This window comes from Budorcas taxicolor, chromosome 2 (assembly GCF_023091745.1).
Source record: "Budorcas taxicolor isolate Tak-1 chromosome 2, Takin1.1, whole genome shotgun sequence".
Classification (NCBI taxonomy): Eukaryota; Metazoa; Chordata; class Mammalia; order Artiodactyla; family Bovidae; genus Budorcas; species Budorcas taxicolor.
The window spans coordinates 142,077,400-142,320,984 of record NC_068911.1 but is presented as its reverse complement, the minus strand read 5'-3'; the positions used below and the strand labels follow the sequence as shown (position 1 = coordinate 142,320,984).

At 39.1% G+C, this 243,585-nt stretch overlaps 2 protein-coding genes across 2 annotated transcripts; both read right to left on the bottom strand.

Annotated features, from left to right (window-relative positions):
* Positions 1-1,200: 1,200 nt before the first annotated feature.
* Positions 1,201-23,617, bottom strand: RPE (ribulose-5-phosphate-3-epimerase). Its single transcript, XM_052635436.1, has 6 exons — positions 23,496-23,617; positions 13,448-13,527; positions 7,087-7,226; positions 6,578-6,712; positions 5,938-6,024; positions 1,201-1,972 (listed from the first exon to the last, which is right to left on the bottom strand). Exons 1-6 carry the CDS (start codon positions 23,615-23,617, stop codon positions 1,850-1,852), a joined length of 687 nt encoding a protein of 228 aa, XP_052491396.1. The 3' UTR covers positions 1,201-1,849.
* A 5,336-nt stretch (positions 23,618-28,953) lies between these two features.
* On the bottom strand, positions 28,954-238,355 carry UNC80 (unc-80 homolog, NALCN channel complex subunit). Its single transcript, XM_052662586.1, has 65 exons — positions 238,264-238,355; positions 237,295-237,343; positions 233,572-233,728; positions 232,239-232,540; positions 221,007-221,130; positions 218,950-219,023; positions 215,584-215,723; positions 199,188-199,449; positions 198,072-198,206; positions 195,859-196,075; positions 194,749-194,889; positions 193,372-193,640; positions 191,932-192,300; positions 186,287-186,433; positions 183,723-183,870; positions 181,086-181,234; positions 178,769-178,935; positions 177,696-177,794; positions 173,152-173,360; positions 171,884-171,990; positions 169,111-169,207; positions 160,053-160,225; positions 142,861-143,073; positions 137,706-137,841; positions 133,972-134,105; positions 127,869-128,034; positions 121,128-121,331; positions 119,046-119,146; positions 115,669-115,869; positions 108,006-108,113; positions 106,208-106,346; positions 104,474-104,655; positions 103,742-103,873; positions 100,877-101,063; positions 99,510-99,641; positions 97,665-97,808; positions 94,241-94,341; positions 93,151-93,237; positions 89,976-90,159; positions 88,089-88,183; positions 86,078-86,167; positions 85,248-85,349; positions 82,463-82,643; positions 81,067-81,335; positions 79,168-79,302; positions 75,191-75,329; positions 73,914-74,010; positions 70,983-71,153; positions 67,437-67,529; positions 65,870-65,905; positions 64,210-64,428; positions 57,782-57,982; positions 55,529-55,652; positions 54,483-54,608; positions 53,101-53,224; positions 52,155-52,361; positions 48,346-48,530; positions 47,581-47,746; positions 45,700-45,879; positions 42,230-42,368; positions 39,691-39,747; positions 32,830-32,911; positions 31,747-31,858; positions 30,495-30,694; positions 28,954-29,220 (listed from the first exon to the last, which is right to left on the bottom strand). Exons 1-65 carry the CDS (start codon positions 238,353-238,355, stop codon positions 28,954-28,956), a joined length of 9,975 nt encoding a protein of 3,324 aa, XP_052518546.1.
* Between the last annotated feature and the right edge of the window lie 5,230 nt (positions 238,356-243,585).

Here is a 243,585-nt window from a genome sequence, read left to right as displayed (position 1 = left end):
TAAGAAAAAATTTCCAATTCAATACTGACAAATTTTTGCTTATAGTTTTACTGTACATTTTTTAAAAAACAAAAGCCAGAACAAACCCAAGTTGTCCAGGCAAATAAACTCAATTTTTTTTTGTCATGTCTGATATTATAATCCTCTATGTAAGTTTTTTAATTAAAAAGTTATTTCTATATGCCTTGTGTTGGCTGTGTCTATTTCTATATGCCTTGTCGTCTATCTGTGTGGCAAAGCCTTTCCTAAGCCAAAATAAACAGTAAGAAATAAAATTTTACCTTGAAAACACAGAAGAAACCAAGGAAGCTCTACGCCATGCTTAAAAGTGTTAACGTTCCTATTTTCCAAAGCTTATTTCTCAAAACTCATAGTAGCCTGAAAAAGTTTAATGACATTGGTCTTGTTATTTCTTACCATGTGCATTTCATAGCAAGAGTATTTACAAGAATGAAGTAGGTAATACATATGTACTGTCAAAGTGTAATTTGGGACACAATAGTAAACAGTGTATGGATTAACTCTGTACTTTGTCATATATTAGCCTACTTGGTCTTTCTTGGATTAATAAAATATATATCCTTGGAGTCAAAAGTCATTAGTTGCAGAATATTCTTAGCAATTGGTTTTTCTAGTTTAAAAGTTAGACTGGAAATAAGACAATTAAGCTTCCTTTGCTTAATCCACCTCTTAAGCGCTCCATCTATAAAAAAAAAAGTACAGAGCAGAAATCCTATGCTTTCCTGGATTCTTTCCATCATACCAGCATGTTGATGAGTTTCAGTATCTTCATTTTTTTTTTAATGGGGACAAACACACCTGTTTTACCATTCATAGAACTGACTGTAGGTTTCGTGAGATTGTATCAACGTACTTTATAATCTACAACACAAATTTATCTAATAGCTACTTTGCCTTGGCATGTTCAATTCCACACCCTTACAATTCTAGGAATAGTGGAAGTTTACATATATAATAATCTTTTAATCCTCAACACAATACCACACTCTCATAATTACATTCAATGTATAAATCAGTTAGTAGAAGCTCAAAGAGGTTGGCTGATTTGGTTTGCTAAGATCAAACAAACAGAAGGGTCAGGATTCAACTTAATATTACTTCTAAATAGAGGCCTTTTTTCTTTTTTTAGCATAGAGCTAGCAAAAGGGGGTGGGGGTGGGGGGGCAGTGAGAGATCACTGAATAATCTGTCCTTCTAAGACAGCTAACAAAATACCCTGATAAAACTTGTGCTCATATTTTAGAACAACTTGAAAATCCCTGGGCTTCATAATACATTTTTTTTAATATATCAAATATAAGGTGCAAAGTAAAAAATAAATGTTTTTGAAGCTAGGAGAATAAGTATGCCATTCCTAATCAGATGCAAACTTAGTTAGCACACACACAAATCAAAAATGACACGAAACAGGAAAAACTGAAGAACTTCCTTTGCTTTCAGAAAACAGTAAAGAAACCAAAGAAAATTCTTTTTAGAAATTCAGAAAAAAAATTTTTCATAGTAGCTAACAGGCCTTCCTTAGGCATTAAGACACTTTTCTGCTTGTAACCTTAATACAGCCATATTTTTACTTTTCATAAAAATCAAGTCTCCCAGTAAAAATGGTATTTTATCACACTAATCTTTCAATTCCATCACTAAAAATGTAGTTATACACACCAATTTCTAACCTCTTGGAACATTCTGCATAATGGATTTTAGTCACTGGACAGAGTAATTGCTCAGAAAAGCAGCACTGCCTCAACTGTGGTATGATTTGGTAGTCAATATTCTTGTTTTTCAGTAAAAAGGAGATCTCCTAAGCAGAAACACCAGGTTCCTTGTTGTTTCATCGATCAAGAGAACGTTTCTGAGCAGCTTCTGAGCAAACGTTTCTTAACAGGTTGATCACAGATCTGGGGTCTTCACTCCTCATAATGGCACTGCCAGACACAATCATGTTAGCTCCTGCCTGAAAGAAGTAAACACTTTAGGTTATGCCTCAAAGGAAGATGTGGTAAAACCTAAAACAGAACTCCCAGACTAGAGTTTCTACCCTTATATCTAGCAGTCAGCACTTTAACTGTATAAAAGCCACTTCAAGATGAATATACTTAAGCAGCTAGTTCAATGAAGAAAGAAGCTGAAACACTTAAAAGAGGATGTGAAATTATTTTTAAACGTGTAAGAAACATTGACTTTTTGGTAACCCCTAACCCTCTTCTAAATAAACTATAGTGCATCTCTGCTAATACTTAGATAAGGTTTTATCTAAAACCTTTAATCTTCACCTCTATTAAAGTTTTCCCCTTATGTACCAATGCCTCCTCAGCTCCTAAAAAAAAATCAATCTTTTCATCTTTGAACTATGTAGAGGAATTTGCAGACAGTCTAAAAGGACAAGTACTGTTAAAATGTGAGATAATCCATAAAATATGGCAACACTACATTTAAATATCTTCTCATTTTGATGCCAGTAGAAATGGAACATATGCTGATGTATGCTTCTCTGCATTCCAGAATGGTTTTGAGGTGGCTTAAAAAAGATTTTCAAGATGTTTCTCAATATGAAATCAAAGAGTAAAACTGATAACTTATAAAAATGAGTTCAAATTTATCTGAGATTTGACTCAGGGAGGAAAATCCAATCTGTTATATGATTCAGAGCTGAAAGAAAGGGGGACCATTGAGAGAACCGCTGAAGCTGAGAAAAATCTATCCAATGAGAGATACACTGCTGTGCTACAATACAGTGCATTGTCCAACAATGTTCCTCATAAAAATCAAATAAATATTAGTTTTCTAGCGTTCAGTTCAGTTCAGTTCAGTTCAGTCGCTCAGTCGTGTCCAACTCTTTGCGACCCCATGAATCACAGCACTCCAGGCCTCCCTGTCCATCACCATCTCCCGGAGTTCACTCAGACTCACGTCCATCGAGTCCGTGATGCCATCCAGCCATCTCATCCTGGATCGTCCCCTTCTCCTCCTGCCCCCGATCTCTCCCAGCATCAGAGTCTTTTCCAATGAGTCAACTCTTCGCATGAGGTGGCCAAAGTACTGGAGTTTCAGCTTTAGCATCATTCCTTCCAAAGAAATCCCAGGGTTGATCTTCAGAATGGACTGGTTGGATCTCCTTGCAGTCCAAGGGACTCTCAACAATCTCCTCCAACACCACAGTTCAAAAGCATCAATTCTTCGGCACTCAGCCTTCTTCACAGTCCAACTCTCACATCCATACATGACTACTGGAAAAACCATAGCCTTGATTAGACGGACCTTAGTCGGCAAAGTAATGTCTCTGCTTTTGAATATACTATCTAGGTAGGTCATAACTTTTCTTCCAAGGAGTAAGCGTCTTTTAATTTCATGGCTGCAGTCACCATCTGAATTTGGAGCCCAAAAAAATAAAGTCTGACACTGTTTCTACTGTTTCCCCATCTATTTCCCATGAAGTGATGGGACCAGATGCCATGATCTTCGTTTTCTGAATGTTGAGTTTTAAGCCAACTTTTGCACTCTCCACTTTCACTTTCATCAAGAGGCTTTTCAGTTCCTCTTCACTTTCTGCCATAAGGGTGGTGTCATCTGCATATCTGAGGTTATTGATATTTCTCCCAGCAATCTTGATTCCAGCTTGTGTTTCTTCCAGTCCAGTGTTTCTCATGATGTACTCTGCATATAAGTTAAATAAGCAGGGTGACAATATACAGCCTTGACGTACTCCTTTTCCTGTTTGGAACCAGTCTGTTGTTCCATGTCCAGTTCTAACTGTTGCTTCCTGACCTGCATACAGATTTCTCAAGAGGCAGGTCAGGTGGTCTGGGATTCCCATCTCTTGAAGAATTTTCCACAGTTGATTGTGATCCACACAGTGAAAGGCTTTGGCATAGTCAATAAAGCAGAAATAGATGTTTTTCTGGAACTCTCTTGCTTTTTCCATGATCCAGCAGATGCTGGCAATTTGATCTCTGGTTCCTCTGCCTTTTCTAAAACCAGCTTGAACATCAGGAAGTTCACAGTTCACATATTGCTGAAGTCTGGCTTGGAGAATTTTGAGCATTACTTTACTAGCATGTGAGATGAGTGCAATTGTGTGGTAGTTTGAGCATTCTTTGGCATTGCCTTTCTTTGGGATTGGAATGAAAACTGACCTTTTCCAGTCCTGTGGCCACTGCTGAGTTTTCCACATTTGCTGGCATATTGAGTGCAGCACTTTCACAGCATCATCTTTCAGGATTTGAAACAGCTCCACTGGAATTGCATCACCTCCACTAGCTTTGTTCGTAGTGATGCTTTCTAAGGCCCACTTGACTTCACATTCCAAGATGTCTGGCTCTAGATTAGCGATCACATCCTCATGATTATCGGTCGTGAAGATCTTTTTTGTACAGTTCTTCCGTGTATTCTTGCCACCTCTTCTTAATATCTTCTGCTTCTGTTAGGTCCAGACCATTTCTGTCCTTTATCGAGCCCATCTTTGCATGAAATGTGCCCTTGGTATCTCTAATTTTCTTGAAGAGATCTCTGGTCTTTCCCATTCTGTTGTTTTCCTCTATTTCTTTGCACTGATTGCTGAAGAAGGCTTTCTTATCTCTTCTTGCTATTCTTTGGAACTCTGCATTCAGACGCTTATATCTTTCCTTTTCTCCTTTGCTTTTCGCCTCTCTTCTTTTTACAGCTATTTGTAAGGCCTCCCCAGACAGCCATCTTGCTTTTTTGCATTTCTTTTCCATGGGGATGGTCTTGATCCCTCTCTCCTGTACAATGTCACGAACATCACTCCATAGTTCATCAGGCACTCTCGAACATCACTCCATAGTTCATCAGGCACTCTATCTATCAGATCTAGACCCTTAAATCTATTTCTCACTTCCACTGTATTATCATAAGGGATTTGATTTAGGTCATACCTGAATGGTCTAGCAGTTTTCCCTACTTTCTTCAATTTGAGTCTGAATTTGGCAATAAGTAGTTCGTGATCTGAGCCACAGTCAGCTCCCGGTCTTGTTTTTGCTGACTGTATAGAGCTTCTCCATCTTTGGCTGCCAAGAATATAATCAATCTGATTTCGGTGTTGACCATCTGGTGATATCCATGTGTAGAGTCTTCTCTTGTGTTGTTGGAAGAGGGTGTTTGCTATGACCAGTGCATTTTCTTGGCAAAACTCTATTAGTCTTTGCCCTGCTTCATTCCGCATTCCAAGGCCAAATTTGCCTGTTACTCCAGGTGTTTCTTGACTTCCTACTTTTGCATTCCAGTCCCCTATAATGAAAAGGAAATCTTTTTTGGGTGTTAGTTCTAAAAGATCTTGTAGGTCTTCATAAAACCGTTCAACTTCAGTTTCTTCAGCATTACTGGTTGGGGCATAGACTTGGATAACTGTGATATTGAATGGTTTGCCTTGGAGACGAACAGAGATCATATGTCTCAATGTAAGCAGAAACAGTATTAATGACAAAGCACAGATCAGTAAAAATGAATTCTACAGGGGTCAAAAGATATATGCTCACTGTCTGTGTGTCCAGTGTCATCTTCATACTGATCACAGTCAAGCTTTTGATAAGTATCAAGCAGAAAAGTGTGTGACATTTACACAAAACACTGGAAGCAAAAATAGGAAGCAAAAAAAAAAAAACACACACACACAAAACAGGAAGATTCCCTATTTTGGAAAACTGTCTCAAAGGCCCTGGAACGTCTCAATGATATTACACAGGCTGGCAGTCAGCACATTCCTCTTTCAAAGAATTTTTTCATCATTACTGAGATAGCTAGGACTTACTATTTACTTTCCTAGTTTTACATTTAAACAAACAATACTTTTCCAAGAAAGACTATTTAGGAAGTGTAGGGGAAATCTCTTTGGTAGACAAGATCTGTCCTGGCATTACATTTGATAGGAAATTGGTCCAGGTTGCCATCAAGGAGCAGTCTCACCTCTGCGCATTTATGGATAGTGTCAGGACCTACTCCACCATCCACCTCAATGTCCAAAGATGGGAACTGGGTCCTCAACCAATGAACCTAGATATACACAAGGAAATAAATGACTCCTAAGTGGACAGGTAGAGGGAAAGCACATTAAACAAAAAATGAAATGGCCACTAAAATATGACTCCAAATGTCTCACAGAGTAACTTTATATCAATAAAAGTTATGACTGGGGAAAGCCATCTTAATATACTGAAACAAACTTTCATAAAAGCAAGCTTTGCTCTGTTGGCCAAATGGCATTGAATTTGTCATGGACTTGCCGAAAGTATAGTTCACAGAAATAAGGCAAAGATAAAACCCTCAATATTCAATGAAAATTCCATCTACAGGTTACAGTTTCCAGAACAGTTTCCAATGGTTTTGGAAACTAATACGTGGTTATCTCTTCTGATCTCCAAACCTAAATCTCTTTGGGCATCTCTCATCCCATATTCCAATGATATGTAGGCACCCCCATTTCCCTGCCTTCAGAGTAAGGCATAAACATACAAGCAGCCCAAACATACAAGTAGCCCAATACATGCTTACTGAATAAATATACACAATCAACAACCTTACTCCAGAACCAAATACTTTTTTTTACCTTTGGCATCATATCTTCCATGAATTTCTGCCCTCCAAACCCAGGTTCCACTGTCATAACCAAGGCCATATCTATTTGATTAGCCCATGGTGCCAAATACTCAACTGAAGTTCCTGGTTTGATAGCAAGGCCAACCTGTAACAAACAAATTTGTTACATCACATCAATAACTATTTCCATATTACATTATTGTGGTTTATCAGGCCCAGTAGGAAGCTCTATTCTTAAAAAATGGAATACATACATAAATTGTTCAGCTGTAAATTGTTTTTTAAGTCAACATGGATATCACAAGTAAATGTTTCTAAAAGGTAGCAATTTCTAGAAAACATTAGTAGAATGTATTGATTTTATCTGACAAACATGTTATACTTAAAGTCTAGCTTCAATGCTGAAAAACAGCTGTCTACATCTGGTCTTCTTCACCTATCATTTTGGGTCTTCCACCAAACTTTCCCAACTCTGAGAATGAATAGTATAAAACATTACCCTCACTGCTAAGCTCTTACCTTCATTCCATTCTCCCGAATGTCTTTGATCAAAGCTCCTGGGTTGTCAGTAGCCTCGAGATGAAAGGTATATTGATTGGCTCCTGCTACAGCCATTGGCTTTACCCACTGTTCCGGCCTGGACACCATCATGTGCATGTCTGGAAAGAAAAGACATATCCCCTAACTATTACTAAAAGGAAAACAGCTGCTCATATTATTGAAGTCAATCTGTAGTTTTTGCTATTTCAGATATGGACTCTTCTGGCATCATGATAATTGTTAAATAGAAGTTTCGGCATAGATAGCTTCCCTGCATCCTTAAGATAAGGTTTTGGTTAAACACATTTATAAAAAAAAATCCAAAGTTTTTCCACAAAAAGCCTACAGCACTATTTATGAGAAGTAGTAACTAGGAATCAGGAAACCTAAGTTCAGGTTCAGGAAATATCATTGTAAAAAACTTAGATTACATTCTTAGGGAGACAAATAAAGGAGTAAATACAAGTAAAGTTGGTAGTAAACAAAGCCAGTGTTGCTGGAGTCAGGGTGGGGTGGGGGCAGCACTGGGGAGGGAGGATGAGGTAAGAGAAACACTGGATAAAACTACAGAACCCTGTAGACCGTCAGGTTTTATTTTGAATGACACAGAACAAATACTGCAGTACTTAGATCTAACTTCGAAGATCAAGGCAATAAACCTAGTGACTGCAGATGGTGAGCAGTGGTGGGGATTCCGGATATTTTCTGAAGGCAGGGCCAAGAGGGGCTGCTGTGGCTCAGATGTGCGCAGTGAGACAAGGGTCAGATGGTGCAAGGATGTGGGCCTAAGGAGCCAGAACAGAACTGTCACCACTAAGAGGCAGACAACTGCAAAAGGAGGAACAGACTCAGAGGAAAGATCATGTTAACCAGAAGCAGCCTGCCACGTGTCCTTAAATCTAAAGCTCAAATCATATGAAAATGTTTGGGAAGAAACGAGCGTGGCCTTCTTAAACATCTCGACTTAAAACATAATATTAATAGCATTCCACGGGAAAGAGAGGGCAGCTTAAAAGAAGTGAAAGCAAGAAATGATGCAGGAAAAGAAGAAAACGGTAAACTCTCCTGCGCCAGACAGTAGTGAGAAGAGTTTTGGGCTTTTTGCTTCGTAACAGAGAGCACATTTCTGATCCAGCAAAGCTATGTTAAAGAAAGAAAAAATCGAGTATTCCAGAACTCAGTAGCGAAGATTTATAAAATGCAACAAGGCTTTGAAAAACATCAGGAAAACAGAGTATAGAGCCTGATTAACGAAGTCAAGGCTAACATTTATATTTCTAAACTAATAAAAGTAACAAAAATAGAACGTTTCAATAGGCAAAACTTTGTTTTCAGAAGATAAACTCAATTTGGTGTGTTTTTCCTTCATATCATAAACAAGAAAAATTCAATCTGGTTTACGAGACCAAGTTTATTCATTCCTAAGTTACCAGACTAGACAGCTAAGTCATCCCTACTCAATCTCCAGTGTGCAGTCACCACCAGCAACCGTCACTGGACATTCTCTGGTGTTCGGAGAATCAATGACTCAGCGACTCTGCCTGTAATCACAACACAGGTCTCAAATGTTCTACTGTCAGACTCCTTCTGCACTCTTAAAAATTACTGAAGACTCCTCCACCCCAATACTGATGATGTGGGTCATATTTATCAATATTTAATGTATTAGAAAGGCAAACTAAAAAAAAACTTTTAGTGTCTATTTGTGTGTGCTAAGTCACTTCAGCCGTGTGTGACTCTTTGCAACTCCATGGACCGTAGCCTTTCAGGCTTTTCTCCAGGCAAGAACACTGGAGTGGGTTGCCATGTCCTTCTCCAGATGATCTTCCCTGACTCAGGGATCAAAGGTGGGCTCCCGCATTGCAGACAGATTCTTCACCATGTGAAATATGAGGGAAGCTTTTGTGTCTACTTAAGTCAGTCATAAAAAAATGATACTATAAATCCATTACATGTTAATGTAACAGTTGCATTATTTTACATTTTTGCGAGTAGGTAGTGCCTAGCTTGGAGAAGGCAATGGCACCCCACTCTAGTACTCTTGCCTGGAAAATCCCATGGATGGAGGAGCCTGGTAGGCTGCAGTCCATGGGGTCACTAAGAGTTGGACACGACTGAGCAACTTCACTTTCACTTTTCACTTTCATGCATTGGAGAAGGAAATGGCAACCCACTCCAGTGCTCTTGCCTAGAGAATCCCAGGGACGGGGGAGCCTGGTGGGCTGCCGTCTATGGGATCGCACAGAGTCAGACACGACTGAAGGGACTTAGCAGCAGCAGCAGTGCCTGGCTTAAGAGAATACACACCTGTATTCTCACATCTGCTCTGCATTCAATCTGTTGTTTTATAGTAGGGAAAAAAATGCACAGAAAAGGGAGGCGTCCCTACATGCACAGCCTTTTCACTCAAGTATGGATAGTCTACCATTTCTACCCCAAAACTCAACAAGCAGTATGAAAGATTACTGGCAGTGTGGAATCTATAAATCCTGTCAGTGACCTTTCCATACTTTGTTAATGCTAAAACTCGTTAGTCTGTATTTTGAACAGCTCTTTTAAGTACTATTGGTTCACTGAGTTACACAGATCTTCCAAACAGTGACACATTTCTTTATATACTATCCAAAACCCATGTTGTCAATGTCACTACAGATCTTATCAAAGAAGCTGTTAAGCATTGGGAAGCTTTCAAGCTCAAAGCAGCAAATATAAGTTTTCCAAAATTTCAATTTTCACTTGCAAATTCTAACTTTTGTCAGTGGCAACGAAAACTGATGAGCTGCTTTCTTTGAAATGACAGGTTCACGTAGTTAATTTTAAAGACAATATCAGGAAAATATCTAAGTCTGATAACCACAGTTCATTGTCAGTTATTCTTTTAATGGAAAATGGTCTTTGTGAAAAAACCAGCACTTGCAGTCTACAGCTCGAGACAATGAAATGAGTGGTTTTCCTCAAGGAAATGATCATCCTCCAGGGTTCAACAGAAGGGCTTCGTACGTATTACCTTCCTGCTTCGTTACACAAAATACTAAAGAGACGCATGCTCAAGAATCAAGATTTACTAAATCTATCACCTGTTCCAATTCTTCAAGGATACTTACTATGAAGGCATGGTGTGTAAGAACATCACAATACCTGTAGTAACCTGTTCAGTATTACCTGCTCAGTAAAACCGCCTTATCTCTGGCTAGGGCATCAGCAGACTCATTCACCACTGCTTTTGCACCATCGGTACAAATAATGCAAATAATATCAGTACAATTTACAAATCGAACTACAAATAGTTATGACATCATGCTGCTGCTGCTGCTAAGTCGCTTCAGTCGCATCTGTCTGAAAAAGACTCCTACAGGTCCTCACACCATACTTGAAGACCACTGATTTAGATAAGCAAAAATGACTTTTCCCTACCACGTTACATCTTAAGACAGTAAATTCTACTCAATATTAGGACTGAATTGTTAAAAGCTTTAGCAGTTATACATACAGCTTGTGATCTAACTCCTAAGATATATAATGTACCAATTAACCAACAACCAGTATCCAAGAATTACACAAACAACATATAAGATAAAAAACAAAGGTCACAAACACTAAAGCATATGAAATCCATTCATCTTTACTTGAGATTGTCTTCTGGTAAGACTGATTAGCAAGTTTATCACCAAACAACAAACTAAAAGCAGGAATGAAAAAACAGATTGTGGGGGGTGGGGGTGGCAGCTGAGTTGGGCAGAGAAGGGGCACAGAGAGGGGGAGTCAAACAGCAGTGAGAAGTAACAGTTGGGAGACCAACTAAAAGGAAGGGAAAAAGACAAAATTTACATATTTTAAATCCACACAAAGCCAGAATGGTGGATTCTGTGGCCACTGTACAAGGCGTGAGAGGGCAAAGAACACTTTCATCCAACTCCGATAGTTTTAAGGATAAATTTACCCTCGAAAAGTCAGCTTCCAAAACATTAATAATAATTAAAAAAAAAAAGTTCAGGTAATCAGAGGATTCTACTCCATTATTTGGAAATTTCAAAATGGTGAACATATTGGTGGAACACTGTTTCCCTTGAGTCACATGAATTGATAGTCGGTGCCTTCCAAGTGGAACGGGCCTACAGAGGCTCTAACAACCTCCTGCAACGTCAGCAGTGTTCCACAACTGCACTGGTACAGTAGTCACACGTGGCTACTGAGAACTTGCAATGCAGTTAATGCCACTAAGAAACAATTTTTAATTTTAGCTGACTTAAATAGCTACATGAGGCTAGTGATTACCATACTGAACAGAACAGCTAGAGCCCTTCATAAATGGTCCACAAGGTCAATAAATAAATATAAGTTTTACTAAAATTAAGTAATGAATTACATAAATACATATTACTTATAAAAGCTCACCAAATGCCTCCTGTACCAGAGATCTGGCAATAGAGGCTCTGCTAACTTAGTTTAAAACATCAGCAGCAGTGACAAGGATATGTGGGCTGAATCTACATTCCACAGGAGTAACTTCTAGGTCACTACGTGATTTAAAAAAAAACCTTAATTCACATTATCTTACAACACTGAAGTGGAGCGTACACCGACCTGTTCAGTTCAGTTCAGTCGCTCAGTCGTGTCCGACTCTTTGCAACCCCATGAATCACAACATGCCAGGCCTCCCTGTCCATCACCAACTCCTGGAGTTCACTTCACTCAGACTCGCGTCGAGTCAGTGATGCCATCCAGCCATCTCATCCTCTGTCGTCCCCTTCTCCTCCTGCCCCCAATCCCTCCCAGCATCAGAGTCTTTTCCAATGAGTCAACTCTTCGCATGAGGTGGCCAAAGTACTGGAGTTTCAGCTTTAGCATCATTACTTCCAAAGAAATCCCAGGGTTGATCTCCTTCAGAATGGACTGGTTGGATCTCCTTGCAGTCCAAGGGACTCTCAAAAGAGTCTTCTCCAACACAGCAGTCAAAAAGCATCAATTCTTTGGCGCTCAGCCTTCTTCACAGTCCAACTCTCACATCCACACATGACCACTGGAAAAACCATAGCCCTGACTAGACGGACCTTAGTCGGCAAAGTAATGTCTCTGCTTTTGAATATGCTATCCAAGTTGGTCATAACTTTTCTTCCAATTTCATGGCTGCAGTCACCATCTGCAGTGATTTTGGAGCCCAAAATAATAAAGTCTGACACTGCTTCCCCATCTACTTCCCATGAAGTGATGGGACCAGATGCCATGATCTTCGTTTTCTGAATGTTGAGCTTTAAGCCAACTTTTTCACTCTCCACTTTCACTTTCATCAAGAGGCTTTTTAGTTCCTCTTCACTTTCTGCCATAAGGGTGGTGTCATCTGCATATCTGAGGATACTGATATTTCTCCCGGCAATCTTGATTCCAGCTTGTGCTTCTTCCAGCCCAGCGTTTCTTATAATGTATTCTGCATAGAAGTTAAATAAGCAGGGTGACAATGTACAGGCTTGACATACTCCTTTTCCTATCTGGAACCAGTCTGTTGTTCCATGTCCAGTTCTAACTGTTGCTTCTTGACCTGCATACAGGTTTCTAAAGAGGCAGATCAGGTGGTCTGGGATTCCCATCTCTTGAAGAATTTTCCACAGTTTATTGTGATTCACACAGTCAAAAGCTTTGGCATAGTCAATAAAGCCGATGTTTTTCTGGAACTCTCTTGCTTTCTCGATGATCCAGCGGATGTTGGCAATTTGATCTCTGGTTCCTCTGCCTTTTCTAAAACCAGCTTGAACATCTGGAAGTTCATGGTTCACATATTGCTGAAGCCTGGCTTAGAGAATTTTGAGCATTACTTTACTAGCGTGGGAGACCTGTAGAACACTCCAATTTCAATGAATCGACTTCTCATCTAGACCATATATTAACTGATTCCTAAGTTCATTTAACAATCACATTGAGCCTCAGCTGTGTGTCTATGCTATGCTCTGGGAAAACCACCGCAAACCAAGTGAATGAAATCCTGCCCTTAAGGAGTTTAGAGTCTGATAAAAGCAACCACAGATTGAAAGAAATTCTAAGAAAATCAACAAGGTAAAAAGGTTAATTTAGGACAGGGCTCTCTGAAGAAACAACAACATAGGATCTGAGGTGGAAAGATGAGGTAGCACTGATCAAGTGAACACAGTTTAGGCGAAGAGACTCTAGCCAAAGTGCCTAGGCCCCGAAGTGGGCAAGTTCAGCTTCTTACAGGAGGCCAATGAAGGCCCAGCACAGGGGGAGGGAAAAGGGTACACTGTGAAACTGGAAGTTGAGAAATCAACCAGCTACTTCCCCTTTCCTTGAGCAAGATACTCAGCTTCAGATGCCATAAACACCCACTTACCAAAGAAAGGGTCCTGGCCTAGCTGCTTTCGGAGGCTTTCTACCACAGGGTGACCAAAGGTGATGTTGGGAACAAAATGCCTACAAGACAAACAAAATCTTACTCTGAAAATGTTTTCAATTCAGTCTCTGTATTTTTCTCAAAATGTATCCTGATAGACAAACAGGAGATTATCTGCGATTGCAATATTTTTCAATTTAACATTTAACATCAGTTTTAAACACTAAAAATACCCATAGAATTTCAGTTTTACAGAGCAGTAATTCCTTGATATTCCAGTAAATCATAATGTCACATAATTGACCAATTTAATGCTGTAATTCAAAATCCCTGATAGGAAGAAATGAAGGATGACAAAATCAAAACCCCAAAAGTCATATGACTTGCCCAAGTCACATACTAGTTAGGAAGGTCAAGACTCTGATAAAGGTTTCTCAAATCTTAAGCCTATCACAGGTCACCTGTGGCTATCTCTAATCTACTTCTACCACAGGGAACAAAATGACAAGTTTATTTAAGCTGTCTTAAAGATTATCTAAAGAAACTTAAGGTATATTAATAACCACCACTTACTGAAGGTTTGTAACATATCAGATATTGTGCCTTATTTTGTTTCATCTTCACAACAGCCCTCTGAAGTAAATGCTGTTATCATCTCCATTTAAGGAGCATAGGATATAACTTCCCTAAGTCACCCAGTTAATAATTCGTTGGGGCAGGTTTCAAATTAAGGCTTTCTGAAATCAGACCCAAGGCAGTTAACCATTACCCTACTCCAGCTCTCTTGTTGTATGGCGAGCTCACTTCAACATTTAGGCTGGATGCTTCAGAGTACTATATTTTACTTTAAAAAATTTGAGTTTCTCTGCTCACCACAGAAAAGGTTACAATCTCACTGGTACCAAGAGAGGGCTAATGACTCACCACAATTCATGACTGACTGCTACAGTATAGTTGTTGGCAGGAAGCCAGCTCAGCCAAGAACCACATTTCCCAACTCCCTTTAAAACCAGGTTGGCCACGTGACTAATTCTCACAAAAGGGCTGTGAAATATGAACACAAGCGATGCGTGTCACTGCAGAGCCCCGGAGGTTGAATATATTCCTGTTCTGTTCTCATTTTACCCTTCTGCCAGGAAAGAGGCCCTTAAGGGCAGAGACAGGGGATGGAAGGGGACTCTGACGTCCCTGAATTTCTGCATGGAAGGATATTCACACCAAACTACTACATGAAGGAAAAATATAACTTTATAACGTTAAGCCACTGAAATCTAGGCTTTCTTTTGTTAAAGTAGTAGGCATTACCCTGAATGAGGCCTGTAGAGAAAAGCTAAAGTATGCAATATAAGGTAATTGTTCCAGAGGCAAGTAGAATAGCATTTTTTTTTTAAAGGGATAGAGCATGGGGTTCATATCCATGGAATTCTTCAGGCAGGAATATTGCAGTGGGTTGCCATTTCCTTCTCCAGGGGACCTTTTCGACCCAGGGATCAAACTCAGGTTTCCCATGTTACAGGCAGATTCTTTACCATCTAAGCCAGCAGGAAAGCCCCAGATCCCCATGGAATTACAGAATTAATGGAATTTGTAAAGATGGGGAAAGAAATGAACAAAGGTAAAGAAAACCAAGTTAAGCTCAAAGAAAGGGAGACGGTGCTGCCCACCTTGGTTACTATGAATAAAATACAAGGCAAGACTGTGTCACATTAAATGATACAGAATGCCAGGCTCACTGTTTGAACTTTAATACAGATCAAGTAAGGTTTTAAAAGAGAAAGTCAAAGTTGCTCGGTCATGTTCTACACAGTGGGGTTGCAAAGAATCAGACATGAAATTCTCCAGACATGAAATACTGGAGTGGGTAGCCTTTCCCTTCTCCAGGGGATCTTCCCAAGTCAGGGATCAAACTCAGGCCTCCCACATTGCAGGTGGATTCTTTATCAGCTGAGCCACCAGAGAAGCAATGAAAAATTAAGATGGAAACAACACCGTAGTAGCACAACTGACTGAGAGTAAACTGGAAGAAGCAAGGCAAGAGGTGTTGGTAAATGGCAAGAAACAGTAAGAACAGAAACAAGGATAGCAACTGACGGGGTTTTTCTGTTAAGATGCAGTGGGGTGGCGGTGGGGTGGGAAGTGTTGTCAAAGAGAAGAAACCACGGAGCTTTCCAGGTGGTGCTAGTGGTAAAGAACCTGCCTGCCAGTGCAGGAGACGTAAGAGACATAGGTTCGCTCCATGGGCTGGAAGATCCCCTGGAGGAGGGCACGCGAACCCACTCCAGTATTCTTGCCTGGAGAATCCCATGGACAGAGGAACCTGGCTGGCTACAGTCCATGGGGTCACAAAGAGGCAGATACAACTTAAATGACTTAGCACCCAGCACCAAGGCCTTGAGCTTAGATGACAAGAAGGCAGAATGCAGGTTAATAAAGAATTATACAGGACAACTGCCATTCTAAACAATTCCACCATATTAACTCATTAAAATCATGCCAACAATTTAGTGAGACAGGTACCACTGTTTTCTGTATTTTTATAGATGAGAAAGAGAGGCTAGAGCTCACACAACCAGTAAGTGCAGGAGGCAGTCAACCCAGCTCCAAAGTTCAGGCTCTTCTCTGCAAGGCCTGTCTGCCCCTTCACTGACAATAACTAACTGAAAAAAAAAGTCCAAGGGAGGAGAGCCTTAAGAGAGAGAGAGCAGTTGGGGGTGGGGATAGGGGTGGGTGGCTGGGTTGGCAGATAGCATGGAGGATTGAAACAGGGCAGAAGGAGACAGGGGACAAATGAAGAAGATCTGGCCTGGCTAATGGTGGTCTGTGAGACTGTGGGCCCAGTACTGGAAATTTCTGGAAGTTTTTCAAAAGTCAGAAATCTAGTACTAATGTGAAATCTCCCTGGCTTTATATCACCCTAACTAACTTAGGACCCCTTCACGGATCACAGCCTTGTCATGGGAAAGGGGCTTATGTACCTCAATAAAGCTATGAGTCATGTAGTGCACGGCCACCCAAGATGGACAGGGCAAAGTGAAGAGCTCTGATAAAACGTGGTCCACTGGAGGAGAGGGCAAATTGCTCCAGTATTCTTGCCTAGAGAACCCCGTACACAGTTTATGAAAAGGCACAAAGATATGACACTGAAAGATGAGTCCCCCAGGTCAGGAGGTGCCCAATATGCTACGGGAGCACAGTGGAGAAACAGCTCCACAAAGAATGAAGAGGCTGGGCCAAAGTGGAAATGATGCTCAGCAGCGGATGTATATGGTGGGAAAAGTAAAGTCTGAAGCTATAAAGAACAATACAGCATAGGAACCTGGAATGTTAGGTCCATGAATCAAGGTAAACTGGATACGGTCAAACAGGAAATGCTAAGAGTCAACATCGACATCTTAGTGAACCAAAAATGGACTGGAATGGGCGAATTTAATTCAGATGACCATCGTATCTACTACTGTGGGCAAGAATTGATGAAAAGAAATGGAGTAGCCCTCCCAGCCAACAAGAGTCCAAAATGCAGTACTTGGATGCAATCTCAAAACGACAAGAATGATCCTGGCAAATCATTCAATATCACAGTAATCCAACTCTATGCTCCAGCCACTAAAGCCAAAGAAGCTGAAGTTGACTGGTTCTATGAAAATCTCCAAGACCTCCTAGAACTAACACCAAAACAAAAGATGTCCTTTTCATCACAGAGGACTAGAATGCAAAAGTAGGAAGTCAAGAGTTACCTGAATTAACAGGCAAGTTTGGCCGTGGAATACAAAATGAAGCAGGGAAAAGGCTAACAGAGACACTCTGTTGAGAACACACTGGTCATAGCAAACACCCTCTTCCAACAACAGGAGATGATTCTACAAATGGGCATCACCAGATGGTCAGCAGCAACATCAGACTGATTATACTCTTTGCAGCCAAAGATGAAGAAGCTCTACACAGTCAGCAAAGTCAAGACCTGGAGCTGAATGTGGCTCATCTCATGAGCTCCTTACTGCAAAATTCAGGCTTAAATTGAAAAAAGTAGAGAAAACCACTAGGCCATTTAGATTAGACCTAAATCAAACTACTTATTATTGATTATGCAGTGGAGGCAATGAATAAATTCAAGGGATAACATCTGGGTAGAGTGCCTGAAGAACCATGGAAGTTCCTAACACTGTGTAGGAGGAAGCAACCAAAACCATCCTCAAGAAAAAGAAATACAAGGCAAAATGGTTGTCTGAGGAGGTATTACAAACAGCTGAGAAGAGAAGTGAAAGGTAAGGAAAAAATGGAAAGATATACCCAACTGAATGCAGAGTTTCAAAGAAAATAGAGAGATAAGAAGGCCATCTTAAATGAACAATGCAAAGAAGTAGAGGAAAACAACAAAATGGGAAAGAATGGAGATCTCTTTGAGAAAACTGGAGATATCAAAGGAATATTTCATGCAAGGATGAGCATAATAAAGGACAGAAATGGTAAGGACCTAACAGAAGCAGAAGAGATTAAGAAGAGGTGGCAAGAATGCATACAAGAACTATACAAAAGAGGTCTTAACCACCAGGATAACCATGATGGTGGGGTCACTCACCTAGAGCGAGACATCCTGGAGTATGAAGTGGTCCTCAGGAAGCATTACTACAAAAAAACTAATGGAGGTGATGGAATTCCAGCTGAGCTATCTAAAATTGTAAAAGATGATGCTGTAAAGTGCTGCACTCAATATGCCAGCAAATTTGGAAAATTCGGCAATAGACACAGGCGTGGAGAAGGTCAGTTTTCATTCCAATCCCAAAGAAAGGCAATGCCAAAGAATGCTCAAACTACCACACAACTGCACTCATTTCACATGCTAACAAGGTAATGCTCAGCATTCATCAAGCTAGGCTTCAGCAGTATGTGAACTGAGACCTTCCAGATATACATGATGGATTTTAAAAAAGCAGAGGAACCAGAGTTCAAATTGCCAACATCCGCTGGATCATAGAAAAAGCAAGGGAATCTCAGAAAAACATCTATTTCTACTTCATTGACTACGCTAAAGCCTTTGACTGTGTGGATCACCACAAACTGTGGAAAATTCTTAAAGAGATGGAAATACCAGACCATCTTACCTACCTCCTAAGAAACCTTTATGCAGGTGAAGAAGCAACAGTTAGACCAGACATAGAACAATGAACTGGTTCAAAATTGGGAAAGGAGTACAGCAAGGCCATATACTGTCACCCTACTTATTTAACTTACATGGAGAATACATCATGCGACATGGTGAGCTGGATGAATCAAAACCTGGATCAAGATAGCCAGAAGAAATATCAACAACCTCAGACATGCAGCTGATACCACTTTGATGGCAGAAAGGGAAGAGGACCTAAAAAGCCTCTTGATGAGGGTGAAAGAGGAGGGTGAAAAAGCTGGCTTAAACTTAACATTCTAGTATCATGGCATCTAGCCTCATCACTTCTTGGCAAAGAGAAGGGGAAAAAGTGGAAACAGAGACAAACTTTATTTTCCTGGGCTCCATATTCACTGTAGATGGTGACTGCAGACATGAAATTAAAAAATTAAAAGACACTTGCTCCTTGGAGGGCTTCCCCGGTGGTGCAGTGGTAAAGAATCTGCTTGCAATGCCAGAGACCCAGGTTCGAGCCCTGAGTAGGGAAGATCCCCTGGAGAAGAGAATGGCAACCCACTCCAGTATTCTTGCCTGGAGAATTTCACGGACAGAGGAGCCTGGCAGGCTAAAGTCCATTGGGTCGCAAAGAGTTGGACATGACTGAGTGACTAACACTACTACTGCTCCCTGGAAGGAAACCTATGACAAACCTAGACAGCATATTAGAAAGCAGAGACATTCAGTTCAGTTCAGTTGCTCAGTCGTGTCCAACTCTTTGCGACCCCATGAATCGCAACACGCCAGGCCTCCCTGTCCATCACCAACTCCCGGAGTTCACTCAGACTCACATCCATCGAGTCCGTGATGCCATCTAGCCATCTCATCCTGGGTTGTCCCCTTCTCCTCCTGCCCCCAATCTCTCCCAGCATCAGAGTCTTTTCCAATGAGTCAACTCTTCTCATGAGGTGGCCAAAGTACTGGAGTTTCAGCTTTAGCATCATTCCTTCCAACGAAATCCGAAGGTTGATCTCCTTCAGAATGGACTGGTTGGACCTCCTTGCAGTCCAAGGCACTCTCAAGAGTCTTCTCCAACACCACAGTTCAAAAGCATCAATTCTTCGGTGCTCAGCCTTCTTCACAGTCCAACTCTCACATCCATACATGACCACAGGAAAAACCATAGCCTTGATTAGACAGACCTTAGTCGGCAAAGTAATGTCTCTGCTTTTGAATATGCTATCTAGGTTGGTCATAACTTTTCTTCCAAGGAGTAAGCGTCTTTTAATTTCATGGCTGCAGTCACCATCTGCAGTGATATTAGAAAGCAGAGACATTACTTTGCTGAAAAAGATCCATGTAGTCAAAGGTATGGTTTTCAAGTACACATGTATGGATGTGAGAGATGGACCATAAAGAAGGCTTAGCACCAAAGAATTGATGCTTTTGAAATGTGGTGCTTAGAAGACTCTTGAGAGTCCCTTGGACAACAAGATCAAACTAGTCAATCCTAAAGGAAATCAAACCTGAATATTCATTAGAAGGACTGATGCTGAAGCTCTAATACTTTGGTCATCTGATGCGAATAGCCACCTCACAGGAAAACACCCTGATGCTGGGAAAGACAATGCTGGAGGAAAAGGGGGTAACAGAGAATGAGATGGTTGGATGGCATCACCAACTCAATGAACATGACCAAACTCTAGGAGACAGTGAAGGACAGGGAAGCCCGGCATGCTGCAGTTCATGGGGTAACAGAGAGCTGGATGCAACTTAGCAACCAGACAACAACAACTAATTTAGAAATTGCTTATTTGCTCTATTCCTACATTTAAGACCAATACATTTCCAGTCACTTCCTGTGAAGACACATTTATGTTTACATGCTCTCCAATTTTCTTTTCCAGAAAAATCCACCCGTCCTTTACTTCAAATATCCAACCACACTAATGCTCCACCCACCAGTGTTTCCAAAACTTGTTCCTGACTTTCAAAGTCCTTCAGTTTTAATCAGAAGACACAGTGGGGACTTCAGGGAAAGAGAGAGGACCAGAAAACTACCAGTGCATCAAGCTCAATGTACTGTTGAAGATTTTTAAAGGGCAAGGAAGAGGAAAAGCATGGAGGCAGAAAGTGGAGGGAGTCCACAGCCCCTCGTTCATACCCTGGGCCTAAGCGGCACTGCAATTTAGCCAGGCCCTGCCTGTTCTGATGGGACACTGGGGAAGGGGCTGAACCTCCCCAACTGGTTTCCTATTGCAAAAGGGGAATGAAAGTAACTCAAAGTTGTGATGCTTAACAGGGAAAGGCTTTTAAAATAGTGTATGTAAAATTTGCTTATTTTCAAACCAAGATGTTTCTCAGTAAAAGGGTAAAGGAGTCAATAAAAAACAAATACATTTACTTAACAAGCTCAAGGACTGCCATAGGCCTGGGAGGGGCAAGAGATTTCTTAGAAGATACCTCTATTATGATAAAACCATTCATCCAACCAATTATAACTAGGCCTGCCATAGTGCTTTTCCTGCAGAGAATAGAGGTGAGCTCTGCTTTCAGGGCGTTTACCGTGCAGTAGGGGATATGAAACAAATAACAAAAATATAAACTAGCTGTCTCTCAAAGACAGACAATATCTTAATCATTCTCTGTAAGCCGAGTACCCAGAGAAGACAGTTTCTGAGACAAAACAAACCGCTGCCTGCTTCCAATTCTGGTTCCACCATTTCCTAGCTACAAGGGAACTTAATCTCTCTTTATATTAGACTCCTCACTGTCAACTCTGGTGCTGGTAACAGCTCATGGGGCTACATGAGATAATTCACAAAAAGTATTAGAACAGGGGATATACGTATACCTATGGCTGATTCAGGGCTTCCCTTGTAGCTCAGTAGGTAAAGAATCTGCCTGCAATGCAGGAGACCTGGGTTTGATTCCTGGGTCGGGAAGATCCCCTGGAGAAGGAAATGGCAATCCACTCCAGTATCCTTGCCTGGAAAAATCCCATGGACAGAGGAGCCTGGCGGGCTACAGTCCACGGGGTCGAAAGAGTCGGACACAATTTAGCAACTAAATCACCACCACCACCATGGCTGATTTATGTTGAGGTTTCACAGGAAATAAAATTCTGTAAAGCAATTACCCCTCAATAAAAAATAAATTTAAAAGAAAAAAAAACTCTAAAAAAAAGTATTAGAACAGAAACAAATCGAGTGTTCTTTATGAGCTCTATATTTATCATTACCTATTGTTATCATTGATATTCTGATTGGTAAACTGGGACAAATTATTTTCTCCATTCATTCACTTAAACATGGTTAGACTATACTCATATGTGCTAAGTCATTTCAGTTGTGTCCAACTCTTTGCAACCCTATGGACTGTAGCCTGCCAGGCTCCTTTGTCCATGGGATTTTCCAGGCAAGAATACTGGAGTGGGTTGCCATTTCCTCCTCCAGGGGATCTTTCCAACCCAAGGATCGAACCCGTGTCTCCTGTGTCTCCTGCATTAGCAGACGCTAGTTCTTTACCACTAGCACCACCTGGGAAGTCTGTTCTATCCCGAGACTCCTAAGTGACTCAGAATTTTGTCACATTCTATATCTCAAACACAAAAATGTAGCTACCCATCTGTAAGTACATACTCCAGTAACTTTTGGAAGTTCAGGGCTTTCAAGCAAAGGTGTCAAAAAACAAAGTAGGTAAGTAGAATGACATGCGATAGCACACTAAAAAGCTATGTTTTGGAAGAAGTAATATTTTGGAGAAGGAAATGGTAACCCATTCCAGTGTTCGTGCCTGGGAAATCCCATGGACAGAGGAAAACTTTAAGGTTAAGATTTTGCCATTAAACAGTTGGGCACAGTGTTGAAGTAACTGAATGAAATGGAAAAGAGAAACAGCAGATCTAACCAGACCAAAGAAGACGAATCTTTCATGAGTGACACTGAAAAGGGAAATGACTGGTAATTTTTGTAAAAACCAGGAATTTGCATATTTGCATGAGGGTACACAGAGATTTTACCTATTTTCAATAAATTTACTCTTCTGCTCCAAACCATGGTTAATGGCTGTTTTGATCTTATGGCAGTTATCAGTGCGGCAAATGCAAGTTGCAACTCTGTCACAATGTGCGTAAACTTGAGGGAGTATTAACTGTTTTCTCTAGCTTTGTTCCTCATTTTATAACCAACTTATGAAACTAGCATCAATCTGATTTCAAACAATATTGATTATGGGCTATAACTACAGTGCTTAAAAATTACTTACAAAAAACTGACCTCCCTGAAGAGCAGGGTGCCTGAAGAGAAAATAGATAGGAAAATCAAAATTCGAACAATGAGACAACAATTATCATCAATTATAGAAAATTTACCATGTGCCAGGCATTGTAAACTACCTGTACCAGCTCATTTCATCTTCCAAAGATGCCTGGGCTGTAGAGTGTTATTACTCCCACTTTTCACAGAATGAAACTGAAGCTCAATGAGGTTAAATGGCTTGTCCCAAGTAACCTAGCAAGTGGCAGAACTCGGGCGTTCTCACTCCAGGTGCAAAGCTCATCATCGTTATACAAGTCTGTCTCCCCAGCAATGCCACTAACTAGCTATATGAGCTTGGGCAAGTCATGCCTATCCCCTTGGGCCTCAGTTTCTCCAACTGAAAGTGAGAGATAGGTCCTAGAGATTTAAGGCCGCTTCCGGGTGCTAAGTGCTAGAAGAATTCACATTACGTGGGGGGGAGAGGAGGAGATGAGGCTCGGGACACGGTCGCAGCCCAGGTCCCCTCCAAGCGGAGCCTCCTGGGTTTCCACCTCAGGCCCCTTCCTCAGTACCGCGTTCAGAGTGAGGCGCTTCGCGGCACAGGGACGCCGTGCACCTAACAGGTACTCAGTCAATGGGAGCCTATCCCGCCCCACGCGACAACCCAGGCCCGAACCCCGCGGAGAGTTACCCGTCCATTACATCCAGGTGCAGATAATCAGCCCCAGAGTCCAGCATCCGGAGGCACTCGGCCCCTAAACTGGCCAGGTCACTGTTGAGGATGGACGGGCCAATCTTGCAACCAGACGCCATGGTGCTAGTGCTGCAACGCAAGCTACTGCACAAGAGCCCGGCTAGATGAAGGCGTCGTGCCCAGATTGGCCGAGCAGTTTTGGTCCCACCTCTTCTCCGTAGATCTTTCCGGATTCCGCCGGAAGCAGCTGCCCTGAGGGGGAAGTCCCGCCTCCCCTAGAGGGAAGGACTGCCACCTTAAGGGCTTAGGGGCGGGGCCTCGCAATGAGGCACCTTCCTCCTTCCTTTGACCTCAGTTTTTAATACAGGGCTTTCAAAAAACAAAAACTAAAAACCTGGTCTGTCAGGTCTCCCAGCCCTCTGAGGAGTTTCTTAATCTTTTTTAGTTAAGTTCTTTCATCTTTTTCAGATTCTTTTGTATAGTAATTAATGATCTTAAGGGGACCAAAGCTTCTGCAGAAACAAACACTGTTATCAAGCATAGATAGAAGTAACATTCCTAAAGATACAGTGAAAGTGAAAGTCACTCAGTCACGTCCGCCTCTGCGACCCCATGGACTGTCCATGGAATTCTCCACGCCAGAATACTGGAGTGGGTAGCCAGTCCCTTCTCCAGGGGATCTTCACAACCCAGGGATCAAACCCAGGTCTCGTGCTTGGCAGGCAGATTCTTTACCACTGAGCCACTTGGGAAGCCCCAAAGATACAGTTCAGTTTCAGTTCAGTCCCTCAGTCGTGTCCGACTCTTAGCGACCCCGTGAATCGCAGCACGCCAGGCCTCCCTGTCCATCACCATCTTCCGGAGTTCACTCAGACTCACGTCCATCGAGTCCGTGATGCCATCCAGCCATCTCATCCTGGGTCATCCCCTTCTCCTCCTGCCCCCAGTCTCTCAGTTGTGAATTCAGCCAGTTCTTTTAAATGAAAATGATTAGCCTGAAGTCTCAACCACCAGATCAGTTGGAACCTAAGAAATGATGCTGTTGACCTTTCCTGACCCTGATGTCTTTCATTACTAAATCAGGGACTGTCCACCCACCAAGCCCCTTCCTGAATACACTTGTACCCTTAGCTTAAAACTTAACACACACACACACCCAAACCAAATGAGAAAAAACGCATTACCCACTTTCCCTGTTGGGGAGACACTGCTTTGGGAAAGATTTTCACTATTATTGCTGAAAGTAATACATCCTTCCTTCTCGAATCTTTGGCTTGGTTGTGTCTTTTGGCTTGACTCCCACAAAGAGAGGAACACAGTTTTCCATGTAACAAATTCACATAGAAAAAAAAAAAGTTTAGTAAGAGCATTATTTTGAATTTAAGGATAAGGCACTTTGTATAAAAGACAGAACTGTGATGGTAAACTTGGATCCCATGGTAAACTTGGATCACATTGAGAGAATAACCTGGCCCTTAACATTCCTCTTGGGAAATCTACCAGTCCTTCCAAATGATCATACTTAAGCAGAGAAGTCATACTGGGGTATTTGTCTCCCATTGTGCCCATTCTCCTTAATTTTGAAAGTTAGGGATGGAAAGCATGAGTAGAATGAAGCTCATTTGGAAGGGGGAGGAATTAGAGGTATTGAACTGAAAGGTGACTTCAGGCCAGATTATGAGGGTTGAGGAGGAATGTCAAGATAAGCTCCAGGGATCCAAAACAAAAAACACCTCAGGGTCTAAAATGAACACTTTCCTAAAGGAGTTAACCTATTTCTTGTGTTGAAAAATGAGAAATGAAATGCAGTCAGGCATCTTAAATATTTTTAATTTATTTTATTATATGTGCATATTCAAACACAGAAGTCTTATCTTTCATAAATATCTTTCATAAACATTTCAATATTTATTCATATGCATTTTTTCCATGCTCTTTGGTCATTCAGTATTCATAACAAACTTTATAGTCATCTGAGGGAAATCGGCTGTGTAGTCAATCTTTTGCTTTTACCTGTAAAATGGCTAATAAAGGATTTTCATCCTGCAGTCACAGTGACTTTTGAAAAATATGGAGGTACATTGATCTGTAATCCTAAATGACCCTAAAACAACATAAGTAAATTTGTCTTAAGTTTTTCCAAATACATTCTGCCCTAACTTATTTTTATTCTCCTGAGTGTCAAACCAAACTTTGTTTCTGAAAAGGTGCAGTTAGGACCCACTGAAGTAAATGAGGAAGCGAGACTTCCTAGTCACTGCCAAGGCAAGGCCATGGACTTGGAAGTGTGAGGTGACGGGGCAACAGCAAAACTCTGTGTGATAGCAGCAAATTACGGAGACTACTAAAGTCTCTGTACAACTTGACGAAGGGTATTTAATTTTATATTGGACTGTCATTCTATGTATGACCTTTTCTTCCCTGTTGGTCCCAACATACACTCTATTCTTGTTCAGATACTCTCAGAGCTGGACAGCAGAGTAGAGAATGTTTTAAACTGATTAAAGGGACAAATACAAAAGAAAGTACTCTTGGTATTCTGCCCAGAGTACTATTGGAGGCTTGAAATAGTAAACACATTACTTCCAGCCTACGCAACAAGCCCAAACCAGACCCCCAAATTCTACGGATTTTTCTCCCAGCATTGTTATGCCCATTTACGCCTTTTGGCACTATAGTTCTAAGTGCCTTGTCCGAATGCACTCAATAACTCAGTTTAATTTTTGGAAAAAAGAAATAAAACTTACCTAAAAGAATTACAGAAAGCAGCAAATACTGAAAAACAAAAGTTAAATGTTTTGTTGTGTAAAATGGTGTATCCAGAATTTGAACTGCTTTAATTGAATCTGAGTAAATCTACACCCACTATTGTGGAGGACACATGTTCATTCCAAGGTCTCTCAAAAGTTAATTTCAGAAGAGCAGTCCCTTGGTTGAGTCCAATTTTTTTGTACATGGGAAGTGTCTGTTTTCATTTTCCTCTGAACAAGATAAATAGTAAGTATCATAGCTTAAGAAATGATCTAGTATTATCAATACTATATTTATCATATGTAATAATTAACTTTTAGTCATATACTCAATAGCATTTTGAATTACAAAAGATTGTTACTTATCTTGATCTTTTTCTAATCTTCTCCAACTTTTTTTAAAATAATTATTCCTTCAAAATCCAGGGAACAGTATTCCTGAGAATACATCTTGTGACAATCTTATGCACATACATATATTTTATCAATTACACACAGACATTTAACACATTACATTCAACACATTTAAGGGCACCTTAAATGGAACAGATGTATACATCTGTAAAATCTCCATAGTCCCAGTATGAAAACATTCCTATTCTATAAGGCCCTGTTTGTCAGAGTGGAGGCTTTTTTGCAAGGTACAACATTATTTAGCTTATTGGAAAAGTTTCCAACAGACTTCCATAACACTAAAGTGAAGGAATCAGGCTAAAAGGCAGACAGGTCAGCATAGTCATGTTCAACACAGTCTGTTACTTTTTAAATATATATAAAGGTATATAGGATTCTGGTCAGATGTTTAACAATCTTCTTCGACCCTTTTACTTTTTAAATACTTGATACAATTATACACAGAGAATTTGAGTCAAGCATCAAGGAACTGGAACAAAACACACACATATAGGAGACTCATATAGCCCAGACATTTGTAATTACCAAACATAAGGCCTCTAACACTAAGGGAGCAGCATAATTTTAAGCAGATGAAATATATCTCCTTAGCAAGAATCATAAAACCACTTCTTTATGTGTATTTCTGCATTTGAGAACTCAGCATTAAGCATAAATTTCCTGAAAATATTGTAAAACGTAGAAGAGGTCATTTACCACCTCTGTTTTCTGAATGTTTAGATTTGAAATGTTTAGTTCTGTCCTTTAACTCACAGATATCTTTCATTCTATTAGTGAATGAGACCAAAACCCCAAATTATACTGGAAAATATAAATCACAATAACAAACAATGCCTCTTTAATAAGCAATGCTAACAGAAAAATAATTTTGCTTTGTGATTTGGGTGAGTTTAACAGGTCTCCTTTATATATACATATACATTTCATAACCAACGTAGTCAAAGTTTAAGTGTACAGAATGGGTTCTAAATTCATTGCAGTGTAATTGTAGTCTAAACTGTAGCTTGAGTGCTAAAAAACATGTACACAAACCCCACCACCATACCAATTTAGGTATGTATATGAGTTTTTATATGCTAGAAGTTATGTAACAATTTTCTAATATAAATTGTTAAAGTTTTGAAATTTAATCTTGAACTGTAAGATGCCAAGCCCTACTATAGGATTAATAACACACTAGATATGGCCTCATGAGCCTCCTAAGTTTTATACTTTTCTTGAAGTAACTGAATGTCAAGTTAAAGTAAAATACACAAGCTGACTGTGTCTATAAAGAAATTGCACATGTTATTTTTTTTCTTCATAAGCTTAACATCTAAAGGAGCATATAGATTTGTTAACATTGAGAAAAGTTATTTTATTGAACCAATTCTAATAACACTAATCTTAATATCTGAAAATATGCCCTTAAGGGCAGGCACAGGACACTATAAGGGAAAATAATTACGTTTCCCAATATTTTCCAATGTTGGTATTGATGTCATCAGGGCTAGAAGTAGGAATACCATCTCTTTCTAGCTATTATATTTATATTTAATTTTTATCATATTATAGGCTATTTATATCTTCTTAATTTAGATTTATGTCTGATAATTTCTAGAATATTCTCTGTGTTGATTATGAAATGGAATGATCTTATGGCATTAGCATTTTGATTTACAATATTTAATGAAAATGACAGTTAAAAAATAAATTGAAAAGTTCAAAGTTCTAAAAATAGTATTTTTTCTTCTTCTAAATGGTTATATTTTTGATCCAAAAAAAATGCCTGCAGGCTTATTTGCTATTAATATTTAGTTTCCCCAAACTAATACTTTCCTTTTGATTATTTTTTATGTAAATTGCTACTTGTATAGCCACCTGATTTAATGTTTTTGAAATTAGAAAAATAAACATTTGCATGAGATGTATTATGTAACCTCAAAAAATTGCATTAGTTTTTTAGAATACATTACTTCTTAATATTCCTAGGTAAGCAGCTCTGTAATATTATACACTTTTAATTGCTCAAGGCTTCTTGAATCATAAACAATGTGCAGTGAAATGGCTCTGTCCTTTTATTCTTCCCTGGATTTCATGATCTTTACACAACCAAACCATCTTAGCCATTGATTTTTTAAAGATGTTCATGAAACAATATGCACATTGGCAGAAAAATCTACTGGGATTTGTGCTACCCATTGGGTGTAAAGTGCTGTGTTTTCATATATTCCAAGTGAATGTTTTCAACTTTCAGCAAACTGATCCCTTCCACATCTTGTCTACACCTACAACACTTAAATGGTACAGAACTAAACATGAGACTCATCTAGGTCTACATCCGTCTCCCCCCGCTCTGTGGGAGTAAAAGGGAACTGACTCGCCAGCAGGGGGTTCTCCATGCCATTTTCCTCACTGATATGAAGAACTGTGTCTCCGTGCTGTAGGAGGATGGATGTCTCAAGGCCTGTGAAGTCATCAGGGTCTGAGAGTTGCGTAGAGAGGGGGCTGTGTGCCGTAGCTCCTTGTACTTCTGTGTCCTCCTTCCTTTCTCCTTCTTCAGCTGGGAGGTTCTCACCCTATGACCAAAAGTATCGTAACATTGAAAGGTAGGATGGATACCAGGAAAGAGGATCAAAAAATACTGTTGTCCAGCTATGACTGGAAAGGAATCACAAAGCTGGACGTAGTTTTAACCTTTGGAACACGTGAGATTTTATATAGGCCCTTTCAACTTTCTAAGCCTCAGTTTTCTAACCTGTTGCATGAGCCTCATTTTTGGCCCTGTTCACCTTGTAGACTGTGAGGGTAAAATGAGATAAAGGTATTACAATGATTTTAACCATTAAAGACTTTAAAAATTTATATAATATTGCCCCTTAGCTTGCTTTAAATACCACATGAGAAGAACGTGGGATCAAAACAAGAAAAATATCTAAACAGCAACAAAAAAGATCAAAACAAAAGTTCCTCTCAGAAGATTCTATATTTAAAGGGCTTCCCTGGTGACTCAGATGGTAAAGAATCCACCTTCATTGTAGGAGATGCAAGAGACATGAGTTTGATCCCTGGGTTGGGAAGATCCCCTGGAGAAGGCAATGGATACCCATTCCAGAATTCTTGCCTGAGAAATCCCATGGACAGAGGAACTTGGCAGCCAGTCCAGAGGGGTCGCAAAGAGTCGGACATGACTGAGTGACTAAGCATGTATTTAAAGGTTTCATCTAAATTGGTAACTTTATTCTTCTTAATTGAACTGTCAGCCATGTATAGTACACTGGTTTTTAATGGTAATTTTATTTTTTAAAATTTTATTTATATATTTACTTCTTTATTTTTGACTGCGCTAGGTGTTGCTGCACATGGATTTTTGTTAATTGTGGCAAGTGGGGCCTACTCTTTCACTGAGGTACGCTGGCTTCTCACTGCGGTGGCTTCTCCTCTGTGCGGCACGGGCTCTAGAGCGTGGGCTCAGTAGTTGTGGCACACAGGCTTAGATGCTCCGTGGCACGTGGTATCTTCCCGGACCAAGGATTGAACTTTGTCCCCTGCATTGGCAGGCAGATTCTTAACCAGTCAACCTCCAGGGAAACCCTCAGTAGTCATTTAATTATGAAATATTTCTTAGTTTTTTCATAACAAAGAGTATATAGACTTCTCTTATTCCTTCTCAAGTAGATATATTCTTGGCCATATACTTTACAATTGATTTTCTTTTTCATAATGATAGGACCAGTGTCTGACAAAACATTACTGACTCAGACTCAAATAATATGGATGACATTTACATATCCCCATTCCTAGACAGATGTATGCAAAGAGCAAGACTTGCTTGTTTCTCCAGGGCCCTCACCTGCTTGGGAGACAGGCTGTGAAGATCAGCAACAACAATGGTGGGGGAAGACGTGAGCACTGGTTTGTCCATTCCTTCTGGTTTCCTGGATGGGGCTGGGCTGCAGCCCTGTGGCTGGCCTGTGGCAGGAAGTGTGTCTGTTGGGGCACCTGCTGGCTCTGGCTGAGCCTCGATGAAGGTCACAGATCGTTTTTGGTCCGCTGTAGGTTGGAAGTAGAGCAGTAAATCGGAATAGGAGGATGGTAGGTTGGCAGTGCTTAATATTAGCTTTAACCAGTGTCTCCTGCCTTTCTTAGTCAAGACATTGCTGGCTTACCAATAAATGAGAGCACATTACGCCATTAGGTACATGTTTTGATTTTACCTTCTTAGGGGCTTTCCTCATAGCTCAGCTGATAAAGAATCTGCCAGCAGTGCAGGAGACCCAGGTTCAATCCCTGGGTCGGGAAGATCCCCTGGAGAAAGAAATGGCTACCCACTCCCGTATTCTTGCCTGGAAAATCTCATGGATGGAGGAGCCTGGTGGGCTGCAGTCCATGGGGTCCCAAAGAGTTAGGCATGACTAAGCAACTAACACTTCACTTCACTTCTTATAAACAGTAGCACATGGGTAGAAAAAATCATTTTTTACATAAAACAACCTTTCTGCATAAATTGTTTTTCCATAAAAACAAGATCAGTACACAGCATTAACTGAACTTGGTCATCGCTCATAACAACTGCCAACAGGAATTAAAAGTTCCTATTACTCATCATGCCCTTGTCTTTGGTAAGACGTATAACAAACCCAGTTCCTGGCTTGGGTAAATAAAACACAACCTTCTATCATCAAATTTCATAGCATTTGTGGTTCAACTTGGACTTCCCGGACCAGGGATTAAACCTGTGTCCCCTGCATTTGGCAGGCAGATTCTTAACCATGGAACCACAGGGAAGCCCTCAATAGTAATTTTAATTATTAAATATTTCTTAGTTTTTTTCATACCAAAGAGTATAAAGACTTTTGTAAAGACAATTCCCAAAGACAAGGGAATTATTCATTTACCTAGGTGCATGAGGAGAGAGATGGGATTGAGGAAGGTGAGAGAAAAAAAGGCACTCTAGTTTCCTGGGAAACTTCTTCCCTTTCCCTAGTGGCTTCCAAAGGTGTGTTTATCTGCATGACTCTCAGTCTCTGAAGGCCTTCCCCACCGTGTGGCAGGGCAGTGGGACTTGTGTCACTGTCTACCTAGAGGGACACAGGAGGCCTCACCGGATGGCTTTGTCTTAGGTTGAATGCTCCTGCGGGTGGTTGACAGCCGAGCCCCGTGGCGGTTTCTGGGTTCAGTCTGAGTCTTCTGACGTGACAGTAGAGGACGCCTTAGCTAAAGGGAATAGGCAGAAAGAAAACTAGCAGGAAGGATCTAACTGCTGGGAGGAAAGACTGAATTCAGAGGATTCTATGGTTTGTTCTCTTCTTTGAGGGTCCCTGTGGAGTCTTATGATTGTTCCTTACATTCTTAGCCAATAAAATAAACTTCTTCCTGCATATTTAAACACAAGTACATATATAATTCTGGCATCCCCTTTAACCAATCCTATATTCTGTCTTAACAATTGTTACCCCTTTAGATAGCTTAAGAACATTAATATAAATTAAAATAGTCATAGTAAGAATTTCAGGATACAAAACTAGCAATGATTGCTTACCAGTCAGCCTTTGCTCATCTAAAACCTGTAGCTGAATATATTCTATCGTTGAAGGAAAGACTGATGAAAAACACCCCAGATTCTGGGGAAATGTCCAGCCTCCAAATCAGTGCTGGGATGTTCCCATCAAAGCCACAGCACAAAGCCTCATTTAGAGTTTTATTTAGATGGTAACATAAAGGAAACCCGCCCTACCAAAGGAAATTTTTAAGGATAATCTCTCCTTGAATTTCAGTTTTAAATAGAATCATTAATCTTGAAATGAGGAAGAAAGGATGACTGTCTCTGCCTCTCTACAGAAAGAGGCCTTCAGTGAGCTTTGTAACAAATCTTCCATGGTCAGTAGTTTGACTGGCAATGGTTTCTGGATAGGGAGCAAATAAAAATATAAGCCCACTTATTTCACCAAGTAACCAGGTTTGCTAATAAGATTCGGAGCTAAAAACAGAAGCCCCAAACTTTCCACTTTGCCCAAGCACTTACCATGTTTTAAAGTTGCTCTGTACTGCTTATTTCAGGTGGGGAATAAATATTTCAGGTAAAATAGAGTCTTAATACACATAAAATAGAGTCTTGATATACATTAATAATTGAATAGAACTGCCCTTTCATAGACTGTCTCCCCTGCCCTTTCAGGGTTGCTTACCTGCCTCAGGCCCCTCTTCCTCCCCAGTGGCTGCTGAATGAGAAGGTTCTGTTGGCCAGGTTCACTCTGCACACTTGCCACCCTGTCAAGAGCATCACCAGTGTTAGCGTGCCCGGAGCAGGCAAATGAGACAATCTTCTGGTGGGTGTTAGTCAAAATCACTTACAGGAAACAGTCACTTCAAAGATACCATTATCTTTGAAGGAGGGTTAGGAAAGAACCCCTGGGATGGGAATTTTCACAGGTTTAGGAAGGAGGACACCAGGCCTTGTAGCCCCAAGCTGCCAAAATTGAGATTCTGTTTTCAGTCACTGATGCCAGTCTGTCATTCAGCAAAACATCAATTCAATCACACCCCTGGTTTGGAAGCCACCAAAAGGTTTAACACATCATATGCTAATCTCAATTTTTTTTTTCAAGGGTAAGGAGAAAGGTGGTGACGAACAAACACAAACAACTCTATCACATGGATGGGAACACCTTTTAAAATATTTCAATTTACATGAAAATAAGATGGACAAATATCAAACACATCAGACACAGAATCCATTTGGGTGAAGGGTCACATTCAACACATGTTTGCAGCCTGAAGTCTCTGTGACTGAGTAAATAGTCACATAGGTAGACAATGAAAATGTCTTTAAAAATGATTTTAGATTTATAAGGCTGGCAAAGTAATTAAGCTATCATTACAACTTAGTAGCTTAATTAATATCAAATAGCTGCACCCAAATATAGCACACAATTTGTAAAAGTAACAACCTGCTCCTCCCAAATTTACTGTGTATGTGTGTCTTTTATATGCAAAAATGGCTACCAGCAGTGGTCCCTATTTTAGTATTGGATGAAGCTGAAAACACTGTCATGGACCCATGATCCTTTTTCATTCTGCATGCATGTATAATAGGGATTTATAATGGGAGTGGAGGTGAAAAAAAGAAATATACTGTGCCCCAGAGAACATTGTAATCCTGTGGATGATGCCAATGTGATTAATTAATTTTGGCTTTGCCTTTGCGAAAGGAGAGTCATCTACAAATAGTTTTTACAGTAAAATATTCCACAGAGGAACGCAGCGTCAGCAACTGTCCATGAAAAGGAAACGACTGTATGCATTCATTGCCATTTAAAAAAAAATGAGCTCCCTAAACAAAATCTCCCTGCAGTTGTAGGGAGAGAAGTCGGTGGCAAGATGGACAATCAGACGTTTCCCCTATAGTTAATCATTACATGGTTGACACAGTCATGTGTCATTTTGTTAAAGTCTTACTCATATTTCCACTGGAAGAAAAAATCAATGATTCCCAAATGGAGTTTATCATAGCTTTTCTGAAATAATTAGGCCATTTGGGATACATGAAATTCCATAAAGAGTTTTAAAAACAGGTGTTTTTTTAGACTTTCTTATTCTCCTGAATATCAAGTTCAAAAAGATCAATGTACATTGTTTTTATACATATATAACCTTGTACCATAAATGACCTTTCTATGTAGATGGAAAATTACCTCAAAGGAACAATGCAATAAATTCTGATAAGCAATACAGACTAAGTTGCTGGCATGTTTGAAATGACATCTCCTTATTAATTATACATTTTAATATGTGTCTTAAACTAGAAAGAGTGAGTATTCAATTACCATATGCACGAAAGTAGAAACAAGTTTTTCCCAAATACCAAGCAAAGCTTTCACTGGAATGGATTCTTCATTGACATCTAAATGTTACCTCAGTTCCCTTGGCCGTAAAGGGAGGTGAATACTTACCATTTACCTCCCATTAAGGTAGAGAAAAGAAGTTAGTCAATGTAAAATGGTTTGAACATGAAAAGTGATGTAACATAGTATGCTTCATTGTTTTCGATCTGTAATGAGTTTATTGCTTCTAGAACACCAGAAGGAAGTAGGTAATAAAAAGTCTTAAAAATAATTAGCTAGAGAAAATGAGATAGAGGCAGTCCGCTTGTTACACTTTTATTCAGTAATCTGAGATTGTGAGAAAAAAATGGTGCAAGAAAAGAAATGCATGTCACTCAGGGAGTGTTAAATGCCAAAAGATAATGGTAATTTCACGATGATTATTCCAAGGAAGAATCAAAAGCATCAAAATTTTCTCTATGGATAGAGAGGTTTAATCTAAGAAATGGATCAGGTTTATAGATTTAGTATTTGGTTGCTTTATATAAATGATACAGTTAGTGTTTCAATAAATGCACATATCAATGATTAAATTATAGAACATTCCCTTGGAAATACAGCTCAGCTAATATATTCTCCTTAAAAATATGATGCTAGCATGTTTACATTTGGAACATCAAAGTCTGGCTTAACTGTGTACAGAGGATACATTAGTGATAAACAAACAGAGAAATTAATAATAGAAGTAATGCACACAGAAGTAATTTGGGGTCTATATCAAATTGGAGTTGCATAGAAAATGTGGTTTCAATTTAGTTCTCCCCATGTCATGTAATATTTCTGTCATGTGCAGGATTTGTGATATGTGACTATCAGGTGTGCAATATAACACCAACCAGAAGACTATGGTGTCTGCCCTAAGCACCTCTCTAGAGAAAACCGATATCCTAAAAATTTTAATCTTCGGAATGAGAAATGGCTGATTTCCACTGTTTTGCCAAATAAAAAGGTAAAACCATAAGTATAAAAGCAAACAAAACTTTCCAAATTGAAGTTAAATCATCCTTGGTGTTTCTGAGTCACTAAGCAATATTACTCTGGCAAACAATCTGGATTCGAGAGACGTAAATATGGGTCTTGGCAGAACTGGCATGAGTCGGCTGTCTACAAACACCAAAGACCTTACTCAAAATGCGAGAAAGTAATTTATAAGCTAGGAAACTCTAGACAATGTTAGAAGACAATCCTGGCACAAATGATTTCTTTTCTCTCATTTCAGCATGAAGACTTGGAGTGTATAAATATGTTGCTTAGTTGCTAAGTCGTGTCCAACTCTTTTGCATTGTGGGTGGATTCTTTACACCCAAGCCACCGGGGAAGCACCATATACAATTAATATGTATGCATATCCTAATGAAATACATATCTAATGGTATTTCTTAAAGGATAGGGAACAAAAGGCCATTCAGTAACGCAATAAAAATTTCTGTCACTCATCTCAAAGTACAAAAAAAGTGTATTTCAACATAGAAATAGATTTCAAAATAAAAGTTTTAAGTAAAAGTACTAGGTGAAACTAGTATATAGGAAATGAATTTGTATTTTCATTGCTTTTATCTATACTTTTAGTTTTAATTTTAGTATGGTTAGAGAAATCTGGAGGGGGAAGAGAAGGCACGCAGCATAGCCATTTTCACCGGGTGAATGCCTTGTGCTGAGGAATGCATGAAGCCAGTGCTGAAGGAGCCATAAAGAATTTACAGGAAACAGGGACATAAACAGTAGACAAAATCCTACTCTTCCCTTTCCCAGTAAAAGATTAGCATTTAAAGTTTACTTAGCCTCCATAACATCTAAGAAAATGTATTTTAAATGCCACAGCATTTAGAGATTAGAGACTGGAATTCAGACAAAAAAGGGAAGGATCTGGATCTTAGCTCTCCTGTAAGAACTGATTTAACACCGGGAAAGTACACTTCTCTGTGTATCACAACAGATAAACAGATATTTTTTAAGTTATTAATTCTCAACTGCATAACAAGGTTATTTTAATCTTTTCTATTTGGGTGTACTTGCCAAATTTTCATAGTTTGGAAATGTGAATGATCATGAGATAGATAGATTATTTTTATTTTGTTTCATGCAGACTATCTATCTTGTTCAAACTTGAGTCACATTCTTATTTTCCACTGTGATTAAAATTACCCTTATGGAATCAAATAGCATTGTAATCTCTTCTCTCTTCTTTTTTTTTTTAAGCTAGAGTTGATTGTCAATTCCTGCCTTTCAAAATGTTCTAACATGTCCAAACAAAATTTAATTCTCAAGTATAAACTTCCAGGCTTAAGTGCTTGAATAACATTTTGCATGTTTATATTCTTCTGGAGAGAGAAATATGGCCCATGGTGTGTGTATTTGGGGGTGGGCACAGGGAGGGAAAATCTTCAGTGAAGTTTCTGTATTTCTAAGAGCAAAAGTCTTAAAGAAGAGAATTCTTCCATGATATACATACTATTTCAATTTATTAGTTCCAAAATGGCAACCCATTCCAGTACTCTTGCCTGGCAAATCCCATGGACGGAGGAGCCTGGTAGGCTGCAGTCCATGGGGTCACTAAGAGTCGGATACGACTGAGCGACTTCACTTTCACTTTTCACTTTCATGCACTGGAGAAGGAAATGGCAACCCACTCCAGTGTTCTTGCCTGGTGGGCTGCCGTCTATGGGGTCGCACAGAGTCGGACACGACTGAAGCGATTTAGCAGCAGCAGCATAGCATAGTGATTCTTACAGACTTATACTTCTTCCTATGAATCTTTATAAGAAACCAGTTAGCACACATTAAAAAAATCCTGGAAAAAATTTTCTAAAGGTCTGCAAAATTTTTATTGGTTTCCACCTATTTATCAGGTTATACTATTATCCTGGAGACTTCCTCATTTAGGCTTCGGACCAACTTGCCTAAAACAAGTGTTCTTTCAAAAGCAAATCCCCAGAAAGTTTATCAAAATGTGGGGTTGGGGTGAGCAGCAGGGTCTATTACTTTCTGTTAGGCATGTTTCCTGATATTCTTTAAGCTTTAGAGTCAGGTTTTCCTTAGTTAAGGGCTCAGGTGTGTGCTAAATGTAATTTACATAGTTAATATCTTACTGCTTCTTTAGAACCTTAAGAATCTGCACTATAAAGAAGTTTCATGCCAAAAATAAGAAAGCCTGGAAAGCAAATATTAAAAGTATATATCCTATTTTATAAATCCACCTCTTAGTAATGCCAAAAGTTCCTCTCCTCCAAAGAGAACTTGGTGACATGGTGGCGTTTGAGAGAGATGACTCGCAGTGTATGGCAAAGGTGGGCTTGCTACGGCTGTCAGGATGCCTCTGCACTCGTGGAACTTCTTAGAATCCAAAGTGAGTGCTTCATTTTCTGGTTTCTTATTGATCACTAATCAATCAGGGTGACTGGCATCCAGAACTCAAACACACCAATTACAGGAACAACAGATCAACAAAAGTTGATCCAAAACAGTCATCAAAGAACTCACACGATTGACTAATTCATCTCTGGATAAAACCTATAGCGTTGGCTCTGAACCACCCTCAAATAGCAAGAACTTGGGGTTTATTCCAATCTACACTGGACCAAAGGCAGATTGGATTGGTTTAGACAACTCCAGATTAGTCCGTTGGAACCCTAAGCCTGACAAAGAGGGCCAAGTCCTTGGGAGAATTTATAAAAATTAACTCAAACTCTTGTCTTCTCTCACCAACCCCAGACTAGTATTTTATTCAGTAAGAATAGAATTTGACCTATTTAGAAAAGATCTGGGACAAAGTCTGATTTAATACTTTCTACTGTCAGTAGGACATTGAAATCATCTTCCTAGCTAGATTCTCCTGTCTTGTATGTAATATTAAGCATTAAACAAATAAATGCTTTGAAACCAGTGGTCATGGTGCTAGGCTGGGTTCAGAGCTCTTCCAATACTGTGAACAATGAGGGAAACCACCTGAAGGACTACTCTGTTCTTCCCTGTCCTTGAAGTTCTCAATAATGGAATTAAGCCTGCACTCTGCAGCACTTCCACATTTACCACCAATAAGAGACTGATCTATCCAGGCAGGGGCTTGCAAACACAAATGAATGTCATGAATTATGAGGCCAGTAAAAAAACAACAACAACAAAAAGATACACCTGATGATGCGGTAAATTTCCCATTTTCAATTGTGAAAGAAAATGTGAAATCTGAACAAGATGCAAAAAATAAAAAAAGGACAGCCTTTCACAGGAACGGCCTCTCAACATTTCCTCATCTTTGTGATACAGCAATAAACAAGGGAGCACTCACTATATAATGCGAACCTGAAAGAGAATATTTTCTCTTGAGATGAAACAAAGGTACTCTTAGCATGAACAAGAAGCATTACCCCTAATGAGGATTAGTTGAGAGGTGTGAATCAACAGCACAAGATTAGGAATGTTTGACGTGGTTTATCTGAGTGTTAAAGGTGCAGGCCCCCTTTCTGAAGCTTTAAACCAACAGCCAAACCATTATATTGTTTGCATCATGAGAAGTCTCTTACCAAGAAACGTTTGTATCTGATATTTCATGGCAAATTTGGGAGTCATCTTAGCACTGGGACAGACATTCTTTATATAAACATGGTTTGAATAAGCTATCATAACAGCCTGTCACATTGCATGCACCAAAGAGAGGGAATTCTATAAATCATATTGACATTGGTATTCTTATTATAGCATCACTGTTTTCTTATCACCCATGGTATTGGCTGGAAGACTTGTCTAGATTGGGGCTTCCTAATGATGGGGAGTTGTATTAAAAGGCTTTCGACAAAAAAAAAAAAAAAAAAAAAAATTCTTAAAGACTATCAGCATGGGAGGGAATGTTTAGCTGGGATAAATTTAACATTTTATATATCAAACTCTTGAGATGGTCCATGGGATAAACCCCTAGAAGAACTCCAGGGATTTTTTTTTTTTTTAAGTAAACTTTTTAGGCCATTTGTGATGGAGCTCTGAAGCTGAAAAATGAAAGAGGCTACACCTTTGACTTCCAGGCTCGTGTGTTTATGAGCAACAAAGGGCAAGGAATGGAAATCGATATCAAGACAGGGCGAGAGGAGACAGAGAGACAGAGAGACGGAGGAGACAGGGAACAGCTTGTTTCCCAGCACAGACACCAATACACAGGTAGCATTGACACTGTACCTAGAGAGGCTGCCCTCGGCGGCCAGGCCCTGGGAGTCATCGAGGACATTAGGTTCACTGCAGGAGGGGTAGGGAGATGAAGCATTTAGGGAAAGAAAATGCAAAGGAATAAAAGAAAAAGAAAAAAAAAGGCATGCACTTTTCTGCTTCTAAGAACCAAAAATAAATAAATAAATTTAACAGAACAAGGAAGGAAAAGGAGACAGTCAACCATTTCACCTTGTGCTGGGTTGGTCAAGACATAGGACTCAAGGCAATGGGGAAGGGAGGCCTTTGGGTGGATATGACTCTCAGAGGAGTGATCTATTTACTGGTCAGGAGTTGGGACTTGTGATAAGCTCCGAATGGACACAGGAGCTCTGGAACACACTGCGGAATGAGTCTGTAGAAGATTAAACTATCATTCTTTTGATAACCATTTGGCTGGGTGGCTATGACTTTTCACCTGTCTTGTTCATGTAATGTTTCATTGACCAGGATCCTGCTTCTTTCTTGTGATTTGTGACCTGATCACACAGAAACCACTTACCATGAACTGTCACAACCCAACTCCTGGAGCTGATGCCATTAAGAAAAGCAAAGAAAGAACCTGATTGCACCTGCTAATTTTGCAGTGAAAAAGGAAGTGAACGAATAGAAGGAAGACGACCCTGGTGTATTCACATGGAACTTGCATTAACCTCCTCACTCCATCCTCTAGTGACTGAATTGTAAATGCCCAAAGAAGAAACCTGTCAGGTTGGTGAAAGAATAATTAAATAGTTTATTGATTTATTTGGGTGCTGCTGATTTATTTGGGTGATTTGGGGATTTGTGAACAGAAACTACGTCATACATACTTTCTCTCTCTTTCCTTCAGTGCCTAGCTCTGAGCTAAGTGTCCATGTGGCACTCAATAAATAGTTGTTAAAAATGGATGGAATTAAACTCTTTAGCAAAGTGGAGTGCCTGCCTCTAGAGAATTGTTGTTCACCTATACTGTAAAAATAGCATCCATCCCCAGAAAGAGGCTTTCCCTAACAGAGAGAGACATCATTACCTTTGCTAGCCCTTCCAAGCAGGACTCAAGCCCAAAGGGTTTAGCTATATTATTTTTCTGGGTTTCTGGTCTATCCATAATAGAACAAATTTTCTCCCCAGAAATGAGATAACTCCTTAATGGATATGTACAAAGGGATTTGATGGCCTGGTTATGTTATGTAAATAACCAAAAAGAATCTCTACTTAAAACTTAAATAAAAAATTTTACATAGACTAAAGTTTTGTTTTTTTCTCAATAAAGTTTGCATATTTCTAGGAATTAAAAATAAATCACTATGTACCAGTATTAACTGCTTGTATGGCTTTACATCTTTTTTTTGGATATTTTGTAATTTGGCTCTCTTTTTGTATATTTTATTTATAAGACTTCCTATCAAAGATAAATTATCAGTAGGTAAAGAAGTATCTTTCAATGATAATACTTTTATATTACAATTTTTATAACTCCATAGTATATAAATAATGCTTTCTTTACAAGTATATAATTTAATTATTAATATTTTATCATTTCTCCCATTTTTAAAATATTCTGCAAAACTTGGCTTTATTTCACAAATTTTATTTCATCTGTACAGTTCAGGAATGATAGGCTAAAGGATTTAGGTACAGAGTAATTATTTCTCCATGTAAACTAAATTTATGTGAGCACAAGAATGTCTCCTGATTGTTCTTATTCTCCATGTATAAGTTATACCACAATAACTCCATAGGTAATAAGAATAAACAATAAACTAGGTGAAAACATAAGACTGATGCTTTGAAAGAATTCAGTTCCTGAAGTAAAAGTCCTGACTTTGAAATAGATAATGTTTTATTTCTTATGTCAGATCATTTTCTGTATTACCATATAAATGATAAACTATATGTATAAAGTTTCAAATCTATATTCTTAGAGGTTAGAGAGCACCAAAGAAAATGTTTTAAAGAGTCTAATTATGGAATCATAAAATTCTATAGGTAGAGAAGTTACCTTAAAGACAGATTTTAGCTAACCTCTCATTTCACAGAGGAGAAAACTGTGGGCTCTTGTTAAATGACCTGCCCAAGGTCACACATACTGGCATAGGTCTTTTTTCACTTTGTTAAGCATCACTATCTCCAACTAAATACTGATGACATATCAGAAGTCTAAACTACCAAATAATCAAGCCAGTCCTATACACTTAGCAAGTACCCATTATTAGCTTAGCTGATAATATATATGAAATACAAGAATGTCATCTGAAAGAAGACTATGAAAGAAGAGCATATATCTATTTATAGAACAAAGTTAAGGAGAAACAATGCTTGGATCAGAAATTGAAATCCCCTCAACTTGCCTGACTTAGAAAAATGTTACAAATTGTTTGTGCAAACCTTGTTGAAAACTTGTTTGAATGGTCTACTTTAAAAAAAATGGATTGCTTCTCTTTAGGCCCTTTTTAGAGTGACAGGAGTGAGTTCTCAGCATCTATCCTTTGCCCCAGATGTGGAGTACGGCATGTCCGGGGCTGTTTACCTTTGGCTGGGTAACATGCCCACCTCAGCCTGAGGTGCAGACATGCTGGAGACATGGCTGGAGAACCGCCTCCTTCCAATGGTGCTCAGGAGGTAAGCTTCTTGTTCACTTACCACACTGGGCATGCTGACAGAGTCATCTGAAAGGGCCCGAGAAGAGAGCGTTAGGGAGTTATCATGCTGACTGGAAAACCCAGACCAGCTTTGTCCTTGGGTTCCATCCTTGACCTGAACACAACCTTAGGGCAATATTTAAAGTTAAATTATCATTCGTCCCTTTGTACAGATTCAAAACTAAGACCTTTGGGAGCTTAAGAAACATTTTCACTGCTTTTATATAAGCAGAGACTTTAATAGCTGAGCCTTTAGTGTCACTGAACATTGTCATTTGAGAGAATATGAACATTAAGAGAACTTCGAGTTAAAGTGACTAGTTACTTCATTTCGTTGAGGGAAATAGCATCAATAAAACATCATGAATGTATCCTTATCTTGAAAAAAAAAAAAAAAACCTTCTGGAGCTGAGTTTTAATCTGCACAAAGGGTGAAGGATAGTTCTTCACATCTACACATCTCCCACCTTCAAACAGCTTTCATGAAATAAACATAAACTTCTTGTCCATTTCTACAAGCAGATTATTTGTAAAAATCAAGGGGCATTGGCAAATTAAAGATTTCAGAAAAGCTGGACTAAACATTTTAAAATTCCAGAAATAGTTCAGTAAGGGACTGGGTTGTTGAACAAATTAAGCACGTTTGACTTTCAAACACCACACTCAAGACATTTCATGATTTTTAGACTGCTGAGGGAAAGACTATTTCAGGTATTTTTTTTCTGAAAAATATTTTAAAATCAATAAAGTTCAGAAATAAATGCTTGTTTTAATCTAATTTTAAAATTAGAAGCAGACATTTATTTTCACCATAGAAACTGAAATTCATGTATTCAAATCCATATGAAAATTAACTTTAGTATAGTATTTATGATGAGACAACCTCATTCTAAGTGAGCTAATATTGTTTGTCATTGAACAAGAAACATATCTTGACTAACCTAGAATTTTGGTGAACTTTTACTACCACGTAATCTGACATTACTGAAGGCAATGGCAACCCACTCCAGTACTCTTGCCTGGAAAATCCCAAGGGCGGAGGAGTCTGGTAGGCTGCAGTCCATGGGGTCGCTGGGAGTCGGACACTACTGAGCGACTTCCTTTTCACTTTTCACTTTCATGCACTGGAGAAGGAAATGGCAACCCACTCCAGTGTTCTTGCCTGGAGAATCCCAGGGATGGGGGAGCCTGCTGGGCTGCTTGTCTATGAGGTCGCACAGAGTCGGACATGACTGAAGCGACTTAGCAACAACTTAGCAACAGCAATCTGACATCACTTATTTAAAATATCCCAAGTGGTCACATTTCTAGAGAAGTTTATTTCAAACCCAGAGATGAGTATATAAGTCCTGAAAATATTTAATTTGCTACATAACAACTGACTTGAAGTTGATTGTTATAGAATGGTATTTCCTTTTTAGGTGTGTTCAGAGAGTAGAGTATATTCAAATATGCCTTTAAAAACATGAAAAAATGTGGTAGGATAGATTGAGCTATTTCTACTAAGACCTTTCTGGGATTCCAGTAATTTTTTCCCCCTTTTATTCAAACTCATGTATCACTTAACATTTACTCCTTCAATATTTTTTTGGTGATTATATGCATTGCCTTCCATTCTTTTTTTAAAATTTTATTTATTTTATTGAAGTATAGTTGATTTACAACATTGTGTCATTCACTCTTTTGTTAGGCATTCTTTCTCAAAAAATGTCTGTTAGCTCCTCTAGAAAACTCTAAGATTTTAGATAGCAGAGACTATATCCTTCTCATACTTCTTGTTCCTCATCTTGTTCCTGCTAGGTCTTAATACAGGTTTGATTGCTGAATGGAAAATTTGTTTAATTCAAAGGTGTTAACACTCTAGCTTTCATACTGTATTTCATAAATTAATATACACCCACATCATATTGTCACTGGGACAGTTATGATTTTAAGAGCAGAAAGATTAACAAAAATTGCATACATGTCAGTGTATTAGTGTATTAATGTTGGCCTTTGATCAGTGCTATCTCTGTTTATGTCTTCTGTACTAAACTTTTCTTCCCTACTTCCTTCCTACTGGCTTGGTCATCCTCTAATTCATAAGGTCACCTGCAAAATACATTTAGTTCTATTAAAGAGAGTTTGTTATCATTTACTATCATTTAAAAAAATTTCTGGGAGAGACTATTTCAACCATTAAAGAAAAATAGATATTACTTTAAGTTCTGGACTATTGCTAGGACTTATAATGAATATGTGAACTGCTAATCCTTGTCTCTCTCATTTTGTTGTTTGGTCAAGATCTTTCAAGATTTCCCTAATTACAATTTTAGAATTATTTCCATGAGAAATGATTTAGAAACAAATATGTCTGGAAGTTAGGTATAGGACAATATGATTATCACTTTGTTACCTATTTAACACTGAAGCTAAATCTGGAAATATTACTGACAGGTGCTTTGACAAAGTAGTTACTTCTTTCCCTCTCTTACACTTCCAAACATAGTAGGGTATTAAAGAACTTTCATTCATCTTAGTTAATTAAAATTCTAACCTTGACTCTAATTTACTTCAGAGTGGGGCTTTTTGTTGTTGTTTGGTACAGAGGGGCTCTGAGTAAAAGTCTAGATTTTATTTTCTTAAGGCATAGACTGCACACTTTACAGGTTATATCAGAGTATCTTTAAAACACAATTGGGCTGCCTCAGTGACTGGGGACACTTAAATTGGGTTGTATGCCCTCAAGACAGTCCGCTGGGTTTACATTCTAGGCAATATTGCCAACGATTTTTTTCTGAGTTGTGAGCATATGTCTTGCCCACTTTCCTTTGCAGTCAGGTCACGTGAGTGCTGTTTTTTAAAGAAGCGTTCTGGCTCTGCCTCATGGCACGTGGGCTCTTAGTTCCCTGACCAGGGATGGAACCCGTGCCCCTCCACTGGAAGTGCAAAGTCTTAACCCCTGGACCACCGGAGGCGTCCTGTGTCACCCAAGTGCTGACTGATCTTCTAAACAAGATTGGCCAAGGAAAAGGAGAATAAATGCTCCCCTTAGTTCCTTAACCACAATTTAAATGGGTTAGTGGAAAGATTGAACGCATAAACTCAAAGAAAATTTAGGGGTCATTAAAGATTTACTTTTTGCCTAGAATCCTACCAAATGACCAAGGATATCAAGGAATTTATAGAAAAGCAGGCATACGAAATTGTGGGATCAGTCGCAATACCGTTTTAACTCCTTTTTGTAAAAATGACCAGGGGATCAGAACTGCAAACAATCAGAAGGGCAGAAATCCACCCAAGTCCTCATTTGCATGGCCAAGCTGTGTCACACATGAGTCCCACCACCTCCCCACCCCAGATGCTGCAGGTAACCTACTTTCCTCATCCTCCTCATCAGTTCGACTCAAGGTGTCCTGGGAAGCCTGCTGGGATGGCTCGCTGTCCTGCTCCCAGACAGTGCCAGTACCCGTGTTGGAGCGGGACATGGTGGCCAGGCTCAGGCGGTAAGCAGAGGTGGAGGTGCCCACGGTGCTGATAGACGTCTTTCCTTGGTAAGCTAGCAAGGTTGAGAGACCAAAGAAAATCCATAGTGAGGATCTTTTTTGGGTGGGTGGAGGGGGTGCGTAGTATGTAGCATGTGGGATTTTAGTTCCCTGACCAGGGATTGAACCTGTGCCCATTGGAAGCCAGGAGTCTTAACCATTGGACCACCAGGGAACTCCCAGGTGCTTGGAAGAAAACAAATGCTAGCTTCAAACTCTTCCCTCACAGCTTGTATTTTTTAAAAGAAAGGTCATTTAAATAGTGTGTCCCAGATAGATGACCTTTAGGACAAAGGGCTTCCCTGGTGGCACAGATGGTAAAGAGTCTGCTTGCAATGTGGGAGACCTGGGGTTCGATCCCTGGGTTGGGAAGATCCCCGGAGAAGAAAATGGCAACCCACTCCAGCATTCTTGCCTGGAAAATCCCATGGACGGAGAAGCCTGGCAAGCTAAAGTCCATAGGGTCACAAAGAGTCAGACACGACTGAGCGACTTTCACATACATAGCAAACAGATATGAAAACATTATAAAAAAAAAAGAGTCAGCCACTGATATAATTGAATAGTTTTCTTGCAGGAGCATAATATCTCTAACAATAAAAAATGCTTTGATATTGCAGCCTCTCTCATCGTTTTCCAGTTTCATTTTCCAAGGCTGGCTGAATGCAGATTCATTTTGAGCTGAATTATAGATATCAATTTGATCAGTTTCACTGAGAAATGTACCTTATACCTGACACAAGCATACAGAAGTAATAGACATATTGTCTGAAAGGAACTGCACAATCAAAATCAGAATACATAACTAATACTGTATTCTTATTCCCCTTTTCTGGAGATTACAATAAAACACCCCCTTGATTTTTTGTCATATTATTTCATTATAAAGCAGAACATTTGAATGGCCTTGTGCAGATTTCACCAAGACTGTATCTGACAAATACTTGGTCCTTAATACATCACCAACAATGGGTTTTAGAAAGACAAAAAGCCACATGTATAAGAATATTCTACTTATAGGTGATGACTGCCCTCTAATGGCAGAAAATGATTTATTTTCCTTCCTTAGTAACTTCAAGTTAATATAATTACAAAAGTAAACAATGCATTCCCAAAGAAAATCTTTTGAATAAGGTAAAGAAAGTAACTCCAAGCCCATCAGTTTTGATTCAGCCCTCTCTCCCTCCAAGTCATGAACAGTTAAAGACTCTTTTAGCAGTCATGCAGACCCAGTTTTGAGTCCTCTCAAAGGTGTCACTCTTTTTGTGTCAGTTATTTATCTTCTATTGAATCTTCGTTTCTTCTTTTTATAAGCAGATTTTCAGTTACAATTTTGCTGGTATTTGTGTGGATTAAACGAGATAACATCTATGAAATAATCTACCATATAACAGATGCTCAATGAATGTGAGTCACCTTTCCTTTTCAAAAAGGAAAATAAAGTTTGAATTAAAGTAAGTTTTTTCCCCCCAGATAAGTCTTCAAGAAAAAGCTGAACTCCCAAAATAAAGACTGAAAAATACATTAGAAAAGGAATAAAATTAAATTCTTATGATACCCCCTTGACTTGCATTGTTGACAAGGATGACAGGGTCAACAATGCTAGTTGTACCAAAATGGCTAACTCACAGTTGGTTCCAGAAAGAGCAGTGACCTATAAAAAGGAGCTTTCCTTGTTCTACTAGCCAAAGTCAAACCATCCCATGCGTACTCACCCGATCCACTGTGAACTGCCTCTTTTAGAATTTTCAGTTCACTGTTGAACTCAGCAATGAGGGAGCTCTTACACAGAGGGCGTGGAATGAAACGCCGCTCTAGCTGGTCAGCGATGTGTTGTCGGGCAGAAAGCTCTTCATGGTTCTCTGCTGGTTGGGCCAGAAGCTGAAAGGAAGGCATAGATTTTCTGGTCCTCAGTTTTCCCCTCTGTAAAATGGGCTAAAAATTGTATTGATTTCATATTTGGTGATGAGGATTAAATAAAGTAATGCATATGAGGTTCTTAGAACAGTGCTTAGGAAGTGCTTAATCAATCCACTGCTTTGAATCATGGCCTCCAGATATCAGAAATCAGGCATGAAAAGAATAAAAAGAGTAGATGAACACTGAGGGTCTCAGAGGAAAAGCATGCTTGAACTATCTCATTTTTTTTACATATTTATTTAAAATTGGGTCTCAATTGTTCTACCAAAGACAAGTGATCATTCTTCAGATCATTCTATTGGATCAATCTTTATTTTTCCTGGGGAGGGGGTAAGAGGGGACAGGGCAACGTTTTAAGATGTTAACTAAACTCTTACTGTAAAGGTATTCCCCAGAGGGATACTTGTCTGGGCTGATTTCTCATCAAGCATGATCTTAACAAGTCCTCCTGACTAGCAATAGCATCTCCCCTAAGACTGCTGCTGTCGTTTTGCCTTAAATCTGGAGAACAGCATGTCCATGGGGCTTGTTACCTCCCAGAGGAGAAGCACATAGCGCACCTTGCACTGGATGAAAGGGCGCAGGAGCACGAAGATGGGGATACGGGTCCGCACGATGAAGTCCAGGAAGTCCCACAGGGCCAGGCCTCCGACCTTCCGCAGGGCCATCTCCTTCACCTGGAGGCTCAGCCAGTACCACTGGCTTCCGAGCTGCCTCTCAAAGCAGACGAGGATCACCTTCAGTGCTTCACACCAGGAAAAGAGAACGCTGAGTCTGCACACTTGTGCCTCAGAGGAACCCTGCCCACATCCAGCTGCCTGCATCCTTAGCCCTCTTACGCATCAGACAATTTTCAAATTTCTAAACTTTCTCCATGTTTCCAAAATCTTCAATGTACTCCTGAGTGAGTGTTCTGACATAAAGCTAGATATTTGTATAGTAAACATGTTTTGATTCTGATTAAGAGAACACATATATCTTCATTAAGTGCATTTAACTACTATTTTGGAAAATGTACACTGAAGAAATTTATAGAACTGAAAGGCAAATGTGTTATAAACATGATACATAGCTAATATTTTGCTTTCTCAAAGTTTTGTCATAGCGGTTTTATGGTAATACCAGCATATCACTCACATCTGAAGATAGAATAGTTTCCTTTTTTCCCTTTCAGCTTAGAAATAATATATCCTTGTCATTAGAAGTAAAATCAATCCATGCAGAAATGCATAAAGTTACAAAAAAGAGTCCTTCCCCTTCCTGACCCCACTCTAAACTGCTCCCCGGAGTAAACAATAAATGTGTTTGAGTAGATTCTTCCAGAAGACAAAACTATCCTTCCTCCCTCTCCTCTCCGAGTAATCTTGTCTATGACTAAACCCTATGGGATTTCTTTTACAATATCTCTTTTCTCCCAGATTCTGGCAGCTTTGTTACAATCTACATTTTAAAATATAGTTTTAGGAAGCAGATTTCTCAGCATGTCAAGATAAACCAGAATACTGTAATGACATCAAAGATTATGGGGCTTCCTCTGCCACCCCAGCTCTCATCTGAGGGTCTCCCATGGGGCAGTCAAGGTAACTTGGGCATTGACCATTATGTATTAAGGCCCATCTCAGCATCCAGAAGACACATAGAAATCCAACTCCTTAAAGCCCTTCTATCACCATTACCTTCTATTTTGGGCATTTGTAGGAGGAAAACTAGGGCTGTGGTAAGATTCTTCCTTCCCCATCTATTCACCTCTATTCCTCTCCCTTGATGTTGCAAGCACATGAACAAAAAGTAGCATTCCTCTAACCCTATCCTGATCCTGGTAACACTTCTACTGTTGTGTGCCTGTTGGTCTTCTTTGGATTTCTGCCTTCCTGCTTTCTACCTTCACCGGCATCAGCCCAAAACAAGCAGAATGGCAAAGGGTTCAGGGATTCTGGTGGTGGATGGATTCGATTTGAAATTTGGTCCTGCCACCAAACAGTGTGACTTTAGGTAAGTTACTTAACCTTTCTGTGCCTTCATCATCGTCACATCCGACTCTTGCAACACCATGGACAGTGGCCTGCCAGGCTCTTCTGTCCATGGGATTCTCCAGGCAAGAATACTGGAGTGGGTTGCCATTTCCTTCTCCAAGGGATCTTCCCGGGCCTTAGCCTCTTACTAAAGTGTGAACATTTATTTCTTTGAGCTGTTGTGAGGATTCCAGAGTGATGAAAATGTAAAGTATAGAAAACAGTGCCTGCTAAGTGCTCAAAATAAAGGTAAAACTAAATTTAAAAGAGAAGTCCAGTAGCCTGGCCAAGTAACCAAAGAATCTGCCTTCATTAAAAAGGCAGAAAATGGAAAAAACAAACAACCCAATCAAAAAATGGGTAGAAGATCTAAACAGACATTTCTCCAAAGACATACGAATGACCAAAAGGCACATGAAACGATGTTCAACATTGCTAACTATCAGAGAAATGCAGATCAAAACTACAATGGGGTATTACCTGACACCAGTCAGAATGGCCATCATCAAAAAGTTTACAAATAATAAACGCTGGAGAGAGTGTGGAGAAAAGGAACCCTCCTATATTGTCGGTAGGAATGTAAACTGGTACAGCCACTATGGAGAACAGTATGGAGGCTCTTTTTTAAAAAAAAAAAACAATAATAGAGCTACCGAATGATCCTACAATCCCACTCCTGGGCAAATATCCAGAGAAAGCCACAATTAGGAAAGATACATGCACCCCAGTATTCATTGCAGCGCCATTTATAATAGCCAAGACATGGAAGCAACATAAATGTCAATCAACCAGTGAATGGATAAAGGAGATGTGGTATCTTTATACAATGGAATATTACTTTGCCATAAAAAAGAATGAAATAATGCCATTTGCAGCAATGTGGATGGACCTAGAGATGATCATTTAAATCAAGTCAGACAGAGAAAGACAAATATCATATAGTATCACTTTTATGTGAATCTAAAAAATGATACAAATGAACTTATATACAAAACAGAAATAGACCCACAGACATAGAAAACAAATCTATGGTTACCAAAGGGAAAGAGGGAGAAGCATAAATAAGGAGTTTGGGATTAACATATACACACTACTATATATAAAATAGATAACCTACAAGGAAGTACTGTATAACACAGAGAACTCAACTAGATATTTCATAATAACCTATAAGGGAAAAGAATATGAAAGAAAATAGATCTCTATATATACAGAACTGAATTAGTTTGCTGTACACCTGAAACTAATATAACATTGTAAATCAAGTATAGTTCAATTAAGATAAAAGGCAGAAAGTGGACAGAACTGAAGATAGTTACTTGTTAAGTGTTTTTTTCCTATCCTTGTGTTCCATGTTAAGGCTTCTTTCTCCAACATCCTCTGCACAAACCCAAACTTCATGCAGGTCTCTGTTCTAGAGTCTGGATTTTATCTGAAAACTACATTCTCCTGCCTCTGGCAATGAAGTGCCATGCGTGGGCAGGCCCTGTGCACATATCGCCTTGGCTTTTTTTTTTTTTTTTTTCATTTTCATTGTCGATCATATCATTTTCAAATACACCCTTTATGATGGAGCCCAAACACCCCTACCCACTGCCCCACAACCTCCGACATACTCCAAACTCCAACGACCTGTTGTTACCATTCTGTCTGCTTTGGTGAACTGAAAAATGCCAGGCAAGATGTTTTCAGCTTCCTCCTTTGAGCTTTTCTGTGGCTAGTGCTCCTTGGTCTCAGTGCTGTGGCAGGGGTAGCCTTTCCTCCCTGGCTTAGTCAATTCTAGTCAAAGAGGAGCTTCCAGTATCAATGGGAATATCATTCAAGTCATGGCAGTGGGAAGAGGTAACAGGAAAGCAGAAGTAGAGACTGATGCTTTGTACTTGTTGAAGTGGTTTCTTCAAAGACTTTCTCAATACAGGTCTTTTAAAATACTTTTTGAGTCAAGGAAGAACATGGCTAAGTAATATGTATATACATATACACATATATACATATTTTGTTGTTCAGCTGCTCAATTCTGTCTGACTCTTTGCGACCCCATGGACTGTAGCATACAAGGCTTCCCTGTCCTTCACCATCTCCCAGAGTTTGCTCAAACTCATGTCTGTTGAGTCAGTGATGCCATCCAACCATCCCATCCTCTGTCTCCCCCTTCTCTTCCTGCCCTCAATTTTTCCCAGTTTCAGGGTGTTTTCCAATGAGTCAGGTGGCCAAAGTATTGGAGCTTCAGCTTCAGCATCAGTCCTTCCAATGTGTACGTACACACATATATGTGTTTGTGTATATATCTCTATCTATACCTATATCTATTTTCTATTTTTATTTCTCTATTTATTGAGAGAGAAAGAAGTACCCACCTAAGTACGCTGCTTGGCTGGTGGACTCTGCCAGCCCTTCCTTGCGTAGGTCTTTGCTTGCATCCCCCGGGGTGGAGCAGTGAGCAGGGGAGCTCTCCAACATAAAATTCTTGCTCCTGGATGTGCTGATGATCCGTGGAGGAAGGAGCACATTAATGACCGTCTGCAGTAGCAGCTGCACCTCGGGCTGTTCCAGCCATGGGCTGTCTGAAGGGCAGAGTTTGGAAGGAGGAAGTGGGAATAAAAGCAAGTCACAAGGCAAACTTTCCACATTAGACACTGAAAAATTCAACTCTCTTTCCAATTCCAAACTAGAACATCCTAGAAATTCAAGTGTCTTCCCCACCAAGTACAGCTTCTCCTATGGACAGAAGTAGAGCTCCTGGTATTGGGTGTTTCCTCCGCAGTCAGCATCAAAGGGTCCCTGTTCTTAGCCAAATCTCCTGCTTACCATTTCAATCTCCTTTCTTTTTTTTTCTGTTCAAATACTCATAACACACTGCCTTTACATTTGAGATAAACTTTTCCTAAAAGAAAAAAATCCCCCCAAAAGAAAGAGTAATGAAAACATATTGAAATTTAATGACAATGGCAGGATTTATGCTAAACCTAGTGTCAATAGGTTATCAAGTCCATTTATCTGTCAATTCATATCATACTGTACTTCAGGTAGTCCCATTTTCATAATTGAAACAATGCTGTTTTGATTTTTGCTATTCTGAAATGATGTTAAATAGCATATGTCTTCTAAGAAGTGGAGCACAGAAACTCTTGACCAAGGGCAGCTAAATTGAATAGAAAGAAAACTGTATATCCTAAGATATATGTTAAAATTATTCAGATCGAGTTTAATGATGGTCTCCATGGGAAAAGGAAGATAAAACAGCCTGATACTTAAGAAAACACAGTAACAATAATAAATTTCTTTTAGTTAAATTAATCAGACCTTTGCTTCCAGATCCTACTGTGAGCACAAATGGGATGAGCAGATTTAAAAGCATCCCCTCCCTTCGCTCTTGATTGGTGAATGGGGAGATCACATGACTTAAAGGGAAATCTTCTTTTAAAGCCTGTGCAGCAATAATAGAAAAAAAGATTAATTGACCCCCTCACCCATTCAGTCTGTTTGTTCTTACACAGCATGGTGGAGACAGAGACTCCCTGCTGGCTGCACCTGCAAACTAGGAGTTCAGTTGTCATCTGTGCAGCATACAAGATTCACCCAAAATTGATGCTTTACCATTTGCTTGATATAATTGAGAACTATATACCTAAAAAACAGTAACATTTTGAATATCAAATGAAAAATTTTAATACCTATCATTTAGTACAAAAAATCCCCTTCAGTTACCCCCTTCGGTTTCTCCATGTGTCTATCCACCAATAAATATTTTAGTGACCAAAGAAAAAGAAGAAAAGGAGAACTTGCCGCCTGCTCCATTTGGGAATTATTTAAAAGTCATCTGACCCCTGTATGAGACCTTCTTCCAGCGAGAAAGCAAGAGACAATATAGAAAGAAATAATGATCTCTGTATACAAGTTGTTAAAATGTATCACTTTAGGGATGTCTCTGTATCCTTTCTGCATAGTAACCACAGCACTTGCTTAATCTCTTTTCCATAATCTACCCATTAGCTGGATGATGGACCATCAAACTTGGTTTGTCAGATAAGGAACGGGTCGGTTATCCACTTGCAGCAATTGTATACTTTCCATTGGTCTCAGAGTTTTCTGGTGATTTACTATTCTTTAAAATAGGTGACAAACAAATAAGCAGGGAAATTGGGATTCTACACATTTTGTGGGGGGAGGCTTGGGAATGATTATTTTAATTTTAGGAATTAAAAGAAGTGAGAGAAAAATGATAAAAACACCCATAATATTTAACCCACAATCATTAAAGAAAAGTAAGATATTCAAAGTCTAGTAATAACATTTGAAATTTTTTTTCTTGCAGTTCTTTCTGCAAATAATTTAAAACCAGACTTTGAATATTACTCTTTTAATTAACAATTGTGAGCTGATTATCTGTGGACCATTTTTTCCCTAAAGTTTTGGCACATGTTTTAAATGATGGAAGTGGTTCCTGAGGTTGTGGCAGGACTGCAATGACTCTGCTATTTTTGAGATCTCAAGAAGAATTACAGAAGCACAACTTTAGGATCAAGCTCAGGGCTGAAGCTCCAAACCTGCAAAAGTTTGGAGATGTTTACACTTCTGTTTCACAGATTTTGCCCAGCCTTCGCAGAAAAATAAAAGAGAACACCATGATCTGGTGCCTCAACCAGCAACGTAATGAGCGTGACAAACAGGTAAGGCAGTCACACCTGTATCTGCAATGCTACAAGCCGGACAACAGCTGTGCTGAAGGGCAGAGGTGGTGAGAGATAAGGGCTGAGATGAAGAAGGGGTAATCCATCAGCAACACTGGAGGGTCCTACCACTCCCATCACCTGAAATACAAACAGAGCACATGACCAGCCTTGACGATTGCAATTTCATGCAACGGTAGGAAGGGAGTCAGTCAATTATAATAATAATTTGAAGGTTGGACATGTTACTTTCAATCTGTTCGTGCTGCCTTCTTTTGAAGGCATGTAATATCTGGAGTCAGATCAAATGATTGCACCAGATTTAGCCAAGGTTTTGTAGAATGCTGTTTATACTAACTATGTAAATAATGAGAGATGAATCAAAAGTTAGTCTAATCAGGAGACTGGACATACTTACTTGTGGACTCAAAGGAATGAAGTTAACATTCTTTGATGGAGTAAATACTGACAACAATGATGATGGCAAGAGCTCTATTTGCACTAGGCATTCCAGCTACAGATTTATTGCTTAACTAGCTAAGCAGCAGATTCTATTCATGAAATGCTCTACCATGGTTTCCACATTGTACAAAACCTTGCCAAGATCAGACTCTAGATATTACATAAATGATAAAAGAAGTTTTTTTTTCTCTTCACATAAATCCTAGACTGGCCAACTCATAGTGTCATTTTGCACTTAAAAAAAAAATCCTCTTTGCCCTTTAAACTCCCCCACCCAAAACTACCTCAACTTCTAGCCAATTGCACAGTCTCCCACCACCCCACTCTCCAACTGGCAGCCCTCAACTCTCAGCGCAACTTGAAGAGGTCAATCGTCAAAGTAGCACGTGGGAAGCAGCACACGAAAATCCCATCTGTGTAGGGATCTCCCCACGCGCCACCTTGAAATGTACCTCACTATTTTCAGTGTCACCTGAGCCATCTGTTTTCATGGGTGGGTATGTAGGTAGGTAGGTTGACCTGTAAGTCTTCAGCTCAGAGAAGTCAATAGCAGAGTTAAATTTTGTAAAGTTTCATAACATCGCCACTCGGCTACTCACCAGATTGACACAGACATTGATCAGTGACCTAAGGTGAGGCAGGAAGGATATGATTGGCTGCCTCTGAAGTGTCAAACAAACCCCTTCAATCAAATTGCTGGCAGGCTCCCACTCAACCTGTCGCCTGGAATACAATATAGGAGCCATTAGCAGTGTGGCTCCCTTCTGGAGACTGCCTGAAACAAGCGAATGAGACAGTGATTCTGATGCCATCTAAGACAGGATGGGTGTCCGAGACAAAAAAGTGCTTCACAAGGGATGAAGTTTACCCATATTGTTCCAAAAGTACAGAGCACAGTGGGAAAGGAAGAGGATACTGAAAACGCAGCAGAGGCACTCCTGCCCCACTCAACTAATGAGACAAAATCTATTGAAGGAAAAACAGAGATGATGAATGAGTGGCCTTTCAAGTTTCCTGGTTTTAGCTTTGAGAAAGGGTATGGGATTACCATTATAGGAAACCCACTGTAGGAGTCATTCCTCAAAACAGAAGTAATCTGACTATAGGCTGTGTTTTTATAATGCTTTTTTAAAAAATCAGATTACAGTTGATTTCATAAGCTTTTATACCAGACTATAACTAATTAGACTTATGTGACTTCACTCCAGGAAAACAGTCTATTTTAAAAGTGTTCTTTCTTGACCTTCTAAAAAATGATGCTTTGGGACTACTTTCTGTGGTAGTAAATATGGTTGGTATACATAGATCAATTAGATGAACATGAGATTTTCTGAAATAAAAGACAATCTGGTCTGTAATTGTCTCAGGACCAAAGAATCATTTCTATGGTCCCCCCAAATAAACAGGTTGGGCTTTACTGAGATCAATGCTATTTCCAAATATTATCCTGGAAATACTTTCTAAGCTTACATTGCCTACCAGATTGAAATCACTGTAATGATAAAACAGGAATGTTCATACATGGGGATATGTTGACATCCCTGTTGTACAAGTAACCCACAGGTCAGGTTCAGTCAACATTTCTCTTTTTGAACTGAGATCACCTGAAGAAATTTAATCCAAGGCAACCCCAAATTCACACATTGCACCCCAAGAAAATTGCCTATTATTACCCAAGTCTACACATTAATCCAAAAGTCTACTTTTCGGAAGCTGCTATTTTTCATAACAGATTTAATTATATGACAAATGAGGTAGCCTATGGAGGTGTTAACATCTTTAGATGAAAAGTTATTTCTATACATCTTTGTAAGATGTATAAAACTTTGGTCATTTGCCAGTAGGGACAAGTGTTTTATTAGAACTATTAAAGAAAATAGGAGTCCTTTAAGGATAGGCATTTCTATGCTACTAAAATAACCTTGAAATCATGTATAGGCATCCGTCATCATGGTAGAAAATACTATAGGATCAAACTGTCAAACATTTATTAGAATAAAATGTTTCAATTTCTTTTTAATAAATTCAACAGCTTCAGATGGCTGCATAAATGAAGAACACAGGATAAAACCTGGAAAAGTTCTGGCACATTGAGCAATAAGTGCTACAAATTCTTGGGCAAGAGTTGCATTGATTTGGGTTTAGTTTAATAAGACAGAAAATGGTCTCACTGAAACTTCAAATTTCCAATCTACTGGGTTTATTAGCATTTCTTAATTGATTTGTTTGCCCACTGTAGCTATAGATTTCCAGACTGGGTTCAGATCTCCAGGTAGATGGGTTCAGAGACATCTGCTCATAGAGAGGCTACCAAATGATACTTCAGGCCCCAGAATGGAGATCAAGTGATAACAACATTGATATAGTACCACCTGAATTAGGTATTTGTTATCAACCCTGAGATCTCTTTAGGGGGTGCTTTACTGATTATCGTAAAGCTTGCATTTCCCTAAAGTGATACCTAAAATACTATGTTAAACATGTATTTTTTGAACATCAAGTTAATTTTTCTTCTGTCCTTAGTTGTTTAATTTATAAGGCATATCCTGCCTTATTTGAAAAGGAATTGAAGGATACACATTGAACTTTTTAAGTGTGTCAGATAAGGAACATGATAGCTAAGAAATAAATAGATTTTCAAGATAGATGTATACTTTTGAAGAATATGTTATTTCCTCAGAAATACAGACCCGGCTACTTATGCATTCATATCCTGATTAGCTCTGCACATATAACCAACAGAACACTTTTGAGCCATTCCTTCAACTCTGGATTGATCCACCACCTTAAAAACTGACAGACTTGAAATCTGAGGCTTGCAATACCTGCAGTTGATTAGGAGGCCTCCTCACCTCAAAGTAGGCATCTTATGAATTTTGTTGAACATCCTATCCAGTCTCTTTAAAATGAGGATAAGGGCCGGCCTCACTGCCTCAGCGCTCCAGTCGGTGATGGGGAGCATTTCCATGATGTAGCGACGAAGCCCACGGCTCTCCATGGTCTGGGTGTCGTACGGTGCCAGCTTCAGGAGGGAGTGTGCGATTTCTGCCAACCTAAAATATTTTGTTTTGCACTTAAAGAATAAGCTTAGAATGCCACCAACCATGGGAATTTTCCTCACACAGCATCATGCTAATCACCCTCCTTCCAATACACTGACTCCTTGAGCTACGAACATTCTAGCACATTTTCTTATACTATGTGAATAAACATTAAAAAAAAAATCTGGGCAAAATTAGACCTATATATGTCTCTGAAGCCTTTCCTATTTGTCAGTTACCCCTCTTCTACTCTTTTTTGGACATTCAGTAATTTATTTGTGGGAGAATTTAGCTTTTTGTCCTGTAGCATTTCCCACATACTGGATTTTCCTGACCGAGTCTCCATGGTGTCATTTAATTGATCCTACTTCTCTTGTATTTAATTCAATTGTTATCCAGGAGCTAGATCAGATTAGATCTTGACTTCCTGGTATGTGTCCTTCACAAGCAATGTGTACTTTCATCAGGAGGCACGTGATTCCTAGCTGTCACTCGATAATGTCAGCGGGCACCAGTGATCACTACACAGATTCATTAACTCATCAGAAGTAGTACAATGGTAGTACTGTATCATTCTTTTATTCATATATTAACTATAACATGTTAACAAGAAGCTTCCTTTTTAAAAATTTATTTAATTGGAGGATAACTTTAACAATACTGTGATGGGTTTTTGCCATACATCAATATGAATCAGCCATGGCTACACATGTCTCCCCCTCATCTTGAACCCCCTCTCCCACCTCCCTCTCCATCCTATCCCTCTGGGTTGTCCCAGAGCACCAGCTTTGGGTATTCCTGCTTCAGGCATCAAACTTGCACTGGTCATCTATCTTACATATGATTACTCCAAGAGAGACAGGACAAATGCTTAAAAGATCTATAGTTTAACAACGCCCTAGGTGATTCTGATAGGCACTCTGGTATAGGAATCAGAGCTAAGCCCTTGCCTTCAAAACATGGAGTGCTCCACAATTGTATCCATTTGACTAGTGCCAGGGATGGAGGATTTATCACTGTTCCACAAGGCAGCTCATTCCATCTTTGGAGGTCCATACTGTGAAAAGCTCTCCTCATATTAGATTCCCAAATTCTCTCAAATTTTTCCTATGAGACCTCATCTGGAAGCATGAGTTCAGTCTAACCATACATCCCTGGCAACACTATCATTCCCACTCATCCTCCCTCCAGACTGAATGTATACATTGTCCTTCTGGGAATTATGTGTGAGTGTGAGTGTTTTAAAGAAATTATCTTAAACAGCCTTCACATTCTTTTGTTTATCTCCTTCTCACAGATGCACCATGCAGAAAATAATTCTTTGCTTTCCAGGTTGTTTGACAGACAGGTAAGGGTATATCAATATACATGCATTTCCTTTCCCTTATTATTTTGTGTATTTTGTTTGCTCGGTCATGTCCAGCTCTTTGTGACCCCATGAGCTGTAGCCCGCCAGGATCCTATGTCCATGGGGATTTCCCAGGTAAGAATACTGGAGCGAGTTGCCCTTCCCTTCTCCAGGGGGTCATCCTGACCCAGGGTTTGAACCCAGGCCTCCCGCATTGGCAGCTAGGTTCTTGACCATCTGAGCCACCCGGGAAGCATTATTTTGTATGCAAACTTAAGAAATGGAAGAGAAAATACTGGTCAATTCCAAACTTGAACACAATGCTTAGAGTTGAATTTGAGTCATTTAATGGATTATTTACTGAATTTCCCTCATCCCTGTTCAGTTTAGTTCCTCAGTCATGTCCAGCTGTTTGCAACCCCATGGACTGCAGCACACCAGGCTTCCCTGTCAATCACCAACTCCCGGAGCTTACTCAAACTCACGTCCATAGAGTCGGTGATGCCATCCAACCATCTCATCCTCTGTTGTACCCTTCTCCTCCTGCCTTTAATCTTTCCCAACATCAGAGTCTTTTCTAAGGAGTCAGTTCTTCAAATCAGGTAGCTAAAGTATTGGAGTTTCAGCTTCAGCATCAGCCCTTTCAATGAATATTCAGGACTAATTTCCTTTAGGATTGACTGGTTGGATCTCCTTGCAGTCCAGGGGATTCTCAAGAGTCTTTTCCAACACCACAGTTCAAAAGCATCAATTCTTCGGCACTCAGCTTCCTTTATGGTCCAACTCTCACACCCATACGTGACTACTGGTAAAACCATAGCTTTGACTAGACGGACCTTTGTTGGCAAACTAATGTCTCTGCTTTTGAATATGCTATCTAGGTTGGTCATAACTTTCCTTCCAAGGAGTAAGTGTCTTTTAATTTCATGGCTGTAGTCACCATCTGTAGTGATTTTGGAGCCCCCCCCAAAAATGCTCATCCCTGGGCATGTTACAACATGAATATGTTTCAGCATAAAACAAAAATTTCCTTTAATACAGGCTTTGCTGTACTATTGCATGAATAACCTTGAGAACCTAAGATAGAGAAGGAGGGGGAGAAACGGAAAGTTGGAGAAAGGGGGCAGGGGAGGGGAGGAAGTAGAGTGAGAGAGAGGGAAAATGCATTTGCAGAGCTTACTGCTCTCTGTTCCACTGCTTAAGTAGCTTTGGTTTGGGAAAATGAGGCAATAACTTCTCTTGGGGTAGAAACTATCCAATCAAGAATCTTTTTCTTGAGAGCCTTGTAATCAATCATATATTCTGCAAATGCAGGGGTACAGATCATCTCAACACTCCTCTTGACTCTGATTCAAATCAAGTACTTCTTGCAAATATATCCTCTTTTATATCATCCCATTTCTTTTTTCCTTTAAATCAACCCTCTCTCCTTGGTTGATACTATCCATTCTTACGAGCTTATGTACTACCTATATGTCCTCAATTCCAGAACGTATATATTGAGCTCTGACTTACACATATATCCAAATGTATACTTTATTTATAAAAGAAGACCTTCATTATATCCTTTGCTTGGTGTAAGGTCAAAGCATATGGAACTGTCACTACTTAGTAAACTCTGGCCGGAGAACAAGGAAGGTCTATTTTTATTGAAAGTTTGTTATGCGAAATTGCATGAATAGAGAGCATATTCCCTGCTAGTAAAACTTTTGCTCACATTTCTCTAGATTCAGGCCATGAAATAATGGTGCCCTAGAAAGCAATGTCACCCCACTCCAGTACTCTTGCCTGGAAAATCCCATGGACAGAGGAGCTTGGTGGGCTGCAGTCCATGGGGTCGCTAAGAGTCGGACACGACTGAGCGACTTCACTTTTACTTTTCACTTTCCTGCATTGAAGAAGGAAATGGCAGCCCGCTCCAGTGTTCTTGCTTGGAGAATCCCAGGGACAGGGGAGCCTGGTGGGCTTCCGTCTATGGGGTCGCACAGAGTCAGACACGACTGAAGCGACTTAGCAGCAGAATGACCTTATGCTGGCTCCATACAGTTGACTCTTGTTGAACTGCATTAAGACATTATGCAACTTTCAGCACTGACAGGCATCCAGTCCCAGGAAAATGGTCCTTTATCTACCATGGGATGTTGTTGAGGATGGTGTCTGTCACACTACTCTTTCCTTTTAACATACATCAACCAAGAGATACTTCTTGTTCTTCATATTTGAAAAGGTGATGTTTTACCAAGAAATTGGTTGTTTTTATCTTATTGAAACTATGATTTTACGATTGGCCCTGTCTCCCTATTGATAGCACAAAGTCAAATTTATAGCTCATGAGTAGCATCTAATATGATAAAATCATAGATTTCCCATGTTAAAAAAATTATTTCCCTGCTAATTTTTCACATTGCTCTGACTCTCTACTTTGTAAATTGTATTCTCTTGCATCATACAATTTTCTAAGTTGCCTCAAGTACTTGGTACAATAATAAACTAAACACTCACATGTGATAGACAGTATTTGCAATACAGCATTCTATATTCTTACGTGTGTCTCAGTATTGGACTGTAATCCTGTTAAGACAAGGGGTTTATTTTACATCCCAGTGTCTAGGATAGTGTTTGGATCTTTCTTATTAGCATTGGTATCTATTGATCCCTAGGTCTGTGCCAGGCATGGAGCTAAGAGTTTGCCCTTCTAGAGCTGATTTAATCTTTAACAGGGTTTGACCTCTAGAGGGAGCTCCAGGCCTCTCTGACTTATGAGTTCCTCTCCTTCCAAATGCCTTAAGGAATGCAGATACAGACCCTCAAGTCACAGGACAGTTACTAATTCATTGTTATAACTCTCTCTCCAACTTGGTCTCTCTCCTCTCTTTCTTCATTCACTCTCCTATCTTTTAGGAATCTTTTCCCACAAAATGTCTGTTGGTAGTAGCGTGTCTCTGACTCTGGAAATGTGACGTGGGATAACTTAGGACAGCTAGCCATGATCACTTCATGGCACATAGATGGGGAAAAAGTAGAAACAGTGACAGATTTTATTTTCTTGGGCTCCACAATCACTGTGGACGGTGACTGTAGCCACAATAGTAAAAGACGCTTACTCCTTGGAACAAAAGCTATGACAAAGCTAGACAGCATATTAGAAAGCAGAGATATCACTTTGCTAACAAAGGTCCATATAGTCAAAGCTATGGTTTTTCCAGCAGTCATATATGGATATGAGAGTCGGACCATTAAGAAAGCTGAGTGCCAAAGAATTTATGACTTCGAACTGTGGTGCTGAAGAAGACTCTTGAGAGTCCCTTGGACAGCAAGGAGATCAAACCAGTCAATCCTAAAGGAAATCAACCCTGGTTATTCACTGGAAGGACTGTTGCTGAAACCCCAATACTTTGGCCACCTAATGAGAAGAGCTGACTTATTGGAAAAGACCCTGATGCTAGGAAAGATTGAAGGCAGGAGGAGAAAAGGATGATGGAGGATGAGAGATGGCTCACTGACTCAAAGGACATGAGTTTGAGCAAACTCTGGGAGATAGTGAAGGACAGGGAAGACTGGGTGCTACAGCCCATGGGGTCACAAGAGTTGGAAACGACTTAGTGACTGAACAACAAGCCATGATCAGTAGGAAAGGAGCAGAGAGAGCGTGACTGAAGCCCTGAGTTACTATGGCAACAGGAGCTTAACACCTCAAACTTTCCTCCCCTTTCCCAGTGTTGGAGCTGAAATTCTCAGTGTAAAATAAGCTCTTCCCATCACAGCACAGTGGGGAGTGTGAACACATGTGATGCTATGGAGTTCTGGGTGTGCGCCAACAACTCAGAGAGTGTGAAATCTGTCTGGAGGAGAAAGAGCCTGTGTTCTTCTTACATTTCTCATTTTCCCTCACTTAGTACTTTCTAAACTTTTCAAGGGATAATTTTAGGGGGAAAAATGAGGCAATAATCAGGAAATTGGTGTGTTTTGCCAAATTGCAATGTTATTTCTGAAAGGCTAGAACCTAAGCCTACCTTTAGCTTTATAGATCTACTGAACTCTTCAAGGGAATATTCAGTTACCCATGGAATTCTCCTTTCCAGGAATTGTTATAATCCTTTACAAACTGTTATAAATCAAAATAGAAGATCCCCTGGAATCATGTGCCTTTAAACAACCTGAAAATACAGACACAGGCTTTATAGTCTGAGTAACAAGTAAAATGACATTTCCCTAGGAAGAAGGAAATATGAGTGCACAGAGATGTAATTCTGGAGTCTCTCTCTGATACTCCAGGAGTACAAATTTTTATATGATGACTGGCCTCAAGTAGTGCAGAATTTTTACCAGGATATTTTTGAAATACTGGAAGGCTATCATGCACAATGTGTATAAAAGGAATCTCAGACTGAACCAAAGTGTGATTCTAAGTTAAAACTGCTTCTTCCCTGTAGGCCAGTCACTGAGTCCTCAGATATTGTAGGAGCAGAGCAAGTCCTGGAGCAGAAAGCAGCTGTGCACTTTTCATGCAATATAAGAGACAGAAGACACTGGATTCTTATGAAAAATTAGAATTGGGGCAGTAAAGAGTACTTGGAAGAACGTTACTTCCATAAGAACTCAGGTGACACAAGTTCCTTTCATTCTCTTATTGAGGAGCAAATATTGACTGGGGCTTTTCTGACTTTAAGAATATCTCCCCCTGTCCATCCCAAGATCCTTTTCCATGGATTTGACATCCATTTTCCCAGAGGGCTCCATCTGTCATGTATCCAAACCACAGGAGACCAATCAATTTCAACCAGTTACAAGTTTTGACCCTGCCCCATCTCAATCACCCTGCACACTGCCCCCCACCCCTCACCTGCCCTGGCTGTGTGCACACTCAGGGGAGAGAAAGGGAGGATGGTACCTCATGTGAGACTTCACATCCAGCAGCTCCAAGGCAGTGACCCGCGGCTCGCCAGCCAGGTTTTGCAAGATCTTCAGCCTGGGCCCGCAGTGCTTGTAGAACTCTGTGCAGATGTTCAGCAGAGACTCCCGAGGCCGCCTGAACTCCTCCCGAGCGATCCGTTCATCCAGTTCCTCCCTGGGAAGGCCCTGCCCTTCCTCCAGTAAGTGCAGGTTTTCTCTGGGGAAATTATAAAATTATTATTAAAAATTATGGCAATAAAAATTATTAACTGGGGGTCTGGAAAGGTGTGTGTGGTGGGCAGCTGTGAAAGAAGGGTATCATGTAGAAGAAAAACATGATGTGGTCCCCAAACATTTTGGCACCAGGATCCGGTTTCATGGAAGGCAATTTTTCCACAGTCAGGGTGGGAAGGGAAAGGTTTGGGTATGATTCGGGCACACTGCATTTATTGTGTACTTTATTTCTATTATTATTACATCAGCTTCACCTCAGATCATCAGGCATTAGATCCCAGAGGTTGGGGACTCCTGCCTTTATATTATATCCAAGGTAATGAAGCAGCAGGGCAGGGCCAAGGAGAAACTCATTGGAAAAATAAATAAAGTCCATCATTCTAGAAGAGACTATCACCCCAAACTGTAGTGACTTTACCTTAGTCACTTCCTGAGGATTTATGCAGAATTAGGATGTCACACAAGAATGAAATGAAACCTGATGGAACCACAACCCACCTTACAAGGCAAATCATCACAAGAAGATAGAATTATTAACTAGTACAAAATTAGAGCTGTCTTCCTAGAGGGCTGGGATGGAGTGAGAGGTGGGAGGTAGGCTCAAGAGGGAGGGGACATGGCTGATTCATGTTGATGTATGGCAGAAACCAACACAATAATTAATATTCTCCAATTAAAATAAATAAAATTTTTAAAGAGTAACAAATGAAATAAAAAATTAAATTAAAAAATAAAAAATATATAGGCGATTCTACCCTCCAAAGTATATTTTAATTCATGATTTTTAAAAATGTATTACTTAATGTGGCTCATGGTTAAAAAAGTTTAAAACTCACTACCCTCAAAGTGTTGTGAGGCTTTCCTTGATTTAATTGGGCAATCTAGGATGAAAGATATGCTTTAATGGGCTGTGAATTTTACTTTTATCATGTAGGAAAAGATTTTTAAAAGACATAATAACTATTAAGCAAATGGGAAAGAACTTCCCTCTCAAAAGAAAGAAGTGTGAACAAAGGCAATGTCCTGGAGAAGCCAAAGGCCATTTGGTAAAACAGTCAAATAATAAGAAATTGCCCAATGGGATCTAGCCATTACATGGTTGCTTATAATTGTAAACTATTGGAAACAGCTTAAATAGCCCACGAATAGAGGTTGAGTAACAAATTAGTGTATATTTATAATCAGACATATCCAACCATTACACATGAAGGTAAGGCTCTACATATACTGGCTTTGAAAGATGGGCGTAACACAGTGTTGAATAAAAAAGGCAGGTTTCAAAAAGAGTTGAGCAGAAGGCAATCCAGTCACATATAACTATGTGATCATGTCTGCTTGGGTAAAAATAAACAGTTGGTAGATGCTTTCCAAAATATTACAGGTGCTTATCTTTTTTTAAAAAACGTTCGGTTGTCTTTCTGTACCTGATGAAGTGCAGTTTGGCGCCTTGTTCCTGGTACCTGAGAGTCAGAAAAACAGTCTGAGTCACTATCAGAGCGAGAACAGGGGCCCTGTGGTGGGTCCTGTTAAAGACCTTTCCTCATGAGAAGCCCTTGAAGCTACACGTTTTGGTAAGCTCACCATAACACACATACTAATTCTAAAGTAGAAAATCTTGATCTGTCATTCAGCTATCACAGATACTACAATAATAGTTGCCAGGAAAGCTGTTCCATTGCCAGATAATTTGTAGAAAGACAAATACTGTAAAAACACACCCAAACTCACGGAATGCGGTCTCATGAGGGAAATTTTTAAACTTTAAAGGTAAGGTGAATCTACTTACAATTTTAACATCATGTGCTATATCTTAGGGGGACCAGAGGGAAAATCATGGCTGACTTCCTTTCAGTTCTAGAGACTTCTCCTTTTATGAGTGATTGGCAATAGGACTTTAGAAGCCCTCTTTCTCTGTGTACCTTGCATCGAGCCTAGTTGAACATAGCTCAGTATGCTTAGAGAAACCCCTGTGCTTAGTTGCTCAGTCATGTCTGACCCTCTGCAACCCCATGGACTGTAGCCTGTCAGGCTCCTCTGTCCATGGGGATTCTCCAGGCAAGGATACTGGAGTGGGTTCCATGGCTTTCTCCAGGGAGAGAAACCCCTAAGAATCACTTAAACTCATTACTCAAAACCCAAAGAATCATTTTTAGTTAATGTGAGACGCTGAGACCTGAGTCAACACTAGTTTGAAATCTATTTCATTTTTAGCGTAAATATATGATGAGCAGGGAATTTACATAAGTAATGATACACACTTTAAAATGTGTCAGAGAGACTAGACAATTATTTCTTTTTTCCTTATGATTATTTTGCTAACTAGTCCACACTGGGAAAAGAGAACTTTCTCTCAAGCTGATTTTAGATTTGCCCTGTCTTAAATTCTTCCTTGAAGGAAGAAGCTAATTGAACATTTCTTTCTGCCTCAGGGTATTTAGAGGTTAACCTACGCAGAATGAAGCAGGTAAAGTATTAACTAGTCCAGCCAGTATCTTGAGTTACACTAAAACAAGGAAGATGATTAAGTCAACAACCATGAAACCATCATGTAGGGACCTAAGTCAAAGTTTGGACGAAAGGTCTGCTGAAAATCTGTCCGCATGAAAGAAAGTTGACTCTGCACAACTGCCCTGGAATGAGAAACCACCTCTTGGTTATTATTGTTTCATCTGTGTCCAACAAAAAGGCAAATGAAACAACAGTGGAATAGTTCAAAGACCACCCAGGAGGCAGAGAACATCTTGCATGTTCACACAGACAAAGGAACGCCATTTTTAAAAGATGTCTTATTTCTCTTCATTTATGAAGGTGACATTTTTAAAAAATGGCCTCAGTATTTTCTTGTAACTCTAAACTCTCACCTTCTGTTCTTTTCTTTGGAGAATGTCACCCTCAGTATTGACTAGTTTCAGGATTCGTTTCATTCCCAATGGCTGAGATTCAGGTTGTGTGAAATTGAGAGACCACAGGAGCATGGGGCCGGGGGATTACCTGGTATTCACCCCAGAGGACATGGTGTGGTTGGCTGTGGTGGCCCCTTTATGACCTTGGTCACACCTGCTCATCTGGGGGGCCGTCATGGGCCTGCAACAATGACAGTAACAAAACAACACAAGTGGAGACACTTATGAAATCCTCAGGTTATTGCAGCTCATGCATGTTTTAAGTCAGTTTTAGAGTCTTATAAAGACTTTGGGCTTTGCTGTCACACTCTGGTGCTCTCTTTGTTCTGGGAGGCACTTAAAAGGGAATACTGATTCCCAAGGGTCTGTCAATGAGATTTAAGGTCTTTTGTTTCTTGGTCCTGAGTAAGGAACTAGGACTCCAAACCAGACATTTATGAAATCAGACTTATAAGTCTGTTTTGATGAAGTGAAAGTTAAGAATTCATTTTTCAAATCTACAGGTACCAGGAAGCTAGCCATTCTAGACAGTAAGAAAAAAAAAAAGAATGCACATATCATTTAGGCCACCTACTCCATAATCAACCACTCGATTTTTCTGCAAAACTATCAGAGAAGGTGAACCTTTCCAGTGAAAATTACACCTAAGACTACCCAGGGACATGAGTAAATGAATATCTATTTAAGTCAGTAATTTTGATGCTAAGAAATAGAAAAGAATCATCTCTTATTTCAGGTTAACTGCCTTTGTGTCATTTGTGACATGGAAGGGAAGATAAGGCTTTTTAAAGCAATTGCTTATATAAACTCTTTAAGGTTTGCTTTTATTATGCTCAGTTTCTATATGCTGGTTGTGGTTGGTGACTGGACCGTTAATGATAACACCAGACTGTCTCTTTCTGTGCCTTTGCTATAGTGGGCAGAATTTAAAGCTGGCCCCAAGACCTTCCTCCTGCCTGGTGTTACTCTCATGGTTCCGGTACATTATATGGCAAGAGGGGGATGATCTGCGTAGACCTAATCTTACCGTGCATGCTTAGTCATGTCCAACTCTTTACAACCCCATGGACTGTAGCCCACCAGGCTCCTCTGTCCATGGGATCCTCCAGGCAAAAATACTGATGTGGGTCGCCATGTTCTCCTCCAAGGGATCTTCTAACCCAGGAACTGAACCTGTGTTTCCTGTGTCTCCAGCATGGCAGGCAGATTTGTTACACTGAGTCACATGCCAGTACTTAAAAGGCAGAAAGTTTTCTCTTGCTAGGGGCAGAGAGATTTGAAGCCTAAGAAGGACTCAAGGGCACCATTGTCAGCTGGAGAATTGGAGGTTCTGGGTGAGAAGGGAAATCAGTGTCTTATAAGCAGAGAGTGGCCCCTGGCTGAGGTCAGAAAGGAAAAGGGACCTCCAACCCAAAGCGGCCTGCTGGATTCTGCCAAAAACCTTAATGAGCTTAGAAATGGATTTTCCCCCAGAACCTTCCAATAAGAGGTCAGACTAACTGACATCTTGATTTTGGCCTTGGGAGACCCTAAGCAGAATAATCAGCAGAATAATTTGCCCCAGGTTTTTGACCTACAGAACCATGCCATGTGATATTATCTGTCTTAAGCCTCTGAGTTCGTGGTAACATGTTATGCAACAATGGAAAACTAACACTGATACACTTGTAATACACTTGTTTATGTGTTACTATCTATAGAACTGTTGTTGTTTTTTCATGAGCTACATAAATTAAGACTGTGAAAGTGAAATGGTATCCTTCTTATTAAATATTTGCTTTCTGTAAAAACAATGAGGCCAGTTTAGTTGTGAATAACTAGTGAATAACTAGTGAGGCTAGTCTTCCACTTCATCAAAAGAATATTAAGTACACTGGAATATTTAAGACCATGGGATTTTAAATATCAGAGCTCCATCCATAATTCTTTGTGGAATTTTGGTTAAGTCAATTTTGGATAAGTTAATTGACTTATCCTTATAAAAAGGAATAGAAAGCATCATTGGGTATTATGAAGAACAAGAATCAAGTGGCACTTGGGGAAACTGACTGCTCTTTCCTCTAGTCTCAGGAAGGCACTCATGACATACCCAGGTAGGTGCAGAAGGAAGAGTGTAAGTCATGTATTTTTCCTTGGGATGTTCTTTCTCCTTGGACTTTCAGAAAACCATCATCAAAGCACTGGGGACTGTTTCTCATGGGATGAGGCAATTTGTCATGGGTCCCTGTTTCATAGCTTCCCATTTCCTCAGTTTAGATGCATGTGGGCATTTCAACAGATAATCTACCCAAGACTTTGGGCTGTATTCTTCTTCTCTAGGCTGGCAATGTAGGGCAAGATTGGGAACTAAATACGGATTGAACTTAATGAATGACAACCTCACGCCCCTTCTCACTTGCTGTTGGAAGTGACAGAGATTTCAGCGAGTCCCCCCACTGATTGAACAAGATGGGGCTGAAGAAGTTGGTACCTTTGATGGGAGTAAATCTCAGAATTTTAGGCTAATGATATGGTCAAATGGGATGGAGGAACAAAGACACCAATGCAGAAAGAACGCTTCCCCACCTCCACCCCTGGGGAGGAACATCTCCTTCCAGCTAATTGTAGATGAAAATGGAAAAGGGAAGCCAGTCACTACGTAGTTTTCTGCATCTACCATTCCCACTCACCTTATCTTTTGTACACAGACATCCCTCCTCCCCTACTACCCCAAACTCCACCCAGGCCTCATCAGCCCAGCCCTTCCCTGGGCCCAGGGCCACCCAGTTCTTCTGTTGCACCCAAGAATCTTACGACAGGACTAAATTCTTGGAACTCTGCTTAGGATGAACCTTGGTGTCAACTGACCTTTCCATTCCCAAATCCCTCAGTCCCCTCTCTCAGCAATAATGAGTCTTGTCCAATGGAGAATTTACCAATTGAAGCATTAGAATAAAATTTTGTAGTTTATGTCTGTTATGTAGCTTCTGACATTATAGGGAGAAAACCCCAACTCTTTAAAAATAGGAAAACAATATAAACACTTAGTTGAAATTGGTGACATTTCAAGTTTCATAAAATAAGAGCTAATAAAAATGTGGATCACATTTTCACATTCACTAAATTAGCCCTTTTATGAAAGATTTGTTTACTACTGGGTTAAAACTGCTAGAGAAGCTCAGCAAACTATGTGCAAGTGTGTGTTTAGCAGTAACAATACTACTACTAATTATTATTATCATTATTATTATTATTATTCAGAGTACTTAGCACTATTTATCCAAACAACTCAGGGAATGTTTGCAGTTTTAGCCATTAAGGGCTGAGTTTGGGTACACGCTCAGTCGCTAAGTTGTGTCTGACTCTTTATGACCCTGTGGACTGTAGCCCACCAGGCTCCTCTTTTCAAGGAATTTCCCAGGCAAGAATACTGGAGTGGGTTGCCATTTCCTCCTCCAGGGGATCTTCCCAACCCAGGGATCAAACCCAAGTCTCCTATTTGTTGGGCAGATTCTTTACCACTGAGCCACCTGGGAAACTCCCAAGTTTGGGTAAAAACTGGGTTTTAGAGATTTTAGCCATCACTTTTTTTTCTTCCTCTTTGTGGTGGATACATGTTGTTTATGGCTGTGGACATTTCTGCCGATGGGATTACCTGGTGAGGACCTCCACGCTGTACAAAAGGGCCTGCAGGGAGGTTGCAAGAGCAGCCATGGCGGCAATCTCCTCTCGGGCAGCAGGTACCGTCTCCACCTGTGATGTCTGCCTCTTCAGCTTTTGTAGGTAACATGGCACTAAAGCTTCCAAGACCATCAGCATCTGAAGACTTCAATCAACAGAAAGAAAACCAAATCACATTTTATATCCTATTTAATATTTTGGAGCATGGAGAAATGAGAAGCCTCTAGAGAGATGAAAAAAATCTGAGTCCTCTTCCCACTCCATCCATGTCAAGAGTAATTAAAGCTGCTGGAAATATTGACTAACACTAATTAATGAATTAAGCACCCAATGGGTTTCCCAGGTGGCGCTAGTGGTAAAGAATCCGCCTGCCAGTGCAGGAGACATAAGAGACACAGGTTTAATCCCTGGGCTGGGAAGATCCCCTGGAGTAGGAAATGGCAACCCACTCCTGTATTTTGCCTGGACAATTCCATAGCCAAAGGAGCCTGATGGGCTACAGTCCAAGAGATTTAAGAGTTAATGTATATACAATTGGTTGACAGCATAATATTGAGTTGGTCAAAAAGTTCGTTTGGGCTTGTCTATAAACTCCTCCTTTTTGGCCGACCCAATAGAATGCTAATAGGTGGAGTTATTCAGTTGACATAGAGAAATGAACCTCACAAAATCATCAACAAAACTTTCATTCAGTAATTTGCCAAGAGTGATTTTCTAGCTGGAACAAATTCGAGACAAGATTAAACTCTTCTTTAGGAGGCAGGCTTCCTAAAGCTTAAGCATTTTTACAGCAAGAATCATGTCTGAAATAGTCATTGTGATGCAGGTCTGAAAAATGCCTGCTTACTAGAATGAAACATTAAAAAGTTCAGCTGTATTTTGCTATTAAGAGACATGTTAAATATAAGTATACAGAAATGTTGAAGATTACAATAAGAGCAAACACCAAAAGAATGCTGATATAACTATGATAGACAAAACAGACTTCAAGGCAAATAGCATTCCTATAGTTAAAGATGGAAATTTCACAACTAAAAAAAGACATATAGATGTCAGGCTTATGATTAAACTTATCATAAGTAAGATCAGTATAATATTGGTTCAAGGATAGACAAATAGATATATGAAATAGAATAAGGAATACAAAACAAATCTGCAGATATTTGATGTTTAACAAAAATGGCACTGCAATATGATGGGGAATAGTCTTTTCTATAAATGGTGCTAGGTCTGTTGCCTATTATATATCTCTACAGAAAAAATAAACTTTGACCCTTACTTTACACCATACCAAAACTAATTCCGGGTGACTTGTTAACCTAAATGTAAATGTAAAGACAATAAAGCGCCTGGCCTGTAAGAGGACACATTTGTAACCTTGGGTTAGCCAAGATTTCCTAAGAGGACACAGAAGAACTAAAAAATAGGAAAAAGGTGATACATTGGACTACATTAAAATGAAGGGCTCTGTTAATCAAAAGACAAACTTAGGGAAGTAAAATTATAAGTCACAGAGTAAAAGATTTCATTTGAAATACATGTAGCCAGTGACGTGTTGGAAAGGCTAAATAACAATAACCAGTCAAGAAAGCCTACTGGGACTTCCCTGGCAGTCCAGCACTGCCAAAGGGCAAGGGTTTGATCCCTGGTCAGGGAACTAAGATCCCATATGCCACAGGGTAGGGCCAAAAAAAAAAAAAAGAAAGGAAAGCCTACTGTATGCGTTTCTTTCCAATACCATGTTCAGTGATGTCATTCTGGTATTTTGCATTTAGCAATTACTACATATTGGTAAACTGGCAAAGATACAGAGATCTAGTCATGAAATGTTCACCAGTACACCACTCTATACAAGCTAAAGAGTACTTTATCATACTCGGAAAAATTCTACATATCAAATAAAAATTATTGACTATCTCATTGAGAAATTAAAAAGAAGAGGTTTCCTAATGTTACATAATTGAGGAGGAGGAGGAGGAGGAGGAAAGGTCAAAGAGTTGGTTAAGTCAGACTAATGGAACATTTTGAAAAATGCAACTTAATTATTTTTAAGCATGTATATTAAAAGGGAACTATCCATGATTCATTTGAATTATTATCTCTGCCTTTAGAAGACCTATTTTAATAGAGATATGAGACTGATTTTCACTTCACATATCATTTATACACACAAATATATATATATAAATCAGAGGCAACATCCTAGAATCGGAATAACACTCTCCATGTGAGGCCTCTGGGCTCCCTGCTCTTGGAAAATGATAGGCATAATTTGTCTTCCTGCTCTTTGTGTGACAGAAGTTCTTATTTTTCCCTGAAAGGCTGCTGCTGCTGCTAAGTCGCTTCAGTCGTGTCTGACTCTGTGCGACCCCACAGATGGCAGCCCACCAGGCTCCCCTGTCCCTGGGATTCTCCAGGCAAGAACACTGGAGTGGGTTGCCATTTCCTTCTCCAATGCAGGAAAGTGAAAAGTGAAAGTGAAGTCGCTCAGTCGTGTCCGACCCTCAGCGACCCCATGGACTGCAGCCTTCCAGGCTCCTCTGTCCGTGGGATTTTCCAGGCAAGAGACTGGAGTGGGGTGCCATTGCCTCAGGAGTTTTCTTAAATAGATTAAATGTCTATTGAGAAATTAATAGCAAATCAAATTTCAATTACACGTGAGGATAATATTTCCTAAACATCTTAGCTGCTGCATAAATTCTAAATTAGGGAATTTCAAATTGATGAAGATTTACTGTATTTTTCATAACCTCTGCTATGACAAGTTTCCTACATTTAGTTTTGCAAATGGACTTGTCAGAATGTTACAAGCTAATATTAACAAACATAGCTTTTGTATTCACTCAGCTTTATTTCCCTTGCCATATTCACTTATTACAAGGCACAGATTAAAGCATGCAGTTACCTTCTGAATGATTCAGGAGCATATGCCACCACCGTAACACAGAGCTTAATGGCTTCACTTATAGAGAAAGTCAGGTCTTCGTTTCCATAGCAGAAGTCTAAAGGGACAGAAGGTCAAGGCACACAATCAGAGTGGATTCTGTCAGGGATAAAGAGGAGCTTATCACTCCTAACATTTTCTTTCTAGTGATATTTTGTAGTTATTTCTTTATTAGACTTTATTCCTAAACTGTGAACACTCAATTTCCTCATCTTAGGGACTAATAATTTTATTCTATTTTTGAATAATCATATGACAAATAAAAGTGTTATTTTTTGTAGTTAAAAAACTCTCATCTAATAGAACAGCAGTCTTCCCTGTCCATCACCAACTCCGTGAGTTTGCTCAAACTCATGTCCATTGAGTTGGTGATGTCATTCAACTATTTCATCCTCTGTCATCCCCCTTCTCCTCCTGCCCTCAGTATTTCCCAGCATCAGGGTCTTTTCAAATCAGTCAGTTCTTCGCATCACGTGGCCAAAGTATTGGAGTTTCAGCTTCAACATCAGTCCTTCCAATGAATATTCAGGACTGATTTCCTTTTGAATGGACTGGTTTGGATCTCCTTGCAGTCCAAGGGGCTCTCAAGAGTCTTCTCCAACACCACAGTCCAAAAGCATTCTTTGGTGCTCAGCCTTCTTTATGGTCCAACTCTCACATTCATACATGACTACTGGAAAAATTATAGCTTTGACTATACGGACCTTTGTTGGCAAAGTAATGTCTGTGCTTTTTAATACACTGTCTAGGTTTGTCATAGCTTTCCTTCCAAGGAGCATGCGTCTTTTAATTTCATGGCTGCAGTCACCATCTGCAGTGATTCTGGAGCCCAAGAAGATAAAATGTGTTACTGTTTTCACTTTTTCCCCTTCTATTTGCCATGAAGTGATGGGACTGGATGCCATGTTCTTAGGTTTTCTTAATGCTGAGTTTCAAGCCAGCTTTTGCACTATTCTCTTTCAACTTCATCAAGAGGGTTCTTTAGTTCTTAATTTTCTGCCATATGCCATCTGCATATCTGAGGTTGTTGGTATTTCTCCCAGTTTTCCTGGTAGAGAATCCTTAACACTTTAGGAATTATAAGAAATTTTAGAAACAGGGGATAGGAAAATATATTCATTTAACTTATACTAAGCCCCACTTATGTTGCTGTTTCCATTTAGTTCAAAATGTTCAGTATAAAGTCACTAAAAATACTACAAAGAGAAAAAGAATGTCAAGGCAAATTTTCCTTTTACCCAAAGACTTAAGAGGCTTCTCAGCTTTGACCAGCTCTAAGATGTCCAGGATGTCAGTGGTCTCTCCCTCCAGGGACTGCAGCAAGTCAAACAGGCACTGAGCTGACACACCTTTGCTGGATCCAGTATTGGCAGCATCCTGTGTAAAGAAAAGTCATGGGCCATCACTGAAAAGTCTACAAATAACAAATGCTGGAGAGGGTGTGGAGAAAAGGGAACTCTTATACATTATCAGTGGGAATGTAAGCTGGTGCAGCCACTATGGAAGACAATATGGAAATTCCTCAGTTCAGTTCAGTCGCTCAGTCGTGTCTGACTCTTTGCGACCCCATGAATCGCAGCACGCCAGGCCTCCCTGTCCATCACCAACTCCCGGAGTTCACTCAGACTCATGTCCATCGAGTCCGTGATGCCATCCAGCCATCTCATCCTCGGTCGTCCCCTTCTCCTCCTGCCCCCAATCCCTCCCAGCATCAGAGTCTTTCCCAATGAGTCAACTCTTCGCATGAGATGGAGAAAGTACTGGAATTTCAGCTTCAGCATCATTCCTTCCAAAGAAATCCCAGGACCGATCTCCTTCCAAATGGACTGGTTGGATCTCCTTGCAGTCCAAGGGACTCTCAAGAGTCTTCTCCAGCACTACAGTTCAAAAGCATCAATTCTTCGGTGCTCAGCTTTCTTCACAGTCCAACTCTCACATCCATACATGACCACTGGAAAAACTAGACGGACCTTTGTTGGCAAAGTAATGTCTCTGCTTTTGACTATGCTATCTAGGTTGGTCATAACTTTCCTTCCAAGGAGTAAGCGTCTTTTAATTTCATGGCTGCAATCACCATCTGCAGTGATTTTGGAGTCCAAAAAAATAAAGTCTGACACTGTTTCCACTGTTTCCCCATCTATTTCCCAGGAAGTGATGGGACCAGATGCCATGATCTTAGTTGTCTGAATGTTGAGCTTTAAGCCAACTTTTTCACTCTCTTCTTTCACTTTCATCAAGAGGCTCTTTAGTTCCTCTTTACTTTCTGCCATAAGGGTGGTGTCATCTGCATATCTGAGGGTATTGATATTTCTCCCAGCAATCTTGATTCCAGCTTGTGCTTCTTCCAGACCAGCATTTCTCATGATGTACTCTGCATATAAGTTAAATAAGCAGGGTGACAATATACAGCCTTGATATACTCCTTTTCCTATTTAGAACCAGTCTGTTGTTCCATGTCCAGTTCTAACTGTTGCTTCCTGACCTGCATACAGGTTTCTCAAGAGGCAGGTCAGGTGGTCTGGTATTCCCATCTCTTGAAGAATTTTCCACAGTTTCTTATGATCCACACAGTCAAAGGCTTTGGCATAGTCAATAAAGCAGAAATAGGTGTTTTTCTGGAACTCTCTTGCTTTTTCCATGATCCAGCCAATGTTGGCAATTTGATCTCTGGTTCCTTTGTCTTTTCTAAAACCAGCTTGAACATCAGGAAGTTCACGGTTCACGTATTGCTGAAGTCTGGATTGGAGAATTTTGAGCATTACTTTACTAGCGTGTGAGATGAGTGCAATTGTGCTGTAGTTTGAGCATTCTTTGGCATTGCCTTTCTTTGGGATTGGAATGAAAAATGACTTTTCCAGTCCTGTGGCCACTGCTGAGTTTTCCAAATTTGCTGGCCTATTGAGTACAGCACTTTCACAGCATCATCTTTCAGAATTTGAGATAACTCAAGTGGAACTCCATCACCTCCACTAGCTTTGTTTGTAGTGATGCTTTCTAAGGCCCACTTGACTTCACATTCCAGGATGTCTGGCTCTAGGTAAGTGATCACACCATCATGATTTTCTTGGTCACGAAGATCTTTTTTGTACAGTTCTTCCATGTATTCTTGCCACCTCTTCTTAATATCTTCTGCTTCTGTTAGGTCCATACCATTAGAAAACTAAAAACAGGACTACTACATGACCCAGCAAACTCAGTCCTGGGCACATATCCAGAGAAAATTCTAATTCAAAAAGACACATGCACCCATATGTTCATAGCATCACTATTCACAGTGGCCAAAACAAGGAAACAACTTAACTGTCCACTGATAAGCAATATCCTGTGATAAACCATAATGGAAAAGAATATAAAAAGAATGCATATTTATGTAAAACTGAATCACTCTGCTATACAGCAGAAATTAACACATCTGAATCAGCTATACTTCAATTTAAAGAATAGCTATTTTAGTTTATTAATTCCTACCTCAGTATTAATATGGTTTGATCAGGAATTTAAGTTTCAAAACACTGCCACTGTTAACAATTATCTAGGCGGTATTCAGTTTACATAATTCTGCATCCAACCACGCTACTGTATAATTTTGGAATGGAATGCCTAATTTTAAAGGATCTATTAAATGCTTTTTGCTCAGTCACTCAGTCATGTCTGACTCTTTGTGACCCCATAGACTGCAGCACGCCAGGCCTCCCTGTCCTTCACCAATTCCTGGAGTTTACTCAAATTCATGTCCATTGTGCTGGTGATGCCATCCAACCATCTCATTCTCTGTCATCCCCTTCTCCTCTTGCCTTCAATCTTTCCCAGCATCAGAGTCTTTTCAAATGAGTCAGTTCTTTGAATTAGGTGGCCAAAGTATTGGACTCTCAGCTTCAGCATCAGTCCTTCCAGTGAATATTCAGGGTTGATTTCCTTTAGGATGGACTGGTTGGATCTCCTTGCAATCCAAGGAACTCTCAAGAATCTTCTCCAACACCACTGTTTAAGAGCATCAAAAGGAAAAGCTAATCCAGTACAAAAGAGATCTTTATGGAAACTCTTGAAAATACAGAAATGTGAACTGCCAGAACAGTTTATGCCAGTGTTTCCTCTGGTCTTTGATAGTAGGACTCAGCATTTTCCCCCAAATTTCCATAATGATGTTTGAGAAACAGAAGCTTATTTTGAAAACCCTGGGAATTTCGTGGTTCTTATTTGATAATCTATTGAAATATCTCCAGAGTAGATACTTGCCATCTCTGTAAAATGGCTTCAATTCATTCATTAAAAAACAACAAATCCTCATTAAATTCCTACTGTATGTCAGGCATCATTCTGTGCATTGAGGTTATAGCAAAACAGAAACAAAAGCAAAAAACCGTACAAACAAAACAACAACTAAAATCAAGCAAAGGCAAACAAAAATCAGATCAAGATCTCACTTTAATGGAGCTCAAATTCTACTGTGGGGTGTGGCAGAGATACATATTAGTGAAACAAATACATGTATTATATGTGATACAGTATAAATACTCTGCATAAAAACAAAAATAAAACAGGGTAAGTGTTGAGCAGTGATAGAAATGAGAATCAGGAACTCTTCCTTTTTTTAAAAACTTTTTTATTGGAGTATAGCTGATTAGCAATGCTGTGATAGTTTTAGGTGGATAGCACAAGGGACTCACCCATATGTATTCACATATCCATTCTCCTCCCAAGCTTCCCTCCCATCCAGGCTGCCTCAGAACATTGAGCAGAGTTCCTTGTGCTATACAGTAGGATCTTGTTGGTTATCCATTTTTAATGTAGCAATGTGTACACATCCATCCTAAACTCCATAACCATCCCTTCCCCCCAGGAAACCATAAGTTTGAGAATCTTTTCCTTTTATCATTTTCTATTTTCCATTCTTTTATTAATTAAAAAAACTAGAGAATTGATCTATTTACATCCTAGGGGCTGAAATGAGGCTTGAAGAGAAATGCTGAAGAAAGACAAATTTCTTATTGAAAGAGAAATGATTTAGGGCATTTGCATTCCATAGGTTGAAGAAGAGAGCTGAGAGCCTGATAACAGAAATGGGCAATGACCAGGCCATACATAAAAACAGAACTCTGACCCACAACCTGTAATAAAGGGCCCAGGAATCCACCGCTATAGTGAGTTCTGAATCAACAAACTTGGTTTTTCTCATTGGGTTGGTCCTTTATTTATTTCCACGGAGTTTACTCACAGGAAACTCCAGGAGAGGAGCCACACTTGCAAACAGCTGGAGCACGAAGGGCTTACGGTGTAGAATGTAGAACTGGTGGCAGGCAAATTCAATGGCTTGACGCAACTGAGGATTGCTTTCATAGTCAGAGTACACCTGTGGGAAAATACCACATATTCAGAAAAGGCCTTAACAGCTTACTAGAGTTGTGTTTGCTTCATAAGCTCATAGCCATGGGAAGCATGGAGGGAAATGACTAATTTCATAAAATGATAGAGGGGAGTGTAAAGTGGTATATACCTTTTTCAAGGAAATCTAGAAATATACATTAAAAATGCAAAAAATAAAATATACTATTTCCCCAGGAAGTTTATGACTAGTAATTTGTCATAAGAAAACAATTAAACAAATATACAAAGATATATATACAGGAATGCCTGCTGCAAGGCATTAAAGCATTAAAATAGTAGAAAATTTGAAACAACCTAAATTATTCATAAATTGGGATTAAGTGAATTATTTATATGCATACAATAGAGTACTATGCAACTATTTTTTAAAAGATGCTGCTGTTGCTGCTGCTGCTGCTGCTGCTAAGTCGCTTCAGTTGTATCCGACTCTGTGTGACCCCATAGACGGCAGTCCACCAGGCTCCCCCATCCCTGGGATTCTCCAGGCAAGAACACTGGAGTGGGTTGCCATTTCCTTCTCCAATGCATGAAAATGAGACGTGAAAGTGAAGTCACTCAGTCGTGTCCCACTCTGAGCGACCCCATGGACTGCAGCCTACCAGGCTCCTCCACCCATGGGATTTTCCAGGCATGAGTACCGGAGTGGGTTGCCATTGCCTTCTCCGTTAAAAGATGCTATATAGTGCTAAATGTAGCTACAGGGAAAATGCCCACAACATTCTTAGCGTCACATTAAAAAAAAGGTAGGCAAAAACTTGAACATATGGTATGATCCAACTTCTATTTTAAAAAAAGTAGGAGAGAGAGCACCAGGATTTTCAAGATGTGCAAACAATGATTATCTAGGAAGGAAGATTATAGATGATCTTCATTTTCTTATCTAAATTTTCTTCTTTTGAATTTTATAATGAACATTTATTATTTTTGATAATTATTTAATAAGCTATAATAATAGATAATAGATAAAATTCCAACTATTTAAAAAAAGGACAGAGAGCCCTGATGATATTAAAAGTCAATTTCTTGCCCCTGTAGATTGAGCAAACTCCACTTTACATAAGCATATATTACTTCTTCCATGATTTATTAAAATTTCCATAAAAATAGAGAACTAGGATGAGCCCCCAGGCCCTTTCTGAACTTTATTCAGTACTCCTCAATGTGGCCACATACACATTAATTAAGTGAAAGCATGATTAAGTGAAAACTGTTCCTACTACACTCATCTCCTCCAACCACCTCATTATACCAAATTTAACGGCAATTTTGAAAATCTCTTTTCAGAGAGAGGTTGAAAAACCTCTTGGGAGAAACAGCAATTGAACACTTGCCTCACATTTGAATAACGGTTCTCAAACTTCTGAGGGCATCAGAACCAGCCAGAGGTTTTGTAAAAACACAGATTCCTGGGCTGTGACTCCAGAGTTTCTGAAGAAGTAGGTCTAGGATGGGGCCCAAGAATGTGCGTTTTAAATAAATTCCCAAATGATGCTGATGCTGCTAGTCCTGAGATTACACTTTGAGAACCACTGGCCCAGAAGAAACAGGGAACCGTGGCTCAGATCTGGGAAATCTCGGGACAGAATGGAATACTGTGACCTTTGGTAAATCTTTGTGGGGGTTTCATTTGGTGCCTTCTGAGGTCACGAAAACAGATAATTCAATCAGCTAAAGTCTCAGCAGAGATCTTATTGACCTTGTAGATGGGCAGGGGAGGAGGCCTATGTACCTGCAGCATGGTGGGCAGAATCCACTGGTAGCCACTGAGGGAGAAGAGGTGATTGAAGTGCACAGCACTGTTGATGACGGTGGCTGCGTACTGCCTGAGCAGGGCACTGTCTTCTGGGTGCAGGATCAGAGCCCCATTAAAAACGTTGAGGAAAAGCATGATTTCATCTCCCCAGGGAAACTCACTAGGCATGCCCAGGAACATCTCCTCCAGGAGCTGGATCCACAAGCTTTTCTGAAGAGTGTCAAGGCCAAAGAGTTCCTTTCCAGCTGTGAGACATGAAGACACAGAGGCAGGTTTAGCCTCACGCCAACCCCCATGTCAGTGTGGAGGGCAGTCCAGCCCTAGGGCCCTGCTGTTTCCAACTCGGGGATGTGAGGACCTACTGCCGGCATGCACAGTGTTGCCTGCATTTCAGGAACACTTTCGAGTCTTCCCAGGACTTTTCGGTCACCCCTTTGATTCAACTTAGTGGGCAAGACAGGGCTGGCAAGTCTGGTGTGTTGCTGTTGCATAAGCTGTGGCTTTGAGGAAAAAATTATTTCATAAAGAAAATGGCAGGGCTGGAACTAGTTCTTGGTCTTTTAACTTCTGGTTGGACTCGTGTACCATCACTCCGAGCATCTGGATGAAGACGCAAAGCTGCTGACTTAAGTAAATTGTCCCAAATGAATAACTGAATGTGGTTTCAGAATGGATCTTTATCTATTTCTCGATCTCACTCTCCCTTTCTCTCTCCATTTTTCTCTTTCAATTCAGGTAATTTACATAGAGTAAAACACATAGATCATTAAATGTAGAGTTCAATGAATTTTGACAGAAATACCCACTTGTAACCAACATTCCAATCAATATATGAACCATTTTTATCATCTGAGAAAATTCCTTCAAATCCCTTTCTGGGAAATCCATTCTCCCCACCCCCTGCCCACCCCACCCCCGCCAACAGGCACCTACTGCTCTGATTTCTCTCACTGTAGATTCATTTTGCCTCCTCTTGAACTTCACAGAAATACCTGTCCTTCACTTAGTCAAGTACTCCCTAACAACATCCTACTACTTTCTTCAATTGCTTACGATTGGCTCAGAGCAGTGGTCTCAGAGTTTGGTTCTTGAAATGGCAGCATCAATCTTGCCTTGGAACTTGTTAGAAATACAAGTTCCCAAGCCCCATTCCAGAGCTACTGAATCAGAAACTGGGGACTGGAGGGTGGGATGCAGCCATCTGTGTTTTATCAAGTCCTCCAGTCCTCCAGGTGATTCTGATGCCCATTCAAGACTGAGAACCACTGATTTAGAGAACTGTCTACTGATTAAGATGGAGATGATCTCTGGCTGAGGACAAAACTAGGCCATGAGAAGATGCTCAAGAGAGGAAAGGCTTCTTTCTTGATACCTTGAGGATCACTGAAGAGTGAAAACTCTGCATCAATAGCACTTCGAGGGAATGAGGGCAGTCGGAGGAGGTCTTCCTGGAGCATGGAGACGTGGGACTGCTTGTGGGCTGTGGGGATCTTCTGGGTGAGGGAGATGAGAAACAAAACCCGCCCCACTTCCTCCAGCTTCCGAGTGAACACCTAGCAGCAGGCAAGGGCAGGAGCAGATGAAAAGCAGAATTGGGCAACCCCAAAATCACCACAACTGAAGAATTTAAAGTAAAATCTCTACTGGCAAACTGGGCTAAGTAAAAATTAAGGGGTGGGGGAAGTGAAAGGAAGGAGAAATAATTTTCCTTTCTTTACCATGCAGAAAGAGCAAACAATAGTTAATTGACTCGTACTTCCTGCATCTGTCTGCTCTACAGAAGGAAGTGTTTCTCATGCCAGGCTGGAGAAGGAACACAAGGCAAGTATTGTCAAGAACAGCTCAATATTAAATAGAGCCCATTTGTGTGGATGTCATAAGATGGAAAGCCTTCTCCAACAGGAGCCAGTCAATTCCACTTGCTTCCCTCATTTCCAATGAGGCCTTAAGCTGTTTCCTGTCAGTTCTGGGTTTGCCTCTTAAAGACTGAAATGGGATCCACGAAAAACCTCTTTTGGGACAAAAGCTAATGGGGCCTAGATTGGTGGCCCTTTAGCCCTGAGCTTAGATGGCATGAGTGTGGGGCTCATGTTCCTTTTCCAAGTGCCTTTTCTGTTCCTGGTCAGAGGGCAGGCGGGTGTGATTAGGAAGATGATCAGCAGCTTGACTGGAGCCAGAACCACAGTCTGCATGTTATTATCTCCCTAAGGAACTTCAAAGTCTTAAGACCACAAGCTGGAGTTTACATAGAGTAAGAGTCTTGCTTTATGCTCTTTTTACTAAAGATGTTTTTCTGTGCGTGGGGACCATTTTTAAAGTCTTATTGAATGTGTTACAGTATTGCTTCTGTTTTATGTGGCTTGTTTTGGCCGTGAGGCATGTGGGATTTTAGCTCCCCAACTGTGGATCAGACCCGCACCCCCTGCACTGGACAGTGAAGTGTTAACCGTGGAACAGCCAGGGAAGTCCCTATGCTCTTCTTTTAAAACATGTTCTTAAACATTATTTTTTAAAAACCTTGCTCATGAAGAGCTATTATTGATTATGGCTTTCATTATTTTGCTGCCAAAATCAGAGGCTGGTATAATTTGGGGGGGGGGGGGCATTGCTTTAGAAATTAAATATTTAAGTTCTTTTCTCCCAACACCTCATACTTTGTAACACATTCACTATTTTCTTTCTTTTCAATGTAATTTAGGTAGTTAATATTAACTATGTTTTAAATTACTTAACTGGTTGAATTCTATGCCATCTCATGAAGATATCTTTGAATACTTTGATGCCAAATTGGCATTCTTGCTGTGTGCAGAAAAATTGAGAAGATAAAAACTTTTTGTTTTGACATTTTGTTAAAAATAAATGAATGTAACATGTGGTGGTGGTGGTTTAGTCGCTAAGTCATGTCCAACTCTTGGGATCCCATGGATTGTAGCCTGCCAGGCTCCTCTGTCCATGGGATTCTACAGGCGAGAATACTGGAGTGGGTTACCATTTCCTTCCCCACAGGATCTTCCCAATCCAGGAATCGAACCCAGGTCTCCTGCATTGCAGGCAGATTCTTTACCAACTGAGCTATGAGGGAAGCCCTTTGTTTTGACATTTTATTAAAAATAAATGAATGTAACACATAGACCACATTAAAATTGCATCATCAGAACTGTGGGCTACAGCTATATTTCACATGCAAAACAGTGAATTTTCTTAAGTTCAGTCTGATTTGTGATGAGATGTGTGAATGTTATTCTGGTCTTCAATCTAAGTACAGCAGGTTGATTTTATCTCCTCCTGGTTTAAGAGAAGTTAGCAACATACCAAATGTCAGATCACTGGTCAGAGGCAGAGCTAGGACTGAGTCCAGATCTCTGAACCTTGGTTCAGTGCCTTTTTCAGGTATGCTACCATCCATTGAGAGGAGGGCATGGCAACCCACTGCAGTATTCTTGCCTAGAGAATCCCATGGACAGAGGAGCCAGGCAGGCTACTCCATGGGACTGCAAAGAGTCAGACATGACTGAAGCAACCTAGCATGCAGGCATGCATTATCCACTGATCCCTTTTATTTTTTTCCAGCTAGCAGAAATTTCTGAGACAACCTTCTTATAGCTGCTGCTGCTGCTGCTAAGTTGCTTCAGTTGTATCCGACTCTGTGCAACCCCATAGACGGAAGCCCACCAAGCTCCGCCGTCCCTGGGATTCTCCAGGCAAGAACACTGGAGTGGGTTGCCATTTCCTTCTCCAATGCATGAAAGTGAAAAGTGAAAGTGAAGTCACTGAGTTGTGTCCAACTCTCAGCGACCCCATGGACTGCAGCCTACTAGGCTCCTCCATCCTACATTATATGTATTCCCAATCTGGAATGAAAATCCATACTTAGAAACTAGTAGGTAAATAAAACAGAAAACTTCTATTATTTATACCCCAATGATTCATCAAAGTACTACTCCAAGTAAGTACTTAATACCTTTACATTATGATCCAATTTGCAAAACTTAAAAAATACACGATTTGGGGGGAACTGTCCATTGATCAAGAACCCATCTTTCTCTCTCTAGAGATCATTAACAGAATCACAGGATCTCAGGGCCAGCAACCATTTACAGATCGTCTACCCCGGTAACATGACACAATAATAGCATAAAACTGTGGTGGTCAGGCACCTGTTTCTGAATGAGCTCCTGTCCTTTCTCTGGATGCATGTGTACAAGGTTCAGCTGTGGAGACACGGATCTCCTGAAAGGGTAAATATCCCGAACGTAGGTCTGTGGTGGGGTTACACGAAGACAAAAACAGAGTTCAAACGACTACACTCTGATTCTCATTTTCTCATTCCCCAAAGGGCAGACAAACATAAGTTATGTATTCTAATGGTTTACATTCTTACTATTTCACCCCCGGGCCAAATTCTACAAAATCCCGGGAGTAAACCCCCTCCTCAGGAAAGCTTCAAACTCCCCAAGCCAAATACACTTTCCCAATCCCAAGTGCCCCGTCAGGAGCAAGGGAGCCAGAGGCAATTTACTAAAGCACATTCTAGAAGAGGAAGAAAATCACTGTAAAGCACTGTCAGTGGTCTTGAGGCTTCCTTTTGCTCATTAGATCAGGTTTCCATGATCATGCTTAATATAGTGGAACAAGAACAATGTTAACATTCCAAATAGATATATGTCCTTACAATATGGGAACTTAACTTTCACTTAGATGTAATAATCATGAGTGACAAAATACCTTAGTTGACTTATCTTCTTCAATTATTACAACAACCCTAAAGTAGACACCATCATCACCTTCACTTTACAGGCAAGCAAACTGAAGGGTATGAAGGTCAAGTGGCCAGTCCAAACCTATGTTGACAGTAAGACAGTGTGATCCAAGAGCCATACTCCCCACCGTTAAACAGTGACACACCCCTGAGGGAAGCTGCCCTCAGGAAAGGCATAACAGGCTTTTGACACAACTCTCCATGAGTGTCATCACTGCACAGGCTTACCTTATTGTAATGGATAAGGTTCCATCGTTTATCCATGAGAAAGTAATGTGTTGACTGCGACTCTGGGATATTAAAAAATTCCAGACACTCCTAGAATAACAACAACAAATCTTAAAAAAACATTTACTGAGATCATATTATGAGCCAAACAGTAAGATGAAAGACAAAAATGCCATAAAAACAAGGTAATTTCTTATAAGGAATATATATGTGTATTTATATCTTACATTGTATATATTATATGTGTGCATATATGCATATATATATTATACACAGATATATATGAATATATACAGGCACATAGCCATCTAAAAAATGATAGCATAAAGACTGTGTATGATCTTGCAAGACAGAGGTAGGGGTTAAGCGGTACATGCTATATTTATTAATATATAATACATAAGCCACAAGGACATAGTGTGTAACACAGAATGTATTTTACAATAATTATAAATGGAATATGACCTTTAAAAATTGTGAATCACTAGGCTGTACACCTGAAGTTTATATAATATTATACATCAACTATACCTTAATTTTGGAGAAGAAACTGGCAACCAACACCTGTATTCTTGCCTGGAGAATCCCATGGACAGAGGAGCCTGGCGGGCTAAAGTCCATGGGGTCACAAAGAGTTGGACATGACTGAGCTACTAACATACATACTATCTGCTCTGTTTTCATGGTGCTAAACGAGGTACAATTATAGTACAGCCTTGAGTGATGAACTGTGGAGACACAGTGGCATCTACTGGTCTCAGTATTGGAAAGAAAGCACGTTTAGTAGCAGCATTAAGAGTATTATGAACTACAATGATTGAGCACTTATTTATTATATTCTACATTCAAGGCTTCCCATGCAGAGAACTTGCATGTGTGTGTGTGTGTGTGTGTGTGTGCGCGCGTATGTGTAGGTATGCTAAGTTTCTTCAGTTGTGTCTGACTCTTCGCAACCCTATGGACTGTAGCTCACCAGGCTCCTCTGTCCACGGGATTCTCCAGGCAAGAATACTGGAATACTTGTCATGCCCTCCTCCAGGGGATCTTCCCATCCCAGGGAGAAAACTTGTATAACCTGCACTAATATCGAGCACTGCTGAAAAAGAAACTGAGACTAGAGAGAGCCTGCCATTTGATTTATTTAGGGGACACTGGTTGTGGTGGAGCCTGGGTTTGAACTCACTGCCTAGGAAAATTGGATGTTGAAGTTTGCTTCCCTGGGCCTGAGAGATTCTCTGGGGATGAATGGGTGAGACTTGGAGGAGACCCAACAATCTTTTCTACTGAAATCAGATACATAGGTTTGGCAAGCTGGTTTTCTTAGAGGTCTTTTCTACTTATGTCTGGGGCAACAGTTAGGACTTCAGATAAAAGAGGAATCACTGTACTAGTATACTTATTACTTTTCCTTTAAAACCTTCCAGGCATGAGTAGCTATGGATTGCATTTCCCTTGAGGTACACAATTGCCATAACCATTAAAAATACTTTCTTGATTCACCTAATGTATTCTAAGGTATATATATATATATATATATATATATATATATATATCTTGTGCCTCTCTAATCATTTCTGTCAGTGGCAAGTCAAGACTGTGTATCAGTCAACTCAGTGCCAAAATAAGTGTCTCTGCATGGGTCACCTGATCACCAGAGTTTGTCCCAGTGGTCTTGGTGTACAAACACAGGGCAGCTCCAGAACAACCACAAGCGATACTGGGATGCTCTAAAGTAGGATTCTCGACATCTGAAGACAAGTGTTATGAGCTTTGTAGCTGAGAGGGAGCCTTTGGCTACTTCAGTGCAGAGCTAAAATGTCAGTGAAAGTGGAGAAAATATGCAAGAAAATAGAAGCATGCAAAAGTGGGGCAGATTCTGGAAGATGTAAATAAATGCACATATTTATTTGAAGGTAGAAAAATGCCATTTAATTCTAAACTGGATGATCAGTGAAGTGGCCATAGCCATTGTGCATTAAGAAAAAACACTTCTGTTGAAAGTCATCCCTACCTTTAACAGGGCTTCAAACTGAGTGTCTTCATGGACTGGCAACTGGGTTGGGATGTCACACTCATTCTGTCCATGAACGACCAAGGTTTTGGTACCTACGGAAGGTAAAAATCATAATAAACTGACTTCTACTATAAAGAAGTTTGAATACAAAGCATGAAATATTGAAATATTATTAAGCTGATGTTTTTCTTGTTATTATCATGACTATTAGTGAGGGTTTAATGTGAGTTGAGGATTCTGCTAGTGAGGGTTTAATGTGAGCTGTGCGTTCCACTATCTGTATTCCTTTTTTCATAGTCAATATATGCTTTAAATATGTTTCCTTATTATTTAATAAAGATAGCTACTATTTATGGAGTTCCCAATACTTATAAATGGTATTATGTGTATAATCATATTTAAATCTCACAAGAACCCTATGACACAAGTGTTATTATTTTCATGTTACAAATGAAGAAACAGGGAACTTATTTTTATAAATAAGAATGTATAAGTAACTTAGTCAAAGACATTTATTTTCTGGAAGAGTCAGAATTCAAGCTTTAAACACTGCAACAAATAATATATTCCTAAATTTTAAATAATGGCTGAGAAAATACAAACAGAGAGACTAGCAAAAGCTAAACAAGTACCTAAAACATAGTTTATTATTTATTTTTTTAAAGACTTTTTGATGTGGACCATTTTTAAAGTCTTTATTGAATTTGTTACAACACTGCTTGAGTTTTACGTTTCAGTTTTCTGGCTGCGAGGCATGTGGGATCTTGGTTCTCTGGCCAGAGATCAAACCCTCACCTCCTGTAATGGAAGGTGAAGTCCCAACCTCTGGACCACCAGGGAAGTTCCATGAAATGTAGTTTAAATTTACTTTTTCTGTATTTTACTTGGCTGGTGAGACAATATTTCTACTTCATTCCTTAATTATAAATCTTTGTGAACATTATGATAGCCCTTGATTTTCAATGAGCTGATTTGAAGTATATGCCTGACAATATGAGTTTCTTTAATAAAAATGAACACTTTGCTGAATAATCTATAGACACATAAATACACAATTACCATTTACTGAATGCTGACCATATGTCAGACATGACAGCAAGTATTTTACAAACCTAAACTCATTCATTCCTCACAACTGTGAAGTATGAATTAGATCCCCAATTTACCCGTAAAGAAAGCTTTAAAAATTATGTACCTTGTCATAGCTAAAATTAATCACACAATTAGAGGCAGTGCTCTGATTTTAACACAGGGCTCTTTGCTGCCCATGTTAAATAAAAACTGTGTTCTTATTTATATATAATTCTGTCTTTCTCTTTATATCAATACATGTATCATCTCACATTTTCTTAGTCATTGCACAAGAATAAAGGCTTGGCAACATTTATTTTATCTCCAAGAAAGACAAGCTATCCGAAGTGAAAAGGAACTGTATCTAGATTTTATATCATACTGCATGTTCTTTTGTAATTCTCCTTCCTGCTTTTCCCCTTTGCAGTTTTTCATAAAGCCATGTCTCAGTGAGTTCACAAAAGCCTGGGGTCCATGCCACGCAAACAATATTATTCTCCTTGCAGTGCCAAAAATCCATTCAAAAAGGCTCTCAGTTCAGCTGGCCCTCTGCGATAGTCTTAAACACATCTTTCACCTTGGCAGCCCTTCAAGGACTGACTCATGCAGATCTCAGTTCTGATGTCCCCCTTTTCATCTGGCAATTGCTGACTTTTAAAGGGTCTATTGTGTTTCTTCAGATTGCATTCAACAAAAATTCTTTGAGGCACTCAATCCCAGGGTTGGCAAGTTTTCTCATGAATGAAAGAGACACTTGGTCTCTAAAAGGGGTATTCATACTCTTAGACAAGTTATGTCATCTGAAGGCAGTACCTGGCATTGAAGCAGTCACCAGGAGCTTCACCTCACACTGCTCCTTCTTCATTGTCTGCTTCAGATCCTTGAAGAACAGGCCTTCCACATAACCGACCACCTCCCACAGGAAAGTCAGGGTGGCCGAAATGGCGTCCATCCCCCACTCACAGGGGGTCCGCACAAAGTACATGATTAATCCCACCTGCAACTCAGGACAGGAAGAGGTCACAAAGCCACAATGACTCTAGCATCTTCAGTGGCAGTAAGCAGGAAAACTGGCCAGGGCAGGTTGCCATACATTTTTGCATTATCAAAATACCTACTGCTTAAGAGGAAAGCAAAAGATTATTTTTTCCAGCTTTCAGGTCACTTGGTGGCTCAGTACTTGGACCACCCAAAATCACTATGTGACATTTGTCCAAACACTGTTTTCAGCCTGGATTATGTCTAATGGTCTGACCTAAGAACACTCTGCTTGGCCAAGTCAGTGAACTTAAAAGTTTTTGTTTGTATCCTCTGGAATAAGTTTTGAAAAACTGTGTGCCCTTTTGTATATTTTAAAGTTAACCTTTAAAATGCCCCATCATAAATTTATATTGTTAATATGAATAGAGTATGTTAAACATTCTGTATGTTGAAAAAAGAGAACTGACTATAATTGCAATGCATACTTCACATATTCCAGCACATTTGATGAAATTAGTTTTAGTTACCTTATTCAATAATGCACAACAGAATCAGAAAGAAATAATGTAAAAGCCACTGCCCAACAATTTTACACATTTTTTTTTTCCTGGAAAAATTTGCTAAACCTAGAAAACTTTCCAGTTACATTGAAAGAATCAGGCAGTGGCCAAACCTCATAACTAGTACAAATCTATAGAAGACAGGAAAAGGTGGGAAGTCTTGTGGATTTAAAGGGCCTCAATCAATCAGAAATGAGGCTTCCTTAAATCTAATACGGTACATCAGATTCTTTCCCTGTCTTACACATCTGTCAATGCAGCCTGGTGATACCTGGGAGGGTCAGAGTGGGCCTTTCTGGTGTACAGTGATGACTGAGATGGCAGACATGCTCAAGAAGTGTTAGTACATATCTACAAAATGAGATATTTGGAGATTATTCCCTTAATAATGAGGATTTGGAGATTTATTCCCTTTAAACTATTTGGGCAGCAAACTGCTTCAAAAGTCTTCACATACCCTTAGATGGACTAAGACCCCACCAGACTGAAGATCACTGAATCCAGTTTGGGGCAGTGGGTTTAAAAGTTCCTAATGAAGTCTGGAAGATATAAATCATGTTCCCCAACTCCCTATTACACATATCTATAATCGTTGTTAGAAAAAAGAGAGGTACAATAAGGGTAATGGTTTAAAACATGACTCCACCCTTCACTGTTCTGCCATTCTGAATACAAAACCCCTTTCCTAGTCCACCTGAAGCCATGCATGTGCTTGGGATTCAGGGAAAGATTGGAGTTTACATAAAACAAGGTTATACAGCAAGTGGCCAATGTGTGCCCAGCCCTTTGCTCTAGTAACTTATCAATGACAGAGTTGGGAGGATTTATGTCTAGTGTTAAGGCTTATTTGGAGTTGAAAGGAGAATATGGCAGAAGGGAACTGAAATGTCCATTTTCTTGTCCCAGGGTAAAAGGATGGAGGGGAGCAAATAAGTGTTTCCCCCATCAGTGACTTGGGGAAGGAGCAGGCACCCCAAAGGGGCTTTTGCCTCTAGTGTTTGTTTGTGTCTATGACAAGAATTCACCACAGAGTCTTTTGATACCAATCTGGCTGTAACATAAACTTGGCAGAGCACATACTTAAACTGAAGGAGGCTCTGATATTTTTGGCTGTGCTAATCTACCTTGGATTTTTGAGTAGTGCAGATAGGAGAAGAAGTAGCAGAAAGCTTGGCTGGAGAGATTTTTGGACAGAACTGCCATAGGCTGGTTCACTGAGCAGGATACTCTAGTCAGAGGACTTCCTAATCTAAAGCCATATGGGACAACCAGAACCCAGAGGGGTGGATAGCACCAGCAGGAGCTGAGAGGGAGTCTCCCAGCAAGCACTGTTGGGAGTAGACATGGTTTGCAAGTTACAGAAGCCACGGGCTTCAGCTTCCACCAGTCAGGCATCCAGCAACAAGCCAGATAGAGAGCTCTGTCTCACAAGGGGAGGAGCTGGAGCAAACACTGGACAGAGACAGAATTCTGAACAAAGGTCTTTTTTCTCCCCAACTCCATATAACATCTAGAGATGAAAGAAGTTAGAAGGGAGGAGAATTCCTAGAGGTTAAGTATTTTTAGACAAGAGAGACCAAATACTATCCAAAGGTACTATTTATATATTTCTATTAGTCTGAACTTAAAATTGGACACTTATTTATATTTTTCCTCTTGTCCACCAGCAGGTGGGCATTCACAATGAAAACCACCTCAGTCATAAACACAAGAAAGGAATTACAACTTTTGTTTGCACATCAGAGTAGTAGCACTGAGTTAAATTTATCATCCTGCTGCAGATGCATATGGATAACTGTTCTATTTCCCAACTCGCAGAAGACCAGTGATGGTTAGGGAGAAAGAACATTCTCCCAACACTGAAATTCATTTGGCCATCTGTCTGCTTGGATTAAGGTGTAGTTTAAAAGAACAGTCATCAAGCCAACATTCCCCAAACTGCATACTCATTTAGGGTATTAAGAGGAGAATGTGAAGAAACTGGCAAATTCTGGAGGGTTCAGGAAGGAGCTGTGAGGACAATGTAAAGCACAGATAGTTGCTATGGAAAAATACACTCACAAATACTTTGTATCTAGGGCAACATTTTCCTCTGTGTGTGTGTGTATGTATTTTAAACAATGAGATACGAAAAGGGAAAGAATGACTAAAAATGACACATACATTTTTCAACAGAAAACTAAAATTAAGGACTGACATGAGGAAGTTGTACAATGCTAAAGAGAAACGGGAGGAAACAGACATTTATTGAGTCCCCATCACATGCCAGGGATTGTGCCAGGGGGAGTTTTCCCATATAAACAGTGGTGAATTCAGCTGACTATGAGGCGACTTCAGGCACACAGTTAATGAAAATTTATTTGAAAAAATCCCTTAAGACCTTTTTCTCGCATTGTTGCTTCTTACTTAGAAATGAACATTTATAACCTACTGGAGGTGAAACTCACCAAGTAGTTGAATAGGATGTGAGAGGTCTGAGCAGGAAAGTCTCCGATATTCAGGAGCAGTTTGCGCAGCATGTACATTAACTCATCCTGAAAGAGCAACAGAGTCGATGTCTCATTCAGCTGCCATATTGTAGGAACTAATATTAACTTCTTGAAAAGCAAGGTGGGGGAATTTTTCTTACTTTTGCCCACATGTTGATTTCTCTTATGTTCAGCATTTTAATATACTATTTGTGATGCTTGTTAAATTATTTAAGCCAACTGTAACACCTTCTCCTAGAAGCTAGCATATGAAGTTACTAAGCAATAGTCTGCTGCTGCTGCTGCTAAGTCGCTTCAGTCGTGTCAGCAATAGTCAGACATTTTTTAAAAATAAAAACTAAGACTGACTCTATAGGTCACAGGCAAATCACAGGAAAGCTGTATATTTAGTCAACTCTATTTACTATAGCTTTCAAGTGTGATGAAAATGTGAGGAGGGCCTATCTTAAGAAACTATTAACAAATTAGGTTTATTAAACTTCATAGTTCTATTTCCTGGGTAGATGTTCATAATTAGCCTTCCTTTCAGAAGCTAAACTTAATTGTCCAGCAAATGGAACAATAATATAGAAATGAAGCAACAATTTATAATTATTGGTGTATTTTGTCATTGCTCAGAAAGCTACTTTTCTTTTCTTTGGCATAATCTCCCTATAGGGTGAACTGGTAAATTAAATTTCTTGATTAAAGGAGAGTTTCAACATACACTAATAATATTACCTGTATCACATACTACCAACCAATCAGAATTCAGTAAATGTACTCAACACTGAAAACATTAAACTGAATTTAATCTTTGTTTAAAAGACTGAGAATCTTTCAGTATCTTATGGTCATTACCAGCAGTGTACCATACACATATGGAGACATCAGTTGATGGGGAAATTCAAAAGAAAACAGCAAAGTTTAATTTGTTCATTATTATCATTATCCAAAGTACTTCTTGGTTATGTATCAACCGATGTTGCATGAATATCACAATAAAGTTCACTGCTTGTTGTGTAACCATGTTCACACACATAGCTACTATAAACACAGAAGATTTTACTTGTCTATTGCTGATGGTCAGTTTTTCCAGAAAATGTCGAAGAACTGTTGACGGATCTTCAATTAGACAATTCCATAAGACTTGCTGGGCCACAGCACTCACTTTAGAAAAGAAAATAAATTGAACATTCATTTTAAATGGACATAAATCTGTTAGATATAGTGTTCAAGTAATTTCTAAGCTTTAATTGGTTTCTCTAAAATTTTTGCCTCACAGAGTTCTATGAACCCTTTTTCTACTGAAGGTAAGGTGTTCTTTTTGTTGTTGTTTCTGAACACTTTAGCCTATAAAGAAAAGGTGACAAAAGTGTATAGGATGGTCTTTAAATACTAGCATTGCTTCTCTAAAGAATGTATTTGTGATAAACAATGGAATATCATTCAAGCTTAAAAAGAAGGAAATTCCCCCACTCAACAACATTATGGATGGACTTTGAGGGTGTTATGCAAAGTGAAAGATGTCAGACAGAGAAACAAATGTGTGATCTCAATTACATGTGGAATGTAAGAAAAACCCAAACTCATAGATACAGAGAACAGACTGGTTACCAGAGGTGGGGGGTGGGCACTGGGGCTGAGTGAAGGTGGTCAAAGATTATAAACTTTCAGTTCTAAGATAAATAAATCCTAGAAATGTACAGCATGATGATTATATTTAACGGTACTATACTGTATATTTGAAAGCTATTAAGAGAATAGATATTAAAAGTTCTCATCATAAAAAGACATTGTAACTACATGTGGGGATGAATGTTAAGTAAACTTACTGTGGTATTCGTTTTCCAATATATACATACATCAAATGTATATGTTGCATATTTAAAACTAGCACAATGTTATAAGTCAACTATACTTTAATAAACAAGAACACATTTATGAATCTTTGTTTTGGAAATCATCCTACTATTAACAGTGGTAAGTATTTATTAAAGTCCTATTTCATTGTTTGCTGTATGGAGAAACTTCCAATGTAATATTTTGGGTTTTAGAAAATACATTTTTGTTTAGAATAAATGTGAATTAGACCTGACCTTCTATTGTTCACATAAATGCTTTCAATAATAACTCCTTCAGAGAGATGACATAGTTGAGCCAGTAATAGTTAAGGTTCCCACTTCTAATGAGGATGGCTTAGGAATAAATAATTATTCCTAATGTGAAAGAATAAGTGCTACTTCTCTGGGGAAGGTAGTCGGCTAAGCCTGCCTGGAAGTGCCCAGGCTAAGAAAGCAGGTGGGTAAAAGTGAGTAGTGGAGAAGAAATAGGTGATCTTCAGTTTAAATAGTTTGGTTCAATTTTCTAAACTCGGAATACAAAATTTAGCATGACTTTATTTTTCAGGCTATATTTTAAATAAATTATACCATCTTTTTTGCTTCAGAAGCTAACCATCCAATTAAAACTGGGCTTTATAAATAATATTAACAAGAGATAAGCAAAAAAAGCTTTAGCTCTCATGTAGCTTCATAAATAATTAAACGCAGGTTTTTGTTAGGTTGAAATTGGTTGCAAAACTATAACACTATTTTATTCTGATTGCTAAGGAAGGCATTTAATGCTTAAAACATGGAAAATACAGAAAAAGACAAGGAGGAGAATAAGACATGTCTTGTTGTTCAGTCGCTCAGTCGTGTCCAACTCTTTGCAACCCCATGGACTACAGCACACCAGGCTTCCCTTCCTTAACCATCTCTCAGAGCTTGCTCAAACTCAAGTCCATTGAGTCAGTGATGCCATCCAACATCTCATCCTCTGTCACCCCCTTCTCCTCCTGCCTTCAATCTTTCCCAGCATCAGGGTCTTTTCTAATTAGTCGACTCTTTGAATCAGGTGGCCAAAGTATTGGAGCTTCAGCATCAGTCCTTCCAGTGAATATTCAGGACTGATTTCCTTTAGGATTGAGTTGTTTGATCTCCTTGCAGTCCAAGGGACTCTCAAGAGTCTTATCCAACACTACAGTTCAAAAGCATCAATTCTTTAGCACTCGGCCTTCCTTAAGATCCAATTCTCAACATCCATACATGACTACTGGAAAAACCATAGCTTTGACTAAATGGACTCTTATTGGCAAAGTAATGTCTCTGCTCTAGGTTTGTCATAGCTTCCCTTGCAAGGAGCAAGGGTCTTTTGATTTCATGGCTGCAATCACCATCAGCCATGATTTTGGAGCCCAAGAAAATAAAATCTGTCACTGTTTCCATTGTTTCCCCATCTATTTGCCATGAAGTGGTGGGACCGGGTACCATAATCTTAGTTTTCTGAATGTTGAGTTTTAAGCCAGCTTTTTCATGCTCCTCTTCAAAACAACTATAAACAGTTCAGAGTATGTTTTTTCATACACATGAAATATATATTTATATGTATCTTTAAATAATATGGTATAGAAAATACTCTTAGGCACTCACATTTTTAATTAGCAATAAATTGAACACTTTTTGTATTAATATTTTTCTAGAATATTATTTCTAATGTGCACAGAATGCTATCATTTAGAAATACCACAATGAACGAATATCCTATTGTCAGATATTAAAATTATTTTCAAATATTTGTTCTTTCTAATATATTCAATGTTCAGTATTCTATATAAACTTTTATTCACCCCTCAATACTGCCTTAGGAAATTGCTAGAGATCAAAATCTGTGTCAAAGGGTGTTCACACTTTTAAGGCTTTTATGATGCACACTGTGACACTGTTTCAAGATGCTTGCATTAGATTCTTACTGCCATCAGTAAGGTGTGATAATGCTCTTTTCTCTGAATATTTACCAACTATGCATATTTTCATTTAAAATAATCCTTGTAATTTTTTATATTAAAAGTAAGATTTCATTGTTGTTTTAAACAACAGTGTTATTTACAGATGTTATTGGCCATTGGATTCTGTTTATATTCTTTTTCCATTTCTCTACTGGGGTTTAAAAAAGTCATTATTAAGTTATGAAGTTTTTTTAAAAAATAATATTAATCTGTTATCTGTCACAAATGTAACTCATCTTTACCCCTCATTTATTATTTCATTCTGTAGCTATTCTCTATAGATACTACCTCTGAAAAGGCAATCAATTGAGAAAGATGGTATTAATGATTTCAAGCCAATAACTAAGATTTCTAAGGTGGCTAAAAATCACTATTTGGTTCCTATGTGGTCAAATAAGCATTGCTCTGTTCTCTGGGCATAAACAACACTCCTGGACCAAACTACATATTTTAAATGCAATTTCTTGGTCATAAAGTTTACGAGAAGAGAAAGTGGAGGAAGCAATAGTGTTAGCTCAGTATATAGCAAATCTGTAATTATAACATATGCATAAAAGAACTCCATGTGTGGCCAATGGTTCACGTCTTCAAGAGCACCCAACTGTCCTTTGTCAGATGAATACCTCAAGTATTTATTAGATGGTTTTACTAGTCAAAGCCATACCTGCCACTCCATCTTCTCGCACCTCACCGTCCTCCATCAGATGGACAATGGGGAGCACGGCTGCACAGATACATGCTGGGAACACAGCCTGTGGTGGCTGAGGCACATGGTGGTTGGGCGTGTGTTCAGTGGTGTGTTCCTCATCTGAAGAGGGAGACATAATCGGGAAGCTTTTCTCAGTACTAGGTGCATTCTCAGAACATTCTAACGCAACAACATTTCTCAGTTCAAGGCCTACCTATAGAACATTTTTTTGGTGTGTGCAGACATCTAGTTGTCACAGCATCATTTGTTGAAAAGACTGTTTTTTCCCCATTGAAGTTTCATGGTACCCTTTTTAAAACATGAAACTGACATACATGTAATGGCTTACTTCTGGTCCCAACCTATGCCATTTGATCTATATATCAATCCTCAAGTCAATACCACACAATCTTGATTACTGCAGCTTTGTAGTAAGTTTTGAAATTAGGAAATGTGAGTTTTCCAACTTTATTCTTCATTTGCAAGATTACTGTGTCTTTTCAAGGGTGTGGAACAACTGAAGCCTTCATACTTTTTGGTAAGAATATAAAATGACACAGAAACTTTTGAAGTAGCTTGACAGTATTCCTCACAAAAGTTACACATAACTTCTCATAGCATCATAATTCATAATAACTGAGATGAAAACAATATAAATGTCCAGTAACTGATGAAGTGATCAGCAAAATGTGTTGTATCCATACAATGGAATATTATTTGGTGATAAGAAGGAATGAAGAACTGGTACATGTGACAAATGGCTCAACCTTAAAAATATTATGCTGAGTGAAAGAATCTAGTCATAAAAGGCCATGTACTGTATGGTTCCATTCCTATAAAATGTGCTGACTAGGCAAATCCATAGAAATAGAAAGTAGACTACTTCTTCTTGGGGTTGGAAGAACTGGTGGATGAGTGACTACTAATGGCTATAAGGTACCCCTGTTTGGGGATAATGAAAATATTCTGAAATTAAGTAGCAGGGACAGTTGCAAACTCTACAAATATACTATCAATCAATTGCATTACATACTTCAAAAGGGTGAATTTTATGGTATGTAAATTATATCTCAGTAAAGGTGCTATAAAAAATACAGGTATCTTTGGGCCCCGGTCCTGTAAGTTGTTATTAGTTAGCACTGATCATTTTTGAAGTTTTCCAAGGCTGTGCAATAAAGGGTTGAGAACAACTGGTTTCTGTGTAACTTTTTGATGACTTCATAAATCAGTGATGAAATCTGTGTAATCATGAAGCAGTGAGTCCCAGACAGTTCCTCATCATTAGAGAGGCATAGCTTATAAATTCTTGGACCTAAAGAGCATCATGTTTCTCCTCTGGAATCAGATTTCATTACAGGAGTGGCATGAGCTTTATTCTTTGATTGTTGTTATTCCAGAACAGCATCCTAAAGCATCCCGCTGAGTCTTAGCTGCACACTGAAATCACTTGAGTAGATTTTAAAAACTATTGTGGTGGTGAGTCCACCCTTAGAGATTCTGATTTGATCTTGGGTGTGACCTGGGCATTTAAAAAAAACTCCCTGGTTGACTGCAATGTGTAGTCAGGGATGAAAACTGTCCAGAATAATGTTTTACTAAACCTTCAGCAATATGATTACATTAATGTAATTAAAATAGAACCAACTTATCAAGGACATTTGTTGGATTAAATCAACAATTTTTTTTTTTAGAATACCACTCAATCTATCTTTTCAAAACTTCAAATTAAGAAGCAAGTTATTTAATGAAAACAGTGTAATGAAGTCATGAAATTGTTTCAAACACATAAGGAATAAAGGACACATTTGTAAGAGTACACACCTTCAGCACTGACAGCTGAACGCACTGACCAGACTGATCCTCGGCGGAAGGAGTAATTCCTGTGAGAAGTGCTGGAGGTGCAGGACGGACTAACAGACAGTCGACGAGATGCCAGATTGGTGACTTCTTCTACTGGCAAAGAAAACAGGAAACGTGAACTTTGGTTTTGTAACAACAAAGTTATCATCACAGCTACACTTGTACATACATCAGAGTGTATATAGCTCTCAGAACATAAGGCTTAAATGATTTAGAGTATACTTGCTGCTACTGCTGCTAAGTTGCTTCAGTCGTGTCCGACTCTGTGCGACCCCATAGACATCAGCCTACCAGGCTCCCCCGTCCCTGGGATTCTCCAGGCAAGAACACTAGAGTGGGTTGCCATGTCCTTCTCCAATGCAGGAAAGTGAAAAGTGAAAGTGAAGTCACTCAGTCGTGTTCGACTCTTAGTGACCCCATGGACTGCAGCCTACCAGGCTCCTCCGTCCATGGGATTTTCCAGGCAAGAGTACTGGAGTGGGGTGCCATTGCCTTCTCCAAGAGTGTACTTAGGAAAGGAAAAACACAGAAAGAATGACAGAAAATTCCTCCCAAAAATTTCACAAAAGCAGGGGGAAATCACTGAATTTAGAATAGTCCATAAATTATTTTCTTTACAATTTTTTGTCTTTACTTATTTTCTTCCATTTTTATTGATATACGTGCGTGTGTTAGTCACTCAGCCATGCCTGACTGTTTGTGACCCCATGGACTGTAGCCTGCTGGGATCCCCTGCTCATGGGACTTTCTAGGCAAGAATAGTGGAGTGGGTTGCCATTTCCTTCTCCATTATTGATATGTATACACACACACACACACACACACACACACACAGATATTTCAGCCATGCAGCATGTAGGATCTTATTTCCCTGACCAGAGATCAAACCCACACCCCTGTGCTGGAAGCGCAGAGTCTTAACCACTGGACAGCCCAAAAAGTCCCCATAAATCATTTTCTGACAAACTGCCAGTACTTGTGAAGGTTGAAAGCAGCTAATGGACTGACCCCATTTCTAATGATGAAAGACTGATTGAATATATTTTAGCACACACTCTGGGTTCAGCTGTTGCCTGAATCATAGTCACTGCTTGATCCATTATCATTATTAGTTCATTCAATGTGGTCAATGTCCTCCTCCATAATCAGGCCAGCTCTAAACATTTAGAAAAAGACAATTTTTCTCTTTCTTTAGATAGTGTCAGGAGGTAAGTGAGAGAGAGAGGGAGCTTATCACCTCAAGTCACATAAAATTGTCAGTTTATTTTAGAGCAAGTCCTTTCCCTTTTCTGACCCAGCCCTGCAAGAAGTTCAGTATGTAGAGGCACCTTCTTCCTCTGGCTCTGAGTTGGGCGTGCAGGTGGGCTCGTAGCAAGCCTCCTGGGTGATAGGGATGGCAGTGATGAGGCTGGCTTCTCGACCAAGACGCTTCTTCTCTTCCTCCTGTTGCAAGTTCTTTAAGATGTGTTCTGCCCTTTGATGGGAGCGGGACACAGCCCGGGCTGAAAAGGATTTCTATGGAGACATGAAGGCAAGTTCGTTTACTAGCAACTCTTCTGCATGGTCACAGACAAGAGTGGTCTACTGAATGACACAGATGTGGCACTTTGTTCTCAGGAAATGTTTCTAGGGCGTCGTGATCTAGTTTCAGGTTATTTGTTTCTTTTTCTACCAAGTTTCCAGGCTCTGTATAACTAAGCTATTCTTTTTCATTCAGTCTGAATAATTCTTCAAAGATGTTCATAATTTCTAGAAACAGTTTTTTTTCTTTTTTCACCTTTAAGACAGAAGATCAATGATTCACTCTTTAAACACTGACATCAAAGAAACATTTTTAATACTCTCTTTCTTACCAAAATTTCTTGATCCGATTTTAAATGAAGGACGCTTCTTTTGTAGGGTTAATAAAAGAGAAAGTCAGAACCATGGGAAAGAGGAGGAAAGAGATCTCTCTCTCATATAAACAATTAATTTTGAGATTTATTTCATTTTTGTATCTTATGTATCTACCACACTGTAAATACTATCTAGAAATATTAATATTAAAAATGTTAACAATATATAATAATAAATATTCACAGAAATACAGTGGCACACTATAAGTACTTAGCAATATTTGTAGAAACAAAGCAACTGAATGGAAATTATGAGTTGGTAGTGTTACTAAGGTTGAATGTAAAATCTGATTCTGTTTACCAGCAGCAAAAGCATAATAGATAAGAAACAATAAAGGAGACAAGATTCACTCTGCAAAGTGGTCATTCTGCTAGTCTTAATCATGGTGCTTATGCTGAGACAAATTCCAAGAGCTCTAGGGATAAAGCCACTGGTGTCAGAACAGGGAAGTGGTCACTGACGTTCTCTACGACCAGTTTGATGTCTATGTACAGTAGCAATTCTACATCTCTTTGTTGGCCCATGGTCTGTAGGATTTAAGAGACAGACAAGCGGTGTTGATCACTCTTCTGAAGGACTATAGTCATTAAAGCTCCCTTTATGCAAAGTCTTAACATAAGGCTAAAGGTTTTCTATAATGAATGACATAACAGCAATTAAGGCATTGGTGGGCCACATGGCAATTCATTTTCAGAGTCAGGGGTCAAGCTGGTTGATTATAACAAGATAAGGTGAGAATTGTGGAATAAGGAAAAGAGAACTAAATATAGAATCAGAGGACTTGGCTTGAAATTCACTGTGAACTTGGGAGAGAGGATGGATTTGACTCTAATGATTCCATCACATGTATGGGAGAAAACCTAAAGATCTTTATATCAGTGGTTCAGATGCTGAAATTACTACATATATGAGGAAGAACCAAGTGTGCCTTTATCTTTGGCACAAAACCATGAGATATGAAGGTAGTATATGCAGAATTAAAAATATTCTTATGGGTAACAAATTCAAATAAACAGTTCTCCAAAGGAAACTACAAAAGGCTGGAAAATATGTGACACGCAAAAATATTCAACCTCACTTTATATATTCAAGAAACTTTTTAATGACGTGTGAATAAGAAAGCCAATAACTTTGTTTTTGTTTTTTTTTTGTTTTTGCTGTTCAACATGGCATTAAAAGATAACATTAGTTAATTTGAATAAGGAAGATGCTTTCCCATTCTGTTGTATGAGAGTAAAATGGTACAACTGTCCTGGGAATATTTTGGGAGGTCTATCAAAAATCTTTAATTTTCACATATTGATTGCCCTAAATCTCATGGGAAACTATGCAAGGAAATAATCATGAATTTGTGTATAGAGATATGTTCTTTATTTTTTGATTTACTTTCCAAAATATTCTACATTACTCTTGAAATTTAGAAAAATGCTATGTAACATGTGAAAAAGGCATATTTTGAAGATTCATTTTTTTCAAAGGGCACATATTCTTAGTTCTTGTTTATAAATAGACTGTGTTCTAAAGTTAACTGTTTACTAATTACATTACATAGAGCAGTGATAAGTTAGAATAGGATGCCCTGAGGTCTCTGAGTGATGTTTGTGATGATGATACTGATGATCAACAAGGTAAAAAACAGACTAAGTTCCAAATAAGGAAAATAAGAGCAGCCAACCCAGTTCTTTTTCGTATTCATCCAGGGTCAATATCGTTCACTTTTGGATAGTGTGCTGTGCCATGCTTAGTCGCTCAGTTATGTCCGACTTTTTGCGACCCCATGGACTATAGCCCACCAGGCTCGTGTGTCCATGGAGATTCTCCAGGCAAGAATACTGAAGCGGGTTGCCATGCCCTTCTCCAGGTAATCTTCCCAACCCAGGGATCGAACCCAGATCTCCTGCATTGCAAGCAGATTCTTTACTGTCTGAGCTACCAGGGAAGCACCTTGGATAGCGTATATAGGTTAAATAAATTGTTCTGTAATAAAGAGCAGCAAAAGTGCTACCTTGGGCTAAGAAATCAGTGCCTAATTGTTTTAATAGCTTTATAAGGCAGCTGCTGCTTTGAATTATAGAACAAACTGTCTTGACTTGCAGGTCTGCAAATGCTCACCCCAGAAGTTAGTTCCCTCTATTCTATTTCAGAAGAACTAAAGAACTTTTGTGGCTGTTCTTCTGTGTTATTATATTCTGATGACAAGAACACATTGTCTCTCACACTCATTGCTCTTCTCTCTTACAAGTACACCATGCAACCTGGAACCTAAAGATACGAGAAAGGAAGAGTCCATTACTCACAGACTGGTCTTCATTAATGGGGTCCTGGACACTCCCGCTGCACTGAGGGACCCAGGGAGGGTCAAACATCGGGACAGATGGCATTCCGAGCACTGGTGATGGCAGGGTGAAATTTATACTGGGAGGTGGGATCTGTTAGTTGATACCAAAGGAATGAAGTAAGATGGGAAATAAACTAAATTGAGTCTGAAATAAAATCATGAAATAATCTTACAGAGCACAGGCTGTTACAAAGCACACAATGAATGTCTCTGGGCCTCAGTTTACCCATTAATAAAATGAAGGGTTTCAACTGTATGATCTCTATTTGTGTTGATTACCCCATCCTCCAAAAACATATGTGTATATATAGTGAAATATCTGCAAGTTTTATGTGCTTACCTCTGGGGATGGTACTGTGATCTTGAGGTTTATAGAAACTTCATTTTCTTACTTTACCTTTCTGTAGATTTTAATCTTTTTAAGAACAAGAATTCATTCATATTGGAGTTAGGTTTACTTATAAAACCAGAGAAGGGAAAAAAAGAAGCATCTCTTGGACCATACACTGTGGATTTGAAGTTGCAGGATTGAAATGAACCTTGGGTTGGGTTTGCTAATCTAATTCCTGTGTGAGAAGTGTGCGCGTGTGTGCGCACGCGCATGCTCAGTCATATCGGACTCTTTGCAACTCTATGGACTGTAGCCCGCAGGCTCCTCTGTCTATGGGATTATCCCAGAAGTATCCCTCACCTTAAAAATCTGCTGTGCTCCCTCTTCCATCCGGGGCCAGACCTGATAGCGAAACCTCCAAAGTGTGTGGAACTTAAGGACGGCGTTCAGTCTCTGCACGGTCTCTGGATGGTGAAACTCTGACGTCAGCATATCGGACACAGCCTCGGGGACTTTCACCGCACACAACAGGAACATGGCCGCTAAAGACAGTCAACAATCCATCAGCTACACATCTTTTAAGCTGTATGATTCCTGGGGATGAGGGGAAGGAGGAAACTGCTTCTGCCTCTTGAAAACGACTACTGAGCTATACAGCCAGGCCACCAGCACTAGCCAAAGAAAACCCTGTTTCAGCTACTGGAAACCAGGCACCATCCTTTGTACCACCCACAATCTTCTAATATCTGGTGTGAGGGCAGTGACAGCACGACATTGCGGTAATCTCATTTTAAGCAACGTTTCCCTTGGCTCACAGTGAAAAGTGAATGTCAGAGGAAGCTAATGAAAAAAGGAAACTACATGCTGAAATAGCCTTTTTAGGAAATGTCTAGAGTCCTCTCAGAGTAACCCTAGGATGGTACATAAAAATGTCCATTAAAGTTACATGTTATATTAACAATAAAATTCAAAAGGTAGACTCTATTAGAAATGTCTACCCTTCCAAGAGGTAGAATAGATTGAGAAACCAACAGAGAATTTATGAAACATAATATCATTGTTGTTTTTTAATTTGGGGAAAGCCAAATACTAGGAAGAGAAAGGTCATTCCATGGTAAGTTACAAAGTCAATGAATAATGAGAAAAAAAAAGAGTATACTCTATAGCATAGAGAAGCCAGTGTCAATTGTAAAAATATTATTTAAAATTTCCCTTGTACTTTCCCCCACATCCTCAAGACACGCTCAGCCAATTCTTAGGATAACCGGGGCTGTCATGGCTCTGAAACTGATCTTGGTCAAGTCCCTTAACTTCTTAGTCTGTGTTTCTCTATTGGTAAAACATGAATAATGATGATGATGATGATGTAGCTGCCTCCAAATGTCTTGTTAGAAAAAAATAAAATATGAAAAGGTGCTTTGTGACATCAAAAGTACTATATATGCATAGTTTATAGAAGGTTTCCTGGGAAATTTAAAAATTGCCACCTCTGAGAAAGAGGACTGGGAATCATGGAATAGAGGGTGACTATTTTAAATTTCATACACTTTTACATTATTTGAATTTTTACTATGTATTTTTCAATGAAAGTAACTATACAAAACTAAAGGAATATGCACAAGAAGTGGAAAATGATGAAGAATCAGATTTTTGCCTCTATCATTTACTAGCTACATGGCTTTGGACACATCACGTAAATTTTAGACATTTGTTTCAATATTGTAATTTGAACACAGAACGTGACTTACCTAAGATTTAATAAAATTAATGATGGTAGTTCATGGTCAATCTGGGAAATCACAACACACACAAAAGAACCTTTTGTGAAATATAGTGAAGATGTAGGTTCTGGGGGAAATCATTGTAAGTTTTAACATCCTGGGAGAGACATGCTGCCTTTGTGCAGACTACACAGGAACATGAAAAGTGTATACAGAGAGCCTAGGCCTGTTTCCCTTTCGTGCACAGCTCTGGCAGTCCAGCCACTGCTACCAATGTGACCTCAGCGTGAAGATGGGATGAATGTGCCTCGCTCTTGTTGAGACACTGGAATGAATGGCAGCAGGACCGGGGTCCTGGGTGGCCTAACTTTACCTGCCGCCCCCGCCATATGCTCATCCATGCTGAGCAGGAGCTCCCAGGCAGCTGGCTGGATGTCCCCATACATCTCCTCTGTCAGAATTGGTGCGGCCTTAATCAGTAGAGATAAGGGAGCAGGCGACAGGCTCATCACCTGCAGAAAGATGGAAATGATGTCTTAAAACCATCGAAGACACTGGCTGTTGTCCTCCTCTTGAAAGCTAAGTGTCACTTCTCTCTCCGCTTTCCTTAAATGACCTTAAAATACTTTTTAAAGTGGGAACATAGCTGGCATGATGTATAGTAAGTAAGCTTTATACCCTATTAGTTGATGTATAATTGTCCCAAATCATATTATTTTATAACACTTTCACCACAAAAGTAATTTGTAACCACCTACGGAATAAACTGTAGAATAAGTACAGCTCTCTGAGAAAAAAGGACTTTAGTCAGTAAATCTTTGTGTTAAAAGTCCTGGTGGACCTTCACAGCATCTTATTTTTCTTCCTATTAGGAATGATTTCCACTGAAAGCTGTGAGCAGCCTCTAATTTATAAAGGAGTTCCATTCAGAAAGTTAGTTTTCTAAGCCAGTGAACTTGGATGGTATTTCTCCTTCAAAATATTATACAGTGTGGTTATTAGTCCAGGTTAGCCCACAAAATACTATTCAATTCATTATTATAAGTAATTGAGGTAAAAAATGTCAATTTGGGGCAAGCCTGTCTTTAGCCATCATTTAAAACACTTTCTAGAAAAACATGAAATTTTTTTCTCTCGTCCCCTGGAAAATATAATATGATTTAGAGTTTAGGTTGTAATAACAATATAATTTTGTGAAGCCCTGGATAAGTAGGTAAGTGTGCTATCTCTTTTAATTCATGCAATGATCCTTTGAGATGGGTCCAGCGTTGCTGCTGCTGCTAAGTCGCTTCAGTCGTGTCCGACTCTGTGCGACCCCATAGACGGCAGCCCACCAGGCTCCCCTGTCCCTGGGATTCTCCAGGCAAGAACACTGGAATGGGTTGCCATTTCATTCTCCAATGCATGAAAGTGAAAAGTGAAAGTGAAGTCGCTCAGTTGTGTCCGACCCTCAGCGACCCCACGGACTGCAGCCTTCCAGGCTCCTCCATCCATGGGATTTTCCAGGCAAGAGTACTGGAGTGGGGTGCCATTGCCTTCTCTGGGGTCCAGTGTTAAAAATCCCCATTTTAGAGATCAAGCAACTAAAACTGAGGGAAATTAACTTAACTTGCCCAAGGTCCCAGAGCCAGAGCAGCAGGTATAGGATCTGAACCCAGATTGTCTCATTCCAAGACCTGTGAGCATCACTACCACACACTGGTGGGAAGCTGGCGCCACTAGAGTGGAAAGAGGCATGGTTCTAGCCAAGCTTCCTTGTCTTTATGGAAGTCAGCTGTCCAGCAAAAAGGGATTTTTTTCTTGCACACTTGGTAGCACTCTTTTTCACCAAATTAGAGGGGGCTGTTATGCCAACACTGTGCCAATTGGCATTGTATATCCCAAACTTTTGTTATTGTTGTTCAGGTGCTCAGTCATGTCCAGCTCTTTGCAACCCCATGGACTGCAGTGCACCAGGCTTCCCTGTCCTTCACTATCTCCTGGAGTTTGCTCAAACTCATATCCATGGAGTCAATGATGTCATCCAACCATCTCAACTTCTGTCGCACCCTTCTCCTCCTCCCTTCAATCTTTCCCAGCATCAGGGACTTTTCCAAACATTAGTCATAAGGATATCTGAAGTTCCCTCCCTATTCCTGCTTCATGAATGTTTTCAAACCATGTATTAATACCTGTAGTCTAATATATTTCAGCATTCCAGAGTCCTTCTTCCCCTCCAGGTTGGCATCTGAAACTCTCTTCTTCAGAGAAGGTGTCCTCAGGCATGATTTATCTGAGCACTGGAAAGAACATGAGATAGATGACAAAGAGTGTTGTGTACTCTTAAAAACCAGCAATGCTGTTTTTCCCCCAATTCTCCAGATAACCACTTCTAACGCAACAGAGGATTTAAGGCCTTTTAATGGGTCTGCACTTTCTGAAAGCGATAAAAGCAGTTAAATTTGTTATGAAAAGGGCACTTAGAGATGTTTAGCAACAAACTCCTCTTTTACCACTGAGGAGACCCGGATCCAGAGAGGTGGAGTAGCTTGCTGTGCTAAATCACTTCAGTATTGTCCAACTCTGTGCAACCCTACAAACTGTAGCCTGCCAGGCTCTTCTGTCCATGGGATTCTCCAGGCAAGTATATTAGAGTGGATTGCCATTCCCTACTCCAGGATCTTCCCGATCCAGGGATCAAACCGGTGTGTCTTACATCTAATCTGCACTGGCAGGTGGGTTCTTTACCACTAGTGCCACCTGTAAAGCCCGTGGAGTAGCTTGACCAAACTGCAGAGCTGGTTATTAGCAGAATAAGGAAAGGACAGGCCCTCCCGACTTTCATTTCAGGGCTAATTATATTTCCACCAAGCTGTTAAAAGCACAAATCTTTTAAAATATTATGAGTTAAAACCCACTCTCTCCAATAGTCCCTCTAAAGGGTTGGATGCTACAAGTCAATCAATTGGAAGAGAAAATACTTCACAGGGAAGTGTTAGGAAGTGAAAGGTAAAAGAGCCATCAAGGAAATATGAGTTCATAATCATCTATCATCCAGGTAAAGTGTTTTTTTTTTAAATCATATTTGTCTATATGAGACAGCAGCTCTTCTTTCAAACCATCCCCTCAACCAGGGTAAAATAGCCCTGACTCACTAGCACTCACACAGAGGAGACAAGTTCTTCCCCTGACTCTGTACATGACAAGGAATGGAGTGGACAGAGCAGCTGGGAGGGTGGTCACTCTGATGTTGGCAGGCCCTTGTTTATTTATCCTGAGTCCTGATGTCTCCTATTTTTGCACTCCAGGCTGTGCAAAAAGGGAATCCATCCCTTTGCACAGTGTAAGGGCTCATTTGTTTTTCCAGTGCCATGTCAATGAAACACTCTCTCCCTCGATGCCAAGGGAAAAAAAATGAACTCCTTAAGAATTTTTGAACAGAGCTTCACAGTGTTACAGATGGAAATATTTTGAAAGAAAAAGCAAAGCTGAAACTATACGCATGTTCCAAGGAAGTCTTTCAAAACTGACAAAAAGACCCAAGACAATGCATCTATTATGTGACTGGTATGGAATGAACTTTCAAATGAATCTACTTGGAAACAAATGAACCAGAGCTCTTGCTGTGTTTTCTAAAGATTAAAAAAAAGTGGAGGCATATACTTGGGAACACATATCATTTGGGGAGAGAAATTCTGCATTCCTTTTTTTCCCCTTGTGAAAGTAAAAGCAATATATAATATAAATATTGTGCCTGTTTTATATAATTTTAAAGCTATTCTAAAATCATATATGGCAGTTATTTTCCATATAAATGTAGCAACATATCTGATTTACTTTTTTAAAAGTCAAGGTATTCAAAAAGCAGCAACTTTCTGCTTTTATTCTATTTATAAAAATTATATGCAAATTGCAGAATACCTGGAAAATACAGAAAAACTATGAAGAAAGAAACCAAAATCTCCATAATACCCAACTCAGGCATGGTCATTGTTTGATTTCTTTCAGACTTTTGTCCCCCTACACAGCAAAGCTGTGATGACACTATGTATGTGGCACACAGTTTTGGTTTTTAACTTTTTATTTTGTATTGGGGTATAGTCGATGAACAATGTGATAGTTTCAAGCAAACAGTGAAAGGACTCAGCTATACAAACACATGTGTCCATTCTCTTCCAAACTCCCCTCCCATCCAGAATGAGTGCCACACAGTTTTAAACATTTCATTTTATTATGATATTATGATGATGATTTCCCCAGGTCATTACAGTTATTTTAAAATATGGTTTTTGAATTTTTAGAATATTTTATTGCTTTATCCTTTGGCTGGACATTTTGTCCTTTCAGGGTTATTTCTGAATAATACTTTTGATTAATTTATGGGCATTTTAACCAGGCAGATAAAGAAAAAATACTCAGAAGAAAAAGGACAAACATTTATGTCTCTCACACTCTGGGAAATGTAGACTTCTGTTTAATTCTGTCTGCTGGGGACAGAGGGTATAAGTCAAGCTTCTCAGGTATCAAATATGTAGTATCCCAGTACGCATGCTTAAGCATGGTGTGTTCTGCCAGCTTCAAGATAATTAGGATGTTTGTTATAGTGGAAAGGGAAGGGAATTGGAAAGGCTTTTACACTAGGCTAATGGGCTAATAACTCTTCTTGAGTGACTTGTTTGGGCCTGAAAGATAGATATTAAAGATGGGTACACATGTGAGGGGCATTTCAGTATATTACATGAGGTTCCTGAAGTCCTATACTGGTGTGACTCTGATTCAGACTAACAAAGTTATCATCAGTAGCTTTTTGATTTGGTAACTTGTTGTAGAAGACTAGTTTTGAAGGCATCTGTTGGTTATTAGTAGGGGTTTCCCAGGTGGCTCATTGTTAAAGAATCTGCCTGAAATGCAGGAGATGCAGGTTTAATTCCTGGGTCAGGAAGATCCCTTGGAGTAGGAAATGGTAACCCACTGTAGTATTCTTGCCTAGAAAATCCCATGGACAGAGGAGCCTGGCAGGCACAGTCCATGGAGTCAGAAAGAGTAGGACATGACTTAGTGAGTAAATAGTAACAAACAAACAACCTTTTATTTGCATGATGCATAATAAGTCACTTCAGTTGTGTCCAACTCTGTGACCCTATGGCCACAGCCCGACAGGCTCCACTGTCCATGGGATTCTCCAGGCAAATACTGGAGTGGGTTACCATTTCCTTCTCCAACCTTTTATTTACCTCTCCTCTTAAACTGAAAGGAAAAAAATATGTTTTATCCACTCCCATTTCCATTAGCAAGTACTAATTGAACATGTACTCTATTTAGAACATAGCATTAGACAAGATACAGATATATAGGAAAAATCAAAAAATTCTTTGGTGAATTTACCTTTTGGTGAAAGCAATATATAACAAGGTTAGAAGTGCACTAACCAGGCTAATGGAACAAACAGTGAGGCTTTGAGCACTGAAATGAAGATTAGCATATTGATCAGAGTTAGAAGGGTTACAAAATGTACTAGCTGTCACAAATATATTCTGCCAGAAAAGCTGATTAAAAAGGAAACGATAATGAAATACCAGTTGCTCTAAGTCTTGATTTTAATCAGAACCACTGCTTTTAGTCTTGATTTATGGCCTATTCTGTTTTCATTTGGGCTCTGGAAACATGCACATGGTTCATTTATGTGACAAATTCAGAACAGGCAAATGGAAACATCATGAGAAAATGAAAAGAAAAAGCTTGAATAGGAGGCTGGCATTTTGGAAATATAATGTTTATCACTGAAGACAATACATCTTTTCAGCTCTCTATTGGCATGACTAATTTAAATGTGTTAAGGTTAGGGAACATTTACCCTTGTTTTCTTTCCCTTTCCCTTTCAGAAATGTGGGGTTTCCCTTGTGGCTCAGACGGTAAAGAATCTGCCTGCAAGGTGGGTTCTACCCCTGGGTTGGGAAGATCCCCTGGAGAAGGGAACAGCTACCCACTCTAGTATTCTGGCCTAGAGAATTCCATGGACAGAGGAGCCTGGCAGGCTACAGTCCATGGGGTTGCAGAGTCGGACATGACTGAGTGACTTTCACTTACACTCCCACTTTAGAAATGTGAGCAATCTGTAAGGTAACATTTTCTGCTGCTTCAGGCTGCTTTGTCCTGCATGGGCCAGAAGTGGAAGGCATTCATGAAACACCCTAGAACCCTAAAGCCCACTCACTCATTCAATATTATTGTCCCTCTGCTATAGTGAGGTTCTCTGTTAGGTATTACACAGGATACAAAATGTGTAAGACTGCCTCAGTTATCGAGAAGTTTTATAATTAAGTGGCAGAAGATAAATAGGGATGTAAGTAGCCCCACTTTGTAGGCAGAGGGATCTTAAAAGCTCTCAGTGCTTTATCACAGGATAAAGACTAAAATCCTTTCCACAGCCTCAGAGGACAAGAGCACAGTTGACCGCAGTACATAATGAGGCTGCACAAGCAAGCAGAGAGCAGGCCAGGTTGAACCTCGTCCTCAGCCTTGGTGCTCCCTCTTCTCTCTGGTTGGAGAATTCTGTATTCAGTTAACATCTAGGCATCCTTTAGCCAAAACTCATCTGTCACTTCATTGGAGATACTGCCTTATCTCCCCCGATAAGTTCAAAGCTTCGTTCATAAGATCTCTCAGCACAGTTTTCTCCTTTATTGTGCTTATTGCTGCTGCAATTTTACACCAACTTAGGGATGCTTAGTTGATTAATTTCTGTCTCTCAGCTAGACTGTGTGCATCATACGAGGACAGTGCCGTATCTCTGTGGCCATTATTATATCTAGCACACAGTATGAACTCAATATGGTCCCGAAAGTCTTTAAAATTTGTTGAATAGACACATGGATTGATGGATAAATTAATGAATGAATAATTGAATGAATAATATGAAAAGCAGAATAAAACACCATTATAGTTTAGAGGAAGAAGGGAAAGAAATGAAATTAATCATCCACCTGCAGTATGTCCTGTGGTGAACACTAGGGGGATCAGAAAAGGTTTCAAGGAGGAGGTGGCTTTTGAGTTGGATCTTGAAGGATGTTTGGGTTCAGCCATGTATAGATTACAAGTGAAGATATGACTGGAGCAAAGGTATGGAAGTAAGAAATCTCAGCGTGTACATGATGAACAATAAACATTAATTTAGTTTGGTGTATTTTTATAATTTTCAACATATTTTACAGCTTTTCTTACATAGGTAAGGGAGTTTTTATAGGAAGGATAGCTTATCTAAATAAGTTTTCTTTGGATGTAGTATCATTTATGTTTGAGATACATATATGTACAAATATATATATGTTTATAGATAAGTATGTACACATATACATTTCAAACATAAATGACATGTCCATATATATGTATACATGTACAAGAATATATGCACATATATATTTTTCTTTTTATGTCATCATTTAGCAGTTTATGTAATTTTCCCACCTGATCTTCCCTTAGAATCCGTGTTTTCTGAATACTATGAGATGTAAGAGAGTTTAGTTGAAAAAGCCCTGACTTTGATAATCCATGTTCCTAAACTAAAGGCTACGCGAATATGTTCTAAATATTGTGGACAATGGGATTTTGTGGACAAAATTGTGGACAATCCCATCTATTTTAGCTTCAATGTTTTCATCTGTAAAATGAGGTGACGAGTATCTACTGAACAAGATTTGTAAGAATGGAAAAGTACATTGTCAATGATGTATACTTTGTCATACACATGTTTCAGAAAAAACACTAAAAGGTCGTATCCCAGAAGGGAAATTAGCACATTTATGAGATCTACAAGATATACAGTTTTTTCTTTAGGAGCTCTTGTATTAGCCAAAGCCACTTCCTTGTACTTTAATAATTTAAAAACAGTTGGACTATAAAGAAAGCTGGGTGCTGAAGAATTGATGCTTTTGAACTGTGGTGTTGGAGAAGACTCTTGAGAGTCCCTTGGCTTGCAAGCAGATCCAACCTGTCCATCCTAAAGGAGATCAGTCCTGGGTGTTCATTGGAAGGACTGATGTTGAAGCTGAAACTCCAGTACTCTGGCCACGTGATATGAAGAACTGACTCATTTGAAAAGACCCTGATGCTGGGAAAGATTGAGGGCAGGAGGGGAAGGGGACGACAGAGGATGAAATGGTTGGATGGCATCACCGACTCAATGGACATGAGTTTGGGTAAACTCTGGGAGTTGGTGATGGACAGGGAGGCCTGGCATGCTATGGTTCATGGGGTCACAAAGAGTCAGACAGAACTGAGCGACTGAACTGAACTGAACTGAATTAAATAAATCCCTTTTTCAAGTGCTAAAGCATTACAAATTGCTATACAACTCAACTGTGCATTTTCGTTATTGCTTATATTCTCTAGTTTGATTTGCATTTTATTGCCACCCTTCCACCTTACCAAACTTGGCTTACAAACTCTTTAGTAGAAAGATCCTCTGCTCCACTTACTTTTGTTTCTCCAAGAATACCTGGCTTTTGTGCCAACAGCAGGTGCCCAATGAACGCTCACTGAGATGAATAGGTATTATATAAAAATCCTGGCAAAACCACTTGCAAGAAGCAGCTGCAGACTTGGCCGGCAGCATGCAGTGGCCATCATGCCTTCTCCGGGGCAGGGGGTAACTCAGGGCTTCCCTGGCAGGAGCACGGCAACCCTGGTTACTGTCTTCATCTTCAGCCAGCTCAGTTGTCCAATTGTCAGGAAAGTACAGCTGAATACTGAGAAAATGTAATCATTTCTTGAAAATGTTTCCTTTAGTCTGATTTGACTCTATTATTTGTCAGTGAAAAGTTGGGCCATTTATTACTTATTTCTTAAGATAAAACTGTATCAGTTTCCTGTTACTGCTATAAAAAATGACCACAATCTTTTTGGCAAAAAATAGCACAGATTTATGATTTTGACAGTTTTCTAGGTCAGAAGTTGAAGATGATTGGCGGGACTGTGTTCCTTCTGGGGGAATCATTCATTTCCTTGTCATTTCCAGCTCCTAGAGGCTGCCTAGGCTCACTACACTGCATCGCTCCGACTTCTGCTTCTATCGTCAAAACTCCATCTCTGACTATGTTCGGCCCACTTGGATAGTCCAGGATAATCTCCTATTATATGATTCTTGACTTATTCACCCAGGCAAGATCCCTTTCACCACGTGAGGTAACATATTCACGGGTTCCGAGGATTAGAATTCCAACATCTTCAGGGGGACATTATTCTGCCTACCACAGCAACTCATCAAAAATGCCCCTTTGAGTTTATATTTATTTGTTGAAATAAGACAAAACCCACAAAAAGTTTATATTTGCTCATGGACATGAAGACAAAGCACTTGCTTTTTCTGCACCAAGGAAATGGCAACGCACTCCAGTATTCTTGCCTGAAGAATCCCAGGGACAAAGGAGCCTGGTGGGCTGCCGTCTATGGGATCGCACAGAGTTGGACATGACTGAAGTGACTTAGCAGCAGCAGCTTCTAAAGTGAAAGTTTTAGTCACTCAGTTGCGTGCGACTCTGTGACACCATGAACTGTAGCCCACCAAGCTCCTCTGTCCATGGAATTCTCCAGGCAGGAATACTGGAGTGGGTTGCCATTCCCTTCTTCACGAGATCTTCCCAGTCCAGTGACTGACCTGGGTCTCCTGCATTGCAGGCAGATTCTTTACCAGCTGAGCTCCCAGGGAAGCTACCCATTGTCTATCTTTGCTCAAAACCACACAGACCTGTAGCCTGGTTTATACCACTGCAGTGGGCTGAAATTTGCATTTACAGAGAAACGATTGTTAGGACATTGTTTTCCCTATCATTGGTGTATATCATGTGATCACGCACTCACCTCTTTCTGCTTCTTGCCCCGGAGGGCCACATTGCTAATGCTGTTGCTCTCACGGAGGGAGTCCACAGTGTCTCCGTAGAGCAGCTTAATGGCCCTGACCAGCCGGGCACAGGAGCGGCTGTGGTGCAGGTAGCAGTGGGGGTGGCAGTAGTCGATGTGGGTGCAGATGAAGCTCTGCTGGTTGCACAGCAAGATCATGACCTGGAACACAGACGCCACTGAGGCTCAGCCAGGGTGCAGACCAATCGTGAGCCACGATGTGGGGTAGAACACGGAAAGTCAGAACGTCAGCTTTCATTAACGGGTCTTAAAATCACAGTAATTCCATGAGAAAACAATAATTCCCACAAGAGAACAAAGACTTGCAAGCCTTTATGTACTTGACCTCTTTTGCTCCCTGGATTCACACCTGATAGAAAGCTCTTTTTGAAACAATAAAAGGTTAAGTGACCTTCAAAAACTTGGAAGTGTATGATTCCCAGATATTTTCAAATGATTCCAAACTTAAAATATATTATTTTTTTCAGCTCTGATGTTGTAGAAGGAGCCAGTAGAAGAGCAGAAAGTGGTGAGAAGTTCCATCCCAAAGGATTTGGCTGGCCTTTGACAGCTGTGGGATGTCTTTAACTCCAGCCCACCTACATGGAACTTGAAAACATTTCTGTATCTTCCACCCTGGCCTCTAACCTTCAGCTGGGCTTGAATCCCCTGTAGAACTTCGTTTCCTCTCTCTACAAAGAATTTGCTTTCAGCTTTGGGTTATTCTAGCTCTTCACTTGTGGCTTGATCTGGCTCAAATTCTCATATCTCCTAGACTTCCCAAATAGGATTCCAGAAAAGAACTCAGTTGATTTAAAGGATAGGGTTATTTTAAGAAAAGGAATGAAGGCCCTAGGGTTTAAAATTTCTCAAGTTGCTTTCCTAAAAAGGCAGTAGCATTCCTAAAGCTGCAAGTTTAGTCAAATCTGCATAGAGTAATCTTTTGAATGAGTCTATCCTTCCGACCCCAACACCTAACCTGTGAGGTGCCATATTGGCTGGAGAACATAAAATAAGTCTATATGAATAAGACCAATCAATCAGACCTACTAGGCAAGGATGCCATGCATTTCCTTGGAAGAAGAGGTCTGCTTACCATGAGACAAAGGTAAACAACAGTAACAACGCACTCCTGTCAAACTCATCTAACAGTATCTCACACTCTTCAAAGTTTAAAAACTACAGGTTTTGCATGAACAGAATATCCAGATCTCTCTCAAGATTCATTGAAGATGCCCAATATTTCTGTATACTGATATGAGGTAGGGCACAAATAAGAACTGTAGGGTATCCCTCGTTATTCTTGAACCTGCACAAAACCTGGTTCTTTGACTAATAAAACTGACAAACGTCTAGCAAGACTGATCAAAACAAGAGAAAGGAAAGATATAACCTGTCAATATCAGAAACAGTAAAGGCACATCACTGTAGATCCCACAGAATCTAAGATGATCTTAAGAGACTATATAAACATCTATTTGCTAATAAATATGAGTATTTGGATAAAATCAACAAATTTCTAGGAAAAAAATCAATTTGCTTAAACAGATCCCAGAAGAAACAGAAATCTGAATGATTTTAATCTTATGACATGAATTAAATATGTAATTAAAAACTTTCCTACAAAGAAATTTTTAGGTCTAGAAGATTCACCAGTGATTTTGAAAAAATATCTCTGGTCTTAAACACAAACACTTCTAGAGGGCTAACATGGTACAGGAAACTAAAATGCATTACTGAATAAAACTGAAGCAATTCAGGACTTCCCGAGTAGTGCAGGTGGATCAGAACGCACCTGCCAATGAAGGGGACACAGGTTTAATCCCTTGTCCAGGAAGATTCACATGCCAGGGAGCAACTAAGTCCATGTACCACAACTACTGAGCCTGCACTCTAGAGCCTGGTGCCAAAACTACTGAGGCCCGTGTGCCTAGACCTTGTGCTCTGCAACAAGAGAAGCTACCACAATGAGAAGTCTTAGCAAGCAGTCCCCACTAGCCGCAACCAGAGAAAGTCCGAGCAAAGCCATGAAGACCCAACCCAGCACAGTCAAAAAATAAACAAACAATTAAAAAACATGAAAATAAAATTGAAGAGATCTTAAATAAATAATGGAGCATAAGTTAAGGGAGGGTAGACCATTTTATACATTAGAAACTTAATAAAGAATTTCAATTCCTTAATTTTAACTACCTTTATATTCAATATAAGGCTGCTGTAGAAGCTTTTTTTAATGGAAACTAACAAGGTAATTTTAATAGAAATGAATTTAGCCAAGAATAGACCAGGTCATCCTGAAGAAGAACAGAGCTAGAAGATTTACACTTATGTGAGCGAAAGAAACCAGACACAACAGAGAACCTAGCATGTGACACGCATTTCAAAAACAAACAACACTAATCTTCCATGTTAGGATAGTAGTTACCAGTAAGGGAGGGTAGTATTTGGCAGAGGGCCTGGGTAGGGCTTCTAAGGTACTGCTAATGTTCTTCTTGACTTGGTGGTGGTTACACAGATGTGTCTACTTTATGAGAATTTATTGAGCCGTGCACATAGGTTTTGTATGCTTTTTAATATGTAGGTTTGACTTAACTACAAAGTTGACTTTTAAAATAGTTATGTCAGAGATTCTCAAAATCAGCTGGTTCTGGGAATCAGCCAGTTCCAAGGGCATAGCCCTGTACACTCTGAGTGTGATGTACCAGGCAGCCCTTATCTGACCCTACTAGAAGTCAAATGAAAGAGGAGATGGGGACATTCCATACCTAACATTAATAACAGTGCTGCCAGTATCCTGCCAACTGTGGATCTCACATCATACTTCCTGAGCTTTCTCTTCCTTTCTTCATGCCCTTGAACTGCAACCTGTGCTTGGGACTCCATCTTGCCTGTGCCCTCAGGAGAACCCTTTGAGGTGTGACCTTAATCATAGAATCTCCATGTCCTGGTTTACAGTTTGATAGAATGCAGACTCAAGACTGACACCATGATCTTGCTCTCAGCACCTGTGAAGACTTGTGTAAAACTGATCATGAGGCCTTGACTGTGTTACCCAGGTTCTCTCGACCACCAACCTGACCTGGTCCCTCTCCTGACTGACTCACAAGCCAGCCACAACAAAGGACCCTTGGTCTTAAATAAGGTTCAAATGAATGCAGTCCAGCAGAAGACCCATCTTAGTGAGGATCCAGAGGTTCAGCTGAAATGCGAATCTACAGATTTCTAAGAGGCTGAAATGGATGGATATTTTTAGTATAGTCTTTTGTCCTCTCTTCACAGATCTCCCCCCAGTGCCGAAAGAAATTGATCTCACGGCTCTTTCTGAGACTCCTACTTACATGAAGCCATGACATGTTCCGGTGGTAATTTTCCTCCACGCTGGCTGTGCTCATGCCCTCGGGCTCAATGCTGGGCTCACTTGCACTCCAAGGACTCCCTTCTTCAAAAGAAAAACAGCAAGAAAGGTTGGACTGTTCTGTCTCCCTGGAGAGCGCATTGCTATGGTATCATGGTCCATGCTTTTGAATCCTAGGGCACACTACCATGGCCAGTGGGTTACAGGGCATAGCACTGACTTTAGTGGAGGAATATTAATAGGAGATGTTCCCTTTACCACCAGCTGAACCAGCAATTACAAAGACATTTATGATCTCTGTTACAGTGGCTTCCATTTTGAGACATGGGAGCAGAGGAAAAAAAACACAGAGCCAAGTCCTTGAATTGCTGAGATGAGCAAGTTATTGGTTGAGTGTGCCCAAACCCATTCCAGACTGCCCAGAACTCACAGGTGTAGGTAAGTAGGGACACCAGCCAACCTGCAGTGGCCACAAAAGGTGCTGCCACCTCCACTGGGACTGTGACCACAGCTAGTGTTACTGCTCTTCACACCAGCTGGCTTTGCTATCAGAACTACTTCAAAGATGGGTGGTGCCTCAGAAAAACAAAGGGAATTTGGAAGTAATTGTGCCCAGTTGTGGATAACTTTTTGTCCAAGTTCCTCTCTGAAGGAGACATGTCACAGGAATTCTTAGTATACTGAATATACTAGATTGTATACTTAGTATACCAGACAACAAAGCTTTGCACTCCAATCTACCAGCTTTTCTGGGTATTTTCTGTGACAAAACTATGCCTCTAGCTTAGACAGTTTGACTTAACTGGTTAGGCTAAAGGGATCAATTTAAATAATTAATTCAAATAATATTTTTCCCCAAACTAACTGATGATACTGTTACAGCTCAGATCTGTAACTAAAGATGGCATGAGGCTTTTTTCTATTATGTTCTTGAAAAATAGGCTGAATCTTAATTAATGCATAAATTAGCTATTTTCGAAGGGAAAGGTGGGTAGGTGTAGAAACATTTTCTATTTTAAATTCTCTTTGATTAAAGATACTCAGCTCCTATTTCAGCAGGCTAAACTGATAATTTATCCACATTCCCTGGATAACTTCTAACTAACTTCTGAAATAACTTACTTATAAAGAAGAGCTTTCCATTTTGGTTTTCCACACAGGGACTGAATGGCAAAGAATATGTACTTCAATTTTTACCTAACAAACTCTAGACAGCTGGTGAGTTCTACTGGCATGCACATTTAATCTTTTCCTTGTCTCCTAAGATGGTGATCAGAGCCCATAGAACAAACATATTTTGGGATTCACAGTCTCTTTGCGTCCTATGGTGACAGTCTACAACTCTAATATCCTGATTGTATATAAATCGGATTCTCAGGAGTTTGATATACTTTATAATCATTCCTAATTTATCTTCAGAGCTGTGGGTAAGGAGCACACAGAATTATTCTTATTGGGTCACTGGGGAAAACAAATTCCCAAGAAGTTAAGTGACTTGCTGAAGGTCACTAATCATTAGGTGTAGACAATCTTTCCTTTCTAAAATTTTGGTTGTTTTCACTGAGAAAGAGAGACTTTTACAAAGTACATTAAGTCAGCTTAACATCAAGGGAATGTCTACATTTTGCTTTAAAGTTCCTGTTCAGAAGTATAAAGGCATAAAGCACTTGGATCTCAAAAAAAAAAAAAAAATCTGTCATTGTCACTAAAGTATTTTCTTTCCCTACTGTAGACTTTATATCCTCCCTGCTCAAGCTGTGGTCCTTGAACCAGCAGCATCAGCGTCACCAGAAAGCTTGTTAAAAGGGTAAAATCTCAGCCTCCTGTTTCAGAGATGCTGAACCAGATTCTGCGTTTTAACAAGCTCCCAGCTGACTCTGCACAGTAAGGTTGGAGCAGCCCTGCTCTGGAAGACAACATCGTTTACAGACCCAGTGGGTACTCTAACCTACAACTCTGCGCTCCGACTATGGACCTGTAAGGAAATGGACTTGAGCTGTACGGGGATTTGGGCTCTGACTTCCTACCCCCCACGTCCCTGCACACACCCACTCCTCTATGTTACCTAGGTCAGTGACAGTGTCCCTGCTTTGGGACAGCTGCAGCTCCTCAGCCTCAGACTCTGAGTCCTGCCGTGATAACTTGCTGCTCTTTAAGCTGCCGACCCGGCGAATGCTGGACAAGGAACCCCCCTTCTTCACCTGGAAACTGCGGGTTCCTTTAATCTGGAGCAGGCGGGAACCTCCTATCCTGATCTTCCTGCTGGGAACTGTATTAAAAGAATAAAATAGGGCTTTTTCCCCCTTAGTTCTCCCCAGCAAGCGTCAGAGCCAAGCTCTCCCCAACTTTGTCACTGAACAACCTCTTCTCTGCTGGTCTGGACAAGGAGCTTCTCCCAAGGGCCCAGCCAGGCAGCTCTGTTGGACAGGCAGGAGGCTGGGTCCACCAGGAAGGGCTGGTGCAGCTTCTTTCTTGGACACACAGCTCATCGGTGCTGGGAACAACCTGCTCTCTCTCTCTGGCCCAGAATTCACAAGCATGAGCGTGCCCTCACCACGGAGTCCTCCAGGACTGTTAGCATGTTCACATAGCATCATTGCTTGATTTCACAGAACCATCAGTCACGTGTTTTTGTCTTTTGAAATGGGACAGGCAGATTTATGTGAGCTTGGGAAACCCCATCATGGGAAACACTTTCATTTGGGAATACCTCAATAAGAAATAAAAACAACAGTTGCTTCACTCTCCAACAATCAGCAGTGGGGTCCGCTCGGCTCCTCAGCAAAGGCACTAAAGGATCTGTTTTCAGTGGGGTGCTTTGGGTGAACACGAGTGTGAAATGGTTCCATTTTCAATGCGCCTAGTGATTGCTCCTCTCAGTCAAAAGGTTGGGTGAGATATGAGTCCAAAGGTTGCAACACCCTGTGTCAACTTTACAGTCTACATATACCAAGAAGAACATGCATTACTCCTCTTTAGTGTTCTGGAAGAAATAGTCATCAGTGAGGAAAATTAAAGTGTAAAAGAAACACGTTCAGCTAGAAACCTACTTTTTAATCAAAAGCATTCTTATTTCCCATAGTCATATCCACACCTCCTTCCTTTTCCTCTGAAGATCTGGGATTGTCACATATTGATACTGTAAGGGTGATTCTGAAAGTTCAGGGCTTCAAGTGATACTCAGAAAGGGGCTGTTTTTTTTTAAGTTTTCGTTCTTAAGACATAAACAAGATTTCTTACTAATTATGCAAGATACAGCTATTAATATTTTAGTCCCAATCAGGAAGATTGCATTTTAGTCTCAAGTTTCTCACCCACAGGAGAGTTAGTCTGTGACTGTGATAGAAGATTGTACCGCTCCATAAAATGTTAATTAAGTATACATTTTTAGTGACATTTAAAGGAGCCTGGAAGATATCCTTTGATATCATGTGAAATGTTGAATCATGTGAAATGTTTAATCTCTAATTTATACCCATGATTGAGAAAGACTAAAATTATCACCACTCAGCTGGCAATGGCTTCATGGAGCTCCCTGAACACATCTGGATAGAATTGCACATCCAGACAGAAGTTCTTGCAGCACAGTTGAATACATTCCACAAAGACCATAATGCTCAATTTTAGTAATAGCACAAACTCATCCACTGTATTTTTCAGTATTATTTTTAGGCACAATTGAGACTTTATGACTTATCTGAAATGCATTTGAAACAGAATATAGTTATTTTTAAAGACTATTAATACAATTATGTCAAAATAGACTGGGAAGTAGATAAAAAGATTAAAGAAAGAATTTAAAAATTTTACAGAGGCACACTTTGTCATTCTTTGATTTCATGATATTTTTCTGCTTACAAATATAGTACAGTAACCCCAATTTAATATGACGCAAAAAAATTTAACTTTGAGAACCCTATTCTACTACCAAAGATAATTGGAAATCTCATATAACTCTGAAAAAATAATATTCAGAATTATGGCATTGGTTATTTACAAAGGACATAATAGTTAGGATTCAGATTTGGTAAAGTACATCCATGACAATGAGAACTAATATTAAAGAAACAAATTCATCTATATTGGATAAAACATTACTTTTCCCTTTTCTCTAACACCACATTATATCTATTAGCAAGTCCTGTTGATGCAACACTTCCAAATATAGGATTTTGAAAGTCCCATCACCTATTCCCTGGATGAATATAACCAACAAACTATACTCTCTTATCCCTACTCCTACAGTTTGAATCATCTTTTAAATACATAATCACAAATACAAATATCATATCACTTTTCTGGTCAAAATCTCCCAACAACTACCCAACACATTTAAATAGAATTAAATTTCTAACCATATTTACAGACCCTATTTATTTGACCTTTGCTCAACCCCATCTTTTAACACTCTTCCTCCAACTCATTCTATTGCAACCACCTTGCCCTTCTTCACATGTTCCCACGTTCCTGCATCAGAGCCTTGTTCTCACTGTTATCTCTGTTTGGAAGACTTTCCTCTCAGCCCTTAGCATGACTGGATTCTTCACATCATGCAAGTCTCAGCTCGATGTCACTTGTGACTAGAATCCCTCCTACTCCAGGTCACTACCAATTCTCTGACTCTAACCTGATTTCCTCATACTATTTATCTCTACTTGAAAGTCCAGAATTTAATGTTATTCATTATTAGCTAACCTAAACTAAAATATACATGGGAAATTTTCCCTGTTTATTGCTGTATTCTAGGAACCTGTAATAGTGCCTGGTATACAGCAGATGTTCAGTACATGATTATTGAAGAGTCACACACGTCTTGGTATCTGTATTCTGGAAAGCCAATCTTAGTTTGTATCTGGAATATGGATAAAATGATATCAGATCTTGCTTGAAGATTTTAGTTAAGACATTTTTCATTCTAAGGATGATTTCATATTAGTTTTCCTTTGTAGAATCCCAACTGTCCTCAGGTTGTTTATTTCAAGAACTGACATTTTTAGATGTTATACAAACAGATGGTATGAAACTTTAAATAAAATTTTAATAATCTGAGTTAGCAGGGTCCCTGCGATCCCCATTTTCACATCGGCTTTAGCATCTGGTATCAGCTTGTTAAAAGGAATTAAGGAGTATTTAGGAATCTTTGAGAAGTTTCTTGCCAACTGGTAAAGGACATTTTATGAATATGTTCTCATTTTATTTATACTTCTAGCTTTCTGCTCTTAATTTATTAAATAGCTTCATATGATCCCATAGCCATTCTATGAGAAGAAAAATGCTTGTGCATTTGAACATTAAAGGCAATTTACATAAATGATTATCAGGAAATTAGTGTTCTTAAAAATTAATCTGAGGTTTTATTTCTTAAAATGATATAGAATTTCCTCTGCTGAAATGTAACCATGTCAGTATTAATGCTTTTGCTTCAACTACTTCAAATAATAACTAGCATAATAATTTTGAGTGGGGAAAAAGTCCCTGTGGGGTATGTTTAAAATATGTAAGTTTCACAAAAACAGAATCACAGATATAGAGAACAGACTGGTAGTTTCCCAGGGAGAAGGAGTCAGGGGAGGGATGGAATGAGAGGCTGGGGTTAGCAGATGTAAACTTTTATATATCCAATGGATAAACACCAAGGTCTTTGCATACCACAGAGAACTATATTCAATATTCAATAAACCATAATGGAAAAGAATATAAAAAAGAATATATATATATATGTCTAACTAAACCACTTTGCTATATAGTAGAAACACAACATTGTAAAGCAACTAGACTTCAGTTTTTAAAAAGTGATAAAAAAGATGGAAGTTTCTCATCATATGCAGTCCACTTTGTCAGAAGTAGAAGTATTTGAACAAACCTTGACTTGATACTTCTTATTATCAGAAATTGATAAAACTTGGCTAATTCTTCCTGCAACATGGCTTCTGTTCACCATAAATTCAACACAATATATTTACATTTTTAAATGTTGTGACAACACTCTGATCTTGAAATATTAAAAGGGTTTTTTTTTTTTCAGAATATATCCACTCTTTACAAAGTTTTAAATATTTTAAATATGTTGTGTTTTCTTTATTTAGGGCTATACTTTTCCAGATTTTTTTAATTGTAGGTTATTACAAGATGCTGGGTATACATCCCTATGCTATACAGTACATCCTTGTTTTTTATTTTATATATAGTAGTATCTGCTCCTGCCCCACCCCCTGCTATCCTCTTTGGCAGCCACAAGTTTGGTTTCTATGTGAGTTTATTTCTGTTTTGTAAAAAAATTCATCTCTATCATATTTTAAAATTCCACATATAAGTGATACTTTCAGAGTCAGATACGACTGAGCAACTGAACTGAACTGAACTGACCTATGATATTTGTCTTTCTCTATCTTCACTTAATATGTTAATATCTAGGTCTGTCCATGTTGCTACAAATAGCATTATTTCATTCTCTTTTATGACTAATATTCAATTGTATGTATATGTATGTGTATATACACACCACATCTTCTTTATCCATTCATTTGTCAATAGACATTTACATTACTTCCATATCTTGGCTATTGTAAATAGTGCTGCAGTGAACACTGGGGTGCATGTATCTTTTCTAATTAGTTTTCTCCAGATTTATGTCCAGGAATGGAATTGCTGGATCATATGGTAACTATTTTCAGTTTTTAATGACCCTCCATATGGTTCTTCATGGTGGCTCTACCAATTTTCTGGAGAAAACCCACTCCAGTGTTCTTGCCTGGAGAATCCCAGGGACGGGGGAGCCCGGTGGGCTGCCGTCTATGGGGTCACACAGAGTCAGACACGACTGAAGCGACTTAGCAGCATCAGCAGCAGCACCACTTTTCATTCCAACCAACAATGTAGGAAGGTTCTTTTTTCTCCACACTCTCTCCAGTGTTTATTATCTGTAAACTTTTAATGATGACCATTCTGATTCACATGAGGTGATACCTCATTGCAGTTTTGATTTGCATTTCTCAAGTAATTAGTGACATTGAACATCTTTCTATGTGCCTGTTGGCCAGGTCTTCTTTGGCGAAACGTCTGTTTAGGTCTTCTGTAGGGATATTTCTTTTGAGAATCATGTATTCCTTGAACTACCAAAAACTTACGGAGTCACTGACTATAGAAAATATACCAGTGGAGAAAACTGTCTTTGACTCTTTTTACAAATATGCTGATATTCATTTAATGGAAATTTGTTAGAAAAACACTGAAGGGCAATAAAATTTAAGAAATACAAAAATCAGAGAAGTTAACAGTTTAAAGGAGGCTTTAAAGAGCACCTTGAAATTCTGCAATCTTTAACTCATATTTAGGATTTTCTGCATGGGTTCTGATCTATATGCTCATAATATACATTAAAAAAACCCAATGATGATTATTTATTATTTCTTAATTAGAGACTGTGTCCTTATTGAGTTTAAGTTTTACTTGCATTGTTCATTTAAGTTAAAGTGAAAGTCACTCAGTCGTGTCCGACTCTTTGCGACCTCATGGAATTCTCCAGGCCAGAGTACTGGAGTGGGTAGCCTTTCCCTTCTCCAGGGAATTTTCCCAACCCAGGGACTGAACCCAGGTCTCCTGCATTGCAGGCAGATTCTTTACCCAATGAGCCATTAGGGAAGCCCAAGAATACTGGTGTGGGTAGCCCATCCCTTCTCCAGGGGATCTTCCCGACACAGGGATTGGACTGGGGTTACCTGCATTGCAGGCGGATTCTTTAACAACTGAACTATCGGGGAAGCCCATTGTTCATTTAAAGCTCTCAACATTACAATGTAGTAGGTATTAATAATCTAATTTTACAGAGAAGAAAATTGGCTTAGCAGCTAAACTTGGACAAGGTCACATAATTAGTTACTCTATTTCACCATTTTAAGATGCACCTTTTTTTTTCCTAACATTTGAACATCTCTGAAATTGAGATTTGGCTTACAATTGATGCCATCTTAAGATATCACTAGAGCCAGGTGGTACTTGTGACACATTTGCTATTGCTTGTGTTCATGTGAATATCTAAAGTACCAGCAACAAAACACCAGCAACAAAATGTACAAAATGGGTCCCAGTGTCTTTTAAGTCTCAGGAGCCGAATGATAGTTGGGTGAAGGAGTGGGTGAGGTGGTAAGTCATGTGTGATCGGCAACATTCCTGAGACAGGAATTGAAGGTAGGCTAGCTTCATACAACTGCACACTGGCTTATGTAACAAGCACCAATAGCTTTATAGATTCATTTAAGAAATGATGTATTACTAACATTCTGATGACACAGAAGACATTATCATACGTAAAAACATAGTGACAATTTTGAGTTAAAAAGTGATTAAGAATTTGAACTCTGAATTGAAGATAGTTTAGGAAAACTAATTAGTTTACTTTCCTGCAGAGAGAATCACATGGACTGGTAATAAAAATTTACATCTAATTACATCTGAAAGTCTTCTTTCAATAAGAAGTTTAAAAATTAATTGATAAGTAAGCATTGTGTAAGAGCTGAAAGGGGAGTATTTTTCCTTTGTTATGGTATATAAACTAATAGTTCATTTTACAACTAGTGGCACCCTATATTCAATGGGCTATGGAGAGATGCTGAGCTAGAATTAGAACCTCTCTGATTGCAGAGTTCAACTCCTAACTAGCATGATTGCGTAGTTGAGTGAACACTGTTAGTGCTGTATGGAGCCAACAATTTGGATTTCTTTCAGTGCACAATTCTGCAGTTTAGACCCAGACCAGATATCCCTTGAGAAACCCGGAAACATGAATTAATTTTTGCTTTATCCATACCTTTCTTCTCTTCAACACCTGCATCTGATTTGAGGGTGTGGCTACTACTGTGAAGGGAATCTTTTGAGTCTTCATTTTCATCCAGGACTCCAGCAAAGCTGATCTTCCTTTCATATCTGTGCCGGTCTAATTCAGGGTCCAAACGAAGTCTGCAGCTCTCCAAGTCCTGCAATGTCAGTGGGGAGCATGTGAATGATGGCATCTCCCCAGCACTGCCTTGGTCTTCTGGCAAACCTCACTCCATTTTGAGTAGCACACACAGCATTTAAATAGCCAATTCCCATCTACCTTATACCAGTTTCAGACCGCGGCCATGAAAACATTATCGGCCATGAAAACATTTTCCTTAATCCACAGGTTAAGGATTCAATTGCAAGCCCAGGTTGTTACCTGTGCTTCTGACCAACTGGTTACAAATTGAAGGTTCCAACAACACCCCTCCTCAGTTCAGTTAATTTGCTAGAGGTGGTAACAGAACCTAGAGAAATATTTTGCTGACTAGATCACTGGTTTATCATTAAAAAAATGTATAGTCAGCAATAGTTAGATGGAAGTAATGCAGAGGGCAAGGAATGGGGTGAGGGTAACCAAGCTTCAAAGTCATTCAAGGGCACTGATCTCCCAGTCGTCACATGTTCACCAACCGGAAGCTCTCTGAACCCTGTCCTTTTGAGTTTTTATGGAGGTTTCATTAAATTGGCATGATTGATTAAATCATTGTCACCTAGAGGTGAGGGTAGTGGGACTGAAATTTTCATTTTTCTAATCACTTGGTGACCAGCTGATCCTTAGGTAATCTAGAAGCATACCACAGGTCACCTCATTAAGACACCTTGGTCACCCTCCTTAAGAAATTCCAAGGGTTTTAGGAACCCTGCACCAGAAATACAGATGAAGACCAAACATATATTTTTTTTATTACAAATCATCATATCATAGAACAGAAACAGAAAACAAATACCAAGGTGATGTTGGAATTCAGTCCTAAGGATTAAGTAAAATTTGCTCAGCAAACAGGTAGGAAAAGGCAGTTCTGGCTTAAGAAACCTCATGTATGATGGCCAGAGGCACAAAACAATATCAGACAATGGGAGAATCTCTCCTTCTCTTTTAGGAAGACTTCAAATATAAGAGGGGTTCCTTTACCATCCACTTATGAACAGAATGATCCCATAGCCAAAAGTAGGGAATGGAAGTATTTAGTAGGAGTTCAATCTGTGAGGTGAGCATGGACATTTGATTTGTTCGATGAATGGAGACTCGCTCATGCTGAAGATCATAGTTAATCATTCATCTATAAAACACTTTCAGACCTGATAAATGAAAAATATATAAAATGCTAACCTTATTTTTATACAGTGATTTTTTCTAATTATGACACAATAAGTCCTTAGATTCAAGTAGCTTGAAAAACAAAAGATAGTTTGAAAAACCCAGTTTGTACCAAGAGTAGAACCTTAAGCTTTTAACTGTTGTTAATAAATGAAAGTTTTAGACTCTATAGTTTCTTTTCCCTTTGAATTAAGAATAGAATTTATACTTTGGTACTCAGAAAATTGTATCAAATCTAGAAAAAAGAAGGAACCACATGGAGTCTATTTAACATTGTCAAAAGATGTTCTAGGAATATAATGGCTCCTCTGAAATTAATCCTTCTTAGGAAAAAGAAAACAACCTAACTACTTTCCAGTTTGGCAGCTAAATTTAATTAGATAAGCTTCTTAGTTGGGACAAAAAGTAATAACAATTTTGATTCTCTAAAGTAGTCATTTCTTCCAACTTCTTGTATCTACTAGTCAAAACCCTACTTATCTTTCCAAGTATATCTTTCATATATGATCTCTTTCAGGAATGTCCTTCAGATTTCTCCCATGTCTGTGGCCAGCGTTGGCCCTCTGCTCCTTTCTTGTGTGTTGCCCATGTGTTGGTTCTCCTGTTACAGCATATTCACCTCTGCATCACCCTCACTCCCACCTCTGCACCCTTTACACCACCCTGTCTCATAGCCTTACTCTCAGATATTCATATCTACTTTTCAAATATGAATGTGAATTGTGTTTTGCTTCTTTCTGATCAGGCTTCCCTGGTGGCTCGGCTGGTAAAGAATCTGCCCGCAATGTGGGAGACCTGGGTTCAATCCCTCACTTGGGAAGATACCCTGGATAAGGGAAAGGCTACCCACTCCAGTATTCTGCCCTGGAGAATTCCATGGACTGTACAGTCCATGGGGTCGCAAAGAGTTGGACAGGACTGAGCGGCTTTCACTCTGATCGTTTAACTTTAGAAGCATTTGAGATCCAGTGGTGTATTCTTTTTAATGTGATTTGTTAAATCCCATTGGTACAATTGGTACAGTTTCTAGCACAATCTTGTACAAAAGCATTCAACATGTTGTTTTCCCTAATGAGTGAATATAGATGTAAAGAGACTTCTTTACAGTCTTTTTCTTTGTTATTAAGGATCATCTTGGCATCCGATGGGAATTAATTTAATTCCATGCTGCTTGGTCATCAGTTATTGGTTTTACCAACTCAACAGGGAAACATTTTAATAGATCTGCAGTTTTATAGACAAAACTCTAAAAAAAATGTTGTGTTTTCACGTTCGGAAGTTAATCATTGCTTGAAGAAAAATGGATTATTATGCTTTCTTAGATGATAAATCTTGTAAAAGTGCTGCTTTTTTTCCTTTTCTAGATATTCTTTATGAGTATGGTTTACAAAAAGAGAGAATAAAAATGCTACCAGAAGTCATTTTTGGGGGAGAAAAAAATATACTAAGTTCCATCTAGGGATGTAGATGGAAAAAATTGGTTAAGTTGGTAAAAATATTTTTTTAGCTGCTATTAATTTTCCTTTTCACTTACCTCCACTCCCCACTATCCAGTGAGTGACCTCCTGAGATTGCCTAGCTCTATCAAATTAAATTTTATTTATTGTATTTTAGGCTCTTTTGCCTTTTCGTCCTCATGTGCACTAGGTAATGTCCGACTCTTTCCAACCCCATGGACTGTAACCTGCCAGGCTCCTCTGTTCATAGGATTCTCCAGGCAAAAATACTGGAGAGGGTTGCCATGTCTTCCTCCAGGGGATCCTCCCAACCCAAGGATCGAACTTGCATCCCTATGTCTCCTGCTTTGTAAGGCAGATTCTTTACCACTAATACCACCTGGGAAGCCCCTTTCTCTTGCACACTTCAGATATAACCAGGACTTTTTTTAAACAAACAAATAATTCCAGGGAAATGATCTTATGACATTTCTATCAGAAAGACTTTCTTGGTAGAACGTTTATGTTCCCTATCTTTTCCCCTCCTCAAGTCTCAGATCCTAGAATATAGTTTCTAATGTGACTATTTTTCTAGGTTATACTTTTATTATTCTGTACATTCAGGTAGCTATTTATTTTTACTGCTGTTAAAAATGTTACTGAATTAATAAAATATCCCCCAAACCTATAAATACTCTTACAGCAAGTGTGTTGTTAAAACTTTAGAATATTTCATTTTAATAGTATTTATGCTTAGCCTGCTAGATTTACTGTTTTATGCAACTTCTTAAAAAACCTATTTAAAGCATTTATAGCTTCTGTGTTAGTAAAATGGTTTTATGATACTGTTGTTTTCTGTAATAGTTAAAAATGTGATTTGAGTTTTCTTTATCATCAACAATAGTTACATAGATTAAACATGAGCTCTTTCTTGTTTTCCAAAGGTCATATCCCCCCAAAATTTATGAACCTATACTTGACAATAAAAGTTATAGTTCAATGAATACAAGATTTATGAGACCTAGTTAAAGGCAATGAAAAATTTCCTCTTATTGATTGAATAACTGCAGCCTCTGTTTTAGTTTAATTTTTTGGCACTTTCCGCTAGACAGCCAGTTGATTATACAGTCATTTTTTAAAGATTTAATTAATTTTCTTAAAAAGGAAATTTGTTACAATAATAAGGAACATTATAGCTTTATAGTGTTGAAAGAAAGAACAAAAATAACTGAATCAAACTTAAAGATTCTTATCTTTTCTAAATCACTATAAGTCAAAATGGTGACCTTTAAAAATCTGAAAATTTGGATTTCCCTGGCGGTCCAGTGGCTAAGACACCATAAACCCAGCACAGGGGGCCCAAGTTCAATCCCTGGTCAGGGAACTAGATCCCACATGCTATATGTAACTAAGGGTTTGATTGCCACACCTAAAGATCCTGCATGCTGTAACTAAGACCTGGCACAGCCAAATAAATATTAAAAAATAAATTAAAAATGAAAATCTGAAAATTTAACAGATATGTTTCTGAGCTTTTATGAAAATGTCAGTATAATTTGAATATTGATATGAATAACACTCACAGAGGCCTACAGATTAACCTTGACTTTATACATGCTTAAGTGGCTGACTTACTTGATTTTTAAGAGTAGTCTCAATATAATAGTGAAGGTGACAATTCAGAAAAATAAAGGTTCAGAATAACATGAAATTAAATAAGGTCTGTAGGAGGAACTCCATTTCATAGTATTTAAATGGTGCAGTTTCACAGTCCAGATGTGGACACATTTCTCTTGAAAACATATTTTACCTACAAAGAGTTCCATTTTATATTTTAGAGTGTGAGAAAATGGGCTGTGCAGACACTGGAAATCAGAGTTAGAGGAACAACTCAGGAATACCAGAACACTGACTTTTTGGTTCCATTCCTCATGCCAACCTCCAACCCCCCAGGACTGCAGTAGGGTCTTGCTCATACTGAGTTTGGTCAAAACAGCAGGAGAGTTGGCGCCCTATAAAATTCACCTAAATGGAAGCACATAGATTTGTTAGTACTGTAACAGTTTCTCTTGTAGTGTAAATTTTGTGTAAAGGGGAGAAAAAAAAGAATTTGTCTGGTTCCTCAGCTCTGGTCGGGTAAGGCCTATGATAAAAGAACCACTGGAAACACAGTGCCCGTTAGAGAACAAAGAGCCAAGAAAATCGGCTCTGAGATGGGCCTCTGTCCAAAGTGCTTTGTGATGACTCCTGGCTTTTGCTAGAATTTGTATCTTAAGTTAAAAAAAATCAGGCCCTGATGGCATACAAGTGTGTCTGTATGTATGCCTACCTGTGTGTCTTTGTGTTTCTGTGCACATGTGTGTGTATGCATGTGCGTGTGTGTGTGTGTGTGTGTGTGTGTGCATGCACACATGGTCTTTTTCTGCTTATCTGTATCCATAAGAAATGCTTCAGGAATAAAATATTTGTTCAGAGACATTTACATGCTAAAGACTTGAGTCTTTTCATTCATAATTTAAATGAGAAAATTCACTGGAAGCACATAAATTTATGAATTGTTGGTATGATTTTTTCAGTAGTCATGTATGGATGTGAGAGTTGGACTACAAAGAAAGCTGAGCACCAAAGAATTGATGCTTTTGAACCGTGGTGTTGGAGAAGACTCTTGAGAGTCCCTTGGATATCCAACCAGTCCATCCTAAAGGAAGTCAGTCCTAAACATTCATTGGAAGGACTTATGCTGAAGCTGAAACTCCAATACTTTGACCACCTGATGCAAGGAACTGACTCACTAGAAAAGACCCTGATGCTGGGAAAGATTGAAGGTGGGAGAAGGGGACGACAGAGGATGAGATGGTTAGATGGCATCACTGAATCAATGGACATGAGTTTGAGTAAGCTCTGGAAGTTGGTGATGGACAGGGAAGCATGGCATCCATGGGGTTGCAAAGAGTCGGACACGACTGAGCAATTGAACTGAACTGAGTATGAAAAAAACAAACCTATCAGTGATTTCTGGAAAATGCTGGCTATAAAACTCCTCATAGTTTGTGGAATAAAGGAGTGTGGAAAGGTTCTTAGACATTCCTAGGTTAACTGATAATGATCAATTAGACATTACCCAGTGGTGCAGTCTGTTGTGATTTTAAGGTCAATTTTCAGTTTTTTAATAGATAAAAAGAGATTTTCTTTTTATATATGAAAATCCCGTGGTTGAATTTTTAAACTATATGATACATTTGTTCATTGGATATTTGAGGAAATTGTGACTACTGAAAACCAAGCAACCTGGCTGGACTCTCCAAGTAGCCTCATTATTAATAAGCTTCACTAACCATCAGAGGCTCAGTGCGTGGTCTGGGCAGACATGAAAAGGTCTCTCGCAGGAAGGTGGTAATCTCCAGGAGAAGTTGGCAGGCTGCCATCTTCAAGGCAAAGGGGCAGCCACATTTAGAGGGGTTCACAGTACCTATGGAAGGAAAGAGTTCTTTCATAAGCAAACAACCAATAAAAAATTCAGAGGCACAGTTCGATGGACATAGCTACACATGTGTAAAATCAAATTGTATATGAGAATGTTACCTATCCATGTGCAAAATGAAACTGTAAATGAGGATGTCACCTGTATATGTTCAATTTACCTGGTCCCTTTAGCATAATCTATACATCACAATACACCTCTTTTCCCTTCCATTTTGCAATTCTATAACAAATACCTCAGTATCAAAATGTCAATCAGTAAGAATTATTTTCCTCAAGGCATTATAGAGAAACAAAATGCAGCTCCACTAGGCTGGAAAGCCTTTTAATGAAAAGAAAAACAGAAAGCAGCCTTGCCAGATTTTTACGTACCTATATGATCAGATTTATACACGATATAGGCCCGTGAATAGATTTGGAACTACAAAAGTCTTGTCGGCTCACTTTGTAAGAGATGTCTATCTTAATGTTCATTCTTAGGGCAGTGAAGTTGTTTCGGCTTTAGCCCACATGTGTTTCCGTAGCATAAACAAGACTTATTTACTTGGTCACCCATGTTATACAGTTTATACAAGCTAGCCTGTCATATTAATGAATAGCTATACTAGAATATGCAAATATTCTCCTTTGCTTTGAATAATACCAGTCTCTGAATGAGTTAAATGTTGTATCCACCATAGACCAAAAAATGGATTTTGTTATAAAGGCAGATAATGGCCAAGGCAACACTATAGAGATGTAAATCCTCAGGATTAGATCTCAGATACATGACATCACAAATAATGGAGAAATATATTGATTACTTATCAATGTTCAGAAAAGAAGACAAAGACATGTCTCCCATAGAAGAAAATAGTTTGAATGAATCAACTTATCAAGCAATAACTATATCATTACATATTAACCTTCCTAAAATATCTTTAAATAGCTCTAAAATATTTCCTGTGTATTTGGCTTTCATAATTGATATAATATATAATCATGGCTTATATTGATAGTAGGTAGAATTATGGTCTTTCTGAAGATATCTGGCTATTGCTTCCCCATGAAAACCATTATATTTTCTACAGAGGTAATATGTGGCTGGGGACATTGCCTCTTATTAAGAATGAAAAAAAGCTGTTTACAATAGACAGGCAGGACATGGAAGCAACTTATATGTCCATCGGCAGACAAATGGATAAGAAAGCTGTGGTACATATACACAGTGGAATATTACTCAGTTTTAAAAAGAATGCATTTGAATCAGTTCTAGTGAGGTGGATGAAACTGGAGCCTATTATACAGAGCAAAGTAAGTCAGAAAGAAAAACACCAATACAGTATATTAATGCATATATATGGAATTTAGAAAGATGGTAACAATAACCCTATATGTGAGACAGCAAAAGAGACACAGATGTAAAGAACAGACTTTTGGACTCTGTGGAAGAAGGCAACTGTGGGATGATTTGAAAGAATAGCATTGAAACATGTATATTATCATATGTGAAATAGATCGCCAGTCCAGGTTCAACGCATGAGACAGGGTGCTCAGGGCTGGTGCACTGGGATGACCCTGAGGGATGGGATGGGGAGGGAGGTGGGAGGGAAGTTCAGGATGGGGAACGCATGTACACCCGTGGCTGATTCATGTGAATGTATGGCAAAACCCACCACAATATTGTAGTCATTAGCCTTAAATTAAAATAAATAAAAAATTTAAAATGATACTAAAAAAAAAAGAATGAAAAAGACAAACTCCTCTATTGTTTCCAGACTGATACTTGCTTATCCCATAATTTTTAAAATGCAAACTGAGCTATGTATTGACTTGAAAGTGGAACTAAAGAAGACATTCCAATCTTATATTCAGTGAATGAATGCTCTAGAGTCTACATGACTCTTGAACTTGCCTAGATGTGCAACTGTTTTTTAAAACAAAATTGAACACTAGTTATTTAGTATAAACTTCTGGATCTGTGCTTGTAATCCTAAGGATATCATCTAGATTCTTCTTGTCAGTCCCATAGACAATGAGCTTGGTCTTAGTCCAGGCTTTCTCATAAGTATCATCTGAAATATTCTGTTACAGGGAACAATTACTGACTTACAAATAGTCTCACCAAAAAACTGTTATACCAAGCATACCATATTGCCAGTAATACTTATGCGGTCTCATGGAGATGCGAGACCATTTTTGCCTATGAAGCTACTTCCATCTAATATGGCTTTGGCTTCTCTCTGTTCTGAAGGACCCCTAGGAGATCCAGGGCAGTTTGGGGATGTCTCCTGGCAGGCCTAAACTAGATTCTGTGGTTGCTGGATTATCCTCAAGTCCTATTACAAATCAGACCCAATTTTGTGAGTCATTCTAGGATAACCTAGACTCTTGTGAACTTGAGGGAATCTTTGGGAACAACTTTCATCATTAGGTTAAAAGACTAACATCAGAATTTGGTGTTTTGTCAATGGCTAAATCAAGAAGATTTTCTTTGATTTGAAGGAAATGGCAACCCACTCCAGCGTTCTTGCCTGGAGAATCCCAGGGACGGAGGAGCCTGGTAGGCTGCCGTCTATGGGGTCGCACAGAGTTGGACACGACTGAAGTGACTTAGCAGCAGCAGCAGCAGCATCAGAGGAAGAGCAAAATGATGGTAAAAGGCAAAAAAAATGGGTTTGTAAGTAGAAGACAATATGTATTTTTTGATTATTATTTAGTTCTGTCTAATATTACATTCTAGCCATCCTTTTATATTTCATGTCTTTAAAGATGAAGTAGGTTTGGCATCACTTAACTAAGGATAATCCTTAAGACATCATCAGGGAATCTGCATTTCAAATCACTAGGGTAGGTTAAAAGGAAGAGACCTCAATGTCTTCATCAGTTAATGATACTCATTCCAAAACCATATTGGAATTTGCTACTCCATAAAAAACAGTGGTACACATACTCACAAGCTTGTATGGTATAGAACACACATATGCACAAAATGGTGTTAAGAAAGATGTTCAGGAATCTCTTTGTCTCTATTCTTCTATGATGGGACTCAATTATACTTTTAATAAATAAGTACAGTAAATTAAACATTCATAGTTCTAATAATCTGAACCTTAAAATTTGAATTTCATGTTAAATATGATAATAAACTATGATTAAGTATTTTAATAGTTTAGTGATTTGAGAAGCTTTTCGTGTTTAATTTCATTTGGTCTAGCCCTTTTTTATATCTTCAAGAGTAATAAAAAAAACACAAAACCTGACCAAATCCTTTTCTGGAACAGCACTTTTCCACAACTTCCTTTTCTCATGGAGGACCAAAACTGACCTTGACATTTACAATATTAGGATTCAGAGACTGCAAAGCAATGACTGTTTCATATGGCCTACAGCTCTTTGCTCCTGTCTATAGTCTTCTCCTCTGGTTCCTGCCCTCACTTTGTGGGTTTTATGCACATGCTCACATCCATGCACAGGGAATAGGGGAGAAGGTGCAGTGGAAGACATGGGAAGGTGGTAAGAATGTGAAAGAGGAAAGAGAAATATTACGTGCTCCTAAAGCAGAGATTCTTACAAGCAGGGGTTCTTGTAGTAAAGGGAGTCTCCTTACTGTCATCTAAAAAGTCTTCCTCCTCATCCTCCTTTCTCAGTCTCCTCTTGGTCTCCTCATCATAAATGAGACCCAGCAGGTTGGCTGGACTCTCACTTTCCCCATGACACAGCTCATTCAACCGGACGCCGATTGCCTACCATGAACAGAAAAAAAATGAAACAGCATGAGGTATATGTCAGACTATAAAAGAGGCTCTCACATTACAGAGGTCGTCAGCAATCAATTCATGGGGATTGTTTTCAGCATAAGTTTCCTCTGTTTGCCATAGTGTTGTTACCACCACATTTCCCAACATGGGAATCCAGAGAAGGAAGGCACTAATGCTGTCTCCAAGGTCACTGAGCCTAAAGACTTATAGGAACTGGAATGGTATTTATTCTCACACAAAACTTTTTCTGAAAGTATTTTTATTTCCTCAAAAGTCATTTATTTTATAGATCTCACATAAGGAAGTATGCAGTTGTATTTTCTTTTAACCATTTTTATTTATTTAAAAAGCTTTTTTTTTTTTGGCCACGCCACATGGCACATGGGATCTTAGTTCTCCAGTTCAGTTCAGTTGCTCAGTCGTGTCTGACTCTTTGCAACCCCATGGACTGCAGCATGCCATTGCCTCCCTGTCCATGACCAACTCTCAAAGCTTGCTCAAACTCATGTCCATCGAGTCAGTGATGCCATCCAACCATCTCATCCTCTGTTGTCGCCTTCTCCTACTGCCTTCAATCTTTTCCAGCATCAGGGCTTTTCCTATGAGTCAGTTCTTCACATCAGGTGGCCAAAGTATTAAAGTTTCAGCTTCAGCATCAGTCCTTCTAATGAATATTCAGGACTGATTTCCTTTAGGATGGACTGGTTAGATCTCTTGCAGTCCAAGGGACTCTCAAGGGTCTTCTACAACACAACAGTTCAAAAGCATCAATTCTTCAGTGCTCAGCTTTCTTTATGGTCCAACTCTCACACCCATACATGACTACTGGAAAAACCATAGCTTTGACTAGACGGACCTTTGTTGGTAAAATATGCTGTCTAGGTTGGTCACAGCTTTTCTTCCAAGGAGCAAGAGCCTTTTAATTTCATGGCTGGAGTCACCATCTGCAGTGATTTTGGAGCCCCCAAAATAAAGTCTCTCGCTGTTTCCATTTCCCCACCTAACCCATGTTTCTTGCATTGGAAGTGCAGAGTGTTAACCACTAGACCATCAGGGAAGTCCTATACAGTTGTTTTTAATGGAGGATTTTGCTGCAGGAAAAAATAAGAAGTCACATTTCCTCAGAATGTTTCTGATCATGCAATTTTATGAGGATAGCAGTGTCATGCTAATGAGTTTGGAGGCTGGCATGACTTCTAGAACTGCAATTTTATTTGTATCTTTCATCATATATGCAATCAATGATTTTCTTATAGACTTTGTTTCCCCCTCATGATACGCTATGGATTAGAAAGAAATATTAACTATTCTTTTGAAATATTAGCTATTCTTTTGATAGTGTACTGAACATCAACATTAGAAACATGACTTTTACCTCAACACATAAACAACATTGGCTTTGATAAGGTATTCACAAAACCAATGCTTGCTATCTGTTCTTTGGAGTCATCATGTACTAACATCTGATTTTAAAAAGATAATTCCCCCCCCCCAAAAGAGACAAAATATGCTATCTCTAATTCCTTTCACATTTCAGTTACATGTTGTATAGAATAAAAGAAGAGAATAGGAAAGAGAGTCAAAAAGATAAAATGAGCACTGAACTTGGTCTGACAGTTTGATTACTCTGTGCATTGGTAAGAACAAAATTCCAGCTAGGTTTCTTCTTTCCTTCTGCATCATCCTTTTCAAATATTTAGAAAAACAACTAAATTCTGGGCATGCAAGAGATTAGATTTGCTGTTGGATAGTTACAAAAATATGTCCGTGTGTGCATGCTCATGCTGTCACATCTGACACTTAGCGATCCAACGGACAATAGCCTGTCAGGCTCCTCTGTCAATGGAACTTTCCAGGTCAGAATACTGGAGCAGGTTGCCATTTCCTACTTCAGGGAATCTTCCTGACCCAGGGACTGAACCCACATTTCCTGTGTCTCCTGCATTGGCAGGTGGATTCCTTACCACTGAACCACTTGGGAAGCTCAAAAGATACGTCTGCTGCTGCTGCTGCTAAGTCGCTTCAGTTGTGTCCAACTCTGTGTGACCCCATAGACAGCAGCCCAACAAGCTCCCCTGTCCCTGGGATTCTCCAGGCAACAACACTGGAGTGGGTTGCCATTTCCCTCTCCAATGCATGAAAGTGAAAAGTGAAAGTGAAGTTGCTCAGTCATGTCCGACTCTCCGCAACTTCATGGACTGCAGCCCACCAGGCTCCTCCATCCATGGGATTTTCCAGGCAAGAGTACTGGAGTGGAGTGCCATCGCCTTCTCTGAAAAGACATGTCTAGAGCTCTTCAAATAAAAACACACGTTGTTTGAACATCTTGGTTATTTGAAAACAAAGGGGTCTCCTTAAACTCTGGAATTGAGGAGTAACAAAAACCACATCAAGACAAAAGAAATGCAGCTTGGTTGCTAACTTGAGAAGTTCTAAGCAAACAAAACAAAACGTGAAAACAAAAACCACCACCTCAACAGAAAGCCTTGTCCTGATGCTACTATTTTAGAAATCCTCTCTAAAGATGTGTTAGGTAGTTAGAATAGGGAAAAGGAGTCCAGAATGGCAGTGGCTAAAAGACAAAGAAGGGAAAAGCCTATGAAAACAGAACAAAGGAAGGTCTGAGGACTGGAGTGAGGACCTCAGGTGAAACAAACAGCAGTCCTGGCTAGCCCAATTCACACAGGGCAGGCCCAGGGGGAGGAGAAAAAACATATAAGAAGAGCAACCAAAACTGAGCTGGGGGCTTCTCTTCTCTTTGAGTCTTCTGGGTCGACCTCCCCTACACTCAAGGATGTATTTTCCTTTGCTTTCTAAATAAAACTGAGCTGTAACACAAAGCTGTAACACTGGTCCGTCCGTCACTTCAAATTTTTGCTGTGGCGAGAAAGAACCGAGGAAATTACACACTCCCCCGACAGAAGGAAACAGGGAATTATGAGTCTGAGCGGAGCCAGAAGACTTTAGTGGGGGTGGGAAATGTACATGGATCTCCCCTGGACTCTGAAACCAAGCAATTTAAGGTAAACCCACAATTCACAAAACTTAGAAAGTTTCTCAAAAAGGAACTTGCTTGGGATAATATAACATATCTAAATAAGAATTTAGAGCTCTACATCAAGACAAGAAAAGTGCCTTAGGGATATGTTTATTCCCCTTCATTCATCAAATATTTATTAGGTGAGGTAATTTGCTAGTTATTAAATAAAACATAAAGTTGAATAAACTGTTATAGTGAATCAGCATCTTTATTAATATGCCTGAGTAGATTATAAACTTTCATAAAGAAGTATCACAGTTTGGCAATTAGGAAAGTTAGGTTGAAAAACCTGCTCAAGGTCACTCAGCAGCCTTGAACTGGGATTCAAACATAGATTCTCAAGAATTGGTGTTAGGCTAATGGGGAAGGGAAAATTAGATATTTCAGATGGAGAGTTCCCAAAGACCCATATTCAGGAACATGCTCTGACGTGTCTGACTTTATCTCTTGCTCTTTACCTCAAGGAGCTTACAGTCTATTGGGGAGGTAATAGCATATGAGAAAAGGACATTAAGTGGTGAAAGAGAATGAAATTACCTTATGTATTAGAAAATGAAGAGATTAAATTCATTTCAGAGAATCATACAAAGTCTTATTCCTGTAGATTCTCAAGAATTGGTGTTAGGCTAATGGGGAAGGGAAAAGTGGATATTTCAGATGGAGCGTTCCCAAAGACCCATATTCAGGGACATGCATTGACGTGTTCAGAGACTATCAACTAAGCCACTTGGTTGAAGCACCATTTTGTGAGCAGAAATAATGTGCCTGAGGGCTTGGAAAGGTAAATTGGGACCAGATTCCACAGTTCTTGAAGCTGGACTTCATTTGGCATTCTGAAGAAGGATTAAAGGCAATTTTTGAGCAGGGGAGAAGCCTTACCACTCCTTCCAGGGACACCATGCTAGCTGTCTAAAAATGTAGACACAAACCAGCTTTCAAAATTCAGTATCATAACTTAGCACTGAACACCTCTTAGATGTAAAGGATTGAGATAAATGTCCTTTAGATACATCAGTTCATTGACTTCATCATCTATAATCTTGGTATGATTTGAACAAAGGTTGTGGAAAGAGCTGAGATGCCAGGCTGAGCAATTTGGGTTTTTATCCTAAGGGAAAAGGAGGGCCAGTGAAGCACTATAATGTGATTTGCATTTTAGCCTAACCATTATGACAGCAGTTTGGAGAATGAATTAGAAGGAGAGAGTCTGGAGGCTGGGAGATGAGATTTGAATGTTCTGCTTTTAGATGGGCTATGCCAAAGGGAGATTTTATTGGCAGTGTGTAGGATGGGTCAGAGAGGGGAGATTGTGGGAGGAAACCAAACAGGAAAATACTTTAGTCACACAGAGGAGAAGTAATAAAGATCTGACCTCAAAGGGCATCAGTGACATGGAAGAGGTGGAATCAATAAGGAAAGGAGGTTGAGAACATGTTCAAAGACTGTTATTTCAGATGGTGGTAGTTCCATCAAAAAGAATAGAAAATTCAAGAGGGGTTACAGATGGGGGTGTTTAAATGGAGAGAAGCGTTTTAGTTTGGTCAGAGTTAGTTTCACAACATTAAGTGAATGCCTCCAAAGTACAGATGGTGAAGTTGGTCAGGGATCTGAAAAGTGCTATGGATAGAGAACTGGGTGCTTCTAGCTAACAGTAGAAAACACAGGAATAAATGTAATCCTGGTGGAGATTATACAGGAAAAACTGATAAGAGATGCTGAGAATGTTTACATTTACAGGGAGGAAAGAGGCAGAGGATCAGGAAGGGAGATAGAAGAGATAATAATGTCTAACTTTGTAGATTTATCAGGAAGATTAAATGAATTATTTCCTTCTGAAATGTTTTGTTCAGTGCTTGGTACATAACAGATACTCAAATTATCTCCCAAACAAATGAACAAACAGAAACTCAAAACGTCTTCACTTCACTCAGCCTAATTTTTATAGAAGAAAATCAAAAGCTCACGTCTCCCCACTGGTAGAAGAGCTTGGCAGCATTCCACTGCAGCTTCTGGTTCCGCTTGTTGCCCACAATGGGGGACCGTCCCCTGGAAAGGCCTTTCTTGGTGATGTTCACATGATGTCCTTTCATCCACTCTGGCCAGTTGCCACGGTTGCAGCGGTGCACAAAACGGGCACATTCCAGGAACAATGCTGCTCTGGCTACCACCGGTGCTTCCTGAATAGGGTTGTTAAGGAAAGAGTAATGTAGGATTAACAAACAATGAATCTGACCGTAAAGTGAATGCCTATGTACTCTTAGCTTATTTTTGCCTTTGTATTTTGATTTGGTTGAGCCATATTTCCCCTGCTGCTTAGCAGGAGGAATCCACTTGCAATGCAGGAGCCACAGGAGACATGGGTTTGATCCTTAAGTCAGGAAGATCCCCTGGAGAAGGAAATGAAAACGCACCCCACTATTCTTGCCTGGAGAATCCCATGGACAGAGGAGCCTGGAGGGCTACAGTCCCTAGGGTCACAAAAAGTCAGACACAACTGAACAACTTAGCAGCAGCAACGATATTTCCCAGGGTAGTGTTAACATGGTTACAGTAGTAGTGGGAAATCTAGAAAATGAATCCATGAACGCAAATTTGAGTATTGAATAATGAGACATTTTAAATCAGTTTCTGCATGTAGTTTTCTCCTTTTGGAGAATCTCAAGTAATTCCATGACTATCTTTGCATATTTCAGAGACAGTGGCGATTTGAGTGTGAAATCACTTTTAATAAGGAGGTTTTAAATATGAAGCTTTTTTAAACCTAAAATTAGCATGATGCAAACATATATTCAATTTCTACAACTAGATGTAGATTAACCAAAGATGTCAGTTTTTTAAGGACCATCCACAAACTCAAAGGACATGCAACTGCTCTCTCATTTTGGCTAATAAGAAAAAGAAGAGCTTACTATATCAGGCTGAGCTGTGAGGGTAAACAGAATAAAATGGGGCCTGAAATGAGAAAAAAACAAATGAATCGAATGAATGAATAAATAAACTCAATTGAGTTAGTCTCTTTCTCTAATTTTTCATAAACAACAGATCAAATTCTGCTTAAATAGGCATGGTTTCAATTGAAAATGTTTGACAAAGAGGAAATTGCTTAATTGATAAAAGAAAAACAGCATTTCTTCAGGAAAATAAAAATATGACTCCATCTTGTCAAGATGTGCTTGAAAAATAAAAGCAAGAGCTTTTTGTTAATAGCCAGAAACTTATAAGAGTAAGATATCTACTCTTTAGAAACCAAGAAAAATTTAATATGGGAAAGAATGTGAAATTTCCCATAGGCCAGCATGTCACAAAAAATACATACATCAAACATTCACTTGTGTCAGTTGAAATATATATATATAACAATATTCGCTATCATCTTGAAAGTGAAAGTTGCTCAGTCGTGTCTGATTCTTTGCAACCCCATGGACTATACAGTCCATGGAATTCTCCAGGCCAGAATACTGGAATGGGTAGCCTTTCCCTTCTCCAGGGGATCTTCCCAACCCAGGGATCAAACCCAGGTCTCCCACATTGAACGCAGATTCTTTACTAGCTAAGCCACAAGGGAAGCCCAATACTGGAGTGGGTAGCCTATCCCTTCTCCAGGGATCTTCCTGACCCAGGAGTTGAACTACACTGCAGGTGGATTCTTTACCAGCTGAGCTATCAGGGGGAAGCCCTTGCTACATCTTAGAGTTACCTAATGAATCCCATGTCCCATGTCCCATGTGTTTTCAAATGGAAACAGTTTTCACGATTCAAGTAATAGCATTCTTAACAACGCCTCAATCTATAATGTCAAAATAGGTGCTAATGTATAGAGAATATCAATTATGTTCCAACTAGTTTTTATAAATTGTAACTCTTAATTATCATAACAACGCTATGAAATAATATCCTCATTTTAATATTTTTTAATACGAGGTATAATTTTCCACTCTTATGTAGCTGGGAAGAAGCAGACATGGGATTCATTCTCAGGTCTCTCTGATGCTCAAATCTGTACCTCTTTAGTATCTTCAAGGTCTTAATTCATGCTCATATACACCTGGGGAAAAGATGATTTCTAGAATGCATGTAGAAAGTTACTGTTTAAAAATGGAACATTAATGTCATGTAAAACACAAGTAAGCACATAATTTTCCCATTTAAAATACACTTTATGGTCCATCCATCTGATCATCAATGGATAAAGGCAACTGCCCTTTGTTGTTTGGTTCATTTCTCTCCCTATCCTTACCACAAGTGCTCTGTGATCCACTTATGTCAAACTGGTTAGTCTCCCAGATATGACATCTCATACCTTTCCATGTTTTGTTTCCATCACTTGCAGAGCCTTTAAGCCCCTTTTCTATCTAGCAGATTCTCACTTGTAAGCTTCAGTTTAGTTATCTCCTCTAAGAAGATTTCCTTAATCCCTTCCTCTTCAGGCAGAGGCAGTTATTTCATACTGTCTGGTAACACACTATCTCAAATACCCTGGATGTTTCAAGCAAGTTAGCCCTTTAAGCATTTTCCCATTGTTTACAACTTAAATGAAACTATCAAGAATCCTAGTAAGAAATTTAATTATGTTGGGACTTAATTTTACAAAAAATATGACGTATTACCATTGAAGATAAAGTTCATTTATGTGAAAAGGCAGAATAGAAGATAAACATAATGATGAGCATCTATCATTAATAAAAGATGGACACTGATGATGAGAAACTATCCTCAACTTTATTGGTACCAAGACTTGATAGCAGGTCAGAAGGATAGAAAGACTTTAGAATGCAAAGGCTTAGATGAATTTCTGCATTAAACTTATCATTACCATGGTGCCGTAACATCCCAACTAAATATCTATACTCTTTCCTTGTATTAAATATTCAGTTTACTAAAGATTTCAGATATGCTAATCTGCATTTGGAAAAGCCTGAAACATCTATCTCTAAAAAGGAACTCCAGTCTGGAAGGCAAGGCAAGTGATGCAAATCTATTCTTATGTCACATTTTGACACATTTCCAATATAAAGCAATGAGATTCATTGCTTAATGACAGGAAGGCAGAAACAACACTGCTGGAACAGCATTAGGTGATGAACTTTAGCTTTTTCATGATTAATGAGTGTAAAAACTTAACCTAATTCAAATGTATGGGGCAGAGGCTTTTTTTTTTTTTTCCATATATTTCTTTTAACTATTAAATTGCACTGAGAAGACTAACAGAAGATGAATAAAAAACCCAGACTGTGCTATGTAAGGCTTCCCATGTAGGTTGGCTTGGCTTCTTTAGGAAATATGTTTTATTTGCTTAGGAAACTCAAGGCATTTTGAATGGAAAACAATTTTAATTCTCTGCTCTCAAAAGGTTCTTATGATAAAACCCAGACATTATCAGTTATTGGCCCTAAGAAATCCTACTTTAAGTTGGGAAATAGAACTGAGACCATTATCAAAATAATTCCCATTAATTGACTATATAGCACAATATTAAAGGGAAGGTTAATTATTATTGATAAATTTGATTCATGTAAATTGCCAAACTCAGTAACTTTTGGAAATGTCATTGTCTGCATTAAGGGATGATGACATAGAGTAACTCAAATATTGCCTTCTAATTATAAACCTCACGAATCTTGTAGGTGAAAGCAAACTTGGGGATCCTATAGTCAAGAGGACAGTGAGTACTAACAATTTCTGTGGTACTGTAGTGTGTGTGTTACTGTATGGACAATGGAGGGTGCTGTTGTAGTATAAATCTAAGGACTCAACTGTGCGTCCTCATAGAAGATCCTTGGCAATAAGAATCAACTTCACACTGTGTGTGAAAGAGTAGTCAAGGCATATTGTGAGTGTGGCCATAAAGAATTATTGTCCTTGTAAGTTCCTTTCGAAGTGTAAGTTAATAAGTATTGATTTGAGGAGCCAGGTTATGGAATACCTTAGACAAAGGATTCTTCCTGGACATAAAGGAAAGTTGGTTTTTCCTCTTTTGATGGAGCTTGCCTCTTAATGGCTCAGAGCAATCTGATGAAGCAGCAAAACAATGGAGACATGACAGCATGGGTAGGGATGGATTCACATCACAGAGGAAAACAGCACAAATGGAGAAAAACGCGTCAGAAGAAGGCTGCGTGGGTGAAGAGAACCATGGAGTTTCAGAAACACAGTTAAAACTGAACATCAAAGCAAACTTTGGTACCGTTGGTATACCACAGAGAATTTTGCTGGTGGTCCTAAAAGAAAAGTAGGCAGATTTAAATTCTTTCTGATTAACATGTCTGCCAGATCACCTTTCTGGTCTATGTTCCGTAATGCCACAGAGCAGCTTCAGTTCCATTATGTCATAACTTTGTAGTTCCCAGACAAGCAAGAAGCAATTTGAACTGGTGAGATAAAATGTTAGGTTGAACTTTATGGAATTTCTAAGTTTGATGGCCAAATACAGTAGAATATCACCAATTTCATAAGGTTTGGTTTTATATAAGGTGTTGTCTGCAATGGTTACAGAGCTATTTAAAATTATAAAACATCATGCATTATGCAATAAGTATTTCTCTAACATTCTTCAAGTAGAAAATTTCAAGTATCAGGCTATTTTTCCCTTGACTTTTTTTTTTTTCCCCCCTTGACTTCCTTTTGGCACTTTTTCCTGCATTTGATAAGATCGTTATGTATATTGAATGTTTCCTTTATGAAGGTAAAGCAGAGAACTAGAATACTAATTCAAACAGCTGTGTTTTATTTTGCCTGGGGACGTAGAAAATATTGTTACCAAGATATGATGGTTAATAGAAGGTTATAATTGCGATACATTCCTCCCCCTGAGGGACTGTATCTAAACTTGTTATGTAAGAAGAAACCCTGATTGATCCTGGAAACTCGTAACAACAACAGGGCAGGAACTGTTTTAAAGACAATGTTTTATGTTGGTTCCTGGGGAATTACATAATATTTTTATTGCCTTACAATAAAATGTGAAGCTCTTGCTGGTGTAAGATACCTATTTATTTAAGACCACTGGGAATAAGCTGGTAGTGTGGGTCTTAGTGTATGCTGGAACCTTGTTTGCTAGAGGGCACGTGCTTGTGAGCCAGTATTTATTACTTAGCTTGTATTGAATTCTCTGCCCGAGATCATTAAGCAACTGACAGGCTGTCTCTGTCCCTGCGCATTTCTGCAGTAGCTGTGAGCAACTGAAATGATTCAGTGTTAGGCTAGATGCAGGCATTATAGTTAAGTACATGGTTTGGCTGGGTTGGCATTTTAACACTCAGATCATGCTAATATCTTGCATAATTGTTTTAAAAACCAAATAAGGACTCCTACTTCTGACAATATGATGGATTAAGTGTGAAGACAAACATCTTTTGGTTTAGACATTTAAAAGTGCTGGGTAAAATATCCAAAATTTTTTCACTTTATTTTTGCTTTTGCTTCTGATATGAGATGACAGACCATTGAAAAGTAGAAATTACAAGAAAATTCAATTCTGGAGTGAACGTAGGGAGAAAGGTGTGAACTAGTGAAGGAATATTTGCCCCGAGGGTTTCTATTGACTACGGCAAAACCAGAGTATGGGTTTTCAGTGGATCACAAATTAAATGTCAGTGTTCACGTGGAGTGGAAGGTCAGGCCACACACTCCTTTATAAAGCCAGTATCCCAGGTGGGAGTATTTTTTGATTAAACTTCAGTTGAGAGAGCTACTGCCAGTTGATCATCACCAGAGAAATGTCTGAAAGGGTTCTTTTAGAAGAAGGACATAGATCTTAGAAAGGAATGTCTGAGATGCAAGGAGAAATGGTGAGCAAAGACTATACTAAGCTTTTGGGCAAATTTAGAAATCATTTTCCTAACAATTAATAAAAATAAAGTTTACATTGTCAATGTTAAAACAAAAACAGAGAACTAAATCTTGGACAACTGGCATTAAAACCCTCTACAGTCTTTTATTATTTGCAAGAAGAGTAAAGATATTCATTAATTTTAGACAGCATTGAGTTAAATATGCATGCAATTTTTAAAATATAAATAGAATATTACAAATTTCAAACTGATAAGGGAAAATGAATAAAACAAAGCTAAACCAAAGCAAAGAAAAATCCAATACAATTCAAAAGAAGGCATGAAATGGAAACAAGAACACACATGCAATGAAATAGGAAAAAAAATGTGGCAAGTAGTCCAAAGAAGACAGAACTGAATCTATATAAGTAAATATAATCTGTGCAAATGTACTAAACTTTCTAGGGAAAAAGGTCATTAAAATGGTTTAAAATTCAAATACTTGCTTTCTACAAGGGATATACCTAAAACACCTAAAAGATATAGAAATGTTGAAAGGAAAGGATTTACAAAAAGATATATAAGTCCAATGCTAAACTAGTAAAACTGTTTCAACTGTATTAATATTAAAGAAAAATATATCCTTATATATTAAAATAAATTGGGTCACTAGGTACTGAAAAGACCCTGATGCTGGGAAAGACTGAAGGGAGGAGGAGAAGGGGATGACAGAGAACAGATGGTAGGATGGCATTACCGACTCAATCAATAAGAGTGTGAGCAACTCCAGGAGATGGTGAAGGACAGGGAAGCCTGGTGTACTGCAGTCCATGGGGTCACAAAGAGTTGGACGTGACTGAGTGACTGAACAACAACAAGGTAGTGATAATATTTTTATAGGACCCGATACATATTATATTTCTAAACTACCTGCCTCCTCTAAACCAATAAAACAAAAATTGCTGGAACTTCAAGGTAAGTGGATAACTTTGCCATCAAATCCCTTACCAATATACAGTGGAAGTGACAAATAGATTCAAGGGATTAGATCTGATAGAGTGCGTGAAGAACTATGGATAGAGGTTTGTGAAATTGTACAGGAGGCAGTGATCAAGACCATCCCCCCAAAAAAGAAATGCAAAATGGTTGTCTGAGGAAGCCTTACAAAGGGCTGAGAAAAGAAGAGAAGTGAAAGGCAAAGGAGAAAAGGAAAGATATACCCATTTGAATACAGAGTTCCAAAGAATAGCAAGGAGATATAAGAAAGCCTTCCTCAGTGATTAATGCAAAGAAATAGAGGAAAACAATAGAATGGGAAAGACTAGAGATCTCTTCAAGAAAATTAGAGATACCAAGGGAACATTTCATGCAAAGATGGGCACAATAAAGGACAGAAATGGTATGGACCTAACAGAAGCAGAAGATATTAAGAAGAAATATTAAGAAGATATGCAAGAATACACAGATAAACTATACAAAAAAGATCTTCATGACCCAGATAACCATGATGATGGTGTGATCACTCACCTAGAGGCAGACATCCTGGAATGTGAAGTCAAGTGGGCCTTCGGAAGCATCACTACAAACAATGCCAGTGGAGGTGATGGAATTCCAGCTGAACTATTTCAGTTTAGTGCTCAGTCATGTCTGACTCTTTGAGACCCCATGGACTGCAGCATGCTAGGCCTCCCTGACAATCACCAGCTCCCAGAGGTTACTCAAACTCATGTCCATTGAGTCAGTGATGCCATCCAACCATCTCATCCTATGTCGTCCCCTTCTCCCACCTTCAACCTTTCCCAGCATTGGGGTCTCTTCAAATGAGTCAGTTTTTCGCATCAGGTGGCCAAAGGATTGGAGTTTCAGCTTTAGCATCAGTCCTTCCAATGAATATTCAGGACTGATTTCCTTTAGGATGGAGTAGTTGGATCTCCTTGCAGTCCAAGGGACTCTCAGGAGTCTTCTCCAACACCACAGTTCAAAAGCATCAATTCTTTGGTGCTCAGCTTTCTTTATAGTCCAACTCTCACATCCATACATGACTACTGGAAAAACCATAGCTTTGACTAGACGGACCTTTGTTGGCAAAGTAATGTCTCTGCTTTTTAATATGCTGGTTAGGTTGGTCATAGCTTTTCTTCCAAGGAGCAAGTATCTTTTAATTTTATGGCTGCAGTCACCATCTACAGTGATTTTTGGAGCCCCCCAAAATAAAGTCTGTCACTGTTTCCACTGTTTCCCCATCTATTTGCCATGAAGTGATGGGACCAGATGCCATGATCTTAGTTTTCTGATTGTTTACCAACCTACACAGCATATTAAAAAGCAGAGACATTACTTTCCAACAAAGGTCTGTCTAGTAAAAGCTATGATTTTTGCAGTAGTCATGTATGGATGTTAGTTGGATTATATAGAAAGCTGAGCGCCAAATAATTGATGCTTTTGAACTGTGGTGTTGGAGAAGACTCTTGAGAGTCCCTTGGACTGCAAGGAGATACAAACCAGTCCATCCTAAAGGAAATCAGCCCTGAATATTCATTGAAAGGAGCAATGCTGAAGCTGAAATTCCAATCCTTTGGCCACTTGATGCGAAAAACTGACTCATTTGGAAAGACCCTGATGCTGGGAAAGATTGAAGGTGGGAGGAGAAGGGGATGACAGAAGATGAGATGGTTGGATGGCATTACGGACTCTGTGGACATGAGTTTGAGTTAGCTCCGGGAGTTGGTGATGGACAGGAAAGTCTGGAGTGCTGTAGTTCATGGGGTCTCAGAGAGTCAGACATGACTGAGCGACTAAACTGACGTGTCATCTCATATTAAGTTGTGAGGAGAAAAAATAAGGATATAGAAGACTTGAATATGAAACACCATACCCTGATAGGCTTAGAGGGAATATGTTAAGTGAAATAAGTTAGACAGAAAAAGACAAATACTGAATGATTTCACTGATATTTGGAATCTAAAAAACAAACAAAAAGATGAACAAACAGAACAGAAACAGACAGAGAAAACTGGTGCTTGCCAGAAGTAGGGAGCAGGGGGTTGAGTGAGGAATGGAGCTTAGGTGAAACAGGTGAAGAGGATTAAAAGCTTTAAGCTTTCAATTATAAAGTAAATAAGTCATTGGGATATAATATACAGTATAGGGAATATAGTCAATAATATATAATAACAGTGTATGGTGACGGTTACTAGCTTTATGGTGATCAATTCATAATGCATATAAATGCCAAATCACTAAGTTGTACACTTGAAATTAATATAATATTGTCACCTATACTTCAATTAAGAAAAAGGAAAGAAAAGCCACTATGTTATACTCAACAGTTAGAGAATGCACATTCTTTTCAACTACACATGGAACATTTATGAAAATTATATAATGCTCTAGTTTATAAAGCAACTTTAATTCCAAAGAATCAGTACCTGAAAATGAAGTTATGAATCAATAACAAATGGATACCTAGCAAAACTCTGAAATTTATAAATTGAAATGCACACGCATCTATTTAAATGACTCATGGAAAAGGAAATAATTAAATTTTAAAAGGCTTAAATATAACTTATAACAAACATACTACTTATCAAAATTTATGGCATGTGGTTAAAGTAGTAATGCTAAAATTCTAATGCTCAGTTTTTGAACAGAAGAAAATAAAAGCATGAGCCAAGCCATCAGCTAATAAGCTAAATAATAATACAATGAATTCAAAGCAATAAGAAGAATGAAAAATAAGGGCAGGATATACTCAATACTTTATAATAACCTATGAGGGGAAATAATCTTAAAAAATTATATATATGTATAAAACTGAATCACTTTGTTGTACACTTTGTCAATCAACTCTACCTCAATAAAAAAATAATAAGGCATTAATGAATTAGAGAATAAGACACAATAGAGAGAATCAACAAGATTGTTAAAAAAGACTAACAAAATTGACAAATACCTGGCAAGCCTAAGGAGACAATTTTAGAAATAAAAACAGATAAAGTAATAACAGATGCTGCAAATATTAATAAGAAAATTATCAAATTTAATCCAACAAATATGAAAATTGAGGTAAACCTGACAAATTACTGAAAAATGTAAAATTACTTAAACTGACTCAGAGAGAAATAGAACTTTTGAATAATCAATTCAACTCTGAATCTCAATTTGAATTTTAATTATATCTAAATTTATCTGTGGGCTCAATGTAATTCCAAGAATATATCAAAGAATTTTCAGAGAAATTGACAAGCTAATTACAAAATTTACATGGAAGAGCAAAGAATAATTGGGTGATGTTCAAAGTCTGAGCTATTAAGACAGAGTAGATTAACTCAGCGTACACAGGGAATGGAACAGAAAAACTCTCAGAATCACATCCATGCATGTATAGAAACTGGACACATGATTAGGATGGTGTTGCATATCAGATAATAAAGAATGAATTAGTCAAAATAACACCGTAGGATATTTTTTTCATGTGAAATAAAAAGAAAGAAAGGAAAGAATCCCACTTTATACACACAGTAAATTCTAGTTAAAGACCTAAATGTGAAATGTAAACTTTAAAATTTTAGAGGAAAATGTAACATGTATTTATTATTACTGTGGGATTTCTTTAAAAAGACTAAAAAAAACCATTAAAGAAAATTTTTATCAATTATATCAAAATGTATATATTAAAACAGCATGAGGAAACAGAACAAAATGACATATTCTCTAGGGATACAAACTTATGAAGCACAAAAAGCCAAGCACAGGGAAAATTAAAGTTCGAGACAACAGGGTCCTCTGGGAAGTAGGGCTGAGTGATTAGAAAAGGAATACAAGGGACTTAAAAAAAATTGAAATGTACTACTTTTTAACATATATGATGAACATATGACATTAAAATTTTTTTATTTAAATGCTACATATTTATGACATATCTTTTGTGTGTGTGTGTGCCTGACTGCTATATTTCATAGTCAGATTTTTTTTAAAAATTCAGTGTAGGAGTACCCCTAGAATAAAGTGTATAATTGGACCATTTAGCTTTGGTTATTACTGGACTACTTCAACTTTCCTTATAATTCAAAAGAAAACACAATATTACTTTGTTTTATAGTTCCCCATCTGCATATATTCCTAATTCCTTGAAAACAGGTAATTTCCATTGATCACCAAGTAGTCTTATGATGGTAAACTCCAATGTGGATTAAATTTGTTGCAGTGAACCTAAAAGTATGACTATATGGTAACCTAATTGATGCTTTTGAGCTGTGGTGTTGGAGAAGACTCTTGAGAGGCCCTTGGACTGCAAGGAGATCCAATAGTCCATTCTGAAGGAGATCAGTCCTGGGATTTCTTTGGAAGGAATGATGCTAAAGCTGAAACTCCAGTACTTTGGCCACCTCATGCGAAGAGTTGACTCATTGGAAAAGACTGATGCTCGGAGGGATTAGGGGCAGGAGGAGAAGGGGACGACAGAGGATGAGATGACTGGATGGCATCACTGACTCGATGGATGCGAGTCTGAGTGAACTCCGGGAGTTGGTAATGGACAGAGAGGCCTGGCGTGCTGCGATTCATGGGGTCGCAGAGTCGGACACTACTGAGCAACTGAACTGAACTGAATGTTTCATTTTCCCCAGGGGAGTTCTAGTTTATGTCTAATTGGTATGATTATTGATAACACCCCATTTCACTCTCAAAAGTGTCCCACTTAGAATACAAATTATATAATCATTCCTCCTAAAGCTATCTACTTATGAACCTATTATAATTTAACATGAATTAGGTTTTCTTTTTCCACAGACTAGGGAGAAAACTATGATCCAATGGACTCTCTTATATTCATGGAATTGTTACTAAAGCAAATTGACATTATTTTGTGTTATTCATGCTAGTAAATTACCAGTAGATGAGATATCACTATGTCTGTACATGTTACGTATTTGTCTGGATAAAAAATGAAAGAAAATTTCACCTGAAATATATAGAAAACAGACAAAAGTGCCTTTTATTCAAACTGCATAATTTTTCTATTTTTTGTTCTTGTAGATTATATCAACCTAAAGATGAAACAAATCCTTTCAAAAACATGTCTTTTAAAAAATGTCTTTAGTTGCAGTTGTTAAATTTATACTGATGAGAAACAGTGTGAGGAGGAGCTGTGCTGAAATAAAAACTGAACCAATTATCCCTTCATAGTCATAGTAATAATCACAAGAGGATTGTTTAGAACAAAACCTTCAGATGGGCAAGACTTTGACCACTGACATTTCTAGTATTTCTCTCATTTAATAATGTTTTTTTAACTCTGAAGAAACTTGTATACTAGAAAAAATCACATTGAAATTCTATGATGCAGGTAAAGAGACAATGAAAATTGTTCTGAAATAAAAGCTACATATAAGGTAAACATTGCATTTAAGTTGTAGTTAAAAACGAGTGCAACATCCAACAAAAGCAAACAACAAAAAGGAGATGGGAGTGTTGGACTGTAAAATGATGATGAACTAAATGTATTCATTTTCCCTTCCTCTCCTAAATCATAGAGGATGAAATGGTAGAATCTATTCCTATATCTGTATGTATATCTATGTCTACCTATCTACCTATCTGTACCTATCTGTATGTACACATGCATCTGCATATATATCTGACATCGGTATCTATCATCAATCTATCCATCTATGTCAGTTATATCTACATCTCAGTTCAGTTCAGTCGATCAGTCATGTCTGACTTTTTGAGACCCCATGGACTGCAGCACGCCAGGCTTCCCTGTCCATCACCAACTCCTGGAGTTTACTCAAACTCATGTCCATTTGAGTCGGTGATACCATCCAACCATCTCATCCTCTGTCATCCCCTTCTCCTCCCACCTTCAATCTTTCCCAGAGTCAGGGTCTTTTCAAATGAGTCAGTTTTTCGGATCAGGTGGCCAAAGTATTGGAGTTTCAGCTTCAGCATCAGTCCTTCCAATGAATGTTCAGGAGTGATTTCCTTTAGGATGGACTGGTTGGATCCCCTTGCAGTCCAAGGGACTCTCAAGTGTCTTCTTAAACACCACAGTTCAAAAGCATCAAGACTTCGGTGCTCAGCTTTCTTTATAGTCCAATTGTCACATCCATACATGACCACTGGAAAAACCATAGGTTTGACTAGACAGATACCTACATCTACATATTTCTATATCTATATATTTATACACTAAAACCACAAATGCATTGGAAAACATGTAAAACATTTAAAAGTGAAGCATTTCTGAAAGTCAGGAAGCAGATGAAGTCAGATATTAAGTGTAACCAAACATAGAGGATACAAAATGTAATAACACATCTAATAAAAGACATTTGTGAACATTAATCTCGAGGGGCTCTTAACCCCAAATCAGCAGGTATGAACAACTGCCATTGCCACACTTGCTTAAATGATGGTAAAAAGAGAATGCCACTTTGCTTCAAACATATTGGACATGCAGCCACACTTTCCTTCCTCTCAGTACTCTTGCCAGCATTCACCAGTGATTTTGGTTCCTTCACTTTTCTGTATCTGAGAAATTGAAGTTAAGGGTACCCTCATTTGGAGACCATTTCCTGGCTTAATCCTTTCCTCTTATATCAACAAATAAAATAATGAATATGAAGGTGCTTTATAAACTGTGATAAATAATGAAAATGTTACTTTGTCATCTTCTACCCTCATCTCTGCCACCACTACCACCATGACTACTATCATCACTACCATCATGATGACTGCCATCATCGCCACCACCACTGCAACGGCCACCATCACCACCACCACCACCTCTCCCCTCTTTCTACCATCACCACCATCATTATCTATCTCATCTGTTTTAGGTATTTTTTTTCAACCAACCAGGTCTGCCTAAAATTTCTCTGTTCCTTTTAATCTTGACTGATACTGACCTCTGGATACTCCTTGACCTTGACCTAGAATCAAAGACTCTCAGATAGTAAAGAAACTCACACTAATCACCTATTTCTTAAGTCCCCCTGTAAACTTCCTCCACTGAGTCCAATGTAATGACAAAGAACTCATTACTTCTCAAAGTATCTACTTCATCACTGGATATCTATGAAGTGAAGTGAAGTGAACTGAAGTCACTCAGTCATGTCCGACTCTTCGCGACCCCATGGACTGTAGCCTACCAGGCTCCTCCCTCCATGGGATTCTCCAGACAAGAGTACTGGAGTGGATTGCCATTTCCTTCTCCAGGGGATCTTCTCAACACAGGGATCGATCCCGGGTCTCCCGCATTCCAGGCAGATGCTTTAACCTCTGAGCCACCAGGGAAGCCCCACTGGATATCTATAGTGATCAGAAAATGCTTCTTTACTTTGAGGCTTGAAGATATTGCTCATAAACATCAAATCTCCTTTATTTCTTACCATGAGATTAATAAGATTGCAAAGATCAAGCAGACCAGAATTGGTCCAACAGGAAAGGAAGAAAGGAGAATCTAGTGATTTGGTAACTAACTGGCCACAATCTTACTTGGAAGGTGTAAAATAATTTCAAAAGTTCTGTGGAATTCTGCCACTAATTGAATCTTGTTGGAAACTCTAAGCATTATAGCAGTTAGAGATTATATAGGTATGGAAACATCTGATGAGAAGGAATAAAATTCCAGCATCAAGTATTGATGACTATCAAAGTACTCATCAATATTCTTATTAACATAATCTCCATTCAGAAGCCAGTGTTAATTTGCTTGACTGGGGTTATTTATTAAATCTGCAAATATATCAATCTGTTTGTCACAAGCCTCCTGTTTTTCCCATGCCCACATATCTTATAAATCTCAAAAGCCTTTTCCGTAGGAAGTATTTATTCCTTCTGTTTTATACCATCAGTAAATGCTAATAAAATTTAATGGTTCCTTTGTCTAAAAATTTTCCAAACTATCTGTGACTTCAGAATTGAGACAAAGATGGACACAATAGTACTTCTGGAACTCTACAGCACAGATTACCCATAAAGTTCTAATGTACCATTGCTATTGTGTATTTAATAAATTGTTCAAATAGCTTCTGTCATCATCAGCTTCTAAAACCACATTTAAACTATCAGGTTTAAAATATAGAATTTCTTATTTTTCATATTTTAAAGTTCATGTGGTGATCTCACATAATTTTTTTATGAGAGAGTCGACATGGTGTTGTATAAAATAGAGGGTCTGCTCTAATCCAGCTCTATCATTTGTTGACTTCAAGCCCTGGCCAGGTGGTCTTTCTGAGCTTCATTTGGCTTTTATTTGGAAATACAGTAGGCACACAGTAAGTGTTAATCATTAGTCTGTCAACCTAAGAATGCTGTACACTCTAAGTCTAGAAAAGAGATCACCATACAAACATTATCTTCATAAGGAAAGTTGCAAAACAAGTAATGCTTTCCAGTTGAGTTCTGCTGTGTTACCCTTTACTGCTCTATGCCTGGCACATCGGAAACCTTCAGGAGATATTGGCTGAGTTAATTAATCAATTATTATATGATGAGCATCTTGTAAGCCACACTGACTTCCAGGCTTTCAAATTTCACCATTCTTTCCATTTGATATTTGACATATCAAATGTATGTTTCTCTTCCTCGATGACGAGATTGAGTTGAAAATTACTAACAACTCCGGAGAGGCTGAGAGCTCTGCTCACACTTACTGCATTCTCACTGTCACTCTGTTATTCCAATACTTTCTTCTGTTCCCTAATCAAATCTGGCTGCTTCCACTGCTACCAACACCATGACATTTTATACTCCGTGAGCACTTTCTAATCATTACAAATCTGACAGTTTTCATATAGGAATTTATGGATATTTTAATGAGTATTTCTGAAGTGCAAATAAAATGTGGCACACTTTACTGGCTTTAGTATTTTTTTGTGAACTAACCATGTACTTACTCATTTTCTAAATGTTCAATTGTCCTTCCTTTATCAGTTTGTTACATTTATTTATTTTAATGTGCTCCTTTCAGAATAGATCAAGATGTGATTAAGAAGAACCATGCACGACTCAAAAGACTGACAGGCAAGTTACCACTCTCCCCCTTAGATAACAAGAAACTGGCTCTCTGCCTTGCTAGCTCTCTTGCTTTAGACAGGCATCCCATTCTTTGTTTGATTGCCACCCGCCTCAGCTCTCCTGGAGACCTGTGACTCTCTACATTTTACAGTCACCATAGCATATATCAATACACATTAACTACTTTGGAATTAAGAAAAATATTTGCAAAGGCCAATATCCAAGAGTGAGAAACTGACTGAAACATTTTATATAAATAACCTTTGGATGATTATAGTGGTATTTGCATTTCAGGCTTATGTGAAGCTACATACCTTGCTGGTCACTAAATATCATGACAGTAAAAACTATTAATGTCACAGAAAAATGTCATGAATTATAAGCTTTAGATGATTTTCCAAGGCAAAAATATGAGTGCCAGCATTTATATGATCACAAGTTACAAAATGGGCTAAAGGGTTTCTGTTGTAAAAATGTCTACTTTAATTCTTTTTAAAATGTTAATATAAAAGACTTTTATTTCTTGATATTTACTTGGTATTTTGTACCCAGTATTTGTACAATATTTGAAGAATTTATTAAACCAGCAGGTAAATAAAGGAAATTGAGAGACAGTTCTAAATTCATGTCTGGGCTTCGTTTACCTAACAAAAATACTTCCTAAACAAGATTCACATTATACTCTTGAATCTCTCACATGTGAATAATTCCATACAATGTTCAAGGTGCTTCTGTACTATTAATTTCAATTGATCCTTGCTTCATATTCTCCCTCAACTAACGGAATTAGACCAAGGCAGAGTTTAAAGGATTAATACGTGACAGACATGACTAATAAAAATTAACAATAATAATGGTCTACTTCATTGAGAACTTGCCATATTTCAGGCGTTGCAATGAAGACTTTATATCCAGTATCTCATTTAATCCTCACACTAGCCCTAGGAGGTAGACATAATATTATTATTACTCTTATTACATTTAATCTCATTTTACAGTGTTTGGCTAACAGATGTCAGAGAGATTTTAAGCCAGAAAGTCTCATACTGTTCTGGAATGTGACTCATATACTGTTAATCATGATGCTATACAGACTATATCTTAATATATGTATTATATTTAAAAGATTCATAAACTTTAAATTATGATGCTATATAGAATTTATTTACTAAGAATTTTCCTCATTTCTTTTCTTCTTTTACCTCACCACCTTTTCCCTCCTTTTCCCACTAATGCTGAGGAGAAAAAATAAGGCCAAAACATAAATCCATAGTTAGGGTTAGGAATGGGGATTAATCCTTTCTGCCATTAGCAGAATTAACTGCAACGGAGTACAGGATGAGAAAATTCTTGCAACAACTTACAAGATCCAAGGCAGCTGCCAAGATCGATGCATCAGGAATTGTCCCTGGCTCACAGCAGTTTAACAGAAACTGAAAGCGCTTCATGCCTTGTCGGATTGCTCCAAGATTCACCACGTTTTTGCTTTTTCCGCCATCTTGGTTGGAAGGCAGATGGTCATCAAAACTGTGGCAACCTGTGGGGGTTTTCCCATGTTGGAAGAAAGAAGGAGAGAGAGTGTAATGGTTGTAAGTTTTAAAAAAGCTTTGAAGTTTCAACAATATATTTTCTGTAGTGTTGGCCTGAGAACATTTTCCTGAACTACACCTCTCTCCTCTCTATCTAATGCTTGATTTGGACATGCCTTGATTTTTAAGAATCTGGTGACACATTGTGTATGTAAATATGGGGCGTTACACAACTATTTAAATATAGGGTCCAATCCTTAGAGAACAGACAGGGGGAAGAGGGTGAGGGAGGGGTGGATTGGGAGTTTGGGATTAGCAGATGTAAACTATTATATATAGAATGGATAAACACCAAGGTCTTACTGGATAGCACAGAGAACTATATTCAATATCCTGTGATAAACCATAATGAAAAAGAATCTGAAAGATAATGGATAAATATATGTATAACTGAATCACTTTGCTATACAGCAGAAATTAACACAACATTGTAAATCAACTATGTGAAAATAAAAAATTTTAATGATTAAAAATTAAAAAGATAAATACAATAGTCAAAGCGTTAGTCACTCAGCCATGTCTGACTCTGGTGACCCCGTGGACTGTAGGCCCGCCAGGCTCCTACTGCCGCTGCTACTGGTAAGTTGCTTCAGTCGTGTCTGACTCTGCGATCCCATAGACAGCAGCCTACCAGGCTCCCCTGTCCCTGGGATTCTCCGGGCAAGAATACTGGAGTAGGTTGCCATTTCCTTCTCCAATGAATGAAAGTGAAAAGTGAAAGTGAAAAGTGAAAGTGAAGTCGCTCAGCCGTGTCCGACTCTTAGCAACCTCATGACCAGGCTCCTCCATCCATGGGATTTTCCAGGCAAGAGAACTGGAGTGGGTAGTCGTTCCCTTCTCCAGGGGATCTTTCTGACCCAGTTGAACACAGCTCTCTGGCACTGCAGGCAGATTCTTTACCATCTGCACCACCAGGGATTATAGGGTCTGATCATTTTGATACCAGGTCTCTTCTGTAACACTGCTAAGGGGATTATTTAAAATAATTCTTCCTGTAATCAACAGCTAAATTCTGCTTTTATGGAAGATGCAAAATCACTGTGCAATCTCAGATCTGTTACAAAAAACTTATATCAAAGACAATATCCTGGTATCTTTGTGCCAATGCAAAGAATCATTGACAATGACAGTTGTAAAGGATTTGAGAGGTGCTCATTTAATTCCAAGATTTCCAAACCTGGCTGTGCATCAGAATTATCTGGGAAGTTTTGAATCTTATTCAGAACTTCAGAACCAGCGTCTCTGGAAGAAGTATGAGAATGTGAGCCTTGTAAAGCCTCACAGATGATAAGGACACTGCCAGCTTGATACCACACAGTAATCAGAAGTTTGGGAACCACTGATAGATCTTTTCTTATTTTTCCAGTTAAGTTGGAAAAATTCTCATTCCGTAAGAATGAGAATCTGTTTGGAGTTCCTTAAAATGCATAATATCAGGTTCTATTGCTAGAAGTTTTGATTCCATAGGTCTGGGGGCTATGAATATTAACAAATATGTCACATGACTTTAATACAGGAAGTCTAAGGATCACTGTTTTTCATCTTTTTTAACCCCAGGTACTTTTCCCTAAAGGAAATCAATCCTGAACATTCACTGGAAGGACAGATGCTGAAGCTCCAATACCTTGGCCACCTGATGCAAAGAGCCGACTCATTGGAAACGACTCTAAAGCTGGGAAAGATTGAAGGAAGGAGGAGAAGGGAATGACAGAGGATGAGATGGTTGGATGGCATCACTGACTCAATGGATATGAATTTGAGCAAACTGTGGGAGATGGCGAAGGACAGGGAAGCCTGGCCTGCTGCAGTCCATAGAGTCACACAGAGTCGGACACGACTGAGCTAACTGAACAATTCTTTTTTTTAAAAAACCTAAATATCTCATAGCTTTTTTATAATTTCTAGTATATATGTGTATGTGTATATATACCCATATATATAATATTTAGTTTCTCTTATATAATTTATATATTATATATAACATATATAATCTCATATAATATTGAGTATACTTTTAAAAACCAAGCCCAAATTGCTTCCCATGATTTTGAAAAGGACTTTTAACACTTCAGAATATACCCCCAGGAGGCTGATTTCGTGCTTGGCTTAATGTATGCTGACACCATTCATTTGCAGTGTTGCCAACCCCAGATCCTCAGTAAGTCACAGGTGCCATTATAGGAAATGGCTTTCTCACCTCTTCTATAAAAAGTACCTTAATCTCGCCAAAGCACTACCCCACTTTCCCACTTGCTGCCTCAGCATAGCTGTTGCTCTCAACTAAAGTGTCCTACATGCAAGTGTGTTGTAACTGGGAGTTGCAGGATATATGGTGAATAATTTGTTCCTGTTAATAAACACTAATGTTCACAAATTTGCACTTAAAAATCAAATCCAGAGTTAGACTTGTCCTTTTAATTGCTTGCATTCTTCATAAATAAAAGGGTGGTATTTTTAGCTATGAGCTTGGGTTACCATGATAGTGTGCCCCATATAGGGCTGTCAGCCATCACGTGTACTAGTGGGAAAAGGTGAGCACCTGCTTTTCATTCTTTGAAAGCAGTTCAAGCTTGGGGAACAGATTCCATTGGACTTATTACCACAAGCTAAAAAATTATGGCATGGTATAAAAATAATTACCAATTCCTGGCCAACAGCTTTCAAAATATCTCAGTATCATGCTAAATTACATAGGTGTGAAATTATATGATGTGTGGAATTTGTTCTAAAATATATTAAAAAATCTGATGAAGCAAATTACAAAAAAAAATTTCATTATTACAGCTGGGTGATAGATATTTGGAATCCACTGGACCACCCTTTTTACTCTTTGTCTATGTTCAAAATTTTTCATAAGTATAAAAATGGCTCAGAATATAATGAAAATATCATTATCAACATTTCCTATATTTCATTCCTTATGGGTGTGTTTCCTTTTCAAGTATAAATATTCTAGAATAAAAATTCCATATTCAGCATCTTCCATATTTTTTTTCTAGTTAGTGTAAGTATATTTTGTATCAAATGCAAAAGGAAGTAGCACAAAAAGAATCTGAAGGTGGAAAAAATTTCAGAAGACAGAATTTCAAATAGTCCTAAGAAGGCATAGCTAGAAGCTACAGATAATGAACAAACATTTCCTGGAGAACATTGTCTTCAGACAGCTGTCTTTCAAAATACTATTCTATTTACTCATTGAACATAAGCAAAACTATTAGAACAGGTAACTTCCTGTTATTTTTCCTATCTATATATCACTTTATTAATCATTTTTATACAGTCCTTTAATAGATACACATGTCACAGGATATCTCATTAATTCAATATTTACACTCTAATTGTACCTAAATTTAAACTTTGATTTTAAGATAAATTCCCAAATAATAAGATTTTTCTTTTTAGTAAATCAAGTTGTTCCATTATTTCTTATCATAATTAAGATATAAGATACATTAAGTGATAACTCAAATTTGAAATAGAACTAATGTATAAGATAGACTGGATGGTCAAAAAATTTATTCTTATTTAACTAATTTATTTTAAAGTTTTCATCATTTTATTAAAGGAAGCATTAAGAATAAATATACTACCATTTTTTCAATATTTTTTGACAAGATAATAACTTCTAAAAATATGTATTCAATATTACTAAAGAAAGTCTCCCTTTCCTTTTTTTTTTTTTTCGGCCATGCCGGGTGGCATACAGGATCTTCATTTCCCCTTCAGGGGGCAGAATCTCTGCCCCCTGAAGAGTCCTAACCACTGAACCTTCAGGGAATTCCCAAGAAAGTGTCATTTTGATAGAACTTCAGAAACAACACAGTTAAGGAGTAAAAATAAAATAATGAAAACAGAAGTGATCAAAACAATCATTGTTGGTAAGAATCTATTCTGTGAAGAATCATTCACAGACGATGCACATTTGGTAAAAACCCCACGAGTCCAGGATGTAAGGATCATGCTGTAGGTAAAAGCTATTTACAATGGAAAATTTCCATTGTATCTATATAGCATTAATGTGCTTGTGTGCCAAGTTGCTTCAGTCATGTCTAGAAGGCAATGGCACCCTACTCCAGTACTCTTGCCTGGAAAATCCCATGGACGGAGGAGCCTGGTAGGCTCCAGTCCATGGGGTCGCTAAGAGTCAGGCTCGACTGAGCGACTTCACTTTCGCTTTTCACTTTCATGCATTGGAGAAGAAAATGGCAACCCAGTCCAGTATTCTTGCCTGGAGAATCCCAGAGACAGAGGAGCCTAGTGGGCTGCCATCTATGGGGTCACATAGAGTCAAACACGACTGAAGTGACTTAGCAGCAGCAGGAGTTTTTCTGATCATGTGGACTATAGCCCACCAGACTCCTCTGTCCATGGGATTCTCCAGGCAAGAATACTTGAGTGGGTTGTCATGCCCTCCTCCAGGGAATCTTCCTGACCCAGGGATCGAACCTGTATCTCTTATATCTCTTGCACTGGCAAGTAGGTTCTTTACCACTAGTGCCAGCTGGGAAGCCCATATAGTGTTAATAGATAACAATATATTTACTAACTCTTTGAGCACTTAGTATGTGTCAAGTACTGTATGAGAGATATTTTATAATTTATTCTATTTTTTGTAACAGCTATAAAAGATAGATCTTTAAAATGATTTTAAAGAGAGAGAGAATGAGAAAGAATAGAAGCAGAGAGATAAAGAGGAAAGGACAGGTGAACTAGCTCTGTCGAAGTTCATGCAACAGAAAGTCATACGGTGAGAATTCAAATCCAAACTAGTAATAATCTTACCACCAGGCCATACTATGTCTTTAGAATACCCAAATGTTTATGTTGAAGACTTTTACATCCTGCTGAAGGTTGTGATTATTTCAAGAAAATATACTGTAAGAAATTAATCAACACTGTACATGTTACAGACTGTCTAGCTGTACCCTGTTGACCTTTCATATTGTGATACTGAAAGAAACATTAAAAGTAATTTGCCTATAAAATGTACCTCTTCCTTATTAATCTTTTATATACATTTACTAGAATGTAAGGATGCCTCTTGGTTTGCTCCATCGTGATTAATCTTTTAGTCTCAATACATTCTAGTTACACTTATTGACTATTTTTTACATTAAATTTACTGATGTATAATTTACATAGGACGCATTTCCAAAAAGTTGCTACATCTCAAAAGACATTTCAAAATCTAGTATTTCTTTAAGAAGCATTTTCCGTACAATTCATGACAGAGCTGAGCACAAAGAAGTCAGTCAATTTTCCTGGTCAGTTGGGGGGAAAAAACATTATTTTAGTTAATGAAATATCTTCCTTCAAATAGAGACAATATGATTTCTAAAATGAAATATTCTTAGCAAATAGGAAAATATAGAAGAAAAAGATGGCTGGTCTCTGAGTGTAATTTCAGTTCTGTAAATGTTCAGTAGACGTATTTTTCATTTGTTGAATAAAATCTTAGATTTAAAAAATTCAACCATGTATTCATTTTATCTTAACCCTGGGAAGTTAGAGTACTACATTGAAACTGAGAGTAAGAATGTTTGGTATTTGCTTTCTTCAACAACTTTAAAGAAACAGAGAAAATAGGTAATTAAAGTAATTTAAATGAGAAAGAAATGGACAATGCATCTATAATGGATGCACGGTGATCATCTATTAACAGATTGCAAAGTATTAGAAAAAGGAAAAGAAAGAAATAAAAAGCAAAAGCAGGTTCAAAGTTAAGATGTTTACAAGGTCAAGGATGGCAGTTGTTGCAAAATACAATGTACTCAGATGAGCAGATAATGTTGTTTTGATATTTTAGAATAGCTGGGGATATCTGTCTCTTGCAAAACATTCCAAAAGAATTATCTCATAGAATATTTTAAAAATGTTTAACAAGCCAGAGATTATGGATGAAGAATGATGATGTACAAACCATATTCTTTTCTCAGTCAAAAACACATTAAATATCCCAGAATCAGTTCCAGATTTTTATCATTTTGTCTTCTAGACACACAGGTAGAGACTGTATTGTGGGAACTATTGACGCAAACTCACCCCAGACTCAGGATGTGTGAATATTTTGTATCAGGTCTTTTCTATTTGTAAACGAAATATAAAGAATACCTGAAACAATGGCTGAAGTCTGTAAGAACGGTGGTGAGAAAAACACAAAATCCAGAAGAAACTAAGGTGCACGAGCAAGACTAATGATAACATGTTTGGAATAAGAGTAAGAATAAAAATATTGACCTATTACTTGAAGAAGGAAGGGAGATAAACAACTCAAAAGGAGGATAAACAAATCAATCGTGCTTTCTTCTTTTCTGCTAAAAAAAATTTACAAATGGGAAAGTACAGAAAAGCTTCATTAAGAAGGCAACAAACGTGAGAGACCCGAATCTCTGAGGTTATGTCTCATTTTCATCAAATTATAGTCCAGTGCACAGAAAGGACCTGAAGATGCAACCACAGTACTAGTCAAATGACATTCAGCTAACACAGCACACATTTAGAGAATGTACTTAAGTTCCACACTTCCTTCTCAAAAAACCACCACAAAAATCTGTTTATAATACTAACAACTTTGAACATTAGATGCATCTTCTCTGAAATATGACTGGAAAGAGTGCAAGAGGACTGAAAATGACAAAGTTCCCAATTAATAGGAAGATTCCTGAAACCACAGACCTGACCTTTTATGACCCTATGGACTGTAGCCTGCCCAGCTCCTCTGTCCACGGGATTTTCCAGGCAAGAATGCTGGAATGGGTTGCCATTTCCTCCTCCAGGGCATCTTCCCAACCCAGGGATGGAACCCACATCTCTTACATCTCCTGCGTTGGCAGGCAGGTTCTTACCACTAGCGCAACCTAGGAAGCCCCTTTGATGTATCTATGCCTAGCCAAATTCTGTAAGAGAGAATTAGATAGAGAGGATCACTAAAAAGACAAAACCACATAGGAACCATTTGGTTTGGTGAAGAAAATATCATGTTAAACTAAATTACTTTCCTCCTTTTGACAGAGTCATAAAGGTATCAGTGAAATAATTTTTTGGTAAAGTCTGGTGATGTTTTTGCAATAATGTGGGAACGTTCTTGCTGATCATGAGTATATTAAAGGTATCATTGGCTGAAAATGGTAGCCACAAGTTGTCAATCAATAAATCAACTATATGTATTCTAGGAGCTGTCCAGGGAGGTCCCTGCTGATGGGTTTTTATAGCACAATTGTACAGAAGATTCAGAATTTAACTTGTTTTGGGTCCTATCTCTTAATTTCCTTCATGGGTAAGTGACTTAACTATCCTTCATGTTAATGAAACAATACATATTATTTATTCTGAGATGAAGAATTAGTACTACTACATCAAAATAATACATGATATTCATTCATGTAAAGGACAACTGGCAAAGGCTAATCCCAAATTCAACACAAACTAACTCTGTGATGTGAAAACAGGCAATGCAGTCTTAAATTGTGTCCATCTGCTAGTTATACCCCTGGAGCTTAAGAGTCACACTATCTATTACACTGCTGCTGCTACTGCTAAGTCGCTTCAGTCGTGTCTGACTCTGTGCGACCCCATAGACAGTAGCCACCAGGCTCCCCCATCCCTGGGATTCTCCAGGCAAGAACACTGAAGCAGGTTGCCATTTCCTTCTCCAATGCATGAAAGTGAAAAGTGAAAGTGAAGTCGCTCAGTCGTGTCCGACTCTTAGCGATCCCATGGACCACAGCCTACCAGACTCCTCCATCCATGAGATTTTCCAGGCAAGAGTACTGGAGTGGGGTGCCATTGCCTTCTCCATCTATTACACTGATTAAAGTCAAATACAGTGTATTACATTCCATCTGAAGCACCCCATTTTGTAAAGCATATCATCTAATTATGATACATAGTAAAACAGAATTGGGGTGGTGATAGATCTAGAGACACTTCTATGTAAGGAAAACAAAAGGAATCAACAATATTTAACCAGCAGAAGTGAGATCAAAAGAGAGAACATGAAATAGATAATAGGTGAAACTAGCAATATGTGTATGAATGAGTGTATGAGTGTGTGTGTGGGGGGGTGGGGGTGGCTAGAGATACCAAAACTAGTACAGTGAGTCAAATTTATGGACAAGTATATTTTCAGAATATAAGGAAAGTCTTTCTAACAATGAAAACTGTCTAGTTCTGGAACAGATTGCTTTGTACAGTCATAAGCTCCCCCTCGGTGGAAGTGCTCAGAGGGTGGCTGGCCACCTGTCAGGGATTTACTGTGCAGAATTCCTAAGTAGATAGGTGGGTGGATAAAAGGATATCTGAAGGTTCTTGAAAGCTCTCAGATTTTTAATAAAGGACAGAACAGCAGAAGAAAAGCCTGTGCCTTATTCTTTGTAAATCCAGGGCCCACTAGGGAATGAGGAACACAGTAGAACATCCATTAATATGTGTTAAACCAAATGGTTAACAGATAGAGATGTATGCATATACATCTTTATATAAAGGGTAGGGCTTGCCACGTGGCACAGTGGTAAAGAATCCGCCTGTCAATGTAGGAGATCCAGGAGATGCAGGTTTGATCCCTGGGTTGGGAAGCTCCCCTGGAGTAGGACATGGCAACCCACTCTAAGTATTCTGCCTGGAAAATCCTATGGACAGAGAAGCCTGGCAGGCTGCAGTCCATGGGGTCACAAAGAGTCAGGCATGACCTAGTGAAGAGTAATGCAAGCAACATACATATGAAGAAAAAATTATTAAGAAATCAAGGAAAATATAAAGTAGATCATTTAATCTAATAAATATTTGTTTTATGTAATGAAAGTTGCATGCAATTCTTAGGCCAAGAGACATTTACCAAGACGCTTGAAGAAATTTTCCTCTTCATCTCTTCCGTTTTCCATTCCACTCCCTGGCCCACCTTCAGAAAGCTTCACAGCACTGGTGAATTTGACCTAAGAAAAAAAACAAGAAGTCAGATAACTTAACTCAAAAGAAATTCTTGTGTTTATACTAACCTTTACCTTAGAAGAAATGGAGTAGTTATCATAGTCAACAAGAGAGTCCGAAATGCAGTGCTTGGATGCAATCTCAAAAACGACAGAATGATCTCTGTTTGTTTCCAAAGCAAACCATTCAATATCACAGTAATCCAAGTCTATGCCCTGACAAGTAACGCTGAAGAAGCTGAAGTTGAATGGTCCTATGAAGACCTACAAGACCTTCTAGAACTAACACCCCAAAAGATGTCCTTTTCATTATAGGGGACTGGAATGCAAAACTAGGAAGTCAAGAAACACCTGGAGTAACAGGCAAATTTGGCCTTGGAGTACAGAATGAAGCAGGGCAAAGGCTAATAGAGTTCTGCCAAGAGAATGCACTGGTCATAGCAACACCCTCTTCCAACAACACAAGAAAAGACGCTACACATGGACATCACCAGATGGTCAACACCAAAATCAGACTGATTATATTCTTTGTAGCCAAAGATGGAGAAACTCTATACAGTCAGCTAAAAAAAGACCCGGAGCTGACTGTGGCTCAGATCGTGAACTCCTTATTGCCAAATTCAGACTTAAGTTGAAGAAAGTGGAGCAAACGACTAGACTATTCAGGTACGATCTAAATCAAATCCCTTATGGCTATACAGTGGAAGTGAGAAGTAGACTTAAGGGACTAGATCTGATAGACAGAGTGCCTGATGAACTATGGACAGAGGTTTGTGACTTTGTACAGGAGACAGAGATCATGTACAAGATCATCCCCAAGAAAAAGAAATGCAAAAAAGCAAAATGGCTGTCTGAGGAGGCCTTACAAATAGCTAAGAAAATAAGAGAAGCAAAAAGCAAAGGAGAAAAGGAAAGATATACCCATTTGAATGCAGAGTTCCAAAGAATAGCCAGGAGAGATAAGAAAGCCTTCTTCAGCGATCAGCGCAAAGAAATAGAGGAAAACAACAGAATGGGAAAGACTAGAGATCTCTTCAAGAAAATTAGAGGTACCAAGGGAACATTTCATGCAAAGATGGGCTCGATAAAGGACAGAAATGGTATGGACCTAACAGAAGCAGAAGACATTAACAAGAGGTGGTAAGAATACACAAAAGAACTGTACAAAAAAAGCTCTTCACAACCGAGATAATCACAATGGTGTGATCATTCACACTCACCTAGAGCCAGACATCCTGGAATGTGAAGTCAAGTAGGCCTTAGGAAGCATCACTATGAACAAAGCTAGTGGAGGTGATGGAATTCCAGTGGAGCTATTTCAAATCCTAAAAGATGGTGCTGTGAAAGTGCTGCACTAAATATGTCAGCAAATTTGGAAAACTCAGCAGTGGCCAAAGGACTGGAAAAGGTCAGTTTTCATTCCAATCCCAAAGAAAGGCAATGCCAAAGAAAGGTCAAACAAATGCAAAATTGCACGCATCTCACACGCTAGTAAAGTAATGCTCAAAATTCTCCAAGCCAGGCTTCAGCAATACATGAACCGTGAACTTCCAGATGTTCAAGCTGGTTTTAGAAAAGGCAGAGGAACCAGAGATCAAATTGCCAATATCTGCTGGATTGTCGAAAGAGATAGCAAGAGAGTTTCAGAAAAACATCTGTTTCTGCTTTATTGACTATGCCAAAGCCTTTGACTGTGTGGATCACAACAAACTGTAGAAAATTCTGAGAGATGGGAATACCAGACCACCTGACCTGTCTCTTGAGAAACCTGTATGCAGGTCAGGAAGCAACAGTTAGAACTGGACATGGAACAACAGACTGGTTCCAAATAGGAAAAGGAGTACGTCAAGGCTGTATATTGTCACCCTGCTTATTTAACTTATATGTAGAGTACATCATGAGACATGCTGGGCTGGAAGAAGCACAAGCTGAAATCAAGACTGGAATCAAGAATCAATCAAAATGGCTTTCAGTAAAAATTATGACCTTTTCCAAACTGCAGGCTACTACGATGCTTAACAGACGAAGGCCATAGTGGGAAAAATCACCCTGAGCTTCTTTGTTCTTGTCAGTGGGGAGAATGGTTCAGAGGGTAGGAAAAGGAGGGAACAAAGATAAACTCTGTGTGTGTACAAAAGAAATCTATGCACACTGTAGTTATGTGTCCTTCAACAGGATCTCAAGATGTGAGGATTTCACATGTGTGTTAAAAGTAGCTGGGAATTAATATCTATATGGGGCTTCCCAGGTGACTCAGTGGTAAAGAATCTGCCTGCCAATGCAGGAGACACAAGTTCAAACCCTGGGCCCAGAAATCCCCTGGAAGAGGAAACGGCGACCCACTCCAGTATACTTGCCTGGAAAATTTCACAGATGGAGGAGTTTGGTGGGCTACAGCCCACGGGGTCACAAAGAGTCAGACACAACTGAGCATGAGCGCAGATAGCTCTATACCTCTTTAAAGCTGCATTACAATTTTATTTAAAGTTTTTGTCACTGTTTTCCTTTCTGTGATTGCCTAATACTAAGACATCTTAGTTTCCATAGTTCATTTAAGTTCTCCAAACTTACTAAATGTGAAGAGAATTTCTTCAGCCCCTCCAGGTGTTTAGCACTTCTCAGCCCTGACATTTTTCTGTTAGTGACTACAACATTCCCTTACGTAAGTAACATCCTGTTTACCTTGGAGCTTTGCCTGATGAAAGACAGGCGGTCCACAGAACTGATGTCCAGGAGGTCTTCCACACCGTCTGCCAGGCCCGAGAGGGACGAGCGTTTCAGCCAGTTTCCTAGTTAATAATTTTTTTAAAAAATTAGACCATTATAGCATTTTCTCCCAAATGGATTAGACAAAAATGTTGGCATGGGCCCAAAAAGCAATGAAAATTACATGACCCAATGTAAACAAAAGTGAACAAAAATTATTTTCAAAATGTACACGCTTTGAAAAAAAACATTCACTATTGGACTATAAGATCACATGACTAAGATCAGGACAAAAAGAACCTGGGCCTCTTGGGTGATCAAAAGTGTAATCCATGTAGTCCTTGTCAAATTTCACATCTTCCATTAAGTCCTGTTGATTTTATCTCCTAAGTATCTCTCAAATATGTCCATTTCTTTCCGTCTACATGGTCACCACCCAGTCTAAGCTATTGTTACTTACACCTGGACCATAATGAAGTTTTCTATCTGATCCCCCTTACCTACTCATGCCGCTTCCAGTATGTTTTCCATGCAGTGATCTAGAAAAAATCTACTTGCTTATGGCTTATGTTACCCCCCTGTTCAACATCCCATCTGGCCTCTGTAGGGCTAAAAGATGAAGAGCCAAGTGACTTGCAAGGCCCACAATACTCTGGTCTCTATAGCTCCACCATTGTCATGCAGACACTCTTGTCTCAGTTCTTCCATGTCCCTCCCTCCTAATACCTTTGCATATTGCGTTACTACCACTTGGAGTGCTCTCCTTCCTCTTTCTCCCAAGTACTCTGCAGATATTAATGTCCCTTCCTTCAGGAAGCCTTCCCTGATATCCGCCTCCTCTTCCCATTTAGATTGGGTCTTGCTATTGCATGCTTTCACAGCACCATGTAGATTTCCTTCATAAAACTCATAGCTTGCAAGTATACTTTGTTGTATAATGATCTGCTTCAGAGGTTGCCACCCCTCAAAGATTGTAAGTTCAGCAAAGTCAGACACTGTGAAATGCTGCTCATCATTTAATCACTGAAGTTTAGCACAGTGTTTGCACACCCTAGAAGCTCACAGTAAAGGTTTGAGAAATACCTACTGAAAGAAATGAATGAATGAATGAATCACCCTAGGGTTTGTGACTTGAAAGCTTTCCCTTTCTCTACTTTCACATGCATTGCTCTGTTCTGATTATGAGCTGACTTGAGGACATGGCAGGGAATAAGAGAATCCAAAAAATAAAGACATACTTTTACCTATGGGAAGTTTAAGCTTCTTCCGGAGTGAAATCCTGCGGGACCGCGACCGGGCGCGCCTGTCAGAGGTGGTCCCTGAATGGGCAGTGGTGCATTCTGAAGTGTCTTGCTCAGACTGGCTGCTGGTGTCACTCGCCGCACTCTGGGATTTGAACATCTTGCGCCAGAAATCTTTTCGCCCCAGGTTTCCCCCTTGCATTTGTTCATCGCTGAAAGCGGGCAAGGGGATGGTTAAATGTCTGACAACACATGTGAAAGTCTCTTAACTCTCTTTCAACCTCCTGTCAGTGACATGGAGGCAAATCATGCAAGATGAGCTGTGATGGGCTGGGATTAGCAAAGGGCAGAGTGGGAATGGAAGGAGGAAGACCCAGCTTGACTCCCTGAGCTCTTCCTGAAAATAGATACAGCTCAGCTGTCAAGTTGAGGTCATCATTTTGTTTCAACCGTAATGTAAGACTAAATATTATTGCAGGTAATCATCTGTGAGTGTGGGTCATAAAAAAATACTTACAGTGTCAGTAAATATTTAACTTTTTCTTTGAAGTTCCCTGAGCAGTGTGTAGTACCATATTCTACCCCCATCTCCACCTCAGGACCGTATAATTCTTGTCCCTAAATAAACTCATAAAAATATTTGAATGCATGAATAAATCAAATACAATCACCACACCCAGGGGATGCATCATACCATAATTTTTCACTGTTATTTTTATGATGCCTGATTATTTAGCTTTCTTATGTCAAAGAATCTTACAGCTTAAAAGTAAAAAAAAAAAGTTTAGTCTGACTTAATAAGACAAATGGGAACATTGCCAAAGGGATTTTTGACTAGGGCATTTCACAAGAGGAGAAAGACAAGTGGCCAATGGTAATACAGAGTTTAATTTCATTAGGTATTAACAAAAAAAAGGCCAGTTGAAATCAGATCTCTATTTTCACTCATTAAAAAGACAAAGATTAAGAAGGGGTAAGGAGATGGAAAGAAAGCAAGGGTACTATGATACAGTCATGGTGAGATAGAATGATTCAACCTTTCTGGAAGGTAATTTGGTAATATGTGATGTAGAGCTTATGTCTACAACAATGACACAGAAATTCAACTTCCAGGAAGATATTCCCAGGAAATGATGGAACAATATACTAAGATGTAGATTTAAGAAGGTTAGATGCTCACTGAGATTTTGGGCCAATGTTAAAACACTGGAAACAATTTCAATATTCAATTCTAGGGAAACAGTTGAAGAAATTGTGGGTCTTCCATATGATGGCACCCTCTGTAGTCATTAAAATGCTATTTTCATAAGACTAATGAAAAGAGGTACATTCATGATATATTGTAAAGTTAAAAGGCAGTGGTCAAACAAATGGATTAAGCAAGTTATCATCAGGTTAGTTTTTTTAAAGAAGCACACATGTGATTATGTGTCTGTGTGTAAACTTGTCTGTACACATGCTCAAATGTGTGTTCAACATAATATACCAAATATTGATGGTGGTTATCTCTAGTTGAAGATATTCTGATTTTACAATTACTTTTCTCTATTTTTTTGTGTTTTCCACATTTGGCAACTTGATCAACATATATTACTTAGTCATTTGGAAAGAAAAGGTTAGAGAAAATAGTAACATATGATGAAATTTGTTTTGGGGGTTTTAGGTAATGATTTATTTGTAAGCATTGGGGTTAAACCTGGGATCTACCTAAAATTTGATAATACTGTATAAAAACAATCATTTTCTGGGGATATTTATATAGGGATGCAGGTTTTCTCTCTCAAAATGTCATGAGAGTAATAAAAACCTTTAACTATCATTTCAAGAATAATTTTATGTATTTATTTTTGGCTGTGCTCGTCCTTGTTGCTGTGAGGGCTACTCTCTATTGCAGTGGGAGGGTTTCTCATCATGGTGTCTACTCTCGTTGTGGAGCACAGACTCCAGGAACACAGGCTTCAGTAGTTGCAGGGCAAGGGCTCAGCAGTTGGAGCTTCTGGGTTCCAGAGCACGAGGCTCAGTAGTTGTGGTACACGGGCTTAGTTGCCCTGTGGCATGTGGGATCTTCTCAGATAAGAGATCAAACCCTTGTCTCCTGTATTGGCAGGCAGATTCTTCAACTGAGCCACCGGGGAAGCCCCAAATCTTTAATTATTATTTTCATGCAGGACATTCTGCTTCTCAGATATTGGGGTGCTTAGTTGCTCAGTCATGTCTAACTCTTTGCGACCTCATGGCCTATAGCCCACCAGACTCTTTTGTCCACGGGGATTCTCCAGACAAGAACACTGGAGTGGGTTGCCATGCCCTCCTCCAGGGGATCGTCCCAAACCAGGGATCGAACCCAGGTCTCCCACATTACAGGTGGATTCTTTACTGCCTGAGCCACCAGGGAAGCCCTAGAGTGTGAATTTAAATCAGTGTTTCCAAATTTGACTTCCCTGTTATTTTATCAAATGCTCACAGTGTATGTATGAAGCATTTTTTACCTTTGGGGAATGTGTGACACAATGGTGAGTATTGACTATGTGGCCTGAGTGGGGAAATATCCAGGGAAGCTATAATTGATCAGCTTTATAATAAAGTGCCAAATCAGCTTTGTCCAAAGGGTATGTATCAATCATGAGTTTCAGAGAAATGGGCACATAGAACTGGTTTTAATATCACTCAGTTAATGTGACTTTTAAGAGGGAAAACAGAGAAGCCAAGGGTATGAAGGGGAAGGAAGGGGAACAGAGAGAAAGAGAAAACAGAGTAGGAGCCAGGATTACCCACCCACCTTTCTTCAGTGCTAAACAGAGGACATGTGGCAGCTCATCTCCTGGGCCCACTTGGAGCAGGGAAAATTCCCACACTTGACATTCTACGACACCCCCACAAGTGGAAATTGCTATGCAGAGGCATATTAAAACATGTATCTTTCCTCAAGGGAGAGAATAGACACATGCTAAATGCTAAGAAATCAGGTGGTATTTATAGAACTACAGAAAGAGAGTATCTGCAATTGAGGAAACTAGATCACCTATCAAGGTAGATAGTTTTATGTTTTAAATCTAGTTAACTTATTAAATCATTCTTATTGTTCAGATTAACTCAATAGTTGTTAGTGTTATTTTGGGGAAAAAAGTCCTCTCTCTTTTTTTTTTTTGGATAGATTCTGTATGTAAGGACTTTTAACTAGTCTTATGGTTGGTTATTCAGCCTCAGACAAATCTTTGCCTTTCACATTTTTTTTTCCCCTTAGAACTTATGTTTGGATTTTTATTATGTCCTTAAAAACGTCTTTAAGGGAAAAACTGAACTTCAATTTTGAGAATAGAAATTAAAGAAGACAAAGGCTTAATGGTAATTCAATAAGTCCATCCTCTCATTGACTGTCATACATTCATTCTTGATATATATTAAGAGCCTACTATGGACCCAGCAAGGCCCACTGAGGCATTGGGGCTGTAGTGGTTAATTAAAAACTCACATGGTCGCTGGACCCATGGAATTGATTTATCTTCTCCTTACTTGCATCACTGACTCGATGGACAAGAGTTTGAGCAAGCTCTGGGAATTGGTGATGGACAGGGAAGCCTGGCATGCTGCAGTCCATGGGGTTGCAAAGAGCTGGACACGACTGAGCAACTGAACTACTTTTACCCAATCATTTTAGGGGCAGTTTCTAAAATTTTGAAGGGCTATAAGAACTGTGCAGGCTTTTTGTTCCTTAAAGGTTTTGCTTGCTTGTGGGTTGCCAGGGTCCTATGTGATGACATGACTTCCTTGCCCGTACAGAAGGGATACCATAAAACCCAGAATACCCTACAGAATTTCTGGAATAATAATCATTTTGTACTAAATAATGGTTTTGGGAGATAGAATGGCATACTAAAAGGATCATATTTTAAGTATTGATCAACATCACTTATGAGTAAATAGGTCTCAAAAGAATGCATACAAATGAGTCTTGTATGGAACTAGACGGTATTTAGTTTTTACAATAATCCTAACATTTTCTGGGGGCGCTATTTTCATGATGCTTTTGATATTGCCATTATCAAAAATGGAAATAAACTGATATCAGAGGCAGTAGAGTGGATCTCTGGAGAGAACCAAGAACCAAGATGAAATGGATGAGTCTGTTCCAGGTAAAGCTGGACATGAGAGAAGATTATCTTACTTATTTCTGGATAAAGCTTCAATTATTGACAGTTATAAGTGATTTATAAGTGATATTTTAAGCAAGGAAGTGGATGACATCGCCCTCGTACCTGCTATACATGCTACTTTTCAAGATTTAGCTGCAAGATTGTGCATGGGAGACAGAAGCAGGGTAGAGGCTGGAAATAGGAAAGGCAGTGAGGGAGGCTTCCTGGAAGCATGAAGTTGATTACTTGTGATTTGAGCCTGTAGAGATAAGCCGCACAGGAATGAAAAGTAAAGGGCAGAAGCAAGGAGAAGTTCAACAGAAACGAAAAGCAAATAGCAGCTTGGGAAATAGAATTTCTTCCAGGAGGAAGTGCTCAGCCCATTGCATTGGAAACAAAGCTAATTCTACTTACTGCTCTGGAGTCTGTGAGGGGCGACCGGACATAAAGCTGCGACATTCCTCAGGTGCGGCAGTCACCTGGCCTTTATCCACCACGCTTCCCGCCTCTGACCTGTGCAAATGGTGCATTCCACCAATCACAGCAGAGCAGGACACCACTTCTCAGTAATGCGTAGACTTCATAAAGCAAAACACTGTTACAGACAACCTAAATGGACTGCACATCCCCTATACCATCATGAGTCTATGTGCTATGGAATTTATGTCCTACCATTTAACTTATGACCTAGCTGCATTATTGCCTAAGAACACTGCAATACCATCATTGCACACAGAGGCAGTAACTGCAGGCAGGATGTTAAACTGAGACATTTCTTTTAATCTTCATAAGTGACATTTCTTATGGAACAGGCATACAATAAATTCATGCTTCCTGTTGTTGTTTAGACACTGAGTCATGTCCAACTCTTTGTGACCCCATGGACTATAGCCTGCCAGGCTCCTCTATCCATGGAATTTCCTAGGCAAGAATACTGGAATTGGTTGCCATTTCCTTCTCCAGGGGATCTTCCTGACCCAGAAAGTGAGCCCACATCTCCTGCATTGGCAGACAGAATCTTTACCACTGAGTCACCTGCAAAACCCTTAAATTCATGTTTACTAGAAGAAAACATAACTGGACATGTCTCAGTTGTTTATCTTTCACCATGTTAAAAATATTACTTACTGAACAGAATCATATGGTATCAGTAATTGATTTTTCTTTCTGGACAAAAAATATAAGTTATACCTATTGAAGGGACTAAACATATATAGCATTTTACCAGATAAGTAAGAGCTATGAAGTAAGGTCCAAGTGTATGAAAGTTTGGGATCAACTGAGCTCTGATTCATACAGAGGCAGCATTTTTTTGATAGGAAACTCATCCGTTTTCTAAGCTGCAGCTGGGCCACTGCCAGTGTTATCACTCATACAAGACAGTCCTTCATCCCTGCCCTGGAATTTCACATCATGGACAATACAACAGGACATTATATTCTATAGACTGGGCAAACCCTCATATTCAGAGAGCTCAAGCTTCCAACCTTTTTCCTCTTCCAGGCTTAGATTCCGGTTCATTTTCCTCCACCTTTTTCCCTGGTGCCAACTTCTCAGCACTGTCAAGCAAAGCACTGAGGGCCACTCTCCTGAAGACATTCCCATGGGCCTCCTTGATAAACTGGACCAGCTGACGGATGTCACAATACAGCCCCTATTTGGAGGCCAGAAGGAAAGTGTGGGGAAAGAAAGATAGTTGAGTCTTTGAAGAATATTCATAGGAAGAGGGGTAGAAGGTAATTCCTTAGACTTAGATAAGCACTGGAATCATACAAGGAAGACAGATTACTACAGTGCAGCTAATGGTATCCTGCCCCTCCATTGTTCCTATGGTAACATTACCAAAATCCTTGCCTGTCATTCTTAGTATGAAAAAGGATAGTCACCATGCTACGTATTTAGAAAGTTGGCTGTGATATTAGAAAGACATCAGTTTATACTTTTATAACAACTGAATCTCCAAACTCTTAATTATGTCTCTTGGGACTTCTGAAGCGATGCCTGCAAAAAATAAGGGAATCAGAATTTTGTCTAGACTAGAGATTTCAGTCTCTATTCAACTTCTCCAAATTTTTGGCATCACTGTGATAAATTATGCTAAACCTTCTGGACAATTCTAATAGAGTCTGACATTCAAGGATGATACATTTTTCTACATAGACTTAGCAAATCATATGTATGTTGTAGCCCATTTGAACATGAACTTGACTACAGACTTACAAAGACACAAGGCTATTAAAACCAACGTATTAGTGATTCAATATTTAATGCAGGACATTTTTCTTTTCTTTTTTTTAAGATATTAAGGTTTGCATTCAGCATTTCCCCATCTGTCCATCTGTCTTCTCTAAGAAGGTAGTTAGTATATTCTGTGTCTTAGGAAAGGTTCATGATGAAGAAGAACACAGAAGCCTAAAACCCACCTTAGAGCTTTGGGTTTCAAAATCTAAAACCACTGGGACAGTTATGCCCATCTTTAGAAAAGCAGAAGGAAGGGCCACTGAGGAAAACATAAAGTATCCTTTTGGTCCTGTGAGAAGAAGGCCTTATGCCCTCACTCTGCAATGTGGTAGCTCCTCCATGGAAGGCAAGACTCCAAAAAACAAGGATTCCAAATTCACAAGAGTGCCCATCCCTAAGCAGCAGAGAGCACCATGCGAACAGATATAACTGATGCTTGAAACCCATGGAGCCTCACCACAAGCCCTGGGTCCTGCCTAAGACTTGAGAATATTTGCCCTACTCTCTGAAGTTGGGAGGCCCAAGAATGACTGAGCTTCAACTTCCAGCCATTCTGGTGGAATGGAGGTTCAAAGCCAAATTTAAATTGATTTAAATAAAATTAAGAAATGTAGTATTTCTTCTATATATGCACATGGTAGGTAAGACTTATAAGAGCTCATATATTCTATAATCAACTTGTCAAATTACTTCTTGCTATGACCAAACTGAAAACATGGATGGTACGCAAGTTATTCTCAACTTCCAAGAACCTTGTTGGGAGGCTTGACAATCAGCAAAATCAAATTCCTTTTCATTCGGGGTTTTGTTCTGTTTATCTCAAGTGAATATATAGTTTCAGTAATTTAGAATAACTTACAACTATTTCTCTGATTTAAGCAGATTAACAGATAGTGTCCATATGTGTCAATGGGCTGATTTCTGCATAGAAGTCATTATAGCTAACAGATTAGTAAGATACAGAAATGCTTCTTTACTCCTCTGAGAGACCTGAATTCATTAGTCATGTCAGATGCGTCAGTCTTCACCTATATTTTACTATCCCAAACCACAATCTTCTTGGCAGGAATAAACACTAATCTTTTAAAACCTGGCGCTCTCTACTTGTGGCCTTGGTGGTTTAATTAACACAGTCTTTTGTGAAGAGTAGCTAAAAGATTGGTGTTTGATAAAAAAAAAGACAAAACCCATTTCAGCAGCATATTTGAATTAGTTATTAAAGTAAATGTGGTTTCAAACAAAAGCTTGGTATAACGCTCTTTAGTATTTCACAAACCAGCATGCTGGGCTCTAGCACCTTCTTTCTGAAGGGCTCAAAATACCTGGCAACTATTTCGCCAACTACCACAGAACCTCTGAGATGGAAGAGATAAGCCCATCTGCAGGTACGATGACAAGTGACAGGGAGGAGAAAGGTATTGCTGGTTTCTACTGTGAGTTGCTGGTGACACTGGGAAAATACATAGATATTTTAACTTTTTAGTTTTAGATTTCAACTTCTCTTTCTCAAGGTCATGGCATAAAACTGAGAACTCCTGTGGGAGGAAAAGGTGAGCTTCTCACCAGATTCTCAGGGCTGTGCAATTCATGAGTAGTTGAAGCGCAGCGTGTGATGAGGGATTTAAACATTGCGCTGACGACGATGCCTTCCACATTCTGGGCTGTGGATTTGTTGTCCACCGTGGTGAAGTTATTTCCGAACCCAGCCTTGTCTGGAATGCAAAGGTACCAATTAAAGGCAGTGTTTCCTTTCAGGTACAGTGTTTAAAGAAGTAATGAAGTACTTGGCATCCAGGAGTTAGTGAAGGGCTACACAAAATATTGGCAACCCACTTCAGTATTCTTGTCTGAAAATTTCATGGACAGAGGAGCCTGGTGGACTGCAGTCCATGAGGTTGCAAAGAGTCAGACATAACTGAGCAACTGAGCATGGACACACAAAAAATACAGAACCAGAGGATTGAAGGCACTCCAGATTTGACCACCTAATGAGGACTTAGAGATAAACAGCTCATAATCTCCTTCAGGGTTATTACTATGACATATTCCATCACTTAGTGGATGTTTTCATCAATAAATCTAAGCAACAAAAAGAGGACAACTGTCGACCCTAAGAAAAATTGTTAAACCTAAGTAGTGTTTAGATAGACAATAATTTTTTTAAAAAGATGGTTTACTAAGTGGTCCCTCAATGGAGACAGACTTGATTTGTTTTTTTTTTTTGGTGGTGAAGAATGCTGGTTTCTCAGTGGAAATTGTTCAGTCTGTGAGAAGTGGAGTGATGTAGGGCCAACTAGGTGAGTGGTGCAGTGGAGAGAAGAGATGAGACAGGGCCCTGTAGGGGAATTAACATCAGCACCAGAAATCAGAAATGAGACTGACAAAAAGTGTTCTGGACAAAAGCTACACAAGACTTCTAGCAGCTTCTTGCTTCCAGAGACTCCACGGGCATATAAGTTGGAAAAATCTACAACCTCTCCTGGAGCCACCTCCTAACTCATTCACACATGAAATGCCAGTGACCTGAGGCCATCACCCAATGTGGCAGTTTATGCCAGTTTTTCCCATTTCTATGGACACTTCAGGTGTTCTGTGGACTTGCCAGAGTATTGCAAGCTTGCAAGCCACCTGGGGACCGTAGGGACCAGTTACCTGCAGCTTCAAGACAGATCAGACAGGATGTGTGCCTCTGCTGGATGATTCTCCATGAGCCACTTAACCTTCTCAAGAATCTCAGTGGGAATTCATCACTTTAAAGCGGTGATTACATACTTTATGATTAACCTCTCACTGTCTGTATCAAAGGGCTGTGGGTTATCTTTAGACTTTACAGAAAGAAATGTCTTAGTCTGCTCTTATAGTTTCTATCTCAAATAGGTTTAAAAAGAGAAAAAAATGCAATCAAGAATTTCTCTTGCAGTATCTCAACCCCAATTCTTATGTCATTGTTTTTCAGGTTTGTTATGTGCTTGGATTAAAGCAACTTCAATAACAGATTATTTCAGGGGATCTATAGGGGAACAATATTTTCCTTTAATGTGAAAACCAAACAATAAAGCCTAGGGTTACTAAGTCGCTTCAGTCGTGTCTGACTCTGTGCAACCCCATGGGCAGCAGCCCACCAGGCTCCCCCGTCCCTGGGATTCTCCAGGCAAGAACACTGGAGTTGGTTGCCATTTCCTTCTCCAATGCATGAAAGTGAAAAGTAAAAGTGAAGTCGCTCAGTTGTGCCCTACTCTTAGCAACCCCATGGACTGCAGCCTACCAGGATCCTCCATCCATGGGATTTTCCAGGCAAGAGTATTGGAGTGGGGTGCCATTGCCTTCTCCAAAAGCCTAGGGTACAAACAGGAAAACTTTCTAAATCCATCAAATACAGCTCCATTGTAATCTAATCAACCACTATCACATTAATACTACTTAAACCATAAAAACCTATACTAAAAAGATGTTTCTTCCCAGGCTTTCAATTAAAATGTGTATTTTAGTCAACTCAGGCTTCCTGCATCACCTTCATTTCATTACTGCATTTGTATTCAAGTGATACTGAAAGTGTTCATTGATTGTGGATGCCATTTGGGTTCATTGGTCTATCCCTGCAATATAGGGCTCTATGATGGAGTTTTCTTAAAGCCATAAAGCTATAGTTTATGGGCCTATTTGTAGATCCCTTTGTCCGTTTTTTTTTTTTTAATTCAGTGTATGTGTATATCGAAGTTACATTACTACTATGTTTACTGCAGTCATTTTTTCTCTTTCCTATTTTATCTTGCGAAAAAATCACCAAGCACATAAAAGGTGCTCACTTCATTTTGTTGAACTAATGAAAATATCCTTTTGTTCCTAGATCCTTGCCTCAGCAGTCATACAGCAAAGCCAGCTGAGAGAGAGGCGTGCTGTGGGCAGAGCGTGAGGACAGTGGCACTGCAGGTGAGGGTGTCACGGCTTTTCCGCATTGAGTTTCCATTTGCTGAGCTAAGTTGTCCTCAAAAGGCCTCCATAATGTATCATCAGATGATGGGCAAGCTTCTCACGTTTATGTTTTATTACACACAAGACTCACACGGGCACACACACACTCACACACAAACATATATCTTTTCCTCTCCATTCTATTACCACAGATTTAGGGTGTCTCAGAAACACTACCTGCTTCACTTCACAGCGATTTCTCCTAGAACTCGGCACAGCTTTACTTACTGTCAGTGACCGGCTCCATACAAAATCCTAGCAAAGCATGCAAGAAGTCCACTACGTTATTGAGAGAGTCCTTGTTCACATAATCCCTCATGGTTTGTCGGAACTGCATCTTATCTAGCTTGTATAACTTAGTGAGGCAGTTCTGGGCCTGCAAGGAAGGAAGAAAAGTGAAGAAGTCACAGGTACCAGCTTACGCTGGGGATACCACTGATCTCAGACAGAAGCCTTCAGAAGGCAAAGGTCCCCATGCACCCCTCCTGATTGGTAATTTGCCAGCTCCGCCAGCCCTTCACGTCTGAAACTAAGATGGGCAGAGGCAGGCTGGGGAGAAGACTTTGAGAAGGGCTTCTCCTCAGAAAAAACCCCAAACTAAAGGCTCATGCTGCCCCAGGAATAGCTCAGTATTTTTGCCAAGATCAAGATTTTAAGATATCAATGAAAAAAAGTGTAACATTGACATAGGTGATAGGATTGGTAATCAATGATTAGAAACTTCAGAGGCTTTACGCAGGGAGAAGAAGACAACCTCCCCCAGACTCAGCTATTTTGAATTTAAATAGATTTAATAGAGGGCATGAGGCTTCCCAAGCGGCGCTAGTGGTAAAGAGTCTGCCTGCCAGTGCAGGAGGCATAGAGACACAGGCTCGATCCCTGGGTTGGGAAGAGGGCATGGCAACTCACTCTAGTATTTTTGCCTGGAGAATCCCATGGGCCAAGGAGGCTGGTGGGCTACAGCCCAAACGGTCATAAAGAGTCAGACACAACTGAAGTGACTTAAAACAATGGATGGCATGAGGGTGCTCTAGAAAGTGTTTATCCAGAGTTCTTTTATATGGTCAGGAGGGAAAGACCCTTGAGACATTTCCAGGGGAGATTTCTCAAATTTCTATCTCATGGACTATGTGTTTACTAAGCATGGATAAGTAAGTATAATCCTGATAATGAGTATAAAACTGGGCTACAAGAAAATGGAGGCACTGCCATATAAATCAACAAAGTTGAGAAGGTAAGTAGAAAACTCGATGTCCTGATAGGAAACACTCAGTACTCTTGAGAGAAGAAAACATCGTGAATAAGCAGTAACAGTAATCTCTCAAGTGTCTCCTGATCCAACTAGCCCTAACCTTCTCCACGTATAGAAAGACAGGTCCTGATATCAGAGCCAGTTTATAACTTCCAACTACAGCGTGACGCTTCTTTTTATATTTTGGTATTTCATTTCATAGAATTAGTTTTCTGCATGAGATGTAATGTAATTTTAGCCTTGAAGGCATTTATTCATACTGTGATAGAATAAAAATCAAAGACCCAAAATCATAAACATATGTGCAAAGAGGGGGGTAGTGTCAGCTTCTACTGCCTTATTATTTATTATTTTGATTTCTTAAAATTTGGGGCCCCAAAATCTAGATCTTGGTCAAAGTTTTCAAGTTTTAGAATTTAGAGAAAGTAATTACTAAGAATAAACCCCCCCACATACAAATAATAAGCTAATATGACACAATAGAATAGAAAAGAAAGAGAATGATATATAAATGGGTAGGTAGGTATATGACAGATTAAGAAAGAAAGCCAGCATGCTGATACTGTGTGAACATTTCATGACAAAACCTAATACCAAAGAAAAATGGCTGGCATTGGATTTTGACATGACCCTAAAACTCTGCTAAGATATGCCAAAGGGTTTCCTAGACTCAAATTTGCATCAAACTCTTATTTGTCAGGGACTATTTTCTTATGATTTCAGTTCAAACTATGTATGAGGCAACTGTTCCAGGTTTAACTTGTTGTAGAGGTGGGTTATTGCCAAAGTCTGAAGGGAAAAGTAGTCATCAGCAGAGGCAAGTGAAAATGAGCTAGAGTTACATTTCCATGTTCCGTTACAGGAATTATTTTTTGCAAACCTCAGGGCAGAGTTTCAAGTTTCACACAGTTCAAAGGGATGTGACTGTAAATATTGGGTTGGCCAAAAAAGTTCATTTGAATTTTCCTTAAGGTGTTATGAAAAGGTCTAAAGGAAATTTTTGGTCAACCCAATATTTAGCAGTCAAGGTTCATTGTCAAACACAGCAGCCAGAAAATGGTTACTTTTGTAGTCCTGTTTTGTCCCAATAAGGGCCATTTTCCATATCTAAAAACAACAAACTCAATCTGAAAGGTAGATCCCTTTTTCTAATATAAAATATGCTACCATAGTACCCAGGCAGGTGATTAAAAAGTCATTTCTCACAGACCATCAGAATTTTGCTAAATATATTCATTTTTGCAATGTTCTTTCAAACTATAATTCACATGTTCCAATTATACATCCTTTTACCAACTGGGAGTTGGCCTGCCCTAGGCAGGAGGCAGAAGTTATTTTCCCAATTACACTTTTCTAAGCCTGGGTTTAAGATGTCTTGAGATTTTCTTGTGGGAATTCTCCCACCTTATGACAGCATTAATTACCCTCACAAAACAAAATATTTTTTCAGGGAACACTGACCCTCATTGTCAAAGGACTCATTCCTAATTTGAAAGGAGAGAAGAGGAAGAGGAAATGGAATCTACTTTAATTCTCTTACATTCTCCCGGAATACCTGGTGTCTCAGACGATCTCCAGAGAGCCCTCGGTGTCCTTCTCCACAACCATAGGCACATCCCAGGGACTTCACGATTTTGATGAGCATGGTTAGGGCAAGCCTATGGTTGCTTACCGGTGTACTTTCATCCTAGCACCCAGAATGAGAGAGAAAGAGGATGCTGTTTATTTAGTTACTTAGTTTCTTTTGCTACGGAGACTATTTTATTATTAAACCAAGTTTATATGTTTTACAGTGAGCCCCTGGAGTTTGGGAAGTAGAATTGTCAAGGGCTCAACAGGCATGTTAATTTTTTGGAAAATCTAGAACGTGATTTACAAGAAAGAAAAATATTTATGCATTTTGAATACCCTCTAGTGCTACAGGATATGGATGTAGACCTCTTCCGTAGAAGAGGTGCTTTCATATGCTTGACAGGTGATCAGAATGACTGTCTAGAGAGAGACAGTGTGGGCTATCAATGATAAAGGCAAACAGCTTTTTCCAGAAGGTACCTTTACCAGCAGTTTTCCGATAGTATCACTAGGCAAAGATTTTTGCTAAATTTCTGGAACTGATCAAAGTCTGAAACTTTGAAATCATGTGGCATTTTCTGACATTTTCAAAGGATTTTTCTTTTCTTTTCTTTTTTTTACTTTTGCTGTATTGTAATACTCATGTATAAACAAAGTGAGAATAAAAATTTTTTTGTAAATATTCAACGTGGGTTCTTCATTCGAGGTTAAATAGGAAGTCCCCCGGAGATGAACTGTTGTTATCCTCTCTTTTGACTCGTGTAATCCTTGCTTTAAGTGGAGAGCATAGCTTCCAGAAAATCCTTGAATTGTTTCCAAAGAAGCATAAGGAAGCTGTTGCTAAGGAATGATGCAGATCTGCACCATAACCTTCAGGAAGCTTCAACCTTCCTCGGTCCTTCTAGTGACTCTCTGTTGTCAGCACAGCCACCTGCGAGTCCAGCTCCCACTCCTTAATTGCACATGACGTTAGATAAATGAACGAGTCTCTTTGTGCTTTAGTTTTCCCACTTGTGAACTGAGGCTCTTAATAGCTTCCCTTCCTACTTCATGAGTTTACTGTGCCAAATATAAAATAAGTCATATGCTCAGGTTGATACATAAACTTTGGGGCCATCCACACAGAATGAATACTCAAATGCAGGGAGGGTGTGTCAGGTATGAGAGTTATCTAGACATCATGTGCTGTTCATTATGTGACGAGACACTCCCTCGGCTCCCCTAATGTTATGTAATTGGGTCATTTTTTTTTTTTTATAACCAAAGCCTCAGGTAGTGGCTGTAATGCCCAGAAATGCCCCCGCCCCCTTCAGAACTGAACATTCATTCTCTGAGCTGCTGTAAGTATTTAGTTCAGTTCAGTTCAGTCACTCAGTCGTGTCCAACTCTTTCCGACCCCATGAACTGCAGCACGCCAGGCCTCCCTGTCCATCAACAACTCCTGGAGTTTACCCAAACTCATGTCCATTGAGTCGGTGATGCCATCCAACCATCTCATTCTCTGTCGTTCCCTTCTCCTGCCATGAATCAAGGCTGGAATTATTGATGGCTGATAACTCTCAGGTGAATTCCTCTTCAGGCACTGTCCTTAGCTAAAGAGATCGGCCTTGACCCACATTATGCTCTCCTCCTGGAAGCAGTCCACCTCCAATGATTGGTCAAGGGCATAAAGAGGGTTAGGAGGGAGGTCATGGAATAAGGTGGGCTCCCTAACTTTACCCAGGGATTACTTTGAAGAACCATCCCAACTCTGGTGCTCCCTGTGTGAGGGGCTGAAGTCTCTGTTACAACGACATCGCAATTCAGCTTCTCTCTTGGCTCCATCCTGCTGCTTTTACATTTCATAGATGTCAATCCTGAGTGGATATCCCATCAAACCTCCTGCACACATCTCTTTGTCCGAGTCTGTTTCTTGGGAACTCTGCAGCTCAGATGCTTACAAATGGAAGACTCAAACATACATATATATATACATACATAGAACATACATACATTTATTAATTTATATGTACATATATTCCACCAGTGGCTTCCCTGGTGGTTCAGAGGTTAAAGAAACTGCCTGTCAATGCAGGAGACCCAGGTTCAATCCCTGGATCAGGAAGATCCCCAGGAAAAAGGAATGGCAACCCACTCCAGTATTCTTGCCTGGAGAATCCCATGGACAGAGGAGCCTGGTAGGCTACAGTCCATGGGGTCACAAAAAATCCAACATGACTGAGCATGACTGGTGTAGGAATTGGTGAATTCCTTCACCAATTCATAAACATTTTAAGTTTAAATTAAAATCTTAGCTCCATAACCTTGGGCAAGCTACTTAACACCCTATGCCTCACAAAAGGGAAATCATAAAATATCCGTCTCACAGAGTTTGTGAGGCAAAACAAGTGAGGTGCATAATAATAGCAAAACCAGTGTTAATGATTATTTCTAGCTGTGCTGTGCTTAGTCACTCAGTTGTGTCCAACTCTTTGCAACTCCGTGGACTATAGCCCACCAGGCTTCTCTGTCCAAAGGATTCTCCAGGCAAGAATACTGGAGTAGGTTGCCATGCCCTCCCTCCAGGGAATCTTCCCAACCCAGGGATCGAACCTGGGTCTTTCACATTGCAGGTGGATTCTTTACAAGCTGAGCTACCAGGGAAGCTCATTTCTAGGTGTGGGGCACTGCTATCCTTTGGGGGCAACTTTGTGCAAGTTAGAAAAGGCACTATTCCAGAAGGATGAATTAGAAAAAGTGAGTAGTAGGCACCTTCTATTAAAAGGTGCCTCTTACTAGAAGCAGCCTTGACTGGCCCTGATTTCAGTCCTGCCTGGCCTCCTTGGCAGAGAGCTCTTGTGGAGTACACAGCCTGTGTGGCCAGAGGCAGTTGTGCCTCAGAAAAGGTCACTCTGGGGAAGAGCTGATTTGGAAGGTTGATTTATGAACATTTAAAAACTATTAAATGTTCCTTAAAAAAATTCCTGGCTCCCAAAGCTTTTTGTAAATATCTATTTGTATTTCTTTGGATCTTCAGATGTCCTTGGGGTTTCAGCTCCTCCAGAAGGAGACATTCAGAAAGACGTAGCCTGTTATAGGCAGAAATCAGGACATATACTAAATAACATTTCAAGTTCTCAGTACTCGTTTGCAGCAAATATAGAAATAGAAATTAGATCTTCTCTTCTGAATTAATCAATTCCCCCATGCTTCTGGTATTACTAGGTTGCAAAATTAGATAAACTCCAAGTTCCACTGAAAATAACAGATGGGTTGGAGGCAGAGCAGACCTGTGTGAATCACAAGCACAATGCACTTGACCTACGTTCCAGTACAGTTTTATAAATTCTCCGCATTACAAAGAATATTATTTTGCAGAACTAACTACAGAACATTTGCATCTTTTGTGGTTGTTTTGGAGAACACATCTGACTTTGTAAAACCCCATCCTAATCAAAAGTAACTGGTCAAAGTAACATTTATATTATCAAGTTTCTAGTGTTCATAATATCTATATATGACATATAATATCTAGATTACATATAATAGATTTATATTTATATAATATAATAGATTAATAATATTTAGATTATGTATAATATCTAGATAGGCAAGACATTTGTAGCTCTTTAATAAAAAATTAGATGTGAATACTGCTGCTGCTGCTGCTGCTAAGTCGCTTCAGTTGTGTCCGACTCTGTGCGACCCCATAAGACGGCAGCCCACCAGGCTCCCCCGTCCCTGGGATTCTCCAGGCAAGAATGCTGGAGTGGGTTGCCATTTCCTTCTCCAATGCATGGAAGTGAAAAGTGAAAGTGAAGTCACTCAGTTGTGTCTGACTCTTAGCGACCCCATGGACTACAGCCCACCAGGCTCCTCCGTCCACGGAATTCTCCAGGCAAGAGTACTGGAGTGGGGTGCCATTGTTGGGTGTAATTTTAGAACTAAAACAAAACCCAAACAAAATACTAATAATAAACTTCATAAATCCTCAATAAACATAGCAAGGGATCAAACCTATATCCCATGTCTCCTTTACTGGCAGGCCTATTCTTCACCACTATCACCACCTCGGAAGCCCCAAACATAACAGAGCTTCATCAGTTTAGCATATCTCTAAGTTTTACTGATAAGAGCTTATTAAAATTTGACAACTTTTGTTTTTCCTATTTTCCCTTGAATTTTGCAACAAAATGACATAGTTCTATCTATCATCTCTTTGAGTTGTCACCTAGATTGACAGGTAAAACAATTTTAAATAAAGAATCTTACTGTTTGCTGTGTTTATAAATGTGGTCCTTATACTTTGTATTTGTTTACTAATTCCTACATAACTTTTGACTGAAAAATCCCTTAGACCTTGGGATCCAAGTTCAAATCCCTTGTGATTAATATCAACATTTTGATAATTTTAATCTACAATGAGATCTGAGGACCCTTGAATTGTCCTCAGTGATGTTTGGGAATGTAAAAGTTGGAAACATCAAGTACCAGAAGATTCTATTAGAATTGGAAAATATGTAAATATGAGTGAGGCAGTAGAAGAAATCCTAAAGGAAAAGTTAGGTTCAGGAACCTAAGAATACTGGGGCAGGAATTATTGGATGAGAGTCCACAAATATTGGGAAAAATGAGAATAGACCATGAGGAAAGAAACATGATGAATGCAAATTAAACAGGCATGAGGTAGGACTAGAAAGAGAGGAAGGGGAACAAAAAGAGGAAGGAGCTCTGCACACCTTCAGATGTAAAAACCCGATACCCCACAAAAAGTCAACAATTTATGTTTAAGATAATATATAGGTAGTAGAACTCTGCACCATGAAATCTTATACATGTAAACACTTGGCCTGATATGTAGATCGTCACCTGTTAGAGATTCAAATCTCTTTTTTGATTTCAATTACTTAGTATTTTCCAACTAAGATCTCAAATTGAAATAGCATAAGTTATATCAATATAGCTGCAGTAATTCTTATTTAAAATTCAAATTAGAAAACTAATTACTGATGTTAAGTGCTGAAATCATAAATCAGGTGTTGTCAAGTCAAAGGAAATTAAATTCAGAAACAATAACTAATGAGAACGATAAAGGCATCTGGGTGTGGCACACTGAGACGTAAGAGGACAAAGGCTAGTCTTCTAAACTCATACCAACAAATCAACTTACTAAACAAAAATTCCCCTTTCTTCTCTTTAACTGTGACTGAAGCAGGCTACCTAAAATGTGTTCCTTAAATCAAGAGAAAGAACTTAATGTTTTTCAGAAAAATTATTCTGCTTATTAGAGGTTTCCAGATGGCTCAGCAGTAAAGAATCTGCCTGCAATGCTGGAGATGCAGGAGATGTGAGTTCAATTCCTGGATCTGGGAGATCCTCAGGAGGAGGGCATGGCAACCCACACCAGTATTCTTGTCTGGAGAATCCCATGAGCAGAGGAGCCTGGTGGGCTACAGTCCATAAGGTTGCAAAGAGCTGGACACGACTGAAGTGACTGAGCATGCATGCATGCATACTGCTTATTATGGACTAGTGACTAGCGGCTAAGGAGCCAACAAATTGCTGGCATGCAAAAATATGGAAAGAAATCAGGAATAACATTTCATGAGTATGCCAAAGCTGGTTCATTCATACCTTATCTCGGTTCTTATCATTCTTCTCATAGGGGCCGCCTCCACCTCCTCCACCTCCTCCTCCATCACCTCCTCCACCTCCTCCATCACCACCTCCTCCTTCATCTCCTCCACCATCTCCAGCTCCACTCACTGTAGGGCCCCCAAATCCACAGGTGGAACTTCCAGATACTCCTTTGAATTGGAAAGTCCCCTCACTTGGTCTTTTTTCTACAGTTCCGTTTTCCTTGTTTTCACTCTTCTTTCTGTTCTTCTCTACACAGGGTACCACACCAAGTTGAAGCAAGCATTCCACAATGTTCAGTGCCACATCACATATGCGAGAACTGATGTCATGGTTAAGGACAAGATAAACGGCCTTCAGAACCACCTGGGGGAAGACAAAAGTAATCAGAGAGTGGTTAAGTTACTTGAATTACCTCTTCCTAAATAGATTTGGCTATTCCATTTATTGCATTTCCTTTGGCTGTTCTATGCACATAAGTATAAATAATTCAGGTAATTTTCAGATGATCTTATTATGCTGCATTGGAACCTTGTATATGTGCTTAATCAACAAATCACCCAAGGAATTAAAAATGTACAAGTGTGTTATCTCATTTAAGGACTCTAAAATTGCCATAATATAGACAGTTAATGGAGATAACAAAGCATAATGGATTAATGGGAGAGCAATTATTTGCCCAAATGGAAACTTGCTCAACTGATTTCTAAAATCAAAGTGTTTTAATCCTCTGCCAGTAATCCTTTCCAGTAATAATCGGTGAAGAGCAAAGGTTTCCTTAGGCATATAAGAGAGGAACATTTGCAATTGCATCATTATTTACATTTAATTATAAATGCAAAATATATGCATGTTTAAATTATGTCTTTCTATTGATTTTAATATTTTAAATTATTTGCTGAGCCAGGTTCCCTAATGTGAAATTTTAAAAATTGTGTGAAATATATTTGTAAAATATAACAACTCTTTCATTTGCTAATAACTATAATCAAGACAGGCATTCTTGAGAATGCAGGTTTAAATGTTTTAATGGACTTCTATTCATTCTCTCTTGCTGTTTGGGTGGTTTATAGTCATGTTGCCTGTATAACAAAAGAAAACAAGCAGAATTTTTTACTTCTGGTCTAGAAAATGAGGGACTTAGCAAACACAACTACACAGATATTTACTAAGTGTATTCAGGATTCACTAACATTTTTCAATTATAAAAATATTCTAATATCAGATCAAATCTAAAGTGATGCTCAAAAAAAGAAAAGGTACATCTAAGATGGGTGATACACTTGTAAAAGGTTTTTTCTTTTTTAAGTGTAGCTTTTTCATTTAAAGACTCAACATTTCTAAGAACTTATATGTCCATTTTACCCAACATTGTAAAAACTGGACCAAAGATTCATTATCTTTTGAGCTTCAGTAAGAAAAATTCTTGCTCCGTACAGAAAGATCAAGCATGCCATTCTTGTGGACAAAGTTATTCGTCCCATCAATATGTTCTGTGTCTTCCAAGTAGCTGTAGTTTATGCAGGAGTCTGTGAGGCTTCGAGGCAGGTTTGCACATGCCAGGGGTTCGTGCGGCATCTCAGGGATGGGCACCTGGTTGCAGAGCTTCCGCATATGCTCACTGAAAAAGTCTGCGTAGCCGACGTTGAACGATGCCAACGTGGTATTGAAGGTTGCAACTGTAATAGTGGAGATCTGAGATCGCACTAGAAAAAGGAAAGCAATGTCTTACTTCCCCCATATGAACCTACAAGATCATGTTAGACACTTAACCTACTATTTAAATCACGACCACAGTCACAGCTATGGCATATATTTGATGGAGAGTTTCAAGGCTATTGTCAACTCCCATGGTGTTAAGTCATGTATAATAATATCTGACAAACAATGAAGGCTATAGAAAATGTGAATTCTTAACTGGCTTTCTTAAGACCCAGGATATAATTTTTTGTCTAACTGGTGCTTTTTACGCAGTTAGATGATAGACCCTATTGGTTATTTACACCGTGTTGTGCTCAGTTGCTTCAGTTGTGTCCGAATCTTTGCGACCCCATGAACTGGGGCCCACCAGGCTCCTCTGTCCATGGGATTATCCAAGCAAGAATATTGGAGTGGGTTGCCATTTCCTCCTCCAATAGTTAAACCAATTTGGTTGAAATATTTCCCCGCAAGTTTGTAGCTGTGAAAATATTTGGTTTTATTTAATATATTTAGGCAACAGAAAACAAGAAAGATTCTTTTTTCTCTTCTGCTTAAGAATTATGGAACATAAATTCGTGGTGGTAACTAACAAATGTCATCAAATACTTGAAGTACAGTCCAGGGAAAAGAGGGACTAAATTTATACTCATAGGTTAAGAAGAGCACAGATTAAGAACCCATCTTGGATTTCATCCAGAGGCACATGTTTGCTCCACATAAAGCACAGAATAGCAGCTGTCTGGAAAGGGAATCAGTGATCTTAGAAGGCAGGGATTTTCCTGCCCTGAAGATGGACAAGCCTTTCAGAGGGATGTGACAGAAGTCCCAGAAGTCTCCTGTAGGTCAATGCTCTTGTGAAAACAAATATAGAATGAATGGGTTGCCCTTGTGTTTCCTCTGAGAGGTATGGTGTTCACAGTGTGCTATCCCATAGCTCTTGCTACTAAGGAGATTTTAAGAACGGCTCACAAATAATCCAGCCATAAAATACACAAGTGCAAGTTTTCAAAAAGCACATGGAGCCAGATTACAATGAAAATGGAACATGGAGAAAAAACAGGAAACAGGAAAAGAAACCTGAAGTCCCGCCTGCAGGGGCCGCCTCCGACCCACCTTCCTTGACGATGTTTTCCCCGTGGCTGTTGGAGTGGTCTGGCAGGTCGCTCACCAGCGTGTGATGAGAGTGGGAGTGCCTGGCGCTCAGGCTCTCCATCTCGGTGGCTGCGTCGGAACTGCCCCGCCGGGTAAATTTCCCTGAGAAGGACAAGGACCACAAGACGGTTAGAAAATCTGAAAGATGTTCTGCCAAGATTTTGTCTGTCCAAAGGACGGCAGTGACAGTCAGGGGATATTAGGAAGCCTGCAAGGCACAGCTGACTAGCAGGAATTAAATCTCCCTTGGGAACACTCAGGGTTGAGATGATTGATGAAGCTGCCTGTGAGAAGGTCAGCCCCAATCTAAGCCAAATGTCAGAAACCATCTGTTAGGCCCCTGCTAGTTGTCATCTCTTGATTTTAACCTGGTCTTCTTAATATGACATCCAGAAAGACAGAGAAAAAAAAAAGCTACCTTTTCTTTTCTTTACATCTTCTTTTTTTAATATCTGAGTGAAAGAAAAGTCTGTCTTTGGATTCACAAAGTTAGTGCACAGAGCCCTCTAAGGCCATGTTTCCATGTCTAGAATGATATACTGCTGTGAACAGACTTGCAGTTGCCAAGAGGAAGGCAGGGTAGGGGAGGAAAGTAATGGGAGTTTGGGATTATCAGAGGCAGACTATTATACACAAGGTGAATAAACAACAAGGTCATACTGGATAGCACAGGGAACTCTATTTGATATCAGGTGAAAAGAATATGAAATATTAAAAGAATATGAAAAAATATATATAAATACATATATATAACTGAGTCACTTTGCTATAGAGAAGAAATTAGCATGATATTATATATAAATTGTACTTCGATAAAATTTAAAGAATCATTGTATAGAATGATCAGAAATAGGGCTTTCTAATTATACAGGATTCTTGTATAATTCAATTATTTCCATTTCTTTGTCTATGAAGACACAGCATTATTTGGGTCCTGGGGAGGCTGTATCTGGGCCCAGATTTCTCGACTAAACTGTCAAAAAAAGTACAGATTTCCCTGGGAGCCCTAGATCCAGATTTCTAAACAGGTCAAAGAAGCTCTGCCCTACTTTCAAAGGTCCTTGTGGTCACCTAAAATGGTGGTTTGCCAGCCTCCTTTTTCCATGCCTCGTCTGTCTTCTCCAAGCCCAGAGAAACTTCCGAAGGAGAATGTGCTACGAGTTGGGGACACATCCAGGTGATCCTCATGCAGAAGGAATGGCACTCCCATTCTCCGAGGCCGCCTCTTCCCTGTGTGGTGGAACGGGATGGAACCTTTCCTCTCTCTGTCTTCTTTGCGGCTCTTGAACTACAGGGATAAGAGATGAAGGTCAGGCACAGGACAAAGGCAAGGTTATCATCTGCTTCCCAAAGGGTTGGAGTAAAATTCAGGAAATGTTCCAGGAAAAGGAGACTCAGAAAGTCACCAAATGTCATCCAGTAGAGATGCGAGAAATTTCCACAATGTGAAAAGGAGTGAAAGAAATTAAGAAAAAGATAACATATTTCCTAGGTTTTTCTGCCAGGTTGGGCTTGAGGATTGTTTCTCCAAGTGTGGTCCCTGGACCAGCATCGGTGCCTGGGAAATTGTCAGAAATGCAGTCTCAGGTTCAACCCCAGACATACTAGATCAGAAAGCCAAAGGGGAGGGCCAGCAATGTTTAACAAGTCCTGCAGGTGATTCTGATGCTTGGTAAAACTTGAGAAACCCTGGGTTAGTATATAGGAACCCTGAGCCATCACGTAGACCAATCAGTCTTTTTCTATTCCATTTTTCAAGACAGATCCATTGTTTCAGCCAAACGACTTCAGATGCATACCTCTGTTCATAGGAGAGGCAAAGAAGATGCAGAATAGGCATTGGTACAACCCTATGACCTAACAGTCAAAGAAATTCAAGATCCAGTATATCTAAGAGTTTAGAATTGCCTGAAGTTTTTAAAATATATTAATGTCTGGGCCTAGTCTTTAGCAATTGTGAGTTCATAGATCCAGGCTCAGGCCTGGGCCGTTGATTTATTAAAAGTTCTGCAGAGATTCTCACATGCAATCAGAACTGTAAACTTCTTTTCCCCCTACTGATTAACATTTTTAGAAAAACTACAGCATTTGTCTTTTACTGAATTATCAAGGTTGCATAGCAAACTCTAAGCTTATAGATAGGTTGGTAATTCTGTGTTCTTCATTGACTCAAACTAGTCATTTTGCCAAAGAATAAAATAAGCCACCACACATACATTATCTTACACATGTTATTTTCTGTTTGATTAGCTCCATTTGCTATAAAAAAGAGAGGCAAAGAGTAGATTAATAAGAGCGTGAAATATTTAATTAGAAGATCTAGTTTTGAGTTTGGACTTAACCTTTCTAAAACTACCTAAAGTTTCTAAGGCACAGTCTTATTTCTTTTTTATTGTTGAAAATAATAGTTAACATTTATTGAGTACTTGCTAAGTACTAGGCCCAATAAAGACTCTACACACATTATCTCAATTATCATAACCTTTTGAGGTAAGTATATTATGTACCCATTTATAAATGAAAAAACCAATATCATTTGGCCAGTATCATATGGGTAGAAAATGGTAGGAGTTGAATTTGAACCAATCAACTGACTCCCAAGTCAGTTTATTTACACAAAGACTCAACTTTTAATTTCCCAGCTTTAGTGTTCTAGATTCTTGTGGATGTGCAATAAATGTTTGCTGAATGGAAACCTACACTGTCACTCACAAAGAGAAGTGACAGTAGTAAAGCTAATGGTCAGTTATAAGGATTTACTACATTATCACAAAGCTTGGTTTTTCTATTGCCTTAAAATTTTTAAGAGATGACTTCAAGAATGAACGTTCTATGCTGACCCCATTACTCTAAGAACTGTAATAAGACTCAGGTTCTTAGGTGCAAATTGTGGAGAATAAAAGTCTCATTGGATTAAATAAGAATTATTTATATGAAGTGCTTGGTAGAATGAGATGAGCTATACAAATGTACGATACCATCACTGCTACCACAACTATCTCCATGACCACACTACTAGAAGCACTTTACACATATTATCAGGATTGAGCTCCGTAACAACCCCACATAATGTGCAAAATGGGAAGCACTCATGCACAGGGAGGGAATGTGAAAGGTCATGCTGCCCAAGGTCATACCGCAAGTCAGTGCTATAACTGGGAGTGGACCTCTATTCTGAGGTCCCTTCCTCAACCCACGTGACTCAGCAGTACAATCAGAAGCATTTCATGCCCTACTTTTTTTTTTTGTTACTGTTTTTTTTTTTTTTAAGTGGTTCTACTCACCTTCTTAAAAATGTTCATGCCAAGATCTGAAGAAAGATCTGGGATGGCAGACCTGCGTAGATTCGTCAATGAAACCTTGGAAAAGGCTTCAGGACTGAGAGATTTCTCCTCTTCATTACACTTCATGGTGAGATCCTTAATAGACAATAAAAATAGATTAATGGTCAAGGACTTAGAAATATATTTCATATCACAATAGAGATATATTTCATACTAATTGTAACTTCTTTTTGGAGGTTTCAACAGTGAGACCACAAAGTTCCAGATTTAAGAAAGCTAAGAAAATAAGAAGGGAGTAGGTATTTCTTTTTCTATTTAAAAAATGTGTTTTTCCATTTAATGATTCACCAGAGGAGATGTTCACTCTGGGCAGAATCTTCTATTACTAAAACGGAACATATTTCCCTTTCATTCTGATATCACTCCTGTTTATTTTCAGAATATGCAGACATATTTCAGATACAGCCAATTCACATTTCAATAAACTCAAACAACTGCAACACAATGCAGATCATACTTTACATATTTAACATGTTGAAAAAGGGAACAAGTATTTAAGCTGCTATTAGTACTTTCATTTATCAAAAAGTGATTTTCATGGGGATGTCATCAGTACATATTCAGTTTATTTCTTCAAACATCTATAATAAATAGCAAGACTATGTATCAAAAACCAATATCGTGAAAGGTGACATTGAGGCATAGGAAAATTTTGAGCTCTGCACAGGAGGTTAAATCATATTCAGTAAAACACCAGAGTCATGCACTTTATAATATTGGTAATTGACAGTTATATACAAAACCTCTTTATTAACTAGCACTTTGATTAGCCAGAAGACCCATTTTCCATTATTATGAATCAACAGAAGCTTGCTCTAGATTAGTGTGGGTAAGAGGCATTTAGGAAGCACTTCTTAAATGCAAAATGGAATTTTGCAAAATAGAACAGCAAAATGGTCCAGTAGTAAAAGATGGAAGGGAAAGGATAATAGTATCAGGGGAACCCACCAATCAAACAGCAATGGGATAAATAAGAGCTGGATACACAGAAGAAAAAAAGACACTGTTACGGCAAAGTTGTTTGTTGAAAAAACAATGGATCCGAGATGCTCTTACTTGGGTTTTGTGTGTGTTCACTAGTGAGGGGGCTGCTGCCACCATGGAGCTGCTCCTGGGTCTGGGCAGGAGAGGAATATCTGGCTCTGGGGGCTTTTCTGGCTTCTCTTCCAACATGTGTCTCAGTCTTTGTAGATAGTACATCAGGGACCACTGAGTGCCTTCTTCAGACCAGTGTGGCTGGAGTAGGCAGCGAAGAACAGCAACATCAAAGTAGGTGGCATAGCGAGACCTTTGGCATGGAGGTATCGTGAGAGAGACCCTGTTTCCAATGGCAGAAAGCACATGGTTATACTAGAAGTCATACATCCCAAGGGGTGGCAAAACATGGCTTATAGCTCTGCTCTTCTCCCTGGTTCATTTAGTCACTTGCTTGTCTCTTGTCTGTTCCATCCTACCATCCTCCTAAATGGCCTCACTCATCCTACTTTTGCTAGATGCTACCTAGAAGCAGAGACACTGGAGAGAGTTTTGAAGGTCAGGTAGCAATTATCCAGGCAAAACTGAGCATTGGTTAGGAAAGTGGGTCAGCATTTCAGTCAGAGGAAACAATGCCTATGAAGGAATGGAGTTTAAAAAGAAGTCATGAGTTTCAAGCAGGTGGAGGAGAGTCAAGTAGTCGGTACAGTTAGTGAGTAATTTGGTGTGGTGGTCTATAGAAACAGATGAGGTTCACATTAGGATGTTTCTTTTATACTAAGCCATCAGGTTGACTTGTACCTTGATAGAAATGGGAATAATCCTTATGTGTAGTACTTCATAAGGATTTTTAAATTTCAATTTGATAATATTATGTAAAGGAGCCAAGGAAACTGTATAGAACTAAACAAACAAAAGCCCCTAAACTTACATGCTGTCCAAAAGTCACCTTATTAACATAGCAAAAGATAATTGTTCCGCTCATCACTTTGAACTGAACTGAACTGAAGGATTATAGGGACTTTGTGGCAGAAACAAGGGGGAAGACAAAATAGTATATACTTCTTTTTATAAATCACAATATCACAAATTCTAATGAAATTTCCAGAGAAATTAATTGAATGGATGAAAAAAAAAATTGGGAGTAATCAAGAAAGGTTTAAGAAGAAATGTAAAGAGTATAAATTGTAAGATATTAATCTGTGTTATACAACAATAATATTTAGTCAAGAGTTTAAATGAGATTTCAGTGGTATAAAATATGAGCTACAAAAGATTAAAGTATTTATAAATATTTAATATATATAATGATCAAGAATCAAATTACTTCAAAGAATATACTAGTCAATAAATAATATTGGCATAATTGACTTACTCCTCAGGAAAAATTTAATTTAGCCTATCTTAAATTAATACATTTTATTTACCAAATAAAATCAAGATAGATTAAAATTTAAATGCAGAAATATAAAGCCATAATAGTTCTAGAAAAAAATTTGGCTTTTTTTTTTTTTTTAACTAACCTGGAGTGGAAAAGGACTTTATAAGAATGTACTGGTCCTGAACTTAAAACACAAATGTACATCAACAGATGAGTGAACAAACAAATTGTGATATATTCATATGACAGAATATTACTTAGCAATAAAAAGGAGAAAAGTATTATATTCAATAATTGTGCTGGATAAAAAGAGCCTGTTTTCACTTATACAAAATTCTGGAAAATTGCAAACTAACCTACAGTTACAGAAAGCAGATCAGTGGCTGCCTGTAAATGAAGAAAGAGTGGGATTCAAAAAGGGGAAAATTACAAAGGGCACAAGGACATTTTAAAGGGTGATGGATATGTTCATTATCTTGATTATGGTGATGTTTTCATAAGTGTATATAACAGTATATAATTAGGCACAGAGTGACTGGAGCTCAAATATTGGGATTTCATTCAATTCTGACTTTGAGTAGATAAGAATCCATGTTATACTTTCAATAATAGCCATATAATAGAAAACTTCCTTTCAAAAGAAGAAACAAGGAGATTAGAGAAAATACAATTAATTGACAGAGAAGGAAAAAAATAGACATAAAATACATAAGTATATAAAAAGTATAAAATAAAATAAAATGGAAAATATAAATCCAAATGTCAGTTATCAAAATGAATAATGAATACATTAATGGGTTAAAAGACAAGAATGTTTATAGTGGATTTACAAAACAAGGTTTAGTCACATTCTAATTAGGAAATAAAATCCTAATATTTGAGGACACAGAAAGTTAGGAAGGGAGGGAATAGGTATAGATATGTAAATATAATTAAAAGGAAGTTGGTGTAACAATAATAAAACAAACTTTGAGGTAAAAAGTATCGTTAGGGGAAGTACATTGATTGAAACTGCCCACCCTGGCCAGGCACCATAGTAGCCATTTGCATGAGTTGTTTTACAACAGGAGGTCCTGGTAAGAAACATGGAACTAAAAAGCCTCCACCAACCAGAAGAGTTCAGGAAAGGTCAAAAGGAGACACCACATGTCAGACCACCTCCCAGAATCCTTCTCTCTGGCATCCATTTTGACTGAACAAGGCATGCACCACCAGGAAGGACTCTGATTCAGAATGATTGGCTAAAGACAACCCGGAAACTAATCCCATCACCATAAAACCCAAGACTGCAAGCCATGTGACAAAGCTGTTCTCCTGAGTTCCCTTACCCTACTGCTCTCCACCCGGGTGCCCTTTCCCAATAAAATCTCTTGTTTTGTCAGCACGTGTGTCTCCTCGGACAATTCATTTCTGAGTGTTAGACAAGAGCCCAGTTTCAGGCCCTGGAAGGGGTCTCCCTTCCTACAACAGTATTATTAGGTATAAAGATGGTTACCATAATGTTAAAAGGAAAACTAAGCCAAGAAGCTTAAATTCTTAACATGTGTGTGTGAAGCCGCTCAGTCATGCCCGACTCTTTCCGACCCCGTGGACTGTAGCCCACCAGGCTCCTCTGTCCATGGGATTCTCCAAGCAAGAATACTGGAGTGGGTTGCCATTTCCCTCTCCAGGGGATCTTCCCAACCCAGGGATCAAACCCAGGTCTCTTGCATTGCAGGCAGAGGCTTTATTCTCTGAGCCACCAGGGTAGCCTAATAAGAATGCTACCAAACACTTAAAGCAAAAGCTAAGAGACATGAAAGGGGAAAACAAACAAACAATAATAGTGGTACTTTAACACACATTTTTCAAGCAAATAGCAGATCAAGCATATATAGAGATGAGTAAGACTGTAAGTAAGTCACTGCAGATGGTGACAGAAGCCATGAAATTAAAAGGTGCTTAGTCCTTGGAAGAAAAGCTATGATCAACATAGACAGCATATTAAAAAGCAGAGACATTACTTTGCCAACAAAGGTCTGTCTAGCCAAAGCTATGGTTTCCACAGTAGTCATGTATGGATGCGAGAGTTGGACTATAAAGAAAGCTGAGCACTGAGGAATTGATGCTTTTGAACTGTGGTGTTGGAGAAGACTCTTGAGAGTCCCTTGGACTGCAAGGAGATCCAACCAGTCCATCCTAAAGGAAATCAGTCCTGAATATTCATTGGAAGGACTGGTGCTGAAGCTGAAACTCCAATCCTTTGGCCACCTGATGCAAAGAAATGACTCCCTGGAAAAGACCCTGATGCTGGGAAAGATTGATGGCAGGAGGAGAAGGGGACCACAAAGGATGAGATGGTTGTGAGAGGGTAACAGGCAAGAAGGCTAGGGGTCTCCAAACAGAGGAAATATGCTGCAAGTGTCAGATGTTTTTTTCTCTCTCTTAAGAGTGGCAAGAGGAAACAAAATACAAGTGTCCGATTTTTTTCCCTTCTCTATGCAAAATGAAAAGGAGTTTTCTTTTAAAATTCTGTGTTGCCATGATGACACCAGGTTCCACCTGAACTTAACTTTTCTCAAGCCTTGAGCTAACCAATGCATTTTTCTTATGGATATGTTTTTCTTAAGCTATGTTCATGAACTATGCATTTACCCTAGACTCCGTCTTTCTTCAGAGGAGCCTGGTGAGCTGCAGTCCATGGGGTCGCTGAGAGTCGGGCATGACTGAGCGACTTCACTTTCATTTTTATGCATTGGAGAAGGAAATGGCAGCCCACTCCAGTGTTCTTGCCTGGAGAATCCCAGGGACGGGAGAGCCTGGTGGGCTGCCGTCTATGGGGTCGCACAGCAGCCGTCTTTCTTCAAGTGGGTTCCTTATAAGATTCAGAACTGATAAGGGCTCAACAAACCAGTATGTTTTACTCATACATTGTTCTCCTAGTCTATGTTAATGAAGCTATATATTTACTTGGAAACCTGCCTTTCTTCAAGATTCATGGCCTGGGATGACTCACCTTGTGCCAATGTTATCTCAAAATGCATGTTGTGGGTGAGGGGTCTGGTACCACTCTAAGTTTTGAGACATTTCCTTTCTCTAATTAACAGCTTGCTGATAGGTATATAACATACTATTAAAGGCTAGCAGGGGGCCACTCTTTCTGCCCCCTTCTGATGTCTCTGTCAGAAGCTTTGTCTATCTCTTTTATATTTTAATAAAACATTATTACACAAAAGCTCTGAACAATCAAGCCTCATCACTAGCCCTGGATTTAATTCTCTCCTCTGGAGGCCAAGAATCCCAGCATCTTTCATGGTTCAGCAACAACCTTTCTGTTGGATGGCATCACCAACTTGATGGACATGATTTTGAGCAAGCTTTGGGAGTTGGTGATGGACAGGGAAGCCTGGTGTGCTGCAGTCCATGGGGTCGCAAAGAGTTGGACGTGACTGAGTGACTGAACTGAACTGAACTGAACTGAAGACCATAAGAGATCTGAATACTACACTTAACATTGTTTTCTTGTACCCTGAAATATTTACAAATTAAGAATCAAAAGAAACGGAAAATTCATCATCTTACGTAAACCTAGTACTCTAACCATAGTTGAATTCCTATAGAAATTAACAGCAAAAAGATAAAGCTCTAATCAGTTAGCCAGTTTACAAATACACTTTGAAATAACTCATGGGTCAAATAAAAAGTTGCAATGAGAATTTTTAAAATATTACATGGAATGATAATGATTCCACATATGAAAACTTGTGAGATACAGATAAAGTGGAATGAAAAGAGCATTTAGAGTATTACAAGACTATAGCAGGATAAAGGAACCACAAGGAAGTAAAAAATAATGAAGTAAGCATCCACCGTGCTGGCCAAAAAGTTTGTTCAGGTTTTTCCCTAAGATGAATAGAAAAATCTGAATGAAATTTTTGGCCAAGCTAATACTTCAATAAGTTAAAAAAAAAGTAATAAAACCCCAAACAGTACAGAAAAAAGGAAAGTAAAAGAGGAGCATATACTAATAAAACAGTAAACAAAGGAAAATAGGATTAACAAAATCAAATGTTATTTTTTGACAAAACTAATAAAAATTAATCAAGAAATACAATAAAAGGTGTGATCAAGATATGATCATTAAAAAGCAGACATAACTAGATATGGTGATGGTTGTATAGAAGAAAACACTATGATTAATGGGATTAAAGTTTGAATACCCAGATGAACACATATTTGTCCATCTGCACTGAGTCAAGAAGAAATTAAAACCTAAATAGACCCATCACCTTTAAAAATGGAATTGTGATAAATAAAATTTATTTTTTAAATGTATCAAGCCCAGAAAGTTTATAGTCAAATTTCATTAAACATTAAGGAAAAAGGAATTTCTAGTTGTATACAAAGTGTTCCAAAGACAGAAAAAGAAGGGGTGTTCATGAGACTGTTATAAATTTGCTACCGAAATCAGACAACAGTCAGGAGAGGAAAACCACAAGGCACATATATGAGCATGGATGTAAAAATAACGAAATATTAACAAACTCCATCCAGCAATGCACACGTTGGGTTTTCCCCAGGAATTTAAGGATGGCTTACTATTAGAAAGTCTATTAAAGTAATTTACTACCTAAAAAGATTATAGGAGAATATACGCACATGATTTTCTTAGTAGATACAGAAAACCTTTTATAAAATTTATTATTAACTTATTAAAATCAATAACAAAAATCAGAAACAAGCTATAATAACCAGACAATAGGATATTGGTAGAGCCAGGCAAACAGGGAAATGCAACAGAATGGAGAACCCAAATCATACTCTCACATATGTGCACACTGACACTAATACTCAATAAAGGCACACATTTGCAGGAAAACAACCATTCATTAAATGGTGAGAGAGGAACTGAGTTATTTATATGGTAGAACCAAATCCTTATTTCATACCATCATGTATCAAAAAAAGGGCAACTTTAGATGAACTAGAGACTTTGGAAAGGCAAAATAGAAGAACACTAAGCATATTGAAAAACAGAGACATTGCCAACAAAGGTCCGTCTAGTCAAGGCTATGGTTTTTCCTGTGGTCGTGTATGGATGTGAGAGTTGGACTGTGAAGAAAGCTGAGCGCCGAAGAATTGATGCTTTTGAACTGTGGTGTTGGAGAAGACTCTTGAGAGTCCCTTGGACTGCAAGGAGATCCAACCAGTCCATTCTGAAGGAGATCAGCCCTGGGATTTCTTTGGAAGGAGTGATGCTAAAGCTGAAACTCCAGTACTTTGGCCACCTCATGCGAAGAGTTGGCTCATTGGAAAAGACTTCGATGCTGGGAGGGATTGAGGGCAGGAGGAGAAGGGACGACAGAGGATGAGATGGCTGGATGGCATCACTGACTCGATGGACGTGAGTCTGAGTGAACTTTGGGAGTTGGTGATGGACAGGGAGGCCTGGCGTGCTGCGATTCATGGGGTCGCAAAGAGTCGAACACGACTGAGCGACTGAACTGAACTGACTGAAGAATACTTATGACCTAGTAGGACAGGATCCTAGGGGCTTCCCAGGTGGCTCAGTGTTAAAGAATCTGCCTGCCAATGCAGGAGACATGGCTTCAATCCGTGGGTCAGGAAGATCTCCTGGAGAAAGCAATGGGCACCCACTCCAGTATTCTCGTCTGAGAAGTCCCATTGGCAGAGGAGCCTGGAGGGGTACAGTCAATGGGGAGCCACAAAGAGTTGGATGTGACTGAATATGAGTGAAAGGATTCTTGAAGAAGATAACTTTCCCAACTATTTTAAAAGAGTACTGATAAATGTGACTATTTCAAATATAACTATGTTCGATACAGGATACAGGATGCTTGGGGCTGGTGCATGGGGATGATCCAGAGAGATGATATGGGGTGGTAGGTGGGACGGGGGTTCAGGATTGGGAACTCATGTACACCTGTGGTGGATTCATGTCAATGTATGGCAAAACCAATACAGTAATGTAAAGTAAAATAAAGTAAAAATAAAAATTAAAAAAAAAAGCAGAGACAAAAAAAAAAACATAAACTGAAAAGTTTACAAAATGTAAAACATAATTGCGATGTATTTAGCCTGCAAAGGATTAGTCTTCTTCCTAATAAAGAAGACATGTTTTTAAGACAGTAAGAAGACAAATAGCTCAAATGGGGCAAAGGGTATGGAAGGAAATTTCACCAGAAAGAAAACATAAAGAGGGAATAAACATAAGAGAGACTTCACTTCGTGAATAGTCAGGGAAATGTAGCCTTAGACCACAATGGGATACCACTTCACACTCAACAAATCTGTGAGACTACAGAAAACTGAAGACACTGAGTATTCAGTTCAGTTCAGTTCAGTCACTCAGTTGTGTCCGACTCTGCAACCCCATGAACTGCAGCACGCCAGGCCTCCCTGTCCATCATCAACTCCCAGAGTTTACCCAAACTCACTGAGTATTACTGAGGGTAAAAATACTCGGGAATACTCATACACTGCTGGCAAACTCTCTCAGGGTGCAATTTGGCGGTATCTAGTCAACACTCCAGTGTTCTTGCCTGGAGAATCCCAGGGATGGGGCAGCCTGGTGGGCTGCCATCTCTGTGGTCACACAGAGTTGGACACAACTGAAGTGACTTAGCAGCAGCAGCAGAAGTCAACTTTAGTCCTTACCTTATGGTACAGAAATTCTACCTTAGAAAAACTCTTGCTTGTGTACACAGGAAGATATGCACAAGAATGTTTATTGCAGCAATTTTGTTACAATAAAAAACTAGACAACATTTTCAAAGTCAGCCAAAGGAGAATGGGCAGATAAATGCTGGTAGTATATTCATTTAACAAACATGAATTAAGTGTTACCTGATTTATCAGACTGGGGTGCTTGTAATGTTCTGTTTTATATGGATGCTGATTACTCTAGTGTACTCACCTGTGAAAATACATGAAGCTAACCACTTCAGTGTTGTGTACTTTTCTCTGTTTCTTCAGAGAATTTTAGCCAACTAAGATCCTGAACTTTCTCAATATGGACTAAAAATCCACTATTTATATATACAGAAAGCCTATACATATATACACTATATATATCTTATATAATACATACATTTTTATACACAACTCTGTATATACATTATATATAAAATATAAATATATAATGTAAATATTTATTATATAATTTGGGGGGCAGTATATCTCTTATTTACCTCCAACCCCTGCTCCCTGACCCCATCCACTCTCCCTCTTTCTCTACCTCCATGTCTGGAAAGACTGGTCTGTATAGACTGTACAGGAGGCTCCCATGCCTTTGGCTCCAGGATGAATTCTGCAGAAGGAGGCTCCCACAGAACGTGGGAAGGAAGAAAGAGACCGATTCCTCCCTCAAGCTCCTCCCTCCCAGAGATCTGCTTAGGGCTGTCATGGAAGGTCACAGATCTTATTAATCACTCTCCACAGAGTTCCCCAGAGCTGTTCTGTCCTTTCGCCCCTCAAAGAGGGGGATAGGGAGAAGGGAAGCTGGTAAAAATGCAAAACTCCCAAGTCTTATCCCAAACTACTAAGCCACTATTGCTGGCAATGTGATGTAGGAGTCTTTATAATATCTCCAGGTAATCTTTTTTATTCTCATTGAAATATACTTGATTTAAAATATTGTGTTAGATTCAAGTGTATAGCAAAATGATTCAGTTTTCTATTATAGATTATTACAAGTTGTTGCATATAATTCCCTGTGTTATACAATAAATCCTTGTTGCTTATCTATTTTAAGTATAGTAGTTTATATCTGTTCATCCTATACTCCTAATTTCTCCAGGTAATTCTTAAATAATTTCAATAAGATTGGAGGGCAATTGCCCTAGAGAAACAAATAATGCATGATTTTTGTACTTGTAAGTCAACATCCAAAACAATTCCTACATGGAAACACTAACTGGAATGATATGTTGGCAGTTTTGTCTCCCTGAGGGTGCCAGATGATTATATTTATGTCTACACATAAAGCTTATTTGACTGAAAGTAATTACTGATGTACAGTTGACTCTCATAGTCATTAACTACTTTCTAACAGATAAGGTCAACTGATGATCAGGTGTACAACAGCAAAACTCCCACCGATAGAGTTGCACTCAGAGACTAAAAACGATTCTGTAACTTAGGCAATCAAAATTTTCTAAGTAAATTCACATTTCAATTGCTTAATATTTAAAGAAATTCTATTTGAAACAAGAATGAAGTTAACAAGTCATTCTATAGCAAATATTATGACGTGAAATACCTCAATTTTAAATGTTACTCAAGTACTAGTTTATTTGGCTTAAAGTGTGAGTTACACTGGGGCGAAGAATCAACAAAGGGCAAGAATCAACAATAATTTTTCACTTTGGACAGAACTATCAGACAATCAACTTGTCACTAAGTAACTAATAAAAGTTATTGTAATTAATTAACTATCTACCTAATTAAATGTGAGAAAGAAACTTACATAAGTGAGTAAAGATGATATGAAGGCAGCTCATTGTATAATATGATAGAAGAGTTCTTTCCAACTTTAATATTCTATGATTCTATAAGTTATTTTGTAGGAAAAAAATGAAAAATTTCTGAAAGGATGAATACCAGTTTTATTCTAATATATACGTAAAAGTAATGAAGAGGAGTATATATACAAAAAAAAAATAATGTTTATATCTACCTGATAAGCTCTTGGATGATTTTCAATTTTTAAAAAAATATTTGATACCTTAAAACTTTTTCCACAATTAGCATATACTTCTTTGATATGCATAGAACACGTTATGACAAAAAAGGGTATCAAAAAAAGATAGGAATTGTCTTAGCATATTTTCCAAGCAACTATTTTTTAAGGAAACCAAGTTATTATTAATCAGTGTTGGGAGATGCTAGTAGAGTGCATCTGAAGCAGGAAAACACTTTAGAAATAATAGATAATCTATGGAGGCAGGGAACTGTGGAAATTAGTCCTGACCCCATGTAGCACTTAATGAAGCAGAAATTAACTCTATGCATATGGTAATTAAAGATGAAATCTGACATTAATTTTAAAAAACGAGCTATCTCTTCTATGATTGCAGAGTTCCAGAAAGAGTGATGTTTGGTTCAGTCAAGGTCAGGACAAAAGAGATGGTGAATTGGATTTCTTTGATAAAAGCAGATAGCTTTTGTTCCTAACATATTTGCATTGTTTTGTTGTTAAAGTTCTCTTTATTTCTGATTAATACATGAACTCCTCCAATGAAGACACATTAGAATTAGCATATCCCCCCTAAAAAAGAATTAGCATTTCCTGAAAGGTCTACCTTCTGCATCATTTCCATGGCAACCAGCCACTGCAGCTAGGCAAAGAGAAGCCATAATTCATTTCTCTAAAGTGCCACTGAGTTCATATCTAATTCGCACATGTAGGTTTATGTGTGCTATGGGTGACTGTGTACACATATATATGCCAAACAATGCATATATATATGTATATGAGTGAGTGTGGCAGTATTCAAAAATGGGAAAAAACAATGTCCTTTCACAAAGAGGAAACTTTGAACATCATTGTTATCTTTGTATTTACATGCAAATCAAAATAAAGCGATTAACAATCAATTTTATTAGAGGAAAGAAACTAATTTGCTATTTATATTTGCAAATTTCCATGCTTACTATGATTGAGAAAAATTATGCCGGAAATTTAAGTTCCTGGGTATTTTATGACCTCAATATTTCACCCTAACATTGTTTCACAAATTTTTAAAGTCAGGCAGAAGCACAGTATTATATTTGAGGTAAGAAATAACATTTAAATTAAACTTCTTAGAAAATGTATAACAGAATTAGTGAAGAAGGAATATGAAGATACTTAATAACATAATAAAAATAGACATTTAGTCATCTATATATATCTCTATATACATAAAATGATGGTTACATTGTTATCATTATTGTTTATTGAAATTAGCCTCCAAAATAGCCCTCAATACCTGCCTCCTAATATTCATAACCTTGTGCAATGTCCTCTCACACTACACTAGGATTGGTTGGTGTGATACAGAATATAGAAGAATCGATGGCATTTACCTTGGTAATTGGATGCTAAAGCTGAATCTCCAGTACTTTGGCCACCTCATGCGAAGAGTTGACTCATTGGAAAAGACTCTGATGCTGGGAGGGATTGGGGGCAGGAGGAGAAGGGGACGACAGAGGATGAGATAGCTGGATGGCATCACTGACTCGATGGACGTGAGTCTCAGTGAACTCCAGGAGATGGTGATGGACAGGGAGGCCTGGCGTGCTGCAATTCATGGGGTCGCAAAGAGTAGGACACGACTGAGCAACTGAACTGAACGGAACTGAACCTTGGTAATTAGGTTACAAAAGACACTGAAGATTCCATCTGGAGATTAGGCTATAATAGACAGTGAAGCTTCCATCTTGGTTCCTCACGCACTTTCTTGGATAATGTGTTTTGGGGGAAGCCAGTTGCCATGTCATCAGAAGCTCTTTTGAGAAGCCCTGGTATTGAAGAACTAAACCCTTTGGTCAACAGCTAGATGAATCACCTTGAAAGCAGACTCTCCAGCCCATTCAGGTCTTCAGATAACTGCAGATCTGGCGTGTCATTGAGAGACCCTGAGCCACAGTCATCTAGCTAACCGCTTAGCTAAATTCTGGATTTGTGATCCTCAGAAACTGTTTGAGATAATAAATGTCTTTCATTTTAAGCTGCTAAGAAATTTTGGTAACTTGTTGTATTGCAGTTGTTAGCTAATGCAGATTTTGGTATTGAAAATAAGCATGGAAAAAGAAATGTCAAATGAAAAATTGAGAAAGGTGAGCTTGGACATGAATGATCATGAAGACTTAGGTATGATGACTAAGGAATTTGAAATGTATCCTAAAAACTATGGCCACTGAGGATTTATTAACAAGGGAATAGAATGATAAGATATGTATTTTAAATTACTTTTGTAACATTATATAGGTAATGGATTAAAAGGAGGCAATACCGAATATAGAGATACCATTAGGATCACCTGCAGAAATTCAAATAAGAAATGATAGGGACCTGAACTAAGTCAGTGACTGTAAGGTTGGAGGAGGAGAGGATTTGAGAGAGATTAAGAAGGCAGAATGTAAAGGTCTTGGAAGGGAGTAAACCTCACATTATTGACTAGAATGTCTGGGTTGATAGTGGTACCATCTACTGAAATACAGGAGGCAGGAGAATGCATTTGGTTTTAGACAGAGTTCGAGGTACCTGGAAGGAACAGGAAGAGCTTTCTATCAGTCTCTTGATTACATGGGTTTGGAGCTTTAAAGAGTTGTCTAGGTGAGATGTAAAAGTTTGAGGGTCATCAACATATAGTGAGTGACTGAAACTATGGCAGCAAATAAGACTACTCAGAGGGAGAATGTGGAAGGAGAGGGAAACACCAACAGCAAGAAGAGGGCCATGGAGGAGAAGCCAAAGGAAAAGTCTACAAAGATTCAGCTTGAAAGGTAAGGGGAAAGAAACCAGTATAACGTGCAAAAGAAGAGGAGGAAGTGACAGGAAGGACAGAGTGGCCATGGGGGTTAAAGTGCTGAAAGAGCCAATTAGGTCAGAACCAAATATGGACTAAGTTTCAGGTCTATTGGGAGGGGTCAGGGGGAAGTGATGTTAAGCATCTGTTCCCCAAAATGACCAATTATGGCAAATAGCCACAACACTTCCTCCTTTAATTTAATGAGGGATCAAAAAGAAAAGAGGCTTCCATAAAAACATAATTAAGAAGATGGGTTTCTACAGGAACCTCCGTGCTCCGCCTATATACCTGTCTTCTTGTGGAAGAGTAGTGAAGAGTATAGACCATGGAACTGTCTAGACTGAGCTCAAATCTAGATCTTCTGCTTTCTAGCTGTGTGTCTTTGAAAGAATCATTTAATCTCTCTATGCTTCGGTTCCTCATCTTTAAAATAAGCACAGTGTCTTCTTCGTGTGGCTGCTGTGAAGATGAAATTTATGTACTTATTCAGTGCCCATCATTAAGGCCATGTGCCAGGCACTAGAGATAGAGCAATCAGTAAAAGAGATCTGGTCCCTCTGCTCATGCATTTTACAGTCTAGTGAAGGAGATAACTATTAGACAACTAACTTATTAGTTGTTGTCTCATCTATTAGACAACACAGGTCTTTGAATTATGGTTGCCAGTTGTACTGTAAGAGAACACAGGAGTTCTGTGATCAGATTTAAAATTTGCCAAAGCTTCTCTAGGAAGTAAGGAAATAATATTTAAATTGAGTCTTGAAGAAGGAGGAGCTGGTTAAGTAAAGAGAGATGGAAGAACCATCCAGGCAGATGGAATAACATACTCCAAATCTCAGAGCTAAGAGGAAGTATATTGCATGTGAAGAACTCAAAAGACATTGGAGTCTAGTGATAGGATGTGAGTAATCGCCTGATGTCAGACAGGAGAACTTGATAGCAGCCAGATAATGTGGAGCTTTGAGGGGTATTTCAAAGATTTTGAATTGTATCTTGATAGCAGTGGGCAGCCATTGAAAAAGTTAAAGTATGGGAGTGGCATGATTAAGTTTTTTCATGACTCTGTATATCCTTTATTGGGCAGCTACAAGAGTAAATAAGAGGAGACTAATAAGCAGGCTGTTGCAGGACTCTAGGCAGGAGGTGATGCGTGGCTTGGATAATATGGTGGGGGCCACAGACACAGGTGGAAGGAAGCAGGTTCAGAATACTTTCATATATGATTTTTCTCAGTCTTCCTCATGCCATAAATTTAATAACTGCTCACAGAGTTATTCAAGCCATAAACTTAAGTTATGCTTGACTCTTTCCTTTTTCTCACTCTTCACATCTAGTCATTGCAGCTCTGTTTTAAATATGTCCCAATTTCAGCCTCATCTCAGCCTTTCTACCCTCACTACCTCTACCCTAACCAAGCCACCTCTTCTCCCACCTGGACCATGGAAAGCGTCTCCTAACTAATCTCTGTGTCTGCTTTTCTTCCCAAGTCTATTCTCATAAACCATCTGGAGTGATCTTTAAGAGGTATAATTCAGTGACATTACACTCTACATTACACTCTAATGGCTTTTCATCACACCTGGAACAAAATTCAAATTTCCTACCATGGCCTCCTGGCTCTGTGATCTGACCCCTTATGGCCTCTCTGGCTTGATTCCCTCACCTTGCCCATTTATTTATCAATAGCCCCTGGTCACACTTGCCTTCCTTCCATTCCTGGAATACACTGAACTTATTTCCACTTCAAAGCCTTTAGGCTTGTTCCCTCTGCCTGGATTGCTCTTCCCAGATCTTCCTGAGGCCATCTCCTGCATATTATTTAGACCTCTAAGAGAAAGAGCCCACTCCGTCCTTATTTGCCTTCTTATCCTTAGATAAACTGAAAATAATTTATTTATGCATTTACTCTCTTCTATCTGTCTGGAGCCAGAAGAAGGTAGATCATTTTAGAACAAAAAGGCAAGTTAATACTGAGAGGAAATATCTATGGATCTTTTTCCAGGGTGGGGAGAGGTATAAGGACATTCTGAATATGTATTCAGAATACATAAAAACTCTTACAATTCAATAATAAGAGGACAAATGACCCAGTGAAAACTTGGGCAAAATGTTAAAATAGATATTTCACCTAAGAAGATACTCAAATAGCTTATAAAGACATGAAAATATACTTAACATCATTGCTCACCAGGAAAATATAAATTAAAACCACAGTCAGATCCCACATCACACCCACTAGAAAGGCTATAATAAAACAAAAATAACACATTCTGTCAAAGATATAGAGAGAAATGAACCCCTAGACATTTCTGGTGGGAAGGTAAAATGGTATAGCCATTTTGCAAAACAGTTTGATAGTTCTCAAAAAAAAAATTAAATTTACCATACAACCCAGCAATTTCATTCCCAGGTATCTATCCAACAGAATTTAAAACATATGCTCATCCAAAAATTTATATATGCATGTCCATCAAAGTATTATTCACAATAGACAAAAAGTTATAAACAACCCAAACATCCATCAACGGATGCATGAGTAAACAAAATGTCGCACATCCAAACGACAGAATATTGTATGGATATAGTACAGCAGTAAAGAAGAATGAACTACTGACATGTGCAATGATCTAGAACATGATGCTGAAGGAAAGAAGTCAAATGCTTTTAAAAGACCACACATGGTATGATTCCACTTATTTGGAGTATCCAGAATTGCAACCATATATAGACAAAAAGCATGTTAAGAGATCATCTAGATCAGGATGTGGGAACAGGAGTGACTGAAATGGACAGAGGGGATATTTGGGGGGTTATAGAAATGTTCTGAAATTGAAGTGTGTTGATAGTTGCAGAATTTTGGAAATTTGTTAAAAACCATTAAATTGTAGACTTAAAAGGGTGAATATTATGGTATATAAATTATACTTTAATAAAGCTATTTTAAACATACCACCTTTTAAAACACTATCCATTAGACAGTAACCTTATTTGAAAACAGGTATATACAAATGGTCTCCTCCCCTGTTAGGTGGAGTTTATAGATGGGCACAAAGGCAAACCTCATGAATCCAGGTTTCCTTAATTTCATCAGAGAGCAGGAAGAAGTGGACTAATGTTTGTCCTAGAGAAGGCATTGGTAAGCAAATTCACTATGACACCAGCTAACAGAGGCAGCTTTGGAATGTTCACAAAGAATAGATTCCCAAATTCCCTGTGCGTACTTTAGAGGCACCCAGTCTTAATACAAGGATCTGCTAGTATGAAGTATTTTTATACTTTAAAGCGGATTCCTGCAACACAATCTTTTGGTAGCATCATTTGAGCTTCCACTTTTAAATACTTAAAATTCAATTTCAGACATCTCATTAAATCATGTCTTACCACGCCTGAATGTTTAAATGAGCTATTTAAGAATACATGCAGCTATTTCTAGACGTATTCACGTAATTATACTCTGACCCAGAATATGTATACAAATATCATACATTTACACATTTTAAGAGACAGAGTAGCTGGAAATTCATATTTAGTTTTGAGGATCTGGAAATACATTTTTGTCCATCATATTGCAGTCATGTACCTGGAGTGCGATGGTCCTCTTTCCTGGGAAGTTTGGGAGGACAGACTTCCATCAAGGGAGTTTCCTCGGTGGCAGCCTGAAATGGTGGCCTTGGGTGAGATGGAATCTGACTGGAATGTTTCACAGACCACCTGGAGTCCCTTTCGGGGTTAGAGACAGTAGATTAGTGGTTTGCTTTTTTTTTTTTTCTTCAGGAATATCTTCTAGAATTATCATATTATTGTACATACATTGTTTTTTAAATTAAAAAAAAATTTGCAGCATAAATATGTCATAGACAAAGGGATTTTGCCTTTGTCTAAGAAGGAATAGAAACAGGCTTCTAAAGAGCCCCTGTATCATTAAAATTCTTTTAGGCAAAGTACTTTTATGTCCTTTATTTCATTTTGCCCTTGATTCTTTTCTCTTTTCACCTCCATATCCAGTATCTACAGAAGAAGAGCTGCAAACTAATAATTCATCAAAGATATGTCAGTACCGAGGTGAATGGAATAGAGGCATGAGGCACAAAACAAGGGTAAGTGAAAAACAGCTAATCAAATCAAAGTCAAAACATGAAAATGAAAGCGCAAGTTTCAGATTTTTTCATCATTCATCAGAGGGGAGATGTAAGACATTTTTCCCAAATGAACACAATAATCTTTATTTGTAACCACAAATTCATTTCACTTTATTGACAGAGTAGCTTCCTTTAATTACATTTATCTAATAAATGTAATTCTGCCTAATGTGAGATATTTTCCCATCAGTATTATAGATAAATTTCTTTGCTAAAAGATAGACCCACAAAAACTGATCATAGTATTTTAACCCCTTACAACTTCTGTTGTATTTTCATATGTAAAATAAGAAAGTTTTGTTCAACCATGATGCATAGAGAGAATAGAATACAGCTAGAAATTTGATAAAATAAGTCTTCTGAATTTGATCAAAGAATCCTTTAGCAAGAACATACTATGTATGTTTCATGTTAGATGTTTTGGAGATAAAAACATATTAGATGAATCTGGCCTTGAAATCAAGAACTTACAGCTAAGTTTTAAAACAGATAAACAAAGATTATAGCATCATTTCCAATAGGAGTACAATGCAAGCCACAAGTAGGAGACATATATCTTATTTTTAAAATAAAATGAAATAGGCAAAATTAAAATTTTAACTCTATATTCTGTTTAATCCAAAATTTTAATTTCAACTCATCATCAATATACATATTACTAAGATATTTACAGTTTCTTCAAAATATGGTGTACATTTTACACTTAACACCAGTTTAGACTATTCGATCAATTCAAAATAATCATATTTCAAGTGCTCAGTAGCCAAATGGACCTGGTGGCTGTCATATTGGACAGTGCAGGTTAAAGCAATTAGATAAGAGTTCATGGGGAGTTAAGGTCTAAATAGGTCCCTAAAGGAAAGATACAATTTAGATAGGTAAAGGGAGGAAAGAGAGCAATCCAGCATAAGGGAACTGTCTGAGCAAAGCCTCAGAGGCTAATGTTGCAAGCCCTGTATCCTGGGAGCAACCCTTTACTAACTGAAGGGATAATGGAGGTCACCTAAGAAGGATGATGCTAGGTGGTGGAAGGCATAGAGAACCAGGAGGAGGAGTTTGGTCTTAAGGTGAGGGGACCCACTAAAGGCACCTAAGGAGGAAAGGATGCAATAGAAGAACAGTGCCTTGTATATAATGAGCCTCTGAGGAATGATGAACTAATAAATAAATGATGCATTAGGAAGATTAATCAGGCTTTATGAACTATATTTATATGAAGCAGGAGAGGCTAGAGGTAGAAAATCCAATCACGTGGTTCCAGCTGCAATCTACATAGGAAGACCTAGATTTAGAAGATAGCAGTGCATATCTGAGCAACAGAATGAAAAGAAAACAATATAACTCAGCAAGAAATCAAATGGAGAGGATTAAAAAGACTGAAATGTTGAATTTATGTATTTCACTGTATCTAAGATGTCTTCAGTTATAAGACATCATTATTTTATGTATGATCTTAAAAAAAATTCTGTTAAGTTCTTAGTAGTGAGGGCTGTTTATTTTATAGTTATTAAAAAGGTCTACTTAGCCTTATTTATGCAGATCTTTTGATTATATACCCACCCCATGCATGTGCATGCTCAGTTTTTGTGTGACTCTTTGTGACCCTACAGACTGTAATCAACCAGGCTCCTCTGTCCATGGAATTTTCCAGGCAAGAATACTGGAGTGGGTTACCATTTCCTTCTCCAGGGTATCTTCCCAACCCAGGGATCGAATCTAATCTCCTGTATATCCAGCATTGGCAGGTGTGTTCTTTACCACTGAGCCTCTTGAGAAGTATAAATACATCCCATGTATATGTAAAAAGGAAAATATAAGTGAAATAAATTGGTGTAGGTATTCCTAAAATGTTTTCACATTTATAAATTTCAACTCAGAGCTGTTGATATATATTTTTACCATAGAATAACTTACACTCCATCAAGAGTGTTATTTCTTAAAAGAGTGTTCCACTATCCCCTCTGACATTCTCCCAAGCCACTATGATTCTGCAAACTTAGATGCTAAAATGATCACATTTTGCTGCATAAGAATGACAATCACATCAAGATTTCTACCAGGCAGAGAGATTGTAAGAGGCTAAAGATCATGAAAAGTACACTATATTTCAAATGTGTTAAAAGTGAAAAAAATTTACATCTGAGAATAGACGAAACATAGCATATAAATCACAATGTCTATACTTAGCTCTACAGAAGACATACTAAGATGTTAACATTTTTAGTTTTGAGGGTAAAAAGGATGATGATAATGGATAATAATAATAATCCTGGCAATAATGCATGAGTTGGAAAGAGGATTCAATTTTGATGGATAACCGTAAATTGTGTTTTCCACATGTTGAAATGAAAGAGAAAGCAGGTCATCTAACACATATTAAATTAATGATGGTATACATTTCTATGTGACTTTGAACTACTCTGGCTTTCATTTCTTTCTTTTCTGAATCAAGTAGTGCATGGTGAATTTACATTAAATTATATTCTGCTTTATGACACATCTTCTGTTTTATGTGGATTTGTCTTTAGTTTCCTTTAGAGGTGGGACTGTATCTTAAGCCTCCTCTCTACTTCCTCCTCCACACCCGGTATAGTATTATTTTACTTATATTAGGGTTGCCTAGCAAATATTAGGAGATTCAGTAATTGAGAACAAGATACTTTAATGTGGAATGAATAATGATAACTAACATTTATTAAGTGTTACATGCTAGCTACTGAGAAAAAGCACTGGTCAAATCCTACCCTTCAAACCTCGCTATGTTCAAGGAGTATTCACCTTTCTTCTCACGGTTATAATATACTCACCTCTCGGTGTCTTGTGTCTTGATTTGGTGATTCACAGGTCTGACTTTGACTATTGATAGGAGAGCTTCTCTTAGCTGCAAATATGGATGAAATCCCATCACAAATTTTATAAGATTATATAAGTTATATAAGGTATTTTTTTCCTTTTTTCTTTTATATTTTACATATGGTAACATATATGTTTCAATGTGTGCATGCGTGCTCAGTTGTGTCCACCTCTTTTCAATCCCATGGACTGTAACCCACAAGGCTCCTCTGTCCATGGAATTCTCCAGGCAAGAACACTGGAGTGGGTTGCCATTTCCTTCTCCAAGGGATCTTCCTGACTCAGGAATCAAACCTGAGTCTCTTGCACTGCAGGCAGATTCTTTATCATCTGAGCCATCAGGGAAGTTCATCTCTTTTTTGAATCAAAAACCCATTTTAATAGATGGTTAAAACCTTGAAAGAAGACATTTAATAGCATGTATTGTAAGAGAACTTCCCTGGTGGCTCAGACGGTAAAGTGTCTGTCTACAATGCAGGAGACCTGAGTTCAATCCCTGGGTTGGGAAGATTCTCTGGAGAAGGAAATGGCAACCCACTCCTGTACTCTTGCCTAGAAAATCCCATGGACAGAGGAGCCTGGTGTCCATGGGGTCGCAAAGAGTCGGACACAATTGAGCAACTTTACTTTCACTTTCACTTTCTTTTCATTGTAAGAGAAATCAAACAACTGATGAAAAAATCTTTGCATTTTTAGGTTATCAATATAGATTTCTTCATCTATTCAGTCCAACTCGATAGGTTAAGGTGCTAAAAAAATTAGCCATACTGAAAATTGTAACAGTTAATATCTACATAGTACCTAACATGAGCTTCCCAGGTAACTCAGTGGTAAAGAATCAGCCTGCCAATGCAGGATACGCAGGAGATGTGGGTTCAATCTTTGGGTCAGAAAATCCCCTGGAGTAGGAAATTGCAATCCGCTCCAGTATTCTTGCCTGGGAAATCCCAGGGACAGAGGATCCTATTGGGCTGCAGTCTATGGGGTTGCAAAGAGTCGGACAAGATCGAGTGACTGAGCTCATATAGTACCTAATATCTGTCAAGTTCTGTTCTAAGTGTTTTTACATGTATCAATTCTTTTAATACTTATAATAATCCCTATAATAGCTTATGGTATATTACCAGATCCATTTTACAGATGAAAACATTAAGGAATAAGGAATGTGGGGCTTCCTGATAGCTCAGTTGGTAAAGAATCTGCCTGCAATGCAGGAGACCTTGGTTCAATTCCTGGGTTGGAAAGATCTGCTGGAAAAGGGTTAGGCTACCCATTCCAGTATTCTTGCCTGGAGAATTCCATGGACAGAAGAGCCTGGCAGGCTATAGTCCATGCGGTCGCAGAGTCAGACACAACTTAGCAACTAAAACCTAAAGAAATGAAAGCACTTGGGGGAGGTTAGGTTATATACATGATAAAAGATCTGGGGTGAAGCATGAACTTTCCAGGCACTTTTCTAGCTATCATGTTGTACTCTTTCTACAGTTTGACAATAGGACTATTTCATTAGACAATCCCAGTAGTGAAATACTTTGATAGCAAACAACAAATCTCCACTAAAGCAAGATTGTTAAGGAGCTGCTACTCCATCCATCATAATTATGATTAAGATGAAATAATAATAATGGCTACCAGTTATTTATTTCCTATGTGCCTGGCATTCTTCTAAGCAATTTTACATATATCAGCTCATTTATTCTTCATCATAATCCTGTAAGTATTTGTTACACTATATTTATATGGGAGTTATATCTGTAACTCCCACGTTACAGATGAGGAAATGGAGGCTTAAACAGGAAGTTTAAGTGACTTAACCAAAGTCATACTTTGGTAATACCACAGCATGTGCTCCTGGTTTAGAGTTTCTCATCATGTAAATGAACCCTACACCCAGGGGCCCCTAGATAACTCCCTGGAGGAATTTTCTTCCTCTTGGTTTCTTAGTGAATCACCCATCACCTTCATGACTATGTATGCTGAGACCATCCCACTAGGAGTTTGAGTCACAAACCTGTAATGATGTTCCTGATGGGCTTCACCAGTGCTGTGAAGCCGGAGACTTCAGGCTGTCTGTGTTCCCACATGGGCTGCCATATAACAAGTCCACTGGCCAGTCGAAATGTGAGGTCAGATTCCTAGAAGGAGAGAAAGAAGATCTATGTCCAAGAACTGGCTGAAGAAAACAGTCAATGCAACAATTAACATCTGTCACAAACTATTGTGTGTAAGATAGGTTCAAGGGTGTATTGTGCAACATGGGGAATATTGCCAATATTTTGTAATAACTACAAACAGAAAGTAACTTTTTAAGATTGTATTTAAAAAGAACATCATTCATAAGATTATTTTCAAAGTAGGCTGATCTTCAACATCTTCCTTCCTCACTCAGATGAGTGTTTTTAGGATAAATCAATAGGCCTAAATTATCATCACAATGGGCTTCCTGGGTGGTGCAATGGTAAACAATCCCCCTGCCAAAGTAGGAGACACAGGAGAAACTCAGGTTGATCTCTAGGTCTGGAAGTTACCCTAGACGTGGAAATGGCAACCTTCTCCAGTATTCTTGCTTGGAAAATTCCATGGACAGAGGAGCCTGGTGGGCTATAGTCCATGGCGCCGCAGAGTTGGACACAACTGAGCACACACATCATCATCACCATAATTACTACAAAAATCATGGTGATCGCCTTTAGGCAAAATTAGTAATTAATTAAGATGGAACTTTGGGCAGAGCACAAAATACAAATTATTGTTTTCTATTAGCACTCATTGAGTCCTTTTCATTTCAAGGGCCTAGGCAGATCTCTTTCCTTATGCCTATTGATATTGATATTATCCCTCTTAAAGAGTTAATTGTTCTCTTTCTCTCTCATAAGGCAATAGCCTCAGATGCTGGCCATTTTGACTTTCTATTCTCCAGTCCATCTCTTGTTCTTGCATTTCATGGAATCAGTAACCTGCAGTTAGACCCTTCTTAGTATATTATTTTGTATTGTTGCCTTCTCAACAATCTAATTCCCTGAGGGCAGAGATGTAGCCGGCTTTCTCCTCCTCCACAATCTCTGTCACCATCACAATACTAAATTCAGTGCACAATAAGTTCTCAATAAATATTTGCTGAATTGTACTGACTTTACAACCCATCCTCATTTAATTTGTCTAACACTGAAAGTCTCTGCCAGGAAGCACATTCTCTGCTTCATCATTACATCACTTTGAGTGTCTGAGACGTTTAAAATGCAGCTGTGTAAGTACAAACATATAACAGTCTGAGGTTACATTTTCAGCAATGCAGCCTCTCAAATCAACATAGACATGAAAGTGGAGAGAGTCTGAGTGCAGATTAATGAGCACAACTGAGACCCAGGAATTCACTTAGGGTGATGACTTGCAACCCTGGCTTGTATATAGTATAATCACCCAGGGAGCTTTTAAAACCTAGGAGGCTCAGGTCTCACTTCTTCCCCTAACCAGACCAATTAAGTTAGAATCACTGTGAGATTTGCTTAAGTTCCCCCTAGTGACTCTCGTGTTAGCTACGGTTGAAAACCACTGATCTAGAAGAACGAGAGCCGGCAAAAAATTGAAAAAGTTGAGAAGAACAGGATTCTGCAAATGGTGAATCAATGCAGCTCAGTATCAAAGGATGCCTCAACTGGAAAGACTAGCTGAAATCCCTGAATAAATCTCTGTGTTGGTATAGAGGGGACTCTAAGCTACAGACCAAGATCCTGGCACCACAGTGGTACTCATTATGGAGAAGCATCTAGTGGCCATATTGGAAAAGCATATAAAGCATTTGGTCAAATTCATTCAACAGTCATTCTACAAATGTTTACAGACCACCTACTGTGTACTTGGTCCTATTCGAGATTCTGGAATACAACAGGGAACAAAGCATACCAAAAAAAATCTCTGCTCCCCAGTGCAAAGGAGAAGTAAAGCAGAAGGAGAAAAATGGCAGGCAAGGTGTCGATGTTTTAGACAGAAAGGCCAGGGAAGGCCTTCTCGTGCAGGTGATATTTGAGTAAGGATCTGAATGAAATGAAGGAGCTGCCATGTAGCTATTTCCTGAAAACGCATTTTATAAAAAGGGATCAGCAAGTATAGTTCAGCTGTTTCAAATCCTGAAAGATGATGCTGTGAAAGTGCTGCACTCAATATGCCAGCAAATTGGGAAAACTCAGCAGTGGCCACAGGACTGGAAAAGGTCAGTTTTCATTCCAATCCCAAAGAAAGGCAATGCCAAAGAATGCTCAAACTACCACACAATTGCACTCATCTCACACGCTAGTAAAGTAATGCTCAAAATTCTCCAAGCCAGGCTTCAGCAATACGTGAACCGTGAACTTCCAGATGTTCAAGCTGGTTTTAGAAAAGGCAGAGGAACCAGAAATCAAATTGCCAACATTGGCTGGATCATGGAAAAAGCAAGAGAGTTCCAGAAAAACATCTATTTCTGCTTTATTGACTGTGCCAAAGCCTTTGACTGTGTGGATCACAATAAACTGTGGAAAATTCTGAAAGAGATGGGAATACCAGACCACCTAACCTGCCTCCTGAGAAATCTGTATGCAGGTCAGGAAGCAACAGCTAGAACTGGACATGGAACAACAGACTCGTTCAGAATAGGAAAAGGAGTACGTCAAAGCTGTATATTGTCACCCTGCTTGTTTAACTTCTATGCAGAGTACATCATGAGAAACGCTGGACTAGAAGAAACACAAGCTGGAATCAAGATTGCTGGGAGAAATATCAATAACCTCAGATATGCAGATGACACCACCCTTATGGCAGAAAGTAAAGAGGAACTGAAAAGCCTCTTCATGAAAGTGAAAGGGGAGAGTGAAAAGTTGGCTTAAAGCTCAACATTCAGAAAATGAAGATCATGGCATCTGGTCCCATCACGTCATGGGAAGTAGATGGGGAAACAGTGGAAACAGGGTCAGACTTTATTTTTGGGGGCTCCAAAATCACTGCAGATGGTGACTGCAGCCATGAAATTAAAAGACACTTACTCCTTGGAAGAAAAGTTATGACCAACCTAGATAGTATATTCAAAAGCAGAGACATTACTTTGCTGACTAAGGTCCGTCTAGTCAAGGCTATGGTTTTTCCTGTGGTCGTGTATGGATGTGAGAGTTGGACTGTGAAGAAGGCTGAGCGCTGAAGAATTGATGCGTTTGAACTGTGGTGTTGGAGAAGACTCTTGAGAGTCCCTTGGACTGCAAGGAGATCCAACCAGTCCATTCTGAAGGAGATCAGCCCTGGGATTTCTTTGGAAGGAATGATGCTAAAGTTGAAACTCCAGTACTTTGGCCACCTCATGCGAAGAGTTGACTCATTGGAAAAGACTGTGATGCTGGGAGGGATTGGGGGCAGGAGGAGAAGAGGACGACCGAGGATGAGATGGCTGGATGGCATCATGGATTCGATGGACGTGAGTCTGAGTGAACTCCAGGAGATGGTGATGAACAGGGAGGCCTGGCGTGCTGTGATTCATGGGGTCGCAAAGAGTCAGACACGACTAAGCAACTGAACTGAAGTGTAAAGGTCCTATGTATATCTCGTGTGTCAAGAAACAGTCTAGAGACTGTGAACCTGGAGTCAAGTGAATGACAGAAGAGTAGAAAAAATAAGATCAGGGACATTATTGAGTTTCAAATAATATAGCCTGATGGGTCATAGTAAGTTCAATTCAGTCATTCAGTCGTGTCCAACTCTTTATAACCCCATGCACAGCAGCACACCAGGTTTCCTGTCCACCACCAATTCCCAGAACTTGCTCAAACTCATGTCCATCAAGTCAGTGATGCCATCCAACCATCTCATCTTCTGTCATCCCCTTCTGTTAGGGGAAGCACACTGATTGAAACCGCCCACTCTGTCCAGGTACCATAGTAACCATTTGCATGAGTTGTTTTATGACAGGAGATCCTGATAAGGAATACGGAACTAATAAGGCATCACCAACCGGAAGAGTTTGGGAAAGGTCTAAAGGAGACACTGTGTGCCCATCCAATTCCCAGAATCCCTCTCACTAGCACCCATCTTGGCTGAGCGATGAGTGCGCCACCAGGAAAGACTCTGAATTAGAATAATTGGTCAAAAACCACCCGGAAAGTAATCCCATCACCGTAAAACCCAACATTGTGAACCACGTGGCAGAGCAGTTCTCCTGGGTTGCCTTACCCTACTGCTCTCCACCCAGGTGCCTTTTCCCAATAAAATCTCTTGCTTTGTCAGCACATGTGTCTCCTCGGACAATTCATTTCCGAGTGTTACACAAGAGCCCACTTTCAGGCCCTGGAAGGGGTCCCTCTTCCTGCAACACTTCTCCTGCCTTCAATCTTTCCTAGCATCAGTGTCTTTTCCAATGAGTCAGTTCCTTGCATCAGGTGGCCAAAGTATTGGAGTTTCAGTTTCAGCATCAGTCCTTCCAGTGAATAGTCAGGACTAATTTCCTTTAGGACTGACTGGTTTAGTAAGGACGTCAGCAATTACTGAGTGACATGAGAAGCCACTGCAGGGGTTTTGAGTAGCAGAAAGACATGACTTGATATATGTTTTGATAGGATCACCCAGGCTATTGAGAATAGTTTGAGAAAGGACAAGGGTGAAGATAGAGAATTTAGGAAGCTATTAATATCATGTAGGTGAAAAATCATTAGACTAGGGGGTTAGTAGAGGATAAAATTAGTAGAGGGCAGATGCTGATTGACTAGAAGTGGAGTGTAGGAGAAAAAGATGTCAAAGATCTTGGGCCTTGTCACTGATAAAGTAGGGCAAGATGAAGAAGAAATAAGTCTGGGGATATCAGGAGTCCAGTTTTAGACATGTTAAGTTTGAGAGGTCTGTTAGCCTTTCACCTAGACTTATTGAGTAAACAACTAGATGGACAGGTCTAAAGTTAAAGGGAAAGAATCCCTCTTCCTTTGAAATAATCATGGGGAAGACTGTCTGATATCATGTGAGGTATTAGATCCAGCAAGCAAGGAATTAACAGTGTGCAAAGTATATCAGATTTATCTCCAGAAATGCAGAATGCTCAATTCATCAGGTTTTGATAATTTCTTAGTTTCAGAGATGGGTTCTTTTCCATGTTTCTTCTAAGTAATCTTGGCACAATACTCCAATGAACATGGCAACAGGAAGTGAGTTCCCTTAAACTGACATCCTGGCTTTTAGCATCTGCTCTCTTAATGGGACAATTACCACTCAGTGATAGTTACTGTCATTATTTTGTTTTTTGTTTGATATACTTCCAGCTAGACTGTGTATTTCTTAAAGATAAATTGAGATCTCCTTCCATGTATTTTTCCTTGAATATCAATACATAATTGTTGATTAACTGAACATATATTAGACTTTCCAAATAACACCAGCTCAATCTGATCAGGGATTGGGGGCAGGAGGAGAAGGGGATGACAGAGGATGAGATGGCTGGATGGCATCACTGACTCCATGGACGTGAGTCTGAGTGAACTCCGGGAGTTGGTGATGGACAAGGAGGCCTGGCGTGCTGCAATTCATGGGGTCGCGAAGAGTTGGACACGACTGAGTGACTGAACTGAACTGAACTGAATCTGATCATTCTTTAGACCCAAATACCTGCAGAAGCTATGGCCAACTCTTATGTAGATATGTTCCTTTGTACATCCTTTTAAGCTGGAGGAACGCATAAACTCTGAGAGCTAACTTCACTTCTAGAGTCCCCTTCAATGGCTCACTCAGTGTGATATATGCACACATGAACAGAAGGTCTGTAGTTGGAGAAGGTGCTCTTTATCATTCAAATAGCTTTGGGGTGAATGGTCTGGAAAGGTTCTAAGAAAAACCAGAAGGTGTAAGCATTCAAAAAATCAACATTTCCACATTACAGTTTCTTTTCTAGCTTGCAATGAAAATCTGTTTCCGTGATGACATGAAGCAATTCTAAATGTGTTTTCTAGTAGCTGAGAGACATCTGCTTAAACAACTATTATTTTGAATTCTGTTTTTAAGTTGTTTACTTTAGACATATGAATTTTATAAAAATCTCCTTGAGGGCTTGTATTTTGTTTAATTCCCTGCAGTTCCTCCAGCACTTTGAATAGTGCCTAGCATTCAGTAGGCATCCAATAAATATTTATTGAAGGAATAAGTGAATATAATCAAATCAAGAAAATACTGACAGCACATTTAAAGTGGATTCCTCAGTTGTAACACATGTCATCATTTAAATTTGGCCTAAAATTATATTTGGCAGAATATTCAGAATATTAATTTTCTTATATAATATTTGAGCTAGTTTTAAGTTAAAAGTATAAAAATCCATTGAATTATACACTGTCCTACAAACGAATGAGTCATTTAGATGTATTTGTTAATTAGTAAACTAATTCATTCAACAAATATTTATTAAATATCTATAAAACACAAACATTTATGTTAACTACCCCAGATACAATGATAATTTCTATTCTCAAACATTTGCAATCTAGTGGGAGAGATGGACACACAAAGAGATAATAATAAATAAACTAAAAATAACAATAAAAATACATCTAAAATATTATACAGATAGAGAAGAGGGGAGCCCAGATCTTGAATGAAATCATAAAGAATAATTAGGAATTTTCTAGGCAGAAGTGTAGGTTATGAGGGCATTCCAAGTAACATGACCAGCATGAATAGGTTTGGAGTAAACCACGTTATATTTTCAGGGAGACTTCAAGCATTTGGAGTTCATAGGCAGGAGAGGTAGCCAAAAAACCACAAAACATGGAGGCCCCCGTTATCACACCACGAAGCTAGCGTTTCACCCTCTGTATAGTGAGAAATTAACAAATTAAGCATATTGGTGATACAGTCAGATCTGCATTTAGAGAGATCACTTTGGTGTTAAGGTTGGATTTTAGGAGACAAGCCAGGAGACTGTAAATTCAGTTAGACAATGGCCCAGGTAACACGCCCCAGGAAGAGATGATGAAAGTTGGGTTACAGAGTAAATAGGGATTAAAAAAAATAGAAATATTTAGGAGACAAAATGTGTAGAACTCTGTGACTAGCAGAATGTGTAGATAAGGATGCAGTAATCAAAGGAAGCACCTAGGTTTTGAGTTTATGTGAATGGGTCCATCATCTGAAATACAGAACATCAGGACAAGAGCTCATTCCAGGGGAAATATGAAATGTCTACAGATCATCTATTTGGAGAAACTAGTTGAAAAGTTGATCTAGAGGCCAGGAGAGAAGACCTAGTTTAGAGATATAAAATTAGATGACCTCAGCCTGTCAGGACACAAATGGTAAATAAATGAAGCAGGAGAGGAGGTCTTCCAAAGAAAAGATACAGTGGCAAGTGCAGAGGGTCTAGGTTGCATCTCTGGGGAACCCCAATGTTAGAGGGGAAGGCAAAGAAGATGAGCTCTCAAAGGAGACAGAGCAGAAAGAGCCAGAGATGCAATGAAAACTGGCAGAGTGTGGTGTCACCAGAGGAATGGAAAACTTCAAGAAGAAACAAAGGTAAGTTCAAATGCAGCTGAGGTTTAATGAACTGAAGACAGCAAAGTAAAGATTAGGTTCAATAGCCCAAGGTTGTGGATGACCTTGGTTAGAAGAGTTCTAGCCCAGAAACCAAGAAACAGTATAGCTCTGTAGAAAGTCAGATGGAATTGGATTTGAATCCCACCTTGCCTACTTAATGAGCTTGATTATTACCTCTCTGGACTTCAGTTTCCTCTTTGGTGAAATCTACCTTCCTGTGGGTGTTTGTAAAAATTAGAGATGATAGGTGAGAACTAGGTTACATCCTAGAGGAAAGCAGAAGCAAGTGGAAGGGATTGGGAAGGTGAGAAGTGGAAGCACAGGCTCATGCCTAGACTGGATTTCAGCCCTTCATTACTCCCGCAACATCATGTCCTATAAGAGCCTCAACCTACAACACTGTTTATGTGAGCATGGGGTGGGGACTTGGGGGAGACAAAAAACGGACTGACAAGTGGGGCATCACATGGAGCTTGATGGCACAATATGTGGACATACCAGTCTAGATGGCTGTTGGTTTCTGCCCCAGGAGCATGCAGATCTCTGGGGCTGGAAAGAAAAGGTGGCTTTTAGTCTTGATCTTGGGCTGGGGTTCTGAAGATCAAATGCAATGGGAGAATAAGGGGGCCATTAATGGTGCTGATGAGAAGCAGTTGATATGGCTAGAGCACAGATATGAAAGGAAGATAGGGCCTGATAACTAGCAGGCAAGTGAAAATTCTAGGTCAGTGGATCTCAATCCAGGGCAATTCTCACCCTTCCCCACTCCTTAGGGATAGCTGGCAATGTCTAGAGTCATTTGCGTTTGTAACAAATCAGAAGGAGGAGGTGTTACTGGCATCTAGTGGGTAGAAGCCAGAGATGTTATTAAATACCCTACAAAGCACAGGACAAAGAATTATCTGGCCCCAAATGCCAATGGTGCCACAACTGAGAAACCCTGATCAAGGGATTGTACATTCCCTGCTGAAAAAAGCAAACCCCTCACTCAGATTAAAAAAAATAAAACCCTTATAGGGAAATCTATTGACTCATTTATATTTTTATTCCCTATGGCATCTAGAAAAACATTTCTCTCATAGCAATAATAAAATGATAAAATAATAATGCTAGTAATAATAGCCAGCAATAATTGTAGAGTACAATACTATGTATTAATCACAGTGCCATGTTTTATAAGGATTGTTTTACTTCCTTAAAAATACTACAATCCGAGGCCAGAGGTAAACTTGGGGACCTTGAGCCAGCTTTTCTCATCTATCTGTGTAGTCTCCCCTGAAAGAAGATCTGGCTCCTCTTCTACTCATAATTCATACTCCTGAGAGCTATAAAATGTCAGTGCTAAATACTACCATTTATAAATGCCTTTTTGTGTATCAGGTGAACACTTTAATTTGTTTAATCCTCACAATACTCCATAAAATTATTCTCATGTTCAATTTATATTTGAAAAAACTGAGGCTTAAAGAAGTTAATTGTTCAATGTCCTTTCTACATAGAATACAAAGCAGCAAGCACTGGATTCTAACTCAGGACAGTTTCCAAAACTTACACCCTCTGCATGTTTCCAAATAAAATTATAGTCATTTTGGACACTTTTGCATTTTTCAATCTAGATAATCTTTACAAATAGATATGTTATGGGCTATTTTTTTAAGGAGTTTTCTTTCTTGCCCTTTCCACTTCAGGGACTATGTGCCTACATATATTTGCTATTTTTAGCACCTGGATCAGCTTCTGATAGTAACTTGGGTTTATTCAGTGATAGTCATTAAATATTTATTGATTGTCTCATATATGCAGACACTATTCTAGACACATCAGATACCACTGTGACTTGGACAGGCAGTGTCCCTTTGTTCAAGAACCTTGGGTTTGGTAGGGGTGATGGGTGACAAACATGTAAAGAAACATAAAAAATAAATTCAGGTACTGATGAGTGCAAAGAAGGAAACAATGAAAAATGTGGATCATGTACTAGCAGCACTAAAGGAGCCAGGGAAGTACTTCTGGGTTGGTAACAACTACATGGTGAGTAAATTGATGACAAGAACGTGACCATGTGAAAATCTAGGGGTGGAAGGTGGGAGTAAATGACTCAAACAGAAGGAAAAAACCAGCGCAAAGATCTGAACGCGAAAACAACCTTCTTGGGTTTGAAGGTGAGCCTTTGGTGAGCCTGCAAGTTTAGGAACAAGAGAGAGGTCAGTGAGATTGAGGGAGAGGAAGCCAGGCAGGTGGGCAGAATTTATGTCCTGCAGGTTTCATTGGCCAGGGGGACACTCTCAGTTAATGTTTCCATTAAGCTTAACCTTTATCAAAGACTTTAAAAAATAGAAAGTGTAATGTTTTTAAAGCAGAAATTTAATTAAATCACATTTAATTTTTTTTTGGATAACTTTGATAGACAACATGGCCAGTGCATGTGAAGCACTTTAGGAGTCCACAGGTAATTTCAGTTCTAGTCCTACCAGAAATGGGACAGAATCAATCAAAAGTGAATTTCACCTGAAAATAAAATGGATGAAAAGACTCTCTAGTCCATCCTCTCTCATAATGGTTGTTAATGGTCTTACAACCACCTTCATATATATATGTGCTTAGTTGCTTAGTCATGTACAACTCTTTGCAATCCCATGGACTGTAGCCCACCAGGATCCTCTTTCCATGGGGATTCTCCAGGCAAGAATACTGGAGTGGGTTGCCATTTCCTCCTTCATCACATATATATAGTATATTGCAAAAATGAAACATTCATTAGGATCCTAATATTCTGTTAAAGAATATTTGGGGATATTGATTCCTTCTATCTTTTATCAGAGCACTTAGATGGAATGTTGCAGTTTATTCATTCTCAGAAGTAACAAATAGTTCTTGATTTCTTTCCACGTACTTGATTTTCTCCCCATGTACTTTCATGTACTGTGTCTTCACATATATTCACCCTGTGTTTGAATATCCAAAATTTTATGCAATGGAGGATCCAAGAGGTTAAGTAGGATCACCTAGATCACACTGCTAGAAAGTGGTGGCACAGTGACCTAAGATAATATTGTCTCTTTCAGATCCAAGGGGTACCTGTATATAACTTGGTTTTAATACAATTTGTTTTCATGAAATATGTTTTCTATTTTACACATTGAAAAGTATTTTGAAAAGAAATTCATACATGGTACACCAAACTGTCAAAAAGTCTGCGGCACATAAAAAGTAAAAGTTTCTGCTCTAGATCCTGCATTATGTTCTTGAAATACAAAAGAGATAGTGACTAGGTCTCCATGGGCAAGGTCAGAGGAAAAGCTTCATGGAAATGATGACACCAAAGTTTGAAGAACCATGGAGCCAAAGGAGGGCAGAGCCAACAGCACGTGCATATTCAGGGAATGGTTCACACGGCTCCCAGAACTGGATCGTGGGGTGGGCAGTAGGGATTGGCAGTGGTCAACTGAGAGGACTTCAGCTCCAGATCATGGTTGACTTTATATGTCATATTTAATATGTTGGGCATTATCACGGGGCAGATGGAGAACTATCAAGGATTTTTAAGTAGGAGAATCGTAGTTTTGACATAATGTTTGATATCTTAATATAGAAACAAAGCTCTCTTCCTATAAGCTCATACAAAGACATGGGCACACAAATATGGAAATATCATCTGAAGCCCACCCTCACCTGACTTCTAGTCCCTCTTAACCCTAATCAGCTTTCTGCTTACCTTGATCCTGTGGACCAGAGGAGCAAACAGAAACACAAAGAGCTCCACAGTAGCCATGGAGTTCTGGAAAATCTTCCTTCGGTTATTTTCTTCTTCATCATTGGAGGTGCTTTGGCAAGGTTGCCCTGGAGAACCCTGGTTTTCAACCTGGTGGATGAAAGCACTGCTGCTGCCACCCCAGCTGGAACCTCGGTCTGTGCCCCCAAAACGCTCGCTGTTGCAGTCCTGTGGGGCCTCCAGGAGCATCCAATGCAGGGTATGAAGGAGCTTTGTCTCAGCAACACCCAGTTTATCCTGGTGTCCTGCATAGCACAACCACACAGTCAGGTTAAGGCAGACTCTGTGACCAGGACAATGATGTCAGCCTTGCATCTGGGAAGAACATCCTTGCTTTAAGGTTCTGTGGCTTGATTTCCTGGGAGACACTAACATTTCTCTGCACCACTTACAGCCACTGTTAGAAGGGTCCATTCTTGTTTGGGGACTTTCTAACTGGCTGCAGTCTTTGCAGAACAATATGCTGCCACAGGGAAAGAAACTGCATGCATCACATCTCTTCAGCCAGATACCCACATATATTTCCAAATAAAGAGCACAATGGTTAAGAATATTGGCTCTGAAGATAGCTACTCCATTTTGCATGCATGTGTGCTCATTACTCCCAACCTAGGGATCAAACCCATGTCTTCTGAGTCTCCTGCATTGCAGGTAGAGTCTTTATCCCCTGAGCCACCTGGGAAGACCTGGTGTGATTAGGAAAGGCCCCTCTATAAAGGTAACACTTGAGTAAAGATCCACATAAGGGGAAGGAACCAGATGGAGAAGAGCTTGGGATAGATGGCTAGGACATAATGCTATGTGGGAAAAGCAATCTGCAAAATAATCTAAGCAAGAAAAATAACACATATGTGCAGACATGCACACATACTCATAGTACTACAAAGTTGGGAAAAGATCTGGAGGGGAGCATGCCAAATGCATGAAGGTGGTTGCTTTAGACATTGGGAGGACTAAAGGACAACTCTGGTTAGAACTCATCTTGAATAGGTGAGAGGCCTTAGTTTCTCTATAATATTCTAATGTTCAAAAGGAAGACATATTCACAGTTTACTTGTAAAATGAAAAAAATTTAAAAAGGGAGCTAGTTCCCTCATTGGCAAAATGGAGATAACAGTGATATGAAACTAAGGGAGATTTTGTGAGAATTAATTGAGAATGTGTGCCAAGTGCCTGGGAAAGTAGTAATACAGGTTGCTATTGTGGGTGTTATTATGAGTGTTACCATGAATGAGGACAATGGTGTGTTATGAAGAAGAAATGCAGGTGCACCAACCTAACTTGTTCCTGTTTGACAGCAGGGTTGCAGTGCAGTGGAGGACATGAGGCAAAGCAGCTTGTACCAGTTCCCATCTGGAAATGCTCTGGATGGCTTCAGAGAGGGCTGGAGAGAGGCCATGCAGCTTGTTTTCTACTAACACTCGTTCAAAGGACTATAGACACCAAAAAAAAAAAAAATTAAATTAAGGAATTAGAGATTTTAATGGGTGGAAAAATAGACAAGGTATCGTATATCCTAAAAGATGCAAATCACTAGTCCAAATTCTTTAGAGAGCACTCACATTGCATTTCATTGTACATGTTGACATGAAATGAGTCAACGATAATTTCCTATCATCTACCCATTTTCAAACAGGCTTCCCAGTTGGCCTGCATGCTAAGTCACTTCAGTCATGTCTGACTCTTTGCAACCCTGTGGACTATAGCCCACCAGGCTCCTCAGTCCATGGGATTCTCCAGGCAAAAATACAGGAGTGGGTTGCCACATCCTACTCCAGGGGATCTTCCCAACCCAGGGATGGAACCCGCTTCTCTTATATCTCCTGCACTGGTAAGCAGACTCTTTTACCACTAGCGCTACTTGGGGCCAGATGGCGCTAGTAAATCAAGAGATAGAGGTTTGATCCCTGGATCAATAATATCCCCTGGAGAAGAAAATGAAAATCCACTTCTATATTCTTGCCTGGAAAAATCCCATGGACAGAGGAGACTGGCGGGCTCCATGGGGTCTGCAAAGAATTGGACTTTGACCACCTCATGCGAAGAGTTGACTCATTGGAAAAGACTGTGATGCTGGGAGGGATTGGGGGCAGGAGGAAAAGGGGACGACAGAGGATGAGATGGATGGATCGCATCACCAACTCAATGGATGTAAGTCTGAATGAACTCCGGGAGTTGGTGATGGACAGGGAGGCCTGGCATGCTGTGATTCATGGGGTCGCAAAGAGTCGGACACAACTGAGCAACTGACTGAACTGAACTGAGCACACCCATTTTAAGTTTTTGATCCAAAGTATATTGCTTGAATTATTAAATGATTTTTTACTTCCACTAAAATAAGCTCCCGTCAAAAAGAGTACAACACATTTAACTATATGAAGTATTTAGAAGTAGTATTTTCTAAAATGCTCTTGGATCATCTACAGGAGCTCTCCCTGCTGCAGATCAAGGTGAGATGTCTTTTGTAAAAGTATCTGGAGGGACAGAATTTTTGTGAATGTTCAACAAATGTTAAATAAGATAGACCTCTTATAAGAGATCTGACTTTGGGGTCTCTGAATTATTCCATGTGCCTAGCAATGACCTGGCAATGGGACACCCCTTATATAATGCCTAGAACCGTAAGATAGTTAATATACCTATTGAATAAAGAAAGAAAAGGAGGAAGAGAATAAGGGAAGGAAAGAGGAGGAAAATAAACCATTTTTTGGCTTTGTTCGTTTATTAAATCTTCTGTCCTGGCCAGTACTTTCAGCAAGCGAAACACCTACCCCTCCCCCCAGAACAAGTTTGACCTATTGAGTTGTTTTTTCCTTTTTGAAGGTGGAGGAAGATATTACTGTAGGGTGTTGGAGAAAGTGTAGTTACCAAATATTAGAACAAATTTAATAAACACTTGACTTGTATGAACAGAACCTGATTGCTACTTGATGTCCCAAATGGTCTAGAGAATTGTGTTCTCCACGATCCTAATACCAGTCCCAAGTGCTCAAGCTGTATTATTGGAATTATTAGGATATATAAGAAAAATATGAGTTAATACAGAGATTTTCCAAAGAAAGCTATTTACATTTGACTCAAGAAAAAAGATAAATTCACTTTCATAATGAAAGACATGCTAGGGAGTAAGGAGTTGGTGATGGACAGGGAGGCCTGGCATGCTGTGATTCATTGGGTCGCAAGGAGTTCTATCAGAGATGTAGTCTCTGGGAAAGGCAGATCCAAACACTTTAAAATTCCTCAGCCTTTGGTTCCTAACTATTCATTAAGTAAAGGGTGTATATGTTAGACATTAAAAAATTATAAAGAATTTATACTGTCTGGATGAATGCACTTTTAGAGGATGAGTTATATACCTTATAACCTCAAGAAGCTTTAGATACTTACTGTCATTTTCTTCTTAAATGTTACTAATATAACTTTTTGTCATTTTAAACCAGGGAAATTGTTTTCTATACGTATATCACTATCTATCTGCAGCTATGAATGTGACTTAGTTACTTGATATTATGTGACTACATTAAAATGTCAGACATATCTTTGCCAAGAAGAGAGAAAAGTCAGGGTTATTTTAAGCTAGTATAACTGTAAGCTTGGTTTGAGGAAGATTCAGAGATTTCAAGTGTCAAATTACTTTAACCTGAGCTTAGTAGAATAAATTCCATTAAAAAGTTAGATATAAAAAATATATGTGACAATTTGAAGAGCAGGAAATGCAATAAAATAAATTCCTATTTGAGTGTGTTTTGTACATATATTTGTGTGTCAGTGGGATGTTGAATCTTCCAGTTGGCTTCTGTAATAGTCAGTGGCCCTAACACATTTCAGAGCTCCTTACTAGAAGGTCATCTACTCTTTATCTGGTCATTTGCAAATATCATGGCAATATCCAAATAAGTAGGTTTCTACTTTTAAGCTATAATATATACAATGTGGGGCTTCCTTGGTAGCCCAGATGGTAAAGAATCTGCCTGGAATGCAGGAGACCCCAGTTCAATTCCTGGAGAAAGGATTGGCTACCCATTCCATTATTCTTGCCAGTAGGATTCCATGGACTGAGGAACCTGGCAGACTACAGTTCACCGAGTTGCTAAGAGTCAGACATGACTGAGTGACGTTCATTTTCATATACAATATAACGACCTTTATGTGAGCTCCAATTTTTAATGAAGTCTGTAAAAAAAACCCATTTTAATTTTGCTTCAGTTTTTCATCTTGTCCTCAGTTTGTAAAAAGACAATTTTTAAGTCATGAGATTCCCTTAGAATCTCAGGACAAGTGCACTCTATTTTGCATAAATATTAATAGCATTATTATAATTATTTCATATCATCCACTTTGGAGTTGTACAAAAAATGGAAGACATAAAAGTTCAATATTGCATATTACTTTGAGTAGTTCATAGGCTTGCATTTTATGAGCTTATACTACATAATATAATGTCTTGTTGACTTGATAACATTTCTCAATTTTGTTGATTAAGGATTTGACTGTTATACTTGCCCTCTGTCTCCTGATTCTCTGTTATTTCCCCACTCTCTCTTCTTCTGTTCTACTCCTCCCCACTTAGGGCCTTCAGACTCACTTTCCCTCTGCTCTTCTCTCAGCTATTCCTCAGTACCTTCCTTCAAATCTTTGTCCAAGGGTCACATAAGGAGGCAAACCTTATCTATCCACAGTTTCTAACATGAAAACTTCACCCTAGTGCTCTATAATTTCCTTTCTTGCTTAAATTTTGTCCATAGTATACATCACCACTTGGCTAGCTATCTATTTTATTTATTTGTGAGGGTCCCATACCCCTCCCAGTAGAATACAAACCCTTTATCTGTTTTGATTATTGCTCCATCTCATCATCTAGAACTGTGTCTGGCACATAGTAGGTACTCAGTAATGTTCGCTGAGTGAATTAACATGTATAGTAAGTACATTTAACATCATTCTTTCAAATTACCACATGACATATGGAAATACTCTTTAAATGATGAATATCACATACCACACAAGAGGCTTCATACTGCTTTCCCAGTTTAGGCCTCAAAAATGCACTGAAAAATTAAGAGAGATAATTGTTCTAAACACATGCAAAATTATTATTAGAGCATCCTTATGACATTTTTCAGTGGATAAGACATGCAAAAGTCAAATTTCATGCCTCCCTATGCCTTGTTTGTGACCAGGTGTTAAACAGCTGACATTTGCTTTTTTACGTGCAATTACATACATGAAAAAGGTGTGAATTTCTACATTTTCTGTATCAACTCTTATTCTGAAGACTTTTTATCTGACTGGATTCTACATTGCCAGTGGTCAGAAGTATTGCATTACTCATGTGTACAGTCTTACTCAAAACTGAAAAATGAACCCAGCTTGTGGGTTATGATTTTCAGAATCTAATTTCTTATCTGATAAATCTCTAACAACAAGAATAATAATGGAAACCTTGTTTCCTGTTTATTGGAATAGGTTTCAGGGTTTTTTGGCTTTTTTTTTGGAAAAAGAAAATTCTTATTAAAAATGAGTCTTCTCAGAGGCTTTAACCAGGAAGGTTACACTGGCTGGATCCGAGCAAAAATGGTTAACAAGTGGGCATAGCAGATATTCGACAAACAGGAGCTGGAAAAACAACAGGTCAACGGGCTGGAATTACAGCAGGAGACGGAAGGGGAATTGGACACAGGAGCACAACCAGTCATAATTATCTCCCCTAATTCCCCGCCCCCTCCTCCTAGGCTCTCTGCCCTCTCACCCCCTAAATAACGTATATTGCCAATCTGCTTGTCGTCAAACTTCACTGAAATATTTTTTTAAATGCGTGTTTTTAAGCGGGTTTGGAGAGCTTGCTTTCCAGCCTCAGAGAGGGAGCTGCAAGCTGTGCCGCGGCCTCAGCAGCAGCGACCACAACCCAGGCGGCCCCAGGAGCGCCCCCAGCCCTGGGCGCCCGCGGTGCGCCCTCTGCGCCCCTCACCTGGTTTGCCGCCACAGGAAGGTCTGGATGGGCAAGGGGATACCACGGCCGCTGTCTTGCTCCTGGCCCTCGGAGCTCTTCCTCTTCACCATGATGGTGGCTCCTGGGAGTCCTACTGCAGGACTCAGCGCTGGCTCCTCGCTAGCCGCTGCCCCCGCCTCTTCCTCCCTCTGCTCTCCCCAACTCTCATCCCCTCCTTCCCCTAGGCAGAGCAGACTCTCTCCGCCCTGATCCCCCGTCCCTCTCCCCTTCCCCCGCCCCTCCTCGAGCGTGGAACATGGCTGCAGGAGGAGGGGAGGGCTGGAGGAGCCGCGGAGCGAGGAGGGGGGCGCTCGGAGGAGCAGTCCGCCTCGCCGCCCCCGCGCCCGCTCCTTGCTTTCAGCACCTCCCACTGTGGACAGCGGCCCGCGCCGGACGCACGGGCGGGAGACCAGCGCAGGGGGCAGGTTGAGTAGACTTGGGATGGCCGAAAGGGTCCAAACTCCGCATCGCACGCAGGTCCCCTGCGTAGCCTCTTTAGCCCCCAGATTCCGGCTTCCTCCCTTCGGAACTGCACCCTAGGAGTGTACCCTGTCCTGCTTCCCAACCTTGGCATCTGAAGAACTGTCAAGGTCTAGGGAGGAGGAGCTTTGGGAAACCGCAGAGCAGTCACTAAGCCTGGCATCATTCGCACCTCTAGCAAGGAGGTCAGAAGTCCACCCTTGGGGTTTAGCAGAAGGAGCACATGAAAATTTTTAGAAGTGTAAACCAGAAAGGAAGCAAGCTTGGCAAGACAGAGAGAGAAAGCTTGAAAGTTCTGATGGGAGAATTTACTGTAAAATGGTAACCACAAAAAGTAACAATGCTTGTTCTGCCAAAGCAGAAATATTGCCAAACCAGCAAGTTACGGGTATCAATTATTACAACTAGAGAAAGAACATTTGAATCATGCTGTTAGAAAATGTGGTTTATTGTTTATAGTCCCTTAGTGAACTTGGGTGACTCTATCTCATTGATAACTGCCATTTTACTTAAGTTGTCATAGTCAAAGCCCTATACAACAGTTTATAAGTGGATTTTTAGATGTTTTATCTGGTAGTAAAACAAGTAGGGATGGGGTCAAGTGAAGCAGTTTGAGTAAAAAATTCATTGCTGTGGATTCAAATATTTGCAAGTGAACAGAGCCACACACCATTTTGAACAAAGATACTGGTGTGACCCATGAAATGGAGAATCAGAAACCCCAAAGCCTAATCTCAACAGATAGAAATAGTTTCTGTTAACCACATGTGTGTCTACTTCATATAGAGAGAACTATACTGCATTTATTGGTATTTTCAGTTTTCATTTAATTTATTGAACTTTTTTTTACCATCATCGGACAAATAATTTTATAATTAGTATCAGCAGCTCTGTCAGGAGGAAAAAGATAACAATGATGTTTTATAACGAGTAATCTCATTTCTTAGAATTATAATCATGCTTTCTTCAATAATTCACAAATACTTTCCATTGCTTAAGTCAAGTGCATATGTGCTCAGTTGTGTCTGACTCTGTGCAGCTCCATAGATTATAGCCCGCCAGGCTCCTCTGTCCCATGGAATTTTCCAGGCAAGAATATTGGAGTGGGTTGCCATTTCCTCCTCCAGGGAATCATACTGACCCAGGGATCAAACTTGAGTCTCCTGCATCTCCTGTATTAGTAGGTGGATTCCTTACCACTGAGCCACTTGGAACTAGGACAAACAAAGGAAACTTAGAGATTATCTACCTCTACTTCCAAATTTGACTGATAAGGGTAATGAGGCCTAGAGTTATAAATGACTTTCTAGCTGGCTAATGCTAGATCCCAAAGGAGAAGGAATCTTCATGATTCTTGACACAGAACTTTTTTTTTATAGTGCTGTGCTTAGTCACTCAGTCATGTCCGACTCTTTGCACCCCATGGACTGTAGCCCGCCAGGCTCCTCTGTCCATGGGGATTCTGCACGCAAGAATACTGGAAGGGTTGCCATGCTCTCCTCCAGGTTTCTTTTATAGGCTAGATGCTAAATAGGTTTTCTTTCTTGTGTCGACTCAGATCAATTGGTAAGGCCTTTCTGTTGTGAAAGACTGTGAAGTTAAAGCAGGTACTTTAAGACAAACCTGCTATTATTGATTTGTGCTGTCTGCTATGTGAACAGCATGGGGGGAATAACAAATGTTTGTTATGTCTTTTCAAAACTCTTCTTTATACACAATCCTTGAGGCTAAACTTTCAATATTTCTTCTGATTTGCTTGTAGCTGCCATCACTAACAATGTTACTTATGCTGTCAAAGGTTTTCTACTCTAAGAGAGGTAATATGTCTCAGTGGGCCAAATTTAGATTTGATCACTAGGAAATATGTTAGTCTCAGTGTTGGGATCTTCATTGAGTTTTCTTGAATTGTTTCTCAATTTCTCATGTTGCTAAAAGTCTCTGGCTTCTGCGTTATTACCACATGGCCTGTCTGACTAGGATCTCAAAGCTGCCAGGGCAGGACTAAAGCTCTGAGTACAGGTTAACTCCAGTTTTGCTCTTCTTGAAATCATCTTTTAATATGAATCTTGAAATAAAGAAAAATAGATTCTAAATAGTTTATTCATATTTACTGAGTCTGTTTCATATGCCAAGCACTAATTTATATAGATTCCTGGCCATAAGAAACTCACAGTATTGAAGGGAAGACAGGCAAAGAAAAGTGTACAATTGGAGACATGATACAAATTCAATTATAAACAAAAGGACAAGACATAAAATATAGGCAGGAATAAGATGGAGAAAGGTTATGTACAGCAGGCTATAACATTTGGTTAGGATAGGAAGACTTTAATAGGGCAGTAGATGGGGAAACAGTAAAAACAGTGTCAGACTTTATTTTTTTGGGTTCCAAAATCACTGCAGATGGTGACTGCAGCCATAAAATTAAAAGACGCTTACTCCTTGGAAGAAAAGTTATGACCAACCTAGATAGTATATTCAAAAGCAGAGACATTGCTTTGCCGACTAAGGTCTGTCTAGTCAAGTCTATGGTTTTTCCAGTGGTCATGGATGGATGTGAGAGTTGGACTGTGAAGAAAGCTGAGCACCGAAGAATTGATGCGTTTGAACTGTGGTGTTGGAGAAGACTCCTGAGGGTCCCTTGGACTGCAAGGAGATCCAACCAGTCCATTCTGAAGGAGATCAACCCTGGGATTTCTTTGGAAGGAATGAAGCTCCAGTACTTTGGCCACCTCATGCGAAGAGTTGACTCATTGGAAAAGACTCTGATGCTGGGAGAGATTGGGGGCAGGAGGAGAAGGGGATGACCCAGGATGAGATGGCTGGATGGCATCACGGACTCGATGGCTGTGAGTCTGAGTGAACTCCGGGAGATGGTGATGGACAGGGAGGCCTGGCATGCTGTGATTCATGGGTCGCAAAGAGTCAGACATGACTGAGCGACTGAACCAACTAATTAACTAAAGACTTCATATCCATTTAAAAATGAGTGATATGACTAGAATGGAGAGCTTATTTGAAATAGGCAAGATTGCATGTGGACATCTAATTATGAATATTAGGAAAATATCCTATGAGATCCTGAACTAAGGATGTGACAATAGAGCTAGAGATAAGGAGATGGTGGACTTGCAGAGGCAGAATAGATAGGACTTGATAACAAAGTGGGCATGAGGAAAGAAAAATATCACAGTAGTTAAAACCTTAGGAGTTCAGCCAAAAAAATAGTTTAGTTATAACGCCCTGGGAAAGGTTCTTCACCAAGGTTTTCAATTAATAGTACTTTCTCCATAGACATGTTGTGAAATTAATGTTAACACTTGTAAAGAATTTAAGACAGTCCCTGAACTATACTAAGCCTTCAATAAACATCAATTGAAACTCTAAATTTTCTATTTTGAGCAACTGAGTAATGATGATCTCACTCAAAGAGAGAAAAAGTTGGCAAGGAGAATCACGTTCTTATTTTATGAGTGTGTGTGGGTGCATTAATGAATTTTCCTTGAGTATCTATTGGCAATTCCAATGGATATCATGAAGAGACAGCTAGAACTATGGATACAGCACTCAGAAAAGTTAACGGTGTAGGATGGATTAACATGATAGAAAAGGTAGTTGAAACTATGGAACTATCAATATGTGAAGTAATTCAGGTGAACACACAGAAAGAGAGAGAAAAAAAAAAGATCCCAGTTTGGAAGTATAGGGGACATCAATTTTAGTTTTTTGTCACAAAAGATGTTTCTGAGAGGTAACAGCATAGGGTAGGGTAGGCAAAATTCTAAGATGGCTCCCAAGATTCCTGCCCCCTGGTAAACATCTTCTTCAAGTTTTTCATTAAAAAACATACTATCTTAGGTGCTGCAGTGAAACAATTTGTATACCCTTAAAATTAAAAAAAAAATTATTGATAGGCTTTATTTCTCAGAGAATTTTGGTTTAAAGAAGAATTTGGACAGAAGGTATAGAGGGTTCTCATCTATTCTGTCTTTTTCAGCCCACAGTTTCTCTTGCATTGATGTGGTACATTTGTTTTATTGATAAGCCAATTTGATAGGTTATTATTAACTGAACTGATAGTTTACATTAGAATTTACTCTTTATGCTGTATAGTTGTTTAGGTTTTTCTAAATAATGTCATCTTCCATCATTAGGGAGAAGGCAATGGCACCCTACTCCAGTACTCTTGCCTGGAAAATCCCATGGACGGCGGAGCCTGGTAGGCTGCGGTCCATGGGGTCGCTAAGAGTCAGACACGACTGAGTGACTTCACTTTGACTTTTCAGTTTCATGCATTGGAGAAGGAAATGGCAACCCACTCCAGTGTTCTTGCCTGGAGAATCCCAGGGACGGGGGAGCCTGGTGGCCTGCCATCTATGGGGTCGCACAGAGTCGGACATGACTGAAGCAACGTAGCAGCAGCATCCATCATTGTGATATGCAGAGTAGTGTCTTGCTTTAAAAATTCTCTCTCTTCTACCTATTCATTCTTTCCCATGCCTCCCCAACCTCTGGCAACAACTAATCTTTTCACTGTCTCTATAGTTTTACTTTTCCTAGTATGTCTTATAGTTGGAATAATATAGTGGGTAGCTTTTTCAGATTAGCTTCTTTCACTTAGTATTTAAGTTTCCTCCTTGTATTTTTGTAACTTGATAGTTCATTTCTTTTCATGGCTAAGTAACATTCCATTTGTACCACTGTTTGTTTATCCTTTTTGTTTTTTTGGCCACACCGAACAGCTTGTAGGATCTTAGTTCCTCAACCAGGGATCGAACCTGGGTCTTGGCAGTAAAAGTGTGGAGTCCTAAGCATTAGACC

Excerpts from the sequence above, each read along its gene's own strand:
- RPE (XM_052635436.1), bottom strand. The coding sequence starts at position 23,617 with ATGGCGTCTGGTTGCAAGATTGGCCCGTCCATCCTCAACAGTGACCTG. Across the intron at positions 7,227-13,447 it reads AGGCCAGGACCCTTTCTTTG|ACATGCACATGATGGTGTCC; the intron begins GTAAGTGGGTGT and ends TTTTCTTTCCAG. Across the intron at positions 6,713-7,086 it reads TTCGGGAGAATGGAATGAAG|GTTGGCCTTGCTATCAAACC; the intron begins GTAAGAGCTTAG and ends TGTTTGTTACAG.
- UNC80 (XM_052662586.1), bottom strand. The coding sequence starts at position 238,355 with ATGGTGAAGAGGAAGAGCTCCGAGGGCCAGGAGCAAGACAGCGGCCGT. Across the intron at positions 137,842-142,860 it reads TCTTCTACCAGTGGGGAGAC|GCAATCGGCGTCCGGTTGAA; the intron begins GTGAGCTTTTGA and ends TGTTCATGGTAG. Across the intron at positions 71,154-73,913 it reads GCTCCTGAATCATTCAGAAG|TCTTCAGATGCTGATGGTCT; the intron begins GTAACTGCATGC and ends TGTTGATTGAAG.